At 40.1% G+C, this 274,876-nt stretch overlaps 3 protein-coding genes, 3 long non-coding RNA genes and 1 other non-coding gene across 15 annotated transcripts in view; 3 read left to right on the top strand and 4 right to left on the bottom strand.

Annotated features, from left to right (window-relative positions):
• Nkx2-4 (NK2 homeobox 4) overlaps window positions 1-1,124 on the top strand; it is a 1,845-nt gene extending 721 nt beyond the window's left edge. Inside the window, exon 2 of the mRNA XM_005072565.3 lies at window positions 161-1,124. Within this exon, the coding sequence (XP_005072622.3) occupies window positions 161-774 (614 nt within the window). The 3' untranslated portion in view covers window positions 775-1,124. The remainder of the gene's footprint in view (window positions 1-160) is intronic.
• Window positions 1,125-6,552: 5,428 nt separating this feature from the next.
• Xrn2 (5'-3' exoribonuclease 2) lies at window positions 6,553-68,029 on the bottom strand. 2 transcript variants are annotated; one of them, XM_005072566.4, is made up of 30 exons: window positions 67,813-68,029; window positions 53,904-54,031; window positions 53,712-53,823; window positions 53,203-53,314; window positions 52,225-52,283; window positions 52,059-52,148; window positions 51,253-51,325; window positions 50,974-51,024; window positions 50,369-50,526; window positions 49,079-49,153; window positions 48,863-48,996; window positions 48,707-48,764; window positions 48,516-48,623; window positions 44,629-44,673; window positions 42,435-42,566; window positions 39,727-39,839; window positions 37,063-37,198; window positions 36,023-36,130; window positions 35,849-35,938; window positions 34,537-34,609; window positions 30,890-30,973; window positions 29,244-29,341; window positions 28,570-28,649; window positions 27,054-27,110; window positions 23,803-23,871; window positions 23,585-23,716; window positions 21,575-21,702; window positions 15,040-15,103; window positions 9,517-9,655; window positions 6,553-7,073 (listed from the first exon to the last, which is right to left on the bottom strand). In XM_005072566.4, the coding sequence occupies exons 1-30, from the start codon at window positions 67,885-67,887 to the stop codon at window positions 7,008-7,010; spliced, it is 2,847 nt and encodes a 948-aa protein (XP_005072623.1). In that variant the 5' UTR covers window positions 67,888-68,029; the 3' UTR covers window positions 6,553-7,007. The 2 variants fall into 2 exon arrangements, with proteins under 2 accessions (XP_005072623.1, XP_040602384.1); XM_040746450.1 differs by lacking the exons at window positions 52,059-52,148; window positions 52,225-52,283; window positions 53,203-53,314; ... (1 more) ...; window positions 53,904-54,031; window positions 67,813-68,029 and having other exon boundaries at window positions 50,369-50,422; window positions 51,253-51,312.
• A 78-nt stretch (window positions 68,030-68,107) lies between these two features.
• LOC121140550 lies at window positions 68,108-100,064 on the top strand. Of its 2 annotated transcripts, none has more exons than XR_005877461.1 (5): window positions 68,108-68,241; window positions 77,539-77,649; window positions 87,045-87,081; window positions 88,570-88,726; window positions 98,945-100,064. It is a non-coding gene; the product is annotated as an uncharacterized LOC121140550 (long non-coding RNA). The 2 variants fall into 2 exon arrangements; XR_005877462.1 differs by lacking the exon at window positions 98,945-100,064 and adding an exon at window positions 97,809-98,931.
• Window positions 100,065-112,547: 12,483 nt separating this feature from the next.
• Window positions 112,548-213,618, bottom strand: Kiz (kizuna centrosomal protein). 7 transcript variants are annotated; one of them, XM_040746443.1, is made up of 15 exons: window positions 213,449-213,614; window positions 207,980-208,042; window positions 205,368-205,530; window positions 199,669-199,749; window positions 187,683-187,811; window positions 183,563-184,211; window positions 182,328-182,631; window positions 152,385-152,463; window positions 146,213-146,378; window positions 145,446-145,508; window positions 137,578-137,643; window positions 135,006-135,092; window positions 132,044-132,140; window positions 114,346-114,389; window positions 112,548-112,688 (listed from the first exon to the last, which is right to left on the bottom strand). In XM_040746443.1, the coding sequence occupies exons 1-15, from the start codon at window positions 213,562-213,564 to the stop codon at window positions 112,585-112,587; spliced, it is 2,211 nt and encodes a 736-aa protein (XP_040602377.1). In that variant the 5' UTR covers window positions 213,565-213,614; the 3' UTR covers window positions 112,548-112,584. The 7 variants fall into 7 exon arrangements, with proteins under 7 accessions (XP_040602377.1, XP_040602379.1, XP_040602378.1 ...); XM_040746445.1 differs by having other exon boundaries at window positions 182,436-182,631; XM_040746444.1 differs by lacking the exon at window positions 187,683-187,811 and adding an exon at window positions 195,442-195,531 and having other exon boundaries at window positions 213,449-213,613.
• Window positions 158,686-158,790, bottom strand: LOC121140636. Its single transcript, XR_005877554.1, has one exon. It is a non-coding gene; the product is annotated as a U6 spliceosomal RNA (small nuclear RNA).
• Window positions 213,619-229,001: 15,383 nt separating the features above from the next.
• On the bottom strand, window positions 229,002-234,641 carry LOC121140549. The gene is made up of 5 exons (XR_005877460.1): window positions 234,297-234,641; window positions 230,968-232,069; window positions 230,226-230,481; window positions 229,596-229,727; window positions 229,002-229,218 (listed from the first exon to the last, which is right to left on the bottom strand). It is a non-coding gene; the product is annotated as an uncharacterized LOC121140549 (long non-coding RNA).
• LOC121140548 lies at window positions 229,580-241,749 on the top strand. The gene is made up of 3 exons (XR_005877459.1): window positions 229,580-229,717; window positions 231,720-231,894; window positions 241,503-241,749. It is a non-coding gene; the product is annotated as an uncharacterized LOC121140548 (long non-coding RNA).
• The last annotated feature ends 33,127 nt before the right edge of the window (window positions 241,750-274,876 follow it).

The following is a 274,876-nucleotide window of genomic DNA, read 5'->3' as shown; positions in this document are numbered from 1 at the left end:
TGGGCGCGCGGAGGGAGCGGGCCGCGGGTCGCGGCGCTCGTGGGGTCCTGCGAGGCAGGCGGGGGGCCCGTGCCGTCCGGTAAAGTGAGGGGGGCGACGGCGGGAGCTGTTCTTGCCGGCCCGGGGCTCACAGGCCGTCCTTCTTGGGCCCCCTCCCCAGTCTCCAGGTTCATGGGGCCGTCGGCGGGCGTGAACGTGGCCGGCATGGGGTCGCTGACCGGCATCGCGGACGCCGCCAAGTCGCTCGCGCCGCTGCACGCGGCCGCGCCGCGAAGGAAGCGCCGAGTGCTCTTCTCGCAAGCGCAGGTCTACGAGCTGGAGCGGCGCTTCAAGCAGCAGAAGTACCTGTCGGCGCCCGAGCGCGAGCACCTGGCCAGCATGATCCACCTGACGCCCACACAGGTCAAGATCTGGTTCCAGAACCACCGCTACAAGATGAAGCGACAGGCCAAGGACAAGGCGGCGCAGCAGCTGCAACAGGAGGGTGGCCTCGGCCCCCCGCCGCCTCCGCCGCCGCCGTCGCCTCGCCGCGTGGCAGTACCCGTGCTAGTGAAGGACGGCAAGCCGTGCCAGAACGGCGCGGGCACCCCGACGCCTGGCCAGGGAGGCCAGCAGCCGCAGGCCTCGACGCCCGCGCCGGAGCTGGAGGAGCTGTCGCCCAGCCCGCCCGCGCTGCACGGTCCCGGGAGCGGCTTAGCGGCCCTGGACGCTGCCACCGGGGACTATGGCGGAGGCGTGCTCGGTGCCAACCTGCTCTATGGCAGGACGTGGTGATGAGCCCCGGGGGTCTGCCTGCGACCCGTAGGATCTGCCAAGAAGCTGCAAGAACGAATGGGGGAAATGTACAGAAGCTGAGCCTTTAGTGCATGGAGATAAGAACGAATGAGTCGCGGAGAGGGTCGGGCTGCTTTGAACCTCTTTGCTGGGGGTGGGAGAAGGCCCAGGACCGAATAATGTGACACCACACTTGGAGGTGGTGGTTTCCCTTCTTTCAGAAGTTCCCTAAGTTATGCGAAGAACGGGCGGAATCCACATTCACCACTTTCCTAACCAAAGCTCTCAGAGTTTTAGAAGTTGGAAACTTGGTTGGTGTTTGTATCTCTTTATAAATCAACCAGCTTTCACGATGGCTCCTTGAAGTGGAATTTATTTTGGGAGATTAATTTGCAAAGCCCCTCCCTTAAGTGCAATTTCGTTAATGCTTGATTGAAAGTAAATTGAATTGTAGGACAAAATGGATCATATACACAGCAACATGATTGCCGAGGAATTACTGCCATTTGGGTAAAATAGAGCAATGGAATAAAAAGAATCCAAATCCTAATTATATGGATCGTTACTGTTTTTACATTTAAATGCTGATTTTAAATATTATGTTCATTATTAGGCAACCAAGTAATTGTATATTATCCTAGATGAGCACAACCCCCACCCCAAGATTAAGCTCATCATTAAAAAAGAAGGGTTGTAAAATACTTTTTATAGAGAATCTGGTCTTTCCAAATTAGCTGATAAACATACCATTTCCTTCTATAAACATGGTATTTATTCTCTTTAAAGTATTTTTGCTTGAATTTGAACTCCTCGACAAAGTACTAAAACAAGCAAGTAAAACTGCCAATATTACTATCAATCTATTTTAAAACATGTCAATGACAAGGTGATTTATTGAGTTGTAATCAAGATATACAGAAAAGTAAGATAATTATACTTTTCCATCATGTTTAGAATTTAGGAGTTGCACCAATTTTTATTGTATAAATGTATTTACTCTTTAATATGCCAATTTATATTTCCAATATTTCAAATGGATATTTAAATATAACTTTTAAAAACCTTAAGTACTTTTTTTCCTAAAAGTTAAGAGGTTATTTCTTTTTCTCAAGTGTTGTAGGGACTTTTTTTCTTTTTCCTTTTGGCAGAATGTGGCAACACAGCTCATTTACTCATTATTAAAATAATCATATTGAAGAAAAATAAAGCCGAGTGACTAGTGTGAACTTATAGAACTAATGGAAGTTAAAGGGAAAAAAATGGACAAAATGTACTTTCAAATAATGAAAACAGATGGTTGCCAGAGAGACCCCAAACCTCTTCTGCATTTGAGATTTTAGAAGAATAAATTTGGGACTGAAACATTCAATTTCCTTTCATGGTTTGAACATTTTCCTGTAAAGTTCAAAGTAACTGTATAGGAAGGCATATAGAAGTCAGAGGAACTTTCTCCAAAATCCTCTGGGGGAAAAAACCCACAAACTCTAGTTCCTTTCACTGCAAAAAAAGGGAGGGGACTACGGAGCAAAGAGATTGTCTTTCATCAAACCACCAATGTGCATTTTTGTAGGATGAGATTTCATTTTAAAGCATTTCAATAGACAAATTAGTCAAAAAATGGTGTTATAAACATACAGAAAAACCTCCCAGCTTGAGTTTTTGTCTTATTAGTAGATTGACTTCAGAAATCAGTGTTCATCTTGCTGGTAAAGCTATTTTACTGACATGCTACAATTCAAAGTGCTATGTTTTCATCAGTTTGATTATATTACCTCTAGAAAACATGTTTTAAAAAACCACATAGTTTGTAATTTTTTAAAAATTTTTACAGATCGACACAAAAACAATAGCTTTATGGTCCGTGGGCATCCAGAGTCCCTTAAGGAAAACAAACCTATAGGGTTTTTTTTTTCCTAGATAACTTATTTCCAGAACAAAGAATCCTTTAAGTTCAATGAACTCAATTGAAAATAATGTCCCCGGGAGCAAACAACCTTTTTCCATTCATCATTTTCTGAATGTATATTTACTGTATCCATATCTTTTCCCATTTGGCATTTTCTTAAGTAGTAAAAACCCCAAGCTTGAGGTAATTGCCACAAAGGGCTTAACATTCTACACCCAGAGACTTACTGAGCACATCCTGACATTAGGAAAAGGTTTGATTCCTGAAACATTAAAAGAAATGGTTTTCCTATAGAATTCCACTTTCTGATTAATGCAAAGCAAGAGCCTTTTTCTTCTTTTGCAGTTGGTGCTTCACAGATCTTTTATAAAAATACAAACGGCTAGACTAGGTGAAACTCATTAACTGAAGAGGAGGATAAGTGTCTGCACAACCAAGAGGGAGAACAGGAGCAGGGGCTGGGTGGAACAAAGCCCTCTCTAAGTTGAGCAGAGGCCATAGCAAGACCGGGTTTCAGAAATGCTAACTCTGCAGATGTGAATTTTGCAGTACATTTTGAGGTCTAACATCTTTCTCAGCAGAGGCATGGAAACCAAAATGCAGAATGAAAGTTGCAGGGAGTAAGAGCAGAGATTGCAGGTACTTCTGTGTGATCTTCATTAGGATGTAAATTGAAGTATAAGAGTGTGTGCAATTTTGAAGGACACAAGAAGGATGTTTTGTATATGCAAGGGTGAGAGTGTAACCCCGTTGTCCTATTTAAGGCTTTGCTTAGAACCACAATCTAAAGGTCAGAACAAGTAGTTAATCAACACAGATGTGTTCAAACTCCATTCGGCTAGTAGCTGTTTACTTTCAATTTAAAGCAAATCAGAGACGCAATCCTATTCACTGAATGCACACACCTTCCACAGGCTTGCTTTGTTAACCATACTGAACATATGGTTCTAAAAATGAATTTGTGGACCATAATTATATAAAGATGTATAGATTTGTTTTTGAGGTACGAATTTGTGCATATAAAAAGTAATATATACATTATGTGGTGGCTATATAAATTCCAGTTCAGATACGATCAAAACACAGATAATATTCTCCTGCCACTTATGCCACAGTATTGTGGTGGACCCCTGTATGTCAATTATTTGAATTTAGTTCTTTTGAAATACTATTATTTACTACTCACAAGACCAGTGAGATAGAGAACTCAGATCCATTTATGAAACATAAGACTCCTTTTTACTGTTAGTGAGAATTGGTATCTGGGGAAATTTTAAAGATGCCAGATTGGGGAACCACACCCATATGTTACCTAGAGCTCTTCCCTCCAGTGAGTATGGGGATTGCTCTGTGACCTCCAGGTTACTTTTTCTAAGTTTAATGCTGATTAAAGTTTCTTACAGAGGGTTTTTGATTTATGTTAGTTTTGCTTTAGAATGTTTATCTGAAACAGAATGAAATGCTGTTTTAAAAGAGTCTCTGTAACCTCAGTAATTGTTTAGGTAACTTGTAATAAAACATCAACCATTAATTCTGTATAAGCTTAAAGTGCAAAATTTTGCAGTAGTGAATAGCTTTAGTGTCATTTCACACAAATTAAACCATATTGTCTTTTTACCCCAATTCCATAAATATAGAAAAACAGCCACAAGAACATCTGTTGGAATTAATGCTGAATGAAGACAAAATACTTTGTTCTTTGACTTTTTTCCTGGTGAGAAATAGAGGACTTGGTCAGTCACTAGGACTAGTTGATGGCACCTTGGTTTTCCGACCTTTTCAGAGTGAGCATTAATCTTGAGAATGAAGACAGAGTTGTAAAGCCACTCTGTGGCCTTTGATTGCAATTGACAAATTAACTCTAGGGAATGTTAGATTTTAGTATCTAGGCACAGCTAAATTTTGTTACAGTCAAGACTTCAAATTATAAACAGAAACCTAGCAGAGGTAGGGAACTGTTTCTGATTTTCTTGCAGGTTCAGCATGTGCACTTGCCTGGAGAATTGAAAGGATGTAACTGCATGTTGAGACTGTGGTGCTTGGTGCTGCATCCTCGGAGTAGAGAGATGATGCTACAATGCCCGCCAATGTGAAAGGTCTGAGATTCCCCACACCCACCCTACTCCACACTGCCAGTGTGCCTGCTCCTGGGCAGGCTTTGGGGTTAAGATTATGGGGCATTCAGAACCCTGGGGCCAATGGCCACAGCTTCCTGACTTCACAGGGAGGCTAATCATGCCAGACACAGCATAACCTTGACTATGAGGGGCAGCTACCTCTCCTTGGTCCTGCCAGTCTGCTGCTTTCAGGCACTGCCAGCAGCTCAGCCTCAACTGTGAAGTCCTTGTGTGTCCTCACCCTTCCTATTAGCCAAACCCCTGAGCACCTGACCTCCATCCAGAGGTGGGAGGATTCTCTATGCCCACCCAGCCATTATGTCCCAGGTCACTGCAAGAAAATTAGCCTACTGGTCATTGTACCCTATTTGCCTTTGAAAAGCTAAATCGCAATCTAATAGCCACTCACAGATGGCTTTGCACTTTTACATCACCTCCTTGGCACTCAAAGGCTAAGGAAGTTGCTTGCTTCTTACTAGGTTCCCTTAGCAGATGTTTCCAGGCACTGACAACACAATCTAATGAGAGACCCTGAAAAAAGGTACTCTAAACCAGCCTGTTGCCTTCAACACTAAGACTTGAGGGAACATTTATAACTGTAAATACCCCACTTGAAAGCTTTAAATAGCATTTTGACTGAAATGATATTTTTCTATTCTAACATGGTTACTAGTCAGTAAGAGATTGGGGAGAAGGATCCAAGGGTTCAGGAGCAGGACAGATGTCCTCAGAACACACCTGTTTCACAAGAGGGAACCTAGTGTCAGCTAACTTCACTAAGGCTTCTGCTTAGATTTCTTTAGAAACCGTCAGCCAAAATCAGAATTTAAAAACTAAACCAAGACTACGGAATTGGGGAAATAAAAAGCATTACTGTGGGTTTAGGGAACGCATGAAACTATATAAGTAAGACACATGCTCCTGCTGGAATATACAGTGCTTTATTTGGAGGGCTAGACAGCTTTAATATTTGGAAAATGAGAGAAATTAGTAGTATGATTCATTACTATGATGTGAAGTGAGGGTAACATACAAAGGTTCCTAATGGAGACCTTTGTTTCAACAACAAAAGGCTCCTGCTGTTTTCATAGCATCAGCAATGAACTCAACAGTTTCAGAATGCCTTTCTATTCAAAGGTAAGGTAGATTTTTCCCACATAAGCAAAGATTAACAAGTGTGCTTTAGTTGTATTAAAGCACAAATGTCCTAAGTCAGAAGGTCAAAGAGAAGTCTTACCTTACAATCTTAGACTGGGATGGAAAAATTGAGACAAAGTCTCAGTCTTTACAGGAAAGTGTCCCATTTAAGTTTGTTTCGGTAATTAAATGAAAACACTATGTGTGGACTCCAGACACATATTTAGGGACTTAGTGTGCTCAACTGAAGGAAGAGCCCAATTTGCATTCTACGGCAAAATGTCATCTAAGATATGCTGAGAATAGATTCTTTAGGTATAAATTAAAATTTTCAACTTTAATTTTTTTAGATGGTCCCTAAACTTAAGATTTAGAAAGTCCTTAAAACCAGAAAATGAGATTTGTAAAAATGTTAATTATTCATAAAGATGTATTATCAACATGCTAATAGAATCAATGCTTCTGCTGAAGTAATGACCATGCCTCTTCAAATCTACTGGCACTGACTTGCTTTTGACATCTACTTGCAGCAATTGTTTTCTGTAAAAACTGACTTACAAAAAAAGACATCCGAAGTCAGGACTTTCAGCTAAAATAAAGAACACAAGACACCAGAGCTTTTAAAGTTTAAGCTTTATTTTATTTTTTTACTAAAATCCACAAATTTCTGTAAGACAATACTTTAATGAAATGTTTCTGAAGAATGATGAGCAACGTATGCTCTAGTCTGTTGAATGTGCAGTTCAAATGTCCATACCTAATTATTCATGTGCATCAAAATCAGCAAAGAGCTGGCTTGAATTTTAACCATAATGAAAACCCAGGACTCCTAATTTCATCAAATGTGTTTACAAGCAATAATAAATTCAGACCCACTGTATTATGTACCACACATCTCTGGAAAGCAACATAAAACAGTGAGATCAGATCAGCAAAAATATGCACACAGTTAAAAGAAATACACAAAGTACTGTAGTTTTATTAAAACCTACTACTTGAGAAAGAAATCTCCTTTCCACAAATAGCATAAAAGTATATAATGGTGAAAGGATCTGGGAAAGCTTTACAAAAGCCTAATTCCAACTGTATCTTCCAGAGGGTGGTGGCAAAGGGTATTTCCTTCCTTCTCTGGGATATCCCTGAAAGTAAACAAAGAAAGAGTTTATCTTCTGGATTAATATGCCTACTAAAGAAATTAACTCTGCATCTCTATGGAAAAACATGCCATGAAGAAGAGGACTGTTTAAAGTACATCACATGGGAAGTCTTCCTGAGTGTGTGCTCTAAGCCTACAGCTCTCACATAGCTGGTTACAATGCTGAAGATGCACACAAAGGCTGAATTACTGAACACTAACCCAACAATCATCAATAGCCACATCTAAGAAATTCCCTAAAATACATTATGTACAGTGGGTTTTTTTTTTTAGTTCTTTTGAGAATCTCAAACAATGTAATTTGATCATATTCATCCCCTTCCCCCACTCTTCTCAAATCACTCAACTTTGAGTCTTTTTTTTAAAACCCATCAAGCATAGTTTGTGCTGCCCATATACTCTTGACTATGTTGCCTTCTCTGGAGAGTAATCAATCCACCAGGATCCACACCCTTAAAACAAACAGCAACAACAAAAACCACCACAACTTTCCCTCTCTCCCAGTGGCTACCAGCTACCAGTTTCTCCTAAGTAAGGGTGGGACTCTGTGTTCACCTCCCCTCTCCATGCTGGGATTTTTGTCTGGTCTGAGCCTGCATACTATAGAGACAGTGCTCTAAAAATTTTCCACCATTCTGAGCCCTTGGTAGGAAAGTCACCTTATTTAACCAAAGGAAGATACTGAGGCCTAATGACCAATTATTTAGAAATATATTTTTGTTCAATGAAAAACCAAAACATTAAATAACAAAGTTATTACAGAATTATACTTGCAAAAACATTTCTATGCATAATTCATAAGGCTGGGGATGTATCTCAGTGGTAAATGCATTTGCTGAGTGAGTATGGTACTGGATTTGATTCTAAAACAAAAAAATTTCTACCTAGGACCATAGGGTTCCATTTTGTCACTATATAGTATGATAGATCCTCAAGGCTGCAAAGTAGGCTAAGGACTTTTTTAGACATAATCAATGTCACTAAAAATAAATGAAGGCATGGGCATGAATTTCTGTAATAATAAACAGTAACTTTAATAGTTGTGATTTAAGAAAAATTAAGTGGAAACAAGACTGAAAAGAATGTGTGTATTTTCTACAAAAAAAAAGTCTTCCAACTTGTTTATGTATCTTCTCAGTGAAAAATTCCACCTCTTCGAGAAACAGCAGAATTCCTCGAAAGGGAAAGAAACTCTCCTTGGCATCTTAGAAAGGCAAGAAGATGAACTGGGGGTTCAGTGTCCCCAGCTCTGCCTCCAAACTATGAGGTTAAAGGCTTTCAGTTCCTGACCTGCAAAATGAAGTGGTTGGACATGGCGTTCTCCGAGGTTTCTTCAGTTCTTAATGTCTTCATTTAAAAAAATGTTATTGTAATTGCCTAGTGCCATCTAAACCCCAGTAATACAGAGCAGCAATTTCCTGATGTGACTTTTCAGAGGTGAATAGAAAAATTAAAAGTAAAATTCAATGAAATGATTTTAATTAATTTTAACAAAATTTTCTCAAAAGGTATTAACTATAAGCAATTAAGGTGACTGCTTTCTTATAAGGTTGAAATAGACAAGTTTTCCTTAGATGTCAGAGATGTTAAAGTAAGAACAAAGTAGAAAGCCAATATACAAAGCCCTGCAAATGGCCTGACAACAACATGGCAAACAATTTAAAGCCCCTTCATGTCACTGAAGATGCCCAACTCCAGGACCTACACACTGAGTTACATCATTCCAATCCTATTCTCTACCAAGAATTAGATGTAAAGTGCATATAAATTCTGTACAGGATGTCAAACTGCTAGGAGAAATTGTGTTAAATAGAACCCAGGCTTAAATGTTGCTAAGACTGGATGGAATTAAAAAACAAAACTCTGTCACCTCAATTTATCTATGAATTATAGTGTTCAGTAGAATCACATGGCACTTTCCATCTAGTAGAAAACTACATGGAAAAGTCTTCAAAGAAAAATCTGCTTCTACAGAGAAGGACTCAATGATGAATCAGATAAGAAGTCTATGATGAATAAAGACAAATAGTGAACAGCTAGGGTGTTTTTTAATTTTTTATTTTGTTGTTGTTGTTTTACTTTCAGCTTCCAGTCAGTCTTCATTTGTTAATGATGGATCTAGTTTATATTAGAGAATGAAAAGGTAAAAAGAAGTGTTTTGGTGACTGTGACTCATGCTAACCACTATTGACTGCTATGGCAAAGTAAGCTTCTAGGCTGAGATTCTTGAGGATTGTCCATAAACTATTTAGGTGAACTACTTTCCTTAGGTACAATTTTAATAATAAAAAAAAAAAAGTTGAGCTAAGTTACTCTATTAGTATTTTCTCCAGAAATACTGGTAGAAAAATATTAAGTCCTAAGAAGCAAGCTTAACAGTGAGCAATATGCTGCTTTTCCTATGTAGCCCACATTGTACTTATTACCTGTCTTCCTCCGCGATCATCACGTCTGGGTGGATATCCTCCAGGCCCAGCCAGCATCTGGTACTGGTTTTGCTGGAAGGCTGCATTTTGGGTTTGGAGCATCCGGTTCCACGGCAAAAGAGGTTCAGCTCCAACACCTCTGTAGAAAGACATACTTGTATTAGAAGTGAAGCCTGCTTTACAACAGAAGCCTAAAATAGGCAGGTTGTCTCCTCCAAATGTTAAGACAATCCAATTTGCCTAGATTAGTTTTATAGGATATGTAATATGGTGGCATTTATGTCTCTTGTAACCAGTGCAGTGTACTGTATTTCATAAAGCACCACAACTTATTAAGAGAAGAGATGTTTAGAGCTAATGAATGGTTCAGATGGTCCAAGTGCCTCCCTTACATATCTGATGACCCAAGTTCAGTCTCCAGAACCCAAACTGGACCCTCCACACATGCACTGTGACACACATACCCCACTCCACATTAGTGTGCACATACACAATATAAATAATTTTTTAAAATGAGGATGCTTAAAGTAAGCTGATTAACTTTTATAAAATAATTTATACAGTTGTAAATGTGAAATTTCTTTTTATCATCCAAAGCTCTAGATTCACAATCAGCAAGCTGGCTACATTTATGATTCTGTCCAGAAGCGTAAACATGTACTAGTGAGAGAAAGAGGCTTTATTTTCAAAAATGTCCAGACTCGTTCTTAGATTCTATTCTTTCTAGTTAATTGCAGGTTGCAAGTGAATTCTTACTGCTGAGTATTTTGAATCCAGGGTAGGGGACTTGGCCGTTTTTTCCCATCCATTATTCTGCTCAATATGTCAGAAGGTCTGATCGTGAAGAAACCTTTTCAAGTTCTATTGATGCAGCTTTCAATTGACCATGGTGACCTAGCAACATGAGCACTAATTGGCATGGGCTGACTGGCATTTGGTGTACAGTTTACATGGGAACGCAGATTCAACAGCTATTATAACCCAGTTTGCTGTCCCAGATTACTAGTTGAAAGACATGTTTTAATTGTCTTCAAGTGCCTATTTTAACTTTAGATACACAACAACAGGTAGAAGGCATTAAATCATAACTTAATTAAAACCTGTCCCATAAACAATGTAGCAAAGATATTTCTAAAGGCAACAATTGCCATTTAAAATGGAACTTTTTCAGTATTCACTTTCAACTTCTATTTTATAGTCAAGAAAAAGAATAAACAGAAGCAAATTATGTTCCTGTGTACTCTAACATTAGAAATTTTGGGGCCACAGACGATGCTAGGAAGAATTCAGTAAAACTTTACATTCACTAAGGCTCTGACAGACCAGCATTCACTATAACAATATCAGCTTATGAATTTCACTTCTTCACGGGAGAGAAAAAAATCTTAGGAATAAGTCTGAAGTTGGGCTCATGAGTTGGGCTATTCATCTGAATCCATACTCTCTACTCTCTTCACTTACAATAAGCCTTCTTAAAAACAAAACAACAAAAATGCAAAGTAATTATTCTTGTGTAATAGTTCAAAGAAACAGCTCCTGACAACCTAGAAAGGCCAAAGCTTCTCTTTATAGTGGGTGAAACCATAGCTCTAATACAGCACACTGCATGTTATTCAAAGTCAGAGTGAGGTGCCAGTTATTATCAGTACAAACAAATTCTGGCAAGCACACCCTATGTGATTCACAAATACCCTATCTGAATCCCAAGAACAGTTCTATGAACACACAAGAATAGTCTCTTTTGGCCTCTGCAGAAGGAGATGAGTGATTTGGTAATAGGTTATGACTAAGGATCATCATGTTGCGATGTATGTGAAAAGCCCACAAGTCAAAACTGCAACTCACATACTGTACTGTGATTAATTTTTTTAGTCTTATAACATAGGTTGGAAGATGAAGTCACAGTGTAAAACATACACTTTTTTCTTTTTGTTCAATAATAATTTTTTCAAAGAAAATTTCTATGATAAAAATCATCAGAAATAAAATTTAAAGAGAAAGAACAAGTTAATGGTGGTATGCACTATCACTTCTGTTTGATGGCAAAACACCTGTATTTACCACAAAGCAATTATTTTTCTGTTAATTATATTAATTTTCAAATATAAGCAAACTGAAACTGAAACTTATTTGACAAAATGTTTGTAAAATGTGAGATGGAAACCCTAAAGTTGGTCCACTCTAACTTTTAGTAGTTAGGACAGGTATGGTGGTGCACACCTTTAGTTCCAACACTCTGGGGGCTGAGGCAGGCAGATCTCTATGAATTTGAGGCCAACCAAGTCTACTTAGCAAGGTTCAGGACAGGCAAGGCTACATAGTGGGACCCTGTCTCAAAAAAGCAAAATAAATAAAAAATAATAGTGGTTATAGCCAGGCAGTGGTAGCACACACCTTAAATTCCCAGCACTAAAGATGCAGAGGCAGGTGGATCTCTGTGAGTTTAAAGCCAGCCTGGTGTACAGAATGAGTTCTAGGACAGCCAGGGCTACTGAAAACAGTTAAATTCTGTCTCAGAAAAAACAAAAACAAAAACTAGTGGCTGGTTATAAACTGAGGTAACTTATAAGCCAAGGCACTTCTTAGTAGGTACCACAGTGGCAACAATATTCTTGTTTCCAAATTACTGCTCTGAAGAGTAGTTGGTAACTGAAGTCCACCAATTTGGGTAGTTTAAGTTTGTACTATGGTTAATCAGTTTTTAAAGGCTTCCCATCATTGAGCAGAACACCCACAGTAAAGAAACTAAAGTAAATGGGTGCCCTGTATAGGTTGAAAAGAAACTAAAATGCTGGCTAACTTTGCTTAGTATTGGCACCATTAACATGAAGTTATTTTGTTTGGAGGAGGGGAAGGGTAGTTTGTTTGTTTTTGAGAGGTGCGTGTAGGCCTCTAACTCATATCCTTCTGCCTCATCCTCCTCAGTACTGAGATTACTGGTGTATGCCACCATGTCTGTCTCTGATGTTTTTTTCTTAAAAATGTGACATTTATTTATTTTGTGTATTCACATTTGCATGTGTGGGAGGTCAGAAGACAACTTGCAGGAATCAGTGTCCTCCTTCCACCATGTGAGATCTGGAGATAGAAACCAGGTTGTCAGGCTTGGTGGCTCAGGCCTTTACCCACTGAGCCCTCTCACTAGTCTTCTCACTGTATTTTTAGGTCAAAGGAATACAGATTTAAAGTACTATCCCAAAGGAAAAAATAATTCAAGACAACATACCATAGTTTAGGAAACAAGAGACATTCAAAAGGTTTTTTGTTTGTTTTTATTTTTTCCCTAACAGAATTCCTAACAGTACTCAGAAAAAGTGCACTGGAAATGCTGTGAACTAGGGATTACAAAACCTTGGCTTGACTAAACCTACCACCATCTACTACCCACAACTTCTAGGTAAAATAAAAAGGGTTCCTCCTCTTTGTCTCGTAAGGTCTGAATAGCAGGAATGATAAGTGATACAGAAATTAATAAATCTATTAGATATAGCTTAGGAGAGCAGAATTCACACTTACTTTTTATTTATGAATAAATTGGTTTAGTTTACTAGTACTCAGGAGGCTGAGGCACAAACAGTGCAAGTTGCAGACCAATGTGGTCATACAGAGAGACCCTACCTCCAAAAGAGTTCCATTTCCTAAATAACCATGAGTTAAGGAGTCTATAACTGTTTACCTTTAGTTTTTTCTTTCAGGGATGATTTTAAAATATCTACAACCCAAAATACATACAAAACTCATTCGTAGCTCCTAGGTTTACAATGTCAGTCATGGTAATAACAGTACTTGATAAGGGAAGAATAAGAACAAGAAAATGATGAACAGGGCAATGAAGGGGACAGAGACTGCAGTCTTAGGAAAACTTTCCCTGTGCACAGAGGAATACTGCTGCAACTGCAGAAAGAGCTACAGAAGTGCAAGCAGATCCTTCATTTCTTTTGATGTGCTGTGGCTTTAGATTATGCTCAGGGTAAATAAAGTCTGGTGAGTTCTGTTCTACTGAGAAGTCTCTTGTAAAGAATATCATGGAAGAGTGACCTTGGATAAGCTACTGCACTATGTTTCACTTTTAGTAAAAATAAAAATTAACACTATCTACTTTAGAAGGCTGCTAGGAGAAACACAGTCACATTTATGAAAAGATGTTAACACAGTGCGAATAATTTTCAAGCTGGAGATAATCATTAGAGATTGTTATAACAAAGCAGTGAGCAACAATATGCAGAAAGCAGTATAATAATTTAGAATAATTTGTCCATTTATTTGTTTTTTAAAATGCTGTTAAGTTGGTTGAGTTGCAAACCTGAAATCTGTACTCTCAGACTTGGAAGACTAAGGCAGGAAAACTGAAAGTTCAAGGCCAGCCTGGGCTACTTTGATGACAATTAAACAGTACATGCTGTATATTTTGAGCATATACACATCAACATATACTTGCCAGTCATATTAAACTTAAAATATGACTTGCATGAGGTAGCTAAATTATACAAATCTTTGTAGTAATCTTGAACAGAACAACAGAAAGAATTCTGGAGGGGCTAAAGAACTACTGGGTATTTGTCCAAGAAGAGCACTATTTCTAGCCCCATTTGTTATGCACTCCATTCATTACAGATGTGAACAGACCAAAATGGCTAACTCAGCAAAGCAAAAACAGATCATAACTAGAAAGGTGACAAAGGAAGCTTTACTGTGATGGGACTCAATTGGTTTTGTATTTATCGATGCTGGCAAAATAAAATCCAGCCTGAATTTTAAAGCTCCATTAAAAACATTATCCTGCAGATATTAATATAATTATTCATAACATGCCCAGCTGACTTTCCATGGATAGTCCATCTGACTTAGGAACACAGAACTTATGAATGAAGGAACACATGTCAAACATCCCTTGTTATTAAATCATGTCACATTCTTTCTAGTCCATGGTACTTATTAGACGGCAGATCCCATAATCCTCTTCTGAGTCCCTTCTGCATTTAATTCAGTTCAGTCTTAAGTAGTTAAAGAAACTGTTTTCAGTGGCAACTAATAACTACTGACCTACAGTGACACTGCCTTACAATAGGCCTGTCAGCCCTGAAAAAGTTGTACCAAAGAAGCTGATTAGGACTTGAAGAGGTCTGTAGTAAGAATCAATAGCTGGTCTGTACTAATGCTGTGTTGCTGGCAGACATGATGAAAGTGGAACACCATTAGTTATGCCTCATTAAACTGCACAGCCCTGCTAAAAAGAAATTTGTTTAGCCTGACAAAAACCTAATACAATTTTAAGCTCTGTGTGTTGCATTTTTTTAAGAGTACCACAAAGTTTCAATAAAGTCCAAAAGAAAAAAAAAACTACATAAACACAAGAATTTTTAATTCAAAGTATTCATTTCATATTTCCTAAAAAAGGTGCAGGAAAAATTGGAGTTGGGGAAAAGTGTTATTTGAAACCAGGTAGGTTTTAGTTTGTAAGTAGCCAACATACCCCAGATGTTGATGCAGGAAGCATTTAAAGCATGTCTGCTTTAGCATTACCTGTCAAATCTCTGCTGCTGGAAAAGAGGAGGAGGACCTCGCCAGGAATCTTGGGGCCGCATATCTGGAAAATAAATGGGAGGCATTCACAGAAGGCTTGCTAAAGTATTCTCTATCACCTGGCCACATAGTTTATAATTCAAAGTCCTCATCATGAACTCATCATGTTAACCAAATAAGCTAGAATCAGAATTAACCATGAATGTAAAAACAGCATCAGCAAAGACTTTCACTGATTATGTTATTTGTTGCTACCAAGGTGGTTTTGGTAACCTTGGCCATAGTCACACTTCTTTATCATTTGTGGCTATGTAACACATACACATAATTTTTACATGTATACTTTAAAAGCATACACTGAACTAGTAGTAGTTAACTCTCAACTCCTGATCCCACTGCAAATCTGAACTGGCACCTTTATATATTTAGAAGATACCAAATGGCTTCTGCTCTCCTATTTAAACTGTGCATTACAAGGAAGGAAAGATCCATCAACTCTGGTCAGGCATGGCATTCGCATTCAAAGAACTCAGAGAGACAGTGTCAACTAGCCACTGCTCCTGGCTTTAGCCTTGCTGTTATCTGCCTTTAGCAGGGTCTGTTGTAACCTAATAAAAACAGCTGGATCCAGCAATTGTGTATGACTTCACCGTGTGAGGACAGTACCTACTTTCAGACCCCAAGAACAAGAACAGCACAGCTTACCCTATGTATTCAGGCTCATATTGTAATGGAAACAAACCCAAACCATGCTTTTCAAAACTACTTTCTTAAAGAAGAAATCAAAACTTATCCCTAGTTTAGAACAAAAAAAAAAGTACAAAAATAGAAGAAATATGCTTTTAAAAAGGTCATAAAACACAAATGGGCAAAGTAAAGTACATGGCAACTGATAACACATATGGTCTCCCCTGTTCTGGGCTTTCTTCTATCTCCACAGGACTGAGAAGGCCAGTCTGAGGCAATTCTCTAGATGTGAACATACTACCTAAAGATTCACATCAACCCACATGGTTCCCAGCAGCTGACTCCTTTTTCAGAAAGGAAAGGAAGCTCTTCAGAAAGCCAAGTAGTCTCTCTAGCTGAGTTGTATCCTGTCTACTGCTTAAAAATGAAACTACTAGCAGCCAAGCTGAGTCACAACACAGGGGAGGTTTCTCAATGGTCATCAGATATGAAATACAGCTCAAGGCCTCAGCAGAAATTCTGGAAGCTAATTACCATAAAGTTCACAGATATAGAGAAGAAAGTTGCCTATTGGGCCCAGAGTGAATCACTACTACAGACTATAAATTGCCAGAAAAATCTGTATTTTATCTTATTGTTTTGAGACAGGGTCTCACATATCTTAGGCTAGTCTTAAATTCTCTTAGCCAAAGATAACCTTGAACTTCTGGTCCTGGTGCCTCTACTTTTTGAGTGCTGGGGATTAGAGATGACCTCCATGTCTGACACACATGGTGCTAGGAGACCGAACCCATGGCTTTGTACTAGATAAGCACTCCACCAACTGAGCTAAACCTTAACCCCAAAGAAAATAAGGTAAAGCCTAGAAATTCTTACAAGAACAGCAATTATTTCATTTGTGTGACTTCCTTAGATGGACAACTAAACACAGTTAATTTTCAATGAGTTGTAATTTATGAGAAAGCATTTTACTCAAAGTAAAAATCAGCATTTATACTTTTTCTGATTACTTTTTTAAACTTGAAGACCAATGACCAATTCAGATGGTACACAAAAATTAGCAAGAATCAGTTAAAATGTTTAAAAACTATCATATTTTAATGTCTTTATGTATACAAAACTAGGTAACTGACAAAAGTAAGTAAAACCAAACCAGCAGAATGAATCTGATTCAGACCCTGTTTAGTACTATTTTGCATGCCTCTAAACCTCACCTCGGAAACATGCCTCTGTCTATCATCAAGACTTAACTCTGTAAGTATGGTTCCATGGTGTCCCTAATAACCACTGAATATAATGGTACTTAAAAAAGGTTTTCACACAAAGTCTGATTCTTTATAAATCAAATAAGACAATGAAAAAGATACATGTACATTAAAACAAACTTTCTAGAGTACTTTATTCTGAAAATGAAGGGGGAAATTTGTTTTTTGTTTATTTTCTCCTAGAAAGTGCACAATTGGAAAGTAATGCCATCACCATCAATACATACACATTCAATTCAAACCTGCTGCACATTAAATAAGAAAATATTTTCAGAAACTGGAATTTACTACACAATCATCAAGGGTTAGCACTTCCTAACATTCTACCTTTAATTCTGTTTTTAATTCTCAATTTCAGAACAGCCCCCTTTTTCACATAATCTCAGTACTAGCAAATATATGGTGTTTTGCTAAAGCTAGGGCAAATGTAAAATTTTAAATTTTTCTGTCACATAATTAGTAAGCATCATTTGTTTTCAATCCAAAAAGAAAATGAGAAAAAAAAAGACAATTTTTTTTCAAAGCTACCTTTGAACAGTTTTTTTCATGTAGCTCTGAGTAATACAAATAGTCCTTAAGTATTCACAAAGCAGAAATATTTCCTGGTTGGTAAGTAATGAAGTAGACAGTAAAACAAACTTATTACCACTCATTTGTATGGCTCTAACAGAAGATCTTTTTGAGTGGGAGGAAAAAAAAAAACTATGAGACAATGAACTACACTTCAGAAGGAACAAACGCAAGGGGGAATAAAAAGACAGCTAATTTTTTCCTTTGGTCTTTAAAAACATATCCCTTTTATAGAGCTCTAAGGCCACATCAACCAAGCTTTGCCATTAGCTTCTCAAGTGACAATTTACTTAATCATTGTGGCAATGACAGAAAAGATTCCATGTTTACTGACTGCAGTAATCACAAATCATTTTCCAAATGCAGCTAATTTACAAGTTTACTAGCCAAAATGAAGAGATATCATACATCAGGTTCTCTGGAATGCAGTAACTAAATGCTTTATTCATACTGAGTACTCAGGGCTACACTTGACTCCAACAAGCTATCAATAAACAAACAATTACAGTCCCAAATTGTTGCATTAAAGGCAAACTAAAGACTAACAGTAAGAAACACTAATGGCCAACAGTTGGTATAAGTGGCAGTCTGACCAAATGGTTCATCTTCAGTGTATTTTATACCATATTACAGAAAATATTAAGACACTAAAAACATTTATTGTAAGTGGCTTACTTTTCAGTTTTACAAAACTAAAAGTTTCTGACCAAATCTTTAAATTTAAAATTTACAGTGAGTGATTTTCTTCTATAGGTTTTGTCAAATTAAGTCAAGTACCACTGATCTAGGGCAGCATTTCCCAAAGAGGGATGTTGTCTTAGTTAGGGTTTCTATTGCCATGAAGAGACACTATGACCATGGCAATTCTTATAAAGGAAACATTTAATTGGGGCTGGCTTATATCTTTACAGGTTTAGTCCATTATCATCATGGTGCTACCTGGTACCGGGAGCTGAGATTTTCTATAACTTGATAGGCAGGCAGGCAATAGTGATCTGAGACACTGGGCGAATCTTGAGCATACATGAGACATCAAAGATGGCCTCCACAGTGGCACACTTCCTCCAATAAGGCCATTCCTACTCTAACAAAGCCATACCTCCTAATAGTGCCACTCCTTTTGAGGACCATTTTCTTTCAGACTACCACAGATGTGTTGGATTGTGTTGTTTTGGGGGGTTTGGTGTTTTGAGACAGGATCTCCCTCTGTGGGCCAGTCTGGCCTCAAATTTGTGGAATCCTCCCTCCTACCTTAGACTCCCAAATTCTGTTGGGATTAGAGATGTGTGCTACTATGCCCAGTGCAACTGATTTTTGGTAGTCACAATTAGGCCTTTATTTTGGTTGTATGTGTGTGTTTTCAAAGATTATTTTTATTTATCTTTAATAGAAGTTTCCTTGCACATCTCTGTCTACCATGTGCATGCTGTGCCTTTGAAAGACAGAAGAGGATGTCAGATCCTCTGGAACAGGGGTTACTGATGGTTGTGAGCTACCACGAAGGTCGGGGACTTGAACCTGGGTCCTCTAGAAGAACAGTCACTTTCTTAATCACTGAGTCATCTTTCTAGCCCCTGATGTACATTTTTTAAAAAGATATATCCAACCCATCTTATAATAGTGTTGTAACTTACAAATTTAAAATAAATTGAGTAAAAACAAGAGTTAAAGATAAGTATCTACCAGACAATATCCAAATAGAGCACAGTGACAATAGGCTATTACTGGAACGTAGGAACATAATGTTTGGGGTTACTTATGGCTAAAGTGTCCCTCAAGGAACACATATTTTGAAATATGATTCTCACTGTGAGGTATTAAGGGGGTGGAGCCCCAGGCTACTTAAGGTCTGAGGTAGGATCTCTTTAGCCCCAAAGTTCAAAGGAAACCTATACAACATATTAAGATCTTGTCTGGAAAAAAAAAAAAAACCCAAAAAGGAAAGGAGAGGCCACGAGGGAAGAAAAAGGAGTGATTAGGGTTAGGTTAAGCTCATCAGTGTAGATCCCTCATGACTAAATCCTGGTTGGTCTACTAAACCAAGAAAAGTATCCCTGTCTTTTGCCATGTACCGTCCTGTACTGCTTTAGGGCTCTCAGCAATACATGAAGCCCTTCAACCCCCCCTTTTTTTTTCCTTCAGAATGAAGAGCCCAAATAAAATTCCTTTATTGGACCAGTCAGTGGTGGTACAAGCCTTTAATCCCAGCACTTGGGAGACAGAGGCAGGCAGATCTCTGTGAGTTCAAGGCCAGTCTGGTCTACAGAGCAGAGGGCTACACAGATGAACCTTGCCTCAAAAAAAGGAAAAAAGAAAACAAAAATCTTTTAAAGTTATCCTTCCTTAGGCAATTTCATTAAGAAGGGATGGAAGGAGTTGCTTAATGGTGAGCACATGCTTTGCTGCTCAAACCTCTTTAGTCCTGTGGAATGAATATATATATAATGCAGTACTAAAAATTCCTTATAACTATTATCTTGAGAAACAGTAGCTAAACTAAGATTACACTGGCTCTAGCATTTCTACATCTCGATTCTTTTTCTTATGTAGTACAATTATTGACAGGAATAATTGGTTAAGAGCCATAGGGAAAACAGAACTGGCTTTGAAAATGATCTGGGCATGCTCTCACTACTTCCTAGCAAAATCTCAGTACAGAGATGTCTTTCAAACTGATTAGATTCCTCCATTGCACATGGTAGGCATAAATAAAAAAGATAAGTAAACTTCTAACATCTGCTAGATATTGGAAGCAAAGTAGTTATTCAGCTATTGCACTACATAGATTCCCATGGACTCACTAAAGTCTGCACCCCTCTGTGCTACAAAAAACAAAACAAACAAAACCAGAATGAGGCATTGGAGAGACAGCAGTAGTTAAGAGTTCTCATTCCCAGCACTCATGTCAGGCAGCTCAAAACTACCTGTTAATTCCAGCTCCAGGGAATCTGATGCCCTCTCTGGTCTCAGAAGCACATGCACACAAGTGCCATACATATACCTGTGGCATGCTCACAAGCACACACAGACACATAATAAAAAATAAATCTTAAAAAAAATGTTGAGGTACAGAGTTTCCCTGACAGTGAGTTATGACATTGTATTCCATTTCAGTAAGTCATACAACACAGCAAAGCCACAGCATCAGATCGCATACCTGATAACAAGTAGGCCCCGAGAAAACGAGACCTTTAGAACTCATTTCTTCTTAGGTACTATATCCAAAAATCTGTGCTTTATGTTAGAAAATGGTTTGTAAATCAACTGGCATTAAAACCGTGGTAAGAACAGAGCATGAACATGCGTCCTAACAATCACCAACTTTAGCAGGCACTTCCATTGACTACGTAGCATACCTACCAAAAGCAATGCCTGGATCTATGGTTTATAGTACTGAGATACAATTTGGATCAAGAAAGGGTGGCTTAAGTCCAGTGGTGATCACACCTGTCATCCCAGCACTCAAAAGGCTAATGCAGAAGAATTTCTGTAAGACTGAGACCAACCAGAGCTACATACTAGCAAACAAAACTTTATCTCAAAAACAACAAACGACAGTAACAACAAAACAATTGAGATGGGGGGAGAGATGGAAGGGAGGAAGGGAGGGTTAATGATTCCTGAGTTCTCTGCACTAAAGCAGCACTCTTTATATTCTACTTGGTAGCAGAGATCAAACACAGGACCCTGACAAGCAAGACAAGGATCTACTGTTGAGTCACATCCACTGATCCCATCCTTTCTTACTACATATACCTCTTTCTGGGTAGTTAACTCAGAAATAGGTTTATAAATAAAAGGAAGAATTTCAGTTCACCTTAATTAGTTAAAAATAAACATGAGAGAAAGTATTTGAAAGATTTTTCATAAAGTGTTCTCTTACAACTCTTCTAGCAATGTTTAATTCTATTTCTCTATCAAAGCAACCAATCTTTTTGGCAATGAGGATGAAAACCAGCCAATGCTGTCATGCTTCATTTTGAATATAAAATAAGCAGTCAGTGAAAACTTACTTGACATAAGTTTTGGAATCTGAGTTTGCCCTCTCAACAGTGGCCTGTATAAGTTCCCCTGGTAACTTGCAGGTGGTGGTGCAGTGTTGCTGTAAACACCAGTCCCCGAGCCTCTTGGCATAACATGGCTGTAAAAAGAGACCCTCACGTAAGAAAAATTATTGAGAGCTATATACAAAGGTATGTTAACACATTAAGCTGACAAATCAACACTAGTCATTACCTCTATATTTTAGGCCTGATTAATATAAAAATAAGGTTCATAATTAATGTTCAAAATTGTACACAATGGTAACAGTGACAGCAAATGTTCACTTGCCATATCAAGATGGTCATAATCCTCTAAACATCTAATTACTTATGCAAAAGCCAGCAAGTCACTTTTCTGTATATGTAAGCTTTTTTCTTCAAGGATCTGTTCTGTTGCTGTCACTAATTACTATTCTATACTTTGCTAATTTAATTTACCAAATCAAACACTGCCTTGTGTCTTTCTGTACTCTTAACTACAGCATGCAATCTATAGACTACTTTACTATGTTACTAAAATTTTTCTTCCATTTAGTGCTATAATTACAGGTTTTGATGAACAATACACATTTAGGCGTACAGCTACATTCCTTTCAACATTAGCTCAAGGTAAGGTCCAATAAGAATTTAGATAAAATATTGTCTTTGAAACTAGAAGTACTTCAATGCTGCTTCTAAAAGACTAAGAATGATGCAAAAACTGTTATTCAATCTAGTCTAAAGTTGTTTCTTTTATTATCAAGGACGAAGAGTTTCCAAACAGTGCTGGCATCAGCTGACATTTACAGTGGCAGAAGCTATCTTTATAAGACAGGCACAAATACTGTCCACTTTACATGTTAGGAAACTTAGGTGTAGAGTGGTATAATTACTTTTATAAATATAGGAAGAAACTTCAAAAAAAGAGACTTAACCTCTAAGTCACTACTTTTCTTTAGACGTCTAGCTATTGAAAATACCTATTAATGAGTTATAATTTTAATCCCTGAACTATGAGTTAGTAACATTTCCTCCAACAAGCTGCTTTTTCTGAGCAACTAGGGGTCTCACTTTGTAGCCTTAGCCTTGCAGGTATTACAGGCATGTGCTACCACACCCACCCCAGACTATCTTCGTTTTTGTTTTGTTTTAATTTTTTTGAGATAAGGTTTCTCTGTATAGCTCTGGCTGTCCTGGATCTCACTTTGTAGACTAGGCTGACCTCTAACTTACAGAGATCCTGCCTCAGCTTCCCAAGTGCTGGGATTAAAGATATGCACCACACCTCGACACGACCATCATCATTCTTTTTATCCCAACCTTAACTATCTTTGTTTCAAAGTCCTCTAAATATAAAGTTCCTTTTAACACTAGGAAAAAGACAATCCAACAGCGAATAAGGGTGAAAGATAAGAACCATAAATTTATACAGAAAATACACATGATCAAATAAACACTATCTTAACTGGCATGGATATACCAATTCAAACAACAAGATACTACTTTTCAATCAAAAATTTAAGAGCCTGCTATCATTACAAATATATTAGTTAATACTTCATAAAGACAGTGACACATGACAAACTCAAATCTTACTGACATTAAAGACAGTATTTCATTTCTTTCTCTGATAGAAAACTGGAAAAAACTATTAAGAGAACAGACTCTTCATTAACAAATAAAGCAACACATAAAGAAATATAGATGTGAACATCTAAAGTGAAGAAAAGTTAATCCCAGCAATCTGAAGACAGAGGAGGCAGGCGAATCTTTGTGAACTTGAGACCAGTTTGGTCTACATAGTGAGTTTTAGACCAGAAAGATCTTGTCACAAAAAAAAAAAAAAAAAAAAAAAGTGTGTGTGAGGGGAAAGATTATCAAAATTACTAATAGTACTTGTACTATATAATCTCTAAAATATCTGTGGCAGAAATACTGACTCATTTATGGAAAAACTCAGAAAAAAACACATAATATATAAACAGGAATCAGAAAACTCACCCTAAAGTTCTAAAGGCTGCCTGGTCCAGGTGAACAGGTCTCCGGTCCCGATTAAAGCCAAGCTGGGGTTTCCACTGCCGCCCATTGCTGGACTTTTCCCAATCACCAGGTTTCAGAACTGCTGCTGGCTTCCTAACCATTTAAAAATACACTATTTAGAATACAGGGATGGACGCTATCACAAAGCATATGTTTAGGGGGTAGTTTACTGCTGTTACCTTGCTCCTGGAAGCATTACAGCTTTAAAAACATAATCTTCAGCAAATTGTGGATCTTTAAAATTAATACTGAAAGAGAACAGGGAAAATGTTAATGATTTGATTGTATCATTGGTTTTAATTATCAAGTAAACAAAGATACTTTTGATGTCTAAACAGAGAAACTAAAATTCAAAACTGTCCAAATTATTATCTTTGACAATGAATTTATCAAATAGTTAAATATCTTTCTTACCAAACTACCTCTGATCTCTATCTAATACATTGTCCTCAGGTAACTTTCTCTGAGCCAGGTCTTAGAGAACTATAAATGACCACAGAAAAAAAATATATATTATCCCAACTCTTGAGAATTTCCAGTACAATACTGGAAAAGCTGAGGAAGTTTATAACAAAATGTGTATACAAATAGCTAAGCAACTGTGCTAGCTAGCTTTATGCCAACTTTACGTCCTAGTCTTCCTTCTGACTCAGGAATAGCCATTCTAGGAGTTTAGTTATGTATCAGGTTTATATTCAAGAAAGCTTATGACACCCTTATTCACCATGTTGTAAGTTATAATCTGAATGTGTGCATAATATTACAACTTGTTAAAGAAACCAAGATTCATCCAAAAAAATTAGTAAAAAAAATGACATATGTAAAGTATATACACAATAGACCAAACATATGTTTCACTAATTATTTGTAATTTTCTTTGTTTAATCACTGTCCCTTTGTCAAGCCTATCTTCTTAATATTTTCAAAGCTACTCATAACTATAATCAGTTAAACCAGGTGGTGGTAGCATATGCCTTTAATTCCAGAACATGGGAGGCAGAAGCAGGTAGATCTGTGAGTTTGAAGCCAGCCTAGTCTACAAAGTGAGTTTCAGGACAGCCAGAGCTGTTACACAGAGAAACCCTGTCTCAAAAAAATAAAAATTAAAATTAACTGAAATGATTTTAATCAGTTGACATTTTGAGGCAGTTAATTATTTTCTTTCTTATTCAATATTACCACTTTTACAAACAGGGTCCATGTGTTATACAGAATATTTTCACCTGCTTTTTCCAAACAGATGTAACAATGCTGACTCAATAACTTTCTCACTTAGTTCATTTTAATACTTAAAGAGCTGTCAAGATGGTACAAAAGGTAAAGGTGCTTACTGCACAAACCTGGCAACCCTAGTCTTAGAATCTTGAGTCTTATTTATAAATAGAACGATTGAAATTTGATTAAAGCTACCTTTAGCGGCAGCGACAGAGCTGATGCCTATGGGAATAGAATTCCTGTCAGGCTGCAGCCTGAGCGGCCAGGCTGCAGCTAGAGAAGCAAGCCAATGAGTGCAGAGTCACAATTGTTGGCTGAAATAGCAGCAGATTAAGGTGCAGCCACTGTGCTGAAGATACACTATTAGAAAAAAAACACTATGTCCAAACGAATTAAAATAGTGAAAAAAACGAAAACAAGATGAGGACAATTAAAGGAAAGACAAAGTTAAGCCATTAACAACACACTAAATGGCTTAGGAAAGAAAGATCTCCCAGGCCACAGGTTATATCTGCTTAGTCTTTCTATGAACTTGAGAGATTAAGGCCAGATGTGACAAGAACCAATTTAAAAATCAATCTGAGGAAGGAATTTCTCAAGAATAGAAGAAGATGCTGGCCGAGGAAAGTATGAAAAGAGTCAAAAGAAATGATTGGAAGGTTCTATTTTTTTATCTTCATTTATCAAACAATTATAACTGGAATATACAACTTATATTGCACACAGTTATGTACATGGCACAAACACACTTGCAAAAAAAAAAAAACCAGGATCTTGGCATCAACATTACTTCTCAGAGAAAATGCTGAAAACTACATTGTAAAATAAAACTTTGCTAAAGTTTTCCACAAATCTTTAGAAAATTAAGTCAGAAAGGTCCATGTTTGAAGTTAAAAGTTTCAACATACAACACCTAGAATATGCACCTAGACCTTGGATTTGTTCTGTGAACTTAATGAGAACAGTAGACACATTAGGTATCGAACATTTCATGGTCCTTCAGGTTCAGAAAACAGTGAGCCAGCAACAACATCATCATCTACCACCCAAAAAATACTCCAGGACTTGTCAACTGATCTGCAACTCTCCTCTGGGCAAACTTCTCTATCATAATCAGAAACTTGAATAGAATTAGCTATTTCTAGAGGGCTAGGTAGTAAAGCCTCTGAAAAATGCAGAAAACCCAGGGAATACAAACAAAAATGTGACAATACAAAAAGAGTACTAGTGTAATTAACTGGCCTGAAGCCCCAATGTGAGGCAGAGACCCCACAGGTTAATGCAAAGTCCACACTTAATGTGGCAGAGCCAGATTGTTTGTGATGGGCTTATGAGCATGGCTTTAAAGTCTACACTTCACCCTTAACAAAAGAACTCAAAGACACAAGCAGGACAAACCACGTATAAAGATGAACAGCAAAACATATAAACAACAACAACAAAAAGTCCTTCTGACATGGCAATTAGCTACTAACTAGATCCATTTAAGCCAGGTTATATTTTGCAATGAGAAATTTAAGTAAAATGTAAATTATATCCTGAAAGTATGAGCAATTTTAACAATGGGTCAGAGAGAAAGACTTAGAATTATCAGGTATTTACCAAATTCTTAAATGCGTTTGCTTTAGTCTTACCTACACACTGCCAAAAGTAATAACAGTATAAACTCTGTCACCAAGGTTATTTATATCACACAGAGAAGCAGTGTGCTATTATATATTGTTATTTGCAACAGTTACATTCCTTTTTTTTTTAAGTCAACAGAAGATGCTGAAGTGAGGAATAAATTTTCCAGCTGATCTTAAGAAAATATACTACGTAGTATTTTTTTAATTCTGCAGGACCACAATTATAGCAATAATTACGATAATAGTGAAGCAGTGTGAGCCACTGGGGCATAAGTCTGTCTGCTCCTGTATAGCACGCTACCCACAAATCCCATTTCCACTCCCACTTTCCTAATCCTGGAAGAATCAGAGGTTGTCAGGGGAAACCAGAAAACAGATAAGCATGCTTGTTAAATCAGTAACCTTAACAATATACATAATTTAAAGTCAAGAGGCTCTGCTCGGAGGTCTACAACACAAGGACTCTCAATCTCAAAGAACTAGTGAATTAGCAATACCATTTCCTTGTAAATTAGAGATCTGTTAAAATTTACTTCTAAATGTGAGGCTGTACCCTGGGCAAATGCTCCAAATTCTAGAAAACTTACCTGACTGCACTGTTCTGTGTCAGGTCCCGTAACATGGGCACAGGGGAACATACTGTTCTAAAGAGAAACAGAAGAATCACCAGTGTGCATTGGATATGCTGTATTTGAGGTTTTTCAAAAAAGAAATCATTAAAATGCACTAACAAAAACAATAAAGAAGATGACCCCATTTATTATTAATAGAAAACAATCATAGATAGAGTTTATATTAAAATCTGTAAAACAAAACAACAAAAGACACTCCCCTCCCCCAATTAATCCAAAAAGGGAAGGAAGAGACCAAGCCCACCTTACCCCACCCCCAAAAAAGTTGAATGACAGCTAGCAAAGGGGCTCAGCAGTTAAGAGTAAGCACTGCTATTTTAAAGGACCCAAGTTTAGTTGCCAGCATCCATGTTAGGAAGGTTCACACCTCCTATAATTCTAGCTCTAAGGGGTTCTGACACCCTCTTCTGGCCTCCACAAATATGTGGACTCTCATGCACATACCAGCACATAGACAAGAGCTCACATGATTAAAAAGAAAATAAATAATTTAGGAAAAAAGGCCAAATAGTCATTAATCATAAGATATTTAATCTCTCTAGTAACCAGAGAAATACAACTGTAAATCATAAGAGAACATTAATCAAATTACAAAAAAAAGGTGACAATGTCTCAAGAGTTTGCCTGAGTACAGAATATCAATCTCTTAGAAACTATTACTCACTAGGATAATGCAGTTTGAAATAGTCAACACACTCTAATGATTAGTAAGCCCCTCCTGAATATGTGCCCCAAACTGTTTTATATTCTTGAAAATTATGCAGTCAGGGTGGGGAAATGGTTCAGTCAGTAAAGTGCTACATAAGCATGAAGACCAGAGCTCTAATCCCTAGCTCCATGGACACCCATGTCTCCAAAAAAGGAAAGGAAAATAAAAAGGCAGAGAGTATAAATGAGGAAGGCATCTAATATAGCTGTCTAGTTTCTAAGCAAGTGATTGTATGCACACACTTGTACACACACACACACACTCACACACACCCGAGAGGAGATCTCAAAGAACTTCTATGTTGGTTATAACTATTTGTTAATTAGAAAATTTTTAAGTACCAAATTAGCATAATAACATTCCAATGTAAAACAATTGTATTTTACAAAGCCAAACAAGAAGAAATAAGAGTATTACTGTTACATTTTTTTAAATGTAAAAATCTGGCTTATTTATTTCAATTGTCTTTTCTGCTTCTCATTCCATATCTTGCCTCTAAAAACTCCATTGTGTGCTCAAGAAACAGAAAAAGCAAGTGACATTGGAATAGTGGCAGCAGATGACAACAGCTGTGACTGTGCAAGTGCCTTAGTTTCAGGAACCCAGAAACCTTCACAGGAGGCAGCAAAGCTACTACATGCTACAGGTGGGCTTTATTTTAGTCCAGCAGAATTTTGTTGTAAGTATAATTTTCATATTGGACTAAAAGGAAAAGCTAAGTTTCCTTCTAGTTGTCTCAATGATATACAAGTGGGTACTTACTGATCTGGAAGAATGGCTTCTTCATCCAAAGAAAACTTTCCTTGAATCCCATGACACAACTCAGGTGGCACATCTACTGGCTGTAGAGAAATGAATTCCTTTATTTTAACTGAATGATGAAACACAAGGGAGTATGAAGCAGACACTTGTACACCTTCTCTTAAGAGGATATAAATTCAGAGGACTGTCATTCAGGGTCAAAAGGTAAAGGTGAAAACAAACCAAGGATCTATCAGCAGGTGAGCTGATAAACAGATTGTAACTTTGCTTCTCAGTAGTCATTATTCACTCATACAAAGAAATGACATTTTGGTAAAGCCTACTACATGGATGAACTTTTAACATGCCAGGTGAAATGAGGCAGACAATGGGGATTCACACTGTTGAATTCCAGTTATGAGGTACCAATAATAAAGATTCATAGAAACAGATAAATACCTAACTCTGGGGGATCACAGAATGGGGAGGTGTTGTTTAATGCTGTCTAATGGGCACAGAATTTCTGAATGGGTAAATGGAAAAGTTCTACTAACGGACAGTTGTGTTAGTTGCACAATATCATAAATACACTGTGTCACAAAATCTTATACTTCAAAAACTTAAGGGTAAATTAAATTCTACGCACACATGCACACACACATGTTCCTAATTATTAAACAAATTGTATACTGTACCTCTGTGGAACCTGTCTGATACAGCTCTAAAATGAAGTCATGTAGTGGGTGAAGTTTTCCCACAAACAAAACATCACTTCCAAGACTATTTCTCCTGTCTAAATAAAAAAGAGTAAGATCACAATCAAGCAATTACATCTAATAAGACCTATTTTTATAAAGCTACAGCAAAGAAAAGCACCTACATTCTAAAAATAATCCCAGCACAATGTTTATGAAAAATAATTTCTAGGTGATAAACTTATATGCATGATACGTGGTTCTTAGTTTTTGACAATGAGGTTACTGCTGAGATATACTTGGATATAATGCAAGATAAAGAGCAAGACATCCCTAGTTATAAAATATCCAATTTCCTGTGTAAGTCATAATCATTCTCTAAGGAAATACAAACAACCACATCACGACAAAGATGAATCAGTGGTTTCTTAGACTATATTGGTACTAACTGAAATTTTCAAAACTGAGTTCATCTTTACAGTTTCCCAATCCAAATACTCTGCATTAAATATAAAATGCTACTTTTTATGCAGAGTAAGATTTAAAGTTAGCCCTTTAGGAGTAAATGCTTATTTTCCCCCAATTCTTTCAAGAAAAGTTAATGCTTTGAATGATTATAGGAAGAAGGCTAATGGAGAAAATGAGTAATGCCTTCCTAAGAGACAAGAGTATTTTTCTTGAGCTTGTGTCATTAAGAATCAAAAGTCAAAGGGTAGTCTTTCTTTCTTTTTTAATTAACCTAGGAATGTTTATTTCCTTCTTAGTTCCTTGAAGGCCCCAGTCATTGTTCAGTAGTGTGTGTTGTTTAATCTCCACAGATTTGTGAATGCGAGGGTTTCTCTTACTGTTGATTTATAGTCTTACAAGCAAGATCAGACAGAATACAACCAATTATTTCCATTTCCCTGTATTTGTTAAGACTTGGTTTGTGTCCTAATACATGATCTACTTCAGAGATAGGTCCATGGTCTGCAGTTTGGATAACATGAATGTCTATTCAGTACATTTTATCTAGGATGTCATTTAATTCAGATATTTTTGTCAGAATTACCTGTCAATTGCTGGGGTTAATCTGTGACATTATCTCTAGCAGTACCAAACTGGATGTACTTGTATTCAGGGTTTAGAATATTAACATCCTCTTGATGATTATTCTTTAATCAGTATTAAGTGACCATATTCATCTGTTCTCACTACCTTTAGTTTGAAATACATATTTTGTCAGACACAATACTGGTTTGTTTCCTAGGTCCACCTGCTTGAAATAACTCAAGGGATATTCTTGAAGTGTGACCTTTTTTGAGGGTATCATAATGTAGCCCAAGCTGAACTTGAACTTTCAGCAATTCTCAGCCTTATCTTACCCTTCAGAACTAGGATAAGAGGGTTGTGCCACCAAGCCCAGTTGAATAGTCATTTTTTAGTAAATTTAGCAAATATTTTTGAATTAAAAATTGTAATAATCTAGTTCTCAATTAATAGATAATAGGTTAAGAAGCAAAGTTAATGTCTGTTACAAAGAAGTAAAACAATAATTTATGCCTTCTCTATGAGAAATTTGACAACTGGAAAAGTTAATTTTATGCAGAAATGTAAAATCTCTGTTGTAGAGACTCAACATTGACCAGTGGCAGTGTGACTCTTACTCTCTTCTGGAGTGAGGTCTGGGTACACCTCTTCTAGGGCAGCTCGCAGCCGTCGTTCATCCACAAATGGCAGCAGAGCAACACCTGGGGAAACCAACACATCACCTGACTATTAGAATCACCCGACTTCAGATTTTCATTGGGTCAAATGAACATTCTAGTAAATTATCTCTGTTGACACAAAAACATTTGAAACTGAACTCTATTGTGTCATGTAGCCAAAATTCATATGCAAACATTTTCATATGCCGTAGTAATGACCAAAAATGTCTCCATATTTTTCATACTACAATGTCACCTTACTAAAGCCCTCAGGCCAACAGCAGCTCATCTTTTTAGAGCTTGAGCTTGTCCTTTTCTCCTTCCTGATTCTTTCTAAAAATGAGGTCATTTACCTAACTTACTCATGAAAAGTCTCTTTTAACTTCCAAGCTTCCATAGCATTCTGTTTATATTTTAATCTGATTAATCTGTATGCAAACATCCTTAAGAGCTTTGCCTAAATAGCTTACCAGTGGGAAATAGAACAGATTCCCTAGGTCCAGATCTTGGTTTTGCTACCATGAAATTTTGACCTACTTACTAAGTTGTCTGTTCATATATAAAACTATTAAGTATATTAACAAATTTCATAAATTCCTATTGTTACTGTTAGTTTAAATACAATGTGTCAAAAGCACACACACCCAATTTTTTTTTTAGTGCCCAGCAACATTTCTCTTCCTATCATTTAAAGGTATAATCAACCCAGGGCAAAAAGTTTACCAAATAATATACTGACATTGCATCCTGTTTCCACCCAGCTATCTCATTTCCTGTCTGTTCTGCAGATCTCCAGACCTCTATCGTTATCTAGTGGCAAACTCTATTTTCCGACCAGACAGACTTTATTTGTACAACCAAGATATCACTACATATCCCTCTCTTTTGTCTAAAATTTAAAAAGGTTATAACTAATAAGAAAAACTATATACAGTTTACTTATAATTAGTATAATAACTATATACAGCCAATAAGTACATCAACAATGTCTAGTCCATTAGCATTTCATAAATTCAGAGAAAATTTTCAATTATGTATTCTTTCTTGATGAGTCCAGTCTTGTACCTAATTTCCTTTTATTATAATTTGCATTATCAAATTATCTCTTAACATCTTTTAAACCTATTACACTTAACATGGTCTAGTAAACAAGGAAAACTATACATATACTACTTCATCTTCAACTCCTTCAGAGACCCAAGAAGGAAATAATATTAACTGAGTAAACAGGAAGTGCAAGCAAATGACTTCCAAAAAATATGAGAAATGACAGAAACAGCTGGCTGCCTGGACAGTCACCCAAGGTTGTTCTGCAATGTTGGAACACAGAAATCTGCCAGCCTCAACCTCCCAAGTGGTGGGATTAAAGGCATGCACCACCACTGCCCAACCCTAAACTGTATTTCTTAATAATACTAAATTTGTCAATCAATTAAAAAAAAAACAGACATAAAGACCAATGGACTAGATTAATAGCCTCAAAAATAGCCAAATGAAAACCAAAACAAGTCAATAGGAAAAAGTCTTTTAACAACTGATGCATTAGATTAATAGCCTCAAAAATAGCCAAATGAAAACCAAGACAAGTCAATAGGAAAAAGTCTTTTAACAACTGATGCATTAAAAAAGTAGATATCCACATATGAATGAATGAGATTAGATCCTTATCTTATGCCATATACAAATATTACGTAAAAAAGACTGAAAACTGAAATAAACTAAAATTATAAAAATTTTAAAATAAAAAAGGTAGATGCATGATACTGGACTTAGCAAATGATTTCTGGAATATGACACCAAAGACAAGCATAATAAATAAAGTAGATCACCAAAATTTAAATGTTTCTGACATTAATGGACATTATGAGCAAAGTAAAAGATAATACACAATTGGAGAATATATATAATAAAAATCACATCAAATGGGAATAATGCAAAAACTAAAAACCAATCCAACCTAATGGATTTAAAGATATTTCTTTAAGAACATAAATGCCCAGCCGGGCAGTGGTGCATGCCTTTAATCCCAGCACTCGGGAAGAAGAGGCAGGCGGATCTCTCTGAGTTCGAGGCTAGGCTGGACGGACAGCCTCCAAAACAATACAGAGAAACCCTGTCTCGTAAAACCAAAAAAACAAAAGGTACATAAAAATATGCTCATTATTACTACCATCAGAGAAATGAAAACTAAAGCTATTGTGAGTAACCACTTGATAGTGGTTAGGGTAGCTTAAAAAACAAAAACCAAAAAACCCAAAACAAAAAACACCCAGGGAAAAATATTGGCAAGGATGTGAGGAAATCCAAACTGTTGGGTATTATTTTAGCTTCTCCATGGAATTACTATGCTGAAAAGATTATTTGTCATTAATACAAATACTATAATAACTATAATAATAAGTTGGCAAGTAATCTATGTTACATATTTAAATATTTAATACCTTTAGCAAGGATTGAATTATGTATCTAGTAAACACAAATACATTTACTTGCTAATTTTATTACCCCTCCATTTTCCTATGCTCCTTCTCCTTAATTAAAACATCCTCCACAAAGTTCTTTCAAAAACCTTGAGATTCTAATTCATTTATATATGACAAATAACATTTTATATAGCCCAATCAGTAAGATGCATTTTCCATTATCATTAAAGTACTATGAAATCATCACTATTACTTAAACTACCTCCCCAATCTCTTAAAATTTCTAAGTACAGCATTTTCGCGGGGTGAATGGGTGGGAGGAATGAATGTTGTGAGGTTGCTGGGGACCAAAGTCACTTGTGCATGCCAGGCAAATGATCTACCACTGAGTACTTCCCAGCCCTTCCATCTGTTGAATTGTTTCATATGCCCCTGTCTTACAATTCTGAGCTTAGGTCCTAGAAAAGTGTACAGCACAAGAAAATGTCAACATGATTTGCTAAAAGGAATCTTTAGTGATGGAGATTTTTTATGTGTTTTATGTTCAATGATTAACATTTGTTGAGTAGTGAACACTATCTTAAATTTAATGAATCTTAAAATTGCCTTTACTATCTTAAGTTTTGTACAAATCTTAAAATCTTTTCTACAAAATCTATTCACACAAGGAATTTAAAAACAGACAAAACAAATGAATGTCAAGTGTTAATTTTCTAGTATATTTTTTACCAGTTACCAGAGTATAACCCCAAATGGGCATTACTATTTCTTTCTCAGCAGCTTCAAAGGGTGACAAAGGACTGCTGACCGAAGAAAAGTCACAAAGGACACTAAACCTGCAAATTTAACCTATTTCAACAAGTTACTATTTACCAGAATATTACTATTAAAGTTACTATCAGTCACTGACAATCATTGATTGAACAGATACATTCACTTTCACGTGTAACTATGAAAATAAGTATGGAGGATGATTTCTAGAATTCTTTTATCCTGTAAGTCATGACTGATAAGTTTTAATAAAAACTTTAAACAAGTCAGGTGTTAGTGGCACATGGCTTTTGAGGCCAACCTGGTCTACAGAGTTAGTTCCTGGACAGCCGGGGCTGCACAGAGAAACCTTGTCTCAAAAAACAAAACAACAACAAAAGTAAACAAAAAGGAATGAATATCAGATTTTACCTTGCCACGCATATTTCTTCCCATTTAAATCAATAGCAAAATCTTCAGGATAGAAGTCAATTATACTAGAATCCTGTTTCAGGGAGAAAGCAAAAGAATCAAAACCAAAAACAATAAACCTTGTTACAAAAACACGATAGGACTCATGTTCAATTCAAGTTTCAATGATGAAATGAGGTATATTTTCTCTAAATGCTAAGGTATGAGGTTACTAATACCAGGTGTAGTAAAATAAAATTAACAACTTTATTTAAACAAAGAAAAAGAGTCCTAGAATAATTATGAGCTTCACACAGGCAGTAAAGAGTTTAGTTACTCAACGTTTCCTATTTCCTGGCTGGGTCTCACTTTTTAACTAGCAGACACACACACAGATAGAAAGATAGACAAGACAGACAGACACACACACACACTTTTTAACTAGCAGACACACACAGAGATAGACAGACACACACACAAGGCTCAGAGGTAATTTTAGGAAAGTAAGATAGAATATCAGATAGAATATTTGAAGTCATTCAGTGATGAAACAAAAGTAGTTAATGCAGGGCATGGTAATTCACAACTTTAATTCTGGTACTGGGAAGTCACAGGTGGATCTCTGTGAATTCAAGGCTAGTCTGGTCTACAGAGCAGTTCTAGGGCTATACAGTAAGTTTCCTGTCTCAAAAAAGTTACATATAGACTGAAAACAAATAGGTTTTATTTACTGGATAGAATACTCATAGCCAAAGAAAGTGTTATACATTATGCGGTGAACTCATTCTTTCTGTACTTCAGTTTTTTAACTATGACATGCAAATCATCTCTGACTAATACTGCCAATGTAGCATGAATAATAAAAACCCAGAGACAGATATTTGGGTTCAATCTGAAAATCAGAAAAGCAAAGTAAAAAAGCAGAAAAGCCAAGCCACTAGTGAGGTCTTACTTCTATCTACCAAGGAGGGCAATCCTGACCTCAGAGTAACTGCAGACTGCAACACTCTCCACCAAAAACCTCAGACTGCTCTCTCTGAGCTCCTGCTTATATTCTCTCTACCGCTGGGATAAAAGGCATGAGCTCTGTTTCTCTTTCAGACTGATTCACTCTCATGCAGCCTAGGGTGGCCTTGAACTCAGAGATCCATCTGCCTCTGTCTCCCAAATGCTAGGATTAAAGATGTGGCCACCGCTGCCTGTCCTCTATGACTAACTAGTGGCTTAGTGTGTGTGTGTGGTTAACTAGTGGCTTAGCTCTTAACTAGGTGTGTGGCTAACTAATGGCTTAGCCTTGCATCCATCTTCAGGAAAGATATTAAATCAGACTTACAGGGTCACTCATGAGCTTCCGCCATGATGGAGGTAGAAAGTTACCACTTGCAGCTGGAAAAACCCCCATGAGTTGTTCCAGTGGTTTAAACTGCAAGAGAGAGAAAGGTTAAAGACTCTAAATTATTATCTAACTCAAATTCCTTTTTTTTTTTTTCATTAACTTGAAGCTTACCGGTTTTGTGCCCTTCTCAAATTCCGAAGACATGTCTGCAATACCTTCAAAGTCTGAAGCAAATGGTGCATAATGGAATGGATAATACCACTTCCAGGAAGCACAGCCCTAAAATCATTAATAACAAATAAAAGCAAAATGATCTTAATGATGAACATGGTAAAAAATTAGACTATGACTATTAGTCTATAATATCCTATTTGTAAAATAGGACTTCTGGTATATACTCCACTTCAAAATATTATTTGTTTGCTTATCAGTGGTTCCTTTACCTAAAAGATATGGTGAAACTTCTTGAATAATCAATATTTAACATCAAACTTTATATTCAAAAACACAAATGGGTCAAGACATTTATCCTTAAAATATATTTGATGACATTTCTTTTCAATCTCAAGCTTCTATCATCAAATAAAACCAATTACCAAAAGGCTCAACATTCTATTTCGTGTAACATCATCATACTACAAGAGTTGTTACAATCAAATTCCTTTCAATTTTCTATTGATATGATTTACACTGTATCTTCCTTTAGTTACTTGGTGACTGTCAAATACTCTGTTATTTTTAAACTCTATGTAAACAAACCAAAAATCCAGTAAACTTTAATCATCTTAAAAACCAACTCAAGAGCCAGGCGTTGGTGGCGCACGCCTTTAAACCCAGCACTTGGGAGGCAGTGGCAGGCAGATCTTTGTGAGTTCAAGGCCAGCATGGTCTACAAAGCGAGTTCCAGGACAGCCTCCAAAACAATACAGAGAAACCCTGCTTCAAAAAAAAAAAAAAAACAAAAACAAAAAACCAACTCAAACACTCTGATCCTAAAATCCTTTAACATTAACAAAACCAAATTTTATTGATACAGTAATTCTCAAGGAACTTTCAAATCTTTGTATTATTCATGGCAATTTTTAATAGAAAGTTTTAAATAACAAGCGAGGGTTTTATCTATGGATATTCAACATTATGCACATTTATAGAAATTACTAGTTTTCTAAAATGATTAACCAAAAACTTGGGAGGAAAAATTCTTTTGGTACCTGGTAATAATATCGAAGAACCCAGCACAGTCCTTCAACATAGGACTGAACCACCTTACGTCGGAATTTCTCATCAGCTGCATCTACATCAAACTTGTTCTTATAATATCGTTGTTTCCAACCAGCTTCCCATAACCTAAAAACCAGGTGAAGTAAGTTTATATTGAGTTAATACATCTGCGACTATAGACTATCTACTGATTTGGGAATAAATCAATTCATATTTAATATCTAAGGGAAAGTGAAGGAACTGAACAGAGATTCATTTTACGTTCTAAAATGATGGAACTCTACTTTCAGCAGTTACCAACAATACCTAAACATCAGAAACCCAAATACTGACTATGGTAAGACCATTATATAACTATATTTTTTAAAAAAGAGCATAACTTACTTATAGAGTAAATATACTTGTTTGTGCCAATCTTAATATTGCTTCCCATATTTCCCTTAATTGTGTAATAATTCTAAAACTATGTTCTAAGATTAAAATATTGAAGATATTTCATATTTCAAAGTTTGTCACAATATGTTAAGCCACATGAAGAAAGTAAATCGTTTTTAAAATGGTATTCTAAATGTTTTTTTAAAAAGACAAAATAATCTGGGGTGAAGGTGGGCAGAGACTGTATGCACGCCTGTACTCTCTATCCTTGTTCGCCTCATCCTTCTTACAAAGCTCTGATGTCTTACTAGGAGACAATTTATTTCTGCATCCCCTCCCCTCATATCCCTGTTCTCCTCATTTATGTTTTGGTATAACCTAGAAGTAGGTCAATTAATTCACCAATTATCATGAACACTGAAAATACACAATCATATCTTAAACTTGATGAGTTTATTCCTCCATGCCTGTCTCATGACCAGAGGCACTGGATCTTCGGGAATTAGAGTTACAGATGGTTGTTAGCTGCCATATAAGCACTGGGAATTAAACTCAGGTCCTCTGCAGGAGCAGCCCATGCTCTGATCTATCTCTCCAGCTCCACAATCAAATTTTTACCCCCCAAAATCTTTTATTCTTTAAAAGATTTAAGTATTTTGTTTAAGGTACAAGAATAAACTAAAGAATAATTTCAAAAAATGAAGTCAGACCAAGAACATCAAGTCTTTCTCCATTAGATTACTTACCAAAACCTAAAAGACACACAGAACTAGAAGAAATAGCCTCTACTGTTTTACATAAAAGCATAAGTGAAACAAATGTCAAGAGCCTCAACCATTTCTTTATAGAAGCCCTGAATATTTCTGGCACCTATTAAACAATAAATGACTGAGCAAATCAAGTTACCTATAAAACCATCTTGGCTACATGATAAAGAAAAAAACAATCCAGCTATGTAAGATGGTACACATCTTTAATCCTAGCACTCAAAAGCAGAAGCAGATATATCTCTGTCAGTTCAAGACCAGCCTGGTCTACAAAGCAAGTTCCACACAAACCTAGGTTACTCAGGGCCTTATATTTAAACAAACAAACTAAAAAAAAAAGTGGGGGAGGGAGGAGTGGTGGGGAGATAGCTTGAGTAGAGATAGATGAGAGGTTAAGAGCACCAGCTGCTCCTCCAGAAGACCGGGATGCAAATCTCAGCACCCCACCACCACCTCTAACTCCAATTTCAGGGAATCCAACATCCACTCTTTGCCTCTCCAGGTACCAGGCACACACGTGGTACAAAGACATACATCCAGATTAAAACACATTTTTAAAAAATCAAATATAAAAGAAAACTTCTAGGTTGGAAGTCCAAAGTCAGAAAAGGCCGACTAGAGCTAGATTAAATGAATGTTTATTGAATGGCTATTCATTGATCTAATATCTTTTTCCCTCTGATCCAAAATTAAAGGATACTAGGAAAATAAAGCCACATAATGAAGTTCTTAAGTGTAAACAAGAATCCCCACATTCTATTTCCTGTACAAGAAGCATACCTTGCTGAACTTTGAAAGACACATTTTCCTAAATTCTTATTGAGCTACAATTTTTTTAAATTGTTGGCCTTTTGTAAAAGACGTTCAAGATAATCTAGACTCAGGGACAGGAGAGGCTAGTAATTTCTTTATACAATGATTCCAAGTCCAGGCTCTGAACCAATTAGAGAATCAAAGTTCCCCACTATAAAATTTAAGTATGCAGTTAAAAGGAAACTCCTCTGTCATGAAACAAAATTGTACATATGCAATTCTGCAGTTCTTTTTAAAAAATATATATTTATATCTTAAAATGATTTCTGCACATTTCATTTTGAGGAGGAATCTTTTCAGTTGAGAATATTAAAGCAAACTATGTTATTGTCCAAATGAATCTGAACTTTCTAGGTTAAGCAACTTAAAAATTTAATCGCTAAACAGTAACATTCAGATCACATCATTAGAGCTAAATATTCGTGCCTAGCCAATCTAGCACTTGGTCTCAGAGGGGAAAGTGGCTTGGAAGACAGAAAGCTGCCTGCATACTAATCTAGATACTTGGGTTTAACAGCAGTAGCTTACATATCTCCCTGGAATTAGTGACTGTTCTAACTCTCCACATTAATTACTGCTGGATAAAAAGATCACAGGCAAGTATCTGAAGGCATTGCTGCTCTAAGCTAAATAACATTAATTAGACCACATCTATTTCAGCAATTTGCTAACAAAGCGCTACCAAAAAAATGGCTTTACCTGACGTTATCCTCTGGCTCTGGCTCACTGTCGCTATCTTCTGCTTTTCTCTTAATTCCTGGAGATGGGGAGCCATCAGATGTGAAACTTGTATTAGGAGATATTGAGGGACTCTGCAGACAATTATGACATTACAGAAGGATTTCATTATTCATTTTACACAAGAAGATACAGCCAAACAGCTACCAATTACAATTTCATGATGATAATTTTTAAAGCTATTAAACAAAGAGCAAACGTTTCTAGAAAGAACAGAGACTGACCTTGTCCCACACCAGTCCCCTTCCCAAGAAATCCAAAGTGCCAAGCTTTCTCTGTTCAAACTCCAAAGAATTACTAGGACAAAACTTGCTTAAAAGAACAATAGTTTAACAGACATAAAAAAATTATTTAACTTGAATTTTGATTTCCTTTGGAAGTTTCCTGGCATTATGAATTCACGATCATTTTCTACTATCAGTTAGTAAAGTTATTAAACAAATCTCTGAAGGAAAAATCATATATGTGGTTCATATTATCTGTAATAAATAACAATTACACACACATGCACATATCAGACATATATCACACATTAGCCATAACTAACCACCCTGTAAAGCAGCAAATTAATGAGATTTCATCTGAAAACTGTTATTTTATATGTATTGTTTTAAAATTCGGTATATAAAATAGAAATATTGAGATCTTTTTTGTTAGTATTGCAAAACCTGGGATAATTTATTAGTTTTCCTTTGTACCAAATTCAAAGAACACAACAGGACCCTAAATATTTTAATATTTAATTAAAGAATTGAAAAATCTTTTGCAATTATAGTTAAATGGCCAAAACTGTCATGAAAGAAAACACTATCATAGTTAAGATTTCCTTCAGTTAATCACAGCAGATTAGCTATTTTAAGTAAATGAAATTACTTTAAAATTGAGAGCAAAAAAGGCTCTCAAGGTTTAATGATACTAGAATAAAAACCTTACCATGAAGACAGTTCACACTACATACCAAGAAAAGTTAAGCTATACTTTACATAGAACTTAGAAGTACTTTCTTTCAAAAAATGTATGTCAGATTTGTTCTGACGAATGTATATATACCCAAGGCTAGAGAGATTGCTCAGTGAGTAAGCATCTGCTGCACCTGCATGACAATCTGAGTTCAATCCACATATATCTAAAAGGCAAGGGCCAGACACATGCCTTTAATCCAAAAGTCTATGAGTTTGAGACTAGCCTGGTCTACACAGTAAGTACCAGTCAGGGCTACATAGTGAGACTCTGTCTTTAAAATTGTGAAAGGTAAAAACCAATTCTGCAAATTGTCCTATGACTTTCACAAGTGCAAGATGATTCACAGCACCCACCCACACGTACATTATACAAAAATATAATAATTATTAAATAATTTCTTTTAAAAACACATACCCTTAGTGTCTAAACAAATAGGCGCAGAAAGGTATCTTTGTATTTGGAAAATGAGAGAGACATTATCAGACAGATCAGAGTCTGAATCAGGTTCAACCTTTACTGGCTGTATGCATGGCCTTGAACAATATAACCTCTGTTGAGTTTCACCTTATACTGAGGATGATGTTCTCTTTAGATGGTATAGCAAGCACTAAATAAAATCTTGTGTGTCAAAGATTACTGGCTAGCATTCTGCCTGCCTAGCACAAGTGATTAATGAATCAGGAAGTGATCACTATTATTTAAGCCTATCTGTTTGGTGACATTCAAGCCTGTAAGGCATTTTCTTAGTGAATGATGGAGAGGACCCAAGCCGTTATGGGTGGCATTATGCATGGGCTAGTGGTCCCAGGTTCTATAAAAGAACAGGCTGAGCAAGCCATGAGGAGCAAGCCAGTAAGCAACACCCCTCCATGGCCTCTGCATCAGCCCCTGCCTCCGGGATACTCTTCTGTTTGTACTCCTGTCCTGACTTCCTTCAATGATGAACAGTGCTATAGAAATGTAAGCCTAATAAACCCTTTCCTCCCCAAGGTGCTATGGTCATGATGTTTCATCATAGTAATAGCAATCCTAACTAGGACAGACACCCTTTTCTGACTTCCAAAGGCATCAGACACACATGATACACAGATGTGTACATGCAAGCAAAATACTCCTACACATAAAAATACAGTATTTTTTAGGCTATCAAAAAAAAAGACACTCAATGACTAAATCCTCATGGTTCAATTAAGACATGGTACAATTCTGGAAAGACATTTTAAGGTACCCCTTACTACACAAAATCTGGTTTCTTTCTTTATATTTGTAAATGTAAGAAACAAATGGCCAAAGCTCATAATTGGTCCCTAAGAGAAAGAGAAAATAAGAGAGCTAAAGTCGTTGTCCTGTCTAGCCTAAACGAGGAGACAACTGAATATTGCAGTCATGATTTTACTACCATCTACCACTCAGTGCTTCGGAGTAGAGACAAGCAACTGTAGTCCATGTATTTATTATGTGAATACCATAGTCACTTAGCTATTTCTTTATACTAATGTATATTGACTATCCCATATACTTTACTTTCACTTCATTTTCATCTCAATAAAGATAGATCAAATAAAGTTAAAAATATTCCAAGACAAAAGATGTTGAGAAAAACCAGTCAAACAAAGCTTTAAGACAAAATGATATAAAGTTCAGATACAACTCTAAAAGGAACTGAACATTCATCACACAACACCACAGAGAAGCAAGGCACTTACAGAATTACCATGCATCCTCATTTCATAGGCCGCTTGTCTTGGATTACTGGCTACATGACAACCTGGAGAATTTCTTGAACCCAAGGCATGAGGAGTTAATATTCCACTAGGAGTAAAAGCTGGTTGATCTCTCTAACATAAATAGAAGCAAAATTAAATTACTACACAGTTAGTGACAGGAAGTCAAGAGGACAATAGAATAGTCCTCATTTTAAGTGCTTTACTATTAAACTCATTGAAAACCACACAGATTTCCAGTAACATTACAAGGTTATTTACACCTTATAAGCAACAGTCTTAATAACTTAATAACTTTGCCCTAAAGTACACATAATAATATGTATAGTATATTATTTTGATAAACAGGATCATTTTAAGTCTTATATTAATTTTTGTTACTATTTTAGAAAACACACAAACTATAATTCAGGTAAAAAAAAAAAAGACAACATATATTTTTTTTTAAAAACAGTAAAACAGCCAGACGGTGGTGGGCACATGCCTTTAAAACCAGCACTCGGGAGGCAGAGGCAGGTGGATCTCTGTAAATTCGAGACCAGCCTGGTCTACAAAGTGAGTTCCAGGACAGCCTCCAAAGCCACAGAGAAACCCTGTCTCGAAAAACCAAAACCAAAAAAACAAAACAAAACAAAAAAACAACTTTTATTTAGTCATAATCCTGTTAAAACTAGGTTGCTTATTTCTTACTAAGTAGAGATACAATTAGAGCTCTAACAGATAATAGTTATGGCTGACTGACAAAATAGGTATTAACAGAGAATAATATAGATAGAAATACTGTGTGTCTCCCAATCTAAGTGCTTGTGCTGGCTAATTTCGTGTCAATTCCACCCAACTTGAGTCATCTGAAAAGAGAGATCCTCAACTGAGAAAATGCCCCATAAAATCCAGATGTATGACACTTGCTTAATTAGTTAGTGATTGATGGGGAGGGCCCAGCCCATCTCAGGTGAGTGATGCCACTCCTAAGCTGGGTCTTGGGCTCTGTAAGAAAGCAGGTTGAGCAAGCCAGTAAGCACCACTCCTCAGTGTCCTCTGCACCAGCTACTGCCTCCAGGTCCCTGCCTTATTGCTTTTGATGACCAGCTGTTTATCTGGAACTCCGAGTGAAATAAACACTTTCCTAGTTGTTTTTGACCATGGTGTTTCATTATAGCAATAGTAACTAAGACAGTGCTCTTGAATCCAAATTCAACGGTAAGCAGTTAACATTTCTCCCTTTCAGTTTCCAGATAGTGCTCAGTTCTTATAAAAACACAATAAAGGAGAGAAAAGAAGAGGGGGAGGGAGGGAGAGGGAAAGAGAGAGAAAGGGAAGGAGCAAGTGATCGAGCGAGCAAGCAAGCAATGAAGAGATTATAAAGCATTACACAATTACATATATAATCTATCACAGGCAGACTAGTCTACGCAGCTGCATAGTAAAAAGAAAGGACTGATCAATGCTATGAGCAAAATCAACAAAGGAAACCATGTGTATGATGGAAGGGAGCAACAAAGGTAGGAATATAATAGGAAGTACAAATGAAGGAAGCACTCAATAGCACAATAGGTGAATTTAGAAGAAAGCATGAGAAAAGAAAATCTAGATGGTCAGAATTAGACTAAAATCAAGACAGAACTGAAGTCTGAAGGTACTAAAGAATCTGAGATTTCAGAAAGTTCAGAAGGTCACATCTAAGAGGATTAAAATCTGACAAAGATGAGGGAAGACAAAATGTATACAGTAACTTCCAAGAAGATGAAAAGGGCCAACTATTCTTTACAATAACTACCTAATTGTTACAAACAATTCTAAGAACCAAGTGCCACTTGCTATCTACTTCCTATCCATCAGGTAGAACCCCTGACTCCAAACCTTAGGAAGGACTTCTTTTAAAACGAAGCAGTGACTGTGTGTCCTCTGCACTTGGGAGACAAAGGCAAGATGATTGAGAACTCAAGACCATTTTGGCTAGATAGATAAATATATTCCCTATCTACACACACACACACACACACACACACACACACACACACACACACACACACACACACACACCAGTATTCTTTTGCTGGCTCTAAGGCAGCTGGCTGGATATGGACGTTCTTGGGTAAGGAATAGTTACTGAAATGGATAACATCCTCAAAAATACTTAAGTTTGACCAATCTCATACAATTAATTGAAACTCACCTTCATCCTCTTTCTTTTTTCTTTCTGTCGTCTTCTAAAACTGTCCTAAAAGTATAAAATCCACATATTCTGTCAAATAATTACACAAAAATGTCAGAGTTAAACATTAGCAGGAGTGATTCGAAAGACCACTTAAGCTTTAAAGGAAGTTATCAATAAGCTGGGTTTAACTAAATCAGCTTTGTATATATACAAAGCCCTGTTTGTCAGAACTCTGGATGAGCAGACTGAATTTAGATAAAAATAAACTGTTCTTAAAGTTTTAGAATCTTAAAAATATTTCAGGAAAATGAAAGAGCTATGACAAAGACCTTAGCTATACACTAGATGGAATAAGCGTTTCAATGTGGAGAAAACACAAATACGAAAACAATGAACCTTAAGTTGTTAAATATAATTACCATTTAAAACCTCTACAAGACAATTGAATAAAGATACTCAGTTACATTACTAAAGGCTAACCACTCCTAATTCTAGCATGAATGGCAAGCAAGAAAGAAGTGAGTTTCCAAAAACACTAAGCCTTAGCTTCCAAAATGCTATCAACAGAAAAAAGAGAAAACAGATTTACTGTTTATTCTGGGCCAAGTTTATGCATAGGGTAGAGTTCTTTCTCCCTGTTCTCAAAGGGCAGTCATAATTACAACTCTCCAGGATTTGGGGCTGATATTGCTCCTCATTAACCATTCCACAGGTTTGCACGTCCATGGCCTAAAACAGAAGCCAGCAGTACTGGTGTCTACCCTAAGTGCATTTTGCCAAGTGCAATGAAGAACTGTAATTAGATCTGCAATTGGTACTGTCTGTCAGAAGAGGGGTTTTGTTGTTTTTCAAGACGGTTTCCTTATGTAGCCCAGGCTGTCCTGGAACTCCATCCATCTGCTTCTGCTACAATTAAAAGTGTGTACCACCACACTTAGCTCAGGAGAGGGGCTTAACAAAGCATACCCAAGGATGAGGCTATGAAACCTCCAATGGTATGGAAACTGTTGTTTTCTTCCTCTTTGATTTCTTCCTATGGTTCTGGAAATCCAACCTAGGCCTTCTTTCATGAGATGTAAGCACTCTACATATTTAGCTATATCCCTAGTTCTCATTGATTTCTTAATTTACATCACACAGAGAGAGAAGTAGGTGTGTGTGTGGGGGGGGTGCATGTGTGTAAATGGACCAGAGTATAACTTCCAGGAGTCTGTTCTTCCTTAATAGATGGGTTTCAGAAACTAAATGCAGGTCTATCAGGCTTGACAGCAAGTATCTTTACCCACTGAGCTGTCTAACTGGTTCTCACACTAACTTCTTTAACCAAACTTTACTCTATCTCTTTACAGGAGCTTCTATCTGGGCTATCTGTAGAGTGTGAAATCTGTTACTCTTTTCAGAAGTAACTTCCTTGAGTCACACACAATCTTCGCCTGGCTTCCCCTACTCTAGCTTCCTGCCTTTGCTCAATGTTATTGTTCCCAGGGCACAGTACTTGGACCTCTTCACTTCTTTCTTCCCATGGGAATGAGCACCTGCTTTCCTGTCTTTAAACACAATCTATATGCTAATAACCAGGACCTCTCCCCCTTCAAAATCTCTGTCTGGGTACTTTGAACTAAACATGGAATTCTCACCTCCACCTCTAAGACCTCCTCTCTGCATCTTAATCTGCCTTAGGAGAGCTGCTCCAAACACTTTCTGTTTGGAAGTACCCTGGAGTCATTCTTGACACCTCATTTCTCTTTTACAACTTGCATTTAGTCCATCAGTCAGCCCCATTGGCGCTACTTTCAAAACTTGTTCAGAATCCCTCTGTCCCCCCAAAATTAATTAAAACAAGCTAGGTGGAAAGTCAGATCATGTCAGTTTTCTATCCAGAATCTTCCACTGATGCATAATAAAGCTAAGTTTCTAAAAGGCCCCTGGGGGCACTAGATCGGCCCTCCATCACTATGGAACTTCACACCAATACTTTGTCTCCTTTGCTCCTGTCACACACTACTTGCTCCTTGCTGATCAGTATACATACAAGGCACCTCCTGTCCAGAGTCTTGGCACTACTGTTCTCTGGGTTCTAGGTGCTTCCTTTAAATATCTACATACTTCTCCACATTATTCATGTCTTTATTCACACTCATCTGTCAGTAAGGCCTCACTGTGATTTCTAGAACTGCAATCTTGCCGTTATCACTTTTAAAGATAGTATCTCAGCTGTTTCTTTTTTCTTTTTATCTTATTAGCATTTAAAACACTACCACATTAATTACATGGTTGAATTGGTTATTACGTTTATTGTCCATCTTTCCCTAAAGAATGCCAGCTCCCAAAAGGCAGAATTTTTTGTCTGGTTTTATTTTGGTGCTCTGTTTTGTCTTGTTGCTGCCTCATCACTGGCAATCAAAACACTGGCACATAGCTAGGCTCACAGTAAGGATTACCAAAGCTCATAAACTACACAGCACCACAATTTAGGCTTAACTGCTCAATTTTAATAACTACTGATGCATTCTTTTCTGAAACCTTCAATTCTGCTGTCTGATGAACATCTGGCTCTTGGGGTTGATAGTCACATTAACAAAACAACACACCACTGGTTATTGGTCTTTAGTAATAAAGTAAAAACATTAAAATATAGTCAAACACACACACAAACACTACCCCAATTCCAAAATAGTTGCTCTAGTAGAAACAACTAAATAACTGAAGGCAATTGGAAAGAATGCTTTCTTAGTCACTTAGTCAACTCATATTATTACATAAGATAGATCCAAAGACCTAAAACTAAGAGAACAGAATTGTGATATACGAAGTTGAAGAAAACAGAAACAATACAATTATTACTTGCTATTTATTCAATATAGCCATGTGTCTTTTTTACAAATTCAGCTTACAAAAGGATTTCTTTCTCTATAAAAAGCTACTATCTGCTCATTTCCTCATTCTGGTCTCCTTTGTATAACTACAATCAATCAATCACTCTGACTCAAGGCTGCTGCTGCTCCTGCCTACCAGCTTCCTGAGGCTTGCACCCCTGGCCAAGGGCTACAGTGACTAAGTCACTCTAACCTGCAGTTTCTTTTCTATTTAGGGTTCTTCTTTTACTACTCTAGACTGATTCCTCTTTCTTACTAATGGTCAATGTTTCCCAAGGTCTCGGGGAGCACTTTCATTCTATACAAGCTCCCATAGACTTTCACATTCCTACGCAAGGCTTCAAGTTCCTCCTCCCATCAACCAAGGTTCTAAAATTGTCTTCAAGACTTTCCCCATGTCAGGCATCCTGTAGTCCCTCAGACTCATCCCCAAAATGAACTTCAACTTGTATCTGGTCTCTCACTCCAATCTCCTATATCCATAATATGTGCTATCTCAGCAAATGGACTCAACAAACACTGAACTGCCTAGGACAGAAATTTGGACTTCTCTATATAATCATATAATCAACTTCCAAGTGTCTTGTTACTTCAGTTCCTTCCTCTATGTTTCAATTTACTTAAGAGTTACCACCCTCCACAAAGCCTACATTCTTCCATCATTCTGCCCTAGCTGGTGTCATCCAACTCAGATCCTACACCTGAACTACTAGAATACACCCTCCTAGGCCTTACCCTGTTTTCAAGACATAAATGGTTCCTATAAAACATGGCAGTCATGTTCTGGCTAGTTTAAGATTTATATCCTAAATAAGATTAGAAAGAGAAAAACTGTAATACGATTCAAATAATGTACAATGTACAGTTCCATACAGAAAGCATCATAGCCTTTATAAAACAGCCAAGTACCAAGCTTGGTATTATATAAATGACAACACAATTACAGTGGTATTACAACACGGACAGGTTAAAAAGTACATCACAGCCTATGAGAGACAGGGGCAATTTTAGCTACTGCAATGTATTTACCTCATCATCTTTTCTCTTTTTAAAAATGCTATCCTCAACTTCACCAACTGCTAACATGATCATCTGTACTCTTTGCAGATTGACATAACCACTTTCTGTAAGGTAACCCTGTAAGTAATAAAATACATGTAAAATGATGTTCTTAGGAAACCAAATACTTCTGTTTTTAAATTACTCAAGAATAAACTTACCCCAGTTTTGTGTACCACGTTTTTGTATATGTTAACCAAACGATCAATTGCACCTTCCCTGCCACCAGGAGACAAACATTATTCATTAGGACCAGTGGGCTCTGTAAAGTCAAGAAGGCTGAGACAGTCATTGGAACATCCCACAGATACACATACCTAATCTCTAATGACGGCAAGTGAGGAAGGAAATCATTCCCCACAAAGAAGCACATGAACACCCAGTCATCAATGCTCCTCTCCACATCAAATGGGAATGGTAAGCTGGCCATGGTGAGTTCTCTTTCCAGATACTACAACCAAAAAAGAACGCTGACATCAAAGCAATGAACAGAACATTTAAGGAGTGCAGTTCCAATAACCAATGAAACATACCTCTCGAAGAACATTCAGCCGAAGGAAGATAAACTCCCCTTCTGCACAAGGAAGACTATCTGCAAGTTCATCATGCTGTAAGAAAGACAGTGGAAATTATGCAATTTCTTCTAGCCACACAAATTTCAGGGATTTTCTAATGTAAGACCCCATTTAATATTTAAGTACTAAATTTAAAAAGTTCACCAAATTATTTTAAAATAATCACATCTAGACAAGAGATAAAGCAATCATTTGGTATAGAGAGCCAGGAGTGCATATTTTACTTTTGGGAAGACACATACAGATGAATATTCTTTCATGTTCTAGAATATTCTTTAAAAGATTTATTTATCCATCTATCACATATACAGTGGTCTGCCTACATGCCAGAAGAGAGCACCAGATTGAATTGTAGATGGTTGTGAGCCACCATGTGGTTGCTGGAATTGAACTCAAGACCCCTAGAAGAGAAGTCAGTGCTTTTAACCTCTGAGCTATCTCTCCAGCCCCATGATCTAGAACCCTTAAAAATGTAAAAGGAGCTGGAGAGATGGCGCAGTGATTTAAGAGTATTTGATATTCTTTCAGTGGACCCACAATCAGTTTACAGCACCCACATCAGGAAGCTCACAACAACCTGTAACTCCAGTACCAGAATACCATACCCACCCACATGACTTAAAATAAAACCTTTTAAAGGAAAAAACAAAAAACAAAATACTTTTAACTCAGAGGTCAATATGAAAGACATGTTTTCCTTTCATAACCTATGTCCAATCAATATTAGTATTTTGTTGTATATTCCTCTGGTACCTTGGATACACTTCATTTATTCTATCTTGTCTGAAATCATATACTATACTATATTTATCTGTTTTTCCACTTCTTCTCCATCCAAGTGAGCTCAAATAAATGGAAAATGGAAAGAAAAAAAAAAAAACCAGAACAGAACAGTGCCATGGTATTTAATATATTTGATTTGTAGTTCCTTTAAATAGCAATCGTTTGAAATACCTTCCATAAACAATTCGCATACAATGGGCATTGTCATCTACAAGAACTTAACTTCACAGAAACAAAAATTACATTGGAAAACTATAAAGTAGAAAACAATGAGTATGTGTAAAATTTGCAAATATAGATTTATTTCACATTACTTTAAAAGCTGCATTTCTGTGAAATACTTTTATGAGGCATTCTGAACAGATTTGGTGATTAACAGTACATTTTAAAAAGGTTAAACGGTATACTTCGTGGCAGTGTGCATATGTCCATCAAATGCAGTACTGTCCATCTTAAAGTTCTTACCTTTCCCTTCTTTTCTCTTGGCAAACCTTCACAATCCTTAACCTCATGTCCAAACTGATTACAAAGAGCACATGGTTTGGGTTTGTTTGGTTTGAATTCTTCTCTGATTATGGTGAAGTTAGGCTCATGTGTAGCAAGACCAAGCATAATGAGATCAGCTATCAATCAATAAGAAAAAAAACAAGTGACTGGTATTTTAGAAGGATCCTTTACTTTACCATAATCAAAATACTACTAAACAATGACACAAAAAAGCCCCACTAAACACAAAGCATAGGCAGCAAAACCCAAAAAATCGCCTTAATAATAGTTCTGTCTACAAAGTATTCAGAGACATGGACCTACAATAAACCACCACTCAGGATTATATGTGAGAAACTGACCATTGTAAAGTCAGTGACATGTTACCCAAAGTTTAAAGAAAAAAAAATCAAAATTCATGTGATCACTGACCACAGTATAATAACAAATTAGTAGTGGTTCCTTCTAAACTTAGGCGAGACATCTGGGAACTGTCAACCAAACCTGAAATACCCACCACACAATAACCTACCAACATACTCTGGTTTAATCCAAGAACAGTAAATCCTCAAGAAGAAACATACCATCAGCTCCACATAAACAATGATGCGTATTTGGGTCATGGTTAGGCTGGGCTAAAAAAGGAGGGAAACACATATTTATAGAAATATATCATACACACAGAAGTAGCACAACTTGTCAAGTATTTTCTAGTTAATAGCCTTTTTGTTTGTTTTCAAGCAGTGCTTGGGGTAGAACCCAATGTACCCCATGTGCAGGTAAATCTTCTACTATTAAGCTATTATCCCCAGTCTGGGTTATGTTTGTTAGAGCATATACAATCATATACTTTTAAATTTTACCTCTTTGTCTTCTAATATAATCCATGATTTTGTGTTCTCCTTCACCAGGTGCACTAGCATCAGATAATATAACCTATTAAACAAAAGTTTTATATATTTAATTCACCTCCCCAATTTCTACCAGAACAAAGAGGGAAGGACTGACTGCCTTAAGGAAAACTGAGTTGCTTTCATTAATGCGGTGTTACTAGTTGGAAAAATCTCTAAAGATGTGTGCTAAACATTAACACTACACTACTGATTAACTAACTTACCACATAGAATTGAAAAGAATAAAAATGACTAGGGTCAGATGTCACAGTACTACTGATCTGTTCACGGATTCTGACTACTTACTATCAAGGATACAGTACCAAACCCAAGAGCAACCAATTAAAGAATTTACCAAGTCTAAGTAAACTACAATTAGAGAAAAGTTCACTCAAGTTTTACTTTAATGTTTATGAGAAACATCCATTTATAAATGCAATTCCTTTAATCTGCCTTAATCTGCTACATTTTAATAACTAATGACAAATCTACTTTATAGTTAAAAAATATATTCTTATACATGTACTTTTTAAACATTATGAATTCCACTTTATAGCTTCATAGTGAGGTAAAAGAACAAAATTGGCATTAAGAGACAATTCGGCTATATAAAACCTGACCATGCAAGGCAACCCATTTCCAGTAACATGGAAAGCTTCTCTTTTCTCTGTCAACTGGCATTTTATGGGAAAAGGGATAAATAATATCAGCCGTGTCAAAGTATAGCCTCAAATGATCACTCTAATCTTTCTGAAGTACCAAAGTGTGAAACTTACTGTCAAATTTTTCCACCCAGGGTCATTATTTAAACGATCAGCTATGTAATAGCGAAGGCATTTAGCAAGATTGTCCATGAACTCAGTTCCCTAAAATGGCAGAAAGAAAGAAATTAACCTATCATTTAAGAGTTAGCAGCAGCTAGCAAAACCTGAGACTACTTACTGGTGTAATACAGTTGCTGTCAAATCTTTCTTTTACTTCTTCTGGAGGAAGAAAGCCACCTAGACAAAAGAGGCAATGTTTTGTTTTCCCCATAAAAAATAATCAACATTAAGAGAGAACAGTGACAAAAACATTCAAATATGAAAGGTGTTATCACTTAAGAAAAAGATGCCCCCCCAAGTAGAAAATAGCATTTCCCCCATTCAATTTAAATAAAGCTGTATTACAGTGGTTTTCAATCTTCCTAATGTTGCAAGACCCTTTAATACAGTTCCTCATGTTGTGGTGACCCCCAACCATAAAGCTATTTTCGTTGATACTTCATAACTGTAATTTTGCTACTGTTATGAATCATTATGTAAACATCTGACAGAAAACCTCCTAGAGAGGGTCCATTTGCTCCTCAAAGGGGTTACAACCCACAGGTTAAGAATCACTCCTTTAACAAGACTGTCAAACAATACATAGCATACAAAAGATGCTACAACACAGTAAAATAAAAATCACGAAGTTCTTCCTCTGTAAGAAAAGAACAAAATGGCTTTAATTTTGACAATGGTTCTTAATAAATCATTAAGATGTTCTATCATAAACAAGTTTAAGAGTCTTAATTACAAGCATTGGCTAAAATATACACTTACACACTTCCAAACAAATTAATATAGCATAGTAAAATTAATAAATGCACCCATGGCATCCTTTTCTCCAGCTGTAAAATTCAATTATAGTGTCAAACACAATCATTGTTTCTTTATTATAGTGCTATAGGTAGTATATACCAACAAATAAATCTGATAAAAATAACCAGACATCATACCACACACACTGGGTTGGGGAAGAACCAGTTCCAGTTGGCCTCAGTATCCCTCTCCCAATTACCTGTCCTCTAAGACTTAGCTCTACCCTAGGTACCCACCAAGAGTTTTAAAGCATTGAGAACTACAGAAAAAGTCCTAATTAAAGATACATTCTCCTTACCTTTTGCAAGTATTTCTTCTCTGACTCGCTGCTTCTCAACTGCTGCTTCCATTCCTTCCTTTGATGCTCTAAACCTCCTTGAACGCTGTTGGTTCATTTTGGCACGTGGTGCCTAAAAACAAATCTCATGTTTGCATAAAGCTATTCAAAATATTCACAAGCAAATCTATACATTATATTCAACCTTCTCTTTTTATCCCCATAGTAAATTCAAACTGCCTCTTCTTTCAACACTTTTTGTATGCGTCTCCTAATACTTTTAAGTAACTAAATTCACTCATCAGTCTGTCACTTCAAAAAGGTGATCATCACTAAGACATCAGCATTGCACAGTAAATGACATAAAATAAGCACTACACGAAAGTATCAATGAACTATTGAAGTATCAATCAGGTTTTTCTTTCTAAAATAACCACAGTCGATATTTTTCAATATTCAGATGACTTTCACTGAGATATTTAGAAAACAGGAAGAACAAAAAGAGGCTTCTAAATTATTTTAGCACTTACCACTCCATCTATCGCCATGTAGAGAAGTCTTCTTGGTCTTACAATATTGAAAAGTCTGTCAATGTACTCAAAAATTGCAACCATCATTTCATCTTCATTTTTTGGTGCTGGTCTATAATAATAAGCAGACGATGTAATAGAATATAGTACTTCTATGACCTGTACTATCAATGGCAGAAATGGATTACATACTTGTCTTCAGGATGAGTACAAGGATGGATGATTCCATTCATATCCAAATACAGATTATCAAACTCCACATCATTTGGATTAGGTTTACTGGCATCAACTGGAATCTTTACACCATTGCATTCTTTTGGCTATGAAGAAGTGATAAGTAATAGTTTGATTGTTAAGATCTAAACATGACAGGTACTAAGTACAATATGAACCAATTTAAAATCTTCAAGTATAAACAGAATCAAATTAACCCATTAAAATGTGAATGGTTTCTAATTTAAGTTAACTATGTGAGATCAGTGAGGTATCCAAGCGGGTCGAAGGAGTCTCTGAGTGACTTTCCTCATCATTCACATCAAGTTCTGTTAATTTAACATAAAATGCTTTTCCATCCCCTTCCATTCCATGAGCACATCATGATATTATACCCAGAAAGTCACAACTACCTTCCAATGTACTGCCTCACCAGTACACAATCTCATTTCCAATCCAGAGTTTAATAGGCAAAACACAAAAGCATCTTTGGCTAACTTTGTCTACTTTCCCAGTGTTTTCCATACCAAACAGCTAAACAATGAGCCTGCCCTACAATATTACGTAGGCCTATTCATTTCTCAAAAGCGCCTGTAAGCCATATGTAATGTCTAGCACCCGTACCCAGCACTCAGGAGGCTAAGAAAGGAGGAGTAGTGTTCTAAGTTTAATGCTAATGGGCTATTCAGTAATTTCCACTATACAGTAAGTTCCTTGGTTATAGAGCAAGACCCATCTCAAAAGAAAACCTAAAAACAAAACAAAGCAGAAAAACAAAAGTTCCAAAAAAGTTCTATCATCTCACTACCTCTTTCTATTGTACCTCTTGGTAGAATCCTCCTTCCTCTCCACCAATACTCCCTAAAATATTAATCACTTTTCAGAGCCTAGACACAAATCAAAAATCACCCACATCATGGCATCTGTAACCTATCACCTTTTTGCCTTTCCTTAGAATTTTGATTATATTCTTGTAGTATCGCCAGTTTTATGATTAATTTGTCACTTTCACCCAACTACATTGTTAAGTCCTTCAAAAGGTAGGGTTATACTCTCAAAGGTTTTCAATAATACTTTTTTTTTTTTTTTTTTTTTTGGTTTTTCAACACAGGGTTTCTCTGTATTGTTTTGGAGGCTGTCCTGGAACTCGCTCTGTAGACCAGGCTGGCCTCTGACTCACAGAAATCCGCCTGCTTCTGCCTCCCGAGTGCTGGGATTAAAGGTTCAATTATAGTTTTATGACAGTACTTTTCCCTTTTCCTTCCCGAACTTCAATGAAAGATTAAGATACAATTTTTGTTTTACTAATAGTATGAGTCCTCAAACACATACAAAACAATAGGACCGGGGTAAAAAACCAATACACAATTTAAAAGCCCATCGTGTACATGCTAAATCATGATTAAGCATAAAACATTATGCTAATGATAGCAGTCACCAAAGCCTACATCCTTTGTGGAAAGTCAAATAGACAAAACTATAGAAACAAAAAGTAGATAATAGCTGTGTCAAGCTGAGGATGGGGAAAGAGTGGGAGAAATGAAAGTAACTCTTAATGAGTATGTATTGCTTTAGGTAGTGAAAAAAAATCTAAATTTAAATACTAGCAATGAGCACACAACAATGCAAATACACTACCTGGCCAGGCCAAGATGGTGAATACCTTTGATTCTAGCATGTGGGAGGCAAAAACAGGTAGATCTCTATTAGTTTGAAGCCAGACTGGTCTATATAATGAGTTCCAGGACAGTCAAGACTGCACAGTAAGACTATGTCTCAAAAAGCAAACAACCCAAAACAAAACAAAACAAAACAAAACAAAAAATTGTAATATTTTAAGCAAGTGAACTTCATGATATAGAATTTATACCTTAAAGATAATGAGGAATGAACATGATCAAAATAATTTTATGTGTATGAAGATGTCACAGTGAAACCTATTATTATGTTACTTAGCATAATAATAAAGTTATACCTGAAAAACCTCATGAAGACAATGATTAATAAACAGTAGTGCATCCATGTACTGTACTGCCAGACTAAGTAAGATCTAAAAATCAAGCTGGATGTCATAAACATACCACTGAACAAAAATTCCAGAGGCAGAAAAAAAATACACATTATACTATTTACACCATTTTAATAGATACCTTCTGAGCTAAACACACATGTAGGGGAGGCACAGAAAAAAGCAAGGGAATGATGGCAAACACCACTTCAGAAAAGTGGTTACTCGGAGGAAGGGAAAGACATAAAAGCAAGCTTCAGCATGTGCTGTAATTGAGGATGAGGGATATGGAAAGAGGGAACTTTCGGGCAGCTCTGTAGATACATGCTGAGTCGAGCAAGAGGAGCTCAATAAGTTGCAGGAAAGCCAGGGCAACATATAGAGACACAAACAATAAATACATGTGTCTATCCCAAGTCTTTGGAAATTGTTCTTGGACAAACAGTAACTTTATCAAGAAAACCCATGAAAATGTATGCAAAAATTTTACATATAACGGTAAGGAAGGAAAAGAAAAGGATGGAACATATTAAAATATTCAAGGAATACCGAAAGTAATTCCAAATTAAAAAAATATATACCTAGAAGCTCTATGAACTCTAAATACAGACAACATTACAGTAAAAATGCTGAAATATACAAAAAGAAAAAAATTATATAGGAATACACTGGGAGAACCAAGGGGTTGGAGGAAAGCCCAAAAAGGCTAGAAAGTTGGCTCAGCAATTAAGAGTACTCATTGCTCTTATAGGGGACTCAGGGTTGATTCCAGCACCCACATGGCAACTCACAATCATCTGTAATCCCAGTCCCTGGAGAGCTGATGCCCTCTTCTGGACTCCAAAGTGCACCACACACAAAGTACACAAACATGCATGCAGGTAAAACACTCACACATATCAAATAATAAATCTAAAACACTTAAATAAACAAACACATAGTAAATGCTTAGTAACATTCAAGAGAACCTCAGTAAGGGCAACATCCTACTTCTCAGGAAGGAGCAGGATGGCATAAAAACATTAAGTGTTAACCAAGGAAAACTTTTTTCTAGGAAATAGGAAAGTTATCATTAAACAATGAAGATGAAGGCCAGCAAGATGCTGCCAAGCCTAATAACTTTGAGTTCAACCCCTGGACCCCACATGATAGAAGGATCTGACCTCCATATGCACACCATGTCATGCACCCAAGAATCCCAAATAAATAAAATAAATATAGTTTTAAAGCATTTAGGCCAGTGAGATGTCTCATGGGGTAAAGGCACCTTGCTGAGCAATCCTGGTCACCTGAATTCAATCCACAAAGGTGGACAAAGAACCAACTTTGAAAAATTGTCCTCCAACACCCATATACATGCCATGGCACACAGTTACCACATTATACTATACACACACAGTAATAAAATTTTTAAATGAAGGTGAAATAAAAGACTTCTCTGTGAAGAGAAACAGAATCTGTACATAACAGGTTTAACATCCTGGAAATATGAATGTTCTAACAGAAAGGAAGTGACTATGTAAGCAAACTCTACAGCAATGACTTCTGAAAAACAATCTTTATAAAGCAGTACAAGATAAATGAGTTTAAAAATTACTAATGAAGTTTTAGAAAGCAACGTTAGAAAAGTTTCACTTCATGCAAAAGTAAAAAACACAGGAAGTAAAACTACATGAAACATAAGAAAAAAAGGTCAAGTGGGAAACACAAATTCAAATATAGTGGCAATTATGCTATAACTACACCACAGAAAGACAGTGGATCAAAATATATCTTATCTGGCTGGATAGATTGTGCAGAGGTTAAAGTATATCTTATCTAAAAGAAACAGAATTGAGACTCAAATACACAGAATAGGAATTAACAGATAGGGAGAAGAAATCAGGCAAACAACCAATGTAAGAAAGCTGCAGTAGCTACACTGTGTATGTGTGTGCCTGCTTGTTTATATGCACACCATGTGCATACAGGTACCCTTGGAGGCCAAAAGAAGGCATTGGATCTCATGAAGCTGGAGTTTACAGCCAGTTGTGAGCTACCCAAAGTAGGTACTGGGGCACAGATCTTCTTCAAGAGCAGCAAATACTTTTCACTACTGAGTATCTCTCCATCCCTCCAATACTTTTAATTTTTAATTACATTTTATTTAGTTTTTGTAAATGGAGGCTGGGATCATGCACAGGACAACTTGCTAGAATCCTCTCCACCATGTGAGTTACAGAGCTCAAACTCAAGCTACTGGTCTTGAAAGCATATGCCTTCATCTAGTGAGCCATCTCACCAGCACTCAAAATAAGACTCTAAACCAAAAAAAAAAAAAAAATTAATAAGAGAACATCCTCTAGCAGGGTGGCTGCTGTGCACACCTTTAATCCCAGCACTGGGAAGGCAGGCAGAAACAGGTAGATATGAGTTTGAGGGCAGCCTGGTCTACAGAATGACTTCCAGGACAGTCAAGGCTACACAAAGAAAAAAAAAGGGGGGGGTGGGGGAGAAGATGAGAAAGAGGAAGAAGAGGAGGAGAAAGAAGAAAAAAAAAAAGAGATCCTCTTCTAGTCTCTGTGAGCACCAAGTATGCACATGGTGCACATACACAAATGCGGGCAAACACTGATAAACATAAAATAAAAACATACCTTAAAAAAAAACTCAAATCAAACCAAGCAAGATGGCAAACATCTGTATTTCAGCACTCATCAGCTAAAACAACAGGATCCTGAGTCTGAAGTTAGCTTTGCTTATACAGCTGAACTATGCCTCAATAATAATAATAATAATAATATTTCAATAACCTAACCCTTTCTCCATTTCAAGTCCCCACAAAAAGGGATAAACCAAGCCTAATGTAAAACAAAAATAATAGAAAATATAGTAGAAAATAATTAGAGAAGGGGGAGAAAAATCAGTGAAAAACTAAGTCAATCTTACAAAAAGATCAATGAAAAACTGACAGCCCTTTGACTTGAGCAAGAAAAAGACTCAAATTACTAGAATGAGACACAAAAGTTTACTGTCAACTTTATAAACCAAATTATTAAAATACTACAAATAAAAGTCAGCCCCACAAACACAAACACACACACAGAGTACAACAGGACCAAGTGAAATTTAGCCCAAGAATACAAACTTGACTTAGCATTCAAAACTTAACTAAATATATCATACTAATACCAAAGCCAACCTAGGCTACATAGTGAGATTCCCCATCTCAAAAATTAAAACACAAATCATCCACTAAAAGACATTGAAAGAATGCTACAAGCATTTTTTGTAAATATGCCTGCAAAAAGAAAACTTTACTGAACTGAACCCAACAACAACAACAACAATAATAATAATACAACATGACCTCTGGAGTCTTTCCAAGGAATGCGGAATAGACTTAACACACTAAAAACATGAAAATCAATGTAATGCGCCATATGAACAAAGACTAAAACAAAGAGCTCCAATGATCTTGACAAAACTTATTTTAGCAACAATGCAGAACTTTAAAAGGAAAAACTTACTAAACTCATCACTATAATTTTAATTTTTAAGGAGCTGGAGAGATGACTTAGTGGGTAAAACCACTGCTGTTCTTCCAGAGGACCTGAGTTCAGTTCCCAGCACCCACATGGGGACTCAAAACTCTAGCTCCAGTTCCATGGGTTCTGACTCCCTCTTCTGTTATCTCAGGCACCGTACATCTACGGTGCACACACCTACATATACCCAGGCAAAACAATCATAAACACAAAAATTTTAATTTAAGGTATTCAAGTAAGAGTACAATCTGAAGAGTAACAGAAAATTTGTGTAAAATATTTGTCAACCTAAAGACTTCTATCTATAATATCTAAATAAAACTGAACATAATCTTTATTCACATAAGGTCAAAAAAATTGGAACAGACCTCTTGCCTAAAAAGATAAAATGCTTGATAAATGCTTTATCATTTATACTTGATAAAATGCTTTGTTATCATTTGTCTCTAGGAAATGCAAGCTTAAAACCACAACCTGATGACATTATGCTAGATAATCTAAACCTACAAAGGATAGTCATTGGTGCCGGGCGGTGGTGGCGCACGCCTTTAATCCCAGCACTCGGGAGGCAGAGGCAGGCGGATCTCTGTGAGTTCGAGGGCCAGGCTGGTCCGGCAGCCTCCAAAACAATACAGAGAAACCCTGTCTCGTAAAACCAAAAAAAAAAGAATCGTCATTGGTGAAGAAGTGAAGCAACTGACAACTTTCATGTGCTGTTGAAGTGAAAGAAGATGACTTACCTAACACACAGACTAGAGGACTGATCTTTCTTGTTAAATTATGGGCCTACCACATAGTCTCATCATTTCACTCCTAGATTCCCACACATAAATGAAATTATATGTGTCCATGACATGAACAGGTAACCTCATGGGTTTTCTCTAACAGTCCCAAACTAGAAACAATGCAAATATTCCTCACTCAGATGAGTGAAAAAAACAAAAACAAAAACAAATGTAATACAGCCACAAGACAATATGCTATCAATCCTGAAAAGATTAGCTAGATTGATTGACCCTGTACTCAAAGCTGTAACAAACAGGGAAGATTAGCATCCATACCATTCCTTAATGAAATTAGCCAAAAGAGGAGATTCAAACTGACAAAGTTAGAAATGAAAAAGGGGACATCACAATAGATAGTAAAGAAATTCAGAGGCCCATTAGAGACTGACTACTTTGAAAACTATTCCAATAAACTGGAAAATCTTTAAGTGGATAAATTCCTAGACACATATGGCCCCCAAATTTAAAATTTATGTTTGAACACACCTACAATGCAGTCAAAGTGAAGCTGTAATGGAATCTGCCAACAAAGAAAAACCCAGGCCAGGGCAGGGCAGATTCATTGCTGAATTCTACCAGATCTTTAAATAAGAAATGACACCAATGTTCTTCAAACTGTTCCATGAAACAGACAGAAAGCTGCTAACCTCATTCTCAAAAAAAAATAGTACCATTCTGACACCACAACAAAACTACAGAGAGATCATTCTTCCCTGTGAACAGACACAAAATTCACATTAAAACACTTTCAAACTGAATTCAACAACACACTAAAAACACCTTATAATGAGGTTTGTTTCATTCCAGGGACAAAGGGACTCTTCAACATACACAAATCTAACATACCACACAAATAGAGAAAAGGTGGGAAAATCGTATGATCTCCGATGCAGAAAAGGCCTCCAACAAAATTCAACACTCTTTTATGATAAAGCCCTGAAGAAATTAGGAACAGAAGGAACAACATACTTCAACATAACAAATGCCATGTACGACCAACAAAGCTAATAATAAATGGGGGGAAAAACAAAAGCATTTTCTCTAAAAACAGAAATAAGACAAGGATGCCCACTCTATCCACTCTTATTTAAAATACAGCACTAAATTTCTTAGCTGGATTAATAAGGCAAGAGAAAGGAAGAAAAACCTGATACAAATGAAAGAAGAAAGTAAATTATTCCTATTTGCAGACTGGGTGTTCTATACTCAAAAAGTGCAAAGGATGGGTTAATTGACATGGCACAGTGGGTAAAGCTATTGCCACAGCACACATATTCTCACACATAAGCAATTTTAAGAACACCCTAAAGATTCTACCAGAAAACTCTAGAGCTGATAAGCATCTTCAGTGAAGCAGCATGATATAAAATCAACATAAGAATAAAACCAGTAAAAGGACCATGGAGTAAAGGCAACTAACAAGCCTGATGAACTGAGCTTGAACCCCAGGATCCACATGGTAGAGAGAACCAAATTTGTTCTCTGATCTCCACAGACACACCAAGGCACACCCACTCATACACATAAGCACACACAAAATAAAGTGTTGGTTGTTTTGTTTTGCTTTAATCGGTTTCTCTGTGGCTTTGGAGGCTGTCCTGGAACTAGCTCTTGTAGAGATCCACCTGTCTCTGCCTCCTCCTCCTGAATTCTAGGATTAAAGGTGTGTGCCACCACCGCCAGGCAGAATAAGTGACTACTAAGTGTTCATCCCACTTAAGGGCAAACTACCATGCCACCAAAGCTCAGGGAATCATGAAGAGGAAACAGAAAGAATCTAAGTTATAGAGGAGGGTGGAGAAGGGCGCTGCAAAATGGTGTCTTCTGGACATGGCATGTCCGTTGCACTCATGAGACGCTGGGATTACCTATACAAAATCAAGTCAGTCAATATTCTAGCATGGATGAGGGAGGGACTCATAAAACCCTGCCCCTAGCTAGGGAAAGAAGTCAATTGGGTACAGTCCCCAGCACATTATTAGTGCTCCAGCCCAACACCCATATATAGGTGAACAGTACTATTTAGACCTAGTCAGTGACATATCATGTAAAAAGACAAAACAAGACAGTGACAAACATATCCCAACACAAGGAAGGCAGATATACAGATATCCTGTGAGCTAGAGGTCAGCCTGGTCTACAGAACAATACTCTCTGTCTCAAATAATAGTTTTTCTACATACAAATAATGAACATGCTGAGAAACGGGGGGGCGGGGTCCCATTACCACAGCTTCAAAAACAAAACCAACCAACCAAAACATTATATAATGGGTATGATGAAGGAGGTAAAAGAACTCTATAATGGGAAATGCCTCGATAGGTAAATGTGCTTGCTCTGTAAGAATTAAACAGCCAAGTTTGAATCCCAGGATCGCTGTTTAATAAACACGCTGTGCATACCTGTAACCCTAGAGTTAGGGGGGTGAGAACAGGCAATCTTGGAAGTTTGCTAGTCAGTTAGCCTCACCTAAAAAGTGAGCTTCCAGTTCAGTGAGAAACCCTGTCTTAAATGAGTAAATAAGGAAGATACCCAATGTCCTCCTTTAGTCTCTAAACAAACAAGCACAGCACAAACAACCACATATCTATGTGCATGCACCACATATAAAACCCAAAATGAAACACTGAAGATGCAGGCACTAGAAGACAAAAACCTCCCATGCCTTAGATTGGCCCAAGAGCATCTACAGACTCAATGTAACCCATATCAAAGATCCACAGAAAGAAAAAATTCCAAGGGAGCACAAAAAGTCAAAGCAAGCATGAGCAAAAAGAACAACACTAGAGGTGTCACTAATGTCAAATTATACAACACAGCCACGGTAACAAAAACAGCATTGTAACAAAACAGACATGTAAAAGAAAATAGAGGACCCAGAAACAAATTAAAAAAAAAAAAAGCAATAGCAATAGCTATCGTGCATTTGGCAAAAGTGCCCAAAACCATGCCTGAGAAAAAGTCTCTTCAACAAGCAATGCTGCAGAATTGAGTATTTACATACAAAAGAACAAACCAGATCCCTGTCTCTTATTCAGTACAAAAGAAATTCAAAATAGATAAAAAATCTTAAATACTAGACCTCTGCAACTATCAAAAGAAAATATAAGGAAAACATCTTAAGACAAAAGCACACACAAAGACTCTAATCATCCAGGAAATTATAGGAAAAAAAAAAACAGACAAATGAGAGGGTGAAGAGACAGCTAAGAGGCTGAGGACACTTGTTCTTATAGAGGACTCAAGATTGGTTCCAAGAAATGCTTCACAACTGCCTGTAACTCCAGCTCTAGAGGAAATCCAATGCCTTCTTGTGGCCTCAGAGGGCACTCATACAAACACACACATGAAACCAAAAAAGATAAAGATGGCAATAATACCCAAAAAAGAAAAAGAAAATCCTTAATCATCAAGAAATGCAAATAAAAACTACAATGAGATTTCACCCCAGTGAGAATAGCTATCATAAGAAAATCAAACATCATATGCTGGCAAGCATACTGGGGAGTGGTGACACACATAGCTAGAGGGAAAGCCTTTATGGAAATGAATATGGAGATTCCTAAAGAAAATAAAGAAAAAAGAAAAAGAGAAAAAGGTAGAACTACCATATGATATGATTTAACTATTTATTGTACCTCTCCTGAATATACATTAGAAGGAATCCAAACCAGAATACAACAGAAATATTTGTACATCCATATTTATTGAGACATTATGCTGAACAAACAGTATCCAGTTTATAAAAAATAGCCTAAGAATTCCATGTGTACAGAAAGATGTGTACATATACACACTGGAGTATTATTAAACCACAAAGATGACTGAATTATGTCACTTTCGGGAAAATAGATGGAACTGGAAATTACACTCAACAACTAGGCTAAGACAAATAACCCATGCATTCTTTCAAGAGGATTGTAGACTTCTGCTGGAAGAAGACAATGGGAAGTAATAAAGAAGAGCAAACTGCATATAGCATATACACACTGAGAATGTGATAATGAAATTCATTAATATAACAAACACATATTTTTTAAAACTTCAATGAAGCTGGGCACAGTAGTGCATGCCTATAGTCCCAGCACCCAGTAGGAAGATCATTGAGTTCCTGGAAAGCCTGGACTATACAAAGATACTTTGTTTAAAAAATAAAGAGATGTAACATCAATTAATCTCAAAATCTAACTATATAACATGAAAGTCAATGAGCAATGATTTTATATAGATAACATAGATGCCAAGGTGATTGCTTAAAAGAAAAAAACTGACTTCACAAAGTTGTCCTCTGGCTTCCATACACATGCCAAGGCATACATGTTATTATCCCTCCACTCCTGTCCTCAATACACATGAACATTCTCTCTCTCTCTCTCTCTCTCTCTCTCTCTCTCTCTCTCTCTCTCTCTCTCTCTCTCTCTCCCTCCCTCCCTCCCTCCCTCCCTCCCTCCCTCCCTCCCCTTTAATCTCAGCACTTGTGAAGCAGAGGCAGGTAGATCTCTGAGTTCCAGGCCAGCCTGGTCTTCAGAGTGAGTTCTAGGACAACCAGAGTTTCACAGATAAACACGGTCTTGAAAAAAATACACACAAAAGGAAGGAAGGAAGGAAGGCTCTCATCCACATTCTTCTAAACAACACTAATTAAACTTTGCAGTTCTATAACACAATAAATGACCCAGAGACAGATATTGGGGTTCAAGTTAAAGATCAGGGAAGCAGACAAGCCAAGCTCTTAACTCTTAGCTCTGACAGGGCTGGGGTGTTCCTATTCTCAATGTGGCTGGAGAATGAATGCCCAATCCTGAGACCTTGTTCCTGTCTTATATACTTCCCTAATGCTGGGATTAAATGTGTGTGATCCTAGGTGCTGAGCTCATCTTTGTGTGAGCTGTTTCTCTTTAGGACTGGATCAATCTTGTGTACATCTGGGTGGCCTTGGACTAAGAGATCCGTCTACCTCTTCTTAAACCAGAGTCCTCGGATTAAAGGGTAGAGCTTCTGGCTCCTGGATTCAAGGTGTGTGCCTGGCTTCTAAGGCTTGTGGCTGACTTAGCTTTCTGAATCCTCAGGCAAGCTTTAATAAATCATAAATAACATATCACCACACAGCTTACACAGTCAGTGTAGAAGGGGACTAGCTGGGAGGAATGAGATTAGCAAAAGGGAAACAAGACACTTTAAAGGAAGAGTGAATGGGATCTAAGTATTATATAAACGAGTGCAAACGGCATGATGAAAAATAAAACACTGATCAATTCCAAAGAATGAAAGGAGAGGTCATAAGTTAGGGGTATGACCTCCCTAGCTTTCACACTGGTACTGACATTTATTAGCTGGAGAAGTTACCTTGAATCTTCCTTTTCAATTTTCCTCTCTGTAATAAGCAGCTGTTATAAGCACTTAACCTCGTATCAATAAAGTGCTCAGAACAGTATCTGATACACAGTAAATGCTACCAAAATCTTGGTTAAATAAGCGAATATCACATAAAAAGCCAGACCTAGTGACCAGCAATTTTACTCCTGGCACTTGGGAAGCAGAAACAGGCAGATGTCTTTGAGTTCCAGGCCAACCAGAACTAAATAGTGAGGCAGTGTCATAAAGGAAAATTAACAGTGAACTTTTCATCAACAATAGCTGAAAACAATGCTTCCAAATCTTCATGGGAACTGGTTTTTTCTTGGACTCAATCATTCATGGAAAGAATAAAGGTATTTTGGGACCTAAACTGACAGAAAACTCAGATCACCCAGTGACATTTCCTAAGAATTCAATTTAAAAATAAAAAAGGAAGGACAACTTTAAGCCAAGAAAGATAAAATTCAGGAAACAGTAATTCCCAGGAAGCACCTCCAGGAAGCATACTGAAAAAAATGTTCTGAAGAATACATACAGACAACTCTGAGGGGGGAGTGGAAGTGCACATGGTAATCCCAGCAACTCAGGAGGCTGGGTGGGTGTCGAGTCTGAAGCTAAACGGAAAGATACTTTCCCCAAAGGAAAAATTAATACTTAAAAGAGGCGCAATGGAAAAAAAAGGACTTGACAGGATGCATGATAAAGCAAGTTGGATGGGGAAAGGTATAAAGTGCACCCAACCGAGGGGTGAAAGGTGGCGGGATGTGAGGGGTCAGCTCTAGTCAAAGATAATCACAGTATATAACAGTCACAAGACCATTTCTCTCCAAGTTCATGTAGCCAAAGCTTTGACAGTTTTGAATGGGAACTAAAAAATACAGTGGACCACAGACAAGAGAGCTTGAGAAACAAAAAACAAAAAACATCAACCTTAGAAACTAGAAAAGGATACTTTGTATAGAAGCTAGTAAAATGATACTTTGTACAGCTGATAGAATTTTTGTTTGTTTTGAAAGAGGGTGTCACATGTAAGCCTTGGTTTGCTTTGAACTTGCTACATAGACTAGGCGAACCTGGAACTCATAGACCAGCCTGCCTCTGCTCCCAAGTGCTGGAATAAAGGCATACGCCACATCTTGGTGCGATAAAAATGTAAAGGCATTCTCTGTTAAATTACAAAATTTTACCAACGTCAGATATATGGATTAGCATTAAGAAGCCAGAGTGGTGGTGAATAAATGTCTAATTCCTCTTCTACCTAGAATTAAATAGACCTCAGTCAGATAAGTAGAATATAAATATACTTAAAGATAGAACCAAACAGTTCAAAGTGTCTGTTTTTGAAGAGAAGACTGGACCGGAAAGGACTGAACAAGGAACTGTTGCTTTCCCTTTGGCCCCGGGGAACACAAAGTTTTACAACAATGATTCAGCTTGGCAATTCGTCTTTTGAGAACACAAGAAATACTAGGAATGACACCAAAATAAAGCTTTTGGTTTCTTCTAAGACAGGAGATGAGAAAGTAAATAACCTAAAGCAGGAGAAATGGGTTCTCAGAGACCGGTGAACTCGGTTCTAAAGCCAAAAGTGGGAGGGGACACATGTGTACGGAACTTTTACAATGCTGAAATTCTAACTGAGAGTACAAAGTCGAACTCGGACAGAATCACCGGAAAGATGAAAGCAAAACTCACGAATCGGAACAGCTAAAAGTCTATCTCCAAATTAGCAAACTAACACAACTTGAGAATCCGGAAAGTTTCTGCGGAACTAGCAGCTCTGCGCGTACGGTTAACTGCAACAAATCGCCAGGCTCGGGAAGGAAACACGCGATCCGGCCACAAGGAACGCCGAGTGCAACACACGTGTGGACTAACAAGCGGCCCCTACCCTGACAACCCTGCAGCCCGCGCTGAGCAGGGGGGCTACCCAGCCAGGGCGCCCTTCCGAGCCTGAGCTGCGCGGGCAATGAAGGAAACAAAGCCGTGGGCGGAGCCCCGGGGTGCCCCGCTTGGCAGGCAGGGGAGGAGTCGCCCAGACCCTCACAGCCCCCCCCCCACTCTCGCTCGCTCAGCCCAGACCGCCTCCGGAACCGCGAACCCGCGGAGCGACCCGCGAGGCTGCCTGGGGCGGGCACCCGGTCTCATAGGGCCGCGGCCTGGACGTGCCGCGTCGGGTCCCCGCAAAGGCGTACTGACGCCCTCCTCACCTTCTCCTCCACGCAGTTGACAATAATGGACGGATACTTGCGGCTGAGCCAGCGGAAGAACGCCGGGACTCCCATGACCAGCGGGCGGCACGGGGCAGCGGCCGGGCCAGCGGGCTAGTGTAACCAACGAGGCTGGCAGGAGCAGCAGCCGCGGGCACCGGTACTTCCTCCCACGTGCGTTCAGGGACCGGAAGTTGCATCACGCCCCAGCGCGGGGGGAAGCCGGGAAAGTATCTCGGCTAAGTGAGGGGTCTCCTAGGCCGCGCTAGTTGGGGCCGGCCTGGGTAGGCTGTGGGGCGGGGTCCTAAGACCTGGCTGGCGGCGTTCCCCGATCCAGTCTTGGAGAGCTGGGCTCCGGGCTGACGCCTTTCCCCGCGGTAGTCCCCGGAGCGCCTGGCGCAGTAGGCCTGCGGTAGCTTGGCCTTGCCGGTGGGTCAGGACTTTCGATAGGCGTGGCCTGTCTTGCTTCCTTCCTTATATCTCGCAAATCAGTGGAGCTGAATTGAAGCGTCCACACTCCAGTTTCTATTTCCTGGTTTCTCACAATTTTGTACTACTGGACCTGGCAGAACTATGTAAAAGCATTATAAAGTATTTTACAGTTTAAAAAATCTGCTTTGCATAAGCAACTTTTAAAAATTGTTTAAGATGCCGAGCACCTTTAAACCTAGCACTTGGGAGGCAGAGGCAGGCGGATCTCTGTGAGTTCAAGACCAGCTGTCCAGGACAGCCTCCAAAGCTACACAGAGAAACCCTGTGTCGAAAAACCAAATATACGTGTGTGTGTGTGTATGTGCGCGCGCGCATATGTAAAATTTATTTTTTATTTAACTTGTATGTGTAGTCCTCATGTGGGTATGTGCAAGAGTGCTGTTACCTGTTCTGTGGGTGCCAGGAGGCATACTGGGCTCCTTTGGAAAAGCAGCATGAAATCTTTACCGCTGATGCGCCTCTCAGCCCAACAAGTCACTTTAAATAGTTGCAGAAATGTAGCCAGAATTCAGTGAGCCTTACCGCTATACTCACTGTATTAACATTTGCTAATATTATATTCTAGCATTCATTGAGAATCTACAATGTGCTGTGGCAAGGAACTAAAGAATTGTCTTACTTAATAGCTATTTGAGCCTTCTGTGCTGGCTGGCTGTGTCAGGCCAGTGACTCCAGTGCGAAAAGAGTTCGCCAAACAGGAAAAAAAAAACAGTTTATTAGAGTCAGTGCATGCAGCAGATAAGAAAGCTGAAAGGGGCTGCTTTTGTGGATGTGTATTTGTGTACCGACAGTAACAGCCTAACCTTGAAGCAATGCTTGTTTGCCTGAGGCAGGAACAGTATAACAACTCCACCCATCCTGTGGTCTTGCTGTACTGTTGTTTTTTCGTTTGGGGGGTTTTTTGCAACACAAAACAGATAAAGTCCAGTTGTCAAAGGGTTAATCTGCTTGCTTGTTCATACAGCTTGCGTTTCACTTCAAGCAAGGATCATTTAATACTCTGTTCTCAAACCAACATGATTATTTTTATCCCTTGTTTTCTGGTGACTTCAGATATTTTCCCCCAGCGTATGAAAGAAGAGGTCTGAAAGAGGAGGCATTTGTATCCATTTGTTCAAGCTTGACAGTCTCTCTTCCCTGAATCCCCTCTTGGCCTGACAAATCACACTCAATCCCAAAGGCTCACCTCAAGAGGCCTCTGTGTTTCTCTGCTATGTCAGGCAGTAAATGTTACCCCTTCCTCAGTGGTTCAATTATTTCATGTAAATGTTAGCGTGGAACTTAGGTAGTTAGCCCATGTTTAACTTAAGGATAGTAAAATAAATATCCCAGAATATTATGTCTATGGTGAAATTTCTTATTTTAATTGGAAATAGCCCCTTCTCAAGATTTTGGTTCCCCTGGGATGTGCTGTATTCTTATAAGAACACAAATTCATAGGCAATTGAGTAGGAGCAGGCACTTTCCTATGTTGAGCGTGGGAGAAGTCTATCCAGACAATTTTAAATTTTGAAATGTAAAGAAAGCCAAAACTGTATAAAATGATAAGCATTGAAATTTCTTGGTCTGGCCAGAAATCACACACCTATAATCCTATCACTGAAGAGGTTGAAGAGACAGGAGGCTAGCTTGAGTCAAAAACCCTGTCTCAAAAAAACAAAGGAAAAATAAAGAAACTTCTGCTAGTCTACAAAAGGAGTAACAGTTCTAAGCCCAATTCCCGTTTGTTTGTTTGTTTGTTTTTAGAGACCCAGCTAAAAGCCTCTCTTCTTGTAATTTGGTTGATAAATTTGTATGAGATTTCCTCATAGTCTCAGGCATGTGAATGCTCGGTCCCCAGTTGGTGGAAATTCTTAGGGAGGCTTAAGAGGTATGGACTTGTTGAAACAAGTGTGTTACTGAAAGTGGGCTTGGAGAGTTTCAGAAGCCAGGCACCATTCCCAGTTTGCTCTCTCTGGTTCTTGCTTGCAACTGAAGATGGGAGCTCTCAGCTTCCTATGCCAGCTGCCATGCCTGCCTGCCACCCTTACCAGCCTTGATGGTGATGGACGTTTATCTGCTCTTTTTAACCACTTCATCATCTCTGCAGACCCTAACTGCAATAAACTCTTTAAGTTAAAGCAGTCACCTTTCCTTTGTTTTGAACCTTCACCATTTCAAAAGTCCAGGACCAAGTACTAGTAGGTATCGGCTCTGTGGTCTCTTCCTGGCTCTTTTCTTCCTATGACTTCACGTCATCCTCCTCCTAATGTGTCTGAGTCCAATTCACTACAAGGTATTGCTGTATTAGAACGATTATCTAAATTATTCCATTATTAATAAAAATTCAGGAGTCAGATATGGGGCTAAAATCTGATTGATCAGAGAAGCATCGGAGAAGTGACCAGTGACCTCCACTCTCTTCTTCCTCAATCCAAAAGGCCATGAATATTTCTAAGCCCCTCCCTACTACTTTCCATATCTCTCTATGTGTCTTGGGCCCTCCAAAACTTCTATGGCTAATTTTGGTCAGCTAGTAGATAGCCCTTCCCTCTGATTAAAGATAAACTTTTTTTTTTTTTTTGGGGTTTTTCAAGACAGGGTTTCTCTGTGGCTTTGGAGGCTGTCCTGGAACTCACTTTGTAGACCAGGCTGGCCTCGAACTCACAGAGATCCGCCTGCCTCTGCCTCCTGAGTGCTGGGATTAAAGGTGTGCGCCACCAACGCCCGGCCTGATTAAAGATAAACTTTATTGGCATGGTGGGGTGACAGTGCAAATACTGTCTCCCTTGACACAGTATAGCCCCAACAGACCTCAAACTCGAAATCCTCTTGTATCAGCCTCCAATTGCTAGCATTACATGTACAATCTACCTCAGTTGGCATCAAACACCCCTGTTATTAAGGAGGCCAAGCATAATGGTTTAAGACCTAATGGCCTCATTTATTAGCTCATTAAAGTTCCTATCTTCAAATACATTCACATTCTGAGGTGCTGTTTTTCTCTTCTTTAGGCTTTTTTATTTTGAGACAATACCTTTTTATACAGTCCAGATTGCCTTTGAACTTGAAATCCTAGGTATTGGGATTAAAGACCTTGCCACCAGGCCAGCCTTCATTTTTCAATTTTTCTTTTACTTTTTTTTTCTTTTGCGATTGATATTTCTCTTTTTTCTTTCTTTTTTTTTTTTTTTGTTTTGTTTTGTTTTTGTTTGGTTTGGTTTTTGAGAAAGGATTTCTCTGTGTAGCCCTGGCTATCCTGGAATTCATCCTGCAGACCAGGCTGGCCTTAAGCTCATAGAGATACAGCTGCCTTTGCCTCCTGAGAGTTGGGATTAAAGGCATTTTCCATTACCACTTGGTTCATATTTCATCTTTGTGAACTATATATTTCAGAAAAAAATCTTTGCCCCCTTGGTCTTAGGGTAGGAAACAGGACTCTGTTCCTAATGCTACTACCTTCCTTCTGGTGGAGTTGGGGACTTGTGAAGAGCGTCTCAGTTCAAGGCTGAAATGAGATTTGTTAGGTAGCATCACCTTGGGATCAGAGGCATTCAGGGTCTAGCCCTGGCGTCTCACTTTTTTAGCTGAGCTGTGACTGGAAACTCTGCACTGTCAGTCTGTCTTCCTTCCTTCCTTCCCACTTGCATTTCTTCCTCTCGCCCACTTCGTTGGGTGTAAAGCGCTACTGTCCCCACTTTGCCAATTCAAATATTACTCATTGTTCCTTTCTCCCAGCAAAGAAGCCCAACCTGGCTTCTACACGTTCTCATCTGCCATATGAATTCAGCTCATCTGTATGTGACACCATGTCTTAAATTATTTCCTATTTCATTTGTAAATATACTTTTCATCCAATGTATGAGGATAAAGGTATGATTTGTTGAAAGGACAAATAATTCTGAAGTTTGCCTTTGTCACGTATGAGATCAGACTCCAGGGTGGGTTTTCTTATGGTGATGTAAATCCCAACCAGTCAAGAATAACACTACTTCCACAAATTTTGAGCCAAATTTGAAGCAATCTTGATTAAATATTGGCCAGGACAATGGACACTGGCCACATCCATTCCCAGAATCCCTATAGTATGGCACCAAATTACATTAGTGAGAGCCTTTAAAGGCAAAAGCCACAAGACTTGTACTTCCTGCCTTTATCCAATCAGGGTCAAGCATACATTTTGACATTCTTCCTGCCTGTGTACCCCCACCTATGTGTGATCAAGCACATCCTGTGCAGTTGGTACAACCAAGCTTGTTTACAGAAAAAAAGACTCATGACTTGTTATATTAAATTAACAACAAACACCAGCATTCCAGGAGGTTGTTTGTCCTTGGGCAAGAGGGGCTTTACAGGTTAGAGGTATTTTTGTTCCATAAATCTTAAGCACAGTAATTTAAATTTACAGCATAATGTTAACCCTGACAGTGACTTGGGGATCTTGTTGTTTTCATCCTTGCTTCTTGGGATGATTTGAATAAGAATGGCCCCATAGGCTCATGTACTTGGTTCTCAGTTGGTAGGACTATTTGGGAAGGATTAGGAGATGTGTCACTGGGAGCAAGGTTTGAAGTTTCAAATGACTCATATTCTGCCCAGTGTGTTCCCTGCCTCCTGCTTGTGGATCAAGATGTGAAAACTCTTGACTGTTCCTGCCACCACACTCTACCATCATGGACTCTAATCCTATGATACTGTAAGCCCAACTAAACACTTTCTTTTATAAGTTGCTTTGGTCATGGTGCTTTATTGCAGTGATAGAAAAGTAACTGAGACAGTTCTACAAAGGAAGAGTTGGGGAAGAAGGGGCTGAGATGAATGTTTTTAAGGGCCACACTTAGTGGTTGCTTATAGTACTTAATGCTTGCATCCACTAGGCCCAAACCTGTTGGCCCCAATGCAAGCGCAGAGGAAGACCAGTAGTCAGCCTGAGTATTCAAGAATAGTAAAAACAACTAGGGTTGACTGAACCTATGGCATTGTCTCTGTCAGGTTCAGTTGCAAATCCTGTTACTAAGTATATAAGATCAACAGTCTTGGGGCTGCAGAGAAGGCCCATCATTAAAAGAGCTTATTGTTCTTCCTGAAGAGCTGGACTGGGTTCCCAACACCCACAATTCCAACTCCAAGGAATATAATGCCTGATGTTTAGTTTAATTTATTTTTGAGTTGGGGTCTAACTATATAGTCTCTGACCCAGAACTCACTATGTAGACCATACTGTCCTCAAACTCACAGAAATCTGAAGCATGAATTTTAATTGCTCTTAATAATAAAAACCTGGAGACACATATTAGGGGGATGAAAGCTGAAAGAGAAGTCAGCCATTATAGAATCCTTACCTCTACCAATGCTCAGACCAAAGGGATGATCCTATCCCTAAGAATTCTCAGACTGTATCTATCTCTATGAATCCTCAAATTGCCTTGGCCCTTGTCTCCTCCCAGTTTATATTCCTTTCTCTGCCCAGTCATATCACTCCTGTCTCCACCTCCCAAGTACTGGGATTAAAGGCATGTGGTCCCAATTGCTGGGATCACCTTTGTCACAGAGTTCTGCATGCCTCTGTCTCCCCAGTGCTGGGATTAAAGATGTGTGCCACCATTGCCTGGCCTCTATGGCTAACTATTGGCTTACCTCTGCACTCTGATCTTCATGCAAGCTTTATTTGTTATAGCATAAACAAAATATCACCACAGAAATCTGCCTGCTTCTGCCTCCTCAGTGCTAGGCATGAGGCACCATGCCTGGCAAAAAGTAATTTTTTAATAGGACATAGTTTCTTAGAGACAAGGATGTATGCTCAGGTTTGGTTTATCATGATAGTAAAATAGATATAAACAAAAGTGCTTTAAAATGTAATACTTTTTAAGAGTATAAGGGGTCCTACAGGCCAAAGAGATTGAGAAGTTGTATTTTAGAACATAAAGCAAGAAAAGGGAACTACTGGTTTCTGTTCCTAGAACCATGCAAAGCTTATCTTTCAGATTTCTGGGGTTTTGACATATCCAGGCTCCATTTTAACTGTTCTTCACCACCTAAAATAATCTGAGGTCATTATTGCTGTGTGAATTACTTTTCCCATTTCTGGAGTTTCTCCTTAATTGTGCTAATCTCTTTAGGAATTACATAACTTTGTAGCCCCTCCTTGTTGGTTTCTTTAATCTTTCCCACTCTACTTACCAAACTGCACATTTTTTTCATAGCTTTCTTCTCTTTCAATGTAAACATAGATAGCATAGTAAGTGGTAGCCCAATCACTGCCTGAGTGCTATGCAGTCTTGGGATTCCCTCCACCCAATAACTTATTCTACCACTTTTGAATTCATGTTTGCTCAAGTTTTTAGAACATGGACAAAATGAAGTCAAGTTCCTCTCCAAAATATAACAGAAATGACTACTAGCCCAGTTCCAGTATTGTATCCTTATTCTGCTCTGAGATGTCATGAGCAGTTTTTTCCTGCCTTTTTGTCCACGTTCTAGCCTTAAACAATCCACTAAAATAGTCCATTAAGCTCTGCTTGCAGTATTCTTATTTTATCTAGGCCACAGATCCAAACTCTTGCACATCCCTTCCACAAGCCAGTTCCATAAGCCTATGAACCACTTGGTCAGGTTTATCATTCGAGGGTACCACTTCTCAGTACAATTCACTCTACTCAGTTTCTTTCTCATTGCTATGACAAAATCCTGAGAACAACTTCAAGGAGAAAGGATTTCTTTTATTTGTAGTTGGAGATATTATAGTCCATCACAGTAGAGAAGGCTTTGTGTTGGGGTATTTTCTCACAGCTAGGCAGAGCAGGAAGTGGAGAGAACTTAATGCTCTCATTCATTGGGCTTTCACCTTCCGCCTCTCTATTCAGGCTGGAACCTCAGCCTTCAGCATGGTGCTATCAACATGTAAGGGAATCTTCCCTCCTTAGTTAAAACACTCGGCAATCAGTCTCTCAGACAAACCTATAGGTGTATCTTCTAGAGGATTCTAAATCTCATCAAGGTGACAGTGAAGATTAGCCATCATAATCACCAAGTGTACTTCAAAGACAAAAATAAAAATGACCTTGGTGAGCAAGTATTCAGAGCATGTTTGTTTATATATAATTCTATTCTAATTGATGTTGGGTCTGGCCAGCTTGTCCATATGTTTCTGAGAAGAGGAGTAAGGATTGAGGAAAGAAATAGACAAAAAACAAAAGATAGAGGGTTTCCAGTGAATACTGTGATCAGCCCCAAGTTTATTACTCATAGTTCTTATATAGCCCAATCAAAAGGGGAGGGCAAAAGACTTCTTTACCATGATACAAGGAACAAAGACATCCAGTAGTAAGTAACACCTTAGGCCAAATATCCTGTTGTTTAACCTTGGAGGAGCAAGAAAAGGTTTGAACTGTCTGATGGAACAGAACCACATCTGTGGGCACCACACGTTGACCTTCATAATGTAGCTCAGAAACACAAGGACAAAAGTGTAATATAGAAATGTAGATCATTAAAAGATGCATTTTAAAGTTCCAGAAAGTATATATTAATAGTATAATCAGAAAGATTATTCAGCTCTAAGTTTCCACTGTTAGTGCTCATGTTTTTTTTTTGTTTTTGTTTTTTTGTTTTTGTTTTTTTTGGTTTTTTTTGTTTTTTGTTTTGGTTTTTCGAGACAGGGTTTCTCTGTGGCTTTGGAGGCTGTCTTGGAACTAGCTCTTATAGACCAGACTGGTCTCGAACTCACAAAGATCCGCCTGTCTCTGCCTCCCGAGTGCTGGGATTAAAGGCATGCGCCACCAAAGCCCGGCTTTTTTTTTTTCTTTTTCAATACAGTTTTTCTGTATAACTTTGGCTATCCTTGAACTCAACTTGTAGACCAGGCTGGCCTTGAACCCACAGAGATCTGCCTGCCTCTACCTCCCCAGTACTGTGATTAAAGGTGTATGCTACCATCACCTGGTTTATGCTCACATCTTTTTTTTTTTTTTTTTTTTTTTGGTTTTTCGAGACAGGGTTTCTCTGTGGCTTTGGAGGCTGTCCTGGAACTCGCTTGGTAGTCCAGGCTGGTCTCGAACTCACAGAGATCCGCCTGCCTCTGCCTCCTGAGTGCTGGGATTAAAGGCGTGCGCCACCAACGCCCGGCTATGCTCACATCTTAAGTCAACTAAAACCAGATAGCATCCCTAGCCACAAAAAACATAACAATGAGTAATGCAGTCTAAAGTTTGTGAGAAAAATTCTTTCATGGAATAACCTGGCACTTGGAACCAAACAGACTGCATTTCTGTGGACACTTTATAGCCTTTTTGCGAACCAATCTCTAAATTTTTTTGACAGTGAGATTACTTTTTGCAAAACACGTTCCTTAGCTGCTTTGAGAAATGATATATGTATAGAAATAGGTACCTGCTGTTACTGACACATTTAGCAAGTTTTGCTATGTGTACTAGGTTTTAGAGAGAAAGAAATGATAAAAAAAAACAGAGACCTAAATCCATACTTGGTATTACAAAGATTTAGATGACAAATCCTGTGCTTGAGCCTAAACTATAACCTAAGTGATCAGAGCCTTCTATGACATGATTTGCTTGTAAAGCAGGTACATGATGTACTACATCCAGGAATGAAGCCTACTCCATTTCCTTCTGTAATATGACATTTGAGGGAATTCTGGCAGATTTCCATTTAAGGCCATAGGTTGTATTGTCTCTTAAAGGAAGACAGGAAGTTGACAGAAGTCACATATTCCTAAGAGTGAATGGTGTAATTCCCTCTGTGGTACAAATGGAAGAGGCTCAATGGAAAAGACCCCAGTTAAAGGATAATAAAGTGTAAAGCACCCTGAGACGTGTTGAACCTCAACCCTACAAGCTGATAAGCCAGCCCTGACTTTTATTTAGTGACATGAGTGACATTTATCTGCCTTTCACTAGAACATCTAATCCACTTGTCAAGGTGTGACTTTAAATGGAGACCTGATTTCTGGTCAGAGTTGGCAGGTTTCGAATACAAATGTGACTGCCCTGGCTGAAATTTCTTATTGGAAAAAGATGGTGGAGACACGAAATCCTCCCATAACTTATCCTATAACTTACTACACCAGCATCAGCTTGCCTCTAAAAGACAGTCCCTTGGTCCTGTGATTGAAATTATGTTGCCAATTAAACAATGAATTACTAAAGGACTTACAAACCTCACTACTCCCTCCTTGGTTCCTAAATAGAATCAGAATTGTAGTTATCTTCTCCTTACTTTCAATTGTTTACCCAGACCAGCTTTGGAAACTGAAATGACTAAAGAACATCTAGACCTGCCTAGCTCCACATGAAGGAACTAAGGAGATCCAGGGTCCAGTGTCACCATAAGGAGCTTATGTCCCAGGTGAGTAAGCATAAAAACATTTAAAGTTAAATAGCATTAAGCAGTTTTAAACAGAATTGGTATATGAGGTCCAGAGAGAGAAGGGAAGAGGGTCCATTGGGAGTGCTGATGAAACGAAGCAAGGGTTGACGGAGGAAGTGGGGTATGAACCAGGTCTCTGTGGAGTAGCGGGATACATGAGACTCCTGTTACAATGCTGTATCATTAATCCCAGGAAACAGCATTCTCTCTCTCCCATCTTCCTCTGCCCACTCTGCCCCTCTCTCTTTCTGTCCTGTGCTTCTTGCCCCTATGTTTTGTTGGTCACTTAACTCATTCTGCCCTACAATGTAGCATCCATGTCATGAGTTTGTCTAGCCTCATCCTAAGTTAGAAATCCCTCAACAAAGTCTCCTTTGCTTGTTTTATTTTGAAACAGCATCTCACTCTATAGCCCAAGCTGGCTTAAAACTCACAGCCATCCTTCTACCTCAGCCTTCCATTCTGCCTTTCTCTCTATGGACCTGAGTAGTTGTGTCAGCTTGCAAAGTCTCCTTTGTTTCCTCTTTTGTTGTTTTGTTTAAATGTTTTATTTTTGTTTAAAGTAAGTGTGTGTGTGTGTGTGTGTGTGTGTGTGTGTGTGTGTGTACAAATACTGATGCCTAAGGAGGCCCCAGGTACCAAATCCTACTGGAGCTGGATTCACAACTGCCTGCATGGGTACTGGGAACTTAACTTGGGTCCTCTGGAAAACTAGTACATGTCTTAAGTGCTCAGCTATCTCGCCAGCCTGTTTTGGTTTCTTGTTATGATAGGGTCTCAGTATGTATCTCTTCCTAGCCAGGAACTTGCTATGTACACCAGGCTGGCCTCAAATTCACAGACCTCTGCCTGCCTCTGCCTTCTGAGTGCACTAGCATGCCCAAGCCACGTTTCTTCTTTGATATGTCCAGTTATGGTTTTTTATTACAACTTTTATTTATTTATTTATTGTTGTTTTGGAGACAGGGTTTCTCTGTATAACTATTCTCTAGAACTTACTCTGTAGACCAGGCTGGCCTCAAACTCAAGATATCTGCCTGCCTCTGCCTTCCTAGTGCTGGGATTAAAGGTATGTGCCATCACTGCCCAGCTTTGGTTCTTTTTCTTTTTTAATTAACTTTAGATGACTCAGCAGTTAAGAGTACTGGCTGCTCTTCCAGAGGACCTGGGACTTGATTACAAGCACTCATATGGAGGCTAACAGCTGTTATCTCCAGCTTCAGGGAATCCAATGCCCTCTTTTGGCCTCTATGGGCATTGCAGGTGGCAAAAGCTGCTCACGGAGTCATGAGAGTGGGAGGGTTGATCCTGCCCCTCACCAGAAGCAGCACTGGGGGAGTGGGCTCTGCACCTAGCCCACGTGGCATAACAGAGCTGACCCCGTGAACAGTGGGAAATCTGGCCCACCCTTCATCTTCCATGGGAGGGAGTGGGCAAGAAAGAGATGACCTCCCCCACCCCTTGCAGCCTGTGGCAGGTGAGAGAGCTGGCGCTGAGGTCATGAGAGTGGGAGAATTAACACGACCCCACCAGCAACAGCTCTTGGGAGAGCAGGCCCTACAACCTCACCTGGCAACACAATAGAGCCAACCCTATTGGGTGCAAGGGGGGCATAGGTGAGCACCTGGGGGCCATGAGAACAGGAAGACTGACCACACCCCCTCATCTGCCATGTGGTGGCATGGGCGAGAAAAAAATATCCTCCTGTGGCAGGTGAGAGAGCTGGCGCCCGGGGCCATGAGAGCGGGAGAACTAGCCCTGCCTCTCACCAGCTGCAGCACACAGGAAAGGGGAAATAGCCCCTCACGTAGGCAGCACACCAGAGCTGACCCTGTCAGCACAGGTGAGCCAGTCCTGTGGCTGTGAGAGCAGGAGAGCTGCCCCACCCCCTCCTTTGTATGCCATGGGATGGCAAGGGTAAGGGAAATATGGCCTCCCTGCCTCCTGACCCCTTGCAACAGGCAGGAGAGCTAACCTCGGGGGCATGAGAACAGAAGAGCTGGTCCTGTCCCTCACCAAGTGCAGCAATCCAGATTATGGGCTCTGCACCTCGCCTGGGCAGAACAGTAGAGCTGGCCCTGGTGTGTGAGTGTGGGTGAGCTGGACCCAAGGGTGTGAGGGCAGAACTGACTCCACTCCTTGCTGTCTGATACCTTGGGTGAACTAGCCAGGGCAGCGCTGGAGAGAGCTCACCTGGGTGGTGATGAAGAAAAGCTGGCAGGCTGATCAACGCAGCTACCACCCAGGCCCAGAAGCAAGACTATGAAAGTAGCCCACCCTAACACCCACATCATCTGTGTAGCATGTAAAGGGGCTGGGTCTGCATATTCAAAGCTACAGAATCTCCATGACTCAAGGCAACAGTAGGACAGCCAAGAGGAGTAGCAGAGAGGGCCCGGCGAAGTCAAACTTCCTTTGAGCCTCCAGCTCACAAATAATGACACAGAGACTTATTAATTATGAAAGCCTGGCCTTCAGCTTAGGCTTATTTCCAACTAGCTCTTATAACTTAAACTATATTTTATTACCTTCTGCCACATGGCTCATTACCTCGTTTCTTTACTGCACATCCTGTTTACTCTGAGTCTTGCTGGCAAATCTGCCTTTCTTCTTCCCAGAGCCCTCTCCTGCCCAGAAGTCCCACTTACTCTTTCTTGCCTAGCTATTGGTCATTCAGCTCTTTATTACACCAATCATAGCAATACATCTTCACACAGTGTACAGATATCCCACAACATTTCCCCCTTTTGTCTCAATAAAAAGGAAAGGTTTTAACTTTAACACAGTAAAACTACATACAATAAGAACAAGTATCAATCACTGTCTAAAGAAAAAATAAATGTTTTAAACTTAACAAAATAAAACTATGTACAGTGAGAATAATTATCAGATGATATCCAATCAATCCATTTGTATTTGGAGAAACTAGTATCTATCCTATCTTGATGAATTCAAAGTTTTATACCTAAGCCACTTTCTATGATAACTTGTATTACCATTCTAAAAATATCTTTTTAGACCTTAAAACATTTGCTTAGCTAAACAACTTAAGTTTCTATGTCTCTCAACCTTATCTTTCCTGAATTTGGTAACAAGGAGAACTGTAAAACTATAACTATTCTTCAACCCTATCAAAGACCTGAGAAGTATATAATATTATCTGAATAAACAAGAATCACAGATCAAGCAACTTCCAAAACTATAGAAAAAACAGAAAGATCTGGCTGCCTAGATAGTCACCCAGGGTCACCCAATCTACAATATTGGGGCGTCTATCTTCAGCCTTCAGGTCTAGAATACAGACTTTTCTGTGAAGCAGGAATTTTGAAGGAATGTTCTACATTGTCTTGGCAAAATTTGGCAGTTACTTTCTTTTGTGTCCTACTTATCCAATTTGGACAGCATACTGTCAGCAGTCAAGGCAAGGGAAGCTTTTGTCCAGTGGCTAACTTTGCCACCTTGAAAGTAAACTCCATATGGAGATTCTTCAATACCCACTATCCCCTCCCCTTTTTTGAAGTAGATTGGTGCTACCAGGAGCAGATCTATCTCATTATCATGAAAAGCCTTATGTTATTAAATCTTAAATGCCATATTCTATAGTCTCTGAAGTGGTTTAAGACCACCCATCTATCTAAAATATATCTGTTTAACCTTGAAAACATTCCTAACATTACAACAGGTTTGATTATTTAGATGACTAAAAACTAATCTGCATTTCTTAATTATCCTCAACAGTTTGTAATAATAGCTTTCAAGGACTAGAACTTCACATTACATTTTCTAAATGAGCTATTTAGGTACAATACTTTAAACAAGTGTACAGTATTTTATTATAAAAATAATCTTAAATTTGTATCAATATATAAAATACCTTAAACAAGAATAGAAACATATATACGGTATCTTATAATAAAAAATAATCTTAAATTTGTATCAATACAAAAATCCACACCAATGTAAATTATTACTAGTTGCTTTTTAGTTTAAAGGTAGATTAAATAATCTACCCTTTTATCCTATCATTCCTATATTCCCCCCTTTTTCTTTTCAGAAAGAGATTTCTGAATCTAATCTCCTTTGCTTAGTTTCTTTCCTGAACATGACCAGTAACAACTTGTAACCAACTCCCCTAAATGATGATAAACATCCATAACCCATCATTGGCCAAAAAACATCCATCCCACCTTGGGAATATGGGTATTGTGTTCTCTAGACTGATTCCTGTTGTCTAGGGGCAATGGCATCTTTAGGGGACCCTGAGAGTTGAGATAATGGTCAAGTCCTGGAAGAGTTAGCTGTATCATTTGTTGTTCAATCTCTGTGTAGTGGGAAAGTGTGAGAGCCTTAGTGCTCCATCTTGGTCTGATGGGTCAAAAGTTCAAGATGTTTTGCCAAGAAAAACAGCACACATGTTTCCTCCTTGAGAACAGGGAAGTGGTTTGACTGTTCCTTGAACACTGGGTATTTTCAGAAGTCTGTAACAATGTTGTATTCTTTGCTGATGTCCTTTGCCTATTCCTAAACTGTATATAAACACTGTTCAAAATAAACTCAGGGCTTCAGTATTCACTAACAGTCCTCCCATGTGCAACTCTGTCTTGTATCTTTCCTTTTCCTTCAATCCTCACATCCCATTTCAGGTACTGTCTGACAGGTCTGTAGGTTCTGACTGGAAAATGTAGAGTTTATCTGAAGTCCTGGTTAGAGTAATCTGTGAAGCTGGAGCATCTCAACTAGCCATTTTGAAGTTTTTCTGGATACAGATATTTGAGGAAACTGTACAGAAGCATTTTGAGAGGCTGGATCACCTGGGTTACTTGTCTTCATTGGCATCTGGTCCTTTTGTTCTGAAAACACACAAACTTTTAAAGGTAACAAAGATATCTGAATTAACACAAGTATGGAATGTGCAGTATGTACAAATCAGCTAAAGATGGTTATCTGCTCTATGTTTGAGAAGGTAAAAGATGACTATCAACTTTATAAGTCCATTTGAACTTCATAACCAAACTGTAGGGAAAAAGGACCAGTCAAAGAAACACACCTGAGCAGAGCCAAAGAAACACACTTTGGCCCTACAGCCAGAACCAAAGAATGTACCCTGACCCTGAAACCAGTGCCAAAGGAACACACTTTGTCCCTGGATTCAGAGTCAGTGAAAGAAATGCACCCTGGTCCTAAAATTGGAGCCAAAAGGCTAAAAAGGACCAGAGAAAGAAACACACTTTGACCCTGAGACCAGAGCCAAATCTGACCCTAACCCTGTGCAAAAAACTAACCAATCCTCAAGCAGGAGCTCTAACCAATCTGAGCTCAGCATTGGGGTCTGACCAATCCTTACCCTGGAAGCCCTATATGAACCCTGTGTCTGTTCAGCTTGTGGCTGTTGGCGCACCAGGCTGCCACTCTCCTGCAGGGGGTTAAAACTGAAGGGTCAGAGAAGCTGAGGAGCCACTAGAGAGTTCTTACCTCTGCCAATGTTCAGACCAAAAAGGCTATCCTGTCCACAGATTGCCTCCTCAGACTGACTGCTTCAGACTGACTCCCTAGCCTGCATTTGTCTCTACTGTATATCTCTCTTGTATCCTTCCATCTTATATTTCTCTCTCCTCCCAGCCATATCACTCCTGACCTCCACCTCCCTAGTGCTGGAATTAAAGTCATGTGATCCCAAGTGTTGAGGTCATCTTTGAGTAAGCTCTGTTTCTCTTTTTAGACAATTTCGTGTAGTCCAGGGTGGCTTTGAACTCAAAGAGATCCATCTACCTCTGTCTCCCCAGTGCTGGGATTATAGGTGTGTGCCACCACTGCCTGGCCTCTATGGCTAGCTTTGCACTCTGGTCCTCAGGGCAAGCTTTATTTGTTAGATCATAAACAAAATATCACTACAGGGACTATAGCTGGACATAACTTGACACAAAGCAAAGAAGAAATGGGGCTCAGGTATCTACAAGTAAATGGGAAAACAACTTTTCCCACACAACACCACACAACAATTAAAATACAAAACTGATTCACACAATTATAGGTTGTGAATTTCTAGAACATCACACAGTTAAAATAAGCCAGACAAAAGACTATAAGTGGATGATTTCCTTTAGTTAAAAATCTAGGCAAAAACCTCATCTACATCACAAACAGGTCAATGATTGTTCCATCCAGCAATGGGCAGAGAGCTCTTTGTGGAGAGATGAGATTATCTTAGATCTTGATTAGTGATGATGTCCAAGTATACATGTGTCAAATTTACTGAGCCCAATGGTTAAAAAACCCTTTTTATTGATTCTTTATTGGCAAATGTTCATTGCAATGAGTCACTGGTCAAGGCCTCTAGTTTCTGGTACAACATCATTATTCCTTTGGGATATCCCATGATAGCCACCCCAAGTCATGGATACCCTGACGGTGTTTTCCACAGGACAGTCTCTTCACCAGCTTCAGCGGGTCCTAGATGGGGTAGATGTTAGGGTGGGCCAACCCAAGGCCTGGTTGTAGGCCTGGGTGGTAGCTGAGCTCGTCACTCCAGGACACTGGGGCCATCTGCCTCAGGAGAGGCAGAGTCAACTCCCCTATGCCCATGCCATCAGGATCAGTTTTCCCTTGCCTTGCAACCAGAACCAAAGAAATGTACCCTGGCCCTAAATTTTAAAGCCAAATAGCTTAAAAGGACCAGTGAAAGAAACATACTTTGGCCTTGTAGCCAGAGCCAAAGCTGACCCTAAACCTGTGCATAAAACTAATCAATCCCTGAGCAGGAGATCTAGCCATTCTGAGCTCAGAGACTGAAATCTGACCAATCCCCACCCTGGAAATCTCCCTGGAAAAACTACTCCCCCTAAGAATCCCTATATAAATCTTGTGTCTTGTTCAGCTTCTGGCTGTTTGGGCTGCCCAGCTGTTCTCTGCTACCCTGGCAGAGGGCAGCCACTTCCCTCCCAATAAATCTCTTGAATGAGGTTTGGGTGAGACCTTCTTTTGCTGGAGCAGAGATGACCCTGGGTGGAGTGCAGCAGAGCAGGGCTGTAACACTTTGTGCTGAGGAAACCTTCCCTGGCAAAGCGAAGTTACTGGAGCTGAACTGTAACAACTTCGCCAGGGAAGCCCTCTCCTGCAGGAGCAGAGCTGATACTGTGGGCAAGCCTTTCCCTGAAGCAAGGCTGTAAGCTTCTATGTTTTCTGTGACCTGTGGTATTCTGTGACTCCCAAGTGCCAGAATACCTTTCTATCCAAGGTGTAATACTCAGTTTTCTTTGGCTCCCAAATGCCATAATTCCATCCCTGTCCATCCCACCTGATCCATTGAAATGTTTACAAAGAAAATTGCTTTAAAAAGTACAGTATGCTTAAACAGGTACTTGGGTGCTGAGGAAAGAAAAGAAACATTGGTATAGGCACTCATAAAAAGTAGTTTAAAATAATTAAGTTTTTAAAGGAAGAGTAGTGTAAGAAAAATAAGCCATATAAGAATGGGAAATACTCTTGGCATCTGGATCCTGTATGGTGCTTTGTTTACTTTGAACTTTTTACATGCTAATGAATGACAAAACAACAGCTGCTGAGAGACAGTGGTTTGTGGAGGAAAAACTACTGAATTCAACTAGCTTATATATTTTAATGATGCCTTAACTTTAGAATGGAAGTCAGAAAATGTGTTGCAGTGGGGGAGAGTTTATGCTTTTGTTTCCATGGGAAACAAAAAGCTATGGATTCTATCAAAACTGATGAAGACCAGATTTGATTACCTCTTAAAAATCTTGGCTGCAGACATGAAAGAAGAAACAAAAAAGTACAAGACAGGTGATGTACAAGCTCTCTCTATGTGAGAACAGCTCTGAGGCTGGGTGAGACATGATAAATCTTGCTGGCTACAGAGTTCTCATGAGTTATTATTACATGCCATCCTTTCATATAGCATAGATGAAGATTTATATTACAGTCTGTCTAAGTGTTTCAGATGGATCGGGATGGCAATCTGTGAACAGGATAGCCTTTTTGGTCTGAACATTGGCAGAGGTAAGAACTCTCTAGTGGCTCCTCAGCTTCTCTGACCCTTCAGTTTCAACCCCCTGGTAGCTGACTCAGTTTTTATTATTAAGACCAATTAGAATTCATGCTATACTGCCCAGCCAATTTTAGACCCTTTTGCCATCATTACCCTCTCTAAACAGGTAACCCTAACTGCCATTAGGGAATTTGAATATCTAGCTTTTTCTTGCTAGGTAGAGTTGCTGGGTGTGTTGATGGGAATATCCCTCCAGTGAGCCTTTCTAAATAATCTTAAACTTGCATAGGCTGCTTTATTTAAATAAAACCCAGCTGAAGAGAGAAAAGGAAGTCTTTGATTGGCACTAAATAAAGATGGGAGTCATGATTAAATTTACATTGAGTAAGCTGTGGTGCAGAAAGGTTTAAGGTTCCAATTTTGTAGACTTTCAAGCCTTATAGGGAAATCAAGGGGACCCCAATAGTTGTAGTTAAGTTGTTACCGGACCATCTGAGTGGGAAATTGACTGCAGTAAGAGATAAAGTTAAATCCTGCTAAGTGCGCATGGTCCAAGGATTGATAGAATCAATATTATAAAAGACATAACCCATTTCCATTTTTGGTAACAGAGATCTGTTTCCAAAACTGTTTGCCAATAGAATGGTAGTGTTTGGTGTGGTCTCAGCCTGATTTTGTAGACATTGTAAAACACAGGAGATAGCAGAATTATCAGAAACATTACACATATCATTTTGTTTACAGTTAGGAAGGGCAGCAGAGTCATCAATGTGATTACATCTGGAGAGGCTGATAATGCTACCTGGCATTTCAATAGCCCATACTCAGGGTTTAATGGTGAAGCCATTAAGACCCAGATCATTGATTATGTGTGTAGTCGGACTTTCCTTGGACCGCCAGCCTGCAAATGTCAGAGACTCATTATTAATTATGGAAGCACGGCCTTAGCTTAGGCTTGTTCTCAATTAGTTCTTTTAGCTTAAATTAACCCATTTATATTACTCTACATTCTATCTCATGATGTTAGTTACCTTATGTCTGTATGTCCATCCTGCCAGCTTCCTCCAAGTCTGGCTGGCAACTCCCATGTGCCTAGATTCATCCCTCTGACTTCCTTTCTTTGTCCAGAAGTCCCACCTGTTCTCTTCTGTCTAGCTATTGGCTATTCAGCTTTTTATTACACCAATCACAGCAATACATCTCTACACAGTATACACATATCCCACAACATTATGTCTTTAAAAGTCTAGCTTAGATTTTATTTGCTTTATAAACTTACCCATAATTTTAATCTTTGATTATTTGGATATTTTTAAAACCATGTCAATGGCCAAAACTAACTTTTTGTTTTTTGTTTTGTTTTGGTAAGGGCTTTTAGGGTCTGGTCCTTAGGCGTCACGGGCTTGGTAAGTGTCTCTGGCTCCTTTAATCTTTGTTTGACTAATTATGCCATCTATCAGAATGGGTCAGAGCTTGCTATAGAGACATTCCTCTCTGGGTTGCCTCTGTTCTCTGCAGAATGTGCACTGGTTACAGTTTCCTATCTGGATTTCCATGCCATGTCCTCCCATATCAGGACAGTTGACTAGCTAGAGCTGCATTACAGGTCCTTTCAAGACGTGGTCCCATGGTTCCCTGGAACATACTTGACCTTGGAGTGCAAGGACCAAAATACTGGATGTCCTGTTTATCCTCTGTTCATATTAGTTTAGGTCCTTAAATATGATTCCTAAATACCCAGATGGTTTGTTACAGTGTCACTGAAGAACAAGCCATGCCTTAAAAATTAGCTGCTAAGAACACTTAGATGATGTCTTATGGAAACAGACTGTTAAGGAAATCTGACTTAAAACTCAGTTCTTAATAAGAAGCCTGACACACTTGGAAGGAACTGTTACCAATTATGTTTATAAAACATAAAATCTTTTAAAAGTATTACTTAAAGACAGCTGAAAGCTCAATGTAAATGGAAGTTTCTGTTCCTCCCAGTCCTACAACTGTTAAGTCCCAAATAAGCACACAGAGGCTTATATTATTAACTGTTTGGTCAATTGCTCAGGCTTATTACTAACTAGCTCTTTTTTTAAAGATTTATTTATTTATTATGTAGAGTGTTGTAAAGAGAAAGCCTTTCTGCCAGCCTGGTTCCAGAGCCGCATCAGTCCCAAATAAACACACAGGAGGCTATATTAATTATGAAGCTGTTGGCCTTGCTTATTTCTTACTGGCTAGCTCTGACTTAAGTATTTATCCCATAATTGTTAATCTAAGTATTTCTCTTACCGGAGAACTTTCCGGGCTTCCTACCCCATGGCGTTACATCATGACCTCTGTCTTTCTCCTTCCCAGAGTCCTCCTGGACTCCTAGTCCCACCTATCTTGGTTCCCTATTAGCCAACAGTGCTTTATTGACATATACACAGGACTTCCCCCATTATAGTGTTCTGTCTGAATGTATCCTTGCAGGCCAGAAAAGGACACCAGATCTCATTACAGATGGTTGTGAGCCATCATGTGGTTACTGGGAATTGAACTCAGAACCTCTGGAAGAGTAGACAGTGCTCTTAACCTCTGAGCCATCTCTTCAGCCCACTAACTAGCTCTTACAACATAAATTAACCCACAATTCTTATCTATGTTTAGCCATGTGGCTTGGTACCTTTTCTCAGTAAGGCATTCTCATCTTGCTTCCTCTGTGTCTTGTTGGCTGCTGAATCTCTCCTTTCCTCTTCCCACAATTCTCCTAGTCTGGTTACCCCACCTGTACTTCCTGCCTGGCTACTGGACAATCAGTGTTTTATTAAACCAATATGAGTGACAAATCTTTACAATGTACAAGAACATTATCCCACAGCAGCACAGGACTAAGTCATTTAAAAATTTTTTTGTTTTAGATTCCAAGAATAGCAGAGCCTAAAAGTTGATCCCACAGATGAGAACAATTGGCCATGAAGGTGAAGTTATACCTGAAGCAAAAGCCATCATGTCCTGAGAGTCAGTCTGTTTTTCCAAATAATAGGAACATCTTTTGACCACTGTGAATATTAGTGTGTAAGTCTTTTTGACTGTGTTACCATGTCTTTCAGTCAAATACTTGGGAATAATGGTTACATGATAGGAATATGTTTAATCTTTTAAATATGTTTAACTAGGAGACTGGTTTCAAAAGTACTTGTCCCACTTTCTCTATGTGTGATGCATCACATTTCTAGGAGCATTGTTAAGTCATGATCAGGAACTGTGGAAGCCTCTGATTTCTCTAGGGTTGAATTCCTACTGCTATGTTCAGCTCTTGGCTGTCCCCCATCTGTACTACTTCCCTTTTCAGATTTTATGTTTATGCTGCATTTGTTTAACTCTGTGAAGCTGTGATTTTTTTTTGTCTGTCTATAACACCTGATGGTCTAATAAAGCGCTGAATGGCCAATATTGAGGCAGGAGCAAGGCTAGGTGGGGCTGACAGACAGAGTATAAATAGTAGGAGAACTGAGGAAGGGGAGGAGCAGCAAGAGAACAAGGAGAGGAGGATGTCAGTCACCAGCCAGCCCACGGAGTAGAAGGAAAGAAAGATATACAGAGGGAAAACGTAGACGAGTAACTTAAGAACTTAAGAAAAACTGGCAAGAAACAAGTTAAGATAAGGCCAGACATTCAGAACTAAGAATAAGCCTCTGTGTGTGATTTTCTAGGGAGCTCGGTGAGGGGCCTCCCTAGGAAGGACAAAAAAGCTAAAGAACAAAAACATCAAACAATAATGCTTGGCCACTTGCTGGCCCACAGCTGAGCCATCCCTCGGTGACAATGCTTCCATGAGCTATACGGCTACCCATGTGGTCATGACCCAATTACTAGCCATAGGGGTCAGTGGAGTTCAACAGGGCCAGTGCTGGATATCACGGTGGAAGTATGACCCACCATGTTCTTATGCCAAATTTCACAGATATGATTGCCATACCAAAACTGTTTCTTGGACTTTAGGATCTTATTTTCCAAGGGAAAAGGGTAGAGAGTATTCAGTCTTCAGAGATTCAGTGGATAAACATTCAGTGAGCATCTATCTACTATTTGCAAAGCTTGCAGGGGAAGGGAAGCAGGGCTTTCAAATAGGCAGCATCTCTGCCTGATGGGGCTCTGCAGTGCTTGAGAACGGGAGATCCTAGCAGATGACTATTAGAGAGCCTGAGGTCACTAAGTACGTTGATGCAATCGTAGCTGAAACATGAGCTAGAAAATTGGAACATACAGCTAGATCATGACAATTACAGAGCGAAAGGAGACAGGCAACTTCAACAATCTGTCGTGTTATTCATTTGCTGCTTAAGTAACTAATTACAAATCACCCTTTAGGTGTTGCTGAGTATGCATGAAGTCTGGTGAGAAAAAAAAGGTATATTTAAAAAATCACCAGTAGCCAATTTTACTTAGTAATATGATATCAACTTGAAAGCCAAAACTCATTAATAATTTAAGGCATTTGTCATTTTTGCTGTTTCTCAAAACTGATGTACACCATCCTGCAAATCTCTCTATTTTTCTGAAATTAATCTTTCACGTGAACTGGTGTGTTTCTTTGTCCCAATGTAGGTTTCTTAAATAGAGTCATCCTAGAAGCTTGAATAAGAGCTAAAACATGGGATCGAACACTTGTGTTATGCAAAAGCAAGCCATTATCTGGCTTGTGCTGCACAATGTAGGAGCGCCTCTCACTCCAGAGTTTAGAGGAACACAATAGGAGAATGCCTGAAATTAATTAGTGTTCTCAGCATGCAGCAAAGATAAGACCCAGAAGCTTTTCTTGCAGTGAGTGGCAGGAACATGCTCATATTTCCCTATCATGGGATCAGGTATTGAGAGAGAGCTGGCTTAGAAGTCTTTACCTTCTACAGAGAGCACATTGGTTAGGGGGATGCGATGACACTGAATGACCAAGAATACTTTTTGCATGACTAATTTCACCACCAAGGGCAAATTAAGTTGTAGTGTGAAGTTCTATTCTTTTGGCTTTTTGAGGGGCCCACCACCCAGCTCCCAAATAAATCACAGAGGTTTATTTTTAGTTATGAATGCCAGGCCTTAGCTTGGCTTGTTTCTTGCCAGCTTTTCTTTATTTTTTTTTAATATTTATTTATTATGTATACAGTGTTCTGTCTGTATGTATCCCTGAAGGCCAGAAGAGGGCACCAGATCTCATTACAGATGGTTGTGAGCCACCATGTAGTTGCTGGGAATTGAACTTAGGATCTCTGACAGAGCAGCCATTTCTCCTAACCTCTGAGCCATTTCTCCAGCCCACCAGCTTTTCTTAATGTAAATTATCCCATCTAACTTTGGCCTTGGGCTTTTATCTTTCTCTACTCCTATATATCTTTTCTTTCCTTCTTACTCCATGTCTGGCTATGTAGTTGGGTTGCTGGGTGGCTAGCCTCTGAAGTCCTCCTCCTTCTTCTCTCATTCCCCAATCCTAAGATCCTGTTCTCCCAGATTTCTCCACATATTTACCCTCTCTGCCTGCCAGTACCACCTTTTCCTCTCTCCTGCCTCCCTATTGACTGTTCAGCTCTTTATTAGACCATCAGGTGTCTTAGACAGGAACAGTAACACAGCTTCACAGGGTTAAACAAATGCAACATAAGCAAAAGTAACACACCTTAAAATAATATTCCCCAACATTAAATCATCCAAAACTAAAAATAGTAATAACAAATATAGAAATAAATAATGTCCTTTTTATTTAGTATAAAGTGTGAACTTTCCATTGATGGTGCAGTTCAGTCTTACTTAGTTCCTGTCCAACAGTTGGGACAGACTAGAATTCAATTTCCTTATGCTGGATGGGGAGTGGGGCAGAGCCCTGTCTCAGGACCCAGATCACATGGTCTGACTTTCAGACTTACTGCTGTGTGCCCTATAACAAGCTCCTCATCAGTGTTAGATTCTCACAGTCCTCAAAAAGGTGCACGCCTTTAATCCCAGTAATAGGGAGACAGAGGCAGCCCGATCTCTCTGAATTTGAGACCATCCTCTTCTACAAAGCAAGTTCCAGGAAAGCCAGGGCTACACAGAGAAACCCTGTCTTGAAAAACCAAGATCAAAATCAAAATCAATAAATAAATAAATAAATAATGGAGGAACCAAACCAATTTGCCTCCAAGGATCCTTCTAGATAGATCTGGAGGTCCAAGGAAGATGCTCTTTCACTTGTTTCATCTGAATTTGACATCTGAGACCTGCATTCAATATTGCTAGGGAGGAGGCTGGTTCCTGGAAGTACAGAACAACAGATACCACACAAATAGGAGGTAAGGAACAATGAGTGGGCAATTCAACATCTGTCAAAGGGTTGTAAAAATAATTGTGGTGGCCAACTCCAGCTGGCCCAGCTCAGAGCCTAAAACACAAGATATGAGGGACAATGGCTGATAGTGGCCCACGATAGTTAGGTCAACTTAAAGCAATTTCAAGACAATGTCTTCAGGGAAGCATGTGGCGAAATGTTATTGTCCCCTCCCCTACTGGAGTCATAGAGAGTTGTGAGCTGTAGATACTGGGCACTGAACTTGGTTCCTCTGCAAGAGCAGTACATGCTCTGCACCACAGACTTATCTCTACATCTCCAAAATTTTCTTTTCAAGACAGGATTTCTCTGTTGTAGCCCTGACTGTCATGGAGCTCACCCTGTAGACTAGGCTGACCTCAAGCTCAGCCTGCCTCTTCCTCCTGAGTGTTGGCTCCAAAATAATTTTAAAAGTCACCTGAAACTATAATAAACCTCAGATAGAAAAGGTAATCCTGAGGGGACTGGGGAAATCTGGAGGCATTATCAAACCTAATTTCAAGGTATATTACAGAGCCACAGTAACAAAATAACCAAACAAACATGATAATGGTACACACACACACACACAGAGAGAGAGAGAGAGAGAGAGAGAGAGAGAGAGAGAGAGAGAGAGAGAGAGAGAGAGGGAGAGAGAGAGACCTCCCAAACAGACTTGTAACATTAATAATAAAAACCCAGAGACAGATATTGGGGTTTAAGCTGAAGAACAGACAAGCAAAGCAATCAGCTACTAAAGAGTTCTCACCTCTACCAATGCTCAGATCAAAGTGGCAATCCACTGAACCACAAATTGCATCTCCAGACTGCACTGCTCTCCACCTAAGCCTCAGAATCCTAGACTGCAATGGTCTTCTCAACATGGCTGCAGACTAATTGACACATGAGACTCTTTGCTTCTTTCTTGTATACCTCTCTAGTGCTAGGATTAAAGGCGAGAGCTCTGTTACTCCATTTGACTGATTCAGTCTTGTGTAGCCCTGAATGGCCTTGAATTCAGAGAGATCCATCTGCCTCTGTCTCCTGAGTCCTGGGATTAAAGGTGTGTGCCACCACTGTCCAGCTTCTGTGCTGTCTAGTATGGTTGGCTTTGCATTCTGATCTTCAGGCAAACTTTATTAAATCATAAACAATATATTGCCATATAGTCACATAAATCAATGGAACAGAATAGAAAATACAGATATAAATTCATGCAGCTATAGCCATGTTTTTTGAGCGTGAATACTCACTGGAGAAGAGAGAGCCTCTTATGTTGGAAAAATTGGGTATCTATATGTAGAAGATTGAAAATAGATACTTATCTCTCATGCTACACAAAAATCAACTTTACGTGTATTAAAGATCTTAATGCAACATCTGAAACTGCTGGAAAAAAGAAAGGAAAACACTTCAAGATATAGGCATAGGTAAGGACTTTCTGAATGAGATGCCTGTTGCTCAGGAAATATTGTTAACAATTGACAAATGGGACCCAGTGAAATTAAAAGACTTTACAGCAAAGGAAAAGGTCAATGGAGTGAAGAGGAAATCTACTGAATGGGAGAAAACCTTTAGCAGATACACACACATACACACACACACACACACACACACACACACACACACACACACACAAAACACACGGGGATTAATACCCAGACTATACAAAACAATCCTAAATATCACAAAAATAACCCAATCAAAAGATAGGCTATGTAGCTGAACACAGAATTCCTAAAAGAAGAAATACAAATGGCCACTAAATAGTATTCAATATCTCCAGTCATCAAGGAAGTGCAAATTAAAATTGCTTTTAGATTCCAATTCACCTTAGTCAGATTGGTTATTACCAAGAAAACAAAGGACAATAAATGCTGGCATAGATGTGTGGGAAGGGAAATCATCATTCGTTGTTGGTGGGAGTATAAACGGGTACCGCCACTGCAGAAATCAGTGTGGAGGTTTCTCAAAACTCTAAAGGAGAAATACCCAGGTATACCACTCCTAGACATACACACAATGGACCCTATATCCTACCACAGAGATACTTGCTCTTCCCTGTTTGTTACAGCTCTCCACAATAGCTAGAAAATAGAATTAACTGAGATGTTCAGGAACAGATGAATGGATAATGAAAATGTGATACATATATGCATAGAATTTCATTCTGCTGTAATGAAAAATGAAATGGAACTGGGAAATACACTGAGGATGCAGGTTCAAAGCGATATGTGGATCACAGGTTTGAAGTTTCAGATTTTATGTTTAAGTTGGACTGACTCTAGAGGCAAGGAGCCTAGACGGGGTGATGAATGGGAGAAGTCATTAAGGATGGGTATGGCAGAGCATCATGTGATGTAAAAGTGGAGGGCAAGAATACGGGGGTGGGCACGTTTAGGTGAGGATGGGGTGGGAGCAGGGGAGACGAAGAGGAGGAAATGAGTTATCCTAAACAAGGATGCATGAAAGTGTCCTTTGGAAACCTACTACTTTGTAAACTCTTACAAATGGATTTAGGAAAAAAGTTGGAATGGAAGGGTAAAGGACCATAACCTTTGGTCTAGATAGCACCTTTCCTTAATCCAATGCTAAGGACCCCACTGGCTATTAACTGGCACCTAAGCAGTTAGTGTTTACCATTTTCTTCCCAAAGAAACAGTTTTGCCAGAAACTGAGGAAAGGTTTTGGTGAAAGAAGACAGAACAGCTCATTGCTCAATCTTCATGGCCCGTGGGAAGAACCATTGATTAGAAGCCACAAGGACAGCATTGTCCATGTTAAGCAAACTTGGGATCCTTGAAGAACCTCTCAGGCTGGGAGAACTATCAAACCCAGATCTGAAGTGAACTAGAATAACTCCATCTACATTTTGAGTTTTTGTGTGATCCTGAGGTCTGTCACCCACACTTCAGTTTCATGAAGAGAAAGCCCACTAGTTTGTGGTATGAGAAAATTCTAATCACTTATTAGAAAAAACTGATGTACTATTTATGCACATCCTGTGGGTCACCCATGCACAAATGACTCAACTCCCAAATGTCCTCTTGCTGAACTCCTGGCCTTTTGAGATTCAGCCCAAAGGCGATGTGCTTATCTAAGCTTGATAAAGTCTATTCACAGAATGTCTAGGCAATCTGTTAAGTATCTTCAGATGCTGAATAACATGCCTAGTCTAGGATTCCAGTGTATGTTTGTCTGGTCTAACCTGAACATTTAGCCATTGCATGTCTCAACCTCTCTGGGGATGCTCCTCTTTCAGTACTGAGCACACGGCATGGTATAGCAAACTATCAGTTGTCCGCTCAGCAGCATGTGTCAGGATGGAGATGGGTTCCCAACATATTTCTAGCAAGCTATTGCTACATAACAGAAAATGAGAAGGAACTCTCCTTTAGGACTTCTACTTTTATTGCCTATAGATAGCCCCAGCTTGTCCACACAGACCAGTATGGTACCCTGGAGATGGTGGAAGAGCAAAATGGAAAGAACTCCAGCTTCTGAGTTCTGAAGTCTGTCTAAACCAAGTTAACAGAGCCACCTGCTACCCTGGGGCTAATCTATGATTAAAGAACAAACTTCAGTATTCCCTGAGCCGTCACTCACTATATTTGGTTGTCCATCTGTTCTAGCAGCTGAAACATCACTCTAAACAATTCACATCCAGGTGATTTTTTTCTTTTCTTTTCTTTTTTTTCCTGTGAGACAGACAAATCTGTAAGGGGAGAGACCAAATCCATCTTTCTGTATCTGGCCCGGAGTAGACTCTGGCACACAACAAGTCCTCCTTGATGAATGCGCCTATGGAATGAGTGGTTGAATAAATGATTGCTATATTGTTGCACGAATGCCAGTGAGAAGTGTTTGTGCATTAAGACTGGATACAGGCATATCTAAACTGGGAGAAAGATTGGTTCTCAGGCCAGAGTCCAGACTACATGCGGAACTGGCAGCATCCTTATGGGACTGGAGAGAAGGATGCAGTCAGATTTTGGTCGATTTTGTAAGGTGGTGATGTGTGGACTTGCTAGTGCTAGGAAGGCCTGCCAGCAGAACCCCATGAGTGCTGTTTAGTGACCATTGTGGTGATTAAATGCAGCATGCTGCACCGTGATTCCTTAGCTCTTTTTCCAACATGTTCTCCTGGTTGAGTAGCTTTGGATTTGGGAAAGCAAGAGATGGCAGAGGTTCTGTCTGTCAGTATCATCTGTCGCTATCTTTGAGCTGCCAGCATGACAGCTGGGGAAGAGTAGGATCAAGTTGACTGGCAGAATGCTTTAATCTAATGAGTTTGTGCACAATAATAGTATAATAAATAAGGCTCTAGAGGAACTTGGTTATCACTTGCATTCCAAAAGTGAGATATGGCCTTACCAGAAGCTCACAGAGCCATCTGTCATCAAATATTAGTCTTTGTATCAATCGCTGGCCTGGCCTGAGGAAATGGAAATCATAAGCAGAGGGAGGTACATGATGACACCATGTCTTTCAAAAAGACTTAAAGGGAGCTACGTCAAGGAGCCAGAGATTTCCAGATGATTTTGAAGTAAATATCTACAACCACTACCTAAAGCAGTTGGACTTGAAATCTTAGCTGCTGAATGCCAATGAACCGTTCCATTGGACGAGTTCTGCTTGTCAGTTTGGCTAAGTTATTGAGTAATATTGTTATCTGCCTGGATTTGGGGCTGGAATTATTGCGATCATTTTTAATGTATTTTTGCCAGCTTTATCCAGCTGATCCAATGAAATCTGACTGTCACTGGAACCCTTTGCTAAGGACACAACCATTGGTGACAGGGATATTGAAAGTGGACAGAAGCTTGAGAATTAAATAAAAAGCTGTTAGCATTTTCAGTTGCTTTGTTTTGTCTTTGTTGTTGTTGTTGTCTGGGGAAAAATTAAGAAAGAGAACTGGGGCTTAAATGAATCTTGTCAATCAATAACACAACTAAATGCTGCTGAGCACAGCAAATCCCATGGTAGTGGAGAAAGAGAGCACGTACACTGATCACTTTAAGAGAATTTGAAAGTAGAATAACAATTTATTAAAATGAAGATCATCCAAGTGGATGGGGGTTGGAATGGTGAAATGGGGATAGGGGAGTGGAAAGGAGAGGGAACTGGGATTGGTATGTAAAATAAGATTGTTTACTAAAATAAAAAATATTAAAAATAAAATGAAGAACATTCAAGAATAGCCAAGATCTAGTGGCAACAAATCCAGGTAACTGTGTGGGGCTTAAGGTCTCCAGTCAAGACTTGCCTTCTTAGGCTTTATGGACAGTCACAGGAATGTGTTTCTAGGGACAAGATTGGATGAACCTAGTTTTAGTGATTTACAGAATTCACCTTGGAATTGGGTTTCTCTGTTGAGAACAAATGCTGTATGACACTTTGCCCGAGAAGATGTAAATAAATGTCTATTCACTCAGACATGGAATTAATGACAGATAAAACTCAGAATTAGTGAACTAGTGTTTTATTATGGAAAGTTTGTTATAAGAGTATGGGTGAGGTGTTACAGGAGGAGCAAGTATGACTCAAAGGCAGCTACAATACCAGAAATCCACCCTTCATCATGGGTGACAGATCGCAGAAGCTGGAAATCTAGAGGTCACTGCAGGCAGCATGACAGGTTAGAGTGTGACTCTTCAGGTAGTTTAGCTGGGCTGAGCCACAGTCAGGAAGTTCAGCAGGATTAGAGATACCCCTCTCCACTCTTCTTCAGCTTTATGGCCTCTTTTTTTCACTAATTGGTATTGCAAGCACTCTCTCTCCTAAGTTTAACTTGCTGAGTTCACATAATGCTATTTTCAGGGCTGGCTGTTAGACGTTGGACACCAGATGATGTACTCTTCTTGGAGAAGATCACTTCTGCTTCCAGCTTTCCTACAGTTCTTTCTGTAGGGTTGAGACGTCGTGAGCTTTCCCCTATCCACTTTGGCATGTCCATTTGTGCCATCCACATTTGGGCAGTCATTATGGTGAAACTTTATGGTGATGACTATTTGAGTCACTTTTAGGAAAGGAGCTAGGAAGCAGCAGATGGAGGCAGGGCAGGAGATGGTGGATTATGTATAGAAACTACATTTATGGTTTTGATCATTTTTTCACAACGTGGTTATTTCTCATATACTTTGCCAACTAGGCATATGACAAGAGAAAGTGCCAAGCCAGTTTCATAAATACAGTATGTGATAGTTTGAATGCAGTTGTCCCTCATAATCTCATAGGGAGTGGCTTTATTGAAGTAGGTGTGGCCTTTTTGGAGGAAGTGTGTCACTGTGGGGGCAGGCTTTGAGGTCTCCTATGCTCAAGCTTCACTCAGTATGATACTCAGTTCCCTTCCTGTGATCGCAATGTAGCCAGCAATGTCTGCCTGAATGCCACCATGTTCCCTGACATGATGATAATGGACACAATATAATGAAAAAATTTAAAAATCAATTCATAATCAAATTGTTATGTGATCCAGCAATCTTTCTTTTAGATATGACCACCCTCTAGAGTGAAAAAAAAATTAGGAACACCAAAGAGATATTTTTGTACATTTAAAGTCATAACATCATCTTCACAAGTCAGAATGCAGAAGGAGCTTGGCTGTTCACCCATGGACAAATGGCTACATAACATGTGATCTGTATATGGGACAGAATGTTCTTCAGCCTCAGAAAGGAAGAAGATTCTGCTTTAATGTGAGTCAAGCCTGAACACATTGTGCAGGGTGAAATAAGCCACAAAAGGGTCAGGTACTGGATAACCATCAGATACCTAGGGTGGGACAACTCATCGATATACAAAGCATGGTTGCCAAGAGGTGAACAGAAGTTACAGTTTAACCCTGGTGTCAGTTCTGCAAGGTGAATGTACTTCACACTGATTCTACACTTTGTAGTGGTTAAAATGGCAAAGTTCCTGTGTTTTATAAAAGTTTTTTTTTCTTTTTGAAACAGGGTCTCACATAATCCATGTTGGCCTCAAACTTCCTCTGTTCCCAAGGATTCCTTTGAGTTCATGGTGATACTGCCCTTCCATCTCCCCAAGTGCTGGGATTACAAGCTTGTAGCACCATGCCAGTGTTCATGTCGTGTTGAGGACTGAACCAAGCTTCATGCATGCTAGCCAAGCACTCTATCAACCAAGCTACAACTCCAGCCCTTACCATAATTTAACACAAGAAAAGAATGATTTCACTATTGTGCATGTATAGAAAAAGAAAACAGGACAACGAAATCAGTTAGTGGATTCCCCAGATTCCTTCATCATGTGTAGAATCTGCCTCCTTTTTCAGTAATTTTTGATTCTGAGTGACTGATGACAGTGTTCTACAGTGTCACCCACAGTGCATGAAGTCAAGTGTCCTTCCATTGTGTTACATATAATTTACTAATGTATAAACAATCCATCAGTGTATTCTAATTATCAACTTGGTGAGTGTATGATGTATACATGTGTGGTATGTGCATACATGTGTAGGGGTGTACAGGCCTGTACACAGATGCAGAGGCTACTGAAGGACATCAGGTGTCCTGCTCCATCACTCTCTGCCTTATTCCCTTGGACAGGTGTCTCATCTTGAACCTGGAGCTATGTTGAAGGTCAGTAAGTCTAGCAATCTTCCTGTCTCCAGTCCTACCTCCTTGGGGCTAGAGGTGCATGTCACCACACCTGGCTTTCTACATGAGTGCAGGGATCCAGGTTCAGATCCCCCTCCTTGTGTAGCAAGTGCCCTTACCAACTAACCCAACCCCCCAGCCTCCAGCAACCAGCGATGAGCCTCTTACCTAGTAATTCAGCTCCCAGCAACCAGCCATGAGCCCCTTACCTAGCAATCCAGTTCCCTAGGCTCCAGCAACCAGCGATGAGCCTCTTACCTAGTAATTCAGCTCCCAACAACCAGCCATGAGCCCCTTACCTAGCAGTCCAGTTTCCTAGGCTCCAGAAACCAGCAAATGAGCAATCCTTATTATTTTCTTGTTAGAGGCACTAATATTCCCAGCTTCTGCTATTTCAAATACCACTGACTAAATTGGTGATCGTTTATGTTTTAAAATTAAACTTTCTTTTTATTTATTCTTTGTGTCTTTCACATCATGAATCTTGATGCCATTCATCTTTCCATCCCTTGGTGTCCACCCTCTGCCCTTGCAAGCTGCCCCCCGAAAATAAAATAAAATTTAAGAGTGAGAGAAAAAAGGAAAAACCTCATCATGGAAGCTGCAGTGTGACACAGCAAGTCACACAGTGAACACTTAATCCATATACCTTTCATTGCAAGTGTTCAAGAGTCATTGGTCTGGTTTGCGGCCTCTGGTTTCTGCTACACTATTGATGCTGAACCCTCACTGGGGCTCCTCTTAGATATCCTGTCATTGCCCTGTGTTGTAGAGGTCCTACAGCTTTGGGTCTGCAGGACTGGCCCCTTCATGTGCTCCAGGAGATCATAGATGGGGTGGGTGTTGGGGTGGGCCAACACATAACCTTGGTTCTGAGCCTGAGTAGTTGCAGGGTTGGTCAGCCTGCCAGCTCTCCCCTGTCCTTACCACCAGGGTGAGCTTTCCTCCATGGCCCTGGCTAGTTCAGCCCTTGCAGCAATGAGCAAGGGGCTGGGTGGGTTCTCCTGTTTTCATGTCCTCGGGGTCAGCTCTCCCACACCTTAGTCATCAGGACCAGCTCTACTGTGCTGTGCAGGTGAGGTAGAGAAGCCACTCTCCCAAGTGTCACAGCTAGTGAGGGGCAGGGACAGTTCTCCCGCCTTATGACTTCAGAGCCAGGACTTCTATCTGCCACAAGCATCGAGGGGTGGGGGTAGGGAGGGCATTCCCCCCAGCTGGCATCATCCTGCCCACACCACTGCATGGCAAATGAGGGGTGGGGCCAGACCTCCCTTGCTCGTATTCTCAAGACTGGCCACCCACACCCTCATCAATAAGGTCATCTCTATTGTACTGCCCAGGCAAGGTGCACGGTCCACTTTCCCAAGCGCTGCAGCTGGTAAGGCGGAGGGTCAGCTCCCTTGCCCATCACAGGTGGCAGGGGCAAGTAGGGGGAGGGCATCATTTCCTTGCCCTCACCACCACATGGCACATGTGGAGGGTGTGGTCAGCTCTCCCACGCTCACAACTTCAGGGTTGGCTCACCCACACCCTCGCCCTGCCCAGGTGAGCGGCAGGGCCTGCTCTCTTGAGTGCTTTAGGTGGTGAAGGGCAGGAGCAGCTCTCCAGTTCTTATGACCTCAGGACCAGCTCTCCCACCTGCCTCAGGGTTAGAGGGGCAGGATCCCATGCTGCCATATGGCAGATGATGGGTGGAGCCAGATCTCCCCCACTCATGCTCTTGGGCCACCTCACCTACTCCCCTGTCAATAGGGTCAGCTCCACTGTGCTGTCCAGACAAAGTACAGGGCCCAGTTTCCCAAGTATTGCAGCTGGTAAGAGGGAGAGTCAGCTCCCTCACCATCTGGAGCCAGTAGGGGAAGGGGGGGTGGCCTCTTTCCCTCACTCCCACCACCACACGAGGGAGGTGGTACCATCTATGCCTCTCTCATGCCTTCAGTGCTGGCTCACCAGCTGGCCCCTGTCTACAGGGACAACTCTACTGTGCTGCCCAGGCAAGGCACAGGTCTGTCCTCCCAAGTGCTGCACCTGGTGAGAGGTTGGGTCAGGTTCCCCCACCTGTCGCCCATGCTGAGGGACAAGGGAGGAAGGACATCTTTCCCTCACCTATGCTATCACATGGCAGACTAGAGGGGTGTGACCTGCTCTCCCATTCTCACGCTCTCAGGGCCAGCTTGCCCAGGCTCCTGTGAACAGGGTCAGCTCTATTGTGCTGCCCAGGTGAGGTATAGGATCCTCTATTCTGAGTGAGGGGCAGGACCAGTTCTTCCTAGAGTTGCAGCCAGTGAGGAGCAGGGCCAACGCTGTACAGCGCTATCCTCTCTGCCTTTGGTGGTATCAGGAGCCCCAGACATCAACTCAGACCATGGCTCCATCGGGGCCATGTACCCAGACATGGGCCTCGGCACCAGCCCAGGCTCAGACATCACCGTGACCCTGGGTGGATGCCACCCACCTCAGCCCGTTCCTCACCACTTTCAGCTCTTCAGATATGCATCTGTCCACAGGAAATGAACCATTCCATCTGTCTCTCCCCCACACCACACCATCCATTTGCTCACCATAACAGTGTCCGTCTTCCTAGTGCCACAAGGTGCCAGGCAGGCTGTGTTTTCTCCTTGGAGCCTGGGGCAGTCCATTCCAGGCCTGCGTGTGGGTCTCTCTACCCCATTCAGTCTGTGAGTGGGTTAAAGAGTGAGTGGCTTTGGCCAGCAGAATAATAACAGAACCGTAAGAGAAAGTCACACATGTCGTTTAACACCTTCCAGGAACTACTTTAGGAAACATAGCAAGAACCTGGCAGAAAAAGAAAGTAATAAGCTTAAAATGCTGAGATTGTACGTGTGCGTGCGTGCGTGCGTGCGTGCGTGCGTGCGTGTGTGTGTGTGTGTGTGTGTGTGTGTGTGTGTGTGTGCGCGCCGGTGTCTATACATACACATGTAAATTATTTTGTGTGGTGAGGAATCACTGCACATATGCTATGACACATATATAGAAGTCAGAGGACAACTTTTGAGAAGTGGTTCAGATCAAATTCAGTTCATTAAGCTTGGTATCAAGAGGCCTCACCTGCTGAGATATCTCATAGGCTCTTAATTTTTACTTTAATTAATTAATTACTTTTGGGACAGGGTTTCTTTGTGTAGTCCTGGCTGTCCTGAAACTCACTCAGTAGACCAGGCTGTAGATTCAGAAATTCACCTGATTCTGCCTTCCAAGTGCTGAGATTAAAGGCATGTGCCACCACTGCCTGGCATTCACTGACTCTTAAATGTTTTAACCCAATCTATCCAACATACCCATTTTAATATAGAACCAAAATAAAATTAATGAACTGTCTTATTTCTTATGTAAATACAGATTTTAATGAGTCTGTTATGTGTTTCTCAATATGGATTAGTCAGATTTCAAGTAGTCAAAAGTTTCTCATGGTTGGTGACAACTGTATGGGACAGTAACTCTAGAGCAGTGGTTCTCAACCTTCCTAATGCTGCGACCCAATCATGCTGTGGTGACTCCAACCATAAAATTATTTTCATTGCTACTGTGTAACTATAATATTGCTACTGTTATGAATCATAATGTAAATATCTGATATGCAACCCTATGAAAGGGTCATTTGACACCAAAGGGGTCAAGACCCACAGGTTGAGAACCACTGCTCTAGAGTGCACATTAGGAATGGGATGCATGGCTGGCCACATTTCTTTCTGTTTTATTTTTTAATTAACTTTTATTGATTCTTTATAAATTTCATATCATGCATCCCAATCCCACTTATCTGCCCATCCCCTCACATTCGCCCTCTGCCCTTGCAACCTCACCACCAAAACAAAATTTAAAAGAAAAGCCAATACCCAAACCAAACAACAAAAATGAGAGTCTTGTCATGGAAGCTGGAGTGTGGCCCATTGAGTCACAGTTGACCCTTTAGCCCATTCATCTTGTAATGTTCATTACTATGAGTCATTGTTCTTGTTCGAGGCCTCTGGCTTCTGCTACACTATTGATAATGGGCCCTCACTGGGGCTCCCCTTGGATATCCTATTTTGTTCTGTGTCATGTTGTCCTGCAGTTTTGGATCTATAGGTTTGGTCCCTTCACATGCTCCAACAGTTCACAGATGAGATGGGTTTTGGGGTGGGCTAACTCATAGCCCTGGTTCTGGGCCTGGGAGGTAGCTGGGCTGGTCAGCTGGCCAGCTTTTCCTCATTGTCACTGCCTGGGCGAGCTCTCCAGCACTGCCTTAGCTAGCTCACTAAATGCAGCCTGCAGCTAGTAGCTAGGCCAGTTCTCCTGCTCTCAGGTCCTCAGATCCAGCTCACCCACGCCCACACCACCAGGGTGTTTTGCCTAGGCAAGGTGCAGAGCCCTCTCTTCTGATTGCTGTAGGGGGAGTGGGGTCAACTCTACTGTTCTCATACCCTCAGGGCTGGTTCATCTGTATCCCCTACAGCAGGGTGAGCTCTAGTGTCCTTCCCGGGCGAGGTACATGCCCATGGTGAAGGGTGGGGACATCTTTCCTGAGTGTGGGAACCAGCTTTCTCCTTAGGGGTGGGACCGTCTATCCTGCTGCAGTGTTCAGCAAGTAGCAGACCCAGCTATCCCAGGGCCAGTAAAAGGCAGAGTTGATTCAGCACAGCATGGCTCCAATGACCAACCCCCCTGTGCTAACACACACCATGGATATCATCACAGACCCCAGCTGCAGTGGGACCACAGACTTAGACATGGCCCCAGTGGCAGCACAGGTCACCCAGATCAGTATGGCCCTGGCAGCAGCCTAGCCCTCAGACATCAGTATGTCCACATTTCTTGATGTAACAAGAATAATCTTGACAAAGTCCCCTTTTCCTGAAGTCCTTCTCAGTACTTACTATGATCTGCCCCCCAAACCTTCCAGTCTGTTGAGTATAAAACAGCATCTTAGCGTATGTTTCTTTTGTAGTTTACAGCACTATGAATTTGGTTTCCTTAATATGTCTACAGATTGTATTTCCTAGAAATTTCTCCTTCTGACCCTCTGATTTCCCATTGACTTGTATATTTCTCATTGATCTTTGCAGATTTTGGTAAACAGGTATCTTAAAATATGCATGTTTCAACAATGGTTTGTGTCCTCACATTGGTAGCAAAGTCATGATATTATTGACACTTTTCCTTCATGAGTTTGTGCTTTTCTGTTAATAAATTCTCCTTTTCTCCAAATTCATAATGATAGTTGCCTTTTTTCTTTAAAAGTTCCATGCTCTCTTTTTCACATTTATTATGTTTCCCTCCTGGAATTTCATCTGCACTGAGGTAAAATTCATCTTTTGCTTTGCTGTATGGATCACCCATCAGTCCAGCAGCATTATGCCTTGCTGACTTCAGGACCAAATCTGGACTATGCTCAGCTCCTGAACCGGGGAGGACTTCTAGGGCCTCTGCATCTGTTCATCATACCTTACGGTAACCAAGGTGATGGAAGTTGTTTTTTTTTAATTTTTTTCAAAGATTTATTTATTACATGTACAGTGTTCTGCCTACATGCCAGAAGAGAGCACCAGATTGAACTGTAGATGGTTGTGAGCCACCATGTGGTTGCTGGGAATTGAACTCAGGACCCTTGGAAGTGCAGTCAGTGCTCTTAATCTCTGAGCCATCTCTCCAGCCCCGATGGAAGTTTTTAAAGGATCTCAACTGCAAAGACAATAACTTTTCTTTTTAAAATAAGGATCCGGTTCTTTGTTTTGAAGGTTTGTTTAAAGGTTTGATATATATTCTGTGAGCACTGAGGAAACTTTGAGTGTCTCACCACTCTGAGTTGTACATGACAAACTGACTCTGCATAAATGGAAGAGAACTGGTCGGGCTGGGCTAGGCTTACAACCTGTCCCTTACAACCTTCTGTGCATGGCAAGGGAGACCTGCTCATTCTGCTCACTTACAGCCAGGGCTGACTGTCTCCACATGTCCAGGACCACTAATCTAGCACATGGAGACTCATGCATGGTTCTTAAAAGTTTTAAATTTTTGTTCACAGCTGTTCAAAGGAAGTCAAACATTTCCCTTCAATACTTGCAAACTCCTCCCCACTTCCTTGTTGTCTTTTTGCACCTCAGCTGCTTCCTCTTGGCTGTCTCTCATGGGGTTTCTAACTAAGTGTGATAAAACACCATGGCCAAAACGAAGTTGCAGCAGAAGGAGTTCATCTGGTTTACTCTTTCGCATTACAGTCCCTTATCAAAGGAAGTCAGGACAGGAACTCAAGGCAGGAACTGAAGCAGAGACCATGTAGTAATGCTGCTTACTGACTTGCTCCCCATGGTAAGGCTTATTCCATAGTCTTCAAAACATTCAAATACTTAGGAAGTTGTCCCTTTAAAATAGCCAGTCTCTTTCAACACTCAGTCTCTCTAAAACATCCAAAGTCTCTTTAAAATCCCAAAGTTTCTCTGAAAATCTGACGTCTCTTTAAAAGTTCAAAGTATCCTAACTACAAGCTCCTTTAAAATAAGAAACGAGGCTGGATGGTGGTGGCTAACGCCTTTAATCCCAGCACTTTGGAGGCAGAGGTAGGCAGATCTTCAAGAGTTCAAAGTCAGCCTGGTCTACAGAGCAAGTTCCAGAGCTACACAGAGATACCCTATCTCAAAAAACCAAAAATGAATTAATTAAAAATAAGTTAGAAACTTTCTTATTCCAAGAGAAAATTACCAAGGCAGTCATAATCAAAGTGAAACCGAAGTGCAGCAGTGTGAAGCTCGAGTCAGACTTCTGGGACACTCATGTCCTTTGAGCATCAACAAGTATAACAGTTCTTTTTTTATAGTTTGCTTTTATTTCATGTGCATTAGTATTTTGCCTGCATATATATCTGTGTAAAGGTGTGAGATCTCCTGAAACTGTAGTTACAGGCAGTTATGAGCTGCCATGTGAGAGCTGGGAATTGAACCTGGGTCCTCTGAAGAGTAGCCAGCTTTGCTATCCACAGCACACACAGCTCATCTCATTAGTTCAACCCAGCTGCACACCACACCTGCTGCTGTGCTTGGTGGTTGTCTCATTGTACTGACTGGCATCTCCAAAATGCTGGGGTCACCTGCTCCAACTAGACGGCATTGTCACCACCAGTCTCTTCTGGGCTCTCTTCAGGGACTCTGACCTTGCCACATGGTGCCAGATCTCAACTTCTCTCCATCCTGCAGCTTCTACTGCACCTTCACCAGTGGCCTCTCCTGACCTCTCCCTGTGTCAAACCTCAGCTGCTCTCCATGACCCATTCATGCCTTCAAACCAGTACCAGCTGGGACTCTTATTAGATGTGACCAAGTTTGGCTGCCATCGCAAGGTACAGCCTTGACTCTCTGTGTGCTGACCCCGAGGAAATAATTCCCAGAAGATTTTGCCTTGATAATGATGGTCTCTTCTTAATCACAGCTAATTCTTCAGGCTGAGCTGACCAGCATCCATTGTAAAGGTTTCACTTTAGTGATCCTGGTCCCTTGTAAGTCACAGCAGATTATTCAGCTCTAGAGCCTAGAATCACATATATTTTTTAAAGATTTATTTATTATGTATACAGTGTTCTGCCTGCATATCAGAAGAGGACACCAGATCTCATTATAGATGGTTGTGAGCCACCATGTGGTTGCTGGAAATTGAACTCAGGACCTCTGTAAAAGCAGTCAGTGCTCTTAACCTCTGAGCCATCTCTCCAACCCCCACATATTCTTAATGCAAAACACCACACAAATAGCCCAAGTTGTCTTTGCCTCCCTCCAAAACACAGTAAACCAGGCCAACTCTGTCTACATCCCTTTGATCATTGTTATCTTCCAATCTCCCACAAAACAGGCCATTAAACCCTGAGTACTCAATGGCTCTTCTAGTCCAAGTTCTAAAATCCTTCCACAATCCTTCCCAGCACATGGTCAGGTTTGTCACAATATCCCACAGATCTGGTACCAATTGCTATCTTAAGAGCTTGAGCTGCTGTGTCCTCCTCCTCCTCCTCCTCCTCCTCCTCCTCCTCCTTCCCCTCCTCCTAGTTTTTCAAGACAGTATTTCTATGTGTAACAGTCCTGGTTATTCTGGAACTCACTTTGTAGACCAGGCTAGCGTCAAACTCACAGAGATCCGCCTGCCTCTGCCTCCCGAGTGCTGGGATTAAAGGTGTGCACCACCACTGCCCAGCTTTCTTAGTTTCTATAGCTGTGATAAAGCATCATGGGCAAAAGAAATTTGGGGAAGAAAAGGTTTATTTCGCCGGGCGTTGGTGGCACATGCCTTTAATCCCAGCACTCGGGAGGCAGAGGCAGGCAGATCTCTGTGAGTTCGAGGCCAGCCTGGTCTACAGAGTGAGTTCCAGGACAGCCTCCAAAACAATACAGAGAAACCCTGTCTCGAAAAACCAAAAAAAAAAAAAAAAAAAAGAAAAGAAAAGAAAAGGTTTATTTCATCTTATAGCTTGTAGCCCATCATCCAAGGAAGTCAGGACAGGGATGTGGAGGCAGGGATGGAACAGAAGCCATGGAATGCTGCTTGGTTAAAGGACTAAGTTTGGTCGCACTCCCCTCCTAAATATACTGCTCAGTTGCATGACACAATATAAAGACCTTGCCATATGCTGGCAGTTGCAAAACTCGAGGAATTTCTGTTCTATATGTTACTCCCATGGCTTTCTCAGCCAACTTTCTCATACCATCTAGAACCATGGGCCCAGAGGTGGCATATGAGATGCATGCCTCCTCCGTAGGATCCCACTCACAGTGGGATGTGTCCTCCCACATCAGTATGAATAAAGAAAATGTTCCACAAACTTGCCTACAGGTAATCTGCTAGAGGCATCTTCTCAATTGAAATTCCTCTTTCAAGATGACTCTAGCTTGTGACAAGGTGACAAAAACCTAGCCAGAACACACAAAGACCACTTTTGACCAGTGTTCCTAAAATGAAAGACTTTGATGATTTGGTCCCCCTTTTGACTCAAAACACTTAAGAAGGTATAGTCTCTAGAAAGTTTTTCTAGTCCTAAAACAGTCCAATTCTTTGCCTTCTGTATAGGACATAATGTACTCTTAGTTTATTTGCCTGGTTGTCTTAGTCCCTTTCTGCTGCTATCATAGAATACCTGACTCTAGATAACATGCAGAACAGAAATTCTTACAGTTCTACAGGTGCCAACATCTAGCAAGGTCTTCATGCTGTATCAAATCCTAGAGTGACTGAGCAGTGAGTCAGAGAGGGAAGTGGGGTCAAACTTAATCCTTTAACTGAGAATTCATTTCCAAGAAAATGTTATTAATCTATGACCTAACCTCTTATAGGTCCCACTTCTTAAATCTTTTTCCATTATATCAAATTTCAACACAAGTTTTAGAAAGAACATGCAAACAATAGCAACAATTATGAAGACTTAACTCTCACTTTCCCATGATAGTAAAACAAAGAAAATACAGTGTTGGAACATGAAACTAGAGTGTTTTGAAAAATGGTAAGATACTGTATTAGTCAGGGTTCAGAATTCTGGTGGTTCAGAACTGACAGAATGAATATTTTTTTTTCACTATACACACACTTGAGAGCATGCGACTTACTAGCATGGCTTCCAGGCTGTGGTCCAACTAGTCCAACAATGGCTGTCTACCAACTGAAGGCCCAAGAATTCAGCAGTTGTTCAGTCTACGAGGTTGGGTGACTGAGCTCTTCAGTCTACACTGAAATCCCAAAGGTAGGTTCTAATGCCAGTGAAGGAACAGACTTACTAGTTATGCAAGCAAACAAAGACAAAGAACTTCCTTCTTCTGTGTCCTTTAGAGGCTGTCCCAAGTGTAGCCCAGATTCAAGGTGATCTTCCCACCTCAAAAGAGCTGGATTAAAAGTGGGTCATCCCACTTCAAATGAGTTAATTCAAAACTCACAGGGGTATACCCAGCTGCTTGAAGATTTAGTTATTTCTAGATGTAGTCAAGATGACAACCAAGAATAACCATCACATTGCTTTGTTAAAAAAATATGTATATATAATATAATCATAGGAATTCCCTATGTAGTCCAGGGTAGCCTTGAACACATTTCATTTAAACTATGCAGTCTTTTGTGGCTTGCTTTCATTTAGTGTGGTATTTTCAAGGTTCATCCATGTAGCACACATCAGTTTCCATTCCTTTTTAAGGCATGCTGTCACCTCACTATGCGGATAGACTCACCATTTATCACTTATCAGGTGATGGACATTTATTTCCACATTTTAGTTGCTGAGAATAACACTTCTATGGACATTTTTAAACACATTTTGGGGTAGATATAATTTCTCTTGAAGTGGAATAGCTAGCAGGCAGGGCGAGTCTGTGTTTAACCCTTTGAGGGCTGTTTCCCAAAACTGCTGTTCCACATCCTATCCAGCCCTACCAGCAGCCTGTGTGATTTCTTCACATCCGCACCAACACTTACATCTTTAGATCCCAGGTGTATCTCTCTGTGGTTTTGACTCAATTTTCCTAATGAATAAAGGTTTTTTAGTGTGCTTACTGGCCAACTATATCTTTGGAGAGATGTCTAGTCAGATCCTGTGTCCACTGAAGACAGGGTCTGTCTTAGTTGCTTTTCTGTTGCTATGACAAAACATCACAATCAAAGCAACTTATAAAAGAAAGCATTTAATTTTGGGCTCATGGTTCCAGAGGGTAGTAGAGTCTATGAGCATCATGCCTGGAAGCATGGCAGCCAGTAGATAGGCAGGCAGGATACTGGAGCAGTAAAAACTTACACGATGAGATAACAAACATGAAAGTGGGGGAGGGAAGTGGGAGGGATGGAGGGCAAGCAAGCTAGCGCTAACCAGGAACGGCATGGACTTTAGAAACCTCAAATCCTGTACACCATTGTGTAAATGTACCACATTTTCTCTATCCACTCTTCAGTTGAGGGGCATCTAGGTTGCTTCCAGGTTCTGGCTATTACAAATAATGCTGCTATGAACATAGTTGAGCAGATGTCCTTATTGTATGAGTGTACATCATTCAGGTATATGCCTAAAAGTGGAATTGCTCAATCTTGTGGTAGGATGATTTCCATTTTCTTGAGGAATCTCCATACTGATCTCCACAGTAGCTGCACAAGTTGATATTCCCACCAACAGTGGAGGAGTGTTCCCCTTTCTCCACATCCTCTCCAGCATAAATTGTGGTTAGAGGTTTTGGTTTTAGCCATTCTGACAGAGTGAGATGGTATCTCAGAGTTGTTTTGATTTGCATTTCCCTGATGGCTAAGGATGTTGAGCACTTTCTCAAGTGTCTCTCAGCCATTTTAGACTTCTCTACTGAGAATTCTCTATTTAGTTCTATAGCCCACTTTTTAATTGGATCCTTTGGTGTTTTGGAGACTTGCTTCTTGAGTTCTTTGTAAATTTTGGAGATCAGCCCTCTGTCAGATGTGGGGTTGGTGAATATCTTTTCCCATTCTGTGGGCTGTCATTTCATAATTTGCAGGGAAATGGACGGCATTAGAAGAAACAATCCTGAGTGAGGTAACTCAGTCACAAAAAGACAAACATAGTATGTACTCACACTCATATATGGATTTTAGACATGGAGTAGGGAAATGCTAGCCTACAATCCTGCTGCCAGTGAGTCTGGGAAGCAGGGAGAACCCTAAGAGAGATAGCACGGTAACCCGGAGAAGGGTTATGGGAAGAGATCTCCTAATTGGATTGGGAGGGGGAATGGGAGAAAGAGAGGGGGAGAAGAGGACACGGGAGAGCAGAAAGGTTGAGCCAGGGCAAGAATAAAATAGAGAAGGATGAGAGATACCATAATAGAGGAAACCATTATAAGTTGGAAAAGAGATCTGGCAGTAGTGAGATCTTCACAGATCTACAAAAATGACACCAACTGGCATTAAGGCCACCTTAAATGCCCTCCCCTGATAATGAGATTGATGACTACCTTATATGCCATCCTAGAATCTTCATCCAGTGGCTGACAGAAGCAGAGGCAAACACCCACAGCTAAAAACCAAACTGAACTCCTGGAGTCCAGTTGCAAAGAGGAGTGATGAGCAAAGAAATCAAGACCAGGCTGGTAAAACCCACAGAGGCAGCCGACCTAAACAAGGGGGAACTCATGGACCCCAGACTGATGACTGAGAGATCAGCACAGGGCTGATCCAGACTCCCCCCTGGGTGTCAGAGAAGAGGCCTTGGCAACTTATGGGACCTTGGAGAGTAGATCAGTATTTATTCTTGGTATACAAATGGACTCTGGGAGCCCATTCCACATGGAGGGATGCTTTCTCAGCCTGGACACATGGGGGAGGGCTTAGGCCCTACCCTGGATTATATGAGACTCTGAAAATCCCTCATGGAAGGCCTTACCATCCTTGGGGAGCGGAAGGGAGATGGAGTGGGATGGGGGCTTGGGAGGAATGGGGGTCCGGTGGAGGAGGGGAGGGAAAGGCAACCAAGAGTAATATGTGTAAAAAGTTAAATTTAAAAAAAGCCCTCAAATTCCACCCCCAGTGACATGCCTCCTACAACAGGACCTCCCAACCCTTCTCAAACAGTCCCACCAACTGAGGACCAAACATTCAAGTATGAGAGCCTATGGAGCCGTTCTCATTCACACTATCACAGGGCCTTGTGTAGCTGATGCTAGCCTTGAACTTCTCATCCTCTTGCTTCTATCTCCCAAGGGTCTGATTGAACAGCTCAGGATAGCCTGGAAATGCCCATCCTGCTGCTGCCGTGTGCCACTGCTCTGGCTGCTCATAGCACTCTCCAGTGCGGGAGATCAGTGCCCTAGTCTTTCTCATGCTGGGCAAGTGCTGTACTCCCCAGCCCCTGTTCACATCTCTATCACGAAATCTCACTTGAATAACTTTCAGTTTCCCCCTTTAACAACTAGCAAACTTGAAAGGATATTTTTATGTTGAGAATTATACACAAACACACAGTGACTGTTTGTTTAAAGACTTTATTTCTGGCCTGTAACAGCTTATGTGTCATAAAAGTCATCGAAGTCATCGGACATGTTATGGTCTCTAGGACGAAGAGCAGCTTCGATTTCAGAGTTACTGTCATCAGATTCCCCCCAGAAGGCTGGAAGAGAAAAGTGCATGGCTCATTAACTTTGCTGTACTCTGACAGAGGGTTTTCAAAACAGCAAGGCAACTGCTTAGTTGGAGCACTGGCCTGCACTATGTCATTTGTACAAATTTATACATTTCATGCTATGTTCTTCTCATTGTTTGAGAGCAATCTTTGAAGAATTCTTTTTATCATTCATTACGTCCAATTTTTTATTATAAGACAGACATTAAGACCTAGGTTACCTGGAATGACACCACCCACTGGCTGCTGCTTCACTTTTATCTCTCTGTTTTTGTTTTTGCAGGACTAGATCAGAAAAGGGGAAGACTTGGTGGAAAAATGGGCAGTAGTGATTGGTTGATCTGAACACTTATTATTTATCTGGGAGGCAATCTTAGTTACCATGGTGAAGAGAATGGGAGAGTGACCCAAGAAGAGAGGAAGCTGGTGAGAGCTATGGGTGCGGTCAGAGGACAACTGGGATTCAGTCCCTTTGAGGATTCTCTGCGAGACTGTATAGAGCTTTCCTCATGCTGTTCCAGTGAAGAGTAAGAGTGTCTACTGATTCATTATCTCCTAACCCTAGTTGCCAACTCTCTGGTCCTCTGTAAGAGTTTCACATGCTTGTGTGGCAGGCAAAAGCTCTGCGTCAGAGACACACTGTCTCATGTAGAAGGCCACGGGCACACCTGGCTATTGGAGCCGAGGTGACCTATAGGCAGCTGACAGGGTATGGTAGGGCATCAACAGTATCTTCTGCCTTGACAATCAGATAACTGGTGTCTATAGAGAATAACCAGGCAGCTCTTAGATGGCTTCATTTATAGGATCCCAGTTGATCCTTTCACTAAGGTGGTAGAATACTATTAATGTCTGCACATTACTGAGCAAACAGCAGCTGAGCAAGAGTAGGCATCTGGCTACAATCGTGGCATCAGTGGTTACACCTGATTCATACCTGCACTCTCCATTACTACCAGTGGGGGATGGGAGGAAAGGAGACCAGAGCAGAGAGCCCAGACATGGGAGGGAAGTGTCCTAGAGTGTCACTGCAGGTTGGGTGTTGAAGGATGAAGCGGAGCTTAGGGTTTAAGAGGAAAGAAAAAGAACTTCATATAAAGGAATAGCGTGAGCAAAGGCACAGAGGCAGGGGTATAGCAAAGTCAGACAGGAATGGCCTGGCAAGGAAAGAACTGACACAGGGATACCATGGGAGGAAATTACATTCTGTGCTGCAATTAGTGAGAGATGGTGGAACTGGTAAGTAAGTGAAGAGAGTAAATCTGGGTTAAATGCTAGTGGCCAGGTAGGGACAGGAGGGACTGGGTATGGAGAAGCCAGTTAGGGTTGCTGCAAGAGTCCTAGCAGGCAAGAGCAGTAAGTGCTCATGGGCCCTGCCTTGGGGGCAGGGAAATAGAGGTGAAACACTCTGTAGATAGAGAGCACCAATTCTGACAATCAATTCCAAATAAACTATACTACCATAGTATCCCATGGCACCTTCACAGTCCTTTCACTAAAGGCCTTATTCACAGGCAGCTGTGTGGGCTGTCCCTGGGCTCACAGGACACGTCACAGTCCTCACACAAGGTCACAGAAAGACAGATACACAACATAACTCTTGGTTAAGATGAGAAATGACAATTGGTGTCTGTTTGTTTCTTACCATTTGACTTTATAGTGGTCACCGGGTCCCTTTTGCTTTCATGCCTATAAAATAAGAAAGTGAAAATTGATAACTGATCTAATAATTTCACAGAGAACTGCTTGGGAAGAAGCCAAAGCATTTATGGTAAGGAGAGAAGTTTTATATTTCCTCCCCAGGCTTGAAAAGCACCAAAGTGTCAAGTCTTGGGGTGGCCAGAGGCATCTGCTGGGGGAGCAGTGAGCTGCCAGAGCCTCACCAGCCTCCGTGTGCTCCTCTTGGCAGCCCTGCCCTGGGTGAGCCCTGTGTGCTGTGGGCCCCTGCTGGAGGCAGAGGATGCTTTCTGTTCAACAGTCCTCTGGAAAACACCATGCACCAAGTGTCAGTGCTTCTGAGCAAACTCAAAGTGAGATACCTGACAAGGAGTCAAGACATTGGGAAGAAAGTGAAAATACCTCAATCAAATCAGCAACAACAATGCCAACAGTTTTTTTTGTTTGTTTGTTTTTCTAGACAGGGTTTCTCTGTGGCTTTGGAGGCTGTCCTGGAACTAGCTCTTATAGACCAGGCTGGTCTCAAACTCACAAAGATCCGCCTGTCTCTGCCTCCCAAGTGCTGGGATTAAAGGCGTGCGCCACCAACGCCCGGCTCAATGCCAACAGTTTAACAAAGGCAGTCACAGTAAACACACTGTGGGAAACAGCTAGTATTTTGTGTACCCAAGTTTAGCTTTCTATGTATTCACTGATACAAATGCTGCATCTGTGGCTTTTGGTACCTACTGGTTTCCTCTGATGAATGTAAGATAGCGACTCTTTGGAGTGGGATTTCCCAATGTGCGTTTCCAGGGCTGTATGCAATGCAATGAACTTAAAGAACCCTTCTGGGAGCACCACTTACACTTTCTATTGTACCTAAATTCTCCAAGTGTCATGCAGAGAGACAAGTGGGCAGTGGAGACATTAGGGGAGAATTTTATTTTTTCTATACAAGGTATCTACATTGCCCTCTCATGGTCAGGACCCTGTTCACCTTGATGGGAGAACTTTTCAAATTCATCCCCCACTTGGTTCAAGTCTTGACAACCTGCAGATTATACAAATGCCTTATAACACAGGCATCACAGCAAAACAAGCTCTACTAAGGGTCCATTTTACCATGCTCTACAATATCTTGTAATACTCCCTGGCATTTGGTGCCTGCTACTAACCAGGATCCAGCAGTGGAGCCCATTCTCCCTAAAGAGCACAACATCCTTATGGCCACCAGAAAGGGGACAACAGACAGTCAACGGTCAGGCTACCATGGGAGTGGGCATTAACAAAGTGAGCCTTAAAAAAACCCTTTTTATGTACACACAATGAACCCCATGTGTGTTGTGATACTGCTTACCTACTCCCATTACCTATGTGCTAGAAAGTTGGGCTAGGCACCAGGAGGCAGAGGTAGATTATAAAAACTCTGGGAGACGAGTAGTCTTCAGACAGCTGTGGTCTGAATAATAAGAGGAATAGGAAGAAGGCCAAGCCTATTGCTGGATGGAACCGAGAGGACAGAGACCTTGGTGACAGGGAGGGCTGAGAGTTGCAGGGTCCCCAGAGGGCAAGGCACTTCTAGTTGAGAAAGGATATTGCAGGCCTGGACTGAGGAATGGGATGTGGTCGGATGTAGCAGCTGAATGCCTTATGCAGGGATAAAAATCATAGAGGCAGGGAAGCCCAGGCCAGGTCCCGAAAGCTTCAGTGACTACTCCGAGTTTCAGAAACACGTCCAGTGTACATTTAGTAGCTCCATTTGCCCTCCTCCAAAGCAATTTGTAGTCAAACTCACCATCCTTCTAGTGTGGTCTCCACTCCAACAAGGCAGTACTTCCCCATCTCAGCAAGGGACATCCATAACTTTCTGGTCCTCCAATGTCCCTCACTAAACACAGTCAATAACTGTGTCCTACCAACTTGACCTCCTGGTAATTCCCAATGCCCTCACCAATTCCTTATACTTTCACCACACAGGCAAATAAACCGGTAACTCCCACCTAGATGTTCACAATGGCTTCGCTGATGACACCACACCTAATGTGTTCCTCTATTATCCATCTTCTACTTGGCAGCAAGAGTGAGATGCTGGACATTTCCTGAGGAGAAGCTCTTTAATGTCTTTCCAATATTTCTGGCAAAAAGAACTAAATGTTGAATGGTGCTTCCCCAAGGTGGGCTCCCAAACAATGTTGGGTTTCCTGATTCTGGATCCCCATTCCCCTTCCACTGCAATCCTCATCAAGGTTGCTGTTTTCCATACATTCCTTCTGCTAACTGCAATCCTCATCAAGGTTGCTGTTTTCCATACATTCCTTCTGCTAACTGCAATCCTCATCAAGGTTGCTGTTTTCCATACATTCCTTCTGCTAACTGCAATCCTCATCAAGGTTGCTGTTTTCCATACATTCCTTCTGCTAACTGCAATCCTCATCAAAGTTGCTGTTTTCCATACATTCCTTCTGCTAACTGCAATCCTCATCAAGGTTGCTGTTTTCCATACATTCCTTCTGCTAACTGATAGGCTACTCCTTACCCTCTAGGCTAGGTTGCAAGCAGAGACCACATCTGTTCCAGATCACTTGGATAACCCAGTGCTCAGCAATTAGCAGGTGCTCAGGGAGGAATGAATAAATGAATTTTACTAAGCACAGGGCCCAACAAAGGCTTGTGATCAATTTTCAATGATAGAAAATGTGATCTATATGTTTATGATTAGCTGTGACTCCAGAATCAGGATGTTAGAGTTTCTTTGTCTTCTCAACAAAGGGGGGATATATATACAGGAGAGAAAAATGAGTAAGGAAAAGAAATACAATGCTTCACACAATGTTGTGAATGTGGTCATGGCCATGTGAATATCATCCATATAAGTGAGTGTAATCACTCAACTCATCAAAAGCAAGTGAACTGAGCCAGTAGCAAGCATGGAGGTGACCCACTGTGTATGCCAGGGGGACCCTCTTGCTCTATGTAAGGTATTCTAGGCATGTCATGTCTACATGAGGCCACTTGAACTTACGTTTTCTGTTTGCTCTGTGGTTATGCTATATCTTTGAATCATTTAAACCATTGGGAGCAGGAAACAACATCAGTGAAATATGAGTTAAATGTACAGAGGTTCTCCAAAACAATACAGGGAAACCCTGTCTCGTAAAACCAAAAAAAAAAAAGTATAGAGGTTCTTTTTTATATATTTTTATTTAAATTAGAAACATGCATGCTTCAAATGTTAATCCGAGTGCCCTCTCCCACAACTTCTCCCTAGGCCCTCCCCCAACACCTCCCCTCCCCCGTCCAACACCCAGCCAAATCCCCACATCATTCCCCAGAGAGAGTGAGTCCCTCCATGGGGTGATCTCCAGAGTCTGTCATTTCATCCAGGGCATGACCTAGGCCCTTCCCCATGTGTCCAGGCTGAGAGAGCATCCCTCCATGTGGAATGGGCTCCTAAAGTTCATTTGTACGCCATGGTAAACACTGATCTCAGAGATTTCTGAGGCCTCTTCACTGACACTACATTCATGGAGTCTGGATCAGTCCTCTGTTGGACTCTTAGCCATCAGTCTGGGGTTCAAGAACTCCCCCTTGACCACTCAGCTGTCTTTGTGGGTTTCCCCAGCATGGTCTTGACCCCTTTGTTCATCACTCCTCCATATCTGTCACTGCATTAGTTCAGTATTTAGCTGTGAGATCTGCCTCTGCCTCCATCAGTCACTGGATGAAGGTTCTAGGATGGCATATAAGGTAGTCATCAACCTTATCATCAAGGAGGGGATATTAATGTAGTCTCTCCATTATTGCTTAGTTTGCCAGTTGGTGTTATCCTTGTAGATATCTGGAAATCTCACTATTGTCAGCTCTCTCCTCAAAGCTATAATGACTCCATCTATTGTGGTATCTTTCATCCTGTTCTCCTCTTTTCTTACCTCAACTCAACCTTACTGCTCCCCCATGCCTTCTTCTCCTCTCCTCTTATCCCCCTCTCTTTTTCCTGGTTCCCTCTCCCCACCCCCCATGTTCCCAATCTGCTCAGGAGATCTTGCCTCTTTTCACTTCTCTGGGGTACAATGCATATCTCTTGGGAACCTCCCTGTTTCCTAGACTCAGTGGCCCTGGGATTATAGGCTGCCCCCCTGATCCATGTCTAAAATCCATATATGAGTGAGTACATACCATGTTTGGCTTTTTGTGACTGGGTTACCTCACTCAGTCTTCTAGTGCCATCCATTTGCCTGAAAATTTCAAGATTCCATTGTTTTTTTCCCCTCTGAGTAGTACTCCATTGTGTAAATGTACCACATTTTCTCTATCCACTCTTCAGTTGTGGGGCATCTAGGTTGCTTCCAGGATCTAGCTATTACACATAATGCTGCTATGAACATAGTGGAACAGACATCCTTGTATGAATGGGCATCTTTTGGGTATATGCCTAAGAGTGGAATTGCTGGGTCTTGTGGTAGATTGATTCCCATTTTCCTGAGGAGTCTCCATACTGATTTCCAAAGTGGCTGTACAAGCTTGCACTCCCACCAGCAGTGGATGAGTGTTCCCCTTTCTCTACATCCTCTCCAGCATAAGCTGTCATCGATGTTTTTGATTTTAGCCATTCTGACAGGAGTAAGATGATATCTCAGGGTTGTTATGATTTGTATTTCCCTGATGGCTAAGGATGTGGAGCACTTTCTTAAGTGTCTCTCAGCCATTTTAGACTCCTCTATTGAGAATTCTCTATTTAGTTCAGTCCCCCACTTTTTAATTGGGTCCTTTGGTGTTTTGGAGACTTGCTTCTTGAGTTCTTTGTAAATTTTGGAGATCAGCCCTCTGTCAGATGTGGGGTTGGTGAATATCTTTTCCCAATCTGTGGGTTGCCTTTTTGTCTTGCTGACTGTGTTCTTTGCCTTAGAGAAGCTACTCAGTTTCAGGAGGTCCCGTTTATTAATTGTCGATCTCAGTGTTTGTGCTACTGGTGCTATGTTCAGGAAGCGATCTCCTGGACCACTTCGTTCAAGGGTACCTCCCACATTGTCGTCTAACAGGTTCAGTGTGGCTGGATTTATGTTGAGGTCTTTGATCCATTTGGACTTAAGTTTTGGGCACGGCGATAGACATGGATCTATCTGCAGTCTTCTACATGGCAATATCCAGTTATGCCAGCACCATTTGTTGAAGATGCTATCTTTTTTTCCATTGTATAATTTTAGCTTCCTTGCCGAAAATCAGCTGTTCATAGGTTTGTGGATTAATCTCAGGGTGTTCAATTAGATTCCATTAGTCTACCTGTCTATTTTTTTTGTGCCAATACCAAGCTGTTTTCAGACTACAGCTCTATAATAGAGCTTGAAGTCAGGAATGGTGATGCTTCCAGATGTTGCCTTGTTGAGCAGAGTTGTCTTGGCTATCCTGGGTTTTATGTTTTTCCAGATAAAGTTGAGAATTGTTCTTTCAAGGTCTGTGAAGATTTGTGCTGGGATTTTGATGGGGATTGCATTGAGTCTGTAGATTGCTTTTGGCGGGATTGCCATTTTTACTACATTGATTCTACCTATCCAAGAGCATAGGAGATCTTTCCATTTTCTGGCATCTTCTTTAATTTCTTTCTTTAAAGACTCAAAGTTCTTGTGATACGGGCCTTTCACTTGTTTGGTTAGTGTTATCCCAAGGTATTTTATGTTTTGTGTGGCAATTATAAAGGGTGATGTTTCTCTGATTTCTTTCTCAGCCCTCTTATGCATTGTACCCCCTTTTCTTGAGTTGATCTTGTATCCTGCCACTTTGCTGAAGGTGTTAATCAGCTGTAAGAGTTCCTGGTAAAGCTCTTTGGCTCACTTATGTAAATTATCATATCATCTGCAAATAGTGAAAGTTATACCTCTTCCTTTCCAATTTGTATCTCCTTGATCTCCTTTTGTTGTCTTATTGCTGTAGCTAGAACTTTGAGTACAATATTGAAGAGGCATGGGGAAAGAGGACAGCCTTGTCTTGTTCCTGATTTTAGAGGAATTTCCTTGAGATTATCTCCATTCAGTTTGATATTGCCTGTGGGTTTACTATATATAGCTTTTATTACATTTAGGTATGTTCCTGTTATTCCAGATCTCTCCAAGACCTTTATCATGAATGGGTGTTAGATTTTGTCAAAGGCTTTTTCAGCATCCAGTGAGATGATCATGTGATTTTTGTTTCTCAGCTTGTTTATATGGTGGATTACATTGATGGATTTTTCTATGTTGAACCATCCCTGCATTCCTGGAATGAAGCCTACTTGATCATGGTGGATGATTTTTCTGATGTATTCTTGGATCTGAGTTGTCAGTATTTTCTTGAGTATTTTTGCATCAATGTTCATGAGGGATTTTGGTCTGAAGTTCTGTTTCTTAGTTGTGTCTTTGTGTGGCCTGGGTATCAATGTTATTGAAGCCTTGTAAAAAGAGTTTGGCAAAGACCCTTCTGCTTCTATTGCATGGAATACTTTGAGGAGAATTGGTATAAGCTGTTCTTTGAATTTCTGGTAAAATTCTGCACTGAAGCCATCTGGCCCTGGCCTTTTTTTTTTTTTTTTTTTTGGTTGGGAGACCTTTGATGACTGTTTCTATTTCCTTAGGTATTATAGGTCTATTTAAATTGCTTATCTGTTCTTGATTTAATTTTGGCAGGTGATATCTATCCAGAATGTTGTCCATTTCCTTTAAATTTTTGAATTTTGTGGAGTACAGGTTTTCAAAGTACATGATTCTCTGTATTTCCTCAGTGTTCTTTGTTATGTCCCCCTTTTTATTTCTGATTTTGTTAATTTGCAGGTTCACATTCTGCCGTTTGGTGAGTTTGGATAAAGGTTTGTCCATCTGGTTGATTTTTTCAATGAACCAACTCTTTGTTACATTGATTCTTTGTATCGTTTTCCTTGTTTCTACTTTATTGAGTTCAGCCCTCAATTTGATTATTTCCTGGCGTCTATTCCTTCTTTGCTTCTTTTTGTTCTAGAGCTTTCAATTGTGCTGTTAATTCTCTAGTGTGACTGTTTTTCAGTTTCTTCATGTGGCCACTTAGTGCTATGAACTTTCCTCATAGCACTGCTTTCAAAGTGTCCCGTATGTTTGGGTATGTTGTGTTTTCATTCTCATTGAATTGTAGGAAGTCTTTAATTTCTTTTTTTATTTCTTCTTTGACCCAGGAGTGGTGCAATTGCACATTATTCAATTTCCATGAGTTTGTAAGGTTTCTGCAATTTGTGTTGTTGCTGAACTCTAACTTTAAAGCATGGTGGTCTGATAAGATACATGGAGTTAATCCAATATTTTTGTACCTGTTGAGGTTTGATATGTTGCCAAGTGTGTGGTCAATTTTTGAGACGGTTCCATGTGGTGCTGACAAGAATCTATATTCTTTTGTGTTTGGATGGAATGTTCTATAGATGTCTGTCAAACCCAATTGGTTCATAACTTCTATTAGTTCCTTTGCTTCTTTGTTAAGTTGCTGTTTGGTAGTTCTGTCTAGTGGTGACAGTGGAGTGTTGAAGTCTCCCACTATAAGTGTGTGAGGTTTTATGTGTGGTTTGAGTTTTAGTAATGTTGTTTTTATGTGGATGCCCTTGTGTTTGGGGCATAGATGTTCAGAATCGAGACTTCATCCTGGTGGATTTTTCCTGTGATGAATATGAAATGACCTCCTTCATCTCTTTTGATTGATTTCAGTTTACAGTCTAGTTTGTTAGATATTAGGATTGCTCCCCTTGCTTGTTTCTTGGGTCCATTTGATTGGAAAATCTTTTCCCAACCTTTAACTCTGAGGTAACATCTATCTTAGAAGTTGTGGTATGTTTCTTGTATGCAGCAGAAGGATGGATTCTGTCTTCGAATCCATTCTGTTAGCCTGTGCCTTTTTATGGGTGAGTTAAAACCATTAATATTGAGGAATATTAATGACCTTTGGTTGCTCGTTCTTGTTTGTTTTGGAATGGTTGTTCTTGGTGGAATTGTATGTGGATTTCCACCCCTTTTCTCTTTTGGCTGTTGGTAAATTGGGATTATCTATTGCCGATGTTTTTCTGGTTGTAGTTAACTTCCTTGGAGTTTTCCTTCCAGAACTTTCTGTAGGTCTGAGTTAATGTTTATGTATTATTTAAATCTGGTTTTTTCAAGGAATATTGTTTTCTCTATCTATATTGATTGAAAGCTTTTCTGGGGATAGTAGTCTGGGCTGGCATCAATGGTCTCTTAGTGTTGATAGAATATCTATTCAGGACCTTCTGGCTTTCAGAGTTTCCATGGAGAAGTCAGGTGTAATTCTTATTGGTTTTCCTTTATATGTTATTTGACCTTTTTCCTTAGCTGCTCTAAGTATCCTTTCTTTATTCTGTATCCTTGGGGTCTGATTATTATGTGGCGAGGGAACTTTTTTTGCGGTCCACTCTATTTTGTGTTCTGTAAGCTGTTTGTACCTTCATTGGCATGTCTTTCTTAAGGTTGGGAAAGTTTTCTTCTATGATTTTGTTGAATATGTTTTCTGTCCCTTTGAGTTGGGTTTCTTCACCTTCTTCTATACCTATTATTCTTAGGTTTGGTCTTTTCCTGGATATTTTGTGTTAGGGATTTGTTGAACTTAAGATTTTCTTTGGTCAATGAATCTATTTCTCCTAGTGTGTCTTCAACACCTGAGATTCTCTCTTCCATCTCTTGTCTTCTGTTGGTTATGCTTGCATTTGTAGTACCTGACTGTTTCCCCAATTTTTCTATTTCCAGCATTCCTGCAGACTGTGATTGTCTCCATGTCATCTTTCAACCATTACACTGTTTGAATTGTTCCTTTTAAATTTTGCTTCATGTTTTCCTCCCTTTCTTGCATTTGTTGGATTTTTTGGTTTGTTTTTTTCTTCCAGTTCTTTAAGGGATTTTTCTCACATCCTCTTTGAGGGCCTCTATCATTTTCATGAAGGTGTTTTTAAGGTCATTCCATTCTGCTTCATCCGCATTGGGGTGTTCAGGTCTTCCTGGTATAGAATCTCTAGACGCTGGTGGTGTCATATTTGTTTTTCTGTTCCTGAGTGTGTTCTTATATTGCCTCTTCCCCATCACTTCTTCCAGTGGGTATAGAAAGAGCTTCTTCCTCTCCTGTGGATAGGCGACCAGGGTTCCCTTTCGGTGGGTGCAAGCAAACCCAATACTCTCTGGCCTCTGCTCTCTGTCCTCGACCTCTCTTCAGGCTCCTGGTCACTTGGTCATCTGTCCAGGGGCGAGTCAATCTGGCTGAGGTCCCCAGGCCAGGGAATCTGAGAGAGGGCGAGTGGGAGGAATTCGGGTCTAAGATGGGGACCGGTGCTCACCTCTGCCTTCTGCCCTGAGTGTCGGCAGAAGTGGGCCAGCTCTTTCTGCAGGCTCCTGGTCACTTGTTTGTCCGTCAGGGGGCAAGTCGACCTGGCTGTGGTCCCCAGGCCAGGGGATCCAAGAGAGTGTACAGGGGTTCTTAATTGTCAGTTTTATTAGACTTCTTACAAGGAACCTATTCAGAACTACATATGGCATTCATTGTTCATTACTGAGAAAGATGGTGGATGCTTTCAAGTGTTTTCCACTCTACCCTGGAATCTTAGGAACAATCTTTTTTTCTGTGTAGGAACCCATCTCTAAAAATCAATGTGATGCTATAACTCATGGTTAACTTTTATTACATACAATTCCTAGGTTAACATTTCTTTCATGGGTCTCACCAAACACGTAAAGAAAGTCAACAGGCACATAGGCATGTCTGTCCATGGAATGCTGGACAGAGTCAACTAGTTCAATTGCAGAGAGAAAAGTAGACATGAACTACCCATTTCAGAGTAAGAAATTAGGTTTTAAGTTCCAGGCCACATACTTGGGCCAATACTCCATCAAAGTGCTTGGAATTGGACTGCCTAATCTTCAAAAATGTGAAAGGAATGGTTCTCACTTGTAAGACTGAGGCTGGCCAAGGATTTCTATCAAGCACTAGACAGTAAAAAGTTCAGACTTTGATGGCCATATGGCCTTTGACAACTACTCAGTTCTGTGACCACAGATAGACATAAATGAATCTATATGGTTGTAGCACAAGGAAACTTCATGTAGAAACAATGGCACTTGAATTTCATGTACTCACATGTCATGAAACAGAACTTTTCTTTGAGCTCTTTTTACAACCAATTAGAAATATAAAAACTTCTGGGCATGGTGGCTAATCCCAACATTTGGGAGGCAGAGGCAGGCAGATTTCTGTGAGTTCAAGATCAGCCTGGTCTACACAGTGAGTTCTAGGACATCCAGGGCTACACAGAGAGATCTGTCTCAAAGGACAAACAGACAAGCAAAAAGTAGAAGTATAAAAACCACTCAGCTCATAGTACAGAATCAGTCCTGCTGTCATTTATAGAGCCTTTTACAGATCTGAGGCATATCAGTTTAGAGGTTCTAATACCCAACTCTGCTCACCCTGTACCCTGGGCCAGTTCACTACCCTTCTCACCATCAGTCTGACTGCCTATAAAATGGGTCAGCAGTGCATTCCTTCTAGTATTCTGGTAAGTTTACAGATGATCCCACATGACAGCCTGTATAAGATGGACTTTAGCAAAAGCCTCTGGTCATTCTGGTGTGCAGGTATGAATTCTAAATAGAGATGACACATCACGCAGCAAAGAAAGGAAAACTAATACTGACACGAGAGAGGCTTGACACACCTTTCCTTTGTAAGCTGCCCAATAGATAGGAGTACTGAAGGTGACCTTTCAGACTTCCTCCCAGAGGTGGGAACCTCCTCCAGGGGTGGACTTCACATGTAGCCTGAGTTCATTCACTCATTGAGTTATTCTCTAAGCAAGAACAAATAAATGGGATGCTGTGGAAACCACAGAGTAAGGTTCTGAGCTTGGGCATCAGGGAATAAAATGCCAGGCACCATCTAAGAAGAGAACCAGAATCATTGGGAACTAGTCCACAGAGGAATAATGCAGACCACATTTTGTTGTCATGAAAGTTGCAGTGCTGAATATTCTGCGAGAAGTTCTAGCATTATTACAATGTACAAGCAGACTGTCTCTTTAAGTAAAGGTGTAAGTTGCAATACTAAAGCAGGAAAGAAGGTGGAAGCAGCATACTGTAAGGATCCACTTGGGCAAGTCTCACCTAGCACTTCATATTACCTCCTGAATTTTATGAACACTCAATGCTGTAAGATGCTAAAATTGTAGAAGACTGGAAAACCAATTCGATCTAAAGAAGGCAGGTCGAAACCAGAAGCAATAAAAGTTTAAACCCTTTTTTCTCTAAGCTGCTTTTGGTCATGGTGTTTATCAAAGAAAACCAGGACAGTCAGTAAATTGGAAAATCTAACAGAAACAGATGAGTTTCTCCATACATATGGCCTACTGAAATTATTGACTGTGTCATGTGGTTGTGGTTAGTAGTGGCCACTTTGATGCATATCTTCAATGAAAAGGAGCAAGTGAAACAAGGAGAAATACAAAATGTACAATGTGAGGAGGAAGAGAACACAAGGAAAGGTGATGCTGGAGTCAAGTCCTGTACTCAGTGATATAAAAAGTTTAAAGAAAACCCTAATGCTAAATGGAAGAAAGGGAGTGCTAACCTCAGGGCAAGACCTGACCTAGCTAAACTTGTGAAAAGAAATTAAAGGAATACTAAAGCAGTGAATGGAACCATCAACAACAGAAAGCTGGTGCAAACATAACTGAAAGAGGGGGACAAGTTCTAGTCCCAGCAAGTTGGAGGACATGGCAGCATCGGGCATGTGGCTCTGACTTAGAGTAAAGGATACAAGAAAGAGTTTGTGGAATCTCCCTTCACAGCTAAAGAAAGCCATTAAGGCCAGGTGTGTGTCAGGGACATCCCTGAATGGAGGCTGAGAGAGAACACTGCATGAAGCTGTGAAGATGAAGCCTGGATTGTGTTGGAGTCCCCCAAGATGTTGGAATGCCAATTTGTGGGACACCTGCTAATGAGAACTGCAGATTGGGTGTGGGACCAATCCAAGAGAGAAGAGTATGTTACAGTCAACAAAGCTGAAAGGAGTTGGAGATCTGAAGAGAGCTTTTACATCACACATGGAGATACACAATTTGGAGTTTGCCCTGATGGCTTTTGTTCTTGCTTTGGTCCAGTATGCTCCCCTGACTTCCTTTTGGAATGGTAAAGCATATTCGGTGCTATCGTATGCTAGAAGTACATGATCTGCTGTTTGATTTTGATTTACAGGAGTTATGGTAAAGAGATTGCCATGAATCTCAGAAGAGACTTTGGAAACAGGGGGGTTCCCAAGAGATATGCACTGTACCCCAGAGAAGTGGAATGAGGCAAGATCCTGAGCATATTGGGAACATGGGGGGGGGAGGGGAAGGGAACTAGAAAAAAAAGAGGGGGATAAGAGGAGGGGAGAAGAAGACATGGGCTGTAGCACAATCCTTCCTCTAACTGCTAAAAGGAAAAAAAAAAAGGAGCAATGAAGTCAACCACAGACTAAGTGACATAAGTTTGAGTTTGGCTGCCTGTACTTTCAGCATTGATTGCTATCATTAGCAGGTATGTGTGTCAGAGGAGTTCTCTGTATCAAGAGAGAATTTAGTACATGTTCCCTAGTCAGTAGCCTCTAATATCATCTCAGACCAAATACAATGGCACTTTTCCTTTTGGTACAATCCAAAATATGAAAATAATACAAAATAGACGTATCTTCTAGAATTTTAGATGAAATTTGCCCCAAACTTGTGCATAGGTTATCAAAAACTTTCTGTGCCAGGTACTGTGTTATGGTCAGTACATTCACTTATTATTGTGATTAGTTTGCTCAGTATCCCTGAGGCAACCTAGGCAGCATAGAGAAAGAAGAAACGTTAGTGCTGCATTACAGAAACGTTCATGGTCACATTCAGTAAAAAAGAAAACAACAACAACAACAACAACAAAAAAGAAGAAGACATGGGGCAGCAGGAAGGTTGAGTCGGGGTAAGAATAGAGGAGAGCAGAATGAGAGATACCATAATAGTTGTAGTCATTATAGCTTTGAGGAGAAACCTGACACTAGTGAGATTTCTAGATATCTACAAGGATAACACCAACTGGAAAACTAAGTAATAGTGGAGAGACTACATAATAGCCTCTACCTGATGATAAGGTTGATGACTACCTTATATGCCATCCTAGAACCTTCATCCAGTGACTGATGGAGGCAGAGACAGATACTCACAGCTAAACACTGAACTGACTCCCTGGAACCCAGTGACAGAGATGGAGGAGTGATGAACAAAGGGGTCAAGACCATGCTGGTGAAACCCACAAAGACAGCTGACCGGACAAGGGGGAGCTCTTGAGCCCCAGACTGATGGCTAAGAGTCCAACAGGGGACTGATCCAGACTCCATGAATGTAGTGCCAGTGAAGAGGCCTCAGAAATCTCTGGGGCCTTTGGTAGTAGGTTAGTGTTCGCCATGGCGTACAAATGAACTTTAGGAGCCCATTCCACATGGAGGGATGCTCTCTCAGCCTGGACACATGGGGAAGGGCCTAGGTTCTGCCCTGGATGAAATGACAGACTCCGGAGATTCCCCCCAAGGAGGGCCTCACCCTCCCTGGGGAATGATGTGGGGACTGGGCTGGGGGTGGGGGGTGGGAGTGGGGCTGGTAGAGGGACAAGGTTGGGGGAGCTGGGATTGATATTTGAAGCATGCATGTTTCTAATTGAAATAAAAAAGAAAAAGAAATGGCTCTCAGTGGGATGGGGGTGGTCCTCCATCCCCCCCCCGTTTTTATTATAAAACTGTCAGTAGACTGCCTGCTGTGAAAGCATTAGACCTGAATTTGGATCCCCAGTGTCCATGTAAAAGCTGCATGTGTGTCTAACTCCATGAGCTGGGGGTGGGGTGGGGTGGAAGTAGGCAGGTCTCTGGAACTCAGTACCTGAATCTATAGCCAACTGGATGAGCTTCAGATCCATTGAGAGAACTTACCTTGAAAAATACAGTATAGAGAGCAATCAACAAAAATATCCAACCATAACTTCTGGCCTGCACACACACACACACACACACACACACACACACACACACACACACACACACCACGAAGAAACATGCCCCCACCCACATACACACAGAATGAGGGGACATTAAAAAACTAACCTATGAGAAGGTGTGGTATCTGTGAAATACAAAAATTTCTGTATGTTTGAAATCAGTATTAAAAAATTTCAAATAGGATCTTTAGCTGAATTTTTCTTCAAAATAGACACATTTCTGGGAAAATGTAGGGCAAAAGCAATCCAGAAATAAAGTGAAATAAATACAAATGACCATACCAACAAACCTCCATGAATCAATTTTAAGTTTTAAAAGGCTACTGAAGTCTGAGTCTGTTTAAATTTGACAAAGTCTGAGCGCCCCCTGATGGCTAGTTGGAGCTCCTACAGCAGTGCTATAATTTTAGCTGCCCTGGGGTCAACTTGTTTACTTCTTTCCTTCAAATAATCAAAGTGATTATTCATAAGCAAAAGTGTTGTGTACAAGAAAAAACAAAGTGTATGGGCTTATGACAGTAAATGTGGACTGTTTAAGAAGCTTCTAATTTAGTAAAATTCCGGGGAAAATAACACAAACGATCAGACGAGAAAGTAAAGCTATGGCCACAATCTGAGCATCAGCTGCAGGCTGCCGCCCTCCTCTGGCCGCTCCCATGGATGCAGGGCTGACAAGGAATGCCACCCAGGGTGGCCCTGCTAAAGGGTGCGGGTGGCCCGGTGACTTTGAGTAACTTTCCCCCAGGCAATTGTGTTGCAAGCACACACTCTTTTCTTCTGGCAAAAATCTTATCTTAATTCAACCCAAAGGCCGGAGTTACAAGGGAACGGGTAAGCCGAAGTTGCAAGGGAGCTGTGAAGATATACTCTCCATTGAATAAATGGATCCTGGAGAGTGAAACCGCTTCCTGGGGAAGGTAAAGAGAGACAATGTTTGCAGAGGAGAGGAAGCTCTGGCATGCACCTCGGAACAAAAGGGAACAAGTGGTCTTTACTCTGAGAACAGCTTCCTATTAGGACTCACTCCTTCGTACATCATGCCTTTCATCCCCACTCAACCACAAAATGATTTTACTGAAGCAAATACAATGGTAGAAAAAGATTTACACTGAAAGAATCTTTAATAATAAACTGTTGCCGATCGGCCTACTTGCCCGTGATTTATAATACAATAAACATCGGATTCTATTACAGCTCATGCACTGAAGCCCCTGCTCTGAAAAACGGAATATGAAAGCGCGGGGATCCCGCCATCATCACAATGAAATGAGCATGTATAAATGTGCTAAGAGTATCTCTTTGCATCTTTTATAGCTTGTGTGTATTAATCTGTAACGCTTATTAAGAAAGTCATTGCTATGCAAAGCAGCACCCAATCCCTTTCTCTGGCTTTTCAACAGAGTGCACTGTTTAGCCAATAGGAGGGACCCGCTGGCCCTCATTCTGCATTCATCACAGGCAACATTTGCACAATGTATCTCTCAAAGGCGGCTGAAAAGAAGGCCTTAATACTCATGTAAACAACTGCAAACCAATTACTTAATGAATCAGGCCCACACATAATGAGGTGCAGACAAAGAGCTATAAATGCATTTTTTCGCCCAAGCCCCTGCTTTAAAGTAAAATCCCTCGGCTGTAGTTTGGGCTTAACTAGCACATCATAATTATTGTCTCTAGGACATCAGAGGAAGCCATTTTTTTAAGGTCCAACAGGGTTTTTTTTTTTTTTTTTTTTTTGAGGTTGCTCATCAGCTCACTGACAAAATAGAGCAAAGAAGAATTTTTAAAAGTGCTACAGCAGCGCAGCACTGTTATGTTTATTCTCAAGTACTGGGTTTCGAGACCACTTGTAAAAGCAATAAAGCACAAGGAGTGACTGCAGTAAGTGGGATCCTTAAATGTAAGCCTCTAAGAAATTTCAGTGAAGCCGGGCACAAACAGCAAAACCTGAGCTCTCCAAAGCCCAGGGTGGGGTATTAACAATAACAGACCCAGCACAAGAACCAAACTGTGCCAAACAGCACACCAAGCTGTACACTCACTGTTCAAAGCCTTTTATGCTAGATTACTATCAAGTGCCTACAACCAAGGGTTCCTGAAAGACCTTTTAGTGGGTTTATTTTTCTTAAAGGGGGGTGGTGGTGAGATTACTTATAATTTATTAGGAAATTAACTCCATACAGAAATATTATAACAAGAGGCTCCTTGCTTTGATTTGTGGTGTAATTTGACCAAGTGTGAATGACCAGGCTGAGAAAATGTTCTCTATAATCCTATTACTTTCTAAGTGTGTTTCAGAGCTTCTCAAAGGACACACATAAAGAACGTGCTTCATGTCTTTAAAATATAATGGAGACAAATACTTCCAGCAATCTTAAAAACTGAAGGAATATATTTTTAAGCCAAATGGTAACATTAAGCCTAGGAACTAACTACCTATAGAACCTACTGACCTTTAAAAATTATCTTAAAAGACCTAGAACTTGAATTTATAGTATAACCCTAATGATATAGTAATCAACATTCTTCCAAACCCAGTTAGCTTCTGTTTCCTCTAACAACATGAACAAAAACCAGGTAGCAAAGGTAAGTTCTGGTAAATGAGGAAGCATCTTAGATACTTGTCAAGTTTCTAAAAGCCAGAATTTTAGAAAGTTAATCCATCCAAATAGTCCACGTCCTAAATACTGTAATGCTTTCATAAAGCACAAATGAACAGATTTTTTTCCATTTCCATTTCCCTTTAATATGACATTTCTGGATCAGATCATTTTGTTATTTGGACATTACACACAGCGGTAGAAATGTAAAGGTCATGTTTTAACATTTTAGCAGGGTCAAGTAGTAAATTCAAAGGTAACACAATCATCTAAAGGACACTTTTTTAATGAGCATGCTATTACAATGAAAACTTGCTAGGCTGGCTGAAATAGTATTTAGCCCAAAGTTAAAGACTAAGCACTGCATTAGGCAATTGCTTAGATTCACATTATAAATGCTTTCTCAGTGACTTGAAGTCACTGCATGATTAATACTGGATGGCAATTTTGGCACACAACTCACTTTATTAGAGCTCAGAAAACTTGTAAGGAGTGTTACATTTTAATGAATATGGAGAGATAAATTCTGTTCTTTAAGGGGAATAAGCAACAGCACTTGTGAAAAGGGTGAGTAATATGGTCCGAAGACTTGGTCTAAAAAAAAAAAAAAAAAGAAACCACACACAAAAACTAATATAGAGCAATTGCCTGTTCGCCTACCAGTTGCCTCAGAAAGAAGAACACGCCACTTTATTTCTTTTAAGGCCTGATGTTTTCTCCCTGCCCTTTTCCTGACAACCTCCTTTGTGTGGTCTCTAAGCAGTCCTACTGCGAGCAGCTGTAGACGCTAATTTGTGGTTCACTGAGGTGTCAATTGAGTCTTAAACAAGAAAACAACAGCTGCAAAACAATACTTGGCTCTGGTGCAAATATTTTCAAAGGTAGACTAAAGTTTCAACTGTTATTTTAGATAAACAAAAACCCAAACCATAACCCTCCATCAAGTCACACAACAAAATAACACACAGCCAGGGCTGAATTCATTGCGTAGTGACATTTCTCATCTTGTTACTGCTATTCAAAAAGGCTTTCACGACTTTACCTTGACAAAGGACTTCCTTCACTAGATGAAAAACTAGCTTCCGAAGCGATTTTGTGGGTTGTCTTTGTCTTGAATGTGCTGTTGCAAATATCCAAACCTGTGACAAGCACAAACAAGGCGAGTGAGAGTTAGCCACCACAAAGCCACAAAACAAGTGCAGACATAGCCTCCTGCTAACTCTGGAAAATCAAGAGGAAGATTTTGTTCAAGCCATAGAAGGTTTCTAAGCTTCTAGAGCTTGGGACAAAATACTCATAGAATACTGAAAAGAAATGGAAATTTTCTTTGTAATAAAAACAAACAAACAAACAAACAAAAAACCAAGCCACCAAAGCTACCCAAAGAATTCTGCTTTATGTTTTACCTTAATTACTCATTCTTTTTTGTGAATGGGGCCTGAAACCAGGGCCTCCTCAAATGTGCTCAGCAACCATATGACCTAGAGTTAAGACCCCAGAAAGCTCTGCTTCAAAATGCCAAGATGTATACATAAGAGCATGGATTGAATAATTCACTGTTAGGACTAAGGTAGGGACAAGTACTGGGAACTGGTTTCTCAGACATAAATGACACTCTTGGATGACAAGTACCCATTACTGTCTACTCTTAAGCCCCTTTGCTAAATCCTGTTTCCTATACATTTCTACTAAAAGACAAGGCCACCTTTTTAGCCTGTGTTGAGGACATGGATGTACAACACACCCTTTTCCCTGGGGATGGAGGCTGAACTGTCCTCTGCCTTGGATATTTCTGCTGCACATCTGGTTTCAGTGGGCAGTCACCCCAGATCTCAGACTGAGAGTACACAGGTAGCTTTGCTGCAGGCTAGCTGAGTTTCTAGCCCATCAACAGCTTCCCTGCATGTAATCTCTGTAGCAGAGCAGCTCTTTCAGCACCAGGTCCATGGTCAACTCAACTGAGTCTCCACTTTCATACAGGACAGGATTTAGGATTATGAAAAGCAGGGGTTCAAAAGTCAAGTGGCTTTCCTCTATCTCAGATCTGAGACAGAAACCTAAACCATCTAACTCAGAAAGTAACTGAAACATGAGTGTTCCTTTAGGAGTGAGAGGTGAGGATGGGAGTCCTGTCCCCACTGCCTCTAAGTGCTGGGACGTTTCCCTTTGCCCTCACAGATGGTCTTGTGCTTCTCTGCAGCTCATAGGACCTGAGGACAACAGAAATGAGAAGATAATGTACAGCCAATGCAGCGTGGATGCAAGGCACTGTCAATTCCAAGGGCAGCCAACAGCATCAGAATCTCTTGCAGCCAATACCATCATTAGATTACTGGAGACTTTCAAAGCATACAGCGTCGATGTGAGATGGCCTCAGGAAACTGAACTTGCCTGTACTTAGCTGTACAACCTGTGAAGTGCCATTTTACGCATGAAAAGTTTAACAGGAAGTGATCAAAAATATATTATCCAAGTATATGTACTGTTCAAAGAGTATTATTTGAAATAAGTTATTAATATATTTAATAGCATAATTTCTATAGATAGCCAAGATGACAATTTATGCCAAATACTTGCCTTTTGCACCTCCCAATTACGTATCAAAATAATTGACCAAAACCACTGTAGCACTGCCTTCCCAGCTACGTGCATCTGCTGAGCAGCTGTGCTCTAAGCATGGATGACTCTCTTAGGACATTATTTATAAAATGAGGGGGCTGGACAAATACCTTCTAAAAGCAGTCTCAACTCAGATTGTATGACTAAATATGAACAGAAAGATGACAGGCACTAAGATCTTTCCAAAGCAACAAGGACTTCCTTCAGGACAGAGGCCCTGCTTTATACTTCAAGAGACTGTGATTTCTACTTTTCCAGAGTTAAATCATAGCTACCAAAAGCTCTCCCCAGGAGCTTTTCACTCCCAGGCCTGGGCTTGGTCTTTAACCTAAAGTGACTCACTGAATCCTTAAACCAACCAAAATAAATGACACTCCCACTAATATTCCCTGGACAAGTATTCTCCAGATACATATAGTTCTGATGCACTTGAAGCACGTGTCTTGAAAAAGTGGTTGTCTGCGGAAGACATGTTCGAAGACAACTGGAAATCTGAATACTGTCTAAGAATTACATGACATTAAGAAATCACTGTACAACTCTGATGGGAAAAACAAAATATGATGACCACAGAAAACTAAAGATGGCTTAGTGGTTAAGAGCACTGGTTACTCTTTCAGCAGACCCAGGGTTCAATTCCCAGTACTCCCAGGGTGGCTCACAATCAACTATAACTATGGTTCTAAAGAATTCAACACTCTCTTCTGACATCCTTGGGTACCAGGAGTGTACATGATATACATTCATACATGCAGGCAAAACACTCATACACATAAAATAAAATATCCAAGTCTAAAATTAATAAAAAGCTACTCATATACTTTCTTCTATATTATGTATCTTTTATTAGGGGTGCTAAATTGAATAATACCTAAAAAAGAAGATATAATAAAATGAAAATCACTAAAATAATAGAAGGGGAAATATAAGAAAATTAAAATAGAAACAAAATCCTAGATTAAAGGAACTATATTTAAGCCTACCATTTTGGCTTTATTGGGACTTACAGTCCTTTCATTATAAGAAAGGAGAATTTCCCAGCATTCCCACAGAGTGGACATGCAGCACAAAACTGCTCATTTGATGATTAAGAAATAAGAGATGTGGGGAAGAGAAGGTTGGGGCATCTTCTACAGTAGTTGGTGAAAAGATACCACCATGAAACAATCTATGAGAACTATTACCATGCTGGGCTGGCCCAATGTATCCAGAAGGCAGGGTCCTTCCAAATGCTTGTCTGCTAAGGATGAAAAAGTTCTTGATCACTCAGACTCAGTAACACTCCTTACCAAGTAAACTCTAAAACCACACTTCTCTCAGCATAGTGCTGGCTGTTGTCCTGAGCCCCATCACAGATTTCAAGTGTTGAATCTGTCCCTACTTACTTGAAAATTGACTTTCAAATCTCTCTTCAGTTTGATTCAAATTATCCTGAAGGGTAGACTTCTTCAGTAACTGGTAGGCCTTTGTCTCTATAAATGAAAAAAAGCACAGGAATATTTTACTTTCAACTGCTCATAACTGTTTCTTAAGTTCTTCTATGTGGCTAACATTTCTTAGATGCATGGTCTCCCTAATTAGGTCTCCCTATGGAGCCCATATCATGGGAAAAAAGGTATGTGCCACAAATAAAAATTGAGCTGAATACCTTTTAAGACTCTGGGATGAATTTTAAGAGTTTATTTGAGGCTGCAAATTCCACTCAGCTTTTTGATGGATCTGTGTATGGATTCACTATCAAAACGAATAGCTTTTCATTCCAAGCCCTACAGATGCATCCTGGGTAGGCAGACCCTGGTTCTCAGGCTCTTATGCTAGAGTGTGGGGGCTCTGAGAGAGGTGCAGAGGCAGTAGAATGAATTCAGTGAAAAATCTGATCCCAAGAGCTAAGGAGAGGGAGCCTGCCTGCAGAAATCGAAGCTAGGAGCTCACACACAGGGACCAGCAAAGCTACAGCCAAAGGTACTAGTTAGATGCTAGGGAAAGTCCACACTGAAGGGCGAGGACCTGAAATGACTCAGGGAAGCTGTGTCAGCCATAATATGTTAAACGGTTGTGGACCAGCTTCAGACCCATTGCTGGCAAATGTACTTTTTGCAAGAGGTTCTCAAAGAATGCAGATCCCCTCCTGTAACAGTCTAAAGACTTGGTCAGAAAGCCAACTTCACAGTGCAAAAAGGTCAAACAATGCATGTGGTGTTTGGCAACTTGAGCCCAGACTCCTATGGGAGAAAAAAAGAGAGCAAGGAATCAAGCAGTTAAAGTTGCAGTGTGCTGCTGCCTTGCAATCCATTATAAAGTCAATGGAGAAGTGATAAAGGAGAAAAAGCACCATGTTTAAAAAAGCTAGCCTCCTACAAAGGACTAAGGGATAAAGAACTGGTTGCAAGTAAGGCATGTTATCTGAAAATCTAGGGACTAGCTAGCTGTTAAAGGCTTGATTTACATTGTAGCTTATACCTTGGAACTTTGGTGAAATACTTCTCTCATTTGTAACCACTCAGATAATTATGGAGTAATAAAAATTATTAGATGAAACCAACATTTTAAAAGAAATCAATTCTTTTCATATACAGAAACAAATATATGTACATCTTCGAGTTTTTGGTTCTGAATCCTGCAGTCAAGCACCATTATATATTCAACTCTATGTCAAATTTTAGCTTAAAAATTAGAAAATATTGCAGTTTAAAACATAACAAGGCAAGGGGTCTATATCTCATGTAGTATCCAGGCCCCAAGAGACTAAAATTTATCCTGTTTATTAATTCCAGGCTGATGACACAATGAGATAAATATATTTCCTCTACTTTGTTTCATAAGCGGGAACCCAGTCATTCATCTCCCTGCAAAGTGCTGAGGGATCACTAAGGCGATTTTTTTCTTTTTGATATGCATTTTGGGTCTAGAAAATAGAAGCAGCTATAGAGAAAAAAGGTGAAAACATGCTGAATAAAGGGGGTAGGAGAGAGATGATGCTGAGGAGAAAGAAAAAGCCTCAACTTCTTATCTTTTATTCTCTTTTATATGCAAATGTACACCTGCTAAAATACTCCTAAATCTACAAATAAAAAGAAAATATCTGATGAACAAGTGCTTTTAACAGCCCATTACAAGATACACATGTGTTTCACCAGTCTCTAAGGGCTGTATGGAGGCAAGGGATCTGCCCATTGCTTGTGCAGAAATCCTTAATGAAAAAAAAAAAAAAAGAGTTGGGCCTGGAAAGGAATAACAAAAGGCGACACAAACAATACTATCACCGCTGCAAGGAACCAGACCTTGAACTCGCAAAGAACTGGGGCATTCAACTAAGGGCATATAAGTACTGTTCCTATATGAAGTGGGTAGAAATTCTAAAATTAAAATTGAAAAATGCTTTCTGTATAAAGAATGCTAAGGTTCTATTCATTACTTTTCATGTATTTCTACACGTTTAAAGTGTTTTTTCATGTCACATTAGATGCAATGCCAATATAAAATTAAAAGCTTTTGCAAAATAAAATTAAAAGCAAAAAATATTTCTAAAATTAATTCAAAAGACACATTATCACTCTAAGTCCATAAATTAGTTATCAAGTCATCTGCTTAAATAAAAATGGAAAAACATTTGAATATAGGTACTTTTGCAATTCAAAAAATATAGAAAATGCTTGTATATTTAAGACTTCAGAGAAAGAGGTCACAAGTCTATGAATGTGGGCAGCATTGGCCCAGGGAATCTTCACATCTGGACTTCTAGTGATAAACTCATCCCCCAGGAGACCTGGGTCAGCAAATCCACTGTGAGGTCTCTATCTGCTTTTTCCACCAATACTGCTAATGCACAAGAAACACTCCTAATTCACAGGGGCTGCCTGGGGAAAGTGTCAGAAAAGAGATTTACATTCTAGTTCTAATTTCTGTGAAGCAACTCAACAATTAAATCTGAAAACAAATGCCAGGTTTGTAACTGACCTTTCACTGATGCTCCCAAGCTGAACTGGAACAGTTCTGAGGGTACTATATCCGCCTCTCTGTGTCCTTCAGTTCCACATCCACAGACCCAAAAAAGAAAACATGGATTAAAAAATATTTTAGAAAAAATATATTAGTATTGGGTACGTACAAACTTTTTCTTCTTGTCATTACTTTCTAAATGACACACTATTATATAGCATTTATATCATATCAGGTGTTTGTTAAATGTATCAAGAGATGATTTACAGTTTGAGGAAGGATTTATGTAGACTATATGGAAATACCAAACAATTTTATATAAGGGAGTTGAGCATGTGTGCAGTTTGGTATTCAACAGGGTCTGGAGCCTATTCCCCTTGTACAGTGGGGGACAACTATATTTCCTACAAACTTAAGTACCATACTGCTTGCTGCTTACCCCTGTTTAATCATAGGAAGCAAATTTTCAGCTCTTAAAATCAGGAAAACTTTAACTTTTAAAAGCTTGCATCATCTCTGTAAAAATCTTGGTTTTAAGGGTATACTCTAGCGCTTTTCATTTTTTCCCAGTGCTGGGGATTGAACTCATGGGCTCATGTAAGCTGAGTAGATGCTCTACCACTAAGCTATACTCCCAGCTCTAAACAGTTCTGTAAGAATCACTCTTAGCAATTGATAATAATTTATATTATGGTAGGAATCAGAAATCTTGACATTATTTTTGTTTCTTACAGAATGGCCAATAATGATGGGTATGAAGTAACCCAAATATTATTAGAAATATAAAATATGAAGAACCCCCTTCTTAAATCCCATAGTGGGCTGAATACTGCCTTCCTCACCCCCAAATTCGAAATCACTCAAGCCTTAGAATGTGATCTTATTTGGTAATAGATTATTGTAGACATACTAGCATAGGAGAGCAAGATGAAATCATCCTGAATTTTCACTGGACCCTAATCCAACAACTGGTGTCTACTTGGTAAGAGGAGCAGACGCAGAGACACAGAAAAGGAAGTAAGAAAGCAGAGGCAAACACTGAAGAGACACCCCCACGAATCAGAACCACAGAGGACAGGAAGAATTCTTCCCTAGAGACCTACCCTGGTTGTACCTTGGTTTTCACATCTTGAATTGTTACAGTATAAGTTTTATTGTTTTAAGTTGGTGGCATTTTGTTTTCATGTTTGCAATTTTGTTGCTCAGGGAAGCTTCCCAGTAGCACCAATGCTTCTCCTGCTGTAGCCAGTTGAGGATCTGGGACTACACACTTAGGTCAATGCTTCTCCTGCTGTAGCCAGTTGAGGATCGGGACTACACACTTAGGTCAATGCTTCTCCTGCTGTAGCCAGTTGAGGATCGGGACTACACACTTAGGTCAATGCTTCTCCTGCTGTAGCCAGTTGAGGATCTGGACTACACACTTAGGTCACTGCATCTGGTAAGCTTATGGTACTATCAAAGCAGCTCTCTCGGACTCCCGATTTTATGAAAGTGTCTAAATCCTGACCTCTCCTCTCAATTTGAATTGCCTGTGTAAAATAAAGGTCTTTTTTTAACAATCTGACCTAGGGGCTCTTCCTGCTTTGAGACTCCTACTGTATGATTCTCAACCTGGAGACCGACATAGGATACTTATGATATATCATAAGATACTTACGCCTGGGATCTATGCTGAATTCTAATGTAGCACAGCACAGAAAACTCACATGGAATTTTACTGCATATTCCCTGGGAGAATCTCTCCTCAATTATGAGCTCATGTCTTCAAATGCAGACACACTAATCAACAGCACTCCTCAGAAAGGTCTTTTTATCCTTTCACATCCATGATAAACACCTCTGTCCCCCAGCTGCAAGCAGCAGGTAGCAGGATCAATGGCAGAGGGGCTGACCACCATGAACACCACCTCAGCAAACGATGCCCTGCTTCATATTCATTGGAAGTTCCCTGACCCAGGCACAGCAGATAACTTGTTTCTACTAATTCTTCTGAGTAAAGCACTTCTGGAACAAGGCAAGGAAAAAGGCATTCTTAGTGAACTTGCAGTCTTCGAGGTTATATGCCACTACACTTGGGTGGCCCAAACTTGTCACCGCATTCTTTTCTCCTGGGGTGAATGCAGTCACCAATGACAACCTGGTCATTGTATGTGCCCAGATCCTTTTCAGCATGGTATAAAACAGAAGCTGTAGTGTTTGGGGAGGTGGTGTCCAGAACTCCACGCAGCACCCTGCAGGAAGATGCTAACCTGCAAAGCTTCTCCATGGAGGTTTCAGTGTGACCATGGAGAGTATTTCAGCTGGCCAAGGAATATAGAGGAGAAATGGCACAGTGAAGCAACACTTTTAACACAGCTTGACCAACAGAATTGGTGTTAAAAGAATGAGAGGCTGAATGGACATTCTTAGAGGCTTAATCCTCTTGAGATAAAAGCTGACAGCCCTTTTCACATGCAGCTTAAGGAGATGAGTTTTGCCAGGATGGGCACGTGGGGTGGGAAAAGTGGTGGTGGAGTGAATGATTGAAAGAGATAGTGTTCTAGCCTGAATCAACAAGCATTTGAGGAAACTCCTTAATTCCCCATTTTTATTCATTTGTTTGACAAATTAGGGGCCCACTGTGTAGCACATACTATGTAAGGTACTGGTTTTCATGATTTGATATAAGTTGTATCATTTGCCTAAACTAAAGCTTGGAACTGAAGGGGACATTAGTATGAATACAAATTAAAATGCCATCACTGTGGATGTAAGTACTTCGGATGGACATGTTCTCTCATAATCTTGCTAAGCATCAACTTTCTTCCTGGTTTGAGTGTTTCCAGGGAAACGGACCAGAACATCCTGCATCCTTCACATGATTTCAGAGGTCCAGCTGTGCTCAGGCCTGTCCCACTTTAGAAAAGGCAAGCCTCTTAGTCTGGCCTTAGAAATTTTTGCAAGCTGTTCACTTCTCTAGGTGTAGCCAAAGAGAAAGGAAAAGCATGACTGCTCAACATTGCTCCCCAGCCTTGGTAAGCCCATATTTTTCTATGATACAGGCTGAGATCTAACTGACCCAGATGCCCTGATATAGCTGCGTTTCTGCTGCTATAACAAAACAGTCATGATAGAAGAATGAAAACACTGAATCCTCAAGTTTGACTTGGATTCCACATCCATTGAGCTGGCCCTGACCTTTCTATATTTCTGTTTGACAGCAGGATGAGTTACTCAAATTGAGTTGTATGGGACTATTGTAAAGATTAGAAATGACTGAGGTTTACTGAAGGCAGAGGCAGTCTTTTCTGACCTTGGTATCCCAAGATTCAGTCCAAGTAATAGACTAATACATTAAACATGTAAATGGCATATTATCTATCATATAAAGAAACACACATGTTCATAGATATAACATTAATTTGTTTTATCTGAATTCTTTAGTAAGGACACTCGACTATGTTAACAACAGACTAGTTTGTAGAAATACCTGATCTTGTCTACTAGGGAATGTGTGCTGTATGAGAGGGCATTCTATATAAACCCTGGTGAAGAAAATTCACTTTTTCTATGACTAATGAAGCTAGAAAACTATTTAAGGATGAACTTTAAGAAAGTTTAAGTTTGGGAGGACTTAAGTAAGAAGGGGAAATAAAGGTATTAGAATGTTGGCCCACATTGTAGTTGGAGTTTGATTTGGTCTGGCAGCTCATAAATAACAACATGGAGACATATTAATTATGGAAGCGTGACATTAGCTTAGGTTTATTTTTAACTAGCTCTTATAGCTTTTAGCTCATTTCTTCATGTACATTCTGTCATGTACCGCCCATCCTGCTTCTTCTGAATCTCTTTGCATCTCCCTCGAGTGCCTCAATTCCTCCTCTTCCTCCCTCTCTCTACCCAGAAGTCCTGCCTATCCAACCTGCCTAGCTATTGGATGTTCAGCTTTTTATTATTATACCAACACAACAATACACCCTCACAGTGTGCAAATATTCCACAACAACACATTGATTCCCTTAATGTGCAGTGAGAATAATGGTAGGTTCTGTAAACAAGAATTCCTTCTACAGGGCTTGCTGTGGTTCAGGTTCTCAGTCCAGAATCTCATACCTAGAAGACAGAACTTTGTATTATGAAATAAAGAGCTTAAAACATGCCTTTGTTACCAATTTGCACTACAGTTATGCTCAGTAAATGATCTGCTTTGCACATAGCAGCTCCTCAAATATACAGAGAAACAGAGAGACCAGGTGTGCCCTTTTAATGTTAATGTCTCAGGACTCTTATTCTGAGAACTGTGTAATTTCAGAGTCTTCCATGCGGCCTGGAACCTGGCCAGGATTTCACTTTGCCCTCTTGCTTTCCTACATCTTTCTAAAATGATGCAAAGCAAACAGGTACACAGAGAAAAGACCCACACTGAAGAGCCTTTCTGGACATCAAAGTTACTACTATAACCTTCTGGTCAACCTGAGGGAGTTTTATCAGTAGTTTTCAATCCTAATACTCCAATATAATTTGATTAGAGTAGCCCCAAGTCTCACCCACTAGGAAGGTCCTACAAAATGGCATGCAGAAAAACAACAAGGACAACTTTACTGTATCGAGAAAGCTGATGTCCATCCTAACTGGACCTGCTATTTTAAGAAAGTGTCCCATATATGTGCATATATGTGTTCTATGGCATGTTTCACAACAACAAAAAAAGTTAATGTTGTTGGCCATTAAGCACTTTATCCAGCCTGGTCTACATAGCAAGTTTCAGGACATCCAGGGCTACACAGAAAAACTGTGCTTCAAAAGCAAAACAAACAAACAAACAAAAACCAACAAACAACAAACAAACAAAAAAACCCTTCATTTTCAATTACATAACACATTTGTGAATTGGCAGCTCACACTTTTTAATTTCCTTCAAAGTCTTCTGAGAGTCTTCATCAGGGTCCTGTACATTAAGTACACTATAGAAAGCAAAAGAGACCACACAGGTTTGGCTGTTATTTATCCAAGTATTTCTGCACAGAGTGCATTCTGGGTAATGCTGCATTGTCCATCAACATTAATGAGACAGCACATTAGGAAAGGTCTGCTGCATGGCCATCAAACGCCTTGCAGTACCTTCATCTGTGAGCAGAGTCACTAACGGCTTCTAGGCACACAGAACCAGACACCTCCAGCTTGATCATTAAGATCCCAAGACCTAGCCTGCAATTCACCTGTAAGGGTTTCCTTATGGGACTAACTGTAATTTCCAAAGTATCCATAAATTCTTCAGGTTTTTTCTTGGTAAAATAAAAATATCTTTCTGGAGTCACATCATAAACTGTTCTCAAGTGGAGTTTTCTTGAAAGAACTACCTCAGCAGTACAGCTGGGAAGTGCCATCCCTGAGGAATCACAGCTACGCCATGTTCAGGCTGATGTTGGTCCTCAGTCACGTCATAACTCAGGGAGGGTGAGCAGTGACAGGCTAACACACTGGAGGCAGCCAGACGTCTGGAGGCCCATCAAGGGACTTCTTTTTCTGAGGCACTGCATTCTCACCCCTTTGCTTTGGCTGTTTTTCTCTTTGAGCTTGTCTTGTAAGATTGCTTTTGACTGGGTGCTACTGATTTGTAAATGTTAGGGGTTATGAGACCCAGCACAGAAGACCTAACATTTGGATGGATATTATTACTGTATATCATAGCCAGCAGGTCTTCGGCATCTAATACCTAGTGTCTATTTGGCACTTTCACACACTCATTTCATCTCATTTAAAACTTTTTTTTAAAGACAGGGCTTTATTATGGAGACCTGACTGCCCTTGAACTTGCAATAATCCCCTGACTCTGCATTTCATATGCCACATTACAGGTTTATACACCACACCTGGCTGATTTCATTTAAACTTTAAGGCAACTTGTTAGATAGTACTTGTTAGATACCTTTCCCTATTTAGAGACTCAGAAATATGTAAAAACAGCAGAGAGTAAAGACACTGATGCCAAAGCCCAGGCTCAACTGCTAGTCTCTTCAATGCCAAGAGGACAGACTCTGGAGAATATTCTAGATGGAATGCAGCCCATATAAATAAAGCCATCCTGCACCTACACAAACATGAAACTTCAACAGACTATTATAAAGGATAGGCAAACTGAATCTTAAATTGAACTCTATGTACTTGTCTTACTCAACAAACAATCAAATTTCCAAATAATTAAGATAAAAGACACAAAAGTCTTTTTAAAATGATAATAATCAAGAATTTAAGAGACCAAATAGTTATGATGATAGACACAACATGAATATAACAGCACACAAGGCACTTAGACATGAACATCATGAAAGGCTCCATGGGGTGCTTAGAAGAACAAGGATAGAGAAGACAAAGTAGCAGTGCTCTAGTAAAAATAACTTTACAAAGTTTTCTGGGACCCCCCCATGCTATTTAATTTAATTTTTTCTTTAGACTAGGCTGGCTTCAAACTCAGAGATCTTCTTGCCTCTGCCCCCATCAGAGCCAGCTCTCCTTTGCTACGTTCTAACAGTTAATTCTTTAGTATACTAAGGCATGGTATTCCCTGTCAACTATTGATAGATAGGGGATGGGATATTAAAATTACAACTTATTTAAAATAAGTTTACAGATGACCCTTTGTGATCACAGGCTTTATAATCTTAACTGAAACACATTCAGAGGCCATTAAATACTTCTGCACTCAAAGGTAAATGTATGAAAAAGATAACCAAATAACTTCAGATATCTGCAGCTTAGGGGTCATCTATATTTCTTTTAGTAACACTAACAAAAACAAAAAACAAAAACAACCAGAGTGAACCCTATCAACATTTTCTCAAAATGACAAAAATACAATGAACATCAATGGGTAAAATACCCAAAACTATAGAAAATCTCTGTATATTGGAGTGAAATGGTACACATACATAATAATTGCTCTGCCATAAACTCTATTTTCAAAACAAGAGTTCATAACAGAAACTTGAGTTTAAAAACGAATCATTATGCTGTGAGTTACATTACCATAAAAGCAAGCCATTCATTTTTGCTTGTAAACAAAAACAAAACTACCTCATATGCAGAAGCATGCTCAGTACCTCAGCAACAGTGTGTTTACTTCTATAAATATTTAAAGTCAGACCTTTGAATTTATAATGAAGCAACATACCACTTGACAAAATAAGGATCTAGTAAATTTAGATGTACAACAAATAAGATTCTGTTCAGAATACTAATTGCTGCTTGCTGATATTTTAGGCCTAAAAAATGTAATGACACAATTCAGATTCTACCTCTAAACACACCTAATACATGTGTGGAAGTCTTAAGAGGTTTTTATAGGTGAAGCATGGTTAGTGAGAATTTTAAATTGCCCGACAGGCATTTATACCTGAGGCACGAGCAAATTCCCTACCTAGTACACATTTTTTAAAACATTAGTTTTAAGCAGTTTTAAGTTCGATTACTACATACAGGAAAGGCAACAAGTAAAATCAGAAACATAAGGCACTCACCCTGGCCAACTGACAGTTCTCAAATTGCTACAGGTGCTGAAAAGTTGTATGGTGGAGCATACAGGCTGGATGTTTAAAATCAAGATGAAGAGCTCATTGGACCATGTTGGGTTGTGTTAGCACAGCTTACATACAGTAGTTGAATATATTCTCTCTCCACCTTACCAAGTCATTGGACCCACCAATGACTAACCCTGAATGTTCTGATTATGCAATAAGACTGCATTCTGGGACTGAAACTATTAGGCACTTGCAGTGTTACCTGTGATTATGCAATAAGACTGCATTCTGGGACTGAAACTATTAGGCACTTGCAATGTTACCTGTGATTATGCAATAAGACTGCATTCTGGGACTGAAACTATTAGGCACTTGCAATGTTACCTGCGACTGGGATTGCAGCTATGCTTTCTTCTTTGCTCTCATCTCCACAGCCACTTGAAACCTCTAAAAATAAAAACATTATAAAAATGTGTTTCAAATTTATAGAACAAATTTGTTCTTCAGTGCTGAGGGGGGAACCTAGGTCTCACAAATGATAGGCAAACTCTCTACCACTTAGCTACACACCCAGCCCTATACGTGTTTTGTTTTGTTTCAAGATTTATTTTATGTACAAGAATGTTTTGCCTGCATGTATATGTGTGCACCATGTATATGTCATACCTCGTGCCTGCCTGGAGGTCATAAGGAAGCTTGAGTTAACAGACAGTTGTAATCTGTTATGTGCATGCTGGAAACCAAACCTGAGTCCTCCCAAAAGCAGCCAGTGCTCTTATCCCTTCTCTCCAGATCCTGTGTGTGGAGTTTTAATAACAATTCATTTCTTTTTTACTGTCTCTTCATCTATAGTCTTTGTTCATTTATTTCTTGTACAAAAGGTACTGTAAGTGATTGGTTTAGGATTTCCTAACTTGTAAGCATTTTTTTTTTACTAGAAGCTCAACGGAACTACACTTAGGGTTCACATTCCTGCCTGACTGAGAACATACATATTAACTGGAAGGTACCATAAAACAAACAACATACCATGCACTTAAGACCTGAGATGGGTTTTAATTAGTGGTATTTTATAGGTATGCCTTGAGAAAGAGGATGTTGCATTGACTCTGAATGCCTTTTTGCTGTGCACACTGTTTAACAATAGTTACCTTGTTCCCTTGTAAGAACACTGTTGAGCCGCAGAGCGGGTTTTGCTTCCTTTATTCCATTATTGTCATTCAGAATAGATGGCATGCTGCAAGATGATTCATTGCTGTGAATAGCTGACCTATGGTCACATTCTTCTGTAAGGACTTTTTTCAATAATGCTGTGGCCTACAGCGTTGCAAAGAAAGCACCAAAAAAAGAAATCAAAACAAACCAGAACCCTGTTCTCTTTGCTCTCAGAGACTCAGACTTAAAAATAGAATTTTAGGTTAAACTTAACTTAGAATTTAAATTGTTTCCTGACATTAAAATGTCCTCAGGATCAAAATAACAGAGATGAAGAACGGGAGAAAGAACCAACATGAAGTTGGGTGGGTAGGGAGGTGGGGAGAATCTGGGAAGAATTGAGAAAAGGGAAAAACATGATCAAAATATATGAAGCAATTTAATTAAAAATAACATCTGGTTATTTTCCAGCACAATTTAAATCTGTACAATCTTAATTCACAATAATACGTTTTTGAAGACTGAACTTTACGTACTACACAAACGTTCAACTTGAAAAGCAGGTACATGAGGTAAGATCACCTGTTTATCTGGAGCTAGCCTGTTCTCCCTTTGGTATACATAAGAGCAGACCCTCAGACTTCCTTTCTGAAGGACAGATTTATTCTTTCACTGCATGATTCCTGTTTTCTAGACTTGTAACAGAGAGTTGGTTTGGGGCTGGAGATGGTTCAGCAGTTAAAAAGCACTTGCTGTTGTTCCTGCAGAGGACTTGGGTTTGGTTCCCTGCACCACACCAGACAGCCTGTAATATCAGTTCCTGGAGATGTGATGATCTCTTTGGACCATTGTAGATGCAGCATGCATGTGATGTACATAGAGACAAACAGGCACACATACCTAAGTAAAAATGAATTAAAGAAAAAAAATGCACCAAGCAGAAGATAGCCGACTTGTTTGTGAATCTTAATCTTTAGCCAAGGATAAAAGTCTACTCTCACCTTTGAGTCTTCTGAGCAGCTGGGGAAACTCACCTGCTACCCTGCATATCTTTTATTAAAGGACACTAACTAGCCTATATGTATAAGGAAATTTATTTTTAATCACAGCCTACCTGAGAAGCAAGGTGAAGGAAAATGGCAATTAACAGGATCTGAGCTAACTAAGTCTTTTAATTTCCAGGTAAGTGCTTTGCTCCTACAACATAAAATGATGCTAATAACAATCTCTATCACACTGTCTCACTGCCAGTGTACACACTCTGTTAGGAAGTTGTGATTTGCTCCATTCTGGTGACAGTTGTGGTGACCTGTTGATTGATGATTGTAGAAAATATGGGGCAGCATCTAATCTGCAAGAAATGGATCCAAGACATCATAAGCCAATATGATTAGTAGAACAGGACAAAGGTCCTCAGGTTCTATGCAGTTGAGTGTCTGGGTAACAAGCAATTGTTCAGTGACTGGTGAAGAAATCACAATTCTTCATGATTAGCACAGAAGAAGGAAAAGATGCTTCAATGTGAGAGCCACGGAAGCAGAGCATGGGAGATCCCAGCCCTGAGCATTTAGCTCAGCTAATCCTTTAAGGTTCTCTGCAAGGGTCTTTCCTTCTGACTTCCTTAGGGCTGGTTGATCTCCTGGACCCAGGGCTTACAACAGAAGCTGGAGAAACTGCTCTGGGGGTGATGTGTTAAGGAGCTGTAATTCTTGGCCAAAGTTTCTGATATTGTTTGCCTTGTAGATAGGACGTTGTGCTGCTGTGCTAATTCTTAGATTCTTTACCTCTATTTGTATAAACTGTCCCTGGATCTTACTTCAGTTCTGACAAGTCTACGTAGATGAACTGCTCAGGGCTTCTGTTTCTGTAGACTGGGGCATGAACATGAAGCCTTGCATGTGAAGCTAGGCCCAAAGTGGCTCCCATCACTGGCTGCCATTCTGACAGCCTGTACACACCTCCTCAATATGTATGCTCCCTAGGTCTGAAAGGAAGAAAGCAAGCCTCCTTGAACTGTATCCTCACACTGCCCATGGTGCTTTTTAGACTCACCCTGGTTCTGTTTGTCTGTGCCCAGAAATCCTAGACATAAGCAAAGCATTTTAAAATATGAATAAATATAAACCTCACCTTTAGAAATCTCACAGTGGAATCTATAACTCTTTATCTAATCAAGTTTAAAACAATCCATATGTTCTAACAGAGTGTGTATTTCTAAACTATAAATATGTGATGTAACTGATAACAATTTTTTAGCCTCTTAAGAATACTGTCTTAGGGGCCGGGCGGTGGTGGCGCATGCCTTTAATCCCAGCACTCGGGAGGCAGAGGCAGGCGGATCTCTGTGAGTTCGAGGCCGGGCTGGACTGATAGCCTCCAAAACAATACAGAGAAACCCTGTCTCGGAAAAACCAAAAAAAAAAAAATAAATAAATAAATAAAGAAAGAAAGAAAGAATACTGTCTTAGCATACATTTAAAAACCAAAATTGATAAGGGATTATTGAGGTTTTTGTGCATCTTACAATGGAATTTGCAGACTGTAAAAATTAATAAGTTTTCATGCAATTTAAAATGCCTTTAGAATTTCTCTCCTCCCCTGAATGCTGACACTGTTTTGGACCATCAGTGTTTCAGATTACTTCTGACTTAGACCCTAACGCAAGTTACCAGGATCAAAGTGGAGTCACTATGTCAAAATAACAAAGTGGAACCAAGAGACTATGAAAGACAAACCCTCTTGCACATATGCCTGTAACAAGGTCTATGCAAAGAATTCCTCAAAACTGCAGTATTATAGATTAACTACCTGAATATTCCAGCTAAGCTGCTTACACAAGATCACTTGATTAACAATGGCTGTCTCCACTAATGAGCCAATCACAAGCTCTTATAACCAATGGTCTTCATTTCAAGACAGCTAAAATAAAACTTCTCTTTTAAAGCTTCCCTTTGCCCCACTCCCTGCAGATGTACCTGTAGTCTACCACTGCATGCCAGATCTACAAGCCCCATACTAAGTCCCAAATAAACGCTGCTTTGGAGAACTGTCTCCCTGCTGCTCACACAGAGTTTAGACGCTTTCAAGGATGACACACATTGGTCTGCTTTGTGTATGGATTTCATACACGACTCTCTTTTGCTTGTGCTGAATTTGAATTGGGCTTCAAAAGAATATAGGATAAAATGCTATAATAATATTACAAACATCTGTCTAGCAAGTCCCCATATGCTTGATAAAAACACCATTGCCACTGTGTAGAGCCCTCTTTTCCACACAATGTGGTAAACACACTGCATGGCTGGTTTAATTTATTTTGTATGTTTTATCTCATTTACCTTCACTACTCAATATTCATTTTTGAGATTTCTTAGGTTTTTTTGAAGAAATGTACAAGAATTGATATTTGAAGACAATTTTATAAATGATAATTTCTCAAAGATGAATATCTTATATCTATGGAAATTTAGGCGGATGATCAAATTGCAACATGAAAATAGATGGTATAACTCTACAAGATCATGGGGACAAGAGAGACAGTAGTACATCTGCCCAGTGGGTTATCTGCAAAGGAATCTATCTGTACTCTGAGCCCCTAAAAAGCAGGGAAGGATAAACTGACAGACACAAATGTCAGAACTCAGCAAAGAGCCAGTCAAAAGCTTCCTAATTAGAAACATCTGCTGAGTCATGAAAAATATCTGCAATACTGTGTGTGTGTGTTAGTGTGCATGTGTGTGCACTAAAAAAAGACAATGGACTGTGTAAAGTGGACAGGGAGCTATGTAAAGTGGACAGGGAGCTATGTAAAGTGGGCAGGGGACTGTGTGTTTATTGGATGGGGACTTTGTCAAGCCATTCAAAATGAAACAGAAGAATATGTGATGCTAGTAAAGAAAAGCCACTTTGTGGCAAGCAGGAAAAGGAGGTTCATACCCAGAAGTGCAACGTGTGTGTGTGTGTGTGTGTGTGTGTGTGTGTGTGTGTGTGTGTGTGTGCTACTGGGGATTGAAACTAGATGTGTGTGCTAAGCAAGTGTTCTACTCTGAGTTACACTCCTAGCCCTATTTGTAAGCACTTTAAATATTAAAGGCCATGCCTCTTGTCAACAGTATTATTTAGGGACAGTAACACAGAGGCAGTTTTCTGTTTGACATTTCAAGGTTTCATTTTAGTTTTCTGCTTGTTCCTTAGAGAAATCATACCCACCTCTAAAGAATCTGATCTTTAAGGGCAACATGAATCCAAAGAGAAACTAAGTGTGAAAGCACTTTGCAGGATTAAATTCTCTTCTATATGCAAACAGTGTCACTCACACAGCTACCAAGGTGCAATGGCAGTAGATGACAGTTACCAGATTTAACTACCACTTCATCAAAATCCTTCCTCTTGGTTACAGAGAAATAATTTTCAGTGCTTGAAGAAAAAAACATGTACCAGTACCAGTACCTTCTGAGTTGAAGGAAGGGATTATGTTCATACAGTATTTAAAAGACAGATATCAGAAAACAATCCATCGTTTTGGGAACTCATCTTCCGGTAAATAAAATCTGTGTGGGGGCAGGACCAGAGCAATTCTGAGTGACATCAGTAAGTTGCTACTCTGTGTCAAAGTTCTCCCATGTGGAAACAGACATCACTTGGGAGAAAAGAAGTATTAAGCTACTTTGTATTTCAATGACACTCCCACATAAAGTAATTACCAATGTCTCTGAATTAAAAGCATGCAGCTTAATTATGTAATTGCCTACCAGGTTATGCGGGTGCTGACAGATCTTATCTGGTCTCCAGGGGACAGTGAGTTTCTATGGCTTTGGTCATGTGTTTACTCAAGAGAAGGGATTGACTAGAGCTGACAGCACAGAGACCCACAGGTAAACATCATTTACATGTGGCTGTTTAATTAGCCTCTTCCTCAGGAGATCAAAGTAAATACTTCTGGGCTTCATTAGACTTTAAATTTTCTAATGGAGGATTCTTAAATTTTCAAAATCACTTACTTTGAAGATTTTCTCTAAAGAGAGATATTTAACCCATTGTATCTTCTAAATATCTATTCTGTTTCAATGTATAGAAACAACTCCAATACTCTATTTAGCTAATCATGGAAGGATGATGAGTGCTGGGGATGTAGAGTAATAGAAAACACTAACAAGACTCGGTTCAATCCCCAGCATTATCAGCACACACACACACACACACACCCCCACACCAAAGTTTACTGGGCATGCCTTCATTTTGGTTCTAATACTTCCTTGGAATTAAGACTATCTTCAACCATACCTACATGTTTCAGAAACAGCTTGTTTACTCCAATTTTTAGGGGAAAAAATCATCTTAGCCCTGCTCAAAGGTCTGCAGTAGTGTTCCAAACTCTAGGAGATATGGAAACCTCTTCTGGCGTCCATAAATACCTGAATTCACTTGCACATACACACAATTAAAAATAAAATAAATCTGAAAAAACAAAGAATGGCTCTATTGCTCCCTATGTGTTGGGATTCATTGTCTGCTCATTGGTTCCCAAAAGCCTTCCCTGTCACCCCAAATATCTTCTTCAGCCTCGCTTTGTCAAAAAGACAATTTCTACAGGGACCTTACATGTCCCTATACTCCTTCCATCAAAAGCTCTCCCTCACTGCTTCTCCAGGTAGCTGCGCTTGCTTTCTGAAGGCACACATCTTTGCTGTTTTATTATGACATCCTGGTAATCAGCCCTCAGAATAAGGCCACATTTCTTATATTTCTTTCCTTCCAATGGATCTGAGCTAGTACCTGTGTACAATAATGAATCCATAATGTATTTGTTGGCTTAATATCAATGACTTTATAATATTTTAAAATCTGGCATACAGACAGAAAACCAGAATATGACAGAGGCTTCTAAACTCTGAATATGTTGTGGTAGATATATTTAAGCTACCTCTGGGAATTAACATTAAGTCAGAGTCAGATCCTTCCACAAAACATGTAAAAGGCCTAAGATCAGAAAGTTAAAAATATTATCAACTTTCATAAAACCTCACTTACTTACTACTGTTACCATTTATCATTTAGAATATACTATTTCCCAAACAAATACTTATATACTCTTGGAACTTATAAAAATAAAAGTTACTACTAACCCTATCCCTTGGTTGTAACTAAGAAAACAGACTCACTATGTACCTCTTCTTTAGAATTATCATATTCCTTCATACACTGTTCTTGTGTCTTCAATAAGTGCCAATCTGGTACTTGTTCAGATCTGTAAAACAGAAAAAGGAGACATAGAATAGAGCTGTAAATATACGTAGAAATGGCTGAATTAGAAGATTCCCCTATTTTTAAAGGCCTTATTGTCAAGTTACTAGAACAACATTTATCAAGAAAAGTCTGGAACCTAACATATTTGAGACTATTTCAAAAACCTTTTCAAATCCCCACTGTGTGTGTGTGTGTATTATGTCTGGTTGTGCTCACTTGTGTGTGCACATGCAGAGGCCAGAAGCCACTGGATGTTTTCTATTACTCTCCATGCCATTTTTGAGACAGGCTCTTTCAGTGAATCTGGAACTTGCTGTTCCAGCTAGACTGGCTCTCTGGTGAGTCCCCAGAATCCACATATCTCTTATCTGACAACATTAAGCTATCTTTCCCAAGTCCCTCTTTTATAAAAAAATCATTTTTGTTATGATGTCATTGCTAATAAACATTCTCAACCTTGACTGCACACACAAATAGCCAGGAAGTTTGCGAAGTCTAGATGCCTAATGCCACTCCTACTGAGCTCACAAAATGGTCTACACTGCAACCTACACACAGTCCATTTTAAAACTCACTGCATAGTTCTTTGCTTGCTTGTTTGTTTTTACTCACTGCATAACTCTAAAGCACAGCCATGCACCCTGGAAGCATGACATAGTCTGCAAATGACATCAATCATATGTCCATCGCAACAACAGCTTTTTGTGACATTTTTATTATAACCTACTTACAATTAAAATAATTCAGGAAAAAATTCATCTTTTGAGAATCTTCTAGTTTGTTGTCTACTGACTGGACTGTTGGGGTGTTTTTTTTTTTTAGTAGTTCTTTTTTTTTCTTTATATATTTTAAATGGTAACTGTCAGGTGATAGCTAGCAAAGTTTCTCCTATTCTGCAGATAGATACTTCTTTACTCAACCACTTCCTTTGGTTTATAGCTTTTTCGGTTCATGCAATAATATTACTGAGTCACTGGCATCCTTCATAGAAAGTCCTTGCTTTTGCCTCCATCTTGAGGAGCCCCCCCCACCAGAGTTTTCTGTAACAGTTTCTGACTTTCAAGTGTTACAATGAACAACACTTAAGGTGATTTTTTTCTTCATGTTGAAAGACAGGACTCAAGTTTCATTCTTCTATGTGTAGATATCCAGTTTTCTAGCATCATTTGTCTTTTCTCCCCTGTGAATTTTTGGACACTTTGTCAAAAGCAGGCAGCTGTAGTTATGTGAGTTTAATGTGGGCCCCTCTACTCTATTCCATTAATCAATGTGTCTGGTTTTGTTCCAGCTATTTTGTTACACAGCTTTGTAGTAAACTTGAGACCACAAATTGTGATACCACTAGCATTCTTTTTTTTTTTTTGGTTTTACGAGACAGGGTTTCTCTGTATTATTTTGGAGGCTATCGGTCCAGCCCGGCCTCGAACTCACAGAAATCCACCTGCCTCTGCCTCCCGAGTGCTGGGATTAAAGGCATGTGCCACCACCGCCAGGCAGCATTCTTCTTTTGCTCAGGATTGTTTTGACTATTTGAGGTCTTTTGTACTTTCATATGCATTTTAGATATGCCTCTATTTTCTTGAAGAATTCCATTGAGATTATGAAGGGGACTGAACTGCTTTCAGTAATACACATTTTCACTATATTAATTCTGCTGATCTGTGACCACAGGGGGTCTTTCAATCTTCTGGTGCCTTCTTCAGTTGTTTTCTTCAGTATTTTACAATTTTTACTATAAAGGTCCTTTACTTCCTTGCTTATGTTTATTCCTAGGTATTTTTAAAAAAATATTATAAATGGAATTTTTCCTTATTTCTCACATATTTGTTACTGGCATATATGAAAATGACCGTGTTGTGGGTGTTGATTTTGCATCCTGTTACTTGCTCCAATTGTTTCTCAGTTCAAAAGCTTTCTGGTAAAGTATCTGGAGTCTATAATGTATCAGATCATATCATCCACACAAAAGGACAATCTGACTTCTCCCTTTCCTAGCTGGATGCCCTATGCCCTTTGTCTTTCTCTTTTCTTATTGCTCTAAGCCTGTGCTGAATAAGAATGGGAAAGGTGGACATCTTTAACTTTTTCCTCATTTCAGTGGATACTTTGTGTTTTTCCCCATTTCTTGTAATGTTTGTCACATGCAGCTTTTATTATATTGAGGTACATGCTGTACTTTGCCAAATACGTTTTCTGCACCTCTTGAGATCATCACAGGATTTCTGTCCTTGAGCATGTTAATGTTCTAAACATTATGTTACAATCATTGACTTCTATATATTGAACCATCCTTGTAACCAGAGAATGAAGGCCCCCATGGTCACTGACTGGGGCATAGATCAGTTTGCAAGCAGTCCACTGAGAAATTTTCCATACATGTTCAGCCTATGCTTTTACTGTTTATTGAGTCCATAACCAGCTTTTGGGTAATTCTGGCTTTGTAAAATTGAGTTTGAACACCTTTCCTTTCTACTCTGCGGACTAGTCTGAGGAGCACTGTTAAAGGGTTTGGTAGAATCAACAGTGAATCTATATGAGTATGGGCTTTTTTTTTTTTTTTGGCAAGAATTAAAGGATTGTTTCCATTTCACTGCATGTTACATATTGTGCTGGCTAGGTTCCTGTCAGTTTGACACAAGCTAGATTCATCTGAGTAGAGTCCATAAGACTGGCCTAGGCAAGCCCTTGGGGGTATTTTCTTAGCTACCTATTGACATGGGAGGACCATGTCACTGTGGGCAGTGACACTCCTGAGCAGGCAGTACTGGGGACCCCTGGGCAGGCGGTACTGGGGTGTATTAGAAAGCAGGCTGAGCAAGCCAACAGTAGCAAGCCAGTGAGCAATGACTCTCCATGGCCCATACTTCATTCACATCTCCAGGTTTCTGCCTTGAGTTCCTGCCCTAACTTTCCTGGATGACTGGACTACAAGTTGTAAAATGAAATAAACTCTTTCCACCTTAAGTTGTTTCTGATCATGGTGTTCCATCACAGTGATAGAACCCTAAGACTTTAAACTCTTTGTATTATACTGATTTAACTTTCATACATCAGATGTGTCCTTTTACATATCACAGGTATTCATTTTTCAGTTCATTTGACCTCAAGTTTTTAGAGTATGCTCTAATTAATCTCTCACTGATACTAGTTTTAATGTTTAACTTTTCATCTCAAATTTTACTAATTTTTATTAATCTGACTCCCCACCTGGGCTGTAACTATGCAGTGCTGACTGACCTCAAACTACAATCCTCCTGCTTCACCCACCTGAATACTGGGACTATAGGCATCATGACTGGTAAGTGTCTTGTCTGTCTCTCTCTCATCATGAGTTTGCTTAAGAGCTTAGCAATCTTCTCTTTAAAAGAATGATTTTTTTTTGTTTCATTCATTCTTGGTATCACTCTTTGCTTTAATTTTATTACTTTTTTCTTTGATCTTGATTGTTTCTTTTAATCTACTTGTTTTGGGTCTGATTTGATGTCCTTGACCTGTGCACCGCTGAGGGTTATGATGGAGTTAATGGCCCTAGCATCAGCAGAGGGCTGTGTTGATGTCCGTGGTCTGTACTGCCACTAGAGACCATGCTGAGGTCCATGGCATATGCTGACACCGGAGGCCATGTGGATGTCTGTGGTCCATGCTGTCACCAGAAACTACATGTAAGTCCTTGATCCACGCTCCCACTGACTGTAAAGGGCAAGGAAGCTACTTTTGCCATGGTACTGATGGCTGCAGACTCATAGATGACAAGCTCTATTCCCACTCACCTTCCAAAAAAGTAAAAATATTATGAAAAAATGATAGGGAGAAATGTACAGAAAAAGTAATCTACAACACTCACATTAGATATTAAATGGTATCTGTGTCTATGTGGTCACTCACCTGAATGCAAACATGGACTATTTCTGTGGTACTATACTTTCTCTGTTGACCTTTGTGTTGTTGGCCCATAAATAATAAGGTACATAGGTTGGGCAGTGGGTATCATAGCTAGAGGAGTTGTTTCCATCTCTAGGTATCAGAAAGGCTATCAGCAAGCTTTCTGTTGGCATTCCTTAGATCCTAGCACCTGTAAGCCTGTGTCACTGCTTGTCCCTGTTCTAGAGACCTAGTGGGTTTCACTATAGTCTGGCCTATGGTTCAAACCAGATTTCCACCTGGAACACTACAGTTCTGACTTGCGCTTTTTCCTGGAGGTACTGTACAAGCTAAGACACAGAATGGTCTCCTGAGATCAACTCTGGGTTCCCAGAGTAGGCTTTCTTTTTATTTTTTTCTCATTTTCTCTAATCCATTTTCACTTTCTCCTCCTCTGCTTCCTTCCCTACCCCCTCCTTCCCCTCCCTTTCTCTTCAGTATCTCATTATGTAGCCCAGTTTGACCTGAACTCACACCAAATCTCCCAAATCCTGGGATTACAGGTATGCACTACCATGTCTGTCTGTATTTGAAATTTTTCATGATAAAATGTAGAAGAAATTCTAGGTTTAATTCAGAATCTTCATTGTTGCTGTTTTTTGTTTGTTTGTTTGTTTGTTTTTCTGATAATATCATCATTTCATCCTGGCTGGCCAAGCATGGACTATGTAGATCAGTATGGCCTCAAACTCACAGAGATCTACCTGCTGCTACCTATTGAGTGCCAGGATTAAAGGTGTGCATCAACATGCCTAACCCAGAATCTTTAACGTGTACTGCCTGACCCAAGCCAAGTTTTCCAAAACTGGAATAAGATGAGGTGAGATCTTAGAAGCCATTTTAAAACTTCCAAGGATGATACTAAGACTTCCCACTCATGTGACAGAAACCACCTTTGACAATGTAGTTGCTACCACAACTCAATGATGCCCCTTTTCTGACTCTATGAAACGAAGCAACCTTTCTGCTATTTCTTACTAGATTAAAATGCACTGACTTGTCATCTGCAAATTATAGGTCATTCATGAAGTATCTTTGTTTTAACAAGTAAGCTGATTGTTTCTAGCAAGTTTAATCAGAATAAACTACATTTACACATTGTAATTTACTTCATATTGTAAAAATTTATAACATCAATGTCACAGAGAATAAAGAGTTCGATGTCACATAATTTATATTCTTCTCTAATTATAACCCAAACAAACATATCAGCTTTTTCTTAACTACAACTGACTTATTACCGGTTGACAATTTGCACAATATTTTAAATGTAGGCAGAGTAACAACTATCCTGAGTTTTATTCTGAATCTAAGTAGAATTAAACAAAGAAAATTTTATATTCTTTACAAACAATGTAAAGCTCACACCCTGGGCTTAAAAGAATAATTATATTTGAAAGTAGATACTAAGAGAGAGAATTGCTGCACCTGGAAAAAATACAATAATGGAAGACTTACTACATTTTTCATATATGATAAAACTACTTAAAGTGTTTTGTTAAAAAAACCAGCAAATTTCAATATCCAGATGATGTGAATCACATTAATTCATAACTGTCTAAAATAAGAACTTGGTCCTCTACCTAGTAACAATAAGTTTTACATATGAAGCTGTTGGCATAAAATAAAATTAATCCTTGGCTTAACAAAAACCAATAATGATGAAAGCAGTGGTTTTATCTATTTTTCTTCTCCTTTTTAATTTGCTTCATTTTGTGAGTAGGATTCCAAATCTTCACATTTTCTTCTGGAGTATGTCTTAGGGTAGGTGTCCTACTTTGAGGTAGGACTAAAAAGATATTTACGAGTGCCATATTTTGCCAGGAGCAAGGCAGAGTCACAGTTATACCAACTTCATCTATTCAATAGGCTTTAAGGATTTCATAACCTGCTAAGCCCTTTTGCCTTCCTGCCTTATAATTCTATGAGATTTGAGTCATTAACTGTTAGGCAACAGAAGTAAACCATTCTCTCTCCAAGACTGCATTTCTGGGATGGCTCATCAAAGTAGCCTGCTGACTGTTTAGACCCTGGGAAGATCATAGAGGAGTACTTCACTCCAGGAAGTTCCCTGCTACAAGTCTTGGGTGCTAGCTAGGAGGTGCAGCAAAGTTGGTACAAGGATGACAGAGGGGAGCCTGGTGATTCAAATTCATCAGAAAGTATTAGTGTTTCAAAATCTGACTGCTTGTCTCCCACAGGCCACAAACACTTAACATTTTTCCAAGGCTAGAGAGTAGGCCAGTGACAATCAGTGTTGTTGTTGTTTTTCTTTTTTCTTTAAGTTAGAAACAAGCTTGTTAAAGATATGGAATGCTTCATGAATTTGTGTGTCATCCTTGTGCAGGAGCCATACTAATCCTCTCTGTATTATTCCAATTTTAGTATGTGTGTTGCCAAAGCAAGCATGATCTCTGGTGACAACATACATGGCAATTGTAACCATAACAGAGCATGATATGCACAGCAGACATTTCTCACATCATCTGGTTTTAAAAATGATCATAGTAGAGAAAAGTCTTGAAGACTGTTAGTTTTTGCAATTGTGCTGGTCATAAAGGACCACATCTTATGGATAGCTGATGTATATAAAACTGTGGCTTAAAGGCCATATGAAATGAGATCGTTTATAATGGAAATCAATGCCCTATTATGGAAGAACAATCCTTAGCATAGTTAACATGGACCCATCTTATCACCACATTCTCAGTTAAGTTTAAGAGTTACACAATGCCAGCCTCCAAAACAATACAGAGAAACCCTGTCTCATAAAACCAAAAAAAAAAAGAGTTACACAATGCATCATTTATTACAAATGCAAATACATTTTCCATACCACGACTATGGGTATGTCAAATAGTATATAAACAGATAAAAAAGGCAGTGAGAAAAAGCCAGGAGATTTGCTAGAGTCTTATAACCTGTAATCACCAAACAACCCACAAACCTCAGACAGACCACTTCCAAGCCAGCTTTTCCTATCACCTTGTAAAGTGGATTTTAAGGCAGCAAGTTTTATTCTGCATGATAAAAATGTGATAGAAGATGAAAAGCTACCAAACAGGAAGGTCACTTCTAGCCTCCTCTAGTTCAGAGATCATAAATGGAAATGTAGAAGTATTATAAATTGGAGCCACCTAATCTGAAGTTTTCTGTGTCAAGATCTCTCCAGAGATGGTAATCCTGACTTCTGCCTAGCCCAAGATGGAACCCCATGTATACTATATGTAAGCTGAATTCTACTCTAAGGAAATGTACTTCTCTTCCTTATTGGTGATTTCACTAAAATAGAACAACCTAAGTGAACCCTGAAAGAGAGAAGATAGAACTAGATAGAAGCCAAACAGATACAAAGTTGCTCTCTCTCTTAGCTCACAGGGTTCCATCTGTGGTGGTTTGAATGAGAATGGTTTCTATAGACTTATATATTTCAATACTTGGTCCCCAGTTGATGGAACTATTTGGGAAGAATTAGCTGGTGTGAACTTGGAGAAGGTGTGTCACTGGGGGTGGGTTTTGAGGTGTCAAAGATTCTCACCATTCCCAGTGTGTCTTTCTCGTTCCTGTCTGTGGATCAGAAGGGACATGAACTCTTAGCTGCTGTTCCATGCCTGCCTCCCTGCCTGCTGCCATGCTCCCTGCCATAACAGCTCCTATCCCTCTGGAAATGTAAGCACCAAATACAACCTTTTTTATGTAAGTTGTCTTTGTCCTAGTGTTTCATATAACATTTCTATTACCACAATAGAAGAGTAATTAAGATAACACCCATCAATGGTCTTTAACAAGCAAGCACAGGCAATTCCTGTGTAATTATTTGTTATTCACCAGTAAACAGTAAGGATATATTCTAAGAGGAGATATAGGCAGCCCTCACCCCCCAAAAAGAGTTGTGACATTGGGCAACACTTAGGCTGTAGGTATTAACTCATATCACACACGTTACACACGAATCTATTACTGAAACAGTCCAGATGCAACAGAGCTTCTAAGACCATAAAGAGAAATTCACATCAGCTAAAAAGTGGGTGGAGGGTATGGAATAAGTCTCTGACACAGCAAAGGGGTGTACAAATCTTGGCTAATTTTCAACCACTCTAGAAACCAACCAATAGCCCACTCTCTCATCCCAGCTTTATTCTCATTTAAAGTTCTTAAACTGAAGGGCTTTAAACAATAAGGGTTTGTTAAGGCCCAGATGGCTAGGCCCCACCCTCAGAGTTCCTGAGTCACTGGGTCTAGGGTAGGACTGAACAGTGAGCTTTTTCAAAAGAAGTTCCCAGAACCATATCTCAAGAACCAGCTTTTGACTAAGGGGTCTATATCTAGAGTGAACTTGGAAATCTGGGAACCCAACTTAGTACTCAGACCTGCTGAGGACCTTCTTGTTGGTAGCTATGATAGATAAATCCTGGGCTGCTCACCTGACTGTGTCAGTCAAAGCTTATACACACACTCCGCCCAACAAAGTAAACATTGCATATTTATGGACAAACCCAATCTCAGAAACACTGTTACAAAAAAGTGCTGAGTATAGGAAGTTCACTAATAATAAGAAACTAATACAGTTATAGGCAAATAGATGAGGACATCCATCTAACCTGATAGCTACAAGCATGGTTAGTGCACATTAGTTTCACCACTTGTCAATCTTTTGATTTTGAAGCACTGGAACAAGATGGATGTCTCACCACAGAAGCTATTTCATGCTGGACACCTGACTTCCTGTTCTGCAGTGTTGATGCCCCCAGCTTCAAGTCTGGGAAGTTGTGAAGGGCAGCTGTTCTGTAAGCTTCAAGGTCTCCCTTCAGAAAGTCACTGTGATTACAGAGCCTATAAAATAAAACAGGTACTGCCCAAGGTGTTTATGTAAGCACAGACTGCCTGTTTCTAGAGGCTCTGGTGGTTCTTCGTGCTTTATTGAAATATATCTGTAATATGATCTAGACATAAAAATGCAGCAACTATACCGTCTCTCCACAAAGATGTAAAATGGGGCACTTTGAAAAACTTGTTTGTGTATGTGCAAGAGTTTTACATCCACTGGAGGAAGTAACTGTTAACTCTTTGATTACTTCAGTATGTTCAAATCCACAGCTGGGCAATCTCTTTTCACATTCCATATAACTGATGGAAATGCTGATAATCTTAACAGAAGAAGAGGCTAATTTTATATTGTCAATCATTACAAAGTTAGATCTCTACAGCCTATGAAATTTATTTAAGTTGCCACTGCTAAGAAATTGCAATTTTCTAGCTGAAGTGTAGGGTTACATCTTCTACTCCTAAATGTAGAAAATGACTATCATTTTCCATTCAGATTCCATTGCAGTAAAGTTTCTTTCATTTTAATAAGAACTGGAAGGTATGGAAGAGTAAAGATAGCGTCTTTACTCATTGGGAGAATCTAATGATTTAGTCACCGTTTTAGGTTAGCTCTGTCACTATAGCCAAGAAACCTCCAAAAAGGCTGAGTGGCAATTACTTAAAAAGATATCTATTTTGTGGAAAGCACAATTCTGAACTAATATGGGAGAAATTAAAGCCAGAACAGTATTTCTGCTTAGAAGTAGTTAATCACATTGTGAGTTGGGGATATTCAGCACACATACACCGAAAAGAAAATGAAGATTATTTGTAAAACCGGTTATTAAGCAATATGCTATCCTGCTTGTTGGCAATTAATAATGTATTTAGGCATTTTACTGAACTGATGTGGTGACCGTATGCCTGATACCACAGAGATAAAGAAGATGCAGGCTGACTGCTAGAGGGTGAGGCACAAGTGCAGACTCAGCCTACCCCACATCTGAAGCAAGTCTTTACAGAAAAGGAAACATGAATGAGCCACTAGACTCAAGCCTCCTCTTGACTGTCATCCAAGATATTGGTGCTCCAACTGCAGTTGTAGTAGCCAGAGGGGTTGAGGACACCATGAGAACATGGTCCACAGAATTAACTAACCAGGGCTCACTGGGGCTTACAGAGACTAAAGTGACAATCACAGAGCCTGTATGGATCTACACTAGGTTCCCTGCATATACGTTATGGTTATGTAGCTTGGTGTTCATGTAGGACTTCTAACAGTGGGGGGTTGGGATGTCTCTGGCTCTCTTGCCTGCTCTTAGGTCCCTTTTCCTCTCACTGGGTTGCCTTGTCCAGCCTTAATATGAGTGAGGGCTTACGTCTTATTGTAACTTGTTATGTTTTCGGTTGATATCTCTGGAAAGGCTGATCTTTTCTGAAGGGAAATGGAAGAGGAGGGGATCTTAGGGGTGGAGTGGGGTTAGGAGTGGAGGGAGGGGAAACTGCTGTCAGGATATACTGTATGAGAAAAGAATAAAATTTTGGAAAAGTGTCTTAGCCAGTATTCTACTGCTATAAAGGAACACCATGACCAAGGCAAGTCTTATAAAAGAAAGCATTTAATTGGGTGCTTGGTTACAGCTTCAGAGCCTTAATCTATTACCATCATGGCAGATAGCCTGGCAGTAGGCAAGAGTGGTGCTGAAAACGTAGCTGAGTTACAGGTGTGTCCCTATCCCAAAGGGGCTGGGGAGGGGAGAAGAGAGAGGAGGGGAGCTTTTAAAACCTCAAAGCCCACCTCCAGTGACACACTTCCTTCAAGGAGGCCACATTTACTCCAACAAGGTCACACTCTTAAACCTTCTCCCAGGTGACTAAGCAGTCAAATAGATGAGCCTATAGGGCTATTCGTATTCAAATTACCACAGGAAGGAAACTAAATTTCCAAATCTCCAAATGAACAACAACAAAAGGCATCATTCAAAAGGGAAATTCCAAGTGATGAGTGAGTTATTTAGCAACAGTGTTCATCCACAGAGGAAAAAGACAACTGATCTTCCCATCCCAATGCCTGGTAAAAATTTCCATCACTCATGAATTTGGCCCTATCTTCCTTCTGGGTTGGGGTTCTAGGGGCCCTGGCCTCCCTTCTTCCAATCCCGGTTTTCCTCCTGTCATAGCTACCACATCAACTAACAGACAAAGCTATGAGGAAAGGGGGTGCTCTGCTTTGAGCTGAGGTCACAGTTTCAATGTGAAATGTTTCCACAGGTGGTGCTGCTTTGGTATCTAGCTATGGACATAGGTCACTAAGAGCAGATCAAAAGGGTTAAAATCTGGCCTTACTTTGAGTCCTTTCTGCTTCCTGTTCACCATGACATGAGGAATTTGGCCATATGTTCCTTTAGCTACAGATTCCACAATGATGAACTAAAATTATGAAGCAAAATAAATGTTTCCTCCCTGAAGGTGTCTCTATGAGAGAGACAAAGCAGCACTGTTCTCAACAAGCAGGGAGGTTAAGGGAAGGAAAACTAGCATATTCTCTCATATTCTCTGTAAGAGCTCTAGGCAACCTTTCTGCTTTTCTGCACTAAACTTCATTCAGCCTCACAGAGGCAAAAAAAGACCAAAAGCCTGTTGAGAAGCTTTGCTCTGTGTGTGTATGTTTTCTGGTTTTGTTTTTCAATAAATAAATAAGTTTAAAATAAACTTGCTGGACAAACTCATACACTAGACATGGCTTTTTAAAGTACAAATCAAAGATGGGTTATTTTCTGAATGTTCTGTTCTCAACTGGTATATGTGCACAGATATATATGTAAGTGAAATGAGCAGGTATTCTTCCTTTATAATTGTTGCACTCTTAAAGCATAATCTCTTGCCTTTGTGAGGCTGAATGAACAAATCCAGTCACTGTCTCACCAACTCTGAAAGTTAAAAAATATTAAAACTAATTTAATTTTGGTTGTTTCCTTAGAACCTCAAAAGGCTTTCAGCCTAGCCCAACTCTCTTGGAATACTAAAAAACTCTACTTTTCACCAAGGATCAATATACCACGACACTGTTTTCACTTCCAAATACCCTTAAGCTCTTCAATATCCTTTAGCTTCATGCATTCAATTCCAGACCAGCCTGGAATTAGTATTGCTCCTGCCTCAGTTTCCCTTGTGCTGGGATGGTAAGCAAGCGCCACCATGCCACACCATGCTCTTAGAACTTGGTAAAATTGTAATATTTACTTAGAAGCAACTCTGTGTACTCTCCTGTCTGGCAAATGTGGAGAAATGTGGAGACTGCAGGAGCCTTTTAAATCAGTGAAAAGTTCTCAATCTGTGGGTCTTGACCCCTTTGGAGGTCGAAAGACCTTTTTTAAAGAGTCACCTAAGATCATCAGAAAGCACAAATGCTTATAATTCTTAACTGTAAAAAATTACAGTTATGAAGTAACAATGAAAATAATTTCATGGTTGGGGGTCACCACACATGAGGAACTGTATTAAAGGGTTGTAGCATTAGGAAGGTTGAGAACCACTGTTTTAAATTATACTTTCTAGTCTGAAAACTGTATTATCAACAATCCATACAATTCTTTTTGCTTCAATGATTTCAGTGACTAGAACAGGGTCTCCTGTGGGCACAATTACATGCTTGGTGAATAAATGACCAATTGTTTTATGATGAAGAAACAGTGGCATTGCTGACGAGGTAGCCATGAAAATATCCCAAGTTTTCTGTTTCCATTCCCACCAAGTATCTTATCTGTTTCATTTACTGAATCCACTTAAATCATAACCCTTTCTTCCCCACTATACACATGACCCAGCTTCCTTTGCACCCCTCTGTATTCCGAATCACTGCCGGTCAATGCAGAGCCACTGCTTTGTGTTGGTGAGAAGACAATTTCATCTACTGCCTATGGGGCCATCTAAACTGGGGACACCTTTAAGTACAGGGCCTAAACTAGGGGCACTTTTAAATTGAAACTATATGGCTTGGACAGAAAGGATTATTTTTTTTTAAAACTACCAAGCCATCAAGTTGTCTCCTTTTTTTCTTGTTTCGGTCCCAAAGAAATTTGATTACAACTCACAACACTTAAAATCCTCTTAAGATCATTAAAGTTCTTAGTTTACATACTTGTATTAAATGCATCCATTAGCAAACACACAAGGGCCCCCACCTGCTATAAATAAAACGATTGAGCAAAAGCAAGTCTGAGTCACTAATTCAATCTGTGGGGCATACTGTCATCTAAAGCTGCTTGGCACTTTCACTAGTCAGAGAAAGGTCTAGTGACCTCCCACCCACAGGTATACAAACACAACAGAGAGGTCTGTAAAGTGCAGAGAGGTCTGTAAAGGGCTACCTCCATAAAGATGCAAATGAAGATTTAAACAGTGGAACAATTGCCTAGAGCTAATCCTTTTACAGAGGTGTAAATGGCCATTGAGAACTGAATTCCAGGCTGTTGGCTTTTTTAAAGTAGTATCACAGACAAATTTTTACCCGAGAGTGGTGTTCAGTTGTCAGCTCTCAGGACTACTGATAAAACAGTTAAATAAAGCCAACGCAACGTGTTTGTTTTGATATCAAATTTCCTAGTCATAAATCCAAGAATGCAAATAAAAGCACAGCAAGAATTAGTACCCTGGGAAAATAAACCTGGTTGTGACTATCTCAAGCCTGACACCCGATATGGGGAACTGCTGCATGTGAAGCCACTGTGAAGTTTGTATACCGGTTTTGTTTGCTACACAAAAACGATTGTAGAAAGACAAACACATACATAGTTAAACAGTATTTTTCTTTTGACAGGCTGTCTTACAAAACCTATGTTTTGGTGGCTACCTCGCTCCCCATTGTACAGCCCCCTGGGTGGTCCCTTCCAGGGAGCCACTTGAAGGGAGCACAATGCCCAGAAGGAGAGAAGGAGGGGCCAGCAACACAAAGGCCAACGGAGCAGGGCGGTCTGTGGCAGGCTGAAGAACAGGGGTCAGCAAACAACACTGCTACTCTTTACCCAGGAAACAAGGATTCCTTCTCTTTACCTGGAAGCACTGATTAAGCTGACAGCTCGAATTATGGGCTACCTTTTGTAGGGTGCTGTCTGGCTGTGCTAAGGTCCCCTTCATTGTTACGGAAACTGCACAAGCAACTCCCTTGCCTTTACCCGCCTTTGGCCTCCTGCCAGACCTCATCATTCTGTTCCATTTCCATCCTCAGAACTAGGCCCCTCCTGCTACCACATTTTTGTTTAAGTTTCTTAATGAGGAGCTGGAAGGCCTGGGAGAATTTATAATAGATGTTTCCCTCCACCCCTGAGCAGAGATAACCAGCCTGAACCTGTCACTGTTTCTAGTAGTCAAGAACCATTAGAGACAGCTGTAGACGTTCTTTTAAGAAGCAGATAAGTCTATTCCCTCTTTGATAACTATGGATGCCACACTTAACATACAGGTTAACAAAATCCTCCTAGCTGCAGATGGGTTAAGAGGTGAAAATCATAAAAATGTACTCTTTATTACTTTCCTGTATTTCTTTTAGATCAGCACTGACCCATGGGCAGAGGGGTTTAATTTTTCTTTTTTGTTTTGTTTTGTTTGTTTGTTTGTTTGTTTGTTTTCGAGACAGGGTTTCTCTGTGTTGTTCTGGAGGCTGTCCTGGAATTGGTTCTGTAGACTAGGCTGGCCTGGAACTCACAGAGATCCACCTGCCTCTGCCTCCCCAGTGCTAGGATTAAAGGTGTGCACCACCACCGCCCAGCAGAGGGGTTTAATTTTAAGGGTGTTAGTTGAGTTTGGATCTCCAGGCCATACAGAAGCTAAGCTTATCTTGCTTTACTCTCTGATGAAAAACAGAGTGTCCAGGGTAAATGTCTTATAATCATACAACTTCATACCTTTCTCAAATTTAACATAATTCAACCCTTTATTTTTAAAAAGTCTTAAAATACAATAGGCAATATTACTTTCAGGTATTTATTAAATAGTATTTTAAGTGGTTCCAAAAGTAAGCTTTAGACCTGTTCATCTAAGTCAGTGGTTCTCAACACTCCTAATGCTGTGACCCTTTAATACAGTTCCTCATGTTGTAGTCACCCTCAACCATAAAATTATTTTCAATGCTATTCATAGCTGTAATTTTGCTACTGTCAAGAATTGTAATGTAAACATCTGTGTTTTATATTGGTCTTAGGTGACCCCTTTCAACTCCCAAAGGGGACATGATCCACAGGTTGAAAATTGCTGCTCTAGAAGGTCCTTGTGGGAAAAAGACAACTGATGTGTTCAAGATAGAAACATCTTTGCTGGGTGGGACCTAAAAGCAGCAACAAGCAAAAAAGCAGACTACTGTGTTGTAACAGTTCTGTGTCCGTGTCTACAAACACATACATACCCGTGTACACATAGATAAGCATATTTATATTATATAAGGAAGGGGGTGTGTATGTGTGTGTAAGTATGTATAAGAAAGGAGATGGGGCTCAGAGCAGACATGAAGGTAATGCCCTTTGAGTGGAAAAGGGGAATTGCAGGTAGGCTTGCTGGGGTCTCAGACAATATTCACAACTTGAAATTAAGATGAGCAGAGTGGTACATGACTATAACCTTAGCATTTCAGAGGCTGAGGCAGGAGGATAGTGAGTTCAATACCGGTTTGGGTTAAACAGTGAGATTATCTCAAACAAAACCTACAAGTCCTGGAAATACTCATTTTCCAGGATAAATGAGTGTCTATGTAGGCCAGTTAAGGTCTGGCACAGAGTCTCATCTTCTACTGGGGAAGCAGTGATAAGAAAAGTGAGACAACCATTACCTATCTGTCTGGTGGTGGCATGGGTGGGGGAGAGCTGCCCCCCCCCAGCAATGCCTAGGGCAGATGGAAGAGCAGAGAACTCTACTTGACCTCCACCAACTGCAACACTAGGGAGTGCAGGCCCTGCACCATGCCTGGACAATGAAGCCAACACTGTTGGCAGAGGTGTGGATGAGCCAGCCCTGAAGTTATGGGCATGGGAGAGCTCTCCCCATTTCTCATCTGTCTTGTGGTGGCATGGGCATGGCAATGATGACCTCCCTCCCATCCATCAATGCCTAAAGCAAGAGGGAGAACTGGCCCCTTGATCATAAATGTGGGAAAGTCATCCCTGGCCCCCACCAGCTGCAACAGTCAGGGAAGCAGACCCTGCAACTGTCTAGGGCAGCACAACAGACTCAACTAATTAGCACAAGTGTGGGTGAGCCAATCCCAAAATTGTGAGCATGGGAGAGCTGTACCCATTTCACATCTGGCAGCTGCCCAGGCCCAAACCCAGGGTTATGACTTGGCCTGCCCCATCATTCACTCCATCCATAATCTGCTGAAGCACTTGAAGGGACCTGACCCGCAAACCCAAAACTACAGGATCTCCACAACACAGGGCAACAACAGGATATCCAGGAGGAGTCCCAGTGAGGTCCCAGCATCGATGGGGGCAGTAGAAACCAGAGGCCTCAAACCAGACCAATGACTCTTTGCAATAAACACTTGCAAGAAAAGATGTATAGGCAAAGGTGTTCATGGCATGACTCGCTATGTTACACTCCAGCTTCCATGGTGAAATTTTAAAGTTTTCCCTTTCTTTTCTTTTTTCCCCTAAACTTTGTTTTATTTGGGGGGTGTGCAGGGGCGGAGGGCAGATGCGATGGGACAGGGAAATGAGTGGGATCAAGATACATGATGTAAAAGACACAATAAATTGTTTAAAAAAGGATAAAAGCAAAGTGGGACAAGTCCCTCCCAATGTTCTGACTCTGCTCTAGGTTCACTTTTAGGATGAGAGGAAGTAAGAACAGCTAGAGAAAGTATCTGCCAAAGTATGAAATGCCTGGCCATTAACATCTGCTTCCTGCTGTTGAGTATGGGAGAAGACAAGAGGGACTGCTGAAAAGACAGTAGTGGGTTGCAGCTGAACCCTGCAAGGAGCCAGCACTGAATTAAACTGAAGGAGCTGAACCAATATATGATTCAGATACTCATTCTCCTAAGATGCTGCTGAAAGGAGCCATCAACAAAAAGACAAGATAAGGAACAAGTGGAAAAAACCCACATCGTTATGAAAAACAAATGGATGAATTGTAAAAGGCAGCAGGCAAAATGTTGTAAGAAAAGAACAGAAGCTACTTGCTCTCCTAGGTAGAGTCCAGGAACCAGATGGCCACACTTCTCCTGTCAGTGTCAGAGTTCAGGGAATGTGAGTACAGCACAAGCGTTTTTCCATTTTTCAAAATGGCTGACGCCAATTTCAGCTGAAGACGGGACAATGCTTCTTGACCAGCATATGCCTAACACACCAGTAAGACCATTGGGGCTCCAGACCCCACACTGGAAGGACACTTGGCTGTCTGGGAAAGCAGTGGTTTTCAATCACTGAGATGCAGAACATTCAAATTAACAGAATTATTTTGCAAAATACCACTGAATACACAAATTAGGAAAACGTTTGCTAGAAGGCAATAGATGTATATATAATATGAAAATCAAACTAGTTACACATATGATCATAATTTCTTTTAAAAAATCCATCAATGCCACCAAAATCATCTATTTCCATAATACTATTCTTTTTCATTTTTCTATTTATTTTGTTATTTTCTAGTAAGCAACTAGAGCAGGTATCAAAATTTTAGTAAAAATGTTTTTTTCAGGTAACTTAAGTGAGACGCCTTTCACAGGTCAGGCAAGTACTAGTCTAACACTACCATAGGTCACTATCTTCATGATCTCCAGGACATCACAATGCTGTTAGCATCTTGCAATCAGAGTGGCATGGCTTACCCAAAGGAGTCCCTCACAAAATTGGGTCTATTATTCCCTTACAGAAGAGCGGGGAAGTCATTAGACACTCACCTGAGATTACAGCCACTTACTACCTCCTGTCCAAAACACAAGAGGCCTATGGGAGATGCCAGAGTATATAGGGCATAGGTTTACTAAAGAGGGTACTTCACTTATGAAGCTCATGAGACATTTCCATCCTGAATTCTTTTCACTGATGTTGCTGTTTGGGAGTCACTCATTCCTGTAACTAAGCCCAATAAACTCACTGGCTCATGAAGCGAAGGAATAATTTATTTGGTCTTTGTTAGTGCCTTATGTGAGGTTCATAGACACTGTTCACAACTCCTTAGAAGTCATGCTAAGAACTGACTAATGATTCTACTTTGTATGGTGATTTTGACAAAATCTCCCAATTATAAAAATTCATTTCCTTTAAAATTTAGGACTTTATTTAGGACTCACCACAAAAAAGGAACCAAGTTCAAATCTAGCATTGTTCTTACCACATTCAGTCTTACAGACTATTAAAGTGACAGCCAGATTGACTGATTTACATTGGCAGAAGGAAAAGAAAAAAAAAAAACTAGACAACATTTGAAATCTAATATGGACAAGGCTTCAGACTTATTCATCAAATCTCTCCCATGGATCAGGACAATGCTCTATCTCTACTAGGATTCAAAATAGTAAGATTCAGTATAACAGTAAAAAAACACAACAGGCCTCACTCTTTACTCCATTTTCTCCGTTCACTTGGCCTATCTGCATACACCACTTCTCACTGAAGGATAGCACTCCCATTCCAGTCATCAAGTTTGAATACTTTTTTTCAAATCCCTTTTTAAAAACTTTATATTTTTCATGCTCACGCACGCACACATATCTACTCCTAAATAAACTCTACTTAGTCAGTATGTTGCTTATATGTATGTCTTCAGGGATGCCCTTTCAGTACTATTTCTCCAGCTCTCAGCATTCCTTCATTGCCTGTTGTTCTTTGTGTAGGGTTAAGGCCTAGTGGGCTTTTTCCATCCACTTTAGCATGCTATTCTTGTTTAGTTCATGTTTGGATAGTCACACTGGTGAGATTTTATGGGTGTAGTTCAACATTACTAGGAGACATCAAATTCTGTCTTATAATGAATTTGTTTTTTAAAGAAGTCTGTCACCAGTAGCTTCAAAGACTTTTCTTCAAAGGTGATACATTGAAAGGAGAATAAAACGGAGGGTGGACCATGTGGAACCGAAGGAGGATGGCAATGGAAAGGAGAAGTGAAGTCAATGGTGAAGAGGGACAAAGTGCTGCGACTTGCCATCCAACCACTAGGAACAGAGCTCATGCTCTGATGAGCTGCCACACCCCTCCAACTCATGTATACTAAGTGGGGATCAAGGAGAAGCATGGGGTCCAGGCATAAACTGATGCCACACTTCCGTTGCTAGTGTAGTTATGAAGGAAGTGGGCTTGTGATATTATCGCAGTCAAGGAGAGATTCTGATTCAGCATGCCAGGATAAAGACCTCAGGTAACAGTGCCTGAAAGCTTTACCATATCTAGGAGGAAGGAGTCAAGAGACAAACAGGAAGCTGAGCCCACTAGTGCCAACTGGGCCTTGGGCAAAGGTAGTCTGAACACTGGATGTTGGGCTTTACTGACACTCTTAGCCTTGAACACTGGCGCTGCCTCCACCCCCCACATCACTTAAACCAGGTCAAAACAAATTCTCTACTACATATAACATAAAGAAAAAAATAATATAAAGATCCTTAATGGACACAGAGAGGAAATAAATTTTAAAAAGACATCAAAGGATAAACATATATAATAATTTACTATTTTTCATTAGTTTTACTTTTACTGTATACATGCGAAACACATGACTATAAACTATGGCATATTTTAGACAACATGAAGTATATTTGAGGTGTGTGTATGTTTTAAATGGTGATTAAAAGAATCTCCATTACATGATGATTTCCAAGGCCACCAATGAAAGCTGTGATATGTGATACCAACATAGAATCAAAGTTGCTTTTGTCTTCATGGGCAAAATCTTCATAGCTGTGGCCTATATTTTTAAGTTGTGGGTTCTGGAGACAGATTTTTTTCATTTTTAAAAATATTTGTTTTAGGGGGCTGGAGAGATAGCTTAGAGGTTAAGAGCACTGACTGCTTTTCCAGAGGTCCTGAGTTCAATTCCCAGCAACCACATGATGGCCTGAAACCATCTATAATGGGACCTTGTGCTCTCTTCTGACATGCAGGCAGAACAGTGTGTACATAATAAATAAAAATCTTTAAAAAATATTTGTTTTATGAGTGTGAATGTTTTTTGCCTGATATATATATATATATATATATATATATATATATATACCTGATATATATATGTGTGTGTGTGTGTGTGTGTTCGTGTGTGTGTGTGCATGATGTGTGTGTGTCCCATATCCATGGAGGTCAGAAGAGGACATTGGATCTCCCTGGAACCAGAGTTATAGATAGTTGTGAGCTGTACATGTAGGTTCTTGGAACTGAACCTGGGTCCTCTGCAAGAGCAACAAGTACTCTTAGCTGCTGAGTCACTTCTCCAGCACCAGGAGACATTGTTTCTATTAAGCAGTTTTACTAAGTTATACTTTACATATTATCAAGTTCATTAACTTAAAGTGTACTTGTAAGTTATTTTTATCAATAACTTACTCGGTTGTGCAGCTACCATACAATTTCAACTTAGAACATCTGCAAAACATGAATTTGAGGGCTTATTCTACTATACTTTTTTCCTCAGATTATAAAAAGTGTTATTCTTTCATTATAAAATAGTTGAATGTGGTACTCTGGCTATAAAGCCACATGAGTCCATGTCAAGGCTCTTCCTAGAGCTGAGCCTAGTGGCACAGGCCTAATCAAGATGCTCTGGAGGTTGAGACAATACGACCACAGGGATGACTGGGCTAGAGTGAGTATAAGGTTGCCTAAACAACTTAGTGCAAGACCAGGCGCCAGGTTCAATGCCCAGTAACAAAAGCAAAGCAAAACTTCTCATGTCGCCTTCTATCTCCATACCGAGCTTCTCTGGCTGGTTGTTTCTTGCAGCCACACCTCTTTTTTCCTCCCCAAAGCTTCCCCGGGCCGCATGTGTGCTAAGTACCCCTCTGCCACTGAACTACACCCTTGCTCTACAAGCTCCTCTTTTGAGTAACTTCAGTGACAGTGAAAGTGTCTACACCATGTCCCTTACCCTGAAAAATCTAAGCCAGGGGTCCAAGAAAATTATAATATACACTGCCATGATTGTTTTCATAATGGGTCTGTGACTAAAAATCATATGAAAAGAAGTTGGCTGAAGGTTTTCCCTGTTCCTTGCAAAAGGGAAATAAAGGGAAGGAAGGAGGGAGGGATAGAGAGAGAGAGGGAGAGAGAGAGAGAGAGAGAGAGAGAGAGAGAGAGAGAGAGAGAGAGAGAGAGAGAGAGAGAGAGAGAGAGAAGAGAGAGAGTCTTATGTTTGAAGGTTAAAGAGTCTAGATGAGATCCTAGGCATGTAAATCAGACTTCTCATCTCAGAGTACTACAACAAAGTGATGTAGACAAAGGACTTCAACACCCCAAATTTATACCCCTCACTTCTAGAGGCTGGGAACCCTAAAAACTAAGGGGTAGGCCTAGAGAGGAATCACTACTAGATTTTCAAAAAGCTACCTTCTTCTTATGTTCAAATAGTGGAGAAAAAGAGCATTCTCATCTCTTAAGAGCACTTAATTCTATTGTGATGTCCCTACTCTTGTGGTCTCATCTAATCCTAATTACTTCTCAAAGGCTTCACCTCCACAAACCATCACACTAGAGATTAAAGATCCAGTGCACAATAACAATGTTATTGCCATTTTCTCAAGGCCTCAGGATAAGGCCAACAAAAAATGACCCAGGAGAGAAATGGAAGGTCGCTGAGTTTTTGTTGACAAATGTGAACAAAGCAACACTATAGTCTGACCGAACAATGTAATGTGCTTGTTATCCAAGATGTTCGGGGAGTGCTATGGGCATCCAACAGTATCCTGACATGTCAAGATAATCAATAGTAGGATAGACAACAAGTTTAGAAAGCTACATTTGGGAAAAAAACCCTTATGGAGGCTTTTTGGTCATTGAAATTATTTTTGTTTAAAACACATTTAAAAAGTATGCTAGAATGACAAATCTATAACCTCCCCATTCCCTGACCCCTACAATTTCATCTCTTGGTCATTTTTTAAAAATATGAGCTAGGGCTGGAGAGATAGCTGAGGGGTGAAGAGCTGGTTGCTCTTCCAGAGGACCCAGGTTCTATTCCCACCACCCACAGGGTGGCTCATAACTACCTTTAACTCTAGTACCAAGAGATTTGACGCTCTTTTCTGACCTCCTTGGCCACCACATACATCTGCACATACAAAATGCAGGCAAAACACCCATAAACATTAAATTAAAAGAAAAATATGTTTTAATTCTAATGAACCAACAGCAGAATCTTCACCTTTGGTATGGCTTGGCCATCTCTAAGCAGGATTGAGTGACTGCTCATATGATGGGGTTGGGAAGATGGGGGAAGAGCTGTGCTGATTCTGAATATACCCCCCTTGGCCTGTAATGGTGCTGGGCACTGGCATGTGAAGTGGAGTAGCCATTTCCACTGAAAAGGACATTGCTAACGTAGCAGGCCTGTAATTCACAATGTCTGATGCCCAGCTTGAAAATCTCAAAGTGACTTGAAATGATAATGATAAGAAGTACACTTTTATCTGTGGCCTACACTGGGATGACTGAGCTCTACTGAAATAATGACCAGCATTACCCACAGTAGCTGAATAACTCAGTGGGCAGTCAGCCATGAAGTGTGCAAACCAGACAACAGCAACAGTTAGATATAACTGAAATGTTTGGACTATATCCAACAACACCACAATCTATTCTCAAACTCACACAGAGTAAATATACCAAGAACATCACATGCCTTGACAAATTTAAAATAATAAAATAATGACTATGATTAAGAAGTATGATTTTACACCAAGTATGAAATACTACAGGTGAAATAACTCAATTGTATTTCTCAGGGTTTGGGGGATGGGAAGTGACTAATTCAGTTTCTGAGAAGTCCTGCAGGTGGCCACCTACTATCTGTGTCCTCATGTATAGAGGACAGCTCTGGTGTTCTTTATAAAGGTACCAGCACTTGGAGATTAAGGGAGATTAAGGTGCATCCTTGATGGCCTCAGGTAACCTTTGATACCTTCTTACAGGCCTTATTCCATATATAGTCACATTGGTAGAATCTTTCTTTCTCTCTCTTTCTCTCTTTCTCTCTTTCTCTCTCTCTCTCTCTCTCTCTCTCTCTCTCTCTCTCTCTCTCTCTCTCTCTCTCTCTTTCTTCCTTCCTTCCTTTCTTGAAGATTTATTTATTTAGTATGTATACAGTATTCTGGCTGCATGCCAGAAGAGGGCACCAGATCTCCTTATAGATGGTTGTGAACCACTATGTGGTTGCTGGGAATTGAGCTCATGACCTCTGGAAGAACAGTCAGTGCTCTTAACCTCTGAGCATCTCTCCAGGCCCATTGGTAGAATTTCAACCCAGGAATTGATGTGGGCAGGTGGGAAGACAAGTACTTATTTAGTACACCATGCCAGGCTAGTGGAGGATGGGAAGCAAATATCAAGACATAAAATTCGCCGGGCGGTGGTGGCGCACGCCTTTAATCCCAGCACTCGGGAGGCAGAGGCAGGTGGATCTCTGTGAGTTCGAGGCCAGGCTGGACCGACAGCCCCTAAAACAATACAGAGAAACCCTGTCTCATAAAAGCCAAAAAAAAAAAAAAAGACATAAGATTCAGCAATGACAGTTCTTCATTAATGATGCTACAAATATCAAAAGGTGAATAAGAGAACAGTATGAACAAGTTATGCTACCAATATGATAATTAGACGAATGGACAGATTACTGGAAGAACATAACCTATCACATATAAAGAAAAATAGATCATTTATTTATGAAGGCCTACAACAACTGAACAAGCTGAATCAATGTTTAACCTTCATTGTCTTTATTGGTAAAATTCTAGTGACAGAGAATGAGTTCTACCAAGTCTTTGTAATCTCTTCTCTGCAAGAAACAAAACAAAAACAAACAAAAATCAGTCATAGGCCAAGAGAAGGCATATTATCCCTTTCCATAAAGAACTAGAACTCAAAATGTAAAGCTAGTACTCAAAACAGAGAAATTTTAATTAAAATTCAACAATAAGAAAAATACACTCTCAATTAAAAATGGACAAAAGGTAGCTGGAGAGATGGCTCAGTGATTAAGAACGGTTGCTACTCTTCCAGAGGACCTAAGTTCAATTCTTAGCACTTACACGGTGACTCAAAGTCATCTGTAACTCTAGTTCCAGGGAGTCCAAGATCCTCTTCTAGCCTCTGTGTACACTGATATGCATGGAATACTGAGACATACATTTACACAAAACACCCATAAACATAAAATGTATTTTTGGTTTTGTTTTTTTGTGTTTTTTGTTTTTCAAGACAGTTTTCTGTGTAGCTTTGTAGACCAGGCTGCCTTGAACTCACAGAGATCTGCCTGCCTCTGCCTCCTGAGTGCTGGGATTAAAGGCGTGCACCACCACCACCTGGCTTATAAAATATTTTTTAAATTAAAAAAAATAGGCAAGCAATCTATATAGATCCATCAGAGATACATAGATATGAAATAAGTATATGAAACGAATCTCAGTATCATTTCACAATAATAATTTGCAAATTATATAATGAAATACTACATACCCATTTAGTGACTAAAATTAAAAAACAGAATCAACAAAACAAAATACATGAAAACCAAATGCAAATGCTGATACAAATTAGAGCAACAAGAATTCTCATTCACTGTTGGTAATAATGTAAAAATGGAAGAGTAATTTAGAAGTTTCTTTTAAAGCTAAACAGAGAATTTGTAGACTGACATGTCTACACTATAATTCCCATACCTAAGGTTCAGGGACCACTGCAGAAAAGGGACAGTAAGACTGTAAGAGCCAAAGGAACTATAAGATGATATCTCTTACTGAACCCTAAACATATGGACTCAACCTTCTCATTGTCATTATGGACAGATGCTTCCACTCACATAATCCTTGTAGAGATGAAAACCTCAATTCCAATCTTATATCCACCCTCCACTGTTAAGTAGAAAGTCACAACTCTGGCACCTGACACAAATTGATTATCTCAGTTTCTGTGGATCAGATCGTGCTGTGGGTGAATGGGGCCCTTTGCTCAAATCTCAGCAGCCCGGAGAACTGAAATGCTTGGTCCCTGGAGAGTATAAAAAAATATTCCTTGCCACAAGATGGCATTTTATGTCTTTGAGTCTATCTCATCTGTTCAGAATCCTTCTAATCTCAGTAAGGGCCCAAGCTCTTTCAAAGCCTCATCTGATTAGGTCTGGCCCACTGGATAATCTTGATTCAGGACATCATGGCATCTGCAGAAGCCTTTATGTGCCATATAATATAGAATAGTCACATGAATGAAATAGGATGTGTAGCAGAGGACAGTAATCTTGGATCCATCTCAGAATTCTGCCTACCACATGGAGAATGAATCCTGAGGAAGTCAATGCTGCTACATTAATCCTTATAAAGAGGCCACTCCTTGCACTGCCCTTCTCTTAAAACAATCCTCAACGGTCCCACAAGACACAGAAAATGAACTCCAAATTCATTATTATGCAAGGTCCTTCTCCACTTGCCCTAGTAGACACTGGAACTCTTAACTCCCAAATCCCTCCTTGATGGGTAAGGGGTGGGACTTATCCCAACCTTCAGTGTCCTTTGTATCTGCATACCTGCTTCCTCCCAACCTAGTTTGCCTTTCTCTCCTAACTTAAAGGCTATCCAGACTTCAAGAAGCTGCACTGAGCCTCCAACAAAACCTTTCTGACTCTTTGGACTTATGTCAAATTTTTCTTCATCTGAATTTCTCCTGAAATACTAGAGTACACCTCTTTGCAATGCAACTTGGAGTGCCTAAGAGATGGGCTGGGCCCTGTGACTCTCTTTATCCAATGGAATGTCAGCAAACATGATCAAGAAGACACCTGCACAGCACTTGTGCAGGGCTGAGTGCAGCTCTGTGGCAGAGCATTTGTCTAGCACGAGGAGGCCAGGACTCTATCCCAATACCACAGAATAAGGCCAAAGCAAGCACTAGGGAAACAGGGCTTGCCTTCATGCTTGAGGCCCTGTCACCACTAGTGACAGGCCATACTGACCTTCCAAATGATAACAGACATGAGGCCAAGCCACTCATATGGTTCCCAAGTGACAGTGGACCACCACCTGTCACATGGAAAATAACAAAGGTAGTGAGTGCTTCAAACTATGAGGCTGGGTGCCAACTTGTATTTCAATTTATTTATTCTTTAAAATAAGGATATTCAAAATCACCATTTTAGTAACATTTATTTTACTGTTTCATTTTAGTAAGGATTTTAGTTTTTCATTTTAGCATACATTTTGTATTTTAAAAATTGTTTAGTCTGTGTGTGTATGTTTATACATGTAAGCATACAGAGTGCAAAAGGATAACTTTGTGGAGCTGATTCTCTCCTTCCATCTTTATGTGGGTTTCAAGGATTGAACTTTGATTGTCAGGTTTATGTAGCAAGTGCCTTTAAATGCTGAGCTATCTGTCTAGTCCTTGGCATATTTTTTTCTTTCTTTTTTTTTTTTTTTTTTTTTTTTTTGGTTTTTTGAGACAAGGTTTCTCTGCATTGTCTCGGAGGCTGTCATGGAACTTGCTTTGTAGACCAGACTGGCCTCGAACTCACAGAGATCCACCTGCCTCTGCCTCCCGAGTACTGGGATTAAAGGCGTGTGCCACCAATGCCCGGCTTATAAGAAGAGTTCATTATACTTACAATGGAGAAATTGTATAAACTGGTTTTCAGTATCTGAAAGCATTTATGAGAGTGGGTCTGGAAAGTTACACAAACACTTGGCTTAGAGAGAGAGAGAGAGAGAGAGAGAGAGAGAGAGAGAGAGAGAGAGAGAGAGAGAGAGAGAGAGAGAGATTTGTTTATTATTTATTTGTAAGACAGGGCTTCACTATGTAGCTCCTACTTCTAGAATTCGCTAAGTAGAACAGGATGGCCTGTAACTTAGAGAACTACCTGTCCCGGTCTTCAGAGTGTAAGATTTAAAGGTGTATACCACCATACCCAGCAAGACTGTATTTTTCTACTTATGTGTATATGTGTGTCTGTATGTGGGTTTGTGCCTTCAGAGATCAGAAGAGGATATTGGATGCCCTGGAGCATAAGTCACAGGTGGTTGTGAGCTGCCCAAAATGGGGGCTGAAACTGAACTCAGGTCCTCTGCAAGAGCACTGTGTCTCTTAACCACTGAGTTATCTCTCCAGATTCTCGATTACCAACCCAAGTATCATTAACAGGTAAATGTGCAAATGATTTGTGCTATATCCATGTACATAAATGCTATTCAACCATAAAAAATGAGATTTTGATACATGATATAACATGGATGAACCTCAAAGCCATATGCTTAACTGAAATTAGCTAGATACAAAAGGGACATGTATGACTCTACTTTTAAGAATTATTTAAAGTATGAATTTTAATTATATATTGTGAATGTAATTAGTGTCATTAAATTGTGTATTTTACAATGGCAAATTTCATGCTATATATTTATTACAGGATTTAAAATTAATAGTCTGATAAACTCAAATCCATTCAACTATGTACTCTAAACAGGAGACTTGACTAGCATGTGAACTGTATATTTATAAATCTATATTTTTATTAAAGGTATGAAAATGAGGACACCAAGATCAGTGGGTAAGGGTGCTTGCAGCTAAACCTGACAACCTAAGTTCATCCCTAGGACCCACATGACAGAAGGAAAGAACTGACTTTGACAAGTTGCCCTTTTGATGGGGAAGTGCTGTGTATATGTCAATAAAAAATGTTGGCCAATAGGGAAGCAAGATAGGTGGGACTAGGAGTTGAGGAGGATTCTGGGAAAGAGAGACATAGGCAGTCATGATGTAGCCATCATAGGAATAAGAGGTCTGGACCCTTTTCTCCAGTAAGAGAAATACTTAGATTAGCAAAGATGGGTTAAATAGCCAGTAAGAAACAAGCAAACGGCCAATAGCTTATAATTAATATAGCGTCCTGTGTGTTTATTTGGGACTGATGCGGCTCTGGAGCCAGGCTGGTGGGAAAACTTCACTCAACACCCTTTGACCTCTACATTTTCACCATAACAAATCTCCAGGTGCACAGTAAATAAATAAGTGTAATGAAAAGAAAGCCCCTTTAACCTAATTTCTAGAGAGTGCTTCCACCACAGAAAATCAATAGTCTCAAATTTAACAGCACAGACAGCAAACAACCATTGCTGACTGACCTCTTCATTTTGAGGAAGAGAGGTTATCAGCATGAATACTGAGAATTTTACTAAATGCCGTATTTCCCAATGAATAGTTGAAAACCATATTTGAAAATTCAAAGACACTTAGATGTAGAGTTCTAGGAAAAAGTCATTCATGCAAGAGATTTCACCTCAGAAAACCACCAAGTCCTGGGTAAATATACTTGTTCTTAGCCTACAGAGGTACCACCTTGTTCAGCAGATTGCCATAAAGCTCAGGCTACTGTCTTAGGGTTTTTATTACTGCGACCAAACACCATGACCAAAAAGCAAGTTGGGGAGGAAAGGGTTTATTTGACTTATACTTCAGCATTGCTGTTTATCACTGAAGGAAGTCAGGACAGAAACTCAAACAGGGTAGGAACCCAGAGGCAGGAGCTGATGCAGAGGCCATGGAGGGGAGCTACTTACTGGCTTGCTTCTCATGACCAGGAGCCTAGCGATGATACCAACTACCATGGGCTGGGCCCTCTCCCATTGATCCCTAATTGAGAAAATGCCTTATGGCTGGATCCCATTGGAGGCAAATCCTCAACTGAGGATCCTTCCTCAGATGACTCTAGCTTGTGTCAAGTTGACTAAACTAGCCAGTACATCTATAAACACAAAACAGGCACATTCCACCTCTAGTCATAAAGTTTCTGTATGACAGAACACCTGCAACTCTTTCATGAGTGAAGCATGATAACAGAAAAATCCTCCAGGCATCCAATTTCCAATGATAGCAATCAGCCACTTCTGTGCACAGGGCATGTACTCTGCACCTGTGTACATGTGCACACCACCCACTTTAACATTCACTGCCCTACACTGCTGGAATGAGGGCTGCCAGCATGGTGGTACAACTGAAAGTTTGGGAGGGGGCAGGAGTTAGGGGTGCAAGAGCTCTGTGTGTGTGTGTTGTGTATGTGTGTGTGTTTGCATATGCCCGTGCATGCACAATGTTCCATACGTCTATGTGACACCATTGTGCTCTTAGTCTTAAGTTTATTCACTTATAAAAGTAAGACCTACCTTATTTACTTAGGCTTCTTCTCCCCCTAGAAGAGATTTGATGTTTGTTATCAGTATGATTTGATTGGTTGGTTTGCTTAATCACAGAATTTGTTTTCAATACCTAGTAAGTTTTCTATTCAGGGGACAAAAACTTCTATTTGGCCCCAAATTTCCAATCAATTGTAAAAATACATACTTTGCTTTTATGAGATGGACATTGGTAAGTACTAAAATGTACCACACAGATGCTCTATTAAACACCAGGGATTCCAGTGTTCTCAAATTTACATCCGGAAAAGGAAGTCTTGCTTAGAGATGTAAGAAGTATGAGCTCATTTAATAGCATGAGACAAAAAATGACACCATGGAAAACAATACAAGCATAAGTGTGTGCTTATTATATACAAAGCTCTGAGTTCCCAAAGTGGACTTCTTGGTAAATTTAGCTACTTCTCTCTTTTGTGGGGGCAAAATTTCAAAGTCATTTTTAAAAAGGATAATGGTAGGGGGCTGAAAAAAGTAAGGGTAGGGGTTGAGTTGAGTGACTTGCAAATTTATCAGGGATTGCCTGGGTGTAACTCTGAACTGGCAATCACTATAGCTCAATGACACTCAGATTTTCAAAAGTTACCTTAAAATTTACAAAAAGGAAGGAAAGAAAGAAGGAAAGAAAGCAGGTGAGAATTTACCTAAAAGCCTACTTATTAGATTAGGCAGCTTACACAATCATTTCTGGGGTTGCTCAATAATATTTTCCAAGTGGAATAGACTCTAAAAACCATGAACAACTGAAAGCAAAATTATTGTGAAAACGATTGGCTTACTGTCTTGGTGAGTCTGGGGAGGATTCCCTTTTTGAATCAGGAAAGCTTTGGGCCTGCAAACTGTAATCAGTGAAGAGTGGATCTCTTTGCAGTGCGGTGTAGACTGACCGTGCGGTCTGCTTTCCATCTTCACCTTCTGGCTTGGTTCCTGGACTTGGTAGTGACTCCAGATTCTCCAAAATCAATTTCTCTTCACTTACAGAAACTGTGAGGTCACTGCTGCTGCACAAACTTTCCTCCTCCTGCTCTTCCTGCATTTTTAGGAAGGCCTTTGGTGACTTTGGGTCCCCATGAACAAGATCATCTGCAAGAGGGAAAATGAATGCACTGCTGATTACAAAGTTCTAGAATCCAAATAACACAGAATAAAATTTCATTACTTAAAAAATGGATAGAAGCCTCCTGGTATGGTGATGCATGCCTGTAATCTCAGCAGAGGCAGGAGGATCTATCTCTATGAGTTCAAGGTCAACTTAATCTACACAGAGAATTCCACGCCTACCAAGCCTCACAGTGAGACTGTTTCAAAAGAAAAACAAGAGACAACAACAAAAGCCACAAACATGTAGAAGCACAAGTCTGGAAGATAGCTCAGTCAATGAAGTACGTGCCTCAGAAGCATGAAGACATGAGTTCAATGCCCTGCATGCAGATACAGACGCAGGCTGGAGTGGTGTGCTTATAATCCCAGTGATGGGGAGGCAGGGACAGGGCATTCTTGTGCTTCACTGGCTGGTTAGTCAGACAAACTGGAGAAATCCAGGCCAATGACAAGCCTCATCTCAAAGAAAGTAGGCAGCCTTTCTTAAGTTGATACCTACACTTGTCCTCTGGCTTCCCTCCATATATACACACATGTATCCTCCAAGACAAATATACTCATATGCACACATGCAAATGTATTAAAAGCATAGAAACAATTACAATTACAGTACTGAAATCTTTCAAAAATTTATTTTTTTGTAAAAATGTAAAAACTTAGTCATGCTGAGGATCAAACCCAGAGCCTCCTATATGATAAGTACACATCTACCTTTGAGCCCTCAAAAGTATTTTAAATACTTTTAAACATATGGCCTTAAAAATCAATAGATTCATCTTTTGAAACATTTCCTTGCACATGTTGAAGAAATCATTATCTCTTTGTTTTTAGACAAAGAGATAAAATTATAGATCACAACCAGAAAAGCTAGGCACTAAGAAATTCAGCAAACAAACTTGGTCTCTCATCTCACCTGAGAAACCTTCCCAAGCAGAATGCTTCTCTCCAACCCACTTATTTGCAGATGTACGGTGTTCTGAAACTGATAGCGTGGGGACCGGCAGGCTAGCTCTTTCTTCCCTGACTTCAATATGTTCTTGTGTCAGTATTTCTCCGCCTGATCCCTCTGATCTGCTGGAACTGTCACACTTTACATCAGTGGTTCTGTTCTCTGGACTTAATCTTTCCTGTAACGAGGAATGGAGTTCAGCAAACTTCCTGCCTTCAGATAAATTACTCTTGCTGTGACGTGTGCTGCTCCCTATCTCCAAGCAATGAGTTTGTTCTTCCTCAGACAAAGCATGGCTTGTGACGGGTGTTTTCTCACCAATATGAAGAGATGTCTTTCCATCTATTTTGTCAGACTTATTTAAGCACTGTGTGTCACTGTTAGTTTGTACTATACAGCTGTCTGTCACACGGCTGCTCTGGGATGTCTGCTGGTGTGAATGTAGGTCAGGAATTGAACAGTTCTTTGTGGGTTGCTTAGATTTCTGCTCTGTACTGAAATCGTCAATGCTTGAGATGGCTGACAACTGGCGGCCCATAAAGATTGTTGCTGGTTGATACAATCCTCTTGACATGGCTGTTCCTGAGTTAATTCCTCCTGCCTGCACTGCATCCTGCAAAAACAGGTGTGAGTTAAACACACTGTATATGAACAACTAAGTAGAAAGGAAAGTCGGTAAAGGAAGTATAACCATGGAAATCAACACCTACCACCAATAAAACATGTCATCTCACTTAATGAATTGGCAAACTCTACTACAGTCCAGATTATTATTGTAATGTCACTGTACAAAACAACTATTGCCAAAGAACTATGGAATTCATTTCTGAAAAATGAAATGCATGCATTTCATCCAGCTGAAGTGCATGGCTAAAATAAGATGAAATTAGTACATTTTAGGTTATGTATATTTCACCCCAGTGACATTCCCTGAAAAGTGGTGAGTTCTAAAAGCACTCTATACAGAGCTCAGTTAACACTACTATAAGGGACTTGACCAAAGAATAAAAGAAAAAAAAAAGCAAACCAGGGAAATAGAGAGGACAAACAATGAAAGGGTTCAACTCTATTTCTAGTGCTATGTATAAAATAAAAACTTCAAGTGGTCACCTTCATAATGCTATTAAAGCACAGAATAGTCCTAATTTGTAATCAAATTAACATAAAAATTTCCTGAACATTGTTAAAGAATTTTAAATAATTTTAATTTACTAGCATGCTTATAGGAAACTTGAGCCTCGTCTTTGAAGGGTAGAGAAAAAGGAGAGAAGATAGACAAAGCTAAGCAGAAAACAACTTAAACAGGGGTATATGATACCAAGCAGAACTACAGGTAGCAAGCATGAAGCCTTCCAGAAGCTAAGTACTTTTCTCCCCAAAGGACCAGAGCACTCCCACAGTCAGGAGAGCACTCACTTCCTTATACTGCAGATGACAAAATGCATCCATACCCTTCCTCTACAGATAGGAATACCAGCATCCAATATTCAAGACCAGAAATGTCAGAGACAACAGAATCCAGGCCATCTCTTCAAACATTGTCTCTTCGAACCCTGGAATAACTAAATAACTAAATAAACAAAAACTACAGCCAATGCCTAGTTCTGAAGTCAACAAATCAAGGATGCCAGAGAAAGGAGATGGGATAAAGAGCACTAACCAGTCTCTGCCAGCAACGGAGTTTACAATCTAACAAAGCTCTTCAGATCCTGGGACTTAATCAGCTTTCTAGGAATCAGGGCGGGCACTGACTTAAGAGAACCAGGTAGATCTTTAAAAGAACAGTAAGCTTCTGGGCTGTCAGGTGCTGGCCAAGTTGATGACAACCTGAAGTCACAGCAAAAACCAGCCAAGCAGTCACTTGAAAAGGAAGAGGGGGCGAGCAGTATTCTTCCAAGGGTCCCATTTCCAGACAACAGTCATCAGTGGACTATGTATCTGGTAGCTCCTTGGGGGACTCAAACAAAAGACTGTTTTGACTTGAACTAGCTTTAAGTGACAAATAGCCCTGTTCTCAAGCCAAGTTTGCTGAAAATTATCAGAAGCAGTTGGTTAATGTGAAAGCTGCCTTAGGCAGTAGACAGCACTTAGAATAAACAAAAGACTACACACATTTTAAGGAGAAGTTGGTCAAAGGGCTGCCTATGGGGGTTGGGGACTCTGGAAGGTTCTGGTATACTCCTGGGAATCTGGATGACCACCTACATGCTCTGGGCTGTGGGAATGCTCAAGAGACACTTCCAGGAAGTAAATGCCTGAACTCTCACCTTAAGCTCACTTTGAGGCTCTAAGAAAGAAACGATGGCCAAGGTACAGCCCAACATACTTAGAACCTTTCAGCAAAGGCAGTGAGAATCCCAGTATTAGACACTGAAGCCCTCCCCACCCCTCCGAGCGAGGAGGTCCCGTCCATGTCAGCGGGACGGGCGCATTGCGGTAAAGCACGTGCTCGAGACACCCACCCGAGCAGGCCCGCTGATGGTTTCTTAAGAAAATTTAATAGGAACCTCAGTGACCTCACATGAAACATAATACACATTCCACGTTACTAAGTCACAAAATGGATAAACAAACAGAAATTAACAACAAATTCTTGGAGGGCAGAGATTTCAGAACTGCCATATTTAATAACTTAAAAATGAAATAATAAACATTGTCTCATAGAAAGTGAGCATATACAATCAGTAAAAACTATCTTTGAGGAAGTTCAGGTATTAAACTGACTAGGTAGAGGCATTAAATTAGCTATAATTAGCTGAATAAGTTTTCAAAAATCATGTCCAAAGAAAGAACTAGAGTATTCCAACACTCAACACCCAAATGAATTATTTTGAAGCCAGGAGGTATGTTTACTAAGAAGGATCTCAAAAGTGGGAGGGGCAGAGGAGGTTGGGCGGAGAAGAGGGAAGGAGAAGAAGAGAAAAACATTTTAAATATGAGAAAAATGTCCAAACAGAGAGCATTATAAAGATATATAAACTAAAGGACTGAAGCCAGGCACACCTGTAATCCCAGAAGTTGGGAGGTAGAGGCAGGAGAATAAGGAGTTCAAAGCCAGTCTTGCTACATAGAGAATTCAAAGTCAGCTTGAAATACATGAGATACTATCTCAAAAGAATTAACAAAAGTTATAGGGCTAGCTTGATGTGGTAGGGTATGCCTTTAATCCCAGTACTCTGGCAGAGACAGGCAGATCCCCATGAGTTCAAGGAAAGCCTGGTCTACATGGAGAATACCTGGTCAGCCAGGCCTACATAGTAAGATCTTGTCTCAAAAAAAAAATTATAGTACTAGAGGTGTAGCTCACTTGCCAACTATGAGTAAAACCTAGGCTTAAACCACAGCACAAGATAAAAAACTTACTAAAAAGAACCAAATGGGAATTCGTCAGTTGAAAATTACCATTTATTGGGGCGGGGCGTTGGTGGCGCACAGCTTTAATTCCAGCACTCACTCGGGAGGCAGAGGCAGGTGGATCTCTGTGAGTTCGAGGTCAGCCTAGTCTACAGAACAAGTTCCAGGACAGCCTCCAAAACAATACAGAGAAACCCTGTTTCGAAAAACCAAAAAAAAAAAAAAAAAAAGTACAATTATTGGAATGAAGAAGGGGCTTAGCAGCAGATCTAAACAGACAAAAGAATGAGTTAGCAATGTTGAGATAGGTACATTGGGATTGTGCAATTTCAGAGAAAAAAGAATGAAGAAAACTATGAGCCTCAGAATACCATTTACTATACCAAATACATTAAAGTCCCAGTGAAAGGAAAAGGACAGAAAAAGGCTATGGGGGAGAAGGTAATATTTATAATTTTGGAATCAGCACATTTTAAGGGTACCAGAAACTTAAAAATAATTGAAAGGGCATTATTCTCTGTAGTCCTTAAACTTGACTTGCATACGAATCCTGTTAAAAAGGTTTATTCATGGTTTGAATCCGGAACACAATTCCAACTGATGGTTCTAAAGTGGTAGTTACCAAAAATCTGGCTAGCCCCCCAAAAACTAAAGTAATGTTTTCATTTTAAAAAGACTATTTCTGAATCTGTATTAGTACTGGACTATAAAAACAAACATGTACTAATACCTGAACTGTCTTCTCACTTCCATAAAACTTTGCTTCAGCCACCAGATGGGGAAGTCTCAAGCAGCCTCTGGGGTTAGGTGTGCACAACCACTGCACAGATGGGCAAAGGGATCTGGGGGTCTTCGTTCCCTGGTGATAAAGTTAGAGCTAACGGTGATCCTTTAATGCACCCAGAGTGAGCTCTAATGGGAACTATAAAATCTGAAAACCAGAAGATACTAGGAAAAGGACAGAGCAAGTGCCACTACTGCACTGGAACACATCTCTAGACTTCAGGAGAGGTACAAAGTCAAAATCAACACAGTATATTTTCCTCCAAAAATCTTGTCAATGCTTGCCTTTTACTGTTAAAAAAAATCGTCTACCCTCATGATGGGGTCATCATGGGCTTTCTTGTTTTGTTTTTGTTTTTTTCAGAATACATGCTATACACATGCACCCAGAATCACTGACTATATTTTCTCATGTCTTTGTTTTCCTGAGTGGATAGGTGTTAGAGCCTCTTGGACGTTTTCTTTAACAATGAGCATAGGCTGTTTAAAAACAATCCCATTTATCTTTATCATCACTCATTTCAACCACTCCTGATTTTCTGCCTTTCCAAAAATCATATACAGACTGGAGTGGGGGCCTGGCTAGCCCCAGGCTTCTCCAGAGTGTTAGGCATGCCCCATGAAGCCCTTTTCTCTTTTTTCTTCTATAAGCCTGAAACCTCCTTTTTCATATAAGGTAAAGCGGATGGGGGAAAACTACAATGAATTCTTTCCTCAGCTAATCTCTTCCGGAGTAACTTTTGTTTCCTTTTAAATCACTCTTCTATCTTTTTGCCCACATTTCCAATTCTGATTATCCTGTTGCACTGCTGGACATGATGGCTAAGGAAATGGAACATTCTACTCTTCAAAAAGCTCTACATGTACTTTTTCTGTTGGTATAAAACAACACAGATGAAGTCTTTCACCAAATTGATAGTGCTCATTATTTCCACAACCATCTTGGCAACATCCTCATTCTCAAACTCCACAAAGGCATAGTAGCTACAGCTACTTCCAAATCCTTTTACTTCTGGACAGTCTGAATCTTGCAATAATGCCAAACTGAGAGGACTATGCACGAATCTGGCTTTTAAAAAAGGCTGGAAGTATGTGGCCCCAAAGATTGCTCTAGAAATGGGGAGGGGATAATGTGTATATATGTACATGCTTCTACATACATACGTACATACATATGCCAGAGATCAAAGTCATATGCCTTTCTTGGTTTTTTTCTTTTTTCTTTTCTTTTTGAGACAAGATATGTCTGAATGTGGGACTGTCTGGCCAGCAAATCCCAGAGACTTCCATTGTCTCTGCTTCACTAGTGTTGGGATTACACATGTGTATCACTGTGATGGCTTTTTTTCACATTAGATGCTAGGGATCTGAACTCATGTCCTTATGCTTGCATAGCAAAGTATTCTGACTAAGCCACCTCTGCAGAAATAAGTTTTCTAGATTTTTCTTCTTTGTTGCATGTTGGCAAGCCTGTGCCATCTCCCTCTGAAACTGAGTCTTCTTGCAGATTCAGCAAAAGACTTGGCTTAGGTGTGCCAGAAAAACCCACCATGCTAAAGGTGGCCAAGCAGCACAGCTCCACACAATGCTTCCCAACAATAAGAGTTCTGAAGAAATAAAAGAAAAACTTCCTGAATGAGACCAAAAACATGAAGTTACATAATAGAGCTCAACAAAGTAAAGTACTAAAAAGATCTATATTCATTTGCTTCAAAAGGAAAATTAAATCCAAAGCTGACAGAGGTAAAAAATAATAATAATAAAGATTACAGCAAACATTTAGAGAACAGAGACAAAAAAGAGGAAGCAACAAGCCAAAAGATGATTCTTTGAAAAGGTCAACAAATTAAAACAAAAACAAAAACCTTTTAAATAGACTCATCAAGAAAAAAAGAGCAATTAAAATCAGAAATGTAAGTGGATGGGTAACGTGTTACTAATATTTTGTTAAAAAGCAAGAAGAGGAATTCAGGGGTCAGTTTATACTAATAAACAAAAGTACTCTAGTGACTTGGATAAATTCTTAGAAAGATGCTACAATAACTGACTCAAGAAGTAGAAAATCTGAACACACTTATAAGACAGACAGTTTAGTTAGTGATCTTAACTTTCCACAAAGGGAAGTCCACATTTAAAATGTGATGTGTGTGAGTGTATATATGCACCGATGTCTGAGAATTTGGAATTTGATACAATTCAAACTTACAGAAAAGTTGCAAGAACCACAGAAAAAAAGTACCTTAACACTCTTTAGCGAGGTTGGCCGACTGTTTGCATTCGCCCCATTTCTTTGTCTTTCTTCCCTGTTATATACATGCACCTGTGTACACTTCCTTTATGTGTTTACTAGTTCTGTGGGCTCACTAGGCTCGGGGCACTCTGTCCCAGTGGGTGGGCTTCATTATTATAATCAGGACATTTAATGAGGATATAATTTTGTTCTCGATTTTGTAATTCATTGTTTTTGTCAATTGTTCAAATAATGTCCTTTATAGCTAGTTACCTTTGTTCTAGGTTTAAGATTCAGTTTAGGTTTGTATTTCTTGAGTCTCCATTAATCTGCTGCAAATGGCTAGCCTTTCTCTCTCATTCTTGACCTTGACATTTTTAAAGAATATAGGTTATCTGCCTGTACATGTTGTCTCTCAATATATTTGACTGATGCTTCCTTAAGATTGCATTCATTTTATTCACTTACGGTAGTATAATCACAAAAGTGTGTTTTGACTTTGTAAGGAGCAAGAAGAATGTGTGAGAGAGAGAAAGAGAGAGGTTGGAGAGGTTACCTAATTCTTAATTTTCTTCTAGTAAACAAAGTAATTAGAAATACTCTCTTAAAGCATGGTTTCTTTAAAATCAGACTAAAAACAATGTAATACCATTTTTATAAGTGTTACATTAAAATTTTTAAAAATCATATTGAGAAAAAGAGCCTGCAACCAAATCTGATGGCCTGTGCTCAATCCCTAAGACTGTGTGGAAGAAGAGAACCAATTCCCACAAGCTGTCCTCTGATTCCACATGTGTACTATGGCATATGCATGCCTATACACATAAACACATGCAAAAACAGGCAAAAAGCACCTTGGCCTAAGTACAGCCATTTTTCACTTCAGACACCATTTTACCTGTAGGGTGAAACAAAGTTCAGGTTCCGAAGCTTTATGGAGAGCTGGGAACCTCCCAACAGCAGACCTACCTCCTCCTGAGACCACAGAAAGAGTCGCCATGCATCTTTAGTTCTCTACAAACATTATGGCTATTCCAAATAATAGAAAGAATAAATGAATCTGATTGGCTGGACTGAAAAGTTTGTGTTGCATGTTAATTGAAAATGATAGAACATTTAAGGAAGGCCCCTAATCTTTGAATTCTGATTGGTGAAAATTTGTAATTGTAACTTGGCAACAAATGTTTATGATTTTTGTGCTTAAACTTGCTTCAACTGACATTCAGGGTCACAATTCAGTTCCTGAGTCTGTTGGCCCTGATCGATCAGCACCAACCTCCCTACCCCCAATCCCCAACCCATCACCACTTCGTTTGTGCTGCCCTGTATTAAATCTTGCTTTTCTGCAACCTCTTGTGTCTGCTTGGGTTGATTTGGAGCCTTGGACCATAACATACACATACACACACACACACACACACACACACACACACACACACACTAAATAATGCAGTAAAAATAAAATTATAACATTAAATCCTGGATCAGGTTCAGGGATATTACTAGAAAACTTGGTAAAAATCTAAATGAAGTCAGAAGTTTACTTATTAGCAAATCATGTACCTGTGTTTGTTTCTTAGATATGCAGCTTCTGCCACTGCAACTTAAGATGCTAATAGTTGTGAGAACAAGGTGTGGGGCCCAGAGGACATCCTCACACTAGTTCTGTAACTTTTCTGCAAATTTTAAAGTTACTTTAAAAATTATAAGCTGAGCATAATTGTGCATGTTTTGTAATCCCAGCACTTGGGAATTAGAGGTAGGAAGACTGTAAATTTGAGGCCAGCACAACATATATTTATATTTGAAAAGAATCTAGCATTGAGAGTCTTAAATACACTTTGATTTAGTAACTCTGTGTGGAAATTCATCTTAAGCAAATAAACCTAACAGGAAAAAAAAAGATCACTACACAAGTTCATGTATAGATCATTTATAACTAAGAAAAGTCAGAGGCAACCTATACATACTAAATCAGGAAGCATCAAAATGAAGCATGTAAGGCTGGGAGTTGTGGCACACTCGGGAAACAAAGGCAGGAGGATCTCTGTGAGTTTGATGCTAGCCTGGTCTACAGAGCAAGTTCCAGGATAACCAAGGCTACATAGAGAAACACTGTTTAGGAAAAAAAAAAAAAAAAGGAAAAAAAAGAGGCCTGAGAAAGTTAATGAGATAAATAAAAAAGGAGAGAAATGCTCAGATGTGGTGAATGAAAACCAAACACTAAAGCTATACCTAGGTAAAGACCATTCTGAACACAGTAATAAAACATGCTGTGTGAGACTATGTCAGGAATGTAAATATAGCTGTTGTCGTATTCTTTCAATTTAACAAATTCACCTTGATTTGAACTTTTAAAACTAGTATTATCAAAATATAACATACATCATAACATTTTCCTTTTAAAGTATATAACTGAGTAATTTATAGTATTTAATGTTTTCTCAGAACTATATAACCATTGCTGTAATTTTAGAACCTTTTGTATCACTCCAAGAAGAAAGCCCACATTTTTTTTAGGAAGCTTTCTCAATGCTCTCCACCCAGCAACCTGCTTTGGCAACAACTAACTTTTCTAACTTTATGGATTTGTCTACAGTGAGTCATTTGTATAAATGGAATTACACAGTACGTGATCTTTTTGACTTTTTTTTTGCACTTAGCATAATTTTTCAAAATGGTGCAACATGTATCAGCATTTCATTCCTTTTTGTGGATTTTCATATATATATATATTATTTATATATATAAACAACATGACATATATACACATATATACATACAGACATTTGGGTTACTCCTGTTTTGGCTATCAAAAATGCTGCTGCTATGAACTTCAGTACAAGAGTTTGGGCAGATATGTTTTTGAGTAAATAAATATGGAATTTCTGGCTAACACAATAATTCTGTTTCTAGGGGTTGTTAAACTGTTTTCCAAAGTGGCTGCATCATTTTACATTCCTACCAGCAATCGTTTAATCTTCTTTAACAAAAATTATATGAGAAACTTGAATATAACTATTTATGAAGTTTTACTCTTTTGGCCTTTTTTGGGGGGCCCACCACCCAGCACCTAAATGAATCACACACGGAGGCTTATTCTTAGTTATGAATGCCCAGCCTTAACTTGGCTTGTTGCTAGTCAACTTTTCTTAAATTAACCTGTCTACCTCTTCCCTCTGGGCTTTTATCTTTTTCTTCTGTATATCCTTCCTTCTTACTCTGTGGCTGGCTGGGTGGCAGAGTGGCTGGCTGGCTGGCTCCTGACTCCCTCCTCTCTTTCCTTGTTTCTCCTTCTATTTATCCTTTCTGCCTGCCAATCCCACCTATCCTTGCTCCTACCTTGATATTGGCCGTTCAGCTCTTTATTAGGACCACCAAGTGTTTTAGACAGGCAAAGAATCACAGATTCACAGAGTTAAACAAATGCAGCTAAACAAAAAAATCACATACCTTAAAATAATATTCTACAAGTAACTGCCACTTGCTAGAGGGTTACTTACAAAACAAGACACCCTCTCTGGTGAAGAACAAGGTAGGCTTCTGTTGCTTGGCAGCTTTTCCACTTGCTATGTCAGGTTCTAAGATACATATTTCTTCTCTTTGAAAATTAATCTATAAACAGGATAAACCATAAGTTCTGAGTCTTCTCAGAGTTTCTGAGCCAGGGAGAACTCCCAACTCTTCATTATTGTCAATACTGCACCAGAATTAGGAATTCAAAGGCTACTAAGAGACGGAAGTACTGCCAAAAGCAGGCCCGTGTGTCAGTATTAATGACAAGTTGTCTGTACCCTTCTATTGCTTTGCAATTATGACCTGAGGTTTCTGCTTTGTTCTTCCTTCTCCTGTTCCAGTTATCCACCTTCCACCTCTTAAAATTTGAGGGACTGGGGTGAATAATAGCAAAGCAAATGAACACAGCTGAACATAGTTACTGGTGACCAGCAGTCTCACTAACAGCTGTTTTAATTGAGGTAGAGAAAAGGGAAGTGTGTACTGATATCAACGAGTTTAGAACTGATGGACTTAGGAAGTAGCTAAGTCTTGATCCTTACTCTACTTTAAACAATGTCGCAGTTGTGTTTTGAAAACTGATAGGAACATTCTAATTTTTCTTAATGATTTTTTCCCTACAACCAGGGGGATGAGAAGCAGCAAACTGAATGCAGAGTGGCAAAGGAGCTGTCAGAGCAAGCTTTCAGCTGCACAAAGAATGGCTTTTCTAATGATACAGTATTTTACTGAATACTAGCACATGAGATTCACAGCGGACTCTAAAACGACCAAAAAAAAAAAAAGCAATATATGTTTTCCTCTGAAGCTTCCCTGGTGCCATGTCATAGGAGGAAAGAAACCATTTCCCACAAAACATACTGTCTTTGCTAAGCTAGCGCCCACTTCTCTGTCCTTCTCATTCACCGTTTGTTTCGGCTTCCCCTTACTCCACAAGACATGCCCCTGCATCTCTGAGCATAGGTTTCCCACTTGTAAGAGCCTCTGCACCTTAACATGCTTTCACACAATCCCACTACCGAGGGGAACAAAGGACGATATCTTGAAGAAAGTTCCCACAAAAGGCATTTGGACTATGGGAAAGAGGTTCCTTTAAGAGTGGCCCTTTCCCACCATTTTCTCAAGAAAAGTATTTTATACAATTAACTAAAAGTAGGTTGATAGACATATTAAGACTCTCGACTAAAATAAACTTTAAAAACAAAATTACTGTTTTTGTTTCATTTGTTTGTTTTTAAGATTCCAGATTAGTCTGTTCTGTTAGGATTTGGATTTAGGCTCTAGCACTCACCAGTGTGGGGCCTGGGGAAAGATAGAGAACTTCTTTGATCACTCCTTTCCTTATATGCAAAGTAGAGAGTAAAATACTTTGATTTTGTGAGGCTGTTTGCAGGGATGTGTACTCATACACATATGTACCCACACACAAATCCCTAGAAAGAGCAGAAATACACTACTGTATTTACTACCAAGGCAATTTTTAGCTATGATTAGACCCACACCTCCTATCCCATCAGACACTTAGAAGGCATACCTACAAGGAAGCAGGATACAACAGTTAATTGCACATGAAATAGGGCACAAGACAAGAGCTCTCAGCCCTTTCTCTTGCTCTGAGCAGGCTATTAGCGCCCTCTTTGTCTGTGAGCTGACAGAGAAGAGCATTTCCTACACAACACTAAAACATGGGTCTATGTACCTAGTTTATAGCAGGCTTTGAACTTGTTTAAATAACTCTACCCTCTTGAGAAACTACTATAATCCAGTGTAGTTAGTTTCTAGTTGTTTTCTGAATTACCAGCATACAAATTTTAAAACTATATAGAAAGGGCTAGGGGTGTGACTCAGTGGTACATAGCTTGCAAGACATTTGTAAGGGCTTGTACACAGTCCTCAGCACTGAAAACCATATTAACAGAAGTGATACCATACTGCAAATAGAATGACTCTTTTTACCTACCTTGCTCGGAGTCATTTCATCGTCACTTAGAGGATGACAGAAGGAAGGGAAGGTCACCATTCCCGCAAAGGAACTGCTCAGAGTCTCATCCTAGGAAGAGTTTGTACTATTTGAACAGTGACTCAAGGAAGTTGTTGGTGCGGGCAGCACTGTGAACTGGTAAGAAACCGCCCTTCACAGGCATCTACTGAAAGCAACCTTCTCTGCTCATTTCCCCTGGAAGCTGGAAAAGGGCCAGGCCTAAATTCCTGGGCCCTCATTATCCTGGAACATACATAGTATTCTCCTACCACACCTGTTCCTTTTCGTCTGTGAACTTCTGTTGATAGCCACAGAGCAGCCACAAGTGGAGCCAGACACACAGCTCAGTGGCTAAACTGGAGGACAAATGCCTTCCTTCCCTTCCCATAGGGCAGGATACTTCTGGAATGTTTTGTACAGTCTTCTGAGAGTCCCCAGTGGGGCTGAGTGCCAGGTGCTCACGGTGATATCCCATTTAATCATACACTTGCTGGCTGTTTTCCCTTCTCGGCCACTTTCCTCCCTCCTTGGTTGTGCTTCTGGGACTACCTCTTAAGTAACTACTTGCAATAAATCCTTGTCTTGGGATTTGTTTCCAGAGGATTCCCAAGTCATTTGCTCTTTCAACAGGGGCACTTCAGTTTTAGAATTCCGTTTCCCTTCCACCAGGTGTCTGTTCCTTAACCTCTTGGTGAAGACCCTAGCCCTTCTGAGGCTCTCCTGGCTTTCTGAAGACTGCTCAGATGCTGAGAACAGCTGTCGCTCCCCTTAAGCAAGAAAGAACCATCCTCACCATCTAACACTGGGGTGCTGCATCTCCTACAGTCGAGCTGCTCCATGTAGCAGGCAGGTCATCTCTGCTGACCTTCCTCAAAACAGGCTAAAGTTGCTTCAATGCTTTTTCCTAGCCCACAGGCTCACATGGACTCAGTATCTGTCTGTGCAGGCTTCCTTTATTTAAACTTTCTTCTGTACAACCAAGCCAACTGGAACAGATGTTCCTGTTACTGAAACATGGAAAGTTTAGTTTGGAGACAGGCCCTCTGCTCGCTATGGTTCATCTCATTCAGCCGGACTCTTACAGCAGCACCAAGACAGACCAGTTCATTTCCAAGGTAAAAATGAAGCACCAAAAGCTTCTTTCATCTCACAGAGATCTGCCCAAACCATGCTGGAAGGCAATATGGCAAAATGGTCTGGGTGTGAATTTTAACTCCAGCTGTATAGTCCTGAGTGACTTAACTGACATTTCTTAGCCTTGCTATAAAATGGGACAACAGTCACATCTAAGACCAGAGTTGCTGAAAGGATTAAGTGAACTGATACACAGAAAATACCACTGTAGTACCTGGCACACATGAAGAGTGATAACTGTGATTTAGAAATAAGAGTAGCAGCCTGCAGAGCTGTCTTCCCCACGATCCCTGCAAAAGCAGAGATGACACCCCCAAGTAACCTTTAGTCCTGTGATAAGCTTCTCTGGTTCTTCACAGTTCTCTAGCCAGGAAGAATACCATCAGTACCACCTTGAACTTCTGATCTAACTCTCAAGTACAGGGATTGTAGATGTGTCCCACACCTGACTTATGAGGTACTGGTAGATTGAAACTAGGGACTAATATATGCTGGGAAGCACTCTAACAATGAGCTGCATCCCCAAACTCATCTTTTTATGATCTAGCCTTATTGCTTTAATCTAGCCTCTCTCTCTCCTCCATCAATGATTTCTTTCTGCAATGGCTAGCCTGACCCTGATTTCTTCAAGTTCATCCTGGCCAGCTTCATTCCTGTGATATAACCAGTATATGTGTCTTCATCTGTCCCAAGAAACACAGGTATACACACAGGCACACATTGTTCTAGGAGGAAAGCTCAGTTCTTGAGCACAGAGCTTTGGTTATGGGTATCTGAATCTCATGATACACCTGTCCAAGTTCATTCTCTGGTGTGTCTCATAATCTCTTTAGATTTCAACCTCACTAGGCAATGACCTTTTGGGCTTCCCTTCTCCTGCTCCTGGCTCCTTTATTGCTAGTGCTACCACTACCAACAGTGTCCACACATTGCCAAAGTCCATTGTCTTACTCATTCTTCAGTGCCTGTCAAGCACCATTTTCTCTACTAAGGCTTGTGTTATTTATTGCAGAGAAAGCAGCCTCATTTTTCTCTGACAGCTCAAGTTCATCCCTGTACCTAACTGGCACTTATTATACACTATCCCGTGACTCAGAAAGAACACTGCTTTGTGAGAAATATCTCAAGAGCCAGACTTAAGACATTCTTAGAGAGGCCTACTGTGCCTTCTCAACAGAACAGTTACTCAACAACTGTAATATCCTTTAGAAAATTCCAGACACCAGTGACTGGGCATGGAGACAAATTCCTATGACTATCTAAAGAAGAGGAGTTTGGATTTCAATAAAAAGTACAACATAATTCACAAGATAAGGACTTGTTCAGGAATTAGCATTTAATGAGGATTACCTAAGCCATGATTTTGCTGCAGCGTGTTTACCTTTTAATTGATTAGATACCAAGAGAAAATTAGAAAAGGCAAGATACAAGTTCCTCAAAATGTTACCTAATTGATTTTTATTACAGTCAACAGTCAAATCTTTTGAGGAGATGACAGCTTTCAGTACAAAGAAAATACTCTGTTCTAATTATCAAGTGGAGCCTCCATAACTATAGGCAAAGGAAGGAGTCAGTAGTGCAGACAAGGGTTAAAACTCTCCATTTTACTTAAGTGTCATTGATACAGCCATACAAAGAATGTGTCTATCAGGAACAGCAGAGAAAGAATAAACTGGAATATGTCTATCAAAACCAGTAGAGAATAAACAAACTGGTTTGTAGATTAAAAGTATGTCAATTATTTTCCAACCAAACATCGAACAGAAATGTGGGTGTGGTCTGGAAGCCAATCACATCCCACCATATTTGCCCTACATCTAATGGTGCATAAATCACTTATCATTAAAGGTCCTTTTATATAGGTAAAGGTTGCTGGGGCTTGGTGTTTTATATCTTAATGCTTAAAGAATACTCTAAATTCTAGCTTTTTAACTTTTTAATCTATGGGAAAAGAAAACTAAAACTTACTGTAAACTCAGATTAATGCCTGCTAATGCAAGGAAGAAAGGAAAACTAAACCTTCCTCCTACCATAAAAACAAAATAGTGTGGCCTCTGTTTCTTTTCTGATAAGAGTCTTAAATACCAAACAGTTAACTGCATAATAACATTTACTGGCAGCCAGGCAGCCTGCTTAGCAGATATATAAAGCAGGTAAAAGGAGAAAAAGTTAATTTCTTGGCTGAATGATTCCATCGGTAGCTATAGGGCAAACCTGAAAGTCTTTTAGTAAAGTAGCAGTTGATTCTTCTATCAATCTGTAGCACACATACTCTTCCAAGGAAAGCATTAAATATGAAAATCATATCCCGTTATCATCTGTTTCCAGCTTTCAGCCCAGTAAGCTTTTCTTAATGAATGCTGCAGCCTAAGGAACAAGCACGCTGTTGGCTTCTCTGAATAATGGAGTGATGCTACCATTTTTGCTTATTACAATATCGACTGGCTGAGGGGGTTTCACATATAGTCACAAGTGACTACTCTTGCCAGCATGCTCCAAGTTATTACAAGATGTTTTTAGACATTTCATCTAAAAGAGCTTTACTGCTTTTAGTGAAGAAAACATCTATGGTCTTGAGCAGAATCATTTATATGGAGATAGGCAGAAGGATTAGAAGCCTGTATTACGGCAGATACATAGCAGAATTTATTTAAGTATTCCTTGCCAGTCTTTTTGTCTATTGCTTAGATATGCAATCTTTTCTTTCCACTTTGTCTGTGAAAAGGTTCAAATGTACAAAATTATACATACAAAGGAAAGAATCAAAGTGCCATACTTAGTTTATTTTCATTTAAAACATTTGTCAATCCAATACAAAGTAGCTACAAAACACTAATGATGAAAATACAATTTTACCTTTTGCAACCCTGAGGTTTTCTTTGAAATCTTAAGTCCAAGTGACTACCTTTTGGCAAATTTAATTAAATTAGACATTAAAACAATATCATACAAGCAAAATCCTTTAGATAATCATGGCTCCATCAACAAATCCTTATAAGATGATTTTATTTAAAAATCACAACATTCTTACAATTGTCTAGAAACATAAAATTCATTGCCTTACTGTCATACCTTTCCTCTGGCTTCATCTTTCATTCCCAGGCTGTCTTTTAGCAATAGGTGTATCTTCTTCGTTTCAGCCTCATATTCAGTCTAAATAGAAACAAAGTTTGATTTTATGGTAGATGCTATTACAAGTAAAAGCCACCTATATCTTGTCATCTTTGCAACATAAAAGGAACAATGGAGTAGAAAGAAGCTGATGATGCTGAGAAATTCAGTTTATCTTAGAAAACAGGCAATTTCACAAATAATATATATCAAAAGTTGAACTCTATAAAATGTTACATATATTTTAAAGTAAAACAAGGCTTAGTGGATTTTCAGTCTTCCATATTTTTATGAACTAAAACCTCAATCCTCAATACACACACCCCAACAGCATATTTTCTTTACACTATCATGAAAATCCAGTTGCTTGATTATAAAAGTTAGGTATTAGGTGTCTATTTCCAAAGCCTTAAAAGGAGAAAAATAAGTCCTACAGATTTGCTGTATTATTACATAAGATATCTTATATTATCATGACCTTCAAAGTCACAGAAAATTAAGTACATTATTTGCTAGATCATCAATTTAAATCAGTTTTACTTTCTAGGAATAAAATTATACTGTAGGCAGTCACCGTACCATCAGAATCAAGTTTACTCTGGCATCAGTGACTTTATCAAGAGTTCTACATCGTTACCTCACTATAACTGATGAAAAAGATTCGATTCCAAAATGTCTTTCACTAAAATGCACAGCATGAAAGTACTTTGATTCAGTATACTCCCATTCAAAGCCTTAAAAAGCCGCTGATTATAGTCCATCACAGATAAATATCAGGATATTTGTGAATTAAGCGCTTATACAAACAATTAGAAACATATCTATGAGATAATGAATTAAAGGCTGTTTTTTTAGTTCTCAGTCTGAACAAAAAAATAGGTCTGAAATTTGTTTTGACAGACAAAAAATACATAAATAATAATAACCCAAGCTGAACATTTGCCTTAATATTTTAAAAGATACTATACATTTCCACCTTTTTAATAACACTTTTTCTTCTAACAGGTGCTATTAACATTACAGAGGGCAATAATAATCACGTAGATATGTAGCTAAAGTTTATATAAGACCAGTGCAAATGACACAATAAGATGATAAAGTAAACGAAGATAGTGGAATACGGCAGTTATCAAAATGCAGTTTGCATGTTTCTCCTCTGTGGCTACATGTTTGAACTCAGACAGACTCAATTCCTAAGCCCAAAATCTTTAAAACTGCAAACTTGTCAAAGACCAGGAGAAGCATCTTAAAAATCAACGAGAGACGGAATACAACAGAGACAAAATAAAAACACATAAACTGTTCCTGTGATGTGACTAAGTTTTTTCGTTATGATCAGTGAGTACTGGACTAGTCTGGTGATTAGGGAATCTTTTCAGAGCCACCTCCTACTTTTTCACAGAAGCACAAGGTTTTTATTCAATTTATTATGTTGAAGCAAAATGCAAATGATCAAAAGGACAGTAAGAAATGTATCCTCAAGAGCCTGACCTAGACTGTACTCAACACGTTGAACATTTTAATGAACTGTAAGGTACTCTTTCTAAATTATGGATCAAAGAAAATTTGTTTAATAAATTTTGAAAACCAGAATGATGCTACCATAAATTGATAATAAATACAAATTATATCTCTATACCCTTTAGAAGGATCACCACCTACAATAATCTATTCTTCTTCTTTGCCCTTTATAGGACATTTAGTAACGACCATATCTATTTTCTGAATGCTAGAAAGTCTCCAACTGCAGGACTATTAGCTCCCTCGTTCCACCTTCTCTTCAGCTGCAATTAAGTAAAGGATCCTACTACTTTCAAAAGTTCATTTATGGATGGATGCACACCAGCACATCCCAGCACTGTTAACAACAAACTGGGCCACGGGAAGAGGAAGCAGGTATTCTCACAAACATTTCAGGTCTCTGGGATCTCGCTCCACACTCACAATACATCTCACTTCCATATGCTTCCTCTGTATTCTCACTTTCAGTCCCTCAGCTGCCCTTGCCCATGCTGTCATCTGCCTGACAATCTCACCACTACCCTTTTCCCCTACTACTTTCTTTGCCTCGCTGCTTTCTGGAATTACGGTTAGCAGCCCCACTTCCACACGTTAAAACTGAAGATGGGCACAGTAACAAGTTGTTCTCAGGTAAATCTGGTTTTCTCTCACCCTATTTTTTCCAGTATACTTGCTTTCTCCTAAATAGCACTTCTCACTAGAAGACATAAGAGAACTTGCATTTATTCAACTAACACATGTACTAACAAGAAAGACATTCTGGTTGTTGAAAAAAGAGATTTGCTACATATTTACCTTTTAGGTCCTTAAAGATCATAGCTTGAGCAAAGTATTTGCCACATGCTTAGTAGAAATCTAAGAACTCAAAATACATGTTCTCAGTGTTAGCCCCCTTCAGCACATAACCTAAAGGGAAACCACACCTCTAAACAATGAAACTGTGCCTTCAGAATGACTTTGCTATTAAACATAAGAGCTTCCTAGGAAGGTACACATAAGACATAATTAGCACCATATTAGCTCTCACATAGGTGGCATAATCCATAAGAGAACCAGCCCCCAAATACGGAAGAATTAACTTTCAATCAAGTCGCAATGCTTCCTGAGTGCTTATTGGAATCCCAGTCTAGTGTGACACAGAGCAAGACATACAAGAATAGAACAAGGAACCCGCAGTGAAATACAAACAACTGCTACATAAAAAATTAGAATATCATGAAAGAAATGCAGAGGTAATTACGACACAGACTTAAGGCAGGGCAAAGGGACAAAGGCAGCTGTGAGATAATGTGAGGCATTCAAGGAGATGTAATTTGTTTCGCAGGTTAAAGCACTGTGGAGATATGTGCCCATGAGAGAAAGGGTGATTATGTCCAGAGGATAAAGATGTAGAGAAACAGTGGAAAGACACAGGGATGGGAGAGGTAGAGGAAGGAAGAGATGGGGAGAGAAAATATGTGTGTGTAAGTACAGGGGTGCATCACAGGTCTGAGGCTGGAGGTAGTGAGCAGGTAGAGACCAGCACCTGGGCTCTGTCCTAAGATACCTAGGTTACCACCTCATAATTGGGTGAGGTTTGCCCTGGTGATAATCCTTCCTGAATTCTGACATACTGGTGCCATGCCTGGTACAGTGCGGCAGGCAGCATATATATAAACAAATAAGTACTCTATATGTGTCTCTGGGACACTGACATAAAAGATCAATATCTCCTATGACAAACTCTGCTTACACCTAAACTGATGGTATCACAAGCTGGGTTTCTGACATTAGTGTTGGGTTCTGCGGGCATGTGGCAAGCAAGCAGCTTTGGATTCAGAGTGACTTCTACATTCCAGTACTACACTGATCCTATGTCCTTTCAACTGTAGCTACATGGTCTATTCTTTGATTTCATCAACAGAATTGTTTCAAAAAGGGAATTCTTACCCAAAATTCAAAGCAACATAATTTTTAAGCATACTGTAAATAAAACTTTCCATATTCTTATAAAGTTTGTTCTTTTCTGAAAAAAAAAGGTCCCTTATGCTGATACTCTTTCCTAGCTCATTATATAAGTTTCTAAAACATCTGTTATATATACCTAATACTCAATATAAAATGATTTACGAAGGACGATTTCAATTCCTTCCTCCAACATTTGATTATAAGAAGAAGTCAATCATCAGATAAGGCCACACTATATAAAAATATGAGGGAATGTTCTATTATTTCCTTTGTTCCTAGTTTGTCTACTGCCTTATTTCCTATGCGAAATCCCTGAGCAGTTTACAGTGTGGATAATGGCAACTGCTTCTGAACCTTAAGCACTTGCTAAAGCCTAAATATAGCTAATTCCAGAACTTAGTTTCAAAACTCTGCTCCTCACTTAAAGCCACTGTAACCCTTGAGTAAAAGGCTACAGGCAGAGAAGACAGAAGGAACACGTAGGTTCAGAATCCAAGGGTCATGTAGAAAGGGCACAGCAGTCATCTAATGACTCCCAATGGCTGCAGGTGTAGCTCAGTACATGTACTAGTTTCAACCCCCAGCACCCAAAATAGAGACTTCCACTGGCTACTTTTGGAAAAACAGAAAACAAAAATAACTATTGATAATATACCAATTAAATAAAAACTAATGTTCATCATGCTATTGAGAAAGAAGGAGGGGGCAAGGAGGAAATTCCTCTTTGTTACAGAAGTTTCAGTTAATTGAATATATAAGTAACAATTGACAGTCTGGACAACCTCCATTATGATAATTCTCTCAGAAAGGCTCATCTACAGATCCCAAAACTAGTGGGTAAAAGGTGGCTAGTGAAGAATATGATCTTCCAGGGATGCCAAGCCATCACTCCACAGACTACTTACTACATTCTAGGGGGAAACAGGTCTCTAGAAATTACCATCTTAACCACTCCTTTATTGGACACTAAAGGAAGCATGATTCACCTATGACTATTAACCAAAATCAACTAGAACTAAAGCATACTGTCAAGCCACATTGTCATGGCTCCATAGCTATGTATGGCTGACTAGTCAATGCTGTATCAAAGAACACTGAATAGACCTAGAGTATTCTCAGGACTGCACAAAGTTCTGCCAGGCAATGCTAGTCCAAACCACATTTCCAGTTCAAAGGGGATGGGTCAGGAGGTAAGGGCAGACTCCGGATAAGGAAACTAAAACTCAAGCTTCAAGTGACCAGCAATTTGCTGCTTTCATCAAAATAGCCAATGCCATAAAAAAATGAAATTAGATTAAAATAGACTTTAAAGGTTACGATGATAATATAGATTTCAAATAACATGTAAACTCTAGTGGGTTCATGGTCTAGAAATAGAAGATACTTTTTAGGGGAACAGAAAAGATTTGAATTGGAGCTGAATATTATATGATACTGTGGATTATTTACTTAGTTTTAAGGGTGATAACAAGAGTATAATTATGTAAGTTCATGTCAAGAACTTAGGAGAGAAATGTCATGGTAAAACCATGATTGCTCAAGAGCACATGCACATACAAAACTAATACTGCAAAATATTAATAACTGTTACATCTAGTAGAGAATATGTGTCCATTAAAATAATTCCTTTCATTTTTTCTGTATATCTGAAATTTTTGAAATAAAATGAGGCTAGAGAATAACTACTAGAACACACACACACACACACACACACACACACACACACAAAAAACCACTGAAATCAACTTCTCCTAAAGCCAGTATTCTGTTGGGTTAACCTGGGCAACAACCCTGCCACTGCAAATAGCAAGGAAAAAAGACAAGCTCTGGCCCTCCAACCCTGGCATAAGTTTCAGAGCACTGTGTAGGCATATACTAGAAGGGAGTAAGTGCCAAAATAAAAGGGAGCCTTGAATAGCAGTCCCTGTACCACAGAGGCCAGGAGCATGAAGGTGAACTCCCAGGGAGCACTCTTTAGTGCTCCCCATCCCTAATGGACTCTTAACCTTAAGAGCAGCCCAGACCAAAAAAAAAAAACCTCAACTTACAGAGGGAATCAGCTTCTAAAGGAACCTTCCTGCTGCTTAAATTCACACTTTTTACCCACAAATAACCCTATTCAAACAAGTGAAAGTGGCTTCCACTGATCTGGGAAAGCTTTTCAAAACACACTGTAGAAAACAAGATGTTACCTTCAGTTTCTGCAGCTTCTCTGTATTTGTGGTCAGGTGTTCAACATAAGTCTGGACACACTCGAACTTCTTTAAATATCCTTGGTTTCGGACATGAGCCCTCCTTTCAGATTCACATATTTCCTTCAGGTATTTCTTTAGTTTTGCATATTTCAGCTTAGCTCTTAAGAAAAAAAGTAGATCTTTAATAATGTAACTCAAATTTAACAAACTTAATAATTTTCTTTAACACAAGTGTTACTAAGACAATAAAAATCTAAGAAATTTTACTCAAAGCATTGAAGCCTGGGGACAGAATGCATATATAGTTTTAGAGAAAGAAAATTATTATGGTATCACAAAGGTATCCCATTGGTCACAGCATGGTATACCTCTCCTGAGAAACACAACAGTACCACTTGATAACACAGTAAAGATGACTATGCTGTTGAGACAGGGCTCAGTAGACAGCCTAGGATGCAATCCTCTTTCCCTGGCTTTCCCGGTGTGAATATTACAGGTGTGCAGCACCATGCCTGTCTGCACCCTGCCCAGCTACATGGATTTCTTAATTGGGAGGGGGGGGGTTCACTGTATATCCCTGGCTGTCCTGTAACTTGATCTATAGGCCAGGCTCAAAGAGATCCACCAGCCTCTGACTCCAGACGGATGTTGTGTGTCACCACACTCAGCTCTGGATTTATTTCTTAAACTGAAATATGGTTTCAAGAGCAGTGTCTCTTTAGTCATATTCACATACATGCATAGCCCAGTGTCTATATGACAGACAATTTTTAAAATGCTCATATCAGGACAGAATCAAACTATAAAATACAGTCCATAAAATTAAGAAAATTTAAAATACAAAAGTTGTCATTTCAATAATGTAAAAATGTATTAGGCATTACAATACATTACTGAAATATTCTGTAGTAATATATAAACCCAGAAAACTTTTAGAGACTCTTATCGAAACCGTAATATTATAAGACATACTAGCCAGCTCAAAGCACACAACATTCACTTCTCATAGACCAATATACTAATTTTCTTCTTCACAAGTATCTGAACCACAAATGAGAACCTTATGGAGCATTGTAATATTGGTCCAGTAAGATTTTATATTCTTCATCCAAATTTTTTTTTTTTAGTTTTTCGAGACGGGGTTTCTCTGTATTGTTTTGGAGGTTGTCCTGGAACTCGCTCTGTAGACCAGACAGGCCTCAAACTCAGAGAGATCCGTCTGCCTCTGCCTCCCGAGTGCTGGGATTAAAGGCGTGTGCCACCAACGCCTGGCTCTCATCCAGATTTTTTGAAGATGCTAGAAATCTCCAAAATTAATCAACATCAGATCTTAAACCTCTAACTCTAAGCCAGCAAGTTTCCAGAAATCCTGCCCAGCCCCTCCCATCTCTGGGGCAGTGGTGGTGGGGAGTGTTTAAGTATGAATGTGTGTTCTGGTGTAAGTTGGAGGACAACCTCAGGTGTCAAACCTCACTTTCTACCTCATTTGAGACAGGGTCGCCTGTTGTTCACCACCACATATACCAGATTAGCTGGTTCACAAATTCCTGGGGAGCTCTGGTCTCTGCCTACCATCTCGGTGTGGGATTTCAGACCTGCACCACCATGTCTGGCTTTATGTGGATTCTGAACTTAAGTCCTCAAGCTTGCCTAGCCAGGACTTCCTCACTGAGCCATTTCCCCAGCCCAGAACAGTATCATACTAATAATGTACTTTAACTCTGATTGGCTATCTTCATTTTTCCTTCTGAATAAAACAATCTACCACTATTTTTACTGCCCATATCGGCATTTTTGGCAAAAACGACAGTAATGGAGGAAAATCCAACATTCTTTTTTCTAGAGACTTAATAAAGCTGCTTAGTAGCCATGCCTTCTCCACTCAAATCCTAGTGCTCATTCTTTCAAAGTTGGTCATGCAAGTCATCCATCCACCCGTCCAAGCAATCACTCATCTATTCAGCAGTGCAAGTATGAAAACTGTCTAGTTATAGTCAACAGGAAAACAAGCGGATAATTACTGTGTGCTAAATACTATGAAGGAAAGTAAGGAACTTTTCCGAACAACCTACCCTAGCTGAACCTGCAAGGAGGCCCTTCCAGGGGCAACAATTTTTCAGGTAAGGGCTAAAATATGGATAAAAGCTAGCAGATCAGCTGTAATAATTACATGACTTAACCACTTAAGAAGCCAAATATGTTTAAATAAGAAACAAAAAGACTATTCTGCCTTATTTTAAAATATTTAAGCAAAACCTTATCTCTGAACAAACACCAAACCAAATAGTGAAAACAAAATGTATATTTAACATACATAAAACTATGATATTTACTTCAAGTTATTATGCATTAAAAATAAAAGAATGATAAAAGTATTCCAACTATAAAACATAATAGGGGCTAATTTTTTTTTGAAACAGGGTCTCTGCAGTCCTAGATGTCCTGGAACCCACTATGTAGACCAAGTTGGCCTCAAACTCACGGAGACACAGAGATCTGCTTGCTTCTGCCTCCAAAGTGCTGAGATCATGTGCCACCACTATAAGCTGTAGGCATTAAATTGTGACTAACAGTTGTAAACAAGCTAGATAATCTCACTGTCATCTTACCTGCAAGTATCAGACTTATTGTATTCATAAAGCTTGTCTTCCAGGTCCAACCTCTTCTTTTCACTGTAATAAAAAAAAAAGGGGTCACTGTATTATATAAGCTAATGTATTTAGACCATGATGTCCTTTGAAATCACACCTTTGTGAGACTGTTCTATCAATCTATTTTAAAAAAGAGAATGTTGCACAATAAAAGACCTATTGTAGAGCATGAGACTCTTAATCTCAGGGTCACAGGTTTGTGCCCCATGTTGGGTGCCAATTGTTTCTTGATAAATAAGAGATCCAGAGATATATATTGGGGTTCAAGCTTCAAGCTGAAGATCAGAAAAGCAACAAAGCTGCTCACTAGCTCTTACTATACCTCAGAATGAACGGTGATCCTGGCTTCACCAAACCTCAGACATTAACCTCTCCTCAGCATGGTTGGAGAATCCTGAGACTTCAATGTCTTCCTATCTGCAGTGTGGCTAGAGAATGAATCCCTCCTATCCACAATGTGGCTGGAGAATGAATGCCTGATACTGACTACTGAAGACCTTGCTCCTATCTTTTATACTTCTCTAGTGCTGGGCTTTAAGGCATGTGAACCCAGGTGCTAAGATCATCTTTGCATGAGCTGTTTTTCTTTAGGACTGGATTGATCTTGTGTAGATCTGGGTGGCCTTGGACTCACAGATATCCGTCTACCTCTTAATCCTGAGTCCGAGAGTTAAATTGTGTACCACCACCTCCTAGCTTCTGGCTACTGGGATTAAAGGTGTGTATCACCACTGCCTGATCTCTATAGCTTGAAACTGACTTTGTTTTCTGAATCCTCAGGCAAGCTTTAATAAATCATAAATAATATATCACCACAGGAGAAAATGTCAATGGTGCTGAAACAAAGACCTGTCACCAAAACAGTAGAAAAAACAAGAGGTATACCAATATGAAGCAAAAATTCAAGATTTTCAACATCAGTGGAATACTGTCATGCGTGCCTGTAAACCTAGGCTGCTGCAAGAGGACTGGGACATTGAGGCCATCCTGGACTACATAGAGAACACTTAGCTAAAAAAAATGACTAAGATTCTCAAAAAAGGGAAAATGTTTGAGGCCAGCCAGAGACACATGGGACCTTGTCTCAGAAAGCAAACAAAAGAAGACTGAACTCAGAATAAATGTGGTAAGGACATCATATATTTATTTCCACATTAGACACATGTATTGAGAGTATGATTATTAAGCTTTCAAAGGTTTCATAACCAATTGGGTGCTTGACTCATGAAAAGTGAATGACTAGATTGTACAGGGAATTTGTACTTAAATTACAAGGACAGACAGATCTTTAAGTACATCTAGGATGCTGTGCCTCCATGGTACTAAGCTCAAGACTGAATGGCTGAAGTCTGACCATGAGGAATCATCTAAAGGACCCAGCTTGGGGGTTACCATCTAGAAAACTTAAGAAATTGTCAGGAAGATGGCCAACAGGTACAAAACAAAAAAATACATTCCAAGAAGATAGAAGAGATATGGCACACAAAATGCAAACTATGTTTCCCAATGACCCTAGACCAAAAAGAACCAGAAAGAAAAAGGGACATTGTTGGGACAACTGGTGTCTGGCATGAGTGTGTGGACTGACACAGCAAGACTGACAGGAAACTATGAGAGTAGTACTGTGGTTACATAAAAGAACATTCTTACCTTTTTTTCACGGTTTTAGTGGTGATGGGCTATCATACCTGCAGTTCCAAATATTTCACAGAAGAGCACTGATTTTAATATTGGGACTTCAGGAGAATGTGTGTGGAAAAAAACGCAGGAGGTCTTTGTCTCATGTTTGCAATTTTGCTATAAGCCTGACTTTATTTTAAGATAATTTTTAAAATGAATCTGTTGTATCTAGTGAAAAGGGGCCACCATTTCTTTGATAGTCCATCACTTCCCAAATTGCAAGTTCTTTTTAATAATGATGTAAAAATCTTTGTTCTCAATTCCCTCTGCTAATCATGATTCCTCTCTCCAAACACTTCATATCTTAGCAACCAGTTAGACACATTGTGGCTCTCTATCCCAAGCAAAAATGATGTTGATCGTGTCAACGACTCATCTTCTAACTCCCTCCTCCATGCTGCTGCATCTCTGAACAGCAATTCTTTGTATGAGTTTTAAACATAAGGCTTAAAAACTGGATATTTACCTCAATGAAAGTTAGAGGAAAGGCTTACTGGTAGGATCACTGTGTAATGCCTACATATCAAATCTCTATTTCAGAATCTCTGAAATGCCCAAACCTGAGATGCTTACATAGCCCATTCTTCAGTCACTTGTACCCCTCATCTGGGCTTTCACAGCTGGGCTGTTCTTACCAGGCTGGAGGTTCTGCATTTTAAGGCACTTATTCTGTCTATGCCTCAATACTACAATTTTCCATCACCCTCAGCTCTACTTAACTAATATCTCAGTGTCAATTTCTGGACCATTATGATATGTTACCCTGAATCAATATCACCATTGAAAATAACTGGGGCTGGTTAATGGACCTTTCAAAGGATGTTTTTATATACAATAATTGTTAAGCATCGGTCCCACTTATATGTTTCTACCACACTTATAGGCACTATACACACTGCAACATGTCACTCCATTAGACTCTTTTAGATTCAATTATTGACTTTCACGACAATGCAGAGAAAGCACTACATACACAGAGAAAAACATTCCAGCTATAAAATTACACCTATGTGTGAATACAGAGAAGATGACTAGGGTTCAAAATATGGCAGTTTCCAAGGAAAAGCCCAGCTATCAGATCAGCTAACATCTCAATGACTGTCTCTAAAAGGGTTGAGAAAGGGTGAACTGTGTTTATTGTTGCTGTTAATCTCCAGCTTCTCCAAAGCTTCCAAATTGATAATGCATTTCTGACTGCATTCCAAATTGCAATATTTGAGATGACCGTGGACTTTCAGGAAACAATGCTCCCTATGCTGAGACTGGATTTTAATTTTAAAAATCTTATTGTGTCTGACACACACACAGAGAGAGAGAGAGAGAGAGAGGAGAGAGAGAGAGAGAGAGAGAGAGAGAGAGAGAGAGAGAGAGAGAGAGAGAGAGAGAGAGAGAGAGATTGAGATTCATGTATGGCAGTCAGATGACAATTTTCATGAGTCATGTCTCTCCTCCCACCTTATAGGTGGGATCAAACTCGGGTCATCAAGTTTGGTGGCATGCACCTTTACTTGCTAATCCAGTTCAGGAGTCCAGCTTTAATTTTTTAAAAGCCTAATCTAGATTTTTTTAATGAGTCCTTATTTTACATATTAATCTAGTTCCCTCATTCGGCTGATGAACCAAGGTTCAAAAAGGCCAGATGACCCCTTTTCAAGGTCTTAGGACCTGCCACAGCTAGAACTCATGATCCCACACTCTTACTGTAGTGTTCTTTCTAAAGTTACTTGCTTCTCTATCTTGTGTGTAGCATGCATTAATTAGAGTTACTTACAGATTCTTAAAATGAAAAATGATCACACACGGCAACAGATTTATACTGACTTAAAAGTAAAACAAATCTTCAAATGCAGGACCATGAACAGGCCATAAAATGTGACTCCAATTTCTTACATAACTTCCACTACCTTACCTTGCTTAATAATTAAAGCAAAAAGTGCTAAACATAAAGTGGATAATCATTACACAGTTATTGTACCATAAGGACCATAAACAGCCAGGTGTTCCTAGCACAGGAGGCAAAAATAACTCACCATTAACTCAGTTCAAAGACTGTCATTTAAGTCAGAAACATTTTAAGACCAGATCTTTGGCTATGAAACACAAATAAGTAAAGACCCAAGGTAACTACACCACTCTTCAACTTCAATGAGCTAAAGGAACCAAAAACAATTAAGTCTTGTTTTTTAATTATCTGCTGTATGCAGACATTTAATATCACCCTGGATGACTAGAAAAGCATCATTATTTAATGACAATATGAGGCTACTGGGTTCCACATAAGGCATTCATAACATCTAGACAGTAGCTAATTAACTCTTGGATTCCACTCAGAATTCAAATATTTTACAAAACACCTCTTTCATAACACATACTACACTGTAAGCTAAAGGGTCTGCTAGGTGCCATTTTCCTCCCAGAAGTCTCAGTGTAGGCCAAAAAAAAAAAAAAAAAAAAGACGAAGTAAAAAAGTCACCTATGTTCTCCCCAAGAGTGCAGTAAGTAAGCTGAAGGTACAAACATTAGGAAAGTGTTTGGAAAAGAAAGGCTCTGCGGCGAATGATACACAGTTTTAAAGACAAGGGTCTCACTACACTACCCTATTTGACCTGGAACTCATTATGTAGCCTAGGCCAGCCTTGAACCTGTGGTCCTCGTATTTCTGCCTCTTCAGCACACACTACCACAAGCATACCCGTAACTGGTTACTTTTATTTTTAAGTGAGAGATTAAGAGATCTCTACGGTAGGTGCACAGGAATGTGTCAGAAAGAAAACAAGATGTAGAAAGAAGATAAAACATGGGAAGGACAGTTAAGGCCTGTCGTAGATAGTTTACAAATAACTGGCAAAAATTAAGTCTAGCATAAGATGTCGTTCCTTTGAAAAAAAATCATTTACTTTACCTCACCCGCAATTACTGTTATCATCTTAGAATTGTTACAGCTCTTCTGTTCCATCTGAATGATTCTGTAACTTTAACACTCATTAAATGTTTTGTTTATCAAGAGATCCAAAAACCTATTTCCTTTCTTGTCAACTAATGAGATTTCTAAGTCCAACTAATTTGGCAGCAAAATAAGTGTTCCAACAACTTATCTCTCATGTATATGTTATGTACAGTCAATTGCTTTATAATTTTCTCTATTTATGCATCCTTAGATCTAGCTGTTTCCAATAGTTCTCATCTTTCATGTCTTAATCAAAGGCAATCCCAACCCTCAAAGCTGAACTCCTTACAAATTTCATCCCTTCACTAGAAATTTAGGCAGCCCCAGACACCTCCAAATGATTCCAGCATTTTGACAGGGCATGGGTTTCAAACACTCACACACCACTGCACTCCAGCCTTCGTTCCTGGACCTGTCATCATTGATGCAGTGTGAGTGTCACACTAGGATGACAATTTGAAGAGAGAATGAGGAGGGGCCCTGTAGAAGACGACTAGAGAAATTCACAAGGCTTGATGGAGACTGGCAGGCAAAAGAACTCCCACTTCGGCAGCATCCTCAGGCTGAGGGACCTGGCTTTAGTTGCCATGGGAGATTACAGTCTCTCACTGCGCCTAACTCAAACATAGGGTCATTTGTGGTGAACTGTGTGCTCCGGGCCCCATCCGGAGTTAGTGGTGGGTCTCGGGCGAGCCCCGGGCCTGGTGAACCATTGGCGGGGTCAGGAGGAGGAACACCAGACAGGGTACCAGAAGCTCTCAGTGGCGCAGCTGACTCCCCGCCCCGTCCCGCGGCCGTACCTGTCCCGCAGCGCCTGCTGGAGCTGGGCCACCCTTTCGTAGTAGCTGGGGCTCCCCAAGGGCGCGGATGTGGCCGGGTCCTGGCGCACGCCACAGCCTCCGCGCCCTCGCGGCATCGCCACAGGGCAGCGCGAGGGCCTGCGTTGCCAAAGGAGACCGACCCGGCATGCACCGCGGGTAAACAAGAAGGCAGGCCGCCTGAGGAGGGCGGGGCGGAGGCGGGGCGCCAAGGAGGCGGGGCAAAATGACGGTTGGGGGGACGGGGCGGGGAGCGGAGCGGAGGTTGAAAGCCAGGCAAAGCGGCGAACCCTGGTAGTATAGGCTACCCAGGAACCAGAAGTCAGAAGAGATGTGTCACCTTCTCTCTGCTACATTTGCTTTTCTCTTCCCTGCACCTGCTTTAGAATCCGTTCCAATGGCATTCATTTTATCAGATGCAATTTCTTGCTTCCCACCCCTTTCCCTGCCTCTTAGAATTTGCAGTGAGACACTGTGGCAAGGTTGTTGGGCCACCAGGACTTAAAAAGCAAAACAAAAAGCCAGAAGAAGAAAAAAATTAAGAACTCCAAATACTCAGCAGATGTATGCAATCCCGTGCTGTCCTTGGAACGTGATGGCTCCAGTTGTCACCACCGTTTCCAGGAGAGAAAGACTTGGCTTCTAAATAGTTACTTGTGAATCAGACAATTTACTTTAGCAGACAATCCTCCAACAAGGCCTGGAACCAGAATGCCTGGGATAAATCCTCTCTCCCACTGCTCAGCTGTGACCATGGAAAAGCCAAAGCACCCCAGAGTGAATCGGGCAGTCTGTGACAGCAAGATAACTTAACCTTAGATCATTTAAAATGAATTAGTGGTTATAAAGACCCAGAACACAGTGACAGCTTTTATCATTTCCTCCATCAACACTGCAAAAAGCTTCCAGAAGAAAGACAACAGTATTTTAAAACACATTTGGAAGGGGAAAATAAAAATAAAAAATGTTATACACACATATATGGAGTCACTTATTCTACACTTTTTTAGGTTTCTTTTCTCAAGTGAGTAGTTTCACTTATAATCAAAGTGTCACTTAAACCAAAGCCTCTTTAACAGTGAGTCAGGACTCTGTGTGGGTGGCACAGTATCTGAATGGGAATGGGGCTTTGTGTAAAAAAGTGTGCAACTGTAAACCATTCCTGAATGTGCAAAACCAAAACTCAATTGAAAACCAAGACATTAATGAATCCCAGGTGTTTCTGGAAGCATTTGTTCATGTTTCATTCATTGACATAACATGCTTACTCTGCACTGTTCATGTCTGTCACATTCTGACTTAAAATACTAAATTGGTCATTAGGGAAACCAATGAAATGCTCTAAGGTCAGCACATAAGATTATGATTTTAAGCCGGGCGTTGGTGGCGCACGCCTTTAATCCCAGCACTCGGGAGGCAGAGGCAGGCAGATCACTGTGAGTTCGAGACCAGCCTGGTCTACCAAGCGAGTTCCAGGACAGCCTCCAAAGCCACAGGGAAACCCTGTCTCGAAAAACCAAAAAAAAAAAAAAAAAAAGATTATGATTTTACATAGCCTTTCTTACCCATGCTGTCTGCCTACATGTTGTAAGGTACAGACTGAACTGGGCTGGGCAATATATCCATGTAATCCTAGCACTCAGTGGTTGAGGCAGGGGGGTTTCTAATTCTAGACAGGCCTTACAGACCCTGCAAGCTGTTTTGAAGGTATGACAACCTGAATTTGATTTGATTCCCCAAAGTTGTCCTCTGACCTCCACTTATATGCTCTAACACACATGCGTACACACACACACACACACACACACACACACACACACTATTCATCTAATTAAAATATCATACATCAGGATAGCAGACTAGAGTTAAACACAGTCTCTCCTCCTGTCTTCACAGCCATACCTTTATAAGAATGTGGACTTCCAGGGTGGAATTCAGTTCTCTGACTGCCTTCCTAATCCACCCCTGAATTTCCCACCCCAGGTTCACAGGTGCGTGATGAGATACCTCACTCACAGTCGGGCTGTATGTGCTCTACCTTCTCTCCGTTCAACAAATCCTATCTGCATCCGCAAGCCTATCTCAGCCTCCTTTTGGCCTAAAGCTAAACACTAGTGTTGGCTCCTTGTAAAAATGGCCCAGGAAAGAGGTCTCTGAGGGCCCTGGAAAGCAGTTTGGGACCCTTTGGGCAGGAAATGCTAGGGTTCTGGGTACCTGGCACTGTGTTCTAGGTGGTGTGCATTTGCACATCCCCATGGGCATGTGCTCGACTCTAGGGCCTCCTTTCCTCATGTGAAGTGACCAGAGAAGAACCACAACAGTCCTGTGATTTGCAGAGCTAGCACAGGACCCTATTTCCCAGTGGCTATGTTAGCATGGATATGACTTATACATGGCTGCTCTATCAATTCATTATATCAAGTTGGTTCATGCTTGTGTGCTGAAGTTTGTTTTACTAATTTTAGTGTGTGATGATTAATCTTTGTTGTCAACTTGATTCCATTTGGAATCACCTAGGAGACACATCTCTGAGATGGGGATGTTTCCCAGATGTATCCCAAGAGATTAACGGAAAAGAAGGATCCCAGATGTGACTTGCAGTATCCCACGGGCTGCAGGGCCTAACTACATAGAAACAGAAAACAAGATAAATGTCAGAATTCCTTGTTCCTTGTTTCTTGACTACCCAGATGTGAGGAGTTGCAACTGCATACTTTTGCTGTCATGAAATCTGTTATCCCTTTCTTACCATGGTGGACTGTTCCATCTTAACCCAGGAACCAGAATAAATCCTTCTTAAGGTACAGTGTTTGGTCACAGCAATGAGAAAAGTAACTTATATAACCTTACTACAATCCTGTCAAAAATAAATACCTTTTATAAACCCTCAAAGCACATGAGTGACCAGCTCTCCCCAACTACTCTATTGTCCAACTGGGTCATTCCCAGACCCTTGAGACACAGGCAGCAAAGCTCCACCCTACAGAAAAAAGCACAAGATCAGGCCACGAAATCCCACCAATCCCAGACCACACTGGAAAGCTCATGGCCCCCAAGAAATCCTACATAAAACTTGTCTCCTGCTCAGTTCTTTGTTGCTTCTCTCCTGATCAGAGGCAGCCATCCTTTTCTGTCTTTCCCAATAAATCATTTGTGTGAGGTTTGTATGGTGTGACTTTGTGACTGCCAGGATACCTTTCCCCTCAGCACTGTAACACTTAAACCTTTAATTTTTAAGATATTTTATTTAGGTCTGCACATTCTTCCAAGATAACAATTTTAAAATTACATTCAGAAAATATCTCAGAGTAAGCAGATGAGACACTCATCTATCATCCCTGCCCCTACCCCCTTTTTTGTTTTTTCCAGGCATGGTTTCTGAGAACTCAATCGGTAGACAAGACTGGCCTCAAACTTAGAGATCCACTTGTCTCTGCCTCCTGAGTGCTAGGATTAAGGTGCACACCACCACAACCAGGTTGCATGTCAATTTTTATCATGTCAGTTTAGAAGATTCTAAAAGTAAAAATAGTTAAGCAATAAATATTCAAAATAGTTAAAATGCTCAGGCTATGGTTGACACATTAATGGCATACAATAATTCAAGGTATAGAGCCTCTTTTATCAACAGCAACACATAGCAAATGGAAAGAATATTTCTAAAGTATTTATGCCAAAAGTATACATTTAGAATAATGATAAGCATTTAATAAATTTAGGATTCTTCACTTTAAATACTTAATTTAAAATGTACTCTCTTTTAATATTTTTCTTTAGTTCCTCTATCTAGCAGAGTAAATTTCTGAAAGTAGCCTGACTGGCTACTGGATGAACTAGAGATGAGAAGGACTCTGACTTCAGCCCCTTATTTTATTTAATTTATTTACACATTTTTAAAGAAAGGGTCTTATTATGTAACCCTAATGGCCTACAAAACACTATGTAGACCGTACTGGCCTGGAACTCATGACAATCCTCCTGCCTCTACCTCCTAATACTAGAATTACAGATTTATTCTACCACCTTCAACTTTGGTTTCATTTTAAAGATGAAGAAAAAAGTCATATAATCTGTGTAATTTTAGTTCAAAATATGTGCCCCCAGTAAGCCAAAAGCACTGGAAGTCAGTTAGTCTCAGCCCAGCATTCATGTGGGTCTTTGGATAAGCTACACGAAACTATTGTATCTGTTAACTAAAGCAATTGAATGAAATGATGACATGGTTTTTGGAAATATGTTGAAATCAGAATATTACCTTTTAAAAGATAAATATCATGTTCTTTTTCCCCCACCTTTGATTGAGCCCTTGAGCATGTTAGGTAAATGTTCTACCATTAAACTTCCACATGTACACATACTTTGTGTGTGTGTGTGTGTGTGTGTGTGTGTGTGTGTGTGTGTGTGTGTCCTCACACAAGCTTTTGTATTGGGGGAGGGGTTCCTCAGAACCCAGAAGAGGATGTGGATTCCCTTGAAGCTGGAGTTACAAGCAATTGTGAGTTTATGGGTGCTTGGAACAGAACTGATGCCCTCTGCAAGAGTAACCAGCTCTTTTAACCATCTCCTCAGCCCCTCCTCCATTTTTTAAATATCTTATATAGCTAATTCAGTAACTACTTGGGTATTGTGTAAGTTCACTAGCGCTGCTACAGCAGAGTACAGGTGGCTGAAGTAATAGGATACATTGCGTCACGTCCTAGAACCTAGAAGTTCAAGATGGAATTCTCTGTAGGGTTGGTTCCTTTCTTTGGTAAGAAAAATCCCCATGCCTCATCTAGATTCTGGTGGGTTGGAGGCAATCTTTGGTATTCCTTAGTTTTGAGACACTGCATCCCAGTCTCTGCCTTGATATTCACATAGAGTTTTCCCCATCTTAATGATTTTTAAACTAATCATTTCTCCCAGGCCCTTTTTTTAAACACCATAATCAGATTAATTTTCTACTCTGTTAATACCTCACAAAGGGCATTAAATTTTGGTAATGGAACCCTGGATGACACACTCAAACCATATCCAAACAATAGCATTTGAGATGTATAAAATATATACTATGTCACTTAGAGTTTTTCTTATATGGACATGATTACTGTTGGTGAATAAGACGCATTTACATAGAATGTGTTTTCTACATGTTATGTATGATATTATACTTTATGCTTCACATTCTGTTTTAGACACCCTCCTCCTCACCCTCCTCCTCACCCTCTTCCTCACCCTCCCTCCACACATGACACTCAGAAAGACAGCATCCTTTCTAGCAGTTAAGTGAATCTTTAGGACCAAGTTTGGTTACTAAAACATGGCCTCAATGATGTATAACTTCCTGGCTTGGCTCCAAAACAGTGGCATAGTCTTCCCAGTTTTTATTTGTTAGCTGACCAGATGCAGAGTATCCAGCAGAGTACCCTTAGACCATAAAAGAAGAGTGAATGACTATAAATCACAGGAAAAGTGAACCCTTGTTTTGTGCACCATTGGTATTTTGGGGTTATTTGTTTCAGCAGCTGGATTATATATTCTGACTTGTACACAAATGCATTAAATTATTTTTCCATAAAATTCCCAATGAGTACTTTTGAATCTAGACTACAAACCTAGAACAGAGAGATGTTATGTGATGTAAGTGCCCCTAGTCCCTGTACTCAAAAAAGGAAATAGAATGATCTTGAACTTAAAGCCAGACTATATTGCATAATAAAACCCTGTCTCTCTCTCAAGAAAAAGTCAAGGCTATACATAGTGAAGAACTATCTAAAGCAACTCTGCCCCATGGAACTTTATACAATGATGGAAATTTTAACACTATCCCATATGCTAGCCACTAGCCACATATGTCTATTCCACATTTCAAGGTTGCTAGTACAACTGAGGAATTGAAATTGTAAGGATCAATATATAAATTGACATGTAGTTAGTAGCTTTTGTGTTTAACAGTGTGGATCTAGACATCAAGTGGAAAGATAAATAAACCTGGTAGAAAGAGAGGACACATGATGCCAGAAAGTGGGAAAGAAGGAACAAGAAGGTGAGATATCCTTGGTGAAAGGCAATGGGACCCAGAAGGGAGGTGTGATAATTAAGTGTATGTGGGAATCCAGCTAGGCCTTGGGGCTAATTTGATCAATCACGAGTCTAGATGTTGCTGTGAAGTTGTTTTCTTAGATGGGTTTAATATTTAATCAGGAGACTTTAAATAAATCAGATGACCCTCTGTTAATTCATTTTCTGTGCTATAACAAAATATATGAGGCTGGGTACTTTGTAAATGAAAGAGGTTTATTAGCTTGTATTTTGGAAGGCTGTAAGAACCAAGGTCAAATGTCTTCTTAGTTTGGTCTCTGGCCAGAGCCTAATATCACATGACATTAGAATGATGACACAACTATGACAGAGATCACATTGTGACACAGGAAGCCAGAGAAAGCATCAGGGTCTAAGCAGTTTTAGTATCAGCACACTCTAAGGAGAACAGCCCGAGGTCCCACAAGAACTGTCAATCAAGGAACACCCACACTGACTAAGTAATCACTCTGCAATAAGTGCCATATGAAAAATGGACAAATGGGGTTCCACTTCAAGACCCAAGACCATAATGAAGACTTAGCTTCCAGGATGTGAACACTTGGGGCATACACTGAAATCGTATCTAAACCACAGCATCTACATACCTGGATGACCTAAGCAGTTAAAGTAGTTAGGAGATAAGACTGATTACCCCTCAAGTCTCATAGGCCAATCCCCACCCCCACCTCCCAATGTATTTCCTGCTGTTTCTATTTCTCCAGTGAATTTTGACTCATATGGAAAGGTATGGGATTGCTAAGAGCATTTTGTTTGGAGACATTGAGATGATAAGATATTGGTGGTCCAATGAAAGAACAAAGAAGTCATGTATGAAGCCCTGGTTTCAATCCTGGCAATGTAAGTAAACAAATAGAACTGTCAATGAATAAACTTCCTCATTTTGTTTCAAATCAGAGAAACCAACAACTACTAAATACCTCAGCTGCCAGAAAGCCAAATACAGACAGAATATAGAGGTATAACAGGAAAATGAAATGTTAGACTTTGCTTAATGAGATAGACTGACTTTGTCTCATAGGCCTTGTCTACCTACAGTTAAGTCCTTAAACAGCTTTACTGAGTTCTCCAGGACTGTGTCTCTGTAGGAGCCCCATGAGGAGCTAGACCTGAAGCATCAAATCCTTGTACACTTTGTTCCTTGATGGTCTGTGGCCTTGTAACACCAGTCAGGGACAGGTCTGCAGCTCTGGGTTTATGAGTGGCAGTTTGTAGGTGTTGACAACACACATGAATTAATCTTACAATGCCAAGATTCCCCTCAAAAATCATTTGGTAGATTTCATAATTGTTTGCCACTTGGATGCACTTCTCATCAGGGTTCAACAAGTACTCCTAACTACAAGGGTTGGAAACAAAGAGACACTCTAGGCTTCTCTTATGACAGTGCACTCACAGGCAGGTTAAAACTAAAGAGTTTTTGCATAATAAACGCCATTTAATTTGATAGCTACGTGTTCATGTTTATGGGGTGAAAAGGCATGGGTGGAGAATGTTGCACTTCTCATTGTGTTCAATTATCCATGAGTCTTTGTAGAAACATAGACTCCATTCATTCCTGGGGCACCTCAGTGGTGAAGTCATAGAGAACATCTCCCTTCTCCAAGTACTTACACCGTGTCCTTGAGAAGTGGTTGAACAGAGGTTGAGAATTTTGATTCAGGCACATCGTTGATGTGGTAAATGGTTGTCTGCTCTTACAAACTGTGTGCCTTGGGCAGAATGCTTATCTTTGCTGTGTCTCTTATAAAATGGTGGCAGTATCTGTGCCCTCCTCTCTCAGAGCTATTGAGAACATTAAATGTGGTAAACCATGTGTTGTTTTTTGAATTGTGCCCAGTAGAGTTGTTCAGTCAACACAAGCTGGCATTGTTTCTTTAGAAGGCAAGAAAATAACCCTGTGAGAGTCAGAGAGTGAGGTCAAAGCAATGAAACTTGCTTACCTCATGGTCCTGCATCATACAATGGCTTAGGTTTTGCTTTTTGCTTTTTTATGGAGGCTGACTTCTAAGAGTTCCCATTCCTCATTATTGTTTCTGCGACAATAATCATGCAAGTTCAGATGTGAAAAAGATCTTCTTCTTCTTCTTCTTCTTCTTCTTCTTCTTCTTCTTCTTCTTCTTCTTCTTCTTCTTCTTCTTCTTCTTCTGTAGAGGGAACACATGTTACAGTATGCCTATGGAAGTCAAATGACAACTTATGAGTTCTTTTCTTCCATCATGTGGGAGCCTGAGTATCAAGCACAGGGCATCAGTCTTGATGGCAAGTGCCCTTCCCTGTTGAGCCATCTGGCCAACTCCACTATGAGATAGGGTTTCTCTGTGTAACAGCCCCGGCTGTTCTGGAACTCTCTTTGTAGACCAAGCTGGTGTTGAATTCACAGAAATCTGCCTGGCTCTGCCCTCTGAGTGCTGGAATTAAAGGCATGTGCTACCAAAGCCTGACTCCACTATTTTTTACTCATAGTTTTGTGTCTTGTGTTTTAGCTAATGTTTCTTGGAAATATTGTATATATGTCTGTCTGTATGTCTGTATGTCTGTATGTATACATATATACATACATATATAAAGGTTTTTTTGTTCTCATATGTGCATATGTGTGTACCTAGGTATATATGTGTGTGTACCACAAGCAGGTGCTTGAGGAGGCTAAAAGAGTGCGTTGGATACCCTAGAACTGAAGCTACAGATGGTTGGGAGCCACCTGATGTGGGTGCTAGGAGCTGAACTCATGTCCTCTACAAGAGTAGCAAGTACTCATTGTAACACAATAAATAAAAGGACCCAGAGACTGACATTGGGGTTCAAACTTCAAGCTTAAGATCAGAAAAGCAAAGTAGCGGGCCACTAGCTCTTACCACTACCTCAGGCTGAATGGGCTGATCCTGCTGCCTCTCCTCAGTGTAACTGGAGAATGATTCCTGACACTGACTACTGAAGACCCTGCTCTTATCTTTTATACCCTGGTTCTGGGATTAAAGGCGTGTGAACCCAGATGCTGAGATCATCTTTGTGTGAGCTGTTTCTCTATAGGACTGGATTGATCTTGTGTAGATCTGGGTAGTCTTGGACTCACAGATATCTGTCTACCTTTTAATCCTGAGTCCTAGGATTAAAGGTGTGTACCATCACCTCCTAGCTTCTGGCTGCTGGCATTAAAGGTGTGTGCCTGGCTTCTATGGCTTGTGGCTGACTTTGCTTTCTGAATCCTCACACAAGCAGTACTTCCTTGATAAGTTTGTTTTTGCTTCATGTAATATGATATTGACAGTGATATTTAATGCACTAAATTCAAATTTTAAATGTTTTTTTAAATTTCATTCTACATTCCAACCCCAGTTCTCCTTCCCGCCCCTCGTCAGCTCCCCCCTCGTCCTCCCACCTCCCCCACTTCCAATCCTCACCCTGGGTAAGGGCTCCCATGAGGAGTCAACAAAGTCTGGCACATTAAGTTGTGGCAGGACCAAGGCCCTCTCCCATGCATTTAGGCTGAACATGGAATGAACATGGCATCCCAAGCCAGCTCATGTACCAGGATTAGATCCTGGCCCTACTTCCAGGGGCCCCTCAGCTAACCCAAGCTTCACAACTGTCTCCCACATACAGAGAGTCTAGTAGTAAATTCTATTTTTTAAATTCAACTTTGAAATGTCACCAGGGTAGACATCATTATGAAATATCACAACCCCACCCATGTCTGCACTACTCAAGGGGGTCATTTGTCAGCTATGCTCATAAACTGTGCTTGTGATAATGTAATCTCTGTGGCAGGAGCAATGATAGTCTAAAAAGAGACATTTGCATCTTTCCCTTTAACAATAATATTATTAAATCATTGGTCCCCAAAAAGTTGGAATTTCCCATAAATCTCATGCTGGGAGAAAGGAAAGGCTGAACCCTGGTGCCAATCAGAGGGGTAGCTCTGACATGTCAGATCACCTTTCAAGAGAGACCTGCAGTAAAGACAATAATGGGTCAGTGTCAGGCAGGACCACACCTTGACCACTAATATTTAGTTATACCTCTTGCCCTCTGTCTAAACTGGAACCTTATGTCAGTGCCCCAAAGACAGACTTGAGGGCACTGACTCTATCCCACTTCACATCAAATATGTCCCTTTGTTCACTTTTCACTATTACTTGCAGGTGGATTTTTGTCCCACCTGCCAGTTCCCAATTCCTATTAATTATGAAAGCTTGGCAGGTAGCTTGGGCTTGTTACTAACTAGCTCTTACAACTTAAATTAACCCATTTTTATTAATTGTATTACCTTTCTCTGTATTGCCCATGTGGCTTCTTCTCCATCTGGTTGACATCTCTCTGCATCTCTGCCCTTCTTCATCCCAGCATCCTCCCTGACCCCAAAACTCTGCCTAGCTATTGGCCATTCATCTTCTTATTAAACCAATCTGAGTGACAAATCTTCATAGTGTACGTAAAGATTATCCCACAACAACTACTTGTCTCTTTCACTGGCATATTGAGGACAGGTTGCCAAATCTAGTTTGTTAGGGTTGCCAGGTCCCAGAATCTGGCCCTAAAAACTCCAGTAGCAGAAGCATGTATTCCAGTAAATGCTACTGACCAACACCTCTCGGGTTTCTGAAACCTGTAGCATTACATCATGCTTACAGGTGTGCTCCACTGCCGAAAACTCCTCCTCTGTTTCCATGGGACTGCTTTTAACACCCTATACCATTTGGGGGAAGGTTCGAGACAGGGTTTGTTGGCAGCTTTGGAGGCTGTCCTGAAACTATGTTAGTAGTATGCTTCCTTTGCCTTTTATTCCATCTTGGCACACAGCCTATTGGGTAGTACTGCCCATATTCAAGGTGTGTCTTTCTCCCTTTGTCATTCCTCTCTGGAACTGCTCTCACAGCTAAGCCCAGGAGTAAGGTTTACTAACCTCTCCGATGCTTCTTAATTTAATGACCTTGATAGTCAAAACCGGCCATAATTCCACTTACAATATGCTCTGGTTTGAAAATCTCCCAAACACACATTGTTATTTAGCTTCCTAGTGTAACAGTGCTGAGAGACTGTATGACCTTTAGGAAATGACTGACCTTAGTAGACTACCTTGACAGTGGTTTGTCATAAAATGAGACCACTCTGTGTTGTCCCCCTTTTTTTTAAAGATTTTATTTATTTATTACATATACACCAGATTGAATTGTAGATGGTTGTCAGCCACCATGTGGTTGCTGGGATTGAACTCAAGACCTCTGGAAGAGCAGTCAGTGCTCTTAACCTCTGAACCACCTCTCCAGCCCCTGTGTTGTCCCCTTTTAACACACCTGCTTGTCCTCTCTTTTGTCACCACGAGCACGAGGCTCTCATCAGACACCGCCATTTATTCTTGGATTTCCAGTCTCCAGAATTAATGAGTCAAATAAAATTATTGTGTTTATAAACGACTCAGTCTCTGATAGTCTGTTACAACAACACTAGATTGTGTAGATATGATAGGATTTAAAACTATGAACTAGCTCAGTATAAATCTCATGTAAAATGTAAAAATTCTCTATTCTAAAAACTGTGGGTATTGCTAAGAGAAGTTAAAAAATTTGTAAGCAAATTGAGAAAAATACTGATCAGGTCATGCAACATGGCTGAGGGAGCAGGTGTTCTCAGATTAAACTATATACTCAATGAAATCCCAATAAAATTCCCAGCAGGTTTGGGAGGGAATACTGACAAAATGATTATAAAACTCATATGAAATGCAGAGCCCTAGAAAAGAGACAATCCAAACTCAGAAAACAAACTTTTAAAAAAGATATCTAGGGACTAAGACATAGTGCTGGAGTTGAGAGTGTTACATCTTGCAGGCAACAGGAAGTTGACTGACTGTCACACTGAGGGAAGCTTGAGAAAAAGGGCCTCAAAGCCCACCCCCACAATGACACACTTCCTCCAACAAGGACATACCTCCTAATAGTGCCACTCCATTTGGGGACCATTTGCTTTCAAACGATCACATCACGACCACATCAGGCCAACTAGTTACTGAAAAGCATGCGGAGCACGTTCAATCTCTAGGAAATGCTAGAACAGTAAGTCAGCCTTCTCAATAATCCAATTCCTTCTCCAAGACCCACTCTTCCTCCTCCCCCTTCCTTCTACCCTCCTTTCCTCTTCTATCCCTCCCTTCTTTCCTTCCTTCCTTCTTTAATACTGAGGCCTGAACTTGGGGCCTCTAACATCCCAGTCAAGATTACTGAGCTACCACTCTAGCCTTTTAAAAGCTACTACCCTAGCCTTTTTTATTTTGAGACAGGTTATTGCCAAGTTGTCTAGGTGGGCCTTGAACTTGTAATTCTACTGACAAGGCCTCCTGAGTAAGTTGTATTATAGCCCTGTGCCACTAGACCTGGCTAATTTCTTTTTTCCTTAAGTTTGTTTTCTGTTTCTGCTATGAATTTCTCTGTAAGAATAAACTTCTAATGTACATGTTAGAAATTTTGACATCATCATCTCTGGGCAATAAAAGGACAAGAAGATGTTGGGCTACTGAGATTGCTCAGCAGGTAAAAATGCTTTCTGCCAAATGATGACCTGAGTTTGACCTTGGGCCTAAATGCTGGAAGGAGAAACTCAACCCCAGCAAACTGTTCTCTAAACCCCTGCCCCTTCCCCACAGTCATTCATTATTCCTCTAATCTCTAGGTTTTACATCACATCCTTTGATTTAGCCGATTGAGAATAGAAAACACTTTAACCTTCATTATTGTTATTCGTACATGTTGGGGACAGGGTGTACATACCATAGTGCCCATGTGAATGGAGATCAGAGGACATATGTTGCTGAGTGAGTTCTTTTCCACCTTTACCTGGGTTCAGGGGATGGAGCTCAGGTTTCCAGGCTTGGGAAGCAAGTGTTTGTGTCCCTGAACAATCTTGCTGGCCTCCAGAGCATTTTTTTTTTTTTTTTTGGTTTTTCGAGACAGGGTTTCTCTGTGGCTTTGGAGGCTATCCTGGAACTCACTTTGTAGACCAGGCTGGCCTCGAACTCACAGAGATCCTTCTGCCTCTGCCTCCCGAGTGCTGGGATTAAAGATGTGCGCCACCAACGTCCGGCCCTCCAGAGCATTTTTATAAGAAAAGTTACACCCTTGACATTAGGTTTAGTCAGGTCAACAAAAATGGCCCTTATATTGAACATGTATAATGGTTTTTTCTTTTCATCAATCCCTAAACAGTACAATGTAACAACTACTTAAATATTGTTGTGAGGGGTGGTTTAAAATACAGGCCAGAAGTTGTATTGGGCATTACACTTCTGCAATTCCAGCACTCAGGAATTAGGCAGGAGAATCATTGTGAGGTCAAGGCCAGCCTGAACTATACAATGAGCTCCAGGCCAGTTAGAATCACACACTAAAAACCTTTCTCTTAAACAAACAAATAAATAAAGTATATAAGGAAGATGTACACTAGTTATATATAAACATGCTTTTTTACAGGGATTTGAACACCCATGGATATTTGTTTATCTATGATCCTTGAATGGTCTAAGAATAATTCTCTGATGGGTATTAAAAATAATTATGTGTGAGTGCACATATATGTTTAAATGGATTGCAAAACTTGACAAATCTGAATCCTGTGGTTCTGGGCAGAACTGTTCCAGGATACCAGCTTTTGTTTTCAGGGTGTTTAACTGGTTTGCTGAAGCCATCCATATTAGTGAGGCTATGTTCTGAAAGAGGTTCAGAAAACAAAAGTAGGTAATGGAAAGTTTTACAAAACAGAACTAATTTGAAATTTACAACAACTAGCTTTCTTAAACAGGAACACTGGACTAGAAAGTGAGAAATGTGACTTCCTGCTTTGGCTATGAGTTTTTAACACCACAAAGTCTCTGTGTTAAGCTCACATTCCATACACACACACCTCTAGCATTCAAGGAACAGTTGGTAATATGTATAAAAGTGGCAATATAAGCTGGCTTGGTGGCACTGACTTTTAATTCCAGGACTAGAGAGGCAGAAGGATTGTTAATTCTAGGCCAGCTTTGTCTCAAAAAGTAAAAAATGAAACAAACAAACACCACCAACAACAACCACAAAAAAAAACCAAAATGGCAATACAAACAAATAAATGGAATTATTTTTCCCCTGAGTTTAGGCTTTTACTTGACTAAACTTTGTGCTTTTATTGCTTTGAAAGCCTTTTATGTAGTGTAATTCATCAATCCACATTTCAGAAGAGGATAATATCAAACTCACTAATTCAGGTTGTGTTCAAAGTCTCTGGGCTTAGAACAAAGTCTTCAGATATAGGCATTTGTCCACTTTAACTCCTAAGATACAAAGTGATCTCTCAGTCCCTGACAACACATGTCCCTGTCATTGCAGAACAGATGCAGGCATCACAGCCTGGATAAAGATAGTCAAGATATTTTTTCTCCATTGGCTTATGAAAAAAATTATACCACATTGTATTTTTTCTCCCCTGCACTAGCTTCTGTAGGATTTATGAATTTCACCTAGCAGTGCATATGTGTGTGTTGAGTTTTGATACCTATCTCTTTGTGTGTTAGTGAGCAGGGTAGAAAAATGCAGACAACAGACTAACAGAAGAGAAAATATCTCATGAATAGTCTTAGACACATCTAATATTGTTGATGATATTCTGTGATAAAATGGAACCATAGGACCAGAATTTATATACTTACTTGCTTACTAAATTGGCCTCATACTCTGGTAGGACAATCAAATGTAATTTAGCTTCTAAGCATTTTGAGCATACCTTTTTTGGTATTTGCTTTATTTTATATTTTTATTTATTGGTTTATTTTAGGTGCTTTTTGTTTGATTAAGAAAAAGTCTTCTGTAGGTCATGCTGACCTCAAACTAGCTTTTCAACTAAGAATGACCTTGAACTCCTGATTCTTTTGTCTCTACCTCCCTGGATTACTGGCAAGCACCACAACATCTGGCCTGTTTTATATTTTTGAAGAGAAAATAAATTGGCTTGATCTAAGACTTGCTCAGAAAACTTTAACTGATAACCGAGCTTCACTATAGCCTCTCTCTAGAAAGACTGTCCCTCCCCCCCCCCACTCTAGGCTCAGCTTAGGTTAATCGGAAGAGACTGGACATGAGAGTTAGATCTCTTCTAAATATGGATTTCAGAATAGATAGTTTAAAATGTATATGTTGGCTGACAGATTGGTATCCCTCTCACCCCTTCCCAAGGTGGGGATTACTTCCTTTCTGTTTATTATTCTTTCTGAGGGTGTGTAAGCCTAAGTGCTGAGGGCTGCCCATACTTCTTTGCACCAAAACAACTTTAGTTAGGTAGGCACTTGGTTCTTGTGTGCAAAATTAAATCATAACATAATGCTGATTGGTTTATTCATTTTTAAAAGACCCAGTTAGTAAAAATAGGAAAGGGGGAAGCATGAAAATAAGATGAGTTTATGTTTTTAAAATGAAACCTCCAAATAGGCATTTAACTGAAAACATTTATTTTTTTTCTTTATTTGCATTTGTATTGTGCACAAAAACAAGACAGTCTCATTGCACTGGAGTTAAGGAAGCCATCCTTGGAAATGTCTTCATTGATCTGTCTCCATCTGTATTTCAGACACCTCAACTTCACACCATCACACAGTGAATAAAGAAGAGGTTGGGATTCAGTCAAATTCACCCTCCTGAGGAAAACTGCAAATGAGGATACTATTGATTAAAGTCGACTCAGTCTATGTAAATCACCCAGATTAAAATCTAAATTTCAAGAAATTGGGCCTCTTCAGACAAACTCTCAGCTGAACTCTGAAGCTGGGATGGCGCCTTCCCAAATGTTCTTCTCGGCTAGAGGTTCCAACAGTCCGCGCGGGACTCCTGTGTTTGTTAAGAGTGGCTAGAAAGTACCCTTCCCCCAACAGACGCACCCGGAGCCGGGTGAGCCATTCTGGATTGTCAAAACACAAGGCGCCGTGCTCAATCCCAATAACTCGAGTGATGATTAATGAACGGCTTGATCATTTAATATCTCATGTGATTAAATTATAAGGCGTGGGGGGAGGGGAGCTACGCACTCTCCCGACAGCGGTGGAGGACACGGATCAGCCAGCGGGTACAGGCAGCGCTTGAGCCGCGCACTCCTGCTTCGGATGTTGCCTGGCTTGGCTTCGCCGCCGTGGGTCCGCGCCTTCTCAAGGTCAGTGGGTCTGGGGAAGGGAGGGAGGAAGAACTCAGGTGGGGGAAGGGGTCGCTTGCCATGGGGAGGGGAGGTGTGGACACTGCAATGTAGGTCAAAGACGCCCACTCTTCCCGTGGCAAAGCAGCTGGTTGCAGGAAAACTGCCTCAGGCAGGGGACTGTCAGATCTTAAATCTCCTCTCTGCAGCAGTCCAGGGTGTTTCTGGGGCTACGACGTCCCTGAAAAGGAGGGACACGGGGCCTTGACCTCGCGTGACTTTACCTGTGTACAGGCCTGGTGACGGTCGGGTAGAAGCACCCGAAGCCACTCTCTTGAGCCCGCAGACCCTGCCCCAGCCTAGTCTGATGTTCAACCCGCCGCAACGTGCAGAGGTGCAGGGATGCGCCAACAAAACTGTGACTAGGAGTTTCTAATTGTAGGGGGAACGATCCGAAATCCTGGAGGAGAGGGATGCTTTGATCTTTTCTGAGAGGTTCAACTGAGATTCGGGTGTGAGTACCACTTACCTCCCAAGAAAAGTGAGCGCAGCGCTGAGTAAAAGGACTGGGGCTGTCACTTGGCCGAGGCGGCAGCTACACAGTGAGGCAGGTGGCTAAAGGCCTTTGCAGTTCAGCCCAGCCGAGTGTCTGCGCTGGGGACTGCAGCCTTAGAGGGGTCCTGAGAGGCAGCGGTGGGACACGGGGAGAGCCACATCTTATTTCATGATCATATTTTAGGCTTTACCGTTTAGCGAGGAGTGGGCAGGCCCTCCTGGAGCAGACCCTAAGAAACGGCACCCCAGAGATTTGTTAAGAACCAAAGCAGAAGGAAGAAAATTAAACGGCCATCCCAGAACTACAGGGGTCCCCTCGGCTAGGCTGGATTTTCAGAAATGGTACGGAGTGGGGGGGGGGGACGACCGCACCCTGGAGAAGGGTGAGAGACCTGGAATAGCCCTTTGATGTCCAGTGCTTTCGACTGCAAATGTGGTCGTGTCTCTCTCTCCTTCAGGGAAAAGATTGGAAGCTTCCTAGGGCAGCTCCTTGGATGTGGAAAAATTACACCACCACCCCACCTAAGTTCTTTGAGCATTTGAAAATAGCACCATGGAGGGGAAAAAATCACTAATAACTAAACAGGCCTGTAAATAGAAGTCGTAGTATAGAAAAAATGTGCATATGCATGTATGCATACGTATCTCTCTTATTGTGCATGCAAATGTTTCTATGAGACATTATATATACTTAAAGAAAATGAAAAGAAACATACCCATCTAAAGCAGAAGCAAGACACAGGTATTAAGAGAGTTGACCTGAAATGCCTCCAAGTTAACAGATGTAGAATTTGACAGTTTCAAGATATTCTTCCTTAGGGAAGAAACAAATTCTGAAGGGGGTGGGGCGGTGAAAGCTGCTTTGGTCCTTGGTCCTAAGTGACTTAAACTCTGGCTGCATCCTCCTCCCACGGTCGCTCCTTCTTCTGCCCCGACTCAGACTCTAAAGAGGCCACTCCCCTCAAGGTGCATTCGTAATAATTAAAAAGGGTTTACGGTCAAAGCTGTTGCCTAAGTAGATACGGCAGAATTTTCAAGAAAGGCAGGCCCCAAATATTGCCTTTGTTTGACTCTGGGGTACTGACATGCCCTAAGGCCAACAAGTGGTTTCCAGCCGGTCAATTTTGTTTCAGTTTCTAAACCCCTTCCTTCATTTTGTTTCAAGTAGGTGTTTTATTCAGCTAACCCTGTATCAGGTTCTACAGGAAACAGTGGCTTGGATCTACAGAGAACATTTTTTCAAGTCCGATGCTAACTGTTCTCTATCTACAAGACAATGCACACTATTACATAACTACCGAGTGCCTGGTAAAAGCAAGACCTTTCCAGGAAGACCCAACAGGGAGAGGCCTAGAGCCCTAGACAGAATGTGCCTTGGAAAAAACTACTCTGTGTTTTCAGTACTAACGGGATAGGAAGGTGGAAACATGGTCATAATGGGTTTTATATACTGGGTTTTATTTTCCAGGTTATCTGCTGACTCAACGATACCAAGATGCTAAGGATTCCTAAAGTTTCTAAAGGAGAGTTAGTTTTTACTCTCTTACCCCCAAGATCACTTCAGTTTGATGATGTCGGAGATCTGCAGAACAGCCGTCCAAATCGGTGGTGCAACCGGCGGCATTGTTCTGCAGGACTTGCGGGTAAGCGATCTAGAGGGATCTTTTCTTCCACCGGAGCGCTAGTTGGTTTCAACATTGATTTCACCCCTCACTCTCCGCCCTGCTGCCCAACATCATTTAGGCCAAGATCGGGTATAATGGAAACACCATCAGCAGACAATTACCCTTTCAGAGAATTCACTTCTCCTCGCAGACACTGTTATTTGAGAAATAGGATCATTTGATTTCATATTGCACTAAATAACACCCAACCGGTTCAAATTGCCAGCTTCTTAAAAACCGCCCATTGGAATAAATTGCAACGGCCTCTTTTGCTTTTCAGGCCAATACCATGGGTACCGGCAGAACTTACAAAAATAACTATAAAGCCAGCCCCGAGCAGTCGACACCGTGCTCCCCTGTCCCACCCCCATGCCCAAGTTTGAGATGGCTGAACCACTTGACTTTGGAATTAAAATGCACGGGTTCAGTCACCCAGGGAGCGCTTCGAACCACAAAGTGCATTAGTGTTCATCAGAGGAAGATGGTGTGGTGCAGGAGACAACCAGTTCTCTATATCCTGCTAAAGTTGCCTTGCATAGTTAGCGTGTTTGAGGACTGTTGCAGGTCTGGGCTTTACTACTTCCCCCTGCGCCTTTAGGGTTCCCGGGTCTCTCATTCCCAGCGCCCAGTGCCACCGCTGCGGAAAATGCCCGCTAGCACTGCTGTTTATACCCTCGCAACTAGAGCCAGCTGGGGATCCAAGACCCCAAGGTGGCAGAGAAGCAAAGCTGTATTGGGGCACCAGTGCCTAGTGGAGTGGGAGAGAGGAGAGGACCAGAAGCCAGCAGAGAACATTAGTTGGCTGCGCAGGCACCACCACAGACATTTTAGGGACTATTAAGCCCTCTGAAGTTGACCATTTTGCTATGGTTTAATTGACACTGTTCAACTGAGTGACAATTGTTCTGCTATGTGAGTGACCCATTCCCACCCCATGCTCTTAAAAAAAATTGTGCCCTTGGTTCTTGGCTCATTCATGTCAAGGGACAGGACAAAGTGTGTTTAAGACACAAAGTTTTGGCAAATCTGTCCTTTGGAGCCTTTGTTTGATTTGTGTTTATATACATCAGGAAGGTGGACTAGGTTCTTCATCTCCTAGATAAACTGAAGGCAGGATCCTGGAGCTCTCTCTGACACACAGCATTGCATTGCCTGCTCAAGAAGGAGGCTTCTGAGGCCAGTTAGAATAAGCCCTTAGTGACCTACTGGAGAGTTCCACTTTTGTTGGAACTGGGAGAGTCAGGGAGAAGGGAGTTGTGGGCCTTTATGGACTGTCCCAGGAGTGTCAAGTTCTTCCCTGTTGGGTAGGCTCTCAGGCAGGGTCAGCGGTGACTGGCAAAGCATGGGCTGTCTACCTAAAATGGGTAAGATGGGTTGTTGGAGGGGCAGTGGGCTTCACTGTGCTCTCATTCTGCACTTGCCCTTGCCCTCAGAACCTTAGCCTCATCTCTCCATAGTCTTCTGTCAGGTCACCTTTCTTCCTCATCAAAAAAAAAAAAAAAAACTACCCAGGAAGCCCAATGTACCCAAATAAAAACTGGACAATGAACCTTGGGTGCTGTCCTCTGGAACTGGGGAGAAAACCGTAGGGTCCGATTTCCCGCGCCACCAGGTCTGGTCCTGCTCACCGGCATCTAAGTCAGGTCTGGGACTGACCACTAGATCCCTGGGAGAGTTTTGGCTTCTGCTCTAAGGCATCCTTAACACTAAGACAGTTGGTCGTGCCGGCTCTGGTGCCTTACTTCTCCCAACCTGATTGCCTCCTGGCCGGTCATCCTCAATCGGAGTACCCCCTTTCAACTCCCCACCCCTTCCGGGTGGACTACATAAACCGAGAACCATCTCCCTCTCGCCCCCCAGTGTTAATGCCACAGGGCAGCTTTCCTAAGAGAGGCTGGAACACAGCGGTTAAATTCTGAATTTCAGGAAAAGCGGTCTTAAGGCGATTCAAAGCTCACTGCCTGTGCAAACCCAGCCTCTGAGCTTCTGATGGAACAGCCGCTTGCACGCAGCAGCAACTCTGACAAGGTATCCTGGCAGAGACTGCTGGAGAGAGGACTGAGTCCCGGGGGGTCTCCGGAAATACTCCCGGGAGAATGTGGAAGGACCTTTCCCTCCCCATAAGCTTTAGACACTCTCCTCCCGGGTCAGAGTCCGGAGAGTGTGAATTAGGCTCGGGAGAGTCGTGCCCTCCCCGTCCAGGTCTGCGAGCCTAGGTGAGGGCAGTGGGACAACTGTCGCGGCTCCAGTTGCTTTGGGGAGTGGCTAAGTAGGTCATCCCCTTTGCCCACTGTTACCGCCCCCCACGGTTGCTCGCGTGTCAGTGCCGGTCCCCGCGCCACCCTCACTCGCGCGCTGTCCCTCTAGGTCGCAGCGTTTACCAGCGCGTTTTGTTCCGCAGTTGGATTCCAGGCAGAGGGGCTGTAACCGTGCTCTCCTCCGACGGACGCTAATCAAGTAATTTCCCCATCCCAGTCCCATCAAATTGCTCTTTAGCTGTTGAACCACGGAGTTTTGCTCGTCTTTTCACATGCTAATCACGCCCATTCAACGACTCTCCGTGGGGCTGTTTGTCGCGGGATAAATCTCCTTGTTTGCCCGCTGCATGATTAATTGATATTGTTGTCTGGCTTTTGTGGGGAAGCGCTAGGAGCTGAAAGGCGACGCGTCGTGGCTGCGCCGGGGGCCGCTGGCGACATCTTCGGGCTGTGGAGGTCCCCGCAAGGTCGGGCCAGGGCTGATGACATTATGCGCCCGATTTGGTTTTCCTTATTAGAACGATGATGAAAGACTTGGAGACCCCAGTCTTTACAGCTCACCACCCGGGCGCAGAAACCACACACCGTTTAAGCCACAAGCGCAGACAAAGCCCTGGCATTTGCTCAATTCAGGGAAACGAGTTGGGTGTTCACGCAGGAGACAATTACATCTTATTTCGGCCCACCCGGGATTTCAGTGGAATTGAATGTGGGAGTGCCGGGTAGAGGTTTGGGTTCTCAAACAAAGAATTTTTTGAAGTGTTTTTGATTGAGGGCACTAAGAGAAAGCAACTAAACGGTCAATAAAGGAAGCCAGCGCTATTGCAGGCAGCAGTCCTGCAAACGCCGCCGCGCAAAGCTCCCAGGCGCGGGAGATTGTACTTGTGGATTTGCGGAAGGGCGCTGTTCTGCCTCTGCTTTGCCAGACACCACCAAGGTTCCCCCAGATGCGAGTACTGAGGTTCCAATCAGCCTGCAAACTCAAATTTTATTTGATGGCACAGGTCCCTACTCGGTGCTGTGTTTTTCTGCATCAGGCAGATGTGCAACCAAACGTCCAAATTCCTCTGGCCCCTGCACCCCTCCTCTGCGCCCTGGGGTTTTATCCTCCACAGACATCCCTAAAACTTGGAGATTCAATTAAACAATTCCAGTTTCGCAGAGCTCCTACGGTCTGCTCATTGCAAATATTTCCTTTTTCGAGTTCTTAAAAGAAAAAAAAAGCAAAGTAAAGAAAAGAAACTGTCGCCTTCGCTTTCACTGCGCGCGGGGTAATTGATAGGCGCCATCAGAGGTCAGAATTTGCATAAGAATTAAGAGCAGTAAATTAATTTAATATTCCGTGCACATCTCCAATTATTCCTGGAGACCTTTGTCTCCGCGGCTGCCAGAGAGGGGATTCAGCTGCTCTTCAACCAAACAACATCTGTGCGGTTAATAATTTGATAAACAGCTCATACAAATAGTTTCTGAATTATCTGGCTGCCCAATGACTATTCAGTTTGGAAACGTTTTGGCAGGGTCTCCCGGAGTCCTCTGAGGGGCTCAGGCTCCCGCCCTGACAAATGTCCTATCCTTTATACATCAGCAGAAGACAATGTGCAAAATAAGTCATTATCATTGAGTAATAATCCTAACCCTTAAAAAAAAAGACACAGTCTGGGTGTTTAGGGTTAGGGCAGGTGATAGATTAGCGGCTCCCTGTGACAAATAAACAGGCTGGGGGTGGTGTAGAGTGAAGGCATACTGTGTTCAGGAAAGATGGGGTGTTGGGGAGAGTGAAGAGAAGAGCAGGATACTTCCTTTAACCCCTTTGCAATTTTCTGGACTTGTACATTAAAAAAAAATCCTCAAGGATTTTGGGGAAGATGATGGACGAGAAAGCCAAGGTGTGGGGGAGGAGCAGATGGAGATTAATTTTCCACTATGTTGCTTCTGGTATCTTTCATTTTTCTCTCTACATACACGTGTTACTTATTTTAAAAAATGCATACAAAAGTCGCAGAACCAGAAAGCAGGCAAGTTATGTTGGCTCTTGCAGCTTTGATGGTTTTGTCTCTATGCTCCTCTTTGGACACACCTCCTCCTTCCCAACATGATTTACCCACCAGTATCCTGAAAACAGCTTCTCACAAAGCCCAGGTAGGTACAAGACTGATGGAGAAGGCCCCAGCAAAGCTTTCAGTTGGTCCAGCTAGAAAAACAGCCATAATAAGATGATGCTGTTCTGTGTCAAACTCCGCCTGAATTTAGATACTAACCCCTCACTGTTACTGTCTGTAACACTGAAGATGTCATAGCTGTCATTATGCTCTATTATCTTCCTGCCACCCTTAGCAAAGCCTCTTCCTGATATAAAGTCTAGAAAGGAACCATTTGATCTTGAGTGAGACTCAGACTGCTCTAATTCCCGCAACCTGAGCATTGCAGCTGTTTACAACAAATCTGTATTTATCCTGGAATTGTTCTGCAGTGACTTCAATATAACAGGGTGTTCTACAAGTCTTTATCTCTGTCTATACGTTTCTACATGTTTGATGTACACACCTCATACATTCGGTATTCTACTTTCTGTTTCCCACACTGCTGACAATCTAAGTACTTGAAGCCTCTGAAAACTACCCAGAAGTTCTGCGTAGTATCGAGGCAGTAATATGATAGACCTTTATTCTTCTACTCTAATGAGCCCCTGGTAGCACTGAACTTTAAAGGCAGGCAAACCTTTCAGGCTGTAGGTCTAAGTACACAACTTTACAATGAATACAATGCTTGCCTGGGCTCATTGAACAATTACTTTTCCAGAAAACAAGTCATTGTGTCACACAAATAGGACAACAGTATTTCTCCTAGGCACATTGGTTTCTATTTTTAACATTTTCTTCTTGCATTTCATTAGGTTTCTCTCACAGAACTGTAGATACAGTGGGGCCTTGCAGGCTTTTATATGCATACAAATAATTTCTGTTATTTATGATTGGAGTATCTGTCTGTATATTTTTATTAATTTCTGACTTTGATTCAAACTTCTAGTCACCCAGAGTGATTTGAAAACATTTCTTTTCTTAAATGAAACATTATCAATTCTTTTGGGAGCCATTCTAATTTTAAACACCAGTGTATTCAACTGCTTAATCTCCAGGTCTGATGTTATTCATTTTTATGCTCACAACCTAAATCCTTTGGGTTCTTTTATACTCCTTATTTATTTTCCTTACATGTGTTTGACTATTTTTTTAAGTAGTGTGAGCAGAAAAATGGTTAATAAGATGACTGATTTTGGTTTTGACTATGTGAGTAAAGACACAAAACATGAAAAGTTGAGATTCTTTTACTACTAATGAAACCTTGTTCAGAAAAGCTTTCTGCCGGGCGGTGGTGGCGCACGCCTTTAATCCTAGCACTGGGGAGGCAGAGACAGGCGGATCTCTGTGAGTTCGAGGCCAGCCTGGTCTACAGAGCGAGTTCCAGGACAGCCTCCAAAACAATACAGAGAAACCCTGTTTCAAAAAACAACAACAACAACAACAACAAAAAAAAAAAAAAAGAAAGAAAAAAGAAAAAGAAAAGCTTTCTGAACACCATTGCAGTTAGTGAGTTTAGGAGGCTTGTCCTCATAAATCCTTAGCTCTTCAGTGATGAAACATCTATTGCCAACAGTCTACTAATTTAGATATGTTTGGAGGGAATTTTGAGCATAACCATAACTTGGTCCCGTATGTTTGTATGTAACCAACTTCCTGTGTAGATTTCAAATCAGAGGCAACTCTTGCTCCTCATGTTCATGAGCACTTAAAAAGATTGGAGCTGCTGTAATGAGTGATATTTGGTGACTTAAAGGATACAACTCTGGGAGTCCACAAAATGGCTCAGAAGGTAAAGGCCACTTGCTACCAAGCCTCATACAAATGCCATGGTGCATGTGTTCTTTCTTTCTTCCTTTCTTTCTTTCTTTCTTTCTTTCTTTCTTTCTTTCTTTCTCTCTCTCTCTCTTTCTTTCCTTCCTTTCTTCCTTCATTCCGTCCTTCTTTCTCTCTCTATTTGTTTATTTATTCCTTCCAACCTTCCTTTCTTCCCTTCTTTCTTCTTTTCTTTTTTTCTCTAATGAATGAAGGGGTGAATGAGTATAGTTTAAAATAAAAAAAAATTTAAAAGCACAAACTTTGGTAATTTCTTACCATAGTTGAAAAAAGAAATACATGCCCATGTCTTGGGGAAGTTTAATGGCCAAGAGGCAAAGTGATAGTTCAAAGATTCAGTGTGTTCTTCATTTAGATAAAAGGTTTTCCTTTAGTGCAACCTAGGCTCTTTGAGATTGAATAGTCTTTCTTTCTTTCTTCCTTCTTTCTTTCTTCCTTTCTTTCTTCTTGAAAGCAACAAATAGTACATAGTCATGATATTCTTCCTATAAACAAATTCTTCTAACTTATTTACTTCTGTTCATATGAGTAAATACGATTTTTATATATGTGGTCAGCCTAACACTCAACATTTACAAAACTTTGAATTTGAAAAATGTAGATAGACATACAGAAAAGCTATGAACAGGATCACCCACATAATGTGGTCTGTTGTCATTGTCTTCTATTTCATAGCTAAATGAACTGTGCTATGTAGGTTCTCCACCTGTGATTCTGGTTCAAAAGGATGCATCTTTGTGGGTTTTGGAAGTTTGGAAACCACAGAAGCAAGTCTGGGTTCTCCAGAGATGACTACCAAAAGTTTCTGGTCATCAAGGATGTCTGCTAGATCTCTGGGTCTTTCTCACTCTACACTGGGCAGGATTGAGCTTTACTCTGGAGGGGCTTCGTTCACACTGTGACTGTAGCTTTATAAAGTTGTTAACACAGGCTCTGCATAAGTCAATAGAGCTCCTTGGGAAAGGGATGCCATTGAAAGAATCTATGCCGAGAGCCAATGCCAACATGGTCTTAAAAAGGAAGAGTTGTGGGTAAGCGGGTCTGTGAGTTCCCTTTGCTGCTTGAGTTGCTCTCAAAGTCTGATCCAGTAAACCCAACCCAAAAGGGAGTTCAGAAGCATGTTATGAGTTGCTGACTCTGTGATGTGGGGAGAGGGAACCACATAATACCAGATTCATCAATGTGGCATTTGAGACTTTCTGTAGTGGACCTGAAATCAAAGTGAGAACACAAAGGAAATTTTGTGGACAGAAAATCTCATGATTCTACTTGTTCACTAACTGCTGGTACTTGAGTAATTGTCTAATTTCCTGTGTCACAGACTGTGTGTGGTCTGCCACTTTTCACCATTTATTTTCTTTTTGTAGTATATACATGGCTGTCCCACTGAACTGCTTTGCTTAGTCTCCTTTGCAGATATTTATGGCCCAGGAGACTATGTTCTCACCAATGAGACAAGCAGATTGGTGTGCATACTTGTTATCTCACTCATACATCTCTCTTTCTTCTTACTGCCTGGGATTGATATAACGGAAGCTCTGGGATCCCATGATATCCTCTTAGCTCGGAGTCAACTCTTTTACTCTGGAATATTATATAAGGATAAAGGAATTTCTATTTTGATTTAAAACATTCATAGTTTTGTTCATTTTATGGCATATATTCATAACATTCTTCTTCCTAGTTTTGGTTTTCTTAACTATAGAATGAGAATATATTAGTTATGATTTCTTCAAAAGCAAGCACTGTTGTAGAAGGTGAGCCCAGAAAACATCATTAGTTGAGAGGTGGGAATAAAGGCAACTTTCTGGTATCAGGGAAGAGGAGTTCCACTAAAGTGTGTTATAAAGCAAATTATCATTATGGACAACTAGAGTTTAATTCTTTGGAAGAACTAGGGAGACTGTGAGCCCATATGAGTTGGAGGATTTATGCTCCAACCACCCTCTGTCATTAGTTGAAGGCTATTCTTTGTGAGCATGACTTCTCCAACAAGGTAAGATTCAGGAGGGGAAACCAAGGTGCTGGTGGTTGGCCATTGAACTGGTACACACTAATGCATAAAAAGGAAGGGACTACAGGCAGGACACTGGGTAGCATCTACCACAGAGGTCTTTGGATAAATGGTCTCAAGATCTACTTCCTGTATTAAAGTTGTTTGGGTTCAACATTAATGTGTATTCTCCTAGCTGCTAATCTAAAATGCCTCCTTCAGCTGGGCTGGTTTGCAATGAGTTTCTCATTGTTCTTATTTTATGTCTATCTTTTCATGGGAAATCAGTTACTTACTCTTGAATTTCCTTTATTAATGCTGAGTCACTTGTCTATTGCTTTTTAACCAGCCACTCTGTGACTTCATGACTTAAAGAAACACTTTCTGTGGGTCAGAAATCTAGGCAAAACTTGTTGGGTATTTCTTCATGGAGGATCAGCATTTGTTTAAAAATTCCAAGATGACCTCTCATCACCCAGAGCCTATATTCATATGGCCTCTAATAATCCTATGGCTTAACAGAGACATCTCACCTGCATGGCAACTGGACTAAAAGAGAGGCAGTGGAAAATGCAGGTCTTTTAAAGGACCAGATAGTTCAAGATCCAGAAAATGTGACTCAGCTCTCATTCTGTAGGTTAAAAAGTAAAAAAGCTGGTCTGGATTCAAGAGGAAATTATTCCTTTCCCTGATGAGAGGAGTTCCATGAGATGGGAGGAACTTGGGTACTGTCCACCTTGCCCATGAATGCCTCTTTCCACTTATTCCAATCTCCAGGACACATTTCTATCCTATATCATATAGGAAGTCATTCTCATTATGCTAGTCCACAAAGGTCTTCTATTCCATGTCCCCACCCAAAATGTTGAGGCATTTATTAGCTGTACTTGTTAAGTCTTCCTTAATTACTTGCTGTCTTGTGAAATTCTTTGTCACAACTTATTGTTGATCTTCTAGAACAGAATATGGAGGTTAGAGTTCCAAGGATCATACAGTGGATTCTTAGTGCATGTTCATGTACACACAAAGGACATAGCTTGAGACCAGGCAGAGAGTGACCATCATCCATGTGCTCTTGTATGAACATCTAGAAATAAGTAAAACTAATTTCTAGTATAATGTTCTAGAGTGTTCAACTACATCCTAAGAAACATTCTTTAAAATCCTCCTAGCACAAGTGAGACCTGGAGGACACACATGAATCTGCTTGCACAAATGCTTGTAAATGGAATTGGTCACCTGGAAGGCCTGAGCTTCTTCCTCCCAGATGCTAACAGCTGCACCGTGATGTTCTATCCCCTAGCCAAGCATTAGCCTTTAAAAAAAATTAAATAACTATTGGAGATAAAATTGGGTCATGAGGGTGTAAATTTAACTATCTGTTAACTGATGAGAACAATGTTTCTCTTTCTCTTACAGAAGAAAGTAGAGCAGAATGAATGTTCTGGAAGATCAGCAGTTACTGGCACTGAGGAATGGAGAACTGAAAATGAGGTGTTCCCATGGATGAGTCATCTCCCTTCACTTCAGCCTGGCTGCTAGTACAAGAGACATACCAAATAATTTATTATCCTGGGCAGCACAAAGTAGTGCCTATGCCCATGCAAAGCAGAGAAACATGGAAATATGAACCTAGGGAAGATTTCAGAATAAATGAAAAAAATTGTGTGGTTTGGCAGTCAGTTGATGGATAATCCTCAGGTCTCTGGACTCTGATCTCCTATGCTGTGATTCGACTCTCAATCATTAGGTTTCCAAAGACAGAGTAAGCCTGTTGGAAAATGGGCCATCATGTCCCTAGAATGTACACAGGGTCTTCCCCCTCACTGCATTTCCTCCCTCCCTCCCTCCCTCCCTCCCTCCCTCCCTCCCTCCCTCCCTCCCTTCCTCCCTCCCTCCCTCCCTCCCTCCCTCCCTCCCTCTCTTCCTTTTGGTACGATCACCAAAGGAAGATCTGAAGACTACTGGGATGACCAAAAGAGCCAAAGATTGACAAGACTTCCTCAACTGATCCTACTGATTCGGGTTGGGAACATTTATAGCTCTTTGACCATGTTCTTCCTGCTAATTCCACCCCACTTCCTAACTAAACGGCTTGAACAATCATTTTATATAGAACATTTACCTCATTGCCCTCTGAGAGTATAAAAGAAACCCTTCCATGTGGATAACCCTTTCTTTTGAGTCACTATTTTTTGTCATTCTCCGAGTCCTACCTATTAGTATTTAGGCATCTGTACTGGCCTGTCCTGGGCTCCTGACATGATATGTCCTCAGCTGCAGCCACTAAGAGCACCACTTGTGCACATTCACTAAATTCTCTTATAAAAGGTGGGCCTTGCCCACCTCCCGTCTTTTTCTTTCTCTGTCTCTTTCTTTCACCACTCTTGTTCCTGGGGGTGGGGACCCCTTCTCTACTCTTTCTCTCTCCTGTTGCAATAAATTTCCCATGTGAACCCTGTTGTATGGTGTGACTCCTCCCACCGTTTCTTTTTTAAACTATAACACTACCCACACTGGCATTTACTCCTCACTGGGAACCTTTGTAAACAGCCACTCTTGTTCCATCATTATCCCTTGACCAAACTTCTCCTTGTGCAATCATCCCTCCAAAAATAAATCGTGAGTAATCCTTCCTAACATCTCCTCTTCCAAGGGCTATTTGTTGGCTGATGACACTACAGAATTTTCAGTGTGCTTAAATGCCAGTGGCGCAAACATCTCTCCATTGACTCCAATTTACCTGAAGCACTCTGATGAGGGTGCCTTTGTTTGTCCTTTTCAGTTAGTCATTTGTCAGAAAGCCAGGACTGAGAGATTTCAGAAAGGACAAAAGGAACTCCATCTCTTTACAAAACTCCTCTCAAAAACACTGGAGAGGGGGAAAAAGTGCCTGGAGAAAATTAATTTTAAAAAGATAAATAACACACTTATCTAGAGAACTGCAAGGAAAGGATGCACTTAGAGATATAACCTTTCGGAGGGTAGTTATGTTCTTGAGTGTCATTTTGATCATTATTATATGTCCACTTCCAAGGATGGATGCTTCCAGGAAAAGTAGGGTAAATGTCTTGGAATTTGCTTTTCTGTGTGCTACTGTGAAAAACTCAGAGCTGGTCTGGATAGCAACCACAAATATAAGAGCAATAGCCCCTTATATACTATTGGCTTGAGGAGGAGCAAGTATTTGGCAGCCATTAAATCTCTACCTAGTATTCATAAAAATGAAAGTTGTTGCTTCTCAATATGATTATGATGTTCTGTCCTTAGTCACCAATGGAAGAAAGGAAACCAGGTGTGCTTGTTGAATGCACCATTAGAAGCTATGGCTTCATCCCTACTTTTGGGGGTAAAGGGTTTGCACAATCTCTTCACTGAGTTTTTAATCAAGTTGCTATTCCACTCTTCCTTTTATGGAGCCATAGAAGTGTCTGTAATGAAAGATTAAAATGGTCCTGTGCAGTGGTTTGCAGTGGCTCTGCCCAAATAAAATATGACAGCTCTCTCGTAGGGCCTATATGTAAGCAGAGGCAGCTTGGGAGCAGGCTGCATTAGACTCTCTGCCATGCATACTGATTGCAGGTTGTATGGGTTTCCTGAATGCTATAAAAAGGGGGGATAGAAGTGGGGGCAGGGAGAGAGAGAGAGAGAGAGAGAGAGAGAGAGAGAGAGAGAGAGGAGAATTTCTTTTCATCAAATTACTGTGGTCCTCATGTACAGCAAGAAACTGAGCAAAGATGTTTATATTTCCTATAGTAGAGGTAACACACACACACACACACACACACACACACACACACACACACACTGACAGGCTAATGGCTACTTTCCCAAAGAGTGGTAGAAAGAAGTAGTAAATGGGACTGTGTTGATGCCAGGAGAAGACCCGGGCAAAGATCAAGATACCTAGCAACATATCGGATAACACATAATTGGCGGGTCACAGCCAAATGAGTGTAGTCACGCATCTCCAGGCAGGCCTTTGCTGGCGATAAAGACACTTGTAAACAATTCAGTCCCAGAACATGGCAATAATATGTTGATCCAGCGTGTAATGAGGTGTTCCTGGAATCAATAAGCAGTCATGGAGAGCAGGGAGCAAGGGCAGCGGCTGGCTTTTTGATGACCTTTTCTCACCACCAAGGACCCCATCTCCCCTGAAGAGGACTTTTCTCATTTTGCAGCAAGCTCCGAGTGTCAGAACTTCCATTCGCAGCCAGCAAATGAACAGCCAGGCCCTGCATGCTAATGAAGTCCAGGCTATTTTGCACCTTTTCATCCGCACATTATGCTCTTGACTCTGGAGAAGGTGGGAATTAGGCCGGACCCCGGTGTCAGACTGCCTGATGGCTCAGCTCCGGAAAACTGGTAATTGAAGCTGATGACTGATGCGAGGGAGGCCTGAATTTGGAAATAAACAGTTTCAAGCACTGCATGTCATTTCTAGAGAGACTGCTGAGAGAATGGAAATGAGCTCCTTTTCTTGAATCTAATGCAGTTTCTCAGCAGGAAAAACAACGTCTTTTAGACAACAATGCCAGTCATTAAGATTTAAATGTTCTGGCGATAATAGACGTACTGGCCTTGGTGTTCACAAACAGCACTTATGTAAATGTCTTTCAACACCCAGATCTACATTTAATCCACGCCCAAGAAGATAACTGTGTGGGAAAGCGGAAAGCGGAAGCAAATGCAACTAGGAGTCTATAAATATCTTTCATAGGGAGAGAGGGGGAACAAACAAACAAACAAACAAAAAACCATTGACCAGCTTGTCACATTGTTGCTTGTCAGCATTGGCGAAAGCAACAACCCCTGGTTGAAACTATGGAAGGGCAGAATAGCACCAGAAGCTACACTTTACCAGATTATTTTCTCAGCACCGTGTTTTATTTCAATGACATCCCAACCTCTTCATGTGGAAAGTCACCAATGGTCTCCAACTACCCATAACACCCATGCTATGGGCTCTCCAAGCTTAAGGTAGCAAAACCTTGAATCTGGACTACATTGCTTGTAATTTTTAGAAAAAAGTTCTGTCTTCGGTGAGTTCTCTTAGTATCACCAGACTGTCACAAAATCCAGGACCAAACATGGCGAATCATTGTGGTCTTTCTTATCCTGCAGCTGAGATGAATTGGACATTGCTGTGTGCAAAAAAGAAAGGCTTGTAGCCTAAACACAGGTTTGTGGGTTTTAAGAGGCATTAAAAATCATCTTTACTAGACATGCCGCCAGCCCAGTTCTTCCTGTGCAGGTAAAACACCTTCAGGGAAAAAATTATGAGCCCTGAGAAGAGGAGAGCCAGGAAGCTGTTATTCATGGTGGCAGGCTGTCAGGGATTCATGAATAACCATTCCTTTGCTTTTTTCTCGCTTTCCTTCCCTACCAGAAGTGAGGTTTTGATATTTCAGACCTTTTTAAATTTAATAGTGACATACAGGATTCTCACTTGCAGGCTGTAGTTTGTTAGAGACATCAAGGATATGAGTACAACTTGAGCCTGGTTGGATGTCATTGTCACTTCAGTTTAAAGGTAGCAAACCTATCTCACAAAGGATCAACACTGAATTATTTCAACATTTCAAATATATAGATAAGTAATGCATTTCTAATAGCATACTTGTGGGGTACCAGATGGATCAATGAATATTCAGCAATTCTTTGCATAAAATATATAAACCTGAAGAACTATATTCCGTATTAAACAGGCATATACACATGTGTGCACAAGCACACACACGCACGCACGCATGTGAATACACACACACACACACACACACACACACACCACACTCACAGTCACCTGCCCTTCTTTCTGACAATGGTGGTCCATTCTGACTTTATTCCCATGTCTCAGAGGATCTCACAAGTCATAATGGTGGAAAGAAGGAGAAAATTGGGGTCATCAAAATCTGATAATGATAACTACAGGCTCTCTGAGCAAGATGGGAACACATTCACTAGGAATTCAACATTCATATGATTCCTTCCATGTTCAGGGCAGCACTGATTCTTTTTTGAGAAGCTCCTGTGTACTTCCTTGTTGGCCTCTCATTATACGCTTATGGCAGAAAGCCTGATTTACTAGCACTGTAGACAGGGGAGACAGAAAGAAATCATGTGATTCCTTTTTTTAAAGATCAACAGCAAATACAGTGGCTAAGCCAGGATCAGAACTCTGTTTTAAAACACTTGTCATCCTGTTCTTTTTCTATAAACTCACACTTCCCTGAGTAGGTATCAGTTAACGATAGTTGTACAGTGTTAGGTCATTTCTATGGTCATTGTTCACAAGCCTTTCGTCTTCTGTTGCTGTTAGAAGTTTGAAGTTATTTTTACTTGGAGTCAGGACTCAAGACTCCCAACTGTCCTAAAAAAGAATAACCAGTTTGCAGCCCACCTGCTGTACATTGTGAATTCCATCCAGTCAGAGTTACATGGTGAGGCCCTGTCTCAAAAAAAATAAAACCAAACAAGAACAACAAAACAACAAAGAAAAAAGCCAGGACAATAATCTTTACTGGTCACTGATGGTGATTTCTACAACTCCCTATTCCTTTTGTGTGAAGACTTTGTGCCTTTTCTGGGAAGTCTATTTCAATTAACCCCACATAGAAGGGCAATGGCATGCCAAAGAAGCCATTCCATCTAAGTCCAGCTTGATGAACCAATGCATTCTAGGGGGAGAGTAATTTTGGGAGAAAGAATGACTCAAGTAACTGCCTTATCAAAAAAGCTACACCCTAGCGTCAGTTACTACTCATGAAAACTGAATCTCTGGGGTCTCCCATATCCAGTCTTCTGCCTCCTGTCTACTTTAACTCAAACACAGTTGGGACAGGAATTACCTACAGCTGGTTAGGTAGAGATGGGGGTGGGGAGGGAGGCAAGAGGCAGGGAGTGGTTAGAGTCTCAAGTGAGGGTCTGATTGCCCCTCTACCAATGGATATTAGTAGTCCTCATGTATGAGTAAAACCACGGCTGTTCTGATTTCTGAAGGGCAACAGCCATGTCATGGCTGGAAGACACAGTCCCACATCAATATTCTTGCCAAAAAAGGGTTACTCAACATATCTAAAGGGTTAAATACATGGTCATGTCTTTGCCTAAAGTCCTGGCTCCATCGTCATGTCAACAATAACAAACAGGCCGAGCACCCTTGTTCATATAAGGAAAATGCACAGTCAGTCGGTCATGCAGGGTGGAAAAGAATAGTTGCAATGATCACTGTGTCCCAGGTTCCGTTTGTAGTTTTAGTCTATCCGTTTCCATCATTCTAGTTTAATCTCAGTTCCATCTCAAGGTTGCCTCAGGGTTGTACAGTGGCTGCTGTAGCTTCAGTCTTCTTGTCTGAAAGAAGAGAAAGAAAGGATATAAAGGCAAAAGAGTTGGGGGGATCTATCATTCCTTGCAGTAACTTTGTGGAATACCTCCAGTCTCCACTTTGTGCCTACAACTTATTTCCATCTACAGAAAAGCTGGGAAGTGTGAATTTGAGGCTGCATATGTTGTTACTACCAGAATGAGGACTGTTTTGCTAAGAAGAGAACAGATATTGTGAAATTAATTTTTAAGAAGAGTTAACTTTCACCAACATTCAATCTGCACATTTAGGCAATTATCTAACTTTTAGTTTGCAGTTTATACTAGTGGCTCCTTTCTCCCTACTACATTGGGGATGTATACAGTTTGAATTGGAAAGGTCCCTCAACGCTTATGTGTTAGAAGCTTGATTTGAGAACTAGAGAGACGTCTCAGGAGTTAGAGCACTTACTGCTGAGTCAGGTTCAGTTCCTAGCCCTCAAAGTAGGTGCTTCACAATTGCCTGTAAATCCAATTCCAGGAGATCTGATGTCCTCTTCTGGCCTCTTCAGGTACTGCATGCACCTGTTGTATATACTCTCTTTTAAGCACACATGTAAATACATAAATAAATAAAATAAAAAATTTAAAAGCTTGTTTCCTAGTCCATGATGCTTCTCTCTACATTCCACCTCCAAGGATCCACACCCAGGCTGCTCTCTGTGACCTGATGGAACCAAGAGAGAGAGAGTTGGGGTCCAGACCCCAGATCAAATTCCACACACTCACATATGCACCACAGATGAGGCTGGGTGAATCTCCCACTACATCTCTGTCATGGATCTCTACATAGATTAGAAAAAGGAAGATTCATTGGCATGGAAGAAAATGAAAGGGAGGGAGGATATGGAAAGAATCTGTTTAATGAAAACAAATTGCAGAATGATATGTAGGGCAATATGTGTTTGTGTATGTCTCTACTGTATATACAGTACACACACACAAACAGAGGTTTGTCTAGACAGACAGACAGATAGATGTATACTTGTACTTTTCTAGCTAGCTCTCTGGAAAGATATGCACCAAACAAATCATAATCCACTCTGAGTATGGGAGAAGGGGAATGTCCAAGGACCTTTGTTTTTAGGCTTCTCTGTAATGAAGTACTCTCTTGTAATATTGATGGGCAGTAGTTCTCTATAACTGTCTCACCTGAATATCCTGTGAGCAAAGACATTGGTAGTATTTGTTAGATTTTTTTAGTCTTTTAAAAATTAAAACAGTTGTCAGGTGGTGGTATCTCGTGCCTTTAATCCAAGCACTTGAGAGGCAGAGGCAGGCAGAACTCTGTGAGTTCAAGGCCAGCCTGGTCTACAGATTGAGTTCCAGGACTAGTTTCATAGCTACTGAGAAACCCTGTCTTGAACCACCCCCAAAAGTAATATTTAAAAATATTTAAAAATAAACTGGCAAAAAAACATGTTAATGAGGTGCCAGGTGATAAGTTGATACATGTACATATTTTAGAATGTTTAAATTAGGCTAAGCATATTCCTCCTCCAATGTTTATATTTTCTGTATGTCAAAAATACTCAAAATCCTGGCGGGAGCGGTGGTAGCACACACCTTTAATCCCAGCACTCTGGAGGCAGAGGCAGGCGGGTCTCTGTGAGTTCGAGACCAGCCTGGTCTACAAGAGCTAGTTCCAGGACAGCCTCCAAAGCCACAGAGAAACCCTGTCTTGAAAAACTAAAAAAAAATACTTAAAATCCTTTAGTATGTTATCCTATAGTCACTCTACTATGCAGTAGCCATTAGAGCTCTTTACTACTATCTAACTGGAACTCACTTTCATTGATCAACATCTCATTCCTCCCCTTTGTCTGTACTCCCCAGCCTCTGATAACAACCACTCTATTCAGCTGTCTTTTCAAAGATATTTGCACAGTCAACAGCTTTGTATCATTGTATCCTTGAGAACAGCTAGATGGTAAACCATTTCAACAGAGGTTACTGTTGTTTATCCTATGATATAAAAAAATGCTTACTGTGGGAAAGAGAAGTCAGAAGTTGAGCCATGGGAAGCTCAGCCAAAGAGAGAAAACTCAATTAGGGATTTAGTTGACTACTTCAACTTTTCCAGTTGGTTTCTGCTGTATACTGTGAGCTCCTAATTTCATAATATCATCTTTAACTACTGCTATATGTTATTTTACTTGGAAGTCTCACCGAGGGGACTCTTTCTAAAGGGAATTCCAGTCGACTGACTCTGTAGGGCTTCCCCACTTCATTTATGTTTTGAGCACCTGAATTGATGATGTCTTGCTATCATCTATCTATCTATCTATCTATCTATCTATCTATCTATCTATCTACCATCTATCTCTTGCCTTTTTCTTTATTCTTTTACTTTGGTTTGCTATACACAGAACAAAGCCATTTATTCAACTTAAGAGTATGGCCATCATAGATCATTCTAGAACACCCTGGAAGATAGAAGAGAAGCCCATTCTGAAGAAAGGCAGGTTTGTTTCTCGTCCAGCATTAAAACTGGCAATGGGTTTTTCTAGAGAAAATTTGCTATGGTCACTTCAAAACACCAGTTTTCCTAAGCTAGGACTTTTCAGGTCTGATGCAAACAATCTATGTACATATTACTCATCTGGACTAAGTTCCACATCATCCCTGTGGTACTTTGTGGCCATGTTGATCAGATGCACATTGCAAACATGGAAATTCATGGTTCCTATGAGCAATAAAGTTCATACCTCTGACAGGAGTCTTGTATCTTCTACCAGCAACCATGATATTAAGGAAAGCTAAAATCACAGCTTCTGTGATTTTCTTTATGAAAGAATATAGTACAAAAACTTAAAAGAACATAATAATAGCCATGCCATTGAATCTTCAGTAAATGGACTGAGCAAGCCAGTGAGTGTTGGGGAATATTGCTTTACACTGTGTGAAGATGTGTTACCATGATTGGTTTAATAAAAAGCTAAATGGCCGATAGCTAGGTAGGAGGTATAGGTGGGACTTTTGAAAAGAGAGAGCGCTGGGAAAAAGAAAAGCAGAGCGACATGTAACTGCCATGGGGTAGGAGCCCGGAACTATTCTCCGGTAAGAGACATGCTTAGATTAACAATTATGGGGTAATTACTTAAGTCAGAGCTAGCCAGTAAGAAACAAGCAAGGCCAACAGCTTCATAATTAATATAGCCTCCTGTGTGTTTATTTGGGGACTACAATGTAGCAGAGCCCAGGCGGCTGGCGGGAGATAAACCAAAGCGGCTAGCAAAGGAAAAGCTTCTCCTTACAGAATGGTTGTCAGGAGTGGGATTGAATTTCCACGCAAAACAACAAAAGCTTTAAAGGAATTTTAGAAACAGAAGAACAGAGAGAAGCACAGATTTTGGTAGCAGCATTTTTCTCAGGTGTGCTCTGTTTTGCTATCGACAAGCCGAGATTTACGTGGCTGGCTTACCAGAGTCTTCCTGACTCGGCATAAAAAGAAAAAAAAAAACCAGCAAGGTTGTTTTAAGAGACTCTACTAACGATTGAAAGGTGTGTACGTACAGCTGGCAGCTTTTGCTGGATGTCAGCATGGACTGAGGCAGTAAGCTGAAGTCACGCTTACGCCCACCATCTTGAAACGGCAGTTTAAAACAGCCGCGGTTTTCAGATAAGACACGTGGCCAGAAAAACATAAAGATTTACTGTAAAGTCAGACTTGGATAAAGGAAAGCCTCTAAAGGTTTACAGTCTGTTTAAAAATATACGTGAGATTGAGAGAGAAAATGAACCGACAAAGTCGTATGTAAATACAAAAGCCGGCATTGTGGTGGCCCACGCCGGTAAGATTTACTCCAGAGGCAGAGGCAGGCGGATTTCCAAAGAGAAACCCTGTCTCAGAGAAAAACAAATAAAAGTAAAATAAATAAAGTAATAATACATAAATAAATAAGCCACGTAAAGATGGAAAATACACAGAGAGTCTGGATACTGTATGTTATTGTGTTTTTCAGTTTTTTGCTTGCTCAGGAAGGAACTGCTACTAAAGTACACTTGATTATAAATGCTCCTAAATTAATTCAACTTCTATATTTTGAAAATGCCTTGACTTCAAAATTTAAGTATAAGGATATGTTACTTGGAAAAGGAGTTTTTATTTATGTTTCTACAGAAAATGAAAAGCTGAGGATTCCTTCCAGGCTTCTGTGGTTTGATGAACCAAGACCCCCGGAAGCAGTGGACCACGTCTTCCAACTATTGAGACAGCTAAGATCATGCAGCTTTACAGACCCCGAAAATACGGACTTATACAGGTTTCTGAGTTTTGTCATGATCCCCATGGTATGAACAGCGCCCCCTTCCAGCAGGAAGCAGTTTGGAATGAGCGATGTCCTAATTCCCATCTTGTTTACAAATCTTTGTTTTCATTTAAATGGGGTTGTTTATAATTGGCTAATGATCACAGCCAATCTTTTTTAATGGAAAAAAAGGGAATTATGGTATGGGTATTGTTTTTCATTTATTGATACAAATTCAAGGTGAATTTTGTGATATGTATATTTCTCCTCTTGATTAAGTATTGTGCTTATACTGATCTTTTAAAATGTAATGCGTAATTAAATACAGATTATAGATAGTTACTTATAACAGTCAGAATTTATAGTTAGGTAAATTAGGTTTTCTAGATATACAGAAATATATTTGACATAGACAGTCTTCAAACCTTTCAAAGACCTTCAGAAAATGGCATTTAAAATGGTTTAGGGTTTTTCTTGACAATGAGAAATGTCTGCTCCTGGCAGCACCAATTACATCTGAGAGGAAGATGGGCATCAAAGAAACTTGTTATGGAGTTTGCTTTCAACATGGCAAGATTAGCCATTTGGGCAAGAAACTGCTCTTGCCTAGACTGACTGTTGCTGTATAAACTGGACATGCAGGACCCACAGAAAAGTGACTGCTAAACTCAGTCTTACAGGGTTCCTGCTTCATGGAAGTGTCTACCAGACATTCTACAGGACAGAGAAATGACTGACAGACTGCCAATGCAGATGGACAGTTTGAAATTTCCTGCTTTGCTGAGAAGTGTTCCAGACACATTGTGGCCTATGGGCTGAAGATGGATGCCCCAACGTTACAGAGGAACTTCGGGTGACTGTCCAGGCAGTAAGATGTCTCTGTCAATCCTAGTGTTTATATATTATCCTTCTGTGGTCTTTGATGGAGTTGAAGATAGATAGTTATAATTATAGTTTTCCTTAGTTATGATAAAAGATACATATAGAACTTTGGACTCACAAGGATGGGATGGATGATATTTTCTTTAAATCTTGCTAAAATGTTGTAACTGTGTTCTTACTTGATAACTGTTCTGTCATATACAATTTGACTATGTTAAAGTTAAGACCTTTCTTTTTGTTTAAACAGAAAAGAGGAGATGTTGGGGAAGTCCTGTGTATATGTCAATAAAGCACTGTCTGGCCAATAGGAATCTAGATAGGTGGGGCTAGGAGTCCAGGAGGATTCTGGGAAGAAGAAACACAGGAGAGTCAACATGTAACCGCCATGGGGTAGGAGCCCGGAACTATTCTCCGGTAAGAGACATGCTTAGATTAACAATTATGGGGTAATTACTTAAGTCAGAGCTAGCCAGTAAGAAACAAGCAAGGCCAACAACTTCATAATTAATATAGCCTCCTGTGTGTTTATTTGGGGACTACAATGCAGCAGAGCCCAGGCGGCTGGCGGGAGATAAACCAAAGCAGCTAGCAAAGGAAAAGCTTCTTCTTACAGCAGAGTCACCAGCCAGATATGGAATAACCAGAATGGGCATAATGGAGGTGAGGTAATGGGTGTGGAAAAATGTAGGTTTAAAAATGCGTGTTAATTTAAGTTATAAGATCTAGTTAGAAACAAACCTAAGCTAAGGTCAAGATTTCATAATTAATAATAAGTATATGTCATTTTTTTGTGTGAGCTGGCAGCCCCAATAGAAAATTCTGTCTACAAGTGAGTAGTGTTCCTTTTGGTCTCTGCTTCAGTTTCCATCTCTAAGTTCCTGCCTTGAGTTTCTGCCTTGGCGTCCTTTGATAGCGGACTGTAATCCATAAGCTCAAATAAATCCTTTCCTTCTCAGATTGCTTTTAGTCATGGTGTTTTATCACAATAACAGAAAGCAAACTGGGACAAAAATTGGTGCCAGAGAATGGGATCTTGTTGTGATAGACTAGACCATGTTGGTTTTGGGGAGGATTATAGAAGTAGTTAGCACTTTGTGCTTGGAAAGCTATTGAACAGTAGGAATTTGAATGATAAGAATGTTGATGGAGGCAGGAAGAACTTTGAGTTTGAGGACAGCCTGTTCTACAGAGTGAGTTCTAGGAGAGTCAGAGCTACACAGAGAAACCCTGTTTCAGAAAAACAAAGAATATTGTTGGAGATGCAGATGATGGAGGCCTGGCTTATGAAACTTCAGAGGGAAGCAAAGAGCCTATTAAGACTGTTCGTGTGATAGTTTGCTTTAGCAATCTGTGAAACGAGTGAAACCTTCTTGTGCTTCACTTCAACAATTGATGTTGGCTAGCTGGGGCTAAAAACAAAGTCAGCTGTGATTAATTAGGGACCAGCATCACTGAGTCAAAATATTCTGAAAGTGTACAATATCCAGCATACCTTGGTCTGGAAACCTGACTGGGGCAATGAGGGAATAAAGGAAGCACTGGTAGGCAGACAAACACACAGAAAAGCTGGGATCAGATGGGATGTGCTCATGCTCATGCTGAGGGCATGGCACCAAAGTAAGCAAGCTCCGGAACCTGCATTCCTTAAGCACATCACAGGAGGAGGGTTAGCTTGCCTCCATAGGTGGTTTCTGTGGGGCTGCATTCTCAGGTTACAGTCATCTGGAAGCAGGAAGCTGCAATGACTAGCTTTGTACATACTGGACAATGCTTTGTACACATTCTTGGACCAGAGGAAGACTTTGCCAATTTTCTCTGAGTCTCACTTGGTGTGTTGTTAACTTTGCAAAAGCTAGGGTTATCTAAAAGGAGGGAACTTCAATTGAGAAAATACTGCCATAAGATAGGGCTGTAAGGCATTTTCTTAACTAGTGATCAAAGGGGGGAGGGCCCAGTCTCTTGTGGATGGTGCCATCCCTGGGCTTGTGGTCCTGGATTCTATAAGAAGGCAGGCTGAGCAAGCCATGAGGAGCAAGCTAGTAAGCAGCACTCTCCACTGCCTTTGCATCAACTCCTGCCTCCAGGATCCTGCTCTGCTGGAGTTCCTGTCCTTAATGCTTTTGACAATGTGGTAGTTTGAATAAGAATGGCCCCCCAGACTCATATTTGAATGCCCAGGGAGTGGCATTAGGAGGTGTGGCCTTGTTGGAGAAAGAATGTCACTGGAGGTGGGTTTTGAGGTTTCCAATGCTCAAGCCAGTCCCAGTGTTTCTCTCTCTTCCTGCTACCTATGATCTGGAGGTAGAAATCCTGGCTCCTTCTTCAACACCATCCACTGCTGTGCTTCCTACTATGACAATAAGGGACTAAATCTTTGACTCTGTAAGCCAGCCCAATTAAATGCTTTCCTTTATAAGAGTTGCTGTGGTCCTGATGTCTCTTCACAGCAATGGAAACCCTAAATAAGACAAGCTGTTATATAGAACTATGAGTGAAATAAACCCTCTCCTCCCCAAGTTGCTTTTGGTCATGGTGTTTCATGACAGCAATAGTAACCCTAACTAAGACACCTGGAAAAAGGCTTTGTCAATCATCATAGGTTTGAGGCACTGGTGCCATTTACATGTGCCCATGTTAATAATACAAATTCATTCAGAGCTTCCTCCATCCTTTACACATTCACTTATGGTTTCCTCCATTTCCCATAGGAAAGTGTATCTTTAGGGTCAGCACACAGAAGTTGTGGTTGAACTAGTGGAGGGACCTGAAGTTGCATATCAAGCTGGTAGTAGAACTCGTCAAATACTGTATCAGAGTCTCCCACATGATACTGGTTTTGAAGGCAGGAAGGGTTCGTGGAAAGCATGAACTTGATGCTTAGGACTGTATGAAAAACATTGTTCAAACAGTCATGGGTTTTAGAGTTTACCCATCAGGCCAAGTGAGTGGACATTTTCTTAGTTGCTAATTAATGTAAGAGGACCTGGCTCACTGTTTGTTGATCATTCTATTCCTAGGCAGGTGGGCCTGGGTTGTATTTTAAGTTGCTGAACAAGCCAGCTATTCTGAGAGGATGGAATAGCTCCCACCTTTTAATACTTGGTGAAAAAGTTTCAGCATGAATTCTGTAGAATAATTTATTAGTGGCTTTTTTGATGTTGTAATAAAAATACCCTAACAAAAATGAGCCAATGAATTCCTCCAGGGTCTCTGCATCAGTTCCTGCCTTGGCTTTTCTTGATATGGAATATAACCCATAAGCTAAAATAAACCTTTTCTCCATGGTTTTCTTTTTGCTATTCATTGTTTTATCACAGTAACACAAAGCAAACCAGGACAATATTATTGCATTTTTTTAAATTATGGAAGCTTTGACTAAAGATACCAGTAAAAACAATGGTGTAACGATCCCTTATACACCCAGGGTCCAGTCTCAAGTGCTGACTCCTGATATTAAATTTTAATTACCACTTAGTCACTACAGTATGAGTGACTCAGTCTTGACAGAGACATGGGCAACAAGCCACAGCATCTCTCTTCAGCTGAGAAACTGTGTTGAGTGACATCTCTGTGGTTTGAAGTTTGTATCTGTGGTTGTTTAACTGAGAAATGCTCATGAACACTTGGTCCCCAGCTGATGGGGCTTGTTAGGGATGTTACAGAACCTGTAGGACTTGAAGCCTGGCTGGAGGAAGTCCTCTGGAGGAAGTCTGTCACTGGAGACAGCTTTTGTGGGTGTATATCCTGGACTCACTTTCTGTCCTCTCCCAGTCTCTGCTTCTTGGATAAAGAGGAAAATGTGGCCAGCTAGCTTTCTGTTCCTGCTGCCATGCTTTCCCTGACTGTTGCCGTGCCTTCTCCACCATGATAGTCCTTCTAGAAGTGTAAGCCAAAAGAAACTCTTTCTTCCTTAAATGGCTTATTTTTGTTTTGTTTTCTCTTTTTTTCTAATCACAACAAAAGTTATTTAATACAGAGTCTCTTAAAAATTCATGCTGAAGCTTTATCCCCAAGTGACAGAGTTAAGAGGTGGGGGGGCTCTTTGGAGAATTAAAGCATGAGAGCTCTGTCCTCATGAATGGAAATAAAGCCCACATAAAGTGACTACACAGACCTACATGATTTATCTCCCACTCTCCATGCTATTTATTCCAAACATTATCCTTTCCTCTTTGGGTTATTTTGCCATCTTTGTTGATAACTAACTGACTCTACACTTGTTGCTTTGTTACCCGTTGGTCCCTGTTTGTGTTTGAAGCAGTACTACCTTGCCTTCACGAGTATAAATTCACAGTAAGTCTTGAAGTCTGGTAGAGGCATATACAGAGGCATAGATAAGGATTCACGGGACTAGATTTAAATATAGGTTAAATATAATTTATTTTGGGGAGAAGTAACTTACAGAAGAAGCAGATGGTCGCCTCAGGTTCCCGCTCTAAGGATCTGCACAGGCTCCCTGTGACCCGATCAGATGCAAGAGAGAGCCACCTGCTTGAACCCCTAAACTCACTCCCTGTCACTCCTCACCTGTGACCACACCCAAATGGGCGTGGTCAGCGCTACAAGTACTGGCAGGGTGGATATCTCACTAGAGACATAAGTTATCCTAAGTTGCTCTCTTTTTTTCTCTCATGATTGTTTCTGCTAATTGGGTCCTTTACATTTCCAAATCCATTAAGAATCAGTTTTTTGATTTCTAAATAAAGCTTGCTGGAATGTGAGTTAGAAATGTGTTGAGTAAATGGATCAGTACGAGGAGAATTTCCATCTTTATAATACTAAGTCTTGTAAGCACTGAAAATTGGTGTCTCTCTTTAATTCAGGTTTTCAGTTTTTCAAAGCGATATCACAGTACTGTAAACACATTGCAACTCTGTTACACTCATCTCTGGTATAGGATATTTTTGATGCTATTGCAAATGACATTTCAAAATTCTGTTTTCTAGGGATAGGGAAATGACACAGTGGATAAAGGTCTTGCCTTGCAAGTATGAGGACTAGAGTTTGGATTTCTAGCACTTACGTAGTACCAGGAAAGCCTGCAGTCTGCTAATCATCCCTCATGATGAAGAGACAGAGGATCTCCAGAGGACAGACTAGCTGAGTCAGTAAGCTCTGAGTTCAACTGAGAGACCCCAGGCCACATATATAAGGTGGAGAGAGATCAAAGAAGATGCCTGATGCCATCTGCCTTTTACACACACGGCACATATATGTGCATGCACACCTACACACATGTGCCCACATATATGTATCTATGCATGCACATATTTATACCATGAGCATATATGCACACAACCCTTCCATTTATTTGTTTATGGTACACAGAAATAAAGTTATTTTTGTATGTGGTACTTTCCTAACAGCCTTATTCTATTTGTCCTACTATAAGAATATTTGGATTTTCCACAATATAGTATATCATTTGTGAGTAGAGACGAATGTGTCTTATTGATGTTCTTGTTTATTTTGTCTGTCTCTTTTATTCTGTTATTTATTTCTCTTTGGTGCTTGCAGTTTCTTTATTGCTTTCTTGTCTTAGTTTTCAGAGCTCTTATCTGTGGCTCTTGTCTGTTTTAGTGTATTTTGTCTCTAGTCTTTCACTGTTTTCTGAAACAACACCTTTATGTTTCACTTAGGTAACAGGATATCAGCTACTCGTCCAAACACAAATATTGTACAGAATGAGGAGGAGGCCGCATGAGAGAAGGATGGAGAGTTGGGGTTTGGATCCACTAGTTTGAGAAGACTATTTTCTGAACTGTTCAGGTCACTGGCAGGGAAGTGTCACCAAAGAGGACAGGCTGTTTTGTTCACCATCAACATGTACGTGAGGGTGGACAAGTGGCTAACGATGACATTACCCATGAGAGTAAATGGAACAAGAAGACAGAACTCGAAGGAACACTGTTGAGAAGCTCCCACTGGACTTGCTAACAAGGGAACCCATTAGAAAGCTGAATAAATGGCATTATGCAAGTTTTCTGGGGTTCCCAAGGGAAGTATGGTGGGATAGGAAATGAAAATAAAGACAACGAGAGGTTTGGGCAGTGGGGTGGGGATTGTGAGGAAGGTGACAGTGGCTGAGTAGCATGCGAAATAAAGGTGCAGAGTGAGGACAAGTTTTTACCTAATGAGAAGTCGTGCTGAAAATACCTTGGATGAGCAAGTCTTGAACAGCGCGGAGAGGTCTCTAAAGGAAACAAAATCTCTTCAACAGCCTGAGCTACTTTGGATTGTCAGTTGTCTCCAAACTCTACTTAATATAACTGCTCTCTGGTTCTTGATTTTTCTTTCCACATTTTTCTACTAAACTTGATAGATGAGGACTCGGCTCTTCACCTTCCCTTTCTCCATAGGCCCTTTGTGTTTTTTCCTCTGGGAACCATTATCAGCTTTCCATCCATTCTTTTCCACTAAACATATGTTGCAGTGACCACACATTTAGACAAATTTCTTGCTTTACGTATATGGAGCTGGGCACGCAAACGAGTCACTTTTCTGACTGCAAATTTCTTTTTTTTTCCCTTTTGAATCTGGATGCATTTTCACCATTGATTCAGTCTGAACCACTTCACTTATAAAATTCACATGGGAATCCTTGTGTGTGTGAAATGGAAGCCTCATCAAATATTAACACACACACACACACACACACATGCACACACATCACCTGAGTCTCCCTTTTATTCAAGTAACAAGGACGAAAAACTCTTTGAAATCCTCCCTGAATTCCATGTAAATGACCAAGGCAGTTAGATAGCAAGTGATCTTCAAAGCAGGCAGCATCCTTCCAATGAATGCTTGCACTGATTTCATTATTCCTCAAGGCTCACTGATGTTGGAAAGAACAAAGAGATAAAGAAAAAAGTATCCCTTTGATTGCTCCCCTTGGTGTGTATTTTAGAATGAGGGTGTGATATGGATCAATTCTCTGATCATCCAGGAACTTTCTGATATTCTCTGTTAGCACTGAATAAGAATGGGAACTTTGACATGTGTTGGTGGGTGAGGAAGGACAAGCTGAATGATGAGGTCAGATGTCCCCAAGTTCTATCTGCTGTTTGGTACTTGTTCTGTATGACATTGGGGATTAAGCTGCATATGAGGAGGTTAGGGGTTGGGGTGCAGCTCAGTGGCAGGACAAGTGCTCAGCACTCACAAGGCCCTGGACTTAAACTTCAGAACCACAAACAAAAACTAGCAAAAAACAACCGACCAAGAACCACACTAAAGGATTAGGAGGAACCAAGAGTTATTTTGCCCTAATATCAATTATTGTCTGAACTTCAAATCTTTAATCCTTAGTGCTGTAATGTTCAATTCTTTCATCTTTAATGTGACTTTTCAGTGATTTTAATAGAAGAATGTATCCTCAAAATAGTCCTGTGAAACTCTGCAATTTGATTCCTACAACCCCTCAGACTCCTTATTCTCACAGCTGCCTTACTCAGGATTTCCTAGCAATTGGGGAAGGAGGTAAGTTTGATGGGGGTGGTGGTGGGACAAAGTAAGCTAGTATTTTTTTGGTGGAAGCAGAATACCAGGATAACATTATTACCTTTTTAATTATAAAGAAATTTTTTCTGACACTTAAACTCTGGTATTTAAAAAACCTGCTATTAAGAACATTAATTATATATTAACACCTAAGGAGAAACTGTTTTGCTATTTTAATCTAACTACAGAGGGCCCAAAAGAACACAGAACCTTAATTGTTTTGGCAAGGGGAAGCTATAATTTAGTTTGTGTGCTGACCCAACTCTGATGAATAATAGTAGGGTAAGTTTCCTCAATCCTGTCCAGAGAAAAGTAGACATGTAGCTTACTATTTTTTGTTACACCATCAACTCCAAAAAGAAACCAGTAAAATCAATTTTAAAAGTATAGTTCAGTTACCACAATAGTTTTTTGTTTGTTTTTTAAAACAATGTTTCTCTGTGTAATAACTCTGACTATCTTGGAACTCACTTTGTAGACCAGGCTGGCCTAGAGAGATCCCCTGCCTCTGCCTCCCAAGGGATTACAAGCGTGTGCCACCACAGCCCAGCTCCACAATAGATTTAAAACAGTTTTTATTTCCATATATAATGTAAAAATGTTGAGATGTTTTCCTTTTATTTTTTTTCCTTCTTGTTCTGTCTGTGCATGCTAATGTGTACTCGACGCCAGTAACCCAGCTTAAGTTAGACGTTGCAATTTCAGCGGTTGAAATGACATTTAGCCTTACCCAAACAACAAATCAGCTGTAGATCATTTTGCACACCTTTATTATTAAATTTCAAGTTAATTAAAATGGAAAATATAACAAAGATCAATTCCTCCCTGATAGTAACCACACGTTTGGCAGTTGCATGTGGCTGCTGGCTGCTATCAGTTTCCCCCAAATGCTATTTCCAGCATGGCTCTAATCAAGCCTCCCTCCAGTCCTCCAGCAAGAACTTCTTGTGTTGGACTATTTCCAGCTATGAGCTGAATTACATTCTTGCCAAATTCATGCTGAAGCCCAACCCTCAGCAGCTCACAATGGGACTGTGTTCGGGGAAGGGTATTTAAAGATGTGATTAAGGCAAAAAAAAAAAACCCCAAAAAACAAAAAACAAAACAAAAAATAAAAAGCGAGGCATCTGAATGGTATGCTTCTTCGGAGAGGGGATTTGGACACACAGACTCCGAGGTGCTCTGCACAAAGAAAAGCGAAAGGGACAAGAAGGCTGGCCACTTGTGACCCCAGGAGAGAACTCCAACCACTGACTTTATTGCATAAGCCACCTGGTCTATTGAATTGTGGGGTGACAATGCTAGCAAAATAAAAATGTAACCCATTGTATGAAGGGCAAATAAAGTTTATAGAAGTGCTCTACTCTTTCTGAAGTATACCTTTCATTTAGCCACTGGCTTCGGATTTTGGTACATCCCAGAGATTTCTAAAACTTGGCTTTAAGAACACATTTTAAGAAAATGGGTCCACAGGCTGCCTTTTTTGGTTTGTTTCTTTAAATGGCCTTGCATTCATCCTTTATCAGCTTGCTGGATAGGATGTTGCATGGGTTTTCCATTTGGAAAATCTGATAGGTGAGTGGGGTGCACCCCAAAATCACAAACACACAGCTTTGAGGTTTCGAGCGAAGGGTCTGCACCGATCGGGTGCTTTTGTCCATCACAGCCACTCAGTCTCTTCATGATCGCCAAAGTTTATTAATAACATTTGTGCCTATGCTAATACAATCAGAAAATTATGCAGCTCATCTACCTCCTTCCAGAGAGAACAGGGTGATCAGCCATTAGTGATTCACACTGATGAGCCTCTACTAATTGCGTAGAATGTAATTAGTGATTATATAATATTTGAGCTCTTGCAACTGTCATTAATGTCCACAATTCACCAGAGATGGGCCCTGCTGAATGGAGTATGATTGCTGCATGCTGAATCTAGTTAATCTGAGGTATGGTAATCAACACCGGGTGCACTTTAGGCAGTGGTTAAAAGCACTGGTGACCTCAGGAGAAAAAAAAAATCTCACCCCTGCCACCTACCAAAGTCTGAACTGCATACACTAGAAATGTCTTTCAAAAGAGGAATTTAATAATGAAATGGCCTGGAAAACTCAAGGGCATGGTTATTGCGTGGCTTTAACACTTTTAGTTTTTTTTTTTTTTGGTAACAGATACAGTGATCAAAATGTTGTATTGGTGCTGATATTAATTATGACACATTAGATTATTGACTCAAGTTGTGTTATATGTTAAAAGTTGTGACTGCTTTGCCATGTGGCTAAGAATTGGATTAGTTCCTGAGGAGAGGAGAGGTGGGTACTCAGCATTTAAGAGTCCGTGCTGCTCCTACAGAAGACCTGAGATCAACTCTCGGCACCTTTATCAGGCAACACATAACCACCTGCAACTCCAGCTCCAAGGGTCTCACAGCTTTGACCTCCATGGCCACAGGCATATCATGTGCATAAAACCCAACACAGATGCCCCCATAACATGACCAAAAATAAAATAAATCTTAAAAAAAGAAAAATAGTTCTAGGGTGTGGTTTACTGGTAGAGAGCAAACAAGCCTAGCATGAGTGAAGACCTGCATCTGACACTCAACTGGGAAAGGAAGAAAGACAAGACAGAAAACATTCATCCTGAAAGGAAAGTTGTCAAGATGGTGTATGTGGTGAGGGGCTAAGGGTGCTTTTCACCAAATCTGACATGCAATTCACAGGATAGAAGGAGAGAAAAGTGACCATATTGTTGTTTGACCTCCACGTGGGCATGGTGGCATTACTGTAACACACACACATCTACACACACACACACACACACACACACACACACACACACACACACATACACACAGAGTGCACAGAGTTTAAATGCCCCTCAAAAGGGCCATGTGTTAAAGACTTATTCTCTAGTGTGGCATTAGTGGGAGATAGTGGAACATTCAAGAGGTCCGAAGAGCCAGGTGTTGGTGGTGCACACCTTTAATCCCAGCACTTGGGAGGGAGGATCTCTGGTCTCCAGGGCGAGTTCCAGGACAGCCTCCAAAGCAATACAGAGAAAACCCTGTCTCAAAAAACCAAAAAAAAAAAAAAAAAAAAAAGACGTCTAAAGAAAGTCTGGTCATTTAAAGCCCCTATCTTTGCTGGGGATAATGGGATTCCAGCTTCCTTTTCTTCCTCCTTTTTTTTTTCATCCCAGCTACAAGTGACTTTGCTATGTTCCCCACCAGCATGTGCTGCCTCAGGCTCGAAAGCAGCAGAGTCAACTGAGGACAGCCTGAGATCTCTAAACCTGAGTCAGAACCATTTCTGCTTGTTGTCTCAGCTTCTTTGCTATAGTGATGGGAAGTCCACTGTTCTGTGTGGTCCAAAGGGTGACCTATGGCAGCCATACTTTCAGCTTTGAATGAATACGTTTTTTTTTTTAGGTACATAGAAAGCAAAATTAAATGAATAAATAACAAGTAGCAGACAGAAGGAGGAAATATACAGGGAATCACCATCAAACCAAGAGTTCACAACATTTAGCAGAGATGATTGGAGTAGACTGATTGAGAGAGCAAATGACAGTAAACTCAGGGGCTTACAAATGCCCAGAAGGAACTGACTGGGGAAACTGAGGCAGTTGCCTGGAAATTCCAATTGAGCTTTCTCTCTCTGGAACTCCTAACTTCATGCTTCCAGGCCATTTCTGGACAAGGGTCTTGGAGGATACTTCACATAAGCATGCTTGGTGTGTGTGTGTGTGTGTGTGTGTGTGTGTGTGTGTGTGTGTGTGTGTGTGTGTGTGTGTAATGGGGGACTTTCTCTGTCTATCCCAGACTGCCTGAACTGGTTTCTCTCAACCCACTGGGTTCTAGCATCCACTTATGAAATAACCATGCAGAGACTCAATATATATTTATAATTGTTTGGCCATTGGCTAGCTCTCTCTTAGTTATTAGCCCATTACTATTAATCTGTGCATCAGCACATGGCCTTGGTTTACCAGTGATACCTGGGTCTCTTTACTCTCCAGCGGCTATGGCTACATGATATCTGCTTTCGTCTTCCTTTTCTCTGCCTCTTTGTTCAGAATTCCCACTTGGCTAAATTCTGCCTGTCCATTGGCTGAACCAGTTTTATTCATCAACCAATAAGAGAAACACATATGACATCATACAGAGGACATACCCCATCGTGTGTGTGTGTGTGTGTGTGTGTGTGTGTGTGTGTGTGTGTATACAAACTCTACTTCCAAGCCAGCTTCTCAGGGAGCTAAAACTAAAACAGCATATAACGCTTTGCTGCTGATACAGTGTACATTATACTACTCCCGTACTCCTCCAGCAGGCATGTACACACATATTATTAGAGGGCTTCCAGCACTACTGGACCCCATTCATGCTTACTGGTAACAGACTCATAGATAAGATACTGTCTTCTCTGGCTTTCCTACATCTCCATGTCACTTTCTGAGTCTCTTACATCTCATAGTCACTGCCTGCATAAACCATCAAACCTCAAATCCTTCGCACCCCAGAGATGTAACAAACTACAAAGATGTCTAAGAGCTGCTTTTACAGTTAGCAAACTCCAAGTAGTCTTCTCTTAAACATGTAGTTCTTACCAATGAGTTTGTGCACATTGAAATCTTTTGTGCTAACTGTAATCTGTACATTAATTCACAGAACCTATCAATAGCGATGGAATTAGATTCCAATGTGGAATCAGTTTGTATATTTCCAAGGCCTAAATCTTGGAAATAGGATCCCATTTTTCAAAAGATAATCAGCAATAGTAGACCCTTAGGAGAACAGTTTGTGATTGATGTAATCTCTTTCCAGGTGTGCATTTTATGGAACGCCTGAAAATGTCAGCACCTGTACTTTGTAAGGTGCTTCTTTGTAGTTGTTTGACCAGGTCAAATTTCTCCAGGTATGTGTTTTGGACTCTGGGAAAGTTCTTCTGAACAATAATGATTACAGGGATGTGCAGACTGTGACAGATGTTGGTCCAAGCTTTGTATTAAGTGAAGTATCATGGTCCCCAGTTACAGATGGAGAAGCATAGCTTTAAAAGGCTAAATGGAGTCTTAACCTAAGAACATCCAACCTGTAAATAATGAGAAGCAGAGTTGGCAGTGATCTGACTTGCTTGGAAGCCAACATTGATTTTTGAGACTGAAAATCAAAGCTATCAGCACCCCTTGCTTCTATTTCTCCTTCATGGCTTTCATGGAGTTAAGGACTGGTGGACAACTGCAGGGAACTGAATTTGTCCAGGTCTTCACATATACATTGCCCAGACTCCCAACCATTACAAATGTTGGGGCTGCTCCCAAGACTTTTTACATTATTGGTCAGTGGAAGTACCAGGAAATTTTGTCTTTATAGGGCAACTCTTACAGGGCTATAAAAATGGTGGCTTATTTATCCTGCTGTGGGCATGTTGAAAATGGACCTATACTGTCTCCATACCTCCTCAGTTGGACTCAAGAAAAGTTACCTTCCCAGAGAATTTGCTTGCCATTTGACCTTGCATGTTTCCTTCCATGTCCTGCTTCTCAGTCTTCTGTCAATCTTTAAATGACACCGACACAGGGCTCATTCCGGGGAATACATCTGGAGACCTGAACCTGACACAGAACCTAGGAAAATACCTACTAATTCGAGAAGTCAAAGTCACTCTGAAAAAACAAACAAATAAACAAACTTGAATTAGGAAGTATGAACAAGGTTACTCATTGTTTGGATACAACTGGAAAGAATTTTACATGCTCTAGTTAATTATTAAATCAACAAATTATGGCACATCCACTCAGTGGAATATAAAGACATAAAAATGAACATGTCTCACTTTCAACCAGAAAGACATAAGTTCAATCTATTTGATTGGGAGAGAAAAAAAATTAAAAGAAAATGTGCCAAACAGAAGGTACAGAATAAGAATGTAAATGAACTCTTAAAATATTGGGATTTACTATCAATTTATGTAACTTAAAAGCACAGAATAAGATGTGGGACATGGCTCAGTAGATAAAGGCACCTGCCACCAAGCCTGATGATGTAGGTTTGATCCTTGAGACCTATATGGTGTAAGGAGTGAATTGACTTTTGTAGATTATCCTGTCATCTCCACATATATGCTGTGGCAGGCATACTTACATATAGAAAAAATAGATTAAAATGTTGTTTAAAAGCACAGAATCTAAGACTGAATTTGAAAGAGCATACATTCATAAAATAGAGAAAAAATAGCTGAGCTGTCAAACAAGACTTAGCTATTAAAATGAATATTACGCTCTGAAAAGATCAGAAATTTAAGGTAATTTGTGACCTCTGCAAATAAAGGAGAGCAAAGGGCAAATGACAATAGCCACACAGAGAGTTTAATGTGAAAAAGGAATGGTTTTTGTATGTGTTTCTAATGAACTGAAACCTTCCATGAGATGGTTACATTTATGAAAGCACCTAGCATCCCAAACTTACTGCAAGAAGAGATAACTCCAAAGTGGTTTCTTGCACATAGTTTGGGAATACATTTAAATTAATCCTAAAGAAAACAGGAGAAAGGAAATAGTAAAGACAAAACCAGAAATTAATTAAATAAATAAAAGAGATACAAGAGAAAACCAACTTTTAAATAGTTAGTCCAATGAAAGAAATGATAACAAGGTTTAAACTTCTAGCAAGACTTATCAAGAAGAAAAAAATGCTACAGCTTATTCAAAACAAACATAAGAAGGAACATGTTTATCCCCTGCCTTTCTGTACCTTTTTGTCACGCCCTCCCCCAGATCAATATATCTCTCAACAATCTTCTGAGAAACTTCTATTTGTAGTAGATGGTGATTAACACAGATTCACAACTTGCTCAGTACAGAGAATAAGAGACCAGAGACTGTTCAGCCCAAAAGGGAGCATATATACTGTCCCTATCCTCAAAGACTCATGGATCATTGCAGAAGAGAAGGATGAATAAGTGTAAGAACCAAAGAAGGTGAGTGAGTACAAGGAAACTTCTGGTCACAGCAGGACAATTGTACATAGGATCTCACATCAACTGCAAGCCCAAGTCAGACCAAATCCCTACATGCAGCTGAAGACTACTTTCAACTCCTGTTTGTACCCTCTCCTCCCTGAGAGTGCTAGGATTACAGATCAGATCTCTTCTAGATATGGGAGAAATTCCCATTACTAGCAATATACATTTGAAAAGTTAATCATGATTAAGTTGGGGTGATCTCAACAATTGGAGCTTTACTGAATATCTGAATATCAATTTATGTCATTCACCATATAGACAGGATAAAAAAGCAGACGGATGTTGTGATAGTTTGAATTAAAATAGCCCATGTAGGCTCACAGGGGAGTGGCACTATTAGGAGATGTAGCCTTGTAGGAGAAAGTGTGTCACTGGGGGGCAGGGCTTTGGGGTTTCACATGCTCAAGCCAGACCCAATGTCACTCTCTCTTCCAGCTGCCTGCCAATCCAGATGTAGAAATCTTGGCTACCTCTCTAGCACTATGTCTGCCTGCACGGTTGTCATGCTTCCTGCCATGGTGATAATGGACTAAACCTCTGAACCTGTAAGCCAGCTTCTTCTTTATAAGAGTTGTTGTGTGCTGGGCAGTGGTGGCACATGCCTTTAATCCCAGCATTCTGGAGGTAGAGGCAGGCAGATCTCTGTGAGTTTGAGGCCAGCCTGGTCTACAGAGTGAGTTCTAGGACAGGCTCCAACGATACACAGAGAAACCTTGTCTCAAAAAGCAAGCAAGCAAGTAAACAAAGAAACAAACAAAAAGAGTTGCTGTAGTCATGATGTCTCTTCACAGCAATAAAATCCTAACTAAGAATGACATAAAATGATTTCCTGTGTCTGGGTGTGGTAGTGCATACCTATAATCCCGGGATTCAGGAGTAAGAGGCAGGAGGATTGCTACATATTTGAGTCTAATCAGGGTCATAGTCAGGATACCAATGCTACACAGTGAGACCCTCTCTCACAAAAACCCAAAACCATGTGTTGAGGATATAGACCAGTAGTAGATTACCTCCTTAGCCAGCATGAGGCCCTGTGTTCAGTCCCTAGCATAAAAAGAACAAAACTACAAACAAGCAAACAAACAAAACCAAAACGATTTCCTCAAAGCTAAAGTAGTACCAAGTTAATTGCATAATTAAAGGTCTAACAGCATATGAGGAATACAAGGAAATGCAGAAGATAGGTCCCCCAGGTGACCTTGGTAGACCCACCTCTTCTGTCCCTGACTTGCAATTGTGGGGCAGAATATACCCCAGATGTGCCACCTAGAGACAAGGAGAAAATCTGTGCTACAGCCTCTTTCATCCTAAACCATGATGTCTCAATATGTTTGTGCTCAGTGGCACTGGGCACTGTTTTCAGAGGCCTTGGTTATTATGATGCAATGTGGAGCATATGAGACTCTGTCCATGCAAGGCCACTTGCTTAGGCCTTGCAGAATTGGTTTGTCATGGATCCTGTTTATCCTTGTCTATCTGTTGTACTAAATCTGCTTCCTGCACTAAATCTGCCTCACCTGATTTATGGGCATGTTCTGTGTCATTGGGCTTATGCAATTGACAGGAAACCTTTGCAGAGAATTTTTAAATCTAATATGTGTTTGTGTCTATGTCCCACAGAAAGCCCCACAGATAATGGTGAGTTTTCCTTCCAGAATTGGGAATGAAAGAAGGATGCCTGCTGGCACCACATTTCTTCAGTAGCAGAAGGTAGTTCAGGCCAGTGCAAATTGGAAAGAAAAAGGGAGCTTATCGATGTTGGAAAGGAAGAGAAAAAGGAAAAATAAAACAGATGACATAACTGACACACACAAGAAAGCAGAGGTGGTTTACTGATAATTAGGGTTAATAAATGGGCTTAGTAAGGCTGAAGAACTGGCGACCAGTTGGCAAAACCAGCCTTATTCCCAAGACAATACCAAGGATCAGATGTGAGTGTTTAAAGAATTGTATTATTTCTAATATCATTTTAAGATGAAGTATTTAGTAATTAATATAGAAATGTAAGAGTCCTACACAGAGGACCATGGAAACTAAGAGAATTCCTAATGCTATAAAGATGCTAATTCTTTTTAGTTACCCCAAGACTCAATGAAAAAGCAGAAGCAATGGGTAAGAGAGAGAGAATGTGGAAATGTACAAGTTGATCCTAAAATTCCTATGGAAAAACAAAGCATTAAGAATAGTCAGGGGAATTGTTAAAAACAATGTTCTCCTAATTACTGGTGTGTTATAAGACCACATGGAAAAGTTGCAAGATGGATAAACAGAGCAGTGGAGTCCAAGGCCTGGAAGTAGATTCACACACACACACACTTACGCTTTTGACTTTGATGGAAGAGTGTCATTGGAACTCAATAGGGGAAAGATGATATTGTCTATAAATAAACCTGGATTAACTAATTACCCAAAGGAGAAAAAAGTCACTGACTTATCCCTACATCACACATCAAGACAAACATCTGGAACATACATCTAAAAATGAAAAAATAAATTTAGAATATAGCATAGGGCTGGAGAGCTGGCTTAGAGACTAAGGACACTTGCTGCCAACCCTGGTGACCTGGACTCGATCCCTGTGATCCACAGGTTGGAAGGAGAGAACTGAGTCCCCAAAGCCATATTCTGACCTCCACATATGCCAATGCTTAAGGCTCCCCTCTCACCTGTGCATGCACACACAAAACAAATAAAAATGCATGGAAGTAGCACAATGGAGTATCCAGGGGATCTAAGGCTTTCTTCCAGCCTCTTCTGACACTAGGCATACACATTATATTCTGACATACATCCAGGCAAAATATTCATTTGTATATAGAGAATAAAAACAAATCGTTAAAAACAATCACTGGCTAGTTTTATATCAACTTGATACAAGCTGGCGTTATCTGAGAGGAGGAGTCTCAACTAAGAAGATGCCTCCATAATATCTGGCATAATGTATTTTCTTAATTATTGATTGGTGGATGATACCATCTCTGGGCTGGTGGTCCTGGGTTCTATAAGAAAGCAGGCTGAGCAAGCCATAAGGAGCAAGCCAGTAAGCAGCACCTCTCCATGGCCTTTGCATCAGCTCCTGCCTCCAGGTTGTTGCCCTGTTTGAGTTTCTGTCCTGACTTCCTTCAGTGATGACTGTGACATGAAAGTGTAAGTCAAATAAACCCTTTCCTCCTCAACTTGCTTTTTGGGCATGGTGTTTCATCACAGCAATAGAAACTCTAACTAAGACAGCTAATTATAAAAGAAAGGAGTGAAAAGTCAAATCACAGACGAAAAAGGAGAAATACATGTAATATACACGTATGTTATTATTTGAGCTTACATAATATATGCATTTACCAGACAAAAGGCTAATATATTGCATTTGCAAAAAATTCCTATAAATCAATGTAAAAAGTGAGTCCACCCAACATGAGAAAGGTTTTTAAGTAAGTTACATCAATGCTGATCAACTTAGCAGGGAGCTGCCAATTAAAATGTCTTAGAATTGCCATGATACTCTGTAAAATCCACATCCCACCCAAAGAGAGAGAGAGAGAGAGAGAGAGAGAGAGAGAGAGAGAGAGAGAGAGAGAGAGAGAGAGAGAGAGAGAGAGAGAGAGAGAAGGAGGGAGGAAGAGTTGGTTAGAAGAGTTGCCAAGGATGCAGAGCAAATGAGAATTTTTTTTTGGTTTTTCGAGACAGGGTTTCTTAGTGTTGTTTTGGAGCCTGTCCTGGAACCCGCTCTGTAGACCAGGCTGGCCTCCAACTCACAGAGACCCACCTGCCTCTGCCTCCAGAGTGCTGTGATTAAAGGTGTGCGCCACCAACGCAAATGAGAAATTTTAAATTGGTGCAACTACGTTTGAAATTTGTGTTAAGATTTCCTGTAGGAGGGCATATATACATCATATGGCCTGAGAATTCCACTTGAATATATCCAGTGAGTATGCCTGTGTGCTCAAGAGGTTCATACAAGAATGCTAATAGCAACATTATTAAAATATTCAAAGCTTAAAATATCTCTCAAATTTATCAGTCATTGTGTTAGTCAACTTTTTATCAACATGACAAGCTGAGATAAACAACTGAAGGGAGGAAGGGGTTATCTTACTCTTGGTTTCAGAGCTCTCAGAACTGGAACCATGTGTGGTGAGGCAGAGCATCACTGTGGGGAACATGGAGTGGAATAAAGTGGCGTACCTCATGATGTACAGGAAGCAGGAGGGAGTGATTGATGGATAAGACATCACCCCGGAAGGTACACCTCTAGGTCCTACTTTCTCCAACCTGATCCCACTTCTTAATAGTTGATTCAAGTTTGAGCTTATCAGTCCATTGATGGATTTTGCATCCTCATGATACTACCGCTCAATAGCGTTACTACCTAGGGACCAAGTCTTCAAATGAGCTTTTGAGGGTCCTTAAAAGCTAAGGACCTAAATCATAGCAGCAACAGAGTGAATAAATATGTTTTGATGTAATGATATTATTGGAATAAAGCAATAAAAACGAAGAAACCAAACATGTGTTTGTGTTTGTATCAACATGGATGGATCTCATGAATTATATGGAGAAAAAAATATGGGCATAATAATATGTACTGCATGTCTCCATTTATTTTAGAGTTCAGAGACAGGCAAAAAATGTGCAATGATAAAATGCAGACTAGTGATTACCTTGTAGGGGCAAAATTTGAGAAGGGTATCTAGGAAATTTCCTTGTTTTGATACTGCATTTATCAGCTGTATAGACCAATGATTTTAAAAGCAAAATACATTTGCCAAACATACTCAGATGAAGAAAGAGTATCAACATTTGTATTATTGTTGTTGTGGAGAGAACATGTGCCACTGAATGAGTGTGGAGGTCAAAGGATAAGTTCTCAGAATCTGATCTCAACTTCCACATTTATTCCAGGCATTGAACTCAGGTCTTTAGGCTTACATGGTAAGTACCCTTACCTTGTGTAAGTTGTCATTACAGTAAATTAACTCTTTAAGCTAATTAAGCAAATTTAGCATTTAAGACATCAAAAGAAAGCCCCAACAGCAGCAAATAAAACCCTACAAAGCAAAAAAAAAGTTTTTTTCCTTTGGAGATTTTAAACATTAAAAAATATCAGGGGTAAAATCCCTAATAGAATGTTTACAAAAAAAAGTTGAGGCAATAGCCTAGAATCTAGCCAGGGCAAGAAAATGAAAAAATATAGCAGAAAAAGTTTAAAGTATCAGTTCAGAGTCCACATTTAAACACTGTAATTGTAGAAACAAAGAAAAGGAAGACAATTGAAATGAGAAACTGAATGAGTTAGCATAAGGGAAACCCCTGCCAGTTATGAGCCTGGTGGAATTTCATCACAGAGCAATTGATGAACTAGTCTGCCTCCATTTTAGGCTTAAAAACCATCTTATAGCCAGGCAGTAGTAGTGAACACCTTTAATCACAGCACTCAGGAGGCAGAGACAGGTGGAGGCCAGCCTGGTCTATAGAGAGATTGAGTTCCAGGGCAGCCAGGATTATGTATAACCCTGTCACAGGGGAAAAAATCTATCTTACAATAAAGACAAACTCAATCCATTAAATCTCTGTTTCTCAACGCCTGAGCTATGCTCTACCTGTAATGTTAACTACAAATGGTTCTGCACTGTCTGTTAGAGGAAACGGCAACCATGTCTTTGTTTAAAAAATTATTACTGCCTTGCAACCATACTTTTCTTTTAGGAAGTTGTTATGTCCGCCTGTTGTTGTGACCACCTTGTTATGTTCCACTTCTGTGACCCAACCTATTTATCTACAAAATCCTCCATTTGGAAATTCCCTATTCCTGAGTAATAAAAAAAAAATCTATCTTCCCTATGTCCAATGCTGGCCCCTTGAACCCTGCAGTCCATGTACAGGAATAAAAAAGCTTGCTTTAATTAATTGCTTATTTTAACTAATTTGGTCATGATGATTTGGGTTGGTGGTCTTTCTCTTCATATCTTTGGATTAACACAATATTGGAGAAGGTCTGAGGGTCACAAGCAGGTTTGACTGGGAATTAAAAGCACAGAAAGTCAGAAGACTAGAATCAAAACAGCAATGGATTAATGTTCTTGAATTTTCAAAAGAAAAGTGTTTTTTGAGTTAAAACTATTATTGACAGTGAAAATATCAAACAGTAAAGATGTATGTGTAAGGGAAAATGTTTAGGTTATTATATTTATGTGTGTGCTATTGTGCCAGAGTCCATGAGTTGAGGTCAGAGGCTTAATCAGTTTGATTTTTCATTATTAAACACTCACAAATAGGACTCTTAATTTTTTTTCTTACTGGATTGCCACCACTTAAATTTGGGCTTACAGTGGCAATCAATATTGACTGACAATTGCCTAGGGACAAATACCATGCTATAGGAGCTTTTTTTTTTTGCAAGTGTAAAAGCAGCTCACAGCCTGTCCAGGTGTATATATCATAGTTCTAAGCCTTTTGTGTACATAGTGTACAGCAACCAGATGAGTGAGGGCTCCTGACTCACCTCTCTTTTTCTTTTGAGTGAGGTTCTCACTCTTTTGTGGCCTCTAACTCATGATGCTCTTGCCTCTGCTTCTGGAGTGGTAGGATTACAGACATGTACCATTGTACCAGATTCCTTACACCTGACTCATGAAAGAAGCTCCATTTACCCAAAGACCTGTATGAGAGGAGAGATATCTTTCAAAATATAGACACACACAAACCTGCCAACTCCTCCTTCAAACTCAGTCTTGGCTTTAGACCTTTTTGATTTTTAGCTATTAAAATACTTTCATTTTTGAACTTATGCTTTTAAGAAATTCATGTATAGTCGTGGTGGTGGCACATGCCTTTAATCCCAGTACTTGGGAGGTGGAAGCAGACAGATCTCTGTTAAGTTCGAGGCCAGCCTGGTCTACAGAGTGAGTTCTAGGACAGACAGAGCTACACAAAGAAACCCTGTCTCAAAAAACAAATGAACAAATTCATGTTCAATCTGCAATATCTCACCAGCCACCTGTACCGATGATAAGTGACTTCAAAGGGCAGAAGCTTTGCCCCACTGCCTCTACCAAAGTTCTGTCATTGGTGTCTGTCACGGTGCCTGACAGAGCAGTCGTGTAGATCTTTGTTGAATGACCGAATCAGAGTGAATGAATTGAACTTTCCACTTTGATGGACAGTGAACATGCAAGTCTGTCTAAAAATGTGTAATAACTTAAAAAAAACTGTGTCTCATATAAACATTCTTTAAAACTACTTCCCAGGCTAAACATAACTTTTCTGCCCTTGGAAAATGACGGCATCCTTTATAGTTGACCAATTTCACTTAACAATTTCTTGTGTGAGGTTTCCCATCACAACTTTGCAACATCTAATTAGGTGATTAAATACCAGCGGAAGCCCCAGACGTCGCTCTAAAATGCAACACCATTGAGTTCTGCACCTTTGAGCCCTGCAGGCTGTGATTTCAGCACCATTGCAGAGTGGATGTCACTGACTGAGACTTAAGAAACTGCCTGCTAGTAAAGGGTTTCTTTCAAAACGAGCTGCAACCCCGAGGGTTTCTCTGTGCACAGACACGCTCTTGTTTCTTAAATTCTCCTTGTCTTCTGGAAGAAATCCTGCACACAAACATTCAGAGGACTCATAGAGGGCTCCTTCGCCTCTCCCCAGCCTCAGCACCTGTTTGTTTAGAATTGCCATGGACCCCTGGGGAGCTTTTTTTTCCTTTGCTGGCGCTTAGACTGATACAGTTGTCCCTCTGTATCCACCAGCTCAAAAAAAAAAAAAA

Source organism: Mesocricetus auratus, unplaced genomic scaffold (assembly GCF_017639785.1).
Source record: "Mesocricetus auratus isolate SY011 unplaced genomic scaffold, BCM_Maur_2.0 Super-Scaffold_100004, whole genome shotgun sequence".
Taxonomy (NCBI): Eukaryota; Metazoa; Chordata; class Mammalia; order Rodentia; family Cricetidae; genus Mesocricetus; species Mesocricetus auratus.
This window is presented reverse-complemented; position numbering and strand designations above follow the sequence as displayed.

Bases quoted from the DNA above. Each gene is read 5' to 3' on its own strand.
- Xrn2 (XM_005072566.4), bottom strand. From the start codon at position 67,887: ATGGGAGTCCCGGCGTTCTTCCGCTGGCTCAGCCGCAAGTATCCGTCC. The intron at 53,824-53,903 runs GTATGTAATCCA...TTATTATTATAG, and splicing joins TGTACTCATCCTGAAGACAA to ACCAGCACCAAAAAATGAAG. The intron at 7,074-9,516 runs GTAATAAGTACA...GTTTACTTTCAG, and splicing joins ATGATCGCGGAGGAAGACAG to GGATATCCCAGAGAAGGAAG.
- Kiz (XM_040746443.1), bottom strand. From the start codon at position 213,564: ATGCCGCGAGGGCGCGGAGGCTGTGGCGTGCGCCAGGACCCGGCCACA. The intron at 187,812-199,668 runs GTATGACAGTAA...CTTTATCACCAG, and splicing joins AAGATGAAGCCAGAGGAAAG to GGAACGAAGACCCCCAGATC. The intron at 114,390-132,043 runs GTAAAGTCGTGA...CTTATTTTATAG, and splicing joins GAAGGAAGTCCTTTGTCAAG to GCATGAAAGCAAAAGGGACC.